We start from the raw sequence: 288,358 nt of genomic DNA, 5'->3' as shown, positions 1-288,358 counted from the left end.
TTCATGTCATCGCAGCCAGTCGGTGTGAACCTGTTCGTGTTAGTCTGGTCGTGCTGAGCACGAATACTGCTCAAAGCAGTGTAAAACACTCACATACCCAAGGACAAATCATTCCGATTTACGCACGAATACTGCTCAAAGCAGCGTAATACACACTCACTTACACCAGAACAAATCATACCGATTTACGCACGAATACTGCTCAAAGTAGCGTAATACACTCACTTACACAAGAACAAATCATACCGATTTACTCACGAATACTGCTCAAAGTAGCGTAATACACTCACTTACAAAAGAACAAATCAGTCCGATTTACGCACGAATATGCTCAAAGTAGCGTAATACACTCACTCACACAAGAACAAATCAGTCCGACTTACAAACGAATATGCTCAAAGTAGCGTAATACACTCACTTACACAAGAACAAATCAGTCCGATTTACGCACGAATATGTTCAAAGCGGCGCAATACACTCACTTACCCAAGAACAAATAATCCCTAGAGTGAGTGAGTGTCGGATAGTGAGTGAGTGAGTTTACGCTACGTTTAGCAATACTTGTCACGGTAGTAGACACCAACATTACATACTGTGCCTGACCAGCGAAGATAATATTATTTGAGATATCAGTTGATTTGAAAAGGGTCAAGGGCGAACAAAGATATCCTTGAACCCTCAACGTTACACTTGGTTTGTCTGTCTGTTGTTTAACGCCTATACTAACACATAGTCAATAAAATCTACTACACAAAACTTCTCTTTCCTCTAAACAAATGTGTTTTATTGCTGCCAAGTTCGAGCGGAACAAAGCTGGCCAGACTTACATTTTTATAAACTTTGGTTTTGGTTTCATAAAGCATATTTCACATCATGGCAGTCAAGGTGTAGGCCTATTTTACGCCGCACTATTCCAGCTAAACCTTGACGTCCTATACACAAGCGAAGCCCCGTGGGGGTACGATGACACTCAATTAACCAAGTCACAGATCCATTTAGTCGTATCTTACGAAAAACAGCTGCGGATTCTAACCCGAAATCCCCACGAGGAAACATCACACAGCGCGTATTATAGTTTTGAAAACAAAAAATTCACATACCCAAACAATCAAACCACTGTGATAAGTAAGTGGCTTTTAAAAGTTACCATCGATTGTGTTACATCCGGTTACTTTTTCCACCCTGTGTAAATTGATGTTTATATACCCTATACAGTCGTGATCCGCGCGACATATTGACGACGTTACACGACTTGATATAAATCACTTGTTTCGGCACGACACGCGCGGGATGTATATTTATTTTGCGCGATCTGAATCAGTCATTCTTCATCGAATTCCATTGGTACACACCCCAACGTACAGGTCGGGGATTAGTTTGTGTGTTGTATTGAGATTAGCTATTTCAGCTGATGCTACAAACACGCATACACGCGCACACGCACATCAAATGGTCGGTCTCTTATACTGAATATGTATCATACTATAAGCCACCTATGCCACAGTGGTAGTAGTTTGGTCACTTGTCCTGTAAGACCGCCGGAGTTCAGTTCCCAATGTGATTAATCCCTACGACACATATTTACTGTTCCTATCTGCAGGGGGCGGTCGCGTAGCCTAGTGGTTAAAGCGTTCGCTCGTCACGCCGAAGACCTGGGTTCGATTCCCGACATGGGTACAATGTGTGAAGCCCATTTCTGGTGTCCCCCGCCGTGATATTGCTGGAATATTGCTAAAAGCGGCGTAAAACCATACTCACCCACTCACTCCTGTCTGCAGCTATGTTTGTGTTCCTTTATTTGTTGTTTCACGCCGCATTTACCGCCTTTCCAGCAACATGACACGCAATGGACTAAGTCGCCGAGCCTGACCACCCGATCCACTAAATCCGCTTCTCACGACTAGCATCGGTTGCTGGGGGCCGGTTCTAAGTGGTTACTGTGTCCTTCTATCCTATACCAGTCATATATTTAATTCCATAAATGTAAATATGTGTTCATACAGACACACAACACTCGAAGGAGTTAGGCCAGTGGTAACGGTGTCCGCCAGATCTGCTGAGACACTGACCCAGTATGTATAGACCGCGTGACAAATGTACAATATTGCTACGTCCAAACATAACCTATATTAATTCACATTAAGCTCCCGGGCTGCATTGATTGCTAAACATCTTGTACATGTCGTTCATGTATTCAACAGACACGTCTCATCAATCATGTCAATATTGAGTGAGCGAGCTAATCGCTTACTTTCTATCTGGCAAAGGGTACTGAGACAGATATTATCAAGTAAATTGGTTATCGGGCCATATTAATGCAGTCTTTTGATGCTAGTTAAGAGTTCGAGGACAAAAGGTTAGGCCATGATAAATTAATTATTTGATTTTCACTATCCACGTCACTACCAAATAGACCCGTGAATATCCGGGTTAGAATTGGTCTTCTGCAACCATGATTGTCGAAAGAGGCGACTAACGGGATCGGGTGATCAGTCTCGCTGACGTGGTTGATGCATGCCATCGTAACCCAATTGCGTGGATCGATGTTTGTGATATCAATCACTGGCTTGTCTGGCCCAGACTCGATTAAATACAGTCCTCCGTCATATAGCTGAGTTCGGCGTTAAACAACAAATCAACAATCAACAACATTACAGTCAACAACCAATTGCAATTTGTCTATTTTCATCAACAGAAAATATCCAGTGTAACGGGTGTGCATTAAACAACAAACAAAACCGGACGTGGTATAGTTGGATTATTTCTGAAAGCGACCTACAACTCAGCCGTTCAGTCCGTTCATTACCACGCAAAGCTATTGTGTCGTTCCGCGTTCACAGACAGTTTAAAGTTTTAGGGCATAGATTTTTAAACTATCGTGAACCCTACCCGAGAGTCATATTCTCATGACCTCTGACCTCCCACCTCCTCGTCGCCTACTAATGACGCCGATCACATTCTACCCCTTTATTTCCAAATCTCCGGCATTACCCCTTAAACACAAGGCACGGGGAATGAGCCCCCTGGCTCCTAACAGTATTTAACCCGATCCCTCCCACCCCTGACACGGATGAGGATGGTCTATCAGACCCGACCCATAGAGGCAAGGCACCTGCATCGTCGACACTGACCTGTACCTGGCCTCTCTGACCAGTCAGAAGCACGCCATCGTCTAATTTATCACCAATCAGATCTGCATGGGAAATTAGCATCCTTAATGCGCCTTAATCGCTTCGTATGCTTGAAATGCGAGATGATGCACCGGTCAAGCCGGACATAAAACGTCTGCGCCGCGTGCCGAGGGGCGGGACTGGTCAGCACGTGCCACACAGCCTCATTAAAACTGACCGCGTGTCCGTGGCCGAGGTGTGACTTGACGGATGATGGGATGGGTAATTATATAAATACCGCCCGTGGCCATTTTCGCAGCAAGATTGCGTGCTGTTTTAACGAGGCGTTAGTAATCAGGGTCGGGGGCAATTGTACATGATGGGGATGAGGGTTAACGGGATTGTATTACCAGAGGTACTCAAGTTGGTAGTATTGATGATAGTGTGATAGCTAAAGGGCGATGTGGGTCAACAAGAGCCACTCAAAATACAAAAATCCATCATAAAACCAAAACAATTGACAGAGTAATAATTAAACTACAAACAGGCCACACTAAGTTAAACTCCCACCTACACTATATTAAAGAACACCGAACCGGTAAATGCCCCCACTGCAACTTAAAAGTAACCCCCGAACAAGTAACACTATATTGCACACATTACCAGCAACACAGAACAACACTCCAATCCACGCTAACTTGCAACAATCAAATGACACTAGCAACGGTACTAAACCCCCTAAATGACTTACCAGCCTTTAAAGCACTAGGCATATATCTAATCCAAACAGGCCTACTTGGCCGCATTTAAAGAAAGTACAACAAACAAGCTGCCAATAACCCCTAAAATTCTAAACCTCTAAAAACACACAAACTCCATTTAGTCCCCCTCCACCTTTTGCATGGCATATTTCAAAATCCCAAATTAGTTCTCCAAATTCAGTAAGCATCCCTAAAAGCCCCACCCGAAATACGCACATGTCGGAAAGCGCACGATAAATTCCCAATTTAAGTACCTAAGGGTGAACAAATGTAATATTTGCTCCAAACATATTGACGTGAGTTCAGCATCACAGCAAAGAATTATATTGCCAAACAACATGGAAGTATTCAGATAGCAGAAAAATGCACCAGCATAATTACTATCCATTAGATGCATGGCTACAGTGCACACGAAAATAATGATGTGAACAAACTTGGTGTATTTTCCTAAAGCTCCATAGCGTAATGGCACGGTCACTCGATCTTCACAACTGTTCTTCCGGGTGGAGAAGAAAAGGAAGCGCGTTTTACATCGCCGTCAGTACTACTCCATCTGTGACAGGACCAAGCATGCATGGTAGACACCTACAGCAACAGTCCACGCTGTAGAGGAACATTGCACACAATCAACCAGATGCTACATAGTTCTATACACCAGGTTCGTGTGAGGTTGTTGCACTTACATAGCGACGTGCATGCACGTGTATATGCGTATATCTGCTGGTAATAATCTTCTTTGCGTATTTAAGAGGTCGCCTCCTGCCTTTGCAATTTCGGTTGACCTGCTCCTCTGTGCTACTGAGATTTTAAGATTGTTAAGATTTCTATTTTCGCACTGATATGATTTATTTTTTTAATAATATTTCTTTGGTTGCTCTGTTTACATACGTTCAAGTAGCTGACTATCTTTCAGAAATAGAGTTAGTTTGGCCGTCGCTATTGCATCTCTGGTTCTAGGAGAGCTTTGACTGATAGTGGAACTAACTGCAATTCTCACCTTATGTACTAGACCTGACTTATGTCGGTTTTAAAGTGCTAGCCCACTGAGATACCCATCTTCCCGAGGCAAGGGAGTTAACTGACTATGAAAGTCCAGTTTCCACCCTTGTCGAAGTAGGCTGGAATTCCTGGGCTCGGCCGTAGCGCCACCAGTGGTTATTACGAGTTATGTTCCTTCTAAGCCTCTCCTATGGACCAATCAGATTCCACCTCTCGTATCACTTGCATTTGTTTCAAACAAAATGGTGGCGCCCAGTCAAAACGATCTGATTGATAATCAAGATCTATATTGTGATAAAACGGGTCTTACATAGCGAAGGGCATCAAATTACTTGAGCACCTTGATTAAAAACATGAAAAGACTTGGAAAATACCTGTTGACAACGAGTTAGCGGTGCACATGCTTTTCCAATTCTGCAATCGAGAGAAATCTGCACATTTTACAAACCGGATTTCGATTTCGGTGCGCGATTTTGATTAGACTATACATAGACTCGTTAGCCCAACCAAAATGTAACTCCATAATACCAGCCTATTTCGGCAAGGGTGGAAACTGGACTTTTGTAGTCAGTTAACTCACATGCCTCGAGAAGATGTGAGATACCATGCCGTGGTTTAACATGAATACCCCACTCAGACACAGTATACTGACTCAGAGGCACCAAGTTTTTTTATTATCCCAATAATGCCGAGTTCTAGACAGGGTAACAACAAGCACCATCTTTTAAGTTCTTTTGATATGACTCGGCCGGAATCGAACCACTAACCTTCCGCTCTCAGAACAGACGCTCTATCCACTAGACCACGGAGGCACTGACGACAAGCATGGGTACTTACTAATTCTGACCAGGAATCCTCACGGGAACCAACATAGAGAAAGTGAGCTTAACACTACATACCGATATAAGCTACGAGGAACGCCTACATTTGCAACTTCCGTTTTTGCTCCGCGAAAAGCTGTAAATTGTATATTTATTTCACGGTTTTTCACTGGCATCATGGCTGCTTGTACATGCATTTCGAGAGGTACAGCACGTAGACTTGGGGTCAAACGGTACTGTAGGCGAAGCGGTTTTTAAAACGAACCAAAACTGAATAGAGACGCTGGTATATGTTTACCAACAACAAATGAAATGCCAAATTAAATTAATTTTCAAAATTCTTACATTGACAAAATCTCATTTTGCTTGTCAACTTCGATTATCCAGGGTAGTATATCTCCATTATATTTTTATAAATAGTATTTTTGGTAAGTTTGGTGTTTTTCGTGAAGAATGACGGTCGTAGTAATAAAATCATCTTCATGAGTCAGGCTGGAAGGAAGTCCATAACGAATTCACCTATGAATTCATGGCTATTCTTGGTGAAAGTTTTGTTCGTGTGTTGTTTAACGCCGCGCTCAGCAATATTCCAGCTATATGACGGCGGTCTGTAAATAATCGAATCTGGACCAGATAATCCAGTGATTGACATCATGAGAATCGAACCACGCAATTGGGATACGATGACATGCATCAAACAAGTCAGCGAGCCTGACCACCCGTTGTCCTGCACCATGACCGTGGAATATATTTTTTTTATGAAAAAAAAATAATCTAGATATGTATACAAAAGCAAGTCTAGCCAGCTCAAGCTAGCTCTATTCTGAAATCAGCATGCATAGGGAATTATTTATTTTTTTAGAGTCAAGAAGGATATTGTATAATATAAGATTTCAGAGACTAAATGTTAGTCTAGACCACCCGATCCCGTTAGTCGAATCTTACGACAAGCATAGTCGCCTTGTACGGCAAGCATGGGTTGCTGAAGACCTATTCTAATTGATGAAAGTACACTGGCCTGGCCTATGTGTGTATTAACCTCTAAGATTTCGCCGACAGCTGTCCTAAATGTCCCGTGTGGCGGTTTTCATGCAGGTAACGTGCGTAGTGTTTATATCTTGTGGGGAGGACATAAATGAGTAGAATGTGACAGGCGGGATGAAGACGTCATTATGAGGCAGACGACACATTCAACACGTCACCCATCACGTCAGCTGCCACAGGCGGACCTACATTCCTACATACATATTTCTTCAGCTTTATTGCGTTGTTTTTGTCAATGAATGATTCTCTGGGTTCACATATACTACTAAAAAAAAGTTAAAGAACACCCGCCCGGACTGGTTAACTATAGTCAAATGAATAAAATCGGGTGTTCTTTAATTTCTTTTGAGTAGCATAATGTTACTCACACCCAAGGAATCACCTGCCCAGGGAGCAGAACTTAAATGTGTATTTAGGCGAACAATTTATGATTATACAAAGCAATTAAAAGCAGAGGTTGTTGTTTACAGTGGAACTTAGCAGTTAGTCATTACAGTTAGGACAACAATTTGTCCCGAGAGCACGAACTGCCTGATCCATTTTTTAACAGGTGAAAAATCCACTTTGTCTCTGTATATACTAAGGGTATGTACTCGTAAAGATTATTTTAAATTGTTGCCTCTTGAAGTGGACGACATCCTTGTCTAGTGATATACTATAATGTGTATTGTTTGTCTTTTGTCTCGTCTTGTAATGTGTTAACTGCCCCTGTGGTGATTCCAATGTTTGTCTCCCAAACCCTAGCTAAAAGAATACAAACGAATCAACTCAAGTCTAGATTGCCTCAGCTCCTGAAATTAAGCTTTTTCTGGGTTCATTTAGATTTTACGATTTAGTGTGAATATCTATATTTTTTAATAAGATAACTTTAGTTCTGGGACTAAATAGTCCGGGGATTCCGACTACAAGGCGACTGGACGTGGATAGGTTGGGCAGGTCGGTGGATTGATTGATTGCCTGTAATCGCACGGCGACGAAGTGGGACATTATTAATAATATCCGAGAGTCTGTACAAGATATATTGGGTGTCTTTAAGATGTATTGATTCCCTGATAATACCTATCACCGTTTTGTCTGATCCGACTCAGTAATTTACAGATCGCCGTCATACAGATGGAATATTGCTAAGTTCGGCTAAAGATCTCTATACGTCTTTGGGCCGGCGTTACACAAGAACAACCAAACATCTTTCAACCCAAAGAACAAAATGAATTGTTTCGATGAAACCTTGTTTCACCCACCTACCTCGTCTGATTTCAAGGCAGAATGTGCAAGGGTATTTTTTGTTGTTGTTAAATATAGTTTATTCACAATAGTTAAAGGGATTGAGTGAGTGAGTGAGTATGGTTTAGCCGCTTTTAGCAATATTCCAGCAATATCACGGCGGGGGACACCAGAAATGGGCTTCACACAATGTTCCCATGTCGGGAATCGAACCCGGGTCTTCGGCGTGACGAGCGAAAGCTTTAACCTCTAGGCAACCCGACCGCCCCTTAAAGGGATTGGGTACAAGCAGTCGAACTTAGAACATTTTCTCATTAATATTAATTACAAAATTTCGATTCAATATTACACTACACATAAAGAATGGATAGAGAAGCAGAATAGAATATTTATGATAAGATGTCTGTAAGTTATTAGTATTAGTAGTAGTAAGTACTGAATCACTTTGTATGGTAGATAAACAATTAAACAACATTATTTATACATTTATTTTCAGTCATTGTCGTACAAAACTAATTTCATATCTAACAGATATGTTCACAACTTTATTACTCAAAATTGTTAACAACTCGAACATACACTTTACATTTAAAAAAGTAAGGTACATATATATAGCCAGGATGACAAACAACTCCTAAGCTCCATCAAGAATGCTCCACGCAAACTGGTTTACGAAAAGACAGGCCCCGCCTGACAGACTAACACGTGTTAATTGCTTAAGTTCAATCTGATTTCTGTTCGTCCTTCAACTGCACGGGCCCACCCGACCAAGTAGGTGATCCAAGTTATGGAAGAGAGGGCCTTATTGTCCCTTTAACAGAATGTACTGGTCGTTATTTAGAGTGGGATGGTAAATTTTATTGCAGTACATATTGGCTGTTTATGTGCTAACTGTCCCCCGACTGTCTCCCTATAAAACCCGTGATGTGACAAGCATTCCGACCTGTAGATGTGCCTAGCCCACTCACACCCTGTCTGTATGTTAAACACTCTGATCAAGTACCCATCTAACAAAGAGGAACATGTAAAGGTTACACCACAAGTCAATCAACTCCACTTAACCTGTTATCATTGTGCGGTTGATAATCCTCTAAGTAGGCAATCCTTACAAACACGACTGTCAGCAATCTAGAAAATGTCGAGTTATAACACTTGGCTTACACCTGTCCGTTTACCTGTGTTTAGTGTTTCAGAACATGTAATTTAGGTCTCATTTTGAAATCCAGATAACGATCAAGGGATGGGTTCCACAAAGCCTTTAGCCCATTTGATCTGGAACGCTGCATTAACTAATCAGGTTACTGGGTAATACTACAAGCGATTCTTCCCTTAAGCCGTTGAGGTAATGACATTGAACTATGACATCACCTATTTTGCCCACTTATCTTGTTTACTGACCTGAAGATGAGAGTGTACTGCCTTATCTTTTTTTTCATCAGCTGACGTTCTTGTCAACATCGTCTCTCATTTCCTATCAGATGCCAGTTTTACAAGAATATGAACCACCAACCAGTGTCATTCTCAAAAGCAGGTGGTTTCCCTTACCAGTTACAGTAACACCAACAGCCTCAAGTGGAATCTCGGGCTGGATACAATATATCTTGAAATTAACGCGAGCGTAAATTAAATGCGAAACTGCGTAGGTGCCCAGTGCCCATTGATTTCCTATGAATGTGGAAAGGGTTTTGTCGCTTTTATTCATCATTGTGATGAAAGATGACTGAAGCAATATTCCAGCAACATCACGGCGGGGGGACATCAGAAATGATCCTCACACTTTGTTTTTGTTTGTTGTTTGTTGTTTAACTCCACTCGCAGCAATATTCCAGCTAATTGACGGCGGTCTGTAATGAATCGAATCTGGACCAGACAATCCAGTGATTGACATTATGAGCATCGATCCACGCAATTGAGATCGATGACATGCATCAACCAAGTCAGCGAGCCTGATCGCCCGATCCCGTTAGTCGCCTCTTACGACAAGCGTAGTTGCCTTTTACGGCAAACATGGGTTGCTGAAGACCTATTCTACAACGGATCTTCACGGGTCGCGTTGTACCCCGACGGCCTGGGTCGCTCCTCATCATATCAACTGTATTAATCACTGGATTGTCTGGTCCAGACTCGATTATTTACAGGCCTCTTGTGATACAGCTGGAATATTGCTGACTGTGGCGTTAAACGACACATAATAATATTATAGCAATTGTCGCCTGACGACATCATAAGCCACATCATTCATGGATACGTTTCACATTTCATATCCATTCTACCCTGGACTTTCACGGGTCTTCACACATTGTACCAATGTGGGGAATCGAACCCGGGTCTTCGGCGTGACGTGCGAACGTTTAAACCACTAGGCTTCCCCGCCGCCCTCAAAGATGACTGAAATGTGGATCAGTTGGTCACAATGTGTTTCCCGGCTGATGGTGGTTTGTTGCTATCAACCATTGGTTTGCCTGACCAAGAATCGTTTATTTAAAGGACATGTGATGAGAAAGTGTGTGTTGGTTTAGCGCAACTTTAAACATTGTTTCAGCTAAGTCATGGGGTGTCAGCTCGATGTGAAAGGAAGGCTCGAAGTGATTTGGATCCGAGATGTTAGCCAGTGTTGTGACACCCACGTAAACCCTGATGACGAACAGAGAAACATATTCAGGGTGAATCAATTTTCGAAGCCACGCCATCATAGGGTTCATGCCTGAGGGACGCAGCTCTGCACAGCAAATTGCAGCGTGCCTTTATGAAGGTGGTGTACTACTGTGCAAAACACTTAACCACATATTTTATTGTATACTACTCAAAAGAAGAAAAAAGAACACCCGATTATTTAAATATTACCACAGTCAATCTGTCGTGCCATGACAGATTGACTATAGAAAAGTAAAAGAATTGGTGTTCTTTAACTTCTTTTGAGTAGTATATATTGTGCATTCCTGAATATTTGAGTCAGTGAGTGAATGTTGTTCAACTGCTAGTCCGCAGTATTCCAGATAAATAACTTCTGTCTGTAAATAATCCAGTTGGACCAAGCAAGCCTGTGATTGGAAACATAAATCATGTCATTCGATCCTGACGGCACACAATCAGCCACGTGTCTGGCCACGCCATCCAATATAGTACCTTGTACTAGTTCTGCCCTGAAATCCTAACGGAATATAGGAGTATTGTTTATAGCGCTATATGATCATAGATTCATGACGTAGTTATAAGCAAGGGACCAATAAACATGTGGTTCATCAGAAGTCAGAGGAGATGATGGGAAGGGAATTGGGGTTTAACATCGCGTTCCGAGATTAATGCACTTATATAGCCACGTGAATACACGTGTATGGGTGTGTCTGCTTGAAATAGTTATGATGGTTTTATAGTGCTAGCCCACTGAGTTACGAGTGAGTGAGCGAGTATAGTTTGACGCCACCTTTAGCGATATTCCAACAACATCACGGCGAGGGACACTAGAAATGGGCTTCACACATTGTAACCAAGTGGGGAATGGGGGAACGCTTTAACCACTAGGCTACCCCACCGCCCCCACTTAGATAGGAGAGATGGCTGAAAAGTCCTGAGCCTATAAAAGGACACGGTCCCTGTGCGAAATACGCATCAGTCGGAAAGCGCACGTTAAATCTCCACAGTAAGTAAGTGGACTTGGTTGTTAATTAGTTTTTAGCATGATCCACTCCGAGGTCCACACATTGATCTCAACGATGCTGGAGTGCCCGGGTCCAACTGGTGTGTACTGCTTCCGCCTTGTGATGTAAAAAGACCTCAACAGCAGAAATGACTTTATTATCGCGTGCATAATGATTGCCAACCAGTTCTTTTTCCCAAATCTTGGAAAGTGTTCATACGATGTTGCCAAATTTGGTGAATACAGATGTTCAATGGCTTCAAAGCCAGTCATCCATAATGATGGCCATGGCGACGGCAGATTGAGCACATGTGTTATCCATGACGTTTAGCTTTGATATCACTGTTTCCTCGGCGGATTAGCATAATATTGGCCATTAATGATCTTACATTTCTTTAGGTAGTCGACCAGCAGGATTCCTTTGGAATCCCAGAAAACCGAAGCCATCATCTTGCAAGCTGATGGAGCAGATGTTGTATTCTTCGTCAGAGACGTTAGATGTTTCCACTAACTGTTGATGACTGTTGTCTCTGGCTGATGGTGGTGAACCCAAGACTCATCCATGGTCACAAATCGCCCAACAAAATCAGCTGGGTCTGTACGTAATTCTCACTGGAGACGATGAATCTTGAGTCTTTCTGAGAAGTCTGAAGCCTTGAAACCTAGTACGTTGACATTTTTGTCATGCTCAGTTCATTGCCCAGAACGTCAATTCTCTCATGAGAAATGCCTACTCTATTGCTATTAGCATCTCTTGGCTAGTCGTCCATCATCCCTAATCATATCAGTTTCCTAAATGCTGGCCGTTGAAGTCTTCCTGATCTTGGATCATATTCGAGGCTCTCTCCTCCCCTTTTGAACCAAGGAGCCCACAAGGGTACACCACCCTCTAAAATTTACACCCTGTCCACATTAGAGTCAACAGACCTGTGAAGATCCGGGGTAGAATACGTCTTCAGCAACCCATGCTTGCCGTAAAAGGCGACTATGCTTGTCATAGAGGCGACTAACAGGTTCGGGATCAGGTGGTCAGACTCGCTGACTTGGTTGATGCTTCTCATCGCATCCCAATTGCGTGGATCGATGCTCATGATGTCAATCACTGGATTCTCTGGTCCAGACTCGATTATTTACAGACCTCCGTCGTATAGCTGTAAAATTGCTAAGTGCGGCGCTAAACAACAAACCAACAATCAACAACAATAAAGTCAACAACGAATTTGTCTATTTTCATCAACAGAAAATACCCAGTCGTTTTGATGCCTGAAGAGATATGCTGTCTGGGCGTGCACTTGGTTCAATTCAGAAAGTAGTGTACTTAATACATGCAAACTGCAAACTATGGACCATACATCATTCACAGTTTGCCTCAAAACTTTTCAGCCACACCTCATACTATACCAAAGTTCAACATGGATACCCAACTCAGATGCATTATGCTAACTATGAGTGGGCCAGTCCTTGTTTTTCCCCTTAATGTCAAATGTCAGGAAGAGTAACTGTGTCTTTTTGGTATGACACAGCTATTTTACTTTCTTGTAGAGAGTTTGCAACTCTGCACAGGGCATTGTGGCACCTGAGAAAACACTGCCACCCATACCCTCTGGTTATTTTACAATCAAGGCGTCCAACTGGCAACTGGAATATGTGAAACATCAGTCTCCTTTTCACCTTAACAGAAAAAAGGACAGAAATTGGTATAATATTTCAGGAAAAGCGAAGTGAAAACTTACTGTTGTTTGGAAGTTATTGCACACATTCTGTGGGGATTTTTATGAAGTGCAATGGTCCTATTGGCCACCTGAAACAATGATCCCAATCTAGCCAAGCTCTCACATTTGAGTGAGTGAGTGAGTGAGTGAGTTGGGTTTAATGCCGCTTTTAACAGTACTCCAGTTTTATCACAGCATGTCAGCTTAATGTGGGGGAAAGCCTGAAGTGATGCAGGACTCGAAACATAATTGGGGCGAACCAGGATTCGAACCCACAATCATAGGTTTCTGGCGTGCCCAAAGGATGCAACTCTGCACAGCAAATCGCAGAACCTTAGATGACGGGGCCACCTGTCCCCCCTCTCTCATAATTGAGGTGTTCCTACATGTAAACAGATTTGACCTACTTTCACTGTTCATGCATAACAAAACAAAAACACAAAACGAACGTAAATTTAAGGCTGATCTTTTATTCATGAATAATAAAATGCAATGTCATAAATACAACAATGTTTGTAGCACAGGGAAGAGGCTGTGGCCTTCACAGAATAAACTGTAAACAACACTCAAGGCAAGGGCGGCTGACGACCTGCTACTCGATCAGTTTGTACTTTATATGGCATTGCACAGGATCCATCAGCAGCTGAAGAAAACATGGGAATAGATTTATCTTCATCAATCTAACAGACACATACATGACTCTAACAAGACAATGTTTGACAGAGATTGATTGGCCCATGTAAACATGACATGTTTATTGATTTTTTACTTTCATTTTAGAGTCATAAGGATAACTCTATGAATGGATTCTGCTGCGGAGATGAAGTACACACACAAAGTGTCAATTTCAAGACATTGCCACAGCAATAAATTAAACCTTTTTATCTTTGTGTTAATGTGTATACTGAAATAAAACAAACCCCAAACACCCACTATTTGTCATTGTGACAATGGTGTCAACGTTCATACATTCTGCATCCATCAGAGACATAGTGGCACTTGGGTTGAGGAAGGATTACATATTTAATTTGGGATGTCATTTATCAAATTGTGAAATATGGAGACATATTTGTGGATTATAGCATGAGAATCGGTGAGGTTGGCTTAGTGCTGTTTTGAACAGATTTCAATCATATCACCGAATAATTGGAATGAATCTTGGATTTGAACCAAGCAGAAGTCACTGAACTGCTGCACCTTCGACCACTGGGCCACCTGTACCCTGATTATATTTGTTTCATGGGATTCTCAATCACACTTCTTGTCGTTTCCTGAGGCAGTTAAGATTCCAGTAATGATGTACCTTCACCGCTTTGGTGTGGAAATATTCTGGGTTAGAATAGTTCCTCAGCAGTTATGCTTGTCAACTAAATGGATCAAGTGGTCAGGCTCAGTGACTTGGACGTTTGTGTGTCATCCTATCCCGACTATGTGAGGTGTTGATCATACTATCAATCACTTGCTGGTCCAGATTATTTACAGACTGCCAAGTTATAGCTAGAATACTGCTGAATGCAGACAAGGATGTATGGAAGCCCATATGATGATATAAAGGAACTGAAACCAACACCCTCAACAAAGTACCTGTCAAGATCGGGGTAGAATAGGTCTTCAGCAGCCATGCAATCGTATCGATGCTCAAGATGTCAATCACCATATTGTCTGGTCCAGACTGGATTATTTACAGACTGCCATCATATAGCTAAAATATTGCTGAGTGTGGCGTTAAACAACAATCAACATCAATATCTTAACTTAAGTCACTCACTAATAATACCAGGTTAGGCATGTGAGACCATAAACAATATCAATCTAATATCTGTCCTTAGTCTACAGGGCCCTGTAGAACTTTAAAGTAAAACGTTAAACTCTAAAGTAAAACGTTAATGCCTCACTGATACCCTGTGTGTCCAATAACGATGCCCAGCTGCCATTAAAGTAAGAAGTACCATGTAAGTCATAATTACGGAAGTGGACATGACACTGAAGGATAGATAGTACGTGTTCACTCATTGTGTCATGATCATGAATATGTGTTATAAGTGTGGGTAAAATTCTTTACTATGTTTTCATCATTGCGTTCTGATCCAAGAGAAAGCCTTGTCAAGCTGCAGTGTCTACAGACCACCATCACACAGCATTACAAACATGAGTCAAGGTTTGGTAATGCTGGTCTCTCAGCCGTAGAGGTTCAGGCAGTCTTCCAGGCTTGTCTTGAGGAAGGAGTTTGAACAACTCTCAGTGACTAATACAATTGTAATGTCAGGAATTACCTACTGGAGCTACCTTCTGAGGCAATTCTAATTGTTCCTTCCTCAAAGTCTCATACTGGTGTCGTTCAAACCAGTAGCCTGGACCAGTACACTTTACACTACTAACACCATCTAATTTGTCTGAAGCCCCTTCTTTCAGTCTACTATGTTTCACTACTGGTGTATTCAACCACATGTTGCCTGGCTCAGTACACTTAACCATAGTCGGACACACCACTGTGTACCCAGTACTTTTCTGGCCGCCAACACCATTTGGTTCACCTGAAGACCCTTCTCTCTGGCCACAATGTTCCAGTACTGGTGTAGTCGACCACACCAATTGGACCCAGCCCTCCTTAAACAGCTGACACCATCTGTTTTGCCTGAAGACCCTTCTCTCTGGCCACAATGTTCCAGTACTGGTGAAGTCGGCCACACCATTGCGCCCAGTACTTCTCACACAGCTGATGGTCTATCACATGGACATGGGCCGGTTCTCCCCACGGGTATGCAATCACAATAACAGCATGGGTGACACGACCATGCTGAAAAACAAAGAATTTGTTAGTAATGATCTGCTAGTGGCATTGACCAACCTGGAGCTGGATCTACACTTCTGGCAATCAAGTCCAACATATGGTGTACTGAAACCAACAAGGTGAATAATATGAAAGAAGACTTGTCCTTTACTAAAGCATTAGTTGTCCCTTTACCTTCCAAATATTCCAGTCTACCGACTCCATTCTTGTATCAGTGACAGCGTCAATATTCAGGTCACGTCGGGGGACACTAGAAATGGGCTTCATACATTGTAACCATGTAAGGAATCAAACCCTGGCTTTTGGCATGATGAGCAGATGCTTTAACCACATGGTAGCCCCAACCATCAATACAAGATGAAATGAAGTTTCACAGTTTGGGCAAATCTTAGTAATCTTGGGCATGCTAACACTCAACATGGCATAAACAATGACTTAAGAGTTAATATCATTTTTTAAAATATTAAAGTTTACAAATTTAAATTTTGGTATGAATTTATGTTTTTCTCATAGAAAACTAAAATGCAATTCTTCTTGTCCAGCAATCATAAGTAGCAGGTCCATGATCCACAGTGCGATCTTAGCGCTACAGTTTGGGACTTCTGATTGTCACAAATGAAAAAGGCTTTGAGCACATCACTGTCATACCTATGATAGATTATTCCAATCTATCTGGCTCACTAAGAAGAGACAGCCTTCAATCTATTATACTACTACAGCATGTACAGCTCAATAGGACAACACCCAATATTGCACCATAAAATCTATCATTCAAAGGGATTGAACCTATAACACAAGGCATCATTCACATAATTACCATTTAAATTGCACTATACAATAACCTTTAGCCCTGACATTTTGAATCAATAATAAATTTTCTCGAGTACTCTGTACGACTATTGTGGGATATCATAATACCCATGTTGAAGACCCAATGGTAAAGAGGCCAACAGAGGGACGCCCCTCTCATCCACCTGTATTGATCAGTTGTCAGGCTGCTAGTATGACAAAGTGAAGTAACCTGTGTTGATTGTTTGCCCTCCAGGTGTTTCATTATACTGTCCTACTGAAGCACATGTTCCTCAACCCACTGACCCAATATTAAAGCCAGACATGAGATTGGGGCATTTCCAATGACATTTAAACAGTAAATCAATTTTCATATTAAACATGTTAAACAAGCCTGACTTTTCTTCTTCTTCTAAACCCAAAGGTCGAGTGTGATGAGAGAATATTTGCAATACAGTTGTTTCCCCTTTTACCATCAGGCACTGTTAAATATACTGGATGAAAGATTATGGATGACTTTTTATTAGAAACTAAACATCAAGCAGTTTGAAGTGTTTAAGGAAACCAAAATAACATAAGACCTCAACACCAGAATATAACTAGTCTTGATTATCTGACGAAATAGATTCCATTGGTCGTAAAAGGCAAAATATTGTACGAATGGATCACTGAAAATCAGTGACACCAGGTGTTCGTGAAAAGGGTGATCATGTCCTGCCACTTTCAGTACTAAATTACAATATTTTCACTCCTTCCACCAACTTGATCTTTTTTTCAGGATACAATTTATCTGTGAACATGCCTCCCGTTTGTTTTTAAGTCTACTTGTACTGACATAATCACCTCATGGCCCGACATGTAAGTCCGAAATGTAACCCGACTTTAATCTCCTGCTACCCACGGGACTGTTGAACAAAGGCCCCAGTCTGGCAGCTATTACGGGAGTTTAATTGTTGTTTGTCACTAAACAAGTGAAAGTCCATCACATACTTTTGAAGTCACGTAACCTCAGTAGGAGAAGTGCCATCACACAAGTTGCAATCCATTCAGGACACTTTGATAGTCTCTTATCAAATACAGACGATCACCCACACACGTTGTACAAAACTATCCCATTGAAACAAATTTTATTTTCATGTTCACTTAAGGAAAACAATGAATGCTACCATATATCTAAGCCGCACTCTGACCGAAAACCTGAAGTATCAATATACTACTCAAAAGTAGTTAAAGAACACCCGATTCATTCATACTACAAAAGTTAATCTGGTGCCTTAGATGACTCGGCCACCCATAACCTGGACATTTTTGTTGAAACCTATGAGCAATAGTATGGCGCTGACAAACCTAGAATCATAATCAGGGTGAATCTGGGGCTTTAACCTATTTCCAGATACAATGATACTATGTGTTTGTCTAAACCATTGGTCATTTCCGAAAAAAAGTAATAAAACTGTTTCACAAAAACATCAGAGCTCCTAGACTTGTTGTGTTCAAACATCCTCCCACCAATTCCCATATATACAGAACCCTTTCATATCCTGCATATTGCTTTCATTTCCCAGAGATAACAAGTTTTGAGATCCACCACGTCAGCCTCCAGCATGTGACATGTTTGCTATTGTAAGTAGTGTACACATATGCATTGTTTGGTAACGTTATCTTCCCTTGTTCCTAGTGTGTGGGGACGAGGCCCCGATGGTCAGCACAACGGCAGGGTCTATCCACATATTGACTGTTGTCACTTCACAGACTGTGGTGAGAGGTGGCACATACAGCTGGTTTATGTTGTGCTTTGTATGTGCTGTGACACAACACACAAATACACATAGGGTTATGTTGACAAAGCAACAAAGCCCTCTTATCATGTGTGTGTGGAGAGATTGCAGGTCAGAGGGGCCAGTCGATCATAAGCATCACACGGCACTGCCCATTACACGTACAAATGTCCCCCTGTGTATAACCTGATCTTATCAACAGCTACTCTGTTACATTTGTTTATGAGCGAGTGAGTTGGGTTTTATGCCGCTTTTAGCCAAATGTCATCGGGGACATCACAAATGGGTTTCGAACGTGGGGAATTGAACCTGGACTTTCGGCATGATGAGCGAATATCTTTACCACTAGGCTACTCCACCGACCCAATTTTGTTGTTGATGAGTCTACGTACCAGATTAGTAGGCTGAAGAGGCTTGGTTAGATCATTGTTATTATAAATGTCTGGGCCTAGTAGTAGTCCATGACCACCAGATCCTGCACATCATAGACGTGAAAACTTTGATGAACCCTACAGCAGTAGAGCTGATAAACCAAAGGTCAGAACTGGGATCAATGTAGGGTTCCAACCCTCAACCACCTGATCCTGCACATCAAAGATGTTGAGAACTTTGATGAACCCACAGAAGGTAGGGCTGATAAACCAAGGGTCAGAACTGGGATCAATGTAGGATTCCAACCCTCAACCACCAGATCCTGCACATCAAAGATGTTGAAAACTTTGATGAACCCACAGAAGGTAGGGCTGATAAACCAAGGGTCAGAACTGGGATCAATGTAGGATTCCAACCCACATCCACCAGGTCCTGCACATCATAGATGTTGAAAACTTTCATAAATCCTGGCCTTTGAGAGACGAGTAAACACTTTAACCATTCTGCTACCCTATCATACATAGGCATGGTCGAAAATTCTTTAGTTCATATTGAAAGTAAACCTTCTTGAATAACACTGCCATTTTTCGGACTTCCAATTATTTAAGTCTGTGCCCTTTACCACAAGCCTGATTCTGTTTCAGTGTTTTATGTCTTAATGTCTATCACGCCATTAAACACAGCTGCGAAAACCAATTATGTTGGAGTAAATTCAAATTAAAATGTGCTACAAGACAAGTTAGGTCAGCTGGGCATTGTACATGTACTGTTGCAGACAATAACCTTTACTTTCTGTCTTGATGCATTTGCCAATCCATCTAAAATTGGAATACATTTATCAGCCTTGCTACAATGACCATTATCAGCATAAACATGGTCTGTTGGCCTGATTAATGAAATACAGGAAGCAATGACAATACCCCATACCTTTCAGAGGTGACAGCTGATTGCTTATCAGGTGTAATCATATCATTATGTCAATCACCAGCTCAGCCAGCCTACCCCTGGGTGGTATATCAGTAGTCAGACTGTCCTCACTACCTTGTATCCGTGTGTATACACACAGATCAACCTGCCCCCCACAGACACAGAGCCCTTGACCCTGCCCCCTAGGGTCTGACCCCCAATACTGCCAACCCGCTGATACCTCCTTTCAACTCATTCATAATGTTACAAAATCAACTCGCCTATTTTGATCACTCTCGCTAACATGTCAGTTTCTCGTCACAGATAAACAGCTTCGTCAACACTGTCTCCATCTCTGTGACAATAGCGTTATCATCACATCTCCCAAATCTCACTTAGCATACACCTGAACACATAGTGGAGTACTGGGTGACCTCAATCCATGACCTCAGGTCACGTGACAGGGTGACCCCCCCACAAGTGTTGACAAGACCCTGAGTGGGACAGTGACCTCTGGGTGCAGCCGGGTGGACAGGTAGAGGACAGTCAAGCACTGCTCACACAGTATCGCTATCAGCTACTGCTGGCTCCAGGGGTCACTCATACAAGCAAAGCAACAGTCTTTTAAACTGTAGTCAGCCTTAACAAATAGAGATGTGGTTCTACATGCCAGACTGACCCTAATTAAAAATACATTCATATTTCTATGGGTACAGAGAGTTTAAAAAACACACTAAAATTTAGGTTACAAATCTACAAAAGCCAAGTCAAGTGTTTGATAGAAGTTGGAAGAACATGAATGAAGGGTCAAGAAGTAGCCCTGAAACGCTGCAAAGAATACAAAGAAAGTCGTTATCCTTAAACCATTTCATGTCTTCAAAAGACAAGTGGATTCTGAAGACCTCTCTCGGCACGCCCCATGCAACTTAAAGTATAAAGTAGACCGCCTCCATGGTCTTGTGGTAGAGCGTCCGTCCGGAGAGCGCAAGGTCCGGGGTTCGAACCTCGGCCACGTCATACAAAAAGACGTTAAAAGATTGTACTTGTTGCTACCCTGTCTGGCGCTCGGCATTAAGGGGCTAAAACAAGGACTGGTCGGCTACGGACTCAGTATACTGTGTCTGAGTGGGGAATTCATGTTAAACGGCATCATGGTATCTCAGTGAGCTAGCACTATAAATCTGCATCAGTCCGGACCACACAAACACACACACATACATGCACGTCGCTATATAAGTGCAATAATCTTGGATGCGACGTTAAACCCAATTTCACCCCACCTCACCTAAAGTATACAGTGATTGAGGGTGACAACGGCAACCACGGTGAGGTTCTGCTGTGGATCCGTATGAGAATATCTTTTAATCAGTGGGCAAAACATACTAAATACAGAATAACTTACTGTATGATTGGCATAATTTGGCATTATCCATAAAGTTGTGTATCTTTCATTCTTACAGAATAACTTCACAGTTGTTGTTCAGCATATTTTTCACATAAACATAATCAGAACCACAACAATAATTCTACCTAGTTATCCTCCCAAGTATGTGGGGAGCTGGGGCAGCCTTGTGGTTAAAGCATCGCTCATCATGCCGAAGACCCGGGTTCGATTCCCCACATGGGTACAATGTGTGAAGCCCTTGTCTGGTGTTCCCCACTGTGATATTGATGGAATACTGCTAATAGCAGAGTAAAACCATACTCACTCACTCCTAAGTATGTATTAGACACCCCCCACTCAAACTATCTATTCTGATAGTTCCATTTCCTTTGAAAAAAGCAATTCAGATAGCAACATGCTCTGCATGGCCTCAAGCCTTCTATCCTGAGTACAATATCTAAGAAATTCTCTCTGAGTAATGAGGAAGTGACATTCCACTGACTCTATGTAAAGATGGTGAAGAAACATTGAAGAGTTTTATGATAATTATTTTTAGTTTCAACTCAACATGTGAGAAAGAGCATAGAACAATATGTTTCTATAGACTATTAACTGAGCTCAAATTATACTCTACACCATATCTTCACGAGTCAGATATCTTGTAAAATGGGAATTGGTGAAATCTGTCATAACAACAAACTGTATCATTGATGATCCGATTTACAACTCTCACCCGAACTGCTTCATGGGGGCATTAGCCTGGCTTAAAAAATGTCACTTAAATACTTCTAATACATAGCAATTCACTTGTACAGGGAACCCCAAAACACCTGTCATGCCATGACAGATTAACTGTAGTAATATGAAAGAGTCAGGCTGGATTACTCTTTAAGCCTTATAACCATGTTTAATGATTGATTTGCACATCAGAATTGCTTCAAACATTCCACCAGAGTTTACTCTGGCTTCATTCTGCTCAGGCATAGTTCACCATCTTTCAGGTCCCACGGCATGACAGATTAACTGTAGTAATATGAAAGAATCGGGTGTTCCCTAACTTCTTTTCAGTTGTATACATTTGTTCAATAAGGGAGAACAAATGGAACCAGCTCATTAAATGCATCGACAATGTTCTAAAATGTTGCAAATCAATTTGTTTTACAGTAAGGAAAAGGCAATGGTTGAGTCCCAACAGACCCCGGAGACATCAAGCACTGGCTGCCTTATCTATCTGCTGATATAGCCAGCTAGGTATTCACCAGTGTACCTGCATGGAGTGCCCCCTGGGCAAACTAAACTCATGCAAGATGACTGTGTTCTCAACTTGTACAAACAAAGCAACAAGCTGAAGCCACCCTTGTTGTATTTAAGCAATATGCACTTAATGTGAAGACGGTACGCACTTAGTGAAAGGCAGGCAGTGAGAGGCTACCTGTGTAGCAGATACTTGACTTTACCATCTGATTGGCTTAGTCTGTGAGCAGGCGCTACATCTGATTGGCTCAGTTTTTTATTATTTTGTTTTACCAGGGTACAAGGTAAGGCTGGGATGATACACCAACTGTATGATCCGATACCACGATACCTCGCTCACAATCCGATACGTATCACGATACTTGCATGTGCTCTTATCTGTGGTGCATAAACCATTTTTGTCATAGACTGGATGGCCATATACCTAGCACACTTACAGATTACAGTCAATCTCATTAAATTCAGATCTAAGTTCTCGCTGCTGCTAAACAAAGATCTGAGGACATGCCGTTACGGGTCACGTCAGAACGACCTTTCGCGAACTTTGACCGATCGCTGAAATGACTAACAAGAAGTCAACATCAGCCAATAAGAAAGCAGATTTCTTGAGCTTGACGGCACTCATTTCATCCTGGCAACTTCCATTTCAGACTACACTTGAAAAATATGTTTATGCAGTCTCGATTAAAATTTTGAAAACTGAACAAACGAACATTCCGGAATGACTAATATATTGTTGAGATTGTATAGAAGTGCTTCCCACATACTACAGTTGGCAGTGTCAAGTATGACACAATAGACGAAAACATTAACGTTTTCACTACTCATTTTCACTAGTAATTAGTAAGGTAAGAATCAATACTTTGTGTTATCTGTGCGAAGTTCAGACCCATTGCACCTCACCTCATCTGATCTGGTTTTTCAAAATAAGGCCAAATGAATTATTTTCATGTTTGTAGTCAAATATTGAATTGCTTGAATGTCTGGGGTCAGGTCTGATTAGACGTCAATCACAAAGAAAAAAAGTCAATGCATTTTATTGGTCTGGTCACTGTCCTTAAATGTTTTACTATAATCATCCTCCTTACTCTTAGGTTCACTGCATATTCCCTAACATTGTTATTGTTTTATAAGCAAATACCTGAAAAATGTCACTATTTCTGGTGAATTTGAAAAAGACCTACTATATTCGCTACATAAAGCCCCCCCACGACAAACTTCGAAAAACCAATCTGTATATAATCTTTATAAGCACGTCCATATAAGGCTTCCAACTGACATGACACAGTTTATATTTGCTTAAGCATAAAGCAGTATATTTAACAGAAAACACTAGTGTAAAAGGGGTACCGTATTTAATTGCCTGGTGACATTTTTCGATCGAAAATGTTTAAGTTTCACCAACGTTTGAAAAATGTTTGTTAACTACCACTCAATCTTTGAAAACAAATTCAATTTTTTTATGTATGGTTTTAAGTGGCCCCCTTTGTGCACATCAGGCTTATTACAGCGAATACGGTACATCAATCTAACTCCTATCTTCTAATCATGTTAATGGAACAACAGGATGATTTGTTCTGCATTAAATCAAGACTTCAATAAAATACACATCAGAAAAGCCATTACGGTGTTAAATCCCAATTATCAAAAACATGAACAAATAATAACATCACTAAAACTGCTACATCAATCTCAGCATCATAAAACTGCCTGCCATAAAACAGCTGACTCGTCATCTTTCAGCCCAACCAAATTGCTGATATTGCAAATTAAAGTGAGATATCAACAGTGCAGCTCTCTCCACACCTCCCTTCAGACAGATGTCACCATCAGCGGATGAAAGTATGCAGCAGCTGGAGCAAGCTCCCGTGAGTAATATCCTGTTAAACATGGTCAAAAACACAATATAACTGTGTTAGCTTTTAATCAAATTCTAATTACACAGGAAGTTTCAATTATTCAGCCAATAACTACAAATCCCATCTGTAGGCAGCATTGGACGAGGTGATTATGTAACAGTTGCGAGTGTTGCTCAATTACATTCAGAGAATCGAATGATGTAAAGTCATTTCCTTGTCCTCAAGTGACTCCACTAACGTAACATGTAATTGCACAAGCTGCAGCACGCTGATAATGGAATTGAATGCAGCTACAGACAGACTTATTTACACATGGACGCAGGAGGGGATGCTGAATCCATTTCCCAAATTAGCTAAGAATGGAATTCATTGTGCAGTCTAAAGGTTGGTGAACAAAAGTACTATCTCAAGCTGACATAACACTGTATAGACCATTGATTGCTGAATGAAAGGCTGTTTAGTCCGAGTAATATAGACATATCTACAGCTGCTTCGCTGGAGTGAGTGAGTATGGTTTATGGCGCTCTTAGCAATATTCCTGCAATATCATGACGGGGGACTGACAAAATGGTCTTCACGTATTGTACCCATGTCGGGAATCGAACCTGGGTTTTCACGTTAAACCCAGAGGCTGCCCCACTGAGCTTCGAACAGACAAACCTGTTTGTTGACGGTTTGGCTATCTTTGATATATATCAATTAATCTAATAAATGTGTGTCTTAGAGCAAAAAATGGTCATATTCATACAAAAGAAACGATGACGTCTAAATTTGTCAACTTTCAAAACAATGTTTCGAATTGTGTCAATAATTGTACGAATAGAACGCAAAATTGGTGGTGTGATCCATGAGTGAGTGAGTGAGAGAAATGTTATTCAACGTTCAAAAATTATCTCAGTGGCACACCAGAGACTTTACACATTGAACCTTTGTGTAGAATTGATGCCACATTTTCAGAGTACCACTTGCTGGCCCTATTGCACAAATATGAGTGAGTGAGTGAGTTTGGTTTAACAACGCTTCTAACAGTATTCCAGTCATATCAAGGCGTGTCAACTTAATGTGGGAGGAAAGCCCGAAGTGATGCAGGTCTCAGACGTTTACCACTTCCGTGAAACCCACTAGCACGGTTATGGTGCTGACAAACCTAGAAACATAATCGGGGCGAACCGGGATTTGAACCCACAATCATAGGTTTCTGGCGTGATCAAGGGACGCAACTCTGCACAGCGAATCGCGGCGCCTTAGATGACTGGGCCACCCGTGCCCCCTCACAAATATGAGACAAGATTGGTTTCCATGTGGAAAATCTGCTGAGTCATGTGTGAGTGAGTGAGTGAGTGAGTGAGTGAGTGAGTGAGTGAGGTTTTACGCTGCTTTTAGCAATATTCCAGCAATATCGCGGCAGGGGACACCAGAAATGGGCTTCACACATTGTACCCATGTCGGGAATCGAACCCGGGTCTTCGGCGTGACGAGCGAACGCTTTAACCACTAGGCTACCCAACCTCCCCATTGAGTCATGAAGTCAAGACTCAACAGTGGGTTGAGATTGACGTAACTTTTAACAACACCGATTTGAAGACAGTAATCAGCATCAACGTCCGACACTTTCCTCACAGACCCAATCAATGCTGTCAGGGAGTGAACCACGGAAACTTCTCTTCCCTGTGTTGATAATTCAAGAATCAAATCCTGGTGCTTCTTGGAACCCTTCTCATGATCAATGGATTCTGGAAAGGCAACACCTTAGCTGATTGGCTTTCCTACTCTACAAGCAAGTGACCTTGACCTTATATAAAAAAGTTTGAGGAGCTGCCCTAAGGATGACATACAAAGTTTTATTGACTTTCATCAGGGGTATGACACAGAGAACGCCTTGACTGATGGCATAGATTTCTTTTGTTAAAGAATATATAGAGGTGTTCCCTGTGTTGATCAAGAATCAAAATCTAAAGGCAACACCTTAGCTGATTGGCTTTCCTACTCTACAAGCAAGTGACCTTGACCTTATATAAAAAAGTTTGAGGAGCTGCCCTTAGGATGACATACAAAGTTTTATTGACTTTTACCAGTGGTATGACACAGAGAGCGCCTTGACTGATGGCAGATATATTTGGGAAAAATGTTTGTAAACAATACCCCCAGGGCTGAAAATACATTTGAGTGTCAACACCTCATCGTTTTAAAAAACAAACACTTCACCAGCAACATGCAAATTACAGTAAAACCTTATGTGTAAGTCTTGGCTCTTTTTTTCACAAAGCATGGCGTTCTTATGTTAAAGTATATATAGAGGTGTTCAGCATTCTTCACAGCTCTTCCTGTAATGGAGGCCTTATTGTTTTTCAGCAACAATGCCAAAATGATTATGTAGTTTCATGATGATGATTGCCTGTAAATAATCCAGTCTGGACCACACCAATCCAGTGATTGATATTATGAGCAACAATCAATGACATCAGACTCCAGCTACATGAGTAACCCAGACAATAGCGGCAAGATTTGCAGAAAATGTAACTAAATGCAGAATAGCAGAAAAATCACGAAATTTGTCTTTTTTATCAACCAATATTTTCATTATTGTAAAACTTTTCTATCAAATTTTGTACTCAAATGATACCCAAACATGACATACCATTCAAAAATACAAAATATGTATCTAACAATTAAACGAAATTTGAAATATATCATTCTCACTTCTAAAAGTTCTTGCGGTATTACGACTACATAAACCATATGTTTACATCCAACCATATGCATATGTTTCCACTTTATTTTATGTCTTGAAATGTCTGAATGCAAGTGATTAAAAATTTAAAGAAAAAATTGAGTTCGTATTAATGTTTGAGGGGAAATGGTTATGCTTTTACCGCAGAATTTTGTAATTTTAGCCTCAATATTTTGGTAATTTAATGGCAGAATTTAGATAATTCTACCACAGAATTTGTTTGAGACTGAAATGTGTCCCCTGCATATGCCCCTGACAATGAATGGAAGCTGTGTTGACCAGTGAGGATTACAGCTAATACTGGAGCTTCATACCAGATCATAGGCCCAGATACATCAGGCTCAACGCAAACATTTGTGAACCGCAGGCAGCGAGGGCAGTCTAGCTCCCATACTGGGTTAATCTAGACGAATGTTCCACAGGAGACATGACAGTGTTGGTCACGAGGAGCAACAGGAAGTGGAACTGTGGCAGTCAGGGGAGATAACTCACACTGACAGGACCACAGAAACCTGGTGCCAGTCAGGATTGTACCTTGTCTGTTACCACATTCTTCCTTTTCCTATCATATAAATGTAGATTTAAAAGTGGTACACAAGGCTCTTGTGAGTAGCCTAAATATGTGGGTTTGCAGTGATTGAACCCCTGAGAAGATCTGGATTAGAATAAGTCTTCCGCAACCAATGCCTGCTATAAGAGGTGATATGTTTGTTGTAAGAGGCATCTAATGGAATCAGGTGGTCAGACTTAGTTGGTACATGTCACCGTATCCCAATTGCATAGATCGGTCCTCATGTCGATCACTGGATTGTCAGGCCCAGATTCAATTATTTACAGACCTCCATCACTTTAATATGTAAACACACACACACACACACACACACACACACACACACAAAAACAACTTTAATTGAAAGGAAACTGCAAATACAGAAAGGATGGTTCTCATGATCTTCATCCCAGTGTTCTCTCAGTAAGAGTGAGTGAGTATGGTTTTACGCCGCTTTTAGCAATATTCCAGCAATATCACGGCGGGGGACACCAGAAATGGGCTTCACACATTGTACCCATGTCGGGAATCGAACCCGGGTCTTCGGCGTGGCGAGAGAGCGAACGCTTTACCACTAGGCTACCCAACCGCTCACTCAGTAAGAGTCTCAACGTTATTGATAGTGTTTCTGAAACCTTTCACAACATGGACAATAGATGTCATGACAGTGGTTTCAGTGAATAAAGGTTGTTTAATGTTGCAATAAGGGACAATACAGCCTCGTCAGAGTGGCCTATATAAGAGTCTGGGCCTGGCAAACCAGTGGTTAATTGCATGAACAACAAACCAAACATCAAGGTTCAAGGACACATAATCAGCCTGTCACACATTGTAACCATCAAGACCCATGCATTGTGCTCGTTTCATTCAGCTGGAGACCCTATTCAGGTGTAAGTGGTTACTAAGCTCATGTTTTCTTACCCACCAATGTGAGCGGCAAGTGGTACTGTGTATATCACACAGGTCAGTAATTAGGCGAAATTGAGCCATGTTGGTAGCGGAGAGAAGTTGGATGGGCGACAGTGTTTGGCAGCTGAACTCCTGAGTTTTTCAGGCTTCAGTCCTGCCCCACACTGAAGCACATGTAGCACATGAAGCACATGTAGAACATGAAGCACATGTAAAACATGAAGCACATGTAGAACATGAAGCACATGTAGTGCATGAAGCACATGTAACACATGAAGCACATGTAGAACATGTAGCACATGAAACACATGTAGCGCATGAAGCACATGTAACACATGTAGCACATGTAGAACATGAAGCACATGTAGTGCATGAAGCATATGTAACACATGAAGCACATGTAGTGCATGAAGCATATGTAACACATAAAACACATGTAGCGCATGAAGCACATGTAACACATGAAGCACATGTAGAACATGAAGCACATGCAGTGCATGAAGCATATGTAACACATGAAGCACATGTAGTGCATGAAGCACATGAAACAAAAGAAGCTCGTGTAGCACATGTAGCACATCTGGTGTCTCCTTAGGCAAGTGACTTTGTTCGAAGTATGCCTCTATTCAACCAGCAGTCAATGGGTACCCGGTAGGATGAGATGGTAATGTGACAGTTAACCTTCAAGGGTCTCACAGGCAGCTTGGGTTGTATACTCCCCAGGATGCCGACAACGAAATTTGAGTGCACAACAATCCACTGACCAGGGTAATAATGCAGCACTTTAAGTAAGATTTAGGGTGTGGGTTTGGCATGTCATAAATGTGCACATTATCATCATCATCATCATCATCATTATTATTAATGGTTTCTGTCTACTCTATCAATTTTCACACATGCTGTATTGTCAGAGGATATATCTAGTCAGGAAAAAACCATCATGAAAGCAAAGACAAGATGTCCTATCTATGGTTAGTCTAGACACACAAACAGTCAAACTGGCCAGGCAATAATAACTTCCTCAGCGACAACATTAATCCAGGCAGACATGTGACGGTGACCACGCCGCCCCCTGGTGACAGCTGGCTGCAGCAAGTCATAAATCATCATATCCTACTGCCCTTATTAATATATGAACATCTCTATTAGGATTAGGACCCCCGATGTCCCCATAACTAGGTCTTCATCTTGGTACAAAGGGATTTACTGCCCCCATTAATCTCCGACACTGGCTTCTGAAGGTACAGAGATGAGCCTGCAATAAATATACTACTGGCTGATGGATTACCTAGAAATGCGGCAGCTTTTATTTTATTAGCTAGAAATCCTTGCAGATATGTGTTAAATATTCTTTCAAGTCTTTATATCCTTTATTTGATGAGAGCATGAAGATAGAAGTTTGTAGGTGACAACATCATAAACAAAAGGATATCTGGTGAAATAAGACCTTATTCTTAAATGTTTAAATTTGTATGTCTAAAGAAAAATACCATATCCTATATGCCTATTACTACTTTAATCTAAAGCTAGAAAATGTCAATGTGCCTGGCAGATATTAGCACAACAAAGGTTGCAAACTTTGCGATAATACTGCAAAAAGAATGTGATAATATTATTGCTAAAAACTTTTATGTGGTATTTTACTCTGCTTAATATTTCTGTTTTAAATCAATACAAGGTTTAGTCTGAGTACATTTGACATGATACTGTTTGCTACTCAACATATTACCAGTATATGAAGACAACTGAGTGAGTGAGTGAGTATGGTTTTACGCCGCTTTTAGCAATATTCCAGCAACATCACGGCAGGGGACACCAGAAATGGGCTTCACACATTGTACCCATGTCGGGAATCGAACCCGGGTCTTGGCCTTGATGAGCGAACGCTTTAACCACTAGGCTACCCGACCGCCCCGTATATAAAAACATGGAACACTCTGTAGCATGGATTGTTTCATAACATTTATCCTTGCTTATCTGTGCATCAATCTGAGGCATATTAATTCAATTTGAAACTTCTGACTGACCAATCAGAATCAAGTTTATTCAAAAGGTGTAGAGTGTAGCGTTCATACTTGATTTAAACATTCTATTCCAATTATAGCCGTGTTGACAAGGCTGATCCAAGTGATGAACAAGCCAGCAGGATCATCAATGTCTCTCTGAACACCCCTACACATGTATGAAAACATCCCAACACGCTAGCTCCTGCCAAATGTCTTCCCTCACAGCTGACACATCACACAACAACAACACACCTGCACACAGGACAATGACCAACAAGTGGACATCCCAGCCAAGAACAGGACATCATGAGCTGCAGGTGGCCCATGTCATGCTAACAGGTGCACCTCACCTGTACTGTAGCAACCAGGTGACTGCCCATAGCAACCAGGTGACTGACCATCACATGATGGTCAACAGACATAGTCCTGCTTCTGAAGCAACGCTGCTGATGCCTGCCTTTTTGTTTTGATTTGTTTGGTGTTTAACACCGCACTCAGCAATATTCCAGCTATGTGACGGCGGTCTGTAAAAATTCGAGTCTGGACCAGACAATCCAGTGATTGACAGCATGAGCATCGATCCACGCAATTGGGATACGAGGTCATGCATCAACCACGTCGGAGAGTCTCACCATCCAATCCCATTAGTTGCCTCTTACGACAAGCAAAGTCACCTTTTACGGCAAGCAAGGGTTGCTGAAGACCTATGCGTGCCGATGCCACTGATTGATGCACTGCCATAGTGACCTCCAGTCTTACTCACTCACTCGTCACTATGCCATCATCAGCCTCTGATGGACCTTCCAGTCTGACGTGACAAGCATGGCAATCATTTTTTATTGTCTTACACAGATTATGACAAACAAGATATGATGTAGGCGAGATGAAAAAATAAAATCATATTTTTGTCACTGACAAGGAGATTATTTCCTTAAACAAGTTTTGAATTAAAAGTACTAACTTATAAATTATGATGTTTAAAATAATATCTATTTTATTTCTGATAAAATTATAGAACTTTAGGGCCCTCTCATTTTCTAAGCAGGAACAAAACTTTAGTCAATTCTGTTTTTCTCTCGGAAGTTTTAGCAAATAGGTGTTAAGGGCAGTTGTGTTACTTGCAAAGGCTTCTTATGAGCAGGTCGCTTTTTCCGACACATGAGTCTCTAGCAGTGAAGATTCTATCATATACCTGGGCGTCCATGGGTGAAGCAGAACATGGAAGCGCTGCCGAAAATTCATTTGCACTTGGAAAAGATTTGAAAAATAATGCCCTTGAGTAAACGTGAATCTGAACTGGAAATAAGAACTCTACATTCCTGATAACATCTTGTACCTAAACATTCATCACCTCAAAAAAGCATTTCTTTCATGAATAACTTCAGGAAATAGCAGCATCAATCAATGTTGCAAAAAGGTCTTCCTAAAACACCAGACCGACAGCTGCACCTGAATACCCTCAAACAGAGCTTCTTCCACCCTCCCACACTGGCTCCGCCAAATCTCCCACCCACTACCCACACCCACACCCACAGGCTCTCCCGAGTCTCCCACCGACACCCACAGGCTCTCCCGAGTCTCCCACCGACACCCACAGGCTCTCCCGAGTCTCCCACCCACCACCCACAGGCTCTCCCGAGTCTCCCACCGACACCCACAGGCTCTCCCGAGTCTCCCACCGACACCCACAGGCTCTCCCGAGTCTCCCACCGACACACACAGGCTCTCCCGAGTCTCCCACCGACACCCACAGGCTCTCCCGAGTCTCCCACCGACACCCACAGGCTCTCCCGAGTCTCCCACCGACACACACAGGCTCTCCCGAGTTTCCCACCGACACACACAGGCTCTCCCGAGTTTCCCACCCACACCCACAGGCTCTCCCGAGTCTCCCACCCACCACCCACAGGCTCTCCCGAGTCTCCAACCGACACCCACAGGCTCTCCCGAGTCTCCCACCGACACCCACAGGCTCTCCCGAGTCTCCCACCGACACCCAAAGGCTCTCCCGAGTCTCCCACCGACACCCACAGGCTCTCCCGAGTCTCCCACCGACACACACAGGCTCTCCCGAGTCTCCCACCCACCACCCACAGGCTCTCCCAAGTCTCCCACTGACACCCACATGCTCTCAAGAGTCTCCCACCCACCACCCACAGGCTCTCCCGAGTCTCCCACCGACACCCACAGGCTCTCCCGAGTCTCCCACCGACACCCACAGGCTCTCCCGAGTCTCCCACCGACACACACAGGCTCTCCCGAGTCTCCCACCGACACCCACAGGCTCTCCCGAGTCTCCCACCGACACCCACAGGCTCTCCCGAGTCTCCCACCGACACCCAAAGGCTCTCCCGAGTCTCCCACCGACACCCACAGGCTCTCCCGAGTCTCCCACCGACACACACAGGCTCTCAAGAGTCTCCCACCCACCACCCACAGGCTCTCCCAAGTCTCCCACTGACACCCACATGCTCTCAAGAGTCTCCCACCCACCACCCACAGGCTCTCCCGAGTCTCCCACCGACACCCACAGGCTCTCCCGAGTCTCCCACCCACCCACCACCTACAGGCTCTCCCGAGTCTCCCACTGACACCCACATGCTCTCAAGAGTCTCCCACCCACCACCCACAGGCTCTCCCGAGTCTCCCACTGACACCCACATGCTCTCAAGAGTCTCCCACCCACCACCCACAGGCTCTCCCGAGTCTCCCACCGACACCCAAAGGCTCTCCCGAGTCTCCCACCCTCCACCCACAGGCTCTCCCGAGTCTCCCACCGACACCCACAGGCTCTCCCGAGTCTCCCACCCTCCACCCAAAGGCTCTCCCGAGTCTCCCACCCACCACCCACAGGCTCTCCCGAGTCTCCCACCGACACCCACAGGCTCTCCCGAGTCTGCCACCCACCCACCACCTACAGTCACTCTCACTCCCACCCTCAATCACAGGATCTCATACTCTCACTCCCACCCTCCCACACAGAATCTCATACTCTCTCTCACACCCTCCCACACAGGATCTCATAGTCTCACTCACACCCTCCCACACAGGATCTCATACTCTCACTCCCACCCTCCCACACAGGATCTCATACTCTCACTCCCACCCAGAATCTCATACTCTCACTCCCATCTCATACTCTCACTCCCACCCTCCCACACAGGATCTCATACTCTCACTCCCACCCAGAATCTCATACTCTCACTCCCATCTCATACTCTCACTCCCACCCTCCCACACAGGATCTCATACTCTCACTCCCACCCTCCCACACAGGATCTCATACTCTCACTCCCACCCAGAATCTCATACTCTCACTCCCATCTCATACTCTCACTCACACCCTCCCACACAGGATCTCATACTCTCACTCCCACCCTCCCACACAGGATCTCATACTCTCACTCCCACCCAGAATCTCATACTCTCACTCCCATCTCATACTCTCACTCACACCCTCCCACACAGGATCTCATACTCTCACTCCCACCCTCCCACACAGGATCTCATACTCTCACTCCCACCCTCCCACACAGCATCTCATACTCTCACTCCCACCCTCCCACACAGCATCTCATACTCTCACTCCCACCCAGAATCTCATACTCTCACTCCCATCTCATACTCTCACTCACACCCTCCCACGCAGAATCTCATACTCTCACTCACACCCTCCCACGCAGAATCTCATACTCTCACTCCCACCCTCCCACACAGGATCTCATACTCTCACTCACACCCTCCCACCCAGAATCTCATACTCACACTCACACCCTCCCACACAGGATCTCATTTTCTCACTCACCCCCTCCCACACAGGATCTCATATTCTCACTCCCATCCTCCCACACAGAATCTCATATTCTCACTCCCACCCTCCCACACAGAATCTCATACCCTCACTCACACCCTCCCACACAGGATCTCTTGAGTCTCCAACCCGCCACCCACACCCACAGGCTCTCATACTCTCACTCTCACTCACTCTCCCTTTGGGAGTCTCACTCCCAATATCCTATATAGATTCTCCAAAGTCTCCCACCCACACTCACAGGCTCTCCCGAGTCTCACACCCACCCACAGGCTCTCCCGAGTCTCCCACCCACCCACAGGCTCTTTCAAGTCTCTGACCCACCCACAGGCTCTTTCAAGTCTCCGACTCACCCACATCCACTGACTTTCTCAACTCTTTCACCCTCACCCACAGACATTCTCAAGTCTCTCACCCCAACCCCCCCACCCCACCACCCTCACACACATCCACAGGCTCTCCTGTGTCTCCCACCAACCACCCAAACCCAGTCCTCCTGGAGTCTCCCAGCCATTCACACCCCCATCCCCTCACACCCACAGTCTCTACCTATCTTCCATACGGTGTCACATGCAGCTGACGACATGCATCTTCACGGCAGTGGTCGTGTCTGTTATCTTGTCAGTCTGGTATTTATGAAGCAAATAACTAGATATTCTTCTGTCCTGGCTGCAATGGTCGTCAAATGCTTGAGTAATCTTTATTGCATCCTAAAACAGTAACCCTGCAGCATTCCTGCCATAGCTGCCACAAGACAACACTAAATCCCTTGCGCCTCTTTTATTCAAATGAATTAAAACTATGTAAGCCTTTGACAACGCTGTGATAGGTCACAATTCCCAGAACATAAAAGGTGCATTAATACTGGAATTTGATATGCTTGTGCAATTATTGCCTTGTGATGCTGCGTACTTAAGTCTGCATGACTTAATGTTATATTGTTCACATAGGCATCTATCTTGAAAACAGCTTTTTACCCATTATATTTTGATAAGAAATTGTCCATTAATAATAATCATAATACATTTGACATTCTTCCTCATGAGAAAGCTTATAAGCATGTAACTGTAGAACACTCAAACTAACCTTCTTTCAGATTGAAAGCAAAATTGTATTAAATCAAACTCAAAACACTACAATGAAAGACGTGAATTTGAATAGCTTCTGACTTTCTTCACAGTTAATTGTAAGATGAAAGAAGAAGGTATACATTAATCCATGGCACAAAAAGTACACAGAGTGTAAGTAGGATAGGGTAGGATAGGGTAGGATAGGACAGGATGGGACAGGATGGGACAGGATAGGACAGGATGGGACAGGATGGGACAGGATAGGGCAGGATAAGGCAGTATAGACAGGATGGGACAGGATAGGGCAATATAGACAGTATAGACGGGATAGGACAGGATAGACAGGAGAGACAGGATAGGACAGGATAGGACAGGATGGACAGGATAGGACAGGATAGGACAGGATAGGACAGGATAAGGCAGGATAGACAGGATAGAACAGGATAGGACAGGATAGGCAGGATAGGACAGGATAGACATGATAGGACAGGATAGGGCAGAATAGACAGGATAGGACAGGATAGACAGGATGGGATGGGATAGACAGGATAGGACAGGATAGGACAGGATAGGCAGGATAGGACAGGATAGGACAGGATAGACAGGATGGGATGGGATAGACAGGATAGGGCAGAATAGACAGGATAGGACAGGATAGACAGGATAGACAGGAGAGACAGGATAGGACAGGATAGGCAGGATAGGACAGGATAGACAGGATAGACAGGATAGGACAGGATAGGACAGGATAGGACAGGATAGACAGGATAGGACAGGATGGGACAGGATAGACAGGATAGACAGGATAGACAGGATAGGACAGGATAGGCAGGATAGACAGGATAGGACAGGATAGACAGGATAGGACAGGATAGACAGGATAGACAGGATAGGACAGGATAGACAGGATAGACAGGATAGGACAGGATAGGACAGGATAGACATGATAGGACAGGATAGACAGGATAGACAGGATAGACAGGATAGGACAGGATAGACAGGATAGACAGGATAGGACAGGATAGACAGGATAGACAGGATAGGACAGGATAGGACAGGATAGACAGGATAGGACAGGATGGACAGGATGGACAGGATAGGACAGGATAGACATGATAGGACAGGATAGGACAGGATAGACATGATAGGACAGGATAGGACAGGATAGACAGGATAGGACAGGATAGACAGGATAGGACAGGATAGGACAGGATAGGCAGGATAGGACAGGATAGGCAGGATAGGACAGGATAGACATGATAGGACAGGATAGGACAGGATAGACAGGATAGGACAGGATAGACAGGATAGGACAGGATAGGACAGGATAGGCAGGATAGGACAGGATAGGACAGGATGGGACAGGATGGACAGGATAGGACAGGATGGGACAGGATGGACAGGATAGGACAGGATGGGACAGGATGGACAGGATAGGACAGGATAGGCAGGATAGATACTGGTCGGTCGATAATGGGGACAATTTACACATTCACTCAGCTGTGGTCACACCTACAATAGAGACACCTTGATGACTGACTGCACTTAGCAATATTACAGCTATATGACAGCGGTCTGTAAATAATCGAGTCCGGACCAGACAATCCAGTGATTGACATGATGAGCATCGATCTACGCAATTGGAATACAATGATATGCATTTACCAACTCAGGGAGCCTGACCACCCGATCCCGTTAGTCGCCTCCTATAACAAGCATAGTCACCTTTAAAAAAAGCATGGGTTGCCAAAGACCTATTCTCACCCGGGTCTTTACGGGTACATCAAAACTGATACCAACTGTAGCTTTGGTATGGAAACCAGCCTCTGGAGCCTCTGGAGCCTCTGCATGAGCAAATCCAGGGGGTGACAGTGACAGCTTCCCACCGACACCACTGTGAACAGGGTCGTCCACCAACATAATGCTCACACCAATAACACTAATTCCTTTCAAGCCAACAGCACTGCTGTGTTATAATGTTTGCCCAGCTTAATCTACCTTCACTATATGTACTTCAATAACAGTGTACGACTATAGAAAGTCACATTAAACTTACATAATACATAAATTCTTATGATATGTGCTTAATGTACCATAGTCGCCAAATTGCTCATTACTTCTTTGAGTGGCATTTAGAAGTTGGTGTTAGGATCTACACCAAAACGTCGCACTAATTGTAATAAAGAAGTTGTTCATCCATAGAACTCGTCCTACTTCAAATTGCTCATTAAACAGGCAGAAGGGCACTAAATAAGTACTTAAGTGTAAAATTTTGATGCTTCTTGTTCATAAATAGGAAATTTATATGAAGAAAATATTTGAAGAATCGTAGTTATGGTTCAAAACAGACATTACTTTTTCAATAAAGTCGGATATGGGTCAACAACTCAACCTCTCATTGATAATGAAGATAGAAAATTGCAATCGACAAACAGGGATGGTGAACCTTCTTGAATGGTGTCTGTCGCTGTTTTTATCAATGTTTGCCAAAGGTCAATCATCTGATACTAAAAAAATAGGGTGACTATTGGGGCTATTTGCAATATTGCGATTGTATTGCGATAGTGGTAAATAAACTTTAAGGCATGATAATTGTATTAATCAATGTACAGTAAACTTGGTTTATAACGAACATGCTTATAACAAACTGACGGATATAATGAACAGGGTTTTTTTATTCTCGCCATTTGCTGTATGCTTAAAACAAATTATGGTTATAACGAAATAAAATTAGTGGTCCCTTTGAGTTTGATATAACCGTAGTTCACTGTAATAGAAAATGAATAAAGTATTGCTGACAATGTCAAAAGCCATTTTCCTCCCAGTCAAAACAAAGGAAATTAACTCTAATAACTTCCTATACTACTTGCTAACCAACCACACAGACAGGTTTGAAATCCGCAAAATATATGTCTTATTTATAACTACTGTTTTCGACCCAATAAGCGCACACACACACACACACCCCCACCCCACCCCACAAATGAAAATCGTCCGGGAGCCGAGGTTTCCGGATATTTGAAGTCCCTATAAGCGGGGCATGGCTGTATTCTGTTTATTTTAGATATTTGTGACTTCAAACATTATGCACAGAAAAAAATTACAACATACCCCTTCAGCGAAGTCCGGCAAACGAACGGGTGATGAGAAACTTCGTCAGTACAAATTCGAAATTTGAGATAAAAAAATCACCAGACATGTTGATTTACCGTTTAAATTGTATTTTTTGTTCAGCTAAGCATTGTTTTATATCCAGGGATTAAGTTTACCTTGTGTATTTTCTCATAAACTAAGCCGGACACAGCTATCAGCTGTACACACGTTTTCTTGGAATCTACTGGTGATTCGGTCAAGACACACCCAATGATATAACTTTACAGGATTTTAAATGCAAGGATCGGCAAAAGTTGTATCTGAAACTATTTTCTTATCAGGAAAATATATTCCAATATCTTGTTAATTTAGATGCAGCTTTTACTAAACATATTTAAAATAATAATAACCCTAAGTGAAGCAGCTGATCGCTATTGCCGGGGATTATTTTTTACATGGAACCAATCTGACCAGTCACCGTCAAGGCTCCCGTGCACGTGATCGCGAGAATTACGTTTTGACATAGAATCGTCCAACAAAAACAAATATCACTTTTAACGAATCAAAGTATGGCATTTATGATATATGTATCCATTCTCTGTCAACTAAAGTTCGTTTCAAGTCGTCAATAGCGATAATCTGACCGTGGTTGCTGTTAATAACGGTGAGTGGTGCGATCTTCCGATCGCTTCACTCACGATTTCGTCGAAATTATTTAAAACAATATTAAAAGGAATTTTGGATAAAATTAATGAAATAAGTCACAAACATAAGTCCAGATATACAAAGAACACTTTTTATAGCCAGACAGTGTAATTACATGAATAATTTGCGAACTTCAGTATGGATTTGTTGACATGGTATTTCCGGTGTTACGTGCTCACAGTAATCTTTCCATGGGGGGAAAAACATCAAAACTCATTAATTCGTGTATAATGCACACCCCCTTCTACACAGCTGTGGAAAAAAAAAGTGTGCACTATTCTCCAGAAAATACAGTAAGGCTTACTGATGAATTTACGCCAATTTGACTCTGAATTTGTCCCAATAAGTGCCCACCTCTTCTGTCTTTATTTTATCCGCCCTGGGCGCTAATTGGGTCGAATACGGTAACTGCAATTATTGAAACTATCGATTTTTATGCATATTACAGATAATACTATTGGCATTCTGAAATTTCTATTGATATAGTTGGGCAAACAACTGCGATAGGTCGATATATCATTACACTTTTCATCTTTTCTAAATTCTGCTCTTTAAGATATTGGCCTAGAAAATGGCATCATGTAATAGAAATTGATCCTAACTACACTTGTTACAAAAATAATCTATTCATAAAGCTAAGGATCTACTAGACCAGACGTAAATGATGTAACTACATTTGGCATTTGCTGATAGGCATGTATGCGGATATTGTTCTAGCACTTAGGTTCTTGGCATTAACATGAATAAAGCTAGCTGATGGTGTATGTCTTGCATGTACAGTCTGTCTCATTCGTTTATATGTCGACACACGCAAAGTTTTTAAATAATTTTCAAGATTTGAGGTTGAGAGCAAACAGAGAAACAAAAATGCTACCTTCATAATTCAGATATGTGCGGTGGTCCATCTTAAACATGAGGCTATACACAAATGAGGGTCTTTCCCCTGTCTACACTTTGTGATGAAATATTCAACAAGCAAGGAGTATGCTATCAGAACGAAAAACAGTATTTAATTCTAATAAAATTTCAGCAATTCATGATGAAAAATACAATATAATGTGCAGAGTTTATATTTACACAAATTTACAATAAGTCTGAGAACAATCCATTCACTGTAAATCAAGTCCCTGGTGTGAATTTTCTAAAACCATAATAGCAAAGGAATCTTTTCATGAATTTTCCATGTCAGAGAAAACAAATATTGACAAGGAATATTGTTTGTAAGTAGGAAGCGTTTGCCTGAAGGAGAGCACAATGAAAGTAGTGTGTACAGCATGTAAGGCCCACATCATAGATGACCCCACTTGAAAGGGTAGCAGCTTGTCAACTGACTTCTAGTAGGGCATATAGAGGACCTATTCTTCCCAAAACAGGTCCTTCTCAAGGAGGACCTGCACTTCACCAGGGTCTGAGCGATTATGAAGAGGGCAAAGGATGCCATCCATTGGGAGGGGTCTCCATCCAGGGAACACCTTCATGCTACAAGTTCACCCTACTACATGCTACAAGTTCACCCTACTACATGCTATAAGTTCATCCTACTACATGCTACAAGTTCACCCTACTACATGCTACAAGTTCACCCTGCTACATGCTACAAGTTCACCCAACTACATGCTAGAAGTTCACCCTACTACATGCTACAAGTTCACCCTGCTACATGCTACAAGTTCACCCTGCTACATGCTACAAGTTCACCCAACTACATGCTAGAAGTTCACCCAACTACATGCTACAAATTCACCCTACTACATGCTACAAGTTCATCCTACTACATGCTACAAGTTCATCCTACTACATGCTACAAGTTCACCCTACTACATGCTACAAGTTCACCCTACTACATGCTACAAATTCACCCAACTACATGCTACAAGTTCATCCTACTACATGCTACAAGTTCACCCTACTACATGCTACAAGTTCACCCAACTACATGCTACAAGTTCACCCTACTACATGCTACAAGTTCACCCAACTACATGCTACAAGTTCACCCTGCTACATGCTACAAGTTCACCCTACTACATGCTACAAGTTCACCCTACTACATGCTACAAGTTCACCCTGCTACATGCTACAAGTTCATCCTACTACATGCTACAAGTTCACCCTACTACATGCTAGAAGTTCATCCTACTACATGCTACAAGTTCACCCTACTACATGCTACAAGTTCACCCAACTACATGCTACAAGTTCACCCTGCTACATGCTACAAGTTCACCCTGCTACAAGTTCACCCTACTACATGCTACAAGTTCACCCTACTACATGCTACAAGTTCACCCTGCTACATGCTACAAGTTCACCCAACTACATGCTAGAAGTTCACCCAACTACATGCTACAAATTCACCCTACTACATGCTACAAGTTCACCCTACTACATGCTACAAGTTCACCCTACTACATGCTACAAGTTCACCCTACTACATCCTACAAGTTCACATTACTACATGCTATAAGTTCACCCTACATGCTACAAGTTCACCCTACTACATCCTACAAGTTCACATTACTACATCCTACAAGTTCACCTGGGGAGTGTAGGCAAGTGGCACATTTTGTTATCAAAATGGATGCTTTCTGAATTACAGCTATGCATCAGAAATCACTCAGCTAGGAAGATCAGGTATTGCTGCTGTATTGGTCCATACATATATGTCTGTGTGACAACTACCCACAACCCTAGTGGAGTTGTGCACACACTAGACGCCTGTATACCACTACAAGCTTAGAGTTGTGCTTATACTTTCACAGCAAGCACATGGTCCCAGTGAATGGCTGTCATTAAAACTTCTCATCCTCGCTCATAATGTCACCACATGTTGATTTTTTAATAATAACCACCATCCACATCCAGTCAACGTAATGGCCTCACTGTGTGGCCCATCTAATTCCTATACCCATGGTATTCAAGCTTTAAACACTCATTCTCTGTGCTGGTGTGATAACAGTCAAGCAGTTGTCTCTGAAACCATCAACGTAAAATTACCAGTGTTAATGAAGCAAATCCTACAAATGAAATGATAAATTCAAACCATGGTTCATTAATGTGAACCATTTAAAAAAACTCCTCGTCTCCTCATCAGACAAATAAACGGGGGACAAAAGTCTCTTTGAAATTATTAGAATATTACTTTGGTGAAAGAAAACAGTTGAAAGATAAATTTCGTGGTTTATGTTTATGTTTATGTTTATGTACGACAGATATATTTTTCCAGAATTTAATTGCCCATAGTTAAGGGTGCTTATAACACACGAGTGCATATTATACGCGAATAAATAAGTCTTGTGTACATTGATCAATCGGAAGGGGTGCTACTTGGGATTGTTCACTAGCCAATATATTAGCAAATATCGCCGTGGGCTTTATTAGAGCAGGGCGCTTATTACGTTGGATACGGTATTTATTGGTGTCATCTTGTAATGTCTTTTAATGTGATGTGGCTGGGGATTGAACCACCAACCTTCCTCTCACTGGGCAGATGCGGGATTATTGGATTAGCATTGGATTATAAGTTCTTTTTGGGTTATTATCGTGGGCATTTTGGAACTGAATCATCGGTCTATCACGGGAGAATACAGTGTACAGATGATTGCTACTTCTGGCTTATTTTACAAAACAATTAAAAGTGATAATCTTCATCTCTGCATTTAGACACATGTAACAGGAAAAATTGAAATTGTAAATCACCATCTAATAAACTTTTATTGCAAAATTCACAGTTTTTAATCTCGTCTTCATTCACCTGAAACGAGATGATATAGTTTTTGACAGCGCATTATATACCCCGGTACGAGACAACAATTTTCTCAGAAACTTGTAGGAAAAACAGGAGTTGTGAGCATTATACACTAGTGCACATTAAATAGTATTCACTAATGCAGTCGTTTCCTCATGTTATTTGAAACAACTTACTGACGAACTAAATACATCAAAATGTTTATTCCAGTCAAGATATTGCAAAAACAAAGATCCAGCTGTCAGGATATTTTGAACAGGAAGAGTACACTTGAAGCACGAGTGTTCAGCAGAAATGCACACGTACAACATGATTGGCCAGCTAGCTCCCTGATCACCTCAGTGCAACACGCTCCATAACAGACCCTACTCTCACACAAGGCTAACATAACACCACACTTGAGAGCTTGTAGGTGTTTCTCTATTAGGCCCAATAAAAATAATGTTGGAGTTCCGATTACACTTAATTTCAAAATAAGGTAAGTAGGGAGCCTTTTTTTTAAAAACAAGAACTACCATTGTGTTGAAAGAACTACTTGAAAATTTAGAAGTGTTTGGTATATATTTTCATGTGTACTTTTTGTTTTATCAAGAACAGTGAGTACCACTGAAAAAAGTTATTGGCGCCATCTTAAAATAGCATTGGTGAGGTTAAGGAACTTTTTATTTAGCCTCATGATAATTCTAACGAAAAGGCCTATAATCTAAAAAATCACAGTTTTTAGATAGGGTGGACATTCAGACCTAACCAATGCCCACTCTGCTGATGCAAGATAAAGATTTCTCACTCACTGAAAAAGTCAACGATAGGGCAACAGCTTTGAAAACACTCACCTCAAGATGGCACTGTTGAAAACTATTCATTTTTTTTTCACCATGTTCACATGAGACAAAGTAGAAGTTTGATAAACAATTAAACGCATAAGTAGTTTTTACCTTGATGTAAGATAATAATATGCTTGATAGTTATGGTATATATAAATATTTAATTTTTCACATCCCCCCCTCCCCCCACCCTCCTGCTTAGAAAATCCTTCAAAAGAGAAATAATTGGTTATACTTAATTCAAATACTCATAAAACTACCACATACATATCACACAAGTGTCACAAGAGAATGTTCGTTTGTTACCAATAATCCAGCTTTATGATAGCAGCCTGTAAAAAGTTAGAACCAGACAATCCAGTGATTAATATTGTGAGCAACAATCCATGTTGTCATGGGTACAATGACCAAAATCAACCAAGTCACCCAGTCACCTTTTACAACCAGCATGGGTTGCTAGGGACACTTCTAACCTGGAATCCCCACATGGCACAATTAATGATTTACACATCAGTTCACGTCAACAGAACCCATGAAGATCCGGGGTAGAATGGGTCTACTTCAACCCATGCTTGCCGTAAAAGGTGACTGTGCTTGTTGTAGGAGGCGACAAATGTAATCGGGTGGTCAGGCTGGCTGACTTGGTTGACGCATGTCATCGTATCCCAATTGTGTGGATTGATGCTCATGATATCAATCACTAGATTGAATAGATTATTTACAGACCACCGTCAAATAGCTGGAATATTGCTTAGTGTGGCCTTAAACAAAAAAAAAAACAAATCAAGTCAACGGTGCTCTAACCCTGGTGATATGCTGATGCGGTGAAAAGCACTATTCACTCACTCTCCCAATCAACAATACCCAAGACAGCTTGAACACAGCTACAGGAAGCCGACAGACATTCCTGCTTTTCAGGGAGTTTCACTGCTAAAATTATCTAGGCATGTTGATGGTAACCGTTTTATCCTGACCCTGATCGCATGTAACACGGCTGAGGAATGAAGGTAGCGATGGCCACAGCCTGTGTGTTCATGAATGAAGAAGTGTGCTTGGAAGGAGGACAGCCTCCCTGGCACATATCCCTGTACCGAGATAAACAAACAGGGGGGCCTTTGATGAGGTGCTGGAGAACCATTATGATCCTGTACTGAAGGTGTAGGTCGGAGGGGATACACGATGGGTGTTGCTCGCAGACATGGCTTCAAAGAACGGCTGTCGGAGGAACAAGGGACATGGAGAGGTGGACTGGGTCTGACTGAAGACAGTGGCACATTCCTGTGATAGGCCCTCAATGGATACATTGTATCGCTGATGCAACAGTGCCATGCTGATGAAGAACGTGAGCGTATCTCCAGAAGAGGGTGGGAGGCATGCAAGATATACCATGGGGGGTGTCGTGCTGCCTCTCTGTTTACAGTAATCCACAGGAGCTGGCCGTGGTGCACCTCTACAAGGTGCTTATTTGAGAACATCGGGAACACGCTCCAGATAACACTGTGAGTGTACTCATTAGGAATGTTTAAACACCAAGAGAGCTTCGAATTCATGAATGATGCAACAGCAGTTATTTCCTTGTGTTTGTTTGTTTTGTTTCTTGTTTTACACCACACTCAGCAATATTCCAGCTATATGACAGCGGTCTGTAAATAATCGAGTCTGGACCAGACAATCCAGTGATTGACATGAGCATTGATCTACGCAATTGGGATCGATGACAAGCATCAACCAAGTCAGCGAGCCTGACCACCTGATCCTGACCATCCGATCCCTTTAGTCGCCAAGCATAGTCGCCATTTACGGGAAGCACGGGTTGCTTAAGACCAATTCTACCCCGGATCTTCACGGGTCTATTTCATTGTGAGTGAGTTAATTGGGTTTTACATCGCTTTTAGCAATATTCCAGCAATATCGTGAGCTTCACCAATTGTACCCATTGGGGGGAATCGACCCTGGGCCTTTGGCCTGATAAGCGAACATTTTAACCACTAGGCCTCTCAATAATGGAGGTCTGAACCACAGAAACCAAGTGTTGAGGGCACAAGCAACAACCTACCCTGTCGAGGCACAACTCACACTAAACCAGGTCACACATCATAACCACCCAATCCTCATTAACATCTTACTTCAATGAGTGTGTATGGTTTTACTCAACGTTTAGCAATACCGTATTCGACGTAATTAGCGCCCCGCTCTAATAAACGCCCACGGCGATATTTGCTAATATATTGGCTAGCAATTAGCACGCTTTCGATTGATAAATGTACACAAGACTTATTTATTTGTGTATAATACGCACTTGTGTGTTATATGCACCCTTAATTATGGGCAATTAAATTCTGGCAAATATATCTGTTGTGTATAATACGACTTTTCTTTTGTATCATTTCAGGCTGTCAGTATAAACCATGAAATTTAAGATCTTTTAACTCTGTTTCTTTTCTCAGCAAAATTATATTCTAATAAGAGCCCCCTATTTCTAATTTTGAGAGCGCCCTGGGCCTTTATTACGTTGAATACGGTATTCCAGCTATATAATGGCGGGGGATACCAGAAAAGGGCTTCACAGATTGTACCCATGTGGGGAATCAAACCCGGGCCTTCAGCGTGATGAGTATGCGCTTTAACCACTAGACTAATCCACCATCCCTCTTACTACAATAATTAGGTGCTGAAATAAAACATGGGACTTTACAATATACAATTTAATAAGTTTGAAATGTCTATTTCGCAAAGATCAAATAGCCAGAATGACAGATAATAGGCTGCAATCCCAATCCATGTTACAAGGTCTGCCAAATGTGACTCCATGTGTGTCCATATTTACCCCTTGTACCTACCGCATATGATCGTAGATAAGCCGATCCCATAGTTAAGCCGAGGTTTTAACTTGGTCCTTGAAATCTGTATCAAAATGTTATGTGAGGTACATAAGCTTGACCACCAACCTAAAACTATGTCTTCTTGTCATGATCCGTCATCATAAATATAATATCAACAAATCCGTATTAAATTACGCAAGATAATCCTGTCGTGACACTATCTGTTAACAAAAAGTGTTCACTGTGCATCTGCACTTATGTTTGTAATCTATTTTATTACTTTTATTCAAATCTTAGCTGGGTCATATATGACATGGTTTAGGTTACAGTCATAATATTATCATGGCAAGGCACTTCCCTGGGATATATATGACATGGGAAGCGAAGAGACCTAATATGCCTCAATCAGTTACTTGACCACTGAGGCACAGGTGGCCTGTCATTTGAGGCACCACAACTTGCGTAGATCGATGCTCATGATGTCAGTCACTGGATTGTCTGGTCTAGACTCGATTATTTACAGACCATCATCATATAGGTGGAATATTGCTGAGTGTTTGATCAGCATTCTAGAAGTTGGCAAATATGTATAACAACTTCGGGTTTATTGCATATAGTGATGTTTTGATGTATATTTTTACACTGTTAGAATATTGCTGAGTGCGGCGTTAAACAACAAACAAACTTAGCCCTATGACACAAGGCTATCCAGCAGGACACACTGACCCCCAGTGAGGGGCACACAGAATAATAGTATCAGGGAGTGACACTTGTTTGTTTGTATTATTTGTTTGTTTGTTTGTTGATTAACGCTGCACTCAGCAATATTCAAGTTATATGACATCGGTCTGTAAATAATCGAGTCTGGACCAGACAATCCAGTGATTGACATTATGAGCATTGATCCACGGAATTGGTATACGATGACATGCATCAACCAAGTCAGCGAGTCTGACCACCCGATCCCAGTAGTCGCCTCTCACGACAAGCATAGTAGCCTTTTACGTCAAGCATGGGTTGCTGAAGACCTATTCTACCCTATTCTACCCCGGATCTTCACGGGTCACAAAGGGTGAATGAGTAAGTTTGGCTTAAAACTACTTTTCGCAATATTCCAGAAATACATGGGACACCAGAATTAAGCTTTATACTACATGACATGAGCTGGGGGCACTGAGTAATAATACTATCATGTCTCACAGCACATTCACACTGAAGGGCAGGCGTGTGTGTACACAGATTGGACTGCCAGGGAGGTAATCTCACAAAAGAAGGTGTGTAGAGGTTAAGCCTTGTCTATCAGTGTGCTGGTATTATAGGGTATTTGTTGCAGTCATCAGCGTCTCTCATTAATGTCGTAGGACAGTCGTGAGGGAATTACAACCACAGAGTAATCTGACACTGATCATCAGGGCCTACTTGCACAAAGCGATCTTATCGCTAAGATGATCGTAACTCCCATGTTTTAACATAGGCTTACGATAGTCGTAGCGCTAAGATCGCTTTGTGCAAGTGGGCCCAGGACTCTTGGGACAATCCCTTATTGATGTGTACATACAGAAGTATGCTGATTATCACCTGTAGGTCTGGCCATTAGGTGAATGATTGAGTTGAATGTGTGAGATGGGTCAGACACGAGTCAGAACACCTGGCCTATCTCACAGCCTACTTGTCACAGGTGTGCGGACTTCTACGCACTTATCAACAACAACATTAAACATGTCCAGACCTTTATACTAGTATGGTACCGACATTATTCTTCACAAGAACCTTTCTTCTTCTGTTTTTTTCAAGGAAACTAGACTAACTTGGTTTAGTTTGATCTAGGCTTACCTAGGCTTTAAGTAAATAAACTATGTACATATAAATTCCAGTCATGGCCCAGGCCTTACATTGTTTTCAGCTGGTTTACAAGATGTTTTACAAGGTAATCTTAATCCCTGGATAATAAAACAGTGCCTAGCTAAACAAAAAATACAATTTAAACGGTAAATCAACATGTCTGGTGATTTCTTTGTCTCAAATTTTGAATTTGTACTGACAAAGTTTCTCATCACCCGTTCGTTTGCCGGACTTCACTGAAGGGGTACGATGTAATTTTTTTCTGTGCAAAATGTTCAAAGTCACAAATATCTAAAATAAACAGAATACAGCCATGCCCCGCTTATAGGGACTTCAAATATCCGGAAACCACGGTTCCCGGACGATTTTCATCTAAAACGAAATAATTACTATATAAATTTTTCGGAACCTAGAAGGGGCGCTTAATGGGTCGAATACGGTATGTTGTATTGTAAGTATTTTCCTGTAAATATTTTAGTTATGTTAGTCTAATAAACACCCCCTTTGTCAATTCTAAGAGCTGGCATCAGGTGAATAGAGTGAGTGAGTGAGTGAGTTGGGTTTAACATCGCTTTTAACAGTATTCCAGTTATATCACGGCGTGTCAGCTTGATGTGGGAGGAAAGCCCGAAGTGATGCAGGTGTCAGACATTTACCACTTCGGTGAAACCCACGAGCACAGGTATGGTGCTGACAAACCTAAAAACATAATCGGGGCGAACCGGGATTCGAACCCACAATCATAAGTTTCTTGCGTGCCCAAGGGACACAACTCTGCACAGCCAATCGCGGCGCCCTAGACAACCGGGCCACCCGTGCCCCCAGGTGAATACAGAATTCTGTTGCCTGCAGCGCCTCAAATACCTTGTGCTAGTGCCATTCTGCAGGCCTGGCCAATCTCAAGGTGGGGGCATGTGTTATCCCCCTGTTGAGTATTCCGCCTATGTAATATGGTGCTGTGTAATCACACATCTGTTCCCCCATATGAAGTATCAGCTTGACTGTGGTCCCAATAAACTGAATGCTCTCTCTTTTTTCACACCTATTATCTCCACAGTTTAAAAACATAACCAGCAGGGGAGGAAATATCTGCAGCTTAAATTACCATTTGATTCAATTCCTGGCACAAAATTGCAACATCCAATCACTTTACCAGGAATCTTTGCCTCCTTAGAGCTGAAGATAGACAGAACAGGAGTTTTTTCACACAAGATATGTTGCTATCCAGTTCTCCATGACAGGAGAATGTATTATGAAAAAGATCACAAGCATTTCTGGAGTAAATTACAGTTTGATGACTGCTATTGTTTTGGGACGATTTTACTTCCTTATTGCTGTAAAAATTCACAATTCATACTGCAAAATAATTTTCTCAATGTTTTCATAAGGATGTTTTGTTTGTTGTTTTTAACACAGCACTCGGCAATAGTCCAGCTATGTGGCGGTTGGCTAAAAACAATTGATTATGGACCACACAATCCAGTGATTGATATTGTGAATATGTCACACCATCAGGGTACAAAGATGGGTTATCAGTCAAGCCTCATCACCCGATCCATTTGGTTGACCAGCATTGGCTTCTGGGGATCTTTCTAACTTGGAATCTTCATAACAGAAATGCTTGTAAATTACTCAAATTCAACATGTTGAACATGTGTTTTGCGTGGGGTGAAAGATTTCATAGCATGTAAAGCTTATTATTTAACTGAACAAGTATTTGTCACAGAGTGACGAAATATCCCCCGCCTGTACACCATAGTACCAAATATGAAGACAATCCAGCGATTAGTTCTTGAGATATTGTGGCAACACCGTTTTCCAACTCCAAAAACAGATTTGCCTGCTGTGACCTTGAAAATGGGGTCAAGGTCACCAAATCTGACAGGTGTATGCGGTGTCTGTATATACACTATAGTTCCAAATATGAAGACAATCCAGCGATTAGTTCTTGAGATATCGCGGCAACACTGTTTTCTAACTCCAAAAGCAGATTTGCCTGCTGTGACCTTGAAAATGGGATCAAGGTGACCAAAACCGACTGGTGTCTGCGGAGTCTGTATATACACCATAGTTCCAAATATGAAGACAATCCAGTGTTTAGTTCTTGAGATATCGCGGCAACACCGTTTTCCAACTCTAAAAGCAGATTTGTCTGCTGTGACCTTGAAAATGGGATCAAGGTCACCAAAACCGACTGGTGTCTGCGGAGTCTGTATATACACCATAGTTCCAAATATGAAGACAATCCAGTGTTTAGTTCTTGAGATATCGCGGCAACACCGTTTTCCAACTCCAAAAGCAGATATGCCTGCTGTGACCTTGAAAATGGGGTCAAGGTCACCAAAACCGACTGGTGTCTGCGGAGTCTGTATATACACCATAGTTCCAAATATGAAGACATTCCAGAGATTAGTTCTTGAGATATTGCGGCAACACCGTTTTCCAACTCCAAAAGCAGATATGCCTGCTGTGACCTTGAAAATGGGGTCAAGGTCACCAAAACCGACTGGTGTCTGCGGAGTCTGTATATACACCATAGTTCCAAATATGAAGACAATCCAGTGTTTAGTTCTTGAGATATCGCGGCAACAAACAGGTGGGACGTACGGACGGACGTACGGACGGTCGTGAATACTATATCCCCCGCTTCGCGCTTTCGCGCGGCGGGGGATAAAAAACTATTTAATCAATATTGATGGAGAGAGTGAGAGTGTTTGTTCATAAAAACATTCACATATTCATGCACATATTTTAAGAAAAAGGAAATTATGTGATTCTTGACCCAACAAAAAAGGTTTTAATCAATATTGATGGAGAGAGTAAGAGTGTTTGTTCATAAAAAAATCACATATTCATGCACATATTTTAAGAATAAGGAAATTATGTGATTCCTTGACCCAACAAGATGACCACAGACCTGACAAGAGGCATGCCTCTGTGTTAGCCTTAGCTCTGACCCTAACACCTGAGGCAGGCCAGCCTCTGATGACGATAAATGACCCTCTCATGTTTGCCAAATAAATACACACCTGTCATGGCTTATCCCTGAAATGATGATAGATATTTGTAGTTTCCATCATGTGACAATAATTGTTTGGTCCACGTGCCACACAACAGGATGGGTGTCAACATCAGTCAGTCGGGAAGCCCTTGTTGTCATGTCACACCAGCAGAACCAGAGACACCGTTGTAGCTTGGTCAGTCTCAAGTCTGAACTCGTGTTGACTTTGGTCACCAGGGAACCCTTGTGGTTAGATTATAGCACACCAGAATTGGTCACCAGGGACCCCCTTGTGGTTAGATCATAGAACACCAGAACTGGTCACCAGGGAACACTTGTGGTTAGATTATAGCACACCAGAATTGGTCACCAGGGACATCCTTGTGGTTGGATTATAGCACACCAGAATTGGTCACCAGGGACCCCCTTGTGGTTAGATCATAGAACACCAGAACTGGTCACCAGGGAACACTTGTGGTTAGATTATAGCACACCAGAATTGGTCACCAGGGACATCCTTGTGGTTAGATCATAGCACACCAGAATTGGTCACCAGGGACTCCCTTGTGCTTAGATTATAGCACACCAGAATTGGTCACCAGGGACATCCTTGTGGTTGGATTATAGCACACCAGAATTGGTCACCAGGGACATCCTTGTGGTTAGATCATAGAACACCAGAATTGGTCACCAGGGACTCCCTTGTGGTTAGATCATAGAACACCAGAATTGGTCACCAGGGACTCCCTTGTGGTTAGATCATAGAACACCAGAATTGGTCACCAGGGAACCTTTGTGGTTAGATTATAGCACACCAGGATTGGTCACCAGGGACTCCCTTGTGGTTAGATCATAGAACACCAGAATTGGTCACCAGGGACACCCTTGTAGCTGGGCCAGTCTCAGGTCTGAACTTGTGTTTACTTTGGTCACCAGGGACACCCTTGTGGTTAGATTATAGCACACCAGAATTGGTCACCAGGGACTCCCATGTAGCTGGGCCAGTCTCAGGTCTGAACTTGTGTTGACTTTGGTCACCAGGGAACCCTTGTGGTTAGATTATAGCACACCAGGATTGGTCACCAGGGACTCCCTTGTGGTTAGATCATAGAACACCAGAATTGGTCACCAGGGACACCCTTGTAGCTGGGTCAGTCTCAAGTCTGAACTTGTAGCTGGATCAGTCTCAAACCTGAATTTGTGTTGACTTTGGTCACCAGGGAGCCCTTGAGGTTAGATTATAGCACACCAGAATTGGTCACCAGGGACACCCTTGTAGCTGGGCCAGTTTCAAGTCTGAACTTGTGTCAACTTTGGTCACCAGGGACTCCCTTGTGGTTAGATCATGGCACACCAGAACTGGTCACCAGGGACACCCTTGTAAATGATCATACTCATGAACTGACTAGTGTCACCATCAGTCACCAGGGACACCCTTGTGGTTGAGTCATACTCAAGCTTTAGAACAGTGTCGCCATTGTTCAATAGGTACACCCTTGTACTTTGTCATACACAAACTTGAACTAGTGTCAACATTGGTCACCAGGGACATCCTTGAAGCTGGTCCTACACAAACCAGAACTAGTGTCAACATTGGTCACCAGGGAGACCAGCCTCTGTCCTGTCTACCCTTGCTTCTACTAGCTACACATGTAGCAATGTCATAAAGTTACTGCATAAACCTGGGGAACTACAGCCTGGAACATTGTGAGAGCAATAACAAGGAGGCAAAGTTGATGATTTCCTGTCCGGCTGACTTCGAAATGCCAATAAAAGATTCAAACAATGCTCTCTTACTTCCAAAGAGAGAGAGAGGTGTACTTATTGCACTTATATAGGTGCAGGGCTGCAGTAGACCACTGGTTCCTGTCACATCCCCTTCATTCAACACTTCAGCGGGGTTGGTACTCTAACATACTGTCCATGGTATAAAGTTATCTGTACAGTTAAACAAACATAAATAATTTTTAACAAGGGAACCCTCAAGTCTCTAAATTTCAGAAGCTGGGAATGGGGTTAGTACAGGCTGAGTTGAGAAGGGTTGGGGGATGAAATGCGGAAATGATTCATTAAGCATATACTCTCGGGTATGCAAGAGAGACTATGAGGTGATCAACGACGTTGAATTCAAATCAAAACCACAGTCTAGTCACACCCAAGAACTTTCTCTCACAAGCAAACTTTCCAAAAAATAAAAAAATATGTCAATTGACATGAATTTCATATTTTTCCCCCATCTTTGTGTTGAGTCACAGCCAGACATGGATGAAATGAAAGCTCCTCCGAGCTAACAAAGCAGCTGCTTGCCTCTTCTCCCACAGCTTCCATCTATATCTCAAGGGCATTAATCAGCCTAATTAATCAAGCCATGACCAATTGTCAGACAAATCACAAGGAGCTAAACCGCAGAAGCTGCATGAAAGGTAGCGGTCAAATGCGGGCGTATCTACAAGACCCGGAGCTCAGACCAATCTTCAGACTGTCTCACAAGCCGTTTCCGAATCCATACAATGGAAGCAATTAGTCAACTCAAACATAATTATCTCCAAGACAAGGAAATTAATTCATGGATCCATCTGCATCTTCTTTTACTCATGACTAAATATGAGGATGAAGATGAATCATGATGTGTCTGAAACAAATGCAAATATTGGGAGGCTTGGGAAGAAAAATTGGGGGCCCTCGGGTCATTGGAAAATATTGCTTTCAAACACAGTCCTCGTCTCAAAATTTATTAATTTCATATTCCACATGATCTGTTCACAGAGAAATATGATGATTCACAATTTCAAAAAAAAAACTCATCATGATTAACATGATAAAAATACATAAATTTGAAAAGAAATCTAAGATTTAAACAATATTGGGATATTGAGAGATTATGAAAAGGGGAAGGCCAGGGTACACTGTAGGGCATAAAACACAAGAGACTTGATCCTATATCAGTGAGTGCTTGGAGTCATGTCACAATGTGCATACTAGACTGGGTTGGTTGGTTGGTTTGTTGTTTAACGCCGCACTCAGCAATATTACAGCTATTTGACGGCGTCTGTAAATAATCGAGTCTGGACCAGACAATCCAGTGATTAATATCATGAGCATCGATCCACGCAATTGGGATCGATGACATGCATGAACCAAGTCAGCGAGTCTGACCACCCGATCCCGTTAGTCGCCTTTTACGACAAGCATAGTCGCCTTTTACAGCAAGCACATCACAGTGTGGCGTTAAACAACAAACAAACATCCAGCAACAGGGCACTTGGAACCTACTCTAACCTGGTCTCAGCTAAGAATTTCCTATCTCCGTTGTGAGAGTAACACCAATATTACACATGGTTCATTATCTCTGTTTATGCCCTCTTCTCCAGGACGTATAACAGTATAACATCATAGACAATAATCACGTAGCAACAACTGTTAACTCTCTTGTAGGTTCCTTCAAAGCATTTACAGACAGGTGGAAAGAATTCAAGTCAGGCCAATGAGTAATTCTGTTTTTACCTTTGAAACAACTCATAACCTTGGTGAATATCAAATTATGCTTAGGTTCAAGTATCTTAGTCACAATGCCCACAATGTGCTTGAGTCTGGTGTGATATTTTCTGCTTTTTCCAGCCCAGGTTATGATACAAACAACTTGGGATTTCAAACTACCGATTAACTTCCTTCTCCGAGACCAAAGTGACTTGTGCACGACACATAACAGAAGCCATTTCTAATATTTAGGCGCCACTTAAATGCACAACTAAGTGACACACTTGAAATTTTGGGGAAAACCCTGTCGACATATATATCATAATTGAACCAATCACATAATGATTCCTTGTAAAGGTTAAGCTCTGCAAAAGCATGGAGGCCTGTGTAACAATGTGTCCTATCATCAACCTGTAGCACATGTAGAGGGTTGTTGAAAGTGGTGGTGTGATGTGACAACTCACCTTGTGACTGACGTCAGCCCCTGCATTAAGGGTGCCGAGATAGGTGGCTAGCTGTAGAGGGTTGCTGAAAGTGGTGGTGTGATGTGACAACTCACCTTGTGACTGACGTCCGCCCCTGCATTAAGGGCACCCAGATAGGCGGCTAACTGCAGAGGGTTGTCGAAGGTGTTGGTGAGGAGGGGCTTTGGCTTCTGGGACGTCTTCCAGTCTATCACACACAGTGAGTCTCTGTAAATTATGAAACAAATTTGTGGTCATACTCTGCTTTTGAAATCACATATGGACCATACACATAAAACAAAAACAATACCTTTGTATTATTGAAATACAGACAAATTCATCAGTAATCCACTCCACCTTCAACTGAATTTATTACATTGACACATGTCTAGCTTTTAACATATTACATATAAGTACTAAGTCTGAATCACTGAATGATAGGAGGTGAGGTGAAATGGAGTTTAATGTCGTGTCCAAGATTATTGCACTTATAGAGCGACGTGCATGCACGTATGTGTGTGTGTGGCTGCTTGTACTAGTCCAGACTGATGCCGATTTATAGTGCTAGCACACTGAGATACCATGCCGCAGTTTAACATGAATACCCCACTCAGACACAGTATACTGACTCCGAGCCGACCAGTCCTTGTTTTCGCCCCTTAATGCCTAGCTCCATACAGGGTAACAACAAGTACCATCTTTTAACGTCTTTTGGTATGACGCGGCTGGGGATCGAACCCCAGACCTTCCGCTCTCCGGGGAGACGCTCTACCATTAGACAACAGAGGCGGATTGAATAATAGGAAAAAACATAACATATGCAGGTCTGTCATTACTGGTCACCGACCAGCTATCGCCTTTATTTTGATGTTATTTCTGACATATCCCATGTATAGAGTTGACTGTACCAATAACTTTGATTTTTGTGAAACTCGGAGCAAATGCTCTTATTTCTGTCCATGGAATAAGTTTCAGTAGATTTCTGTGATAAAGCTACGATAGGGAATCAAAACAGTGGAAATAGAACTTTCCCGTTGATTAACTGTACCAGCTATAGCCATCGTATTATCAGGAAGTGCCACATGACCATGCACACCGCTTCAGTTATAGTATTTGTTGTCGGCAAACTGACATACACAAATCTACCCAAAATTCAATCTACAAATGCTTATCCTTAACACTATGTAATATGGATTCTGCGATACATATACTGGTTATGCGGTTTTTGAAAGACAGTTCAAATAGGGTTTTATAACTGTATTTTGGAGAAGAAATTACAGACAGATAGTAAGCAACGACAGAACTGAATGTGCATCATCGTGTTGTTGGATTTTTATTTTCATGTAAAGTAGTCATGTGACAACATCTTTGTGTCTTTTACAAAGTTGTATTTGAGCATGGTGATAATATGGTGCATTTTTTTCGGATAAATATTTCTCTCTTCTAATGAAACTGAGCAAAAGTAACATGAGATGCAATCATGTTGGAGCTATAACGGGGCGTTGGCGATAATTGGTCCTCAGCAACAACTGGTTGCTTGCCAGTACAAAGGATTATTGTGGCTTCAAAAGGAATAATTTGTTTTGTTTGCTTGCCTATTGATTAACACCGCACTCAGCAATATTCAAGCTATATGACAACGGTCTGTAAATAATTGAGTCTGGACTAGACAAACCAGTGATTGACATCATGAGCAATGATCCACACCACTGGGATACGATGACATGTATCAACAAAGTCAGCGAGGCTGACCACCCGATCCCGCTAGTCGCCTCTTATTACAAGCACAGTCGCCTGTTATGGCAAGCATGGGTTGCTGAAGACCTATTCTACCCCGGATCTTCACTGGTTGAAGACGGAATATAGCAGATGTTGATCTGATTATATTTCCACCGAAATGAATAAATGTAAAGTCAGTGAAATGCCAGTGAAGTGTCAATGTAAGCATCATATACCAATAGTTTATGAAAACACCTTACACACCTGTGTATTTGTACTGTATTTAACATTTGTGTGAGATCGAATTCCAGGTCTGTTATTGGCTACTCCATGGTGATGACCTGAGGTTAGACTAGATAATGAGGGACTACTTTCCTGATTGTAATTCATCATTAAGTTACTCTAGTTAATCTAAATGCATTATCCTCATCAACTTACTACTCCACAGACATGGCGACAACATTTTGAGGGTCACACTAACTAAGAGTAGTAAGCAGTACATTGGGTGATGTCACTCATGACCGTTGTGTTATGTATTAAAGCACAACATGCAATCAAAAGAATAGTGAGTGAGTGAGTTGGGTTTAACGCCGCTTTTAACAGTATTCAAGTTATATCATGTCAGCTTAATGTGGGAGAAAAGCAGGTCTCAGTGAGTGAGTGAGTATGGTTTTACGCCGCTTTTAGCAATATTCCAGCAATATCACGGTGGGGGACACCAGAAATGGGCTTCACACATTGTACCCATGTCGGGAATCGAACCCGGGTCTTCGGCGTGACGAGCGAATGCTTTAACCACTAGGCTACCCGACCGCCCCGATGCAGGTCTCAGATGTTTACCACTTCGGTGAAACCCATGAGCACGGGTATGGTGCTGACAAACCTAGAAACATAATCGGGGTGAACCGGGATTCGAACCCACAATCATAGGTTTCTGCCATGCCCAAGGGATGCAACTCTGCACAGCGAATCGAGGCCCCTTAGGCCCCGTGCCCCCCTCATAAGAATAGACATCAATTCGACAGACACTCATGCAGTAATCTCTATATATTCTGAGAGAACATTTCAGTGGACAATCAAGTCTTGACAAGGTAGACCTGAGATGACAACGTGAGTAACAATCCACATGATCAAGATGCGAGGCGACCAAATGGATTGCATGGTTAGGATCTGTGAGTTGGTTGATTGCATGTCATTGTATCCCCTTTGCGTCAATCAGTGGATTGTCTGGTCCAGACTCGACTATTTACGGCTGTTGGCTGAGTGCGACATTAAACAAACAAAAACAATATCCCACAATCAGCCAGGACACAACCTGTCTCTTACTACATGCAATATTCATTAAAAATATATGTTTTGAGCAGCCAGTGCGACCTGCCATGACCTCTTACAATGTCATGGCCAAATGGTGACACGGTACACTGATCGACCAATCAAAGAGCATTCCGAAAGCAAATAATGTACTGCAATGTATTACAGACTGGCAAGCACTCCCTGCCGAGGAAACCTCAGCTGGCGATTTATCAGAACAATCTACCTTATCGGAGTGCTGAACTGAGCCATACCTGTCTTGCAGGTCTCGTTATCTCATGCAGTGACAAATGTTAACTAAAGTGTTTTGTGACATCTGTTCCCAGATAGTGATGCAATGTGTAATCAGAACAGCTGTCTTCTTGGGAAAATACAGCTGAGATTCCATGAGTGGGTCACTCGGTGTTCTGAGTGAGTGAGTGAGTGAGTGAGCTTGCACTGAGTGAGTGAGTGGGTGAGTGAATGGGTCACTCGGTGTTCTGGGTGAGTGAGTGAGTGGGTCACTCGGTGTTATAATTGAGTGAGTGAGTGGGTCACTTGGTGTTCTGGGTGAGTGAGTGCACTGAGTGAGTGTGTGAGTGAGTGAGAGTGTACTGGGTGAATGAGTGCAATGAGTGAGTGAGTGAGTGGGTAAGTGAGTGAGTGAGTGAGAGTGCACTGAGTGAGTGCACTGAGTGAGTGCACTGAGTGAGTGAGAGTGCACTGAGTGAGTGAGAGTGCACTGAGTGAGTGCACTGAGTGAGTGCACTGAGTGAGTGAGAGTGCACTGAGTGAGTGCACTGAGTGAGTGCACTGAGTGAGTGAGAGTGCACTAACTGAGTGAGAGTGCACTGAGTGAGTGCACTGAGTGAGTGAGAGTGCACTGAGTGAGTGAGAGTGCACTGAGTGAGTGAGAGTGCACTGAGTGAGTGAATGAGCGAGCGAGCAAGCGAGTAAGCAACGCTTTTAGCAAAATTCCAGCAATATCACAGTGGGGTGCCATACATGGGCTTTTACACATTGCACTCATGTAACAGTATTCCAGTTATATCACGGCGTGTCAGCTTACTGTGGGAGGAAAACCCAAATTGATGCAGGTCTCTGACCTTTACCACTTCGGTGAAACCCACAAGCACGGGAAATGGTACTGACAAACCTTGAAACATAATCGGGCAAACTAGGATTCAAACCCACAATCATAGGTTTCTGGCATGCCCAAGGGACGCAACTCTGCACAAGGAGTCACGGCGCCTTAGACGACTAGGCCAATCGTGCCCCCGGGGATACAATGACATGCATCAACCAAGTCAGGGAGCCTGAACCACCTGATTGCCTTTTATGGACAGGTTTGAGTCAGTGAGAATACAAGACAACATTTTAAATTGTTCAGTTTGAAATAAGGACATTCAATTGTCATGAGAAACACTTAACAAAAACTGATGCCCTAGATCAGATGAGGATGGGAACTAATCAGACCCTCCTCAGGAACTCGAAGTGACAAATTATCTTACATTTTCCTTACATTCCTTTACTTGCAAAATAGAGTTTCAAGGGGGCTTAGAGCTGAAATCACCCAAGTTCAATTAGGACCAAGACGACTGTCACCTATAATTTGTAGAGCTCTCAAACTGACAACAGTATTTACAGTAGACATATTAGGCCACAGATAAGTCTTATCAGTTACCATTGTCAATATGATCAAAATACAATTCCCTTTCATTGCGGTGCAGGAAGGGTGACCTGCTTGAGTGAGAGGCATCCTGCAGTCCTGGCAAGTAGGTAACAGTGCGGAACTCTTTGATGAGGGAGGTACAGAGAGGTGACATAATGATACTACACCAGGCGAGGGGGATGTCAGGACAGTGTAAAGTGTTTGGAAGATGACAGCCACCCCAATCAGCCACGCTCCTGGGAGAAAGGCTTGTCAATGGGCCAGCTCCTTCAGATTTCTCACAAATCTCTTTGAGCGCATTTTGAATTTAAGTCATTGAGTGTCAGAGGGAAGTGTTGAGCTGGACCACCTGGTCGTAGGAGGAGGAGGGTGGTGAATAGGGACTGGCCTGACCCCCTGACATGTGAAGAGAAGAAGAGTCTTCAAACAGGGGTGAGGTGAGGTGAAATAGGGTTTAACAGAGAGTCCCAAGATTATTGCACTTATACAGCAACTTTCATGTTTGTGTGTGAGGCTGCTTGAACTAGTTTGGACTATTGCTGGTTTTATACTGCTTGACCACTGAGATGCCATGACGCATGGATACCCAACCAGCTGTTTCATCTGAGCGCCAGGCAGGGTAACAAGGACCATCTTTTAAGGTCTAGTTGTATGACATGGACAGAAATCAAACTACCAGCTTCGTTCTCTGGGCAGACAGACTGAAGAAGTAAGCTGTCCATCAGCTCCACCTGTGGGGTGCTGACAGAGCCTGTCAGAGAGGTGAAGACAGACAAAGTGCTGTCCACATGGGCAAACACACACAAGTTCCTCCCTCTGGACCCTGTAGGTGGTCCAGGTTAAGGATTGTGACCTGTGCTTGTTGAGGAGACTAGATGGATCAGATGGTCGGACTCCATCGATTTGGTTGATTCTGACTCATTGTACCTTGATGGTGTGGACGTCTATAATATTACCGTATTCGACGTAATAAGCGCCCTGCTCTAATAAGCAAACAAGGCGATATTTGATAATATATTAGCTAGTGAACAATCCCGATTAGCTCCCCTTCCAATTGACTTATTTATTTGCGTATAATACGTGTGTTATATGCACCCTTAATCATGGGCAATTAAATTCGGGACAAATATATCTGCCGTATGTAAACATTTCAGACTGTGAGCATAAACCACGAAATTTATCTTTCAACTCTGTTTTTTTCACTAAAATGATATTCTAATAAGAGCCCCCCCCCCCCCCACACACACACACACACTTTAATTTTGAAAGCACCCTAATTATTTATTACGTTGAATATGTTAATAAATGGTTTGTCTGATCTCCACTCCAATATTTACAGGTCTCCATCATAGCTGAAGGTATTGCTGAGTGTGGTGTTAAATATGAAACAAATATCCTCTCTCTGGTCCCAGATGACGTGTGTGACTAGAGCACTAACCACATGCCCACTTCACATTCCTTTAACAAGCGAAAATAAACGTATGCTTATCATAAAAAAAATTTCAACCAAAAAGGTAACCATGAAAAGAGACCCTCGTTCAAAAGCATAATAAATGAAAAAAACAAAACAGAAAGGGCATCCAGAAATTCTTTTTCTGGACTTTCACTCCACCAGTCTGAGTGAATATTATTGGGCAGAAACATGTGCTGAAAGTACTTGACTGGGGATTGAACCCTAAATATCAGGTAGAAGTCAATAGCATGTCTTGATTTAACTGAGTATCACAGCACGTCCTTGAGACTAGGAGAGTGGCTTGTTTCAAGACCAAACCACAGGCTGTAGGACTCTCCTACAACCACTTGGCTAATCTAAACATGGCACTAAAAATATTTGAAGTTAACAACCCATGTGGTAGACATGGACAGTGTGCACTATACTGAATGACATACAGCACCACACCCTCACTGAACTAGTGGCAAGGTGATGGTGGCCATGTTGCCAATAGCCACAAGTAGTGCTGCTGTGCAGGGATTGCTGCTTCAGGAGACTTGTTTCAGTCGTGTTGGGTCTGTTATTGAGGGTTGGGATGATACACATGATACGATATGCATCACCATTACGTCACGATATATTACGTATCGGCATTATACGATTTTATCACCATAGTGAGTGAGTTGGGTTTAACGCCGCTTTCAACAGTATTCCAGTCATATCACGGCGTGTCAGCTTAATGTGGGAGGAAAGCCCAAAGTGATGCAGGTCTCAGACGTTTACCACTTCGGTGAAACCCACGAGCACGGGTATGGTGCTGACAAACCTAGAAACATAATCGGGGCGAACCAGGATTCGAACCCACAATCATAGGTTTCTGGCGTGCCCAAGGGACGCAACTCTGCACAGCTAATCGCGGCGCCTTAGACGACTGGGCCACCCGTGCCCCCTTTTATCACCATACTGAAGTCCTGATAGAATGGGATATGTATGTATCACCGTACTGAGGTTACGTCACAATACGATATTACTGATTGATGCTCATGATATCAATCACTGGATTGATGGTTGGAACTCGATTATTTACAGACTGACATCATAAAGCTGGAATATTGTTGAGTGCAACATTAAACAAACAATCAAATAAACTAACAGGACATAAAAATCTCATGAAGATAGTTAATTCCATATATCCATCCAATCCCCAGTGTGTCTGTTTTGCAATTCAGAATAATGACTTTGACCAATTATACTTCAACTCAATTATTTTCAAACACACCTTCCGCATTTAAGGTAATAAGCGCCCCTCTCTAATAAGCTCCCATGGCGATATTTGCCAATATAATGGCTTGTGGCTTCCGATTGATCAATGTACACGACATATTTATTCGCGTATAATACTCACTTATGTGTTAGATGCACCCTTAATTATGGGCAATTAAATTCTGGAAAAACATATCTGTTTCATTTAAACACTTCAGGCTGTCAGCATAAACCACAAAATTTATCTTACAACTCTTTTCAACTTTTTTCACCAAAATAATATTCTAATAAAAGCCCCCTATTTCTAATTCTGAGAGCGCCCAGGGCGCTTATTATGTCAAATACAGTAATGAAAATGATGGGACATAGCATATTAACTCACTCACTCCTCGCCACCCAGTATTCAAGAGTACATTTTCCAGTCATGTGTTATTTTGTGTTCCCTATATAGGATTACAAATGATTTGGAAACATTATAACATGGCTTGTTTGTCCCTTTCCAACAACACCTGTTGGGGCCACAAAGATGTCTTTGTGTGGGTCCTTGAGTGGCCAGAGGACGTCTGGCTACCTGTTCACCTGATAATACCATTGTGCTTATTCTACACCGATAAACCCTTGTGAGACACGAGCCACGATTGTGCACGTCAGCTGACATACTTTTTGCCAACGTTGCCACGATGTTGATATTCCACAACAAGGTATTGTTCAGATTACAGGATAAATGACAATAATTACACACTCTAAGTTCGAAGTCACACGAAGCAGCTCGGTATGAGAGGAATCTCAACCAACACACAATGGCTGCCAAGAAGCAATAAATACCGTCCTCCATACACAAGTATCTCATCTGACAGCATATCGAGTACGTAGACACAGGAAATGATAAATTAGCCTTGATTTTCGAAAACATATTGTGTATGTTTTTATACATTTTTTTAGACCAAGCATTTCCATATAGAAAGTCTTGATTTCAAACCTCCCACAAATACCAGCTCCCGTGATAAACAATGATAAATAAATGCATATTTAAATTGCGTCGTAACATGACCTACAAAATGTCCATGTTACTACCTGCTCAGTGGATCAGTGTGAACTCAAATTACATTCTCAGCTCCCTGGGCAGTATACAACCAAAGATGCCTTATAGGCGGCAGAAGGTATTGCATTCACATTAACATCTCAACACAATGTTCTGCTAGGTGTACTGAAGATCTGAGTGAGAGTGAGTGAGTGAGTGAGTAAATGAGTGAGTGAGTGAGTGTGTAAGGGAATGAGTGAGTGAGTGATTGAATGGATCAGAAACAAAATAATTCATCAAAGCCACAACTTAGTGAATACAGAATAGAATAAAAAAATCAAATGCAACATGCTCAAGAAGGATAAAGGTATTGAAGACCATGAAGAATTCAAAATGTTTTTTTGATAAATCAAATTAAAAAAAATAAATTGAAGTCAGCGTTGAAATCTTCAGACAGTAGTAAAGTTGATCCCCGAAATTAGAAAACAGGTAGAAAGCTGAAAACATGTAATTAGCCAATCAATTGCAATACATCATTTCAGTGGTCACCAGTAGCATAATAACCGTCAGATGTTCATTCTCACACAGCCTCTGCCTATCACAATATATCAACATCAGAAATAACTTTAAACATGAACCGAGGATTAGCATAGCTTCATCTATTAGCCGTACAAATTGAACTGCTGTTTGCTGTTTAACCTCTCTGCCCTTCCAGTATCGGAGCCCATGAGATAGACACCGCGGCAATGTCTCTATGTTGCTCCTAACACAGTTTAGCATTGTGCAATTCCAGAAAATATTCACCAAATAGTCTGTCAAGATTCTGTTGCATAACCTTGTGAACTTCCTTTGTGCGTAAGTCAAATTTATAGCTGGTAAATTGGTCTGCTGTAACACAAAACTGTTGATTGTGAGGCGGACCCAAAAAAGACCTGAACAGGCCAAGGAGCACTTCACTCCGTTGCCTTGCTGATAAGATAATGGGGAAAGGATTACAAACAAGCATTTCATTCTCATAAAACGGCAATCAATCCAGATATTTTGCAGAACCACTTCATTAGCGACCAAGTGTGGGTCTGTCCCAGGGTGTGAGTTGTGGTATTACCGGCTTCACGCTGTACACATAGTCTTGCACCATGACTGTGGAATATATGTATTTTAGGAAACAAGAACCAATCTAGATCATAAAAAAAGCAAGCCTAGCCAGGTCTATTCCACATGAAATCAACATCAGAATAAAAGAATTTTAAAGGAAAGAATTTTATTGTGTAACAAAAGGTTACATAGTGATCTGAGGTGATACAGGGTGGTTGGTTGTGTTGCTAGGGGGATCTAGCGGGGCTGTACATAGTGATCTGAGGTGATACAGGGTGGTTGGTTGGTTGTGTTACTAGGGGATCTAGCAGGGCTGTACATAGTGATCTGAGGTGATACAGGGTGGTTGGTTGTGTCACTAGGGGGATCTAGCGGGGCTGTACATAGTGATCTGAGGTGATACAGGGTGGTTGGTTGGTTGTGTTACTAGGGGATCTAGCAAGGCTGTACATAGTGATCTGAGGTGATACAAGGTGGTTGGTTTTGTCACTAGGGGGATCTAGCAGGGCTGTACATAGTGATCTGAGGCGATACAGGGTGGTTGGTTGGTTGTGTTACTAGGGGATCTAGCAGGGCTGTACATGGTGATCTGAGGTGATACAGGGTGGTTGGTTGTGTCACTAGGGGGATCTAGCAGGGCTGTACATTGTGATCTGAGGTGATACAGGGTGGTTGGTTTTGTCACTAGGGGGATCTAGCAGGGCTGTACATAGTGATCTGAGGTGATACAGGGTGGTTGGTTTTGTCACTAGGGGGATCTAGCGGGGCTGTACATAGTGATCTGAGGTGATACAGGGTGGTTGGTTTTGTCACTAGGGGGATCTAGCGGGGCTGTACATAGTGATCTGAGGTGATACAGGGTGGTTGGTTAGTTGTGTTACTAGGGGATCTAGCAGGGCTGTACATAGTGATCTGAGGTGATACAGGGTGGTTGGTTTTGTCACTAGGGGGATCTAGCGGGGCTGTACATGGTGATCTGAGGTGATACAGGGTGGTTGGTTTTGTCACTAGGGGGATCTAGCAGGGCTGTAGATAGTGATCTGAGGTGATACAGGGTGGTTGGTTTTGTCACTAGGGGGATCTAGCGGGGCTGTACATAGTGATCTGAGGTGATACAGGGTGGTTGGTTTTGTCACTAGGGGGATCTAGCAGGGCTGTACATAGTGATCTGAGGTGATACAGGGTGGTTGGTTTTGTCACTAGGGGGATCTAGCAGGGCTGTAGATAGTGATCTGAGGTGATACAGGGTGGTTGGTTTTGTCACTAGGGGGATCTAGCAGGGCTGTACATAGTGATCTGAGGTGATACAGGGTGGTTGGTTTTGTCACTAGGGGGATCTAGCGGGGCTGTACATAGTGATCTGAGGTGATACAGGGTGGTTGGTTGGTTGTGTTACTAGGGGATCTAGCAGGGCTGTACATGGTGATCTGAGGTGATACAGGGTGGTTGGTTGTGTTACTAGGGGGATCTAGCAGGGCTGTACATAGTGATCTGAGGTGATACAGGGTGGTTGGTTGTGTTACTAGGGGGGATCTAGCAGGGCTGTAGATGGTGATCTCCAGGCAGGGTGACAACAAGTACCATCTTTTAACATATTTTGGTATGACAAGGCAGGGGATGGAACCACCGCTCTGCTCTCCAGGCAGATACTCCATTCACTAGAAGATGGAAGCAATTCTGTAAATTGGGAACTGTGAATGTGAACTTAAACTCCTTGACTTCACAAGGACATATTGCAGATATTCATTTCATCTTTCCCAGACTATACTTAAATATCTGACACAGGAATCACGCTCCAACATCATGAACATACTCAAGCATGTCATCTTGCCAAATGTACTTCATGCTGATTTATTTTTTTAAAGGCACAAAACACTTTTCAGAAAAATGCATCATCCAAATAAAGCAGACATTTGTGAAAGACTCAGGGTTATCTTTCATGTGTGAAGTGTCTATTGTAGCACCGACTATCGATACAGATCTTAGAGATTGATAATCATTAACTAAATATCGATCAATTATCAATAAATATCAGAAAAGTAACTTTCAGCACATATACAAAAAGCTTAGAGACAAAACATCATGTTTCAAGTCACTGATGAGTGGTGACACACTTATGCATGGACTACTTTGTGGATATTTAAGGTATAACAAAATCAGTTGTTTTTCCATCTTGGGCAGTGCAGAAAAACAACACAGCTTCAGTAACTTAAAACTTTATTACATCACAATAGTTTATGTAAGATATTATCAAAGACATAATTTTCATATTGATTATCGTTAATATTTCTTCCCATCGAAAATAATTGTAATTATTAATTTCTTTAGCCAGCCTTAGTCTATTGCGAGGGCACGGGTGACCCAGTCGTCTAAGGCACCGCGATTCGTCCCTTGGGCACGCCAGAAACCTGTGATTGTGGGTTCAAATCCCGGTTCGTCCCAATTATGTTTCTAGGTTTGTCAGCACCATACCCGTGCTCGTGGGTTTCACCGAAGTGGTAAACGTCTGAGACCAGCATCACTTCAGGCTTTCCTCCCACATTAAGCTGACACACCGTGATATAACTGGAATACTGTTAAAAGCAGCGTTAAACCCAACTCACTCACTCACTCAGTCTATTGTGATGTGGTCACACAGAAGGTTTGGCATTTGCATCCAAGAATTGGTCCACCATGCCATTCTCATCTGTTGACTAGCCATATTACACACTAATAACATCAGACACTAGACACCGATCAAAACATCAAGTATGATCTTGCAGTAAAGTGGCACGCCTCGGCTGTTTACACAAGTATTTAACATCCCACACATCAGAAGGACTGTAACATTCTCTGAAAATTACCTTTTTTCCCTATGAACACGATACAGTTCATCTCGGGGTGTCAAACACTGCCCCAAGGTGATAATGTTTCTGCTCAACATAAATACCTAATAGTGGTAGCAGGTTGTGTTTAATCATGTTTTGAGGTCATTTTTTATATCATAAGAACTAAATTGTCCAACTAAACAGATATCAGGCCACCATGAAATGTTGTTGCAGAGTGTGGATTAAACATTTCAGACATTGTGTCAATATTTCATACATAATACACTTTTCCACCTGTAGGCATTCCGGGTTACCTTAGTTACCTAGCAACTTCTGGTCTTTGTTTGTTTTCCGTTTAATGACACGACCAGCCAATCCAGTGACTGACATCATGAGCATCAATCTATGGAAAACAATGACCTGCATGAACCAAGGCAATGAGCCTGACAACCTGATAACGTTAGTCACCTCTTTCAACTGCGTTGCTGAAGACCAATTCTAATCCGGAGGTGGCAATATGGAAATGGTGTCTGTCTGGGATCAACTTGGTTCAATAAGATGGTAAAATATTCCACAAACAGGCTAATAAATATAACTTGCTGCAAATTTATACCATGTAAACAAGATTTAAACATTGATATAAAATTACTTTCATTTTGCCTCTTTCAAATGCGTTGCTGAAGACCAATTCTAATCCAGAGGCAATAATATGGATATGGTGGCTGTATCAGTTTGGTTAAATAAAACGGTAAAATATTTCTACTAACAGGCTAATAACTTTGATTTCCTTAAACTTTATATCATGTATACAAGGTCTAAACATAATAAAATATAATTACTTTCATTTTCATGTTGACATCCTGTTTATCCTGTTTATGTACACTACAGATCACCAATCTTCGCTAATACATGTCGATGTTTCCAGTAAAGTATGTTTGTTTTGTTTGTTTGTTGTTCAACTTTGCCCCACTCCGCAATATTCCAGCTATTCGACGGTGGTCTGTAAATAATCAAGTCTGGACAAGACAATCCAATGATTGATATTAAGAGCATCGATCCACGCTATTGGGATCGATGACATGTATCAACCAAGTCAGCGAGCCTGACCACCCAATCCCGTTAGACGCCTCTTACGACAAGCATAGTCGCCTTTTACGGCAAGCATGGGTTGCTGAAGACCTGTTCTACCCCGGATCTTCACAGGGTACAGTAAAGTATGTCGTGAAGCCAATTTATCAGTCGTGCAGCCAGTTTATCAGTTGTTCAGCCAGTTTATCAGTCGTCCAGCCAGTTTATCAGTCGTGCAGCCAGTTTATCAGTCATGCAGCCAGTTTATCAGTCGTGCAGCCAATTTATCAGTCGTGCAGCCAGTTTATCAGTCATGCAGCCAGTTTATCAGTCATGCCCCCAGTTTATCAGTCGTGCAGCCAGTTTATCAGTTGTGCAGCCAGTTTAACAGTCGTGCAGCCAGTTTATCAGTCGTGCACCCAGTTTATCAGTCGTGCAGCCAGTTTATCAGTCATGCAGCCAGTTTATCAGTCATGCAGCCAGTTTATCAGTCGTGCAGCCAGTTTATCAGTCATGCAGCCAGTTTATCAGTCATGCAGCCAGTTTATCAGTCGTGCAGCCAGTTCATCAGTCGTGCCCCCAGTTTAACAGTCGTGCAGCCAGTTTATCAGTCGTGCAGCCAGTTTATCAGTCATGCAGCCAGTTTATCAGTCGTGCAGCCAGTTTATCAGTCGTGCAGCCAGTTTATCAGTCGTGCAGCCAGTTCATCAGTCCTGCAGCCAGTTCATCAGTTGTGCAGCCAGTTCATCAGTTGTAAAGCCAGTTTATCAGTTGTGCAGCCAGTATATCCATCGTGCAGATAGTTATCAGCAACCTGCACTAGGTGCAGTGGAGAAATGAAGCAGCATATCACACCTGTTCTAAAGGCTCTACACTCGCTACCTGTGATGGCTCAAGAACTGAACACAAGATCCTTTCCAAAACACATCAGTGAAAGCATGGAACAGTTCAAGAATATCTGGTCGAGCTCTTCAATGAATACACTCCAGTCAGAAGCCTCTGATCGGAAAATCAAGAGCTGCCAACAATCCTAAAAAGACAAGTAAAATCCTTTGTCTACGGATCACTTTCACACTCAGCACCCACACTGAGGAATTCTCTACCTTTGGTCATCAAGCAGCCTCCATCTCTAACAACATCAGCAGCTGTTCTGAAAACTCATCTGTAAAGCTTTATTATCCCCCACCAAAAAGTGGAAGGGGGATATAGGAATGGGTGCAGTTTGTCTCTGTCCGTCCGTCATGTTTCATTTCCGCAGCAGAACTAAAAAACCATGAGAGATATCTTAACCAAACATGGCACAGACATAGGTCTAGTGGTGAACTGGTCCCTTTTGATAGTTCAGGATTTTTAAAAAAAATATTTTTCGAGGATCCACAGCAATGACTTTGACTTGGTTCACAGAGGTTAATGCCTTAATTGCACACAACCGGACATGTCATATTGGCAGGCAATATGAGTATTTCATACTTGTTAATCTTAATTCTCTTTCTACGTGTGTTTTCAAGTAGCGCTATGAGCATGCATTCATGGGTGACTATAGCATGATACAATGTCCTTTCTATGATCAGAACAGTTCACAATGAAGAAACGGTATGTCGCCATTTTTTTACACATCATAAATACAAAAGTGTTTCAGTGCATGGACTATGTGTTATTCTGGTGTATCGGGATCCGTATCACATTGTGACTAGTTTATCGACATATGTATCTAACGTCACCTTCATTTAGAACTTCAAAGGCTTAGTTTAAAGGCAGACTTCACCACGATCAAATCAGTGAGAACCCAGCCAAAGGGAGGTAACTCTTCCAACTCTCACTATTATTAGCACTGCTATATTTACGTCCCTTGTCAACAGCCACCAGACATTCCAATCAGGTTTCATGGTGTTTAGTCTACAGCTAGGTTCCCAGGGTAATGAACTTATACACATGGCATACCTAGTACAAACTCATCTTCTCACAAACAACTGTGTCAGAATTTTCGGATTAAAAATTCAAGCTTGAGTCACAGACTCTGTGTTATTCTGTTAAACTAATTGGGATCTGGGGAGAGAGAAGGGATTTCTGCTGTAGTCAGCACTATTTCAGTGGTAGCATCAGGCCTAGTGATCAGGGTATCCTGACATACAAGTGCTGACTGGCTACCTACAGCCGGGGCTTCAGTGTGAGACACTTTCAGGGGCATAGCTAGGGGAAATTAAGCAAATATGTTTCATCTTTATGTTACACTTACCGTATTCGACGTAATAAGCGCCCCGTTCTAATAAGTGCCCACTTCGATATTTGCTAATATGTTGGCTAGTTAACAATCCCAATTAGCACCCATTCCGATTGATCAATGTACACAAGACTTATTTATTCACATATAATACGCACCTGTGTATTATATGCACCCTTAATTACTGGCAATTAAATCCTGGAAAAATATATCTGTCATACATAAACATTTCAGGCTGTCAGCATAAACCACGAAATTTATCTTTCAACTCTGTTTTCTTTTACCAAAATGATATTCTAATAAGAGCCCCCTATTTCTAATTTTATTACGTTGAATACGGTATAACAGTTATCAAACAGAAAAAACACAAGCTGACAACATACAATATATCCAAAATAGAGCTATCACAGGATACCCCTATCACATTCTGGACATAACTGGCGAATGTAGAAGAGTTTGATCATTGTGATGAAACCCAGATATCTTCAAAAACTAAGGAAACACAACAATATCGAACGATCTCATGAATGATAATTTTCATAATTGATAATAGTAGCCTTGTCAATTTCTAAATTAACCAAATGTCATGTAACTATCACAAACAACTAAAAGAAGATATGGTACACTTATGGTACACTTTAAAAATATATATTTTGATTGATTTTTTAAATGATTTCAAAGTATGCACTTGCTTTTTGTGCTACATACTCATGATAGTAACTACACCAATGACTTTAACTTAATAAGTGGTGACATTATAAAATCACATCGTGAAATTATCTTGCAGAAATGATTATCTTGCAAGAAAGCATCTTCCCCGAGGCAAGAGAGTTAAATGACTTTAAAAGTCCAGTTTCCACCCTTGCCGAACTAGATTGGAATTACCGTATTTTCTTGTGTATAGTGCGCACTTTTTTTTCAGAAATTGAAACCGCGCAGAGGGGGGTGCGCATTATACACGCCAACATAAGATTTCAGGTATTTTTCCCCCCATGGGTAAACAAAACATCCAGCATGTATACCGGAAATCAAGTGTCAACAAACGGAATAAACTACCGATACATTCGTATGTACCGTTTGTGGTTATATGAACATTATTAGAAATGAACATTGAATACCTTTATAGGAATTATTACATATGTATATTTACTTATATTTACTTAGATCTATATCACTTTAATTAGGTCATTCAATCATGTCAGGCGAAATCTTGCGTGAGGCAATCCCACCGGCTCACCGTTATTTACAGCTACACCAACTTGACTGACGCCATCTGCGACTTGTTGTTGACGAAGAATGAATAAATATATATTATTGCCACTTTGACGACCCATATTAAGTCGAATTTGTTGTTATTTGTTCCGTTATAGTCAGTGTTTTGATTTTTTCCATTATGGTATAACGTGGCTTCGGCACGTGACTCAACCCAGGTCACTGATTGGTCTGACCGGTGTTTAGTGAAAACCGTTCAATACCCTGGGAATGACCCGTCACATTATATTGCAGTAAAGACAAAACGATTCTATGACTGTTAAAAATTAAGTTATATTTGAAGCGATCACTCTTTTCATTAATCATCACATATATTACAGTCATGGCATATATTTTAAACACTCTCAAACATACATATTTTACAATCATATAATATTCACATATAACATACATTTCTATACATAAACAATCACAATATTGTCTCTGTCACTGATTCATAATGTTGAAGAATCACTCATATACAGCTTCATCTCCGTCGAAGCCCAGGAAGTCGCTGGCAGTGTCATCATTGAAAATGTTTTCCATCACATTGTCAGGGATGTTGTCCGCATAAAACACATCCTGGGCATCTTCTACATGATCGTCATCGGCCAACTCTCTGACTGTGTCTTCATAAAGAATGTTGTCTTCGCTTCCGTCTAGGGCATTTGTAATACAACATTTCTTAAACGACCGGGTCACCATTTCATCTGGGATTTCCTCCCAAGCTTGGAGGATCCATGTGCACATGCGCCATAGTTCGGGGCGACGGATGCGGCCAGTTGCTGTCATTGTCTGCTGTCCTTCTGCCATCCATTGGTTCCACCTTGAACGAAGCAGGGACTTGAACGGCTTGTTGAGACAGACGTCCAGTGGCTGTAGTAAACTGGTAAGCCCCCCGGGTATGATTGCTAAGTCTGTCTTCATTGTTTTCAGCTGTCTTTTCACAGACGGTAGGCGGTGGCATCTGAATGCGTCTAGCACTAGTAAACTTTTCTCTTTACGCAGGCCACCAGGTCTCCTCTCCCAAACAGTTCTAATCCAGTACTCAGTGAGGTCTCCATCAAACCACCCCTTTTCGTGAACTCTGACCTCGACGCCTTTGGGGAAAGGTTCGTTCTTCGGGAAAGTCTTTCTCTTAAAAATGACGTAGGGCGGCAACTTGTTGCCGTCTCCTGTAACACCACCATAACCGTGAAGCGGTTCTTTTCGTTCCCCGTTGTCCGGATGGTGACTGTCTTTTCTCCCTTGAAGCTGACCGTCTGCTGGTAGGGAATGTCAAAGGTGACCGGAGTCTGATCAGCATTTCCGATCTGTGCGAGGCTGTAGTTTTCTCTATCTCGTGATTTGATGATGAAGCGCTGAAATTCCTGAAGCTTGTCTTCGAAGTCAGTCGGCAGTTTCTGAGCTATGTGAGTTTTTCGTCTGATTGACAGGTCATGACGTTTCATAAAGTTATGACTCCATCCAATGCTTGCCTTGAAGTCACTTGGGGCGATGCCTAACTTCTTGGCGATGTTGAGGCCCTTAATGCGGACATCAGTCGTACTGATCCCCACCCCTGCCATCCGACGCTCCTTCACCCACTCTATCAGATCTCCCTCAACGGCGGGGAAGGCGGCTGACTTTCCCCTGTCAGCTTTTTTACCTTTTGGCAAAACAACCAACTTAGACTTGTTTTTCCTCCACAATCTTATGTTGGATTCTGCACACCCATATGTTCGATCCGCCGCTCGGTTTCCATTTTCCTCTGCGTATCCAACAATCTTTAATTTCTCTCCGCATGTGTAGGATGTTCTCTTCGACGCCATGATTAAGAATGATGAGAAATATATTTTCTGTCTTATATACCTGTATGTGTTTTCACAGATCTACTCAAACTTTACCGGTAATCCGATTAAAAGTAAGTCGCCGAGAGGAAGCCAACATTGGAGTAAGAACTTGTCATGGTACAATTGAATAGATTATTTAGGGCCTATTGTTTAAAAATAACTTCAAACGGGCTTTTCTTAATTACCCGGTACTCTGTAATTGATATCCAAACAAATGACCGTCACTTCAATTAATATGTTTATAAAGAGGGGGCATTTTTTAACTGATCACTATTTTTTAGCGGCGATTGCTCCTCCCAAGTTAAGGTCCATTGTTTTCGTTGGAGAGGGGTAAGCATAAGGTAAACAATGTCAAAGTACATGGTGTCAATTCGGATGTAACTTACATCCGACCATATTAGATTTATTCATCGGGCAGTTGCCTCATACAGTGGCGCAATGTACACATGACAACGATGTTTTGTCAAAGTTCTCAGCTCACAAGTTCTCAGCTGATTTTATCTGAAACGTGTCGAAAAAATATTTGACTGCGCATAATACTCGAAAAAACTTTTTTTCCAAAATACTGCAGCCTCCAGAGGGGGGTGCGCATTATACACGGGTGCGCACTATACTCGAGAAAATACGGTACTGGACTCGCCTCCAAGCCTCTCCTATAGACCAATCAGATTCCACCTCTTGTATCACTTGCGTTAGCTTCACACAAAATGGTGGCACCCAGTCAGGACGATCTGATCGAAAATCAAGGTCTATATTGTGATAAACGGGTCTTACATCGCGAAATGCATCAAATCACGTGAGTACCTAGATTAAAAAGATGAAAAGATTTGGAAAATATCTGCTGACAACGAGTCGACCGAAATCTGCATGACAGTTTACGAACCGGATTTCGATTTCGGTGCGCGATTTTGATTGGACTATGCATAGACTGGTTAGTCCAGCCAAAATGTAACTCCATAATACCAGCCTAGTTCGGCAAGGGTGGAAACTGGACTTTTATAGTCAGTTAACTCTCTTGCCTCGGGAAGATGGCAAGGAAGGGAAACCTAATGTTTTTGAGAGCAGGTTGTAAACACCCTTCACTTTATTGCATTTATGATACACAATAATCATACCAGTAACATATGGTCTTGTGGCCTAACAAACCAACACTTCTGCTTACTTTCACCAATGATAGTCATGATGTCATTTCACAAACACTCACTCACTTTCATCATCATATATACGCTTCAGCAGTGTCTTAAATACTTAAGTTTTCTTAGTAGATCCAGCAATGCCACCAAAAGGAAAAGTGTTGTTAGCTCACAAGTTGGTCATGCAGCAACCTTCAGCCAAGAAACTCACAATAGGGTACGAAAGTCTAAAAACAAAGTGCTGAACACTGCTAGAAAGAATTTAGACCTGAATACAAACATAAGGAACCTATATCTATGCAACATCCTGTGTGTGTGTTAGACTAGATTAGTGGTAGACTCATTAAGCAACAGACTGTAAACACTTTAATTTATTTTCAAGATTGCATAACTTTAGTGCCCTCTGATTGGTTGAGGCAATGAGAGTTATCACATGACACATGTGATACAAGCTAAATATAGTAACTATGTCACATAGTAGACTAGAGATATAATAAGTGTGAGTGAACTATCATCATGATCAATGCAATTGTCATTGGGAAGAGGAAAACACAAGTCAAAATACTCATATCTTCAAGTGGCATTTATCCAGGATATTTAGTGGCAGAAACATCAATGAAGACAGGGTTGACTCCAAGATTTCAATTTTTTCAATTTGTTGTTTGGGTACAGATTCAAGTACCCCTATCACATTGTGTCTTGACCTCAGATTTGATTTGTTTGGTCATTGTTTTATGCCACACTCTGCCATATTCTAACTATATGACATCAGTCTGTAAATAACAAAATCCGGACTATTTAAACCAGAGACAGATTCAATGTTCAACATCCTACGCCATTCGAGTACAATGACATGCAATCAACCAAGTCACCAAGCCGGACCACCTAATCCACAGAGTCGTGTGAGACCAGTACAGTTTGATGGGGAATGGTTCTAACCCCGGAATCCCCACTAAGTTCAGAGAGAGGAATCTTCAATATTTTTCAGTCAGCGCTCCAAAACATACAATTTCTATCTCTGAATGGAGGAATGAAACAATAATAATTATTTACCCACAACATCCAGCATTTCCAGAAAATGTGGTGAACGATATATTTTTTCAGGCAAAACCTATGTATTTTTTGGGAGGGGGGGGGGGGAGCGTTTTCTGGAACAGATTGTTATTTCTTAAATCCTAGCTCCCCTCCCCCTACTATTGTAATAGTGTACTTGTGTAATTTTTTATATATATTTTTTATACTTTATTACCTGTAGGTTGTACAGTGTAACATAATATATTGGTAATTCTACAGAATTTCTACAGAATTCTGTGTGTTTACATGTATAATTCATTCACTCAGAGAGTCATGCCCTTCCCTTAAACGTGTTAAAAAATAAATTAAAAAAACAAATAACAAAAAAAACAACACAAGAACAACAATAATGTTAATAACATAAAAAAAAAGCTGGTCTTAGTTTCCAGGAAATATATTTTTGTATACTGCCCATTTACCATGAAATTACCCGAATTTAGTCATAAATTGAGTTTGATGCTGTCATGAGTTATGAATGCTGCCACTTGACATACCTGAAGGAGGCCACACAGTCGTAGGTGCCTTGATACATCAGCTGGGGATGGACAACCTTGCCCTCCACGGCCTTGACCTCTCCCACCTTGTCCAGCGTTTCACGTACACTCTCCCAGTAACCTTCACAGCGTGGTTGTATCTGGATGTCACTGATGCTGCGCCCAGACAGAAATTGCTGGATACAAGCATGGAGGTTGATGCCGTCATGCTTGATCCCTTGGATACAAAAAATTGTCTCTTTTATATGATATGGTATGAGTTACGATACTTACAATATTACCATGATGTTATGATCTGTAATCCCGATATGTATGTGTTGTATGGTCCCTGACATGATGTTATGACCTGTAATCCCTACATGTACATGTTGTCTGGTACCTGACATGATGTTATGACCTGTAATCCCTACATGTATATGTTGTCTGGTCCCTGACATGATGTTTTGACGACCTGTAATCCCTACATGTATGTGTTGTCTGGTCCCTGACATGATGTTGTGACCTGTAATCCCTACATGTATATGTTGTCTGGTCCCTGACATGATGTTTTGACCTGTAATCCCTACATGTATGTGTTGTCTGGTCCCTGACTTGATGTTATGACCTGTAATCCCTACATGTATGTGTTGTCTGGTCCCTGACATGATGTTTTGACCTGTAATCCCTACATGTATATGTTGTCTGGTCCCTGACATGATGTTTTGACCTGTAATCCCTACATGTATGTGTTGTCTGGTCCCTGACATGATGTTGTGACCTGTAATCCCTACATGTATATGTTGTCTGGTCCCTGACATGATGTTTTGACCTGTAATCCCTACATGTATGTGTTGTCTGGTCCCTGACTTGATGTTATGACCTGTAATCCCTACATGTATGTGTTGTCTGGTCCCTGACATGATGTTTTGACCTGTAATCCCTACATGTATGTGTTGTCTGGTCCCTGACATGATGTTGTGACCTGTAATCCCTACATGTATATGTTGTCTGGTACCTGACATGATGTTATGATCTGTAATCCATACATGTATATGTTGTCTGGTACCTGACATGATGTTATGACCTGTAATCCCTACATGTATATGTTGTCTGGTCCCTGACATGTGGTGTTATGACCTGTAATCCCTACATGTATATGTTGTCTGGTACCTGACATGATGTTATGATCTGTAATCCCTACATGTATATGTTGTCTGGTCCCTGACACGATGTTATGACCTGTAATCCCTACATGTATATGTTGTCTGGTACCTGACATGATGTTATGATCTATAATCCCTACATGTACATGTTGTCTGGTCCCTGTCATGATGTTATGAACCTTAAACCCAAAATGGACAATGCTATTGTTTTTATGGAACAGTCTGGGTCTGTGTTCCTACCTTCCTGCTTCTTGTAGAATTCCTCTTTGCCAAGCTCTGCTATTGATGTCTCTCTCCATCGCTGGAGAAAGAAACGAGCCATGTCCGACTGTGTTTTGTTTATGATACTACTGACCGAAGGGAGAGTTCTCAAACTCATCTGCTCAACCTGCTTTCCAAAGTCAGAAGACTCATCACCGGTCATGTCTGTCTTGATATCAAGTGGAAAGTTCAGCACAAACTCAAACAATGATGGAGCCTGTTCACCTGATTCACTGCCATTTTGTGTCTGAGCCCTAGAACTAGTGGGAGTCTTATTATTACTTGAAACTATCTGCTCTGTAGACAAGCTTTTCTTTCTGGTTGTTTTGGCTGCATCAGTTGATTTTGCCTTTGTTTTCTTGGCTCCACTTGTTGAAGATATGCTGGACTCATCAAGTATGTCAGCCTCATCCACCTGATCAACTATCTGTGTTCTAGCTTGCTCCATTATGATACTTATCCCATCTTTTACAGATTTCTTCTTTTTTGTTTTGTTTTTCTTTGGTTCTAAGTCCTTTCCTTTGAGCAAAGGCCCAAACAGTAATTCATTTTCCCGCCTTAAGTTAATGATTTTTCTGACATCACCCTTCATGCTCTTTGAGGACTTTGACCGATGTACAAGAGTAAAGAAACATCTTCCATGTTTCCAACAAAGTGTAGGTCCAACCACTTTTAACATTCTGCAGCTTCTGCAACAAAGGAAAATCTTAATTAAAAACAAAACAAACTCATATCGCTCACATAATTGGCATCATGAGGCCAGTTTACTGCCTTCTCACTAATTGACTTGCCCCATACAGAAGGTAAAGTGCGTTTGAAGGTAATCAGCTAGTAATAGAGAAACATCTTGAAAGTTTAAATCTTTATTATGGTAGGACTGGGATCCCTTTACCAAGACAAGACAAGAGTCATCAGAAGATGACAAATACCCCTTAGCCACCACAATAGAAAAAGGCACCACTTCTGCCCCTGGTTCATGTATAAGTTTGGAATAAAACTTGTGAACGTTTTTCAAGCTATGCTCCGAGAACAAAATAAAGATGGACAGACAGACCAGATTATGTCTATATCCCCCTGCATTAGAAGCCTATATGCCAGGGGAAGAAAATTACCATCCATGTATCCTACGCGACAGAATTCCTGAGCTTTTATCATCTTAGAAATCTAGATGCTAACTGAAATGCACAAAGTGCACCTTGTAAAGCGCACTAGACCCCGTTATAATGAACGTACATGTAGCCATTTTAAAACTGGTGGTTTGCATGGCATATGAACATCTTGTTCGAAAATGTGCCGATATGAAACAATTCGTCGCGGATCTTTTATCATTAGGCCTAATCAGCTGTTCATTCTCTCGTCTAAGAGACCAAGATTTGTGTTCTGACAATAATGACACCTGTGACAGTTCGAAAAATTCAATGAAGGCATAAGGGCCAAGACATTTTTGCGAAGCAAAAGCTTTACGTACTGTGTCAAAGTATAAAACAGAGTTGAAATAACATTTTCAGTATCAGATCCGTCTCGCACCTTATTCTTTCGCGCTGTGTGCCCTTATGCAAGCTAAGCTATGTCTTTATTTTCGTATTCCATGTATTTCTGAATGTTTGTGTTATAAAATACCTTTTACAAATACAAACGTACACTGTAAGTACACGTATCTGCGTTTAATACTAAAAATGTATTATGTGATTAATAAACAGTTATTATCTTGGGATTTATCCGAAATGAATCTTTGTCGCATCTGCGGCTGTATCGAAACGTTCAAAATGGCGTCGAGTAAGAAGAAGAAAATTGTGTCGAAAGATGAACTTCGCCGTTTGATGAAACAAAAGCAGACAACATTAAAGTCATCCAATAGAGTTGAACACGCCCATGCAAAGTAGTGTAGTTTTGCGTTTTCAAGCAGTAAGACCTTGTCAAAGTGAACAAGTTAGAGGTATACGATGTGTAAATGAGGAAGAGATCCCTCGTAAAGCTAGAAATCAGAAACTATAAACGTGGACGAATCCATGGAATGCATTATATATTTTTAATGATACAGGAATATTTTAATACTTTTAGATAATGTTGTTTTCTTTCAGATACAACAGTCTGAACCAGCTCGTGTGCACTGTATGTAACATAACCATTAAGTCGGACCTATTGTGGGCGGCACACATACAGAGCAGATCTCATAAAGAGGTACCAGTACACATGGCAATAATAAATATATGTACATGATGAAATGAGGAATTGACTTAAGTTCGCCATGAGATAAATGTCATCATCATGTTTTGAGTTGGTATACAAGACCCTAGACTATATTAAGGTATTTTGGAATGATTTTATAGCTACTCCAATTCAATCCGTAAGTTGAAATATTATGATCTGAAAACTATCTTGATCATGTTGATATTAACCTGATCATGATGATTAAGTTACTTCTGTTTGTGTGGTGATATCATTTTTGAAAACATGACCCTTGCCATGTCAAGGTGGCATAATCCATCATCAAAGGCAATAGCAGAGGAGTCTTGACCAGAGCAATGTTGTAGATAGAGTCAGTTATTGCTTGAGAACTTGTGTATGAGAAAATACCACATTACACATCATTTTCCTATCATTAAGCTTTTTTCATACATGTATTGTTTTATCTTGATGTAACATTGTGAAACAAATTGTCACGATCAACCAATATGTGGTGACTCTTTACAGCCTTACACCCAAACATGTCAATTGCAAAAGGTACAAATGATATGTTAAACTCTTCATACATGCACATGGTAGTGAGACAAAAAAACTTCACTTTTCTAGCTTGCTAGGGGTTAACATATACAGATATATAACAAAACCCTGTATCACGTTTTATGTACTGAGTGATAAATATTACTGTTGCCTCCCAACATTGCCCAATGCTTGTGAACAGTTATATAGGTTGGATAAAAGGAACAAGTTACTTTATGACTGAACTTATACTTGAATCTTTTCATCAAGTTAACAGGTTAATGCACCAGTAAACAAAAATGGTGACAATGAGTCATTTTGTATAGAATAAATGACATAAGCTATGATAAGCTAGATAGGCGCTCCATTGTGAAATAAGTGTTTTTGGTTACTCCCGTTGATTGTTAATGTTCATGATATGAGCAGACACGCATAAGAGTGAGTGAGGTATTTCAGTTACATCACGGATTGTCGGCTTAATGTGGGAGGGAAGCCTTAAGTGACACAGGTCTTAGAGGTTTACCATTTTCGTGAATGCCACAAGCACAGGTATGGTGGTGACAACCTAGAAGCAAAATTGGGGGGAATGGGGATTCGAACCCACAATAAGTATCTGGCATTTCCAAGGGATGCAACTCTGCACCGCAAATTGCAGTCCTTAGATGACTGGGCCCCCCGTACCCCCAGACTGCACAGAACACAGTGGAGTCCAGTTAAGCTATTCAGATTCATGGAACAGCCCCTGATGTGCATACATGAACAGTATTAATCGTGTTAATCACTGTATTTGACAGTATGTGGCAGCCAAGGCAGTTGTGGGGCCACCATTGCCTGCCACTATCAAGAGAACTAGTTCACATACTGATTCTGGAGGTTCTCAAAGCAAGAAGTTGAAAAGTAAGATTTTGAAATTTGAGGCATTTCTTTTCTGTATGATAAGTTTTTCATTTTGTCAGTACAGTGAATATTCTGATGAAAGTAATATATTCCAACAAGATACTAGTTTCTTTAATAACATAACCTTGGTAATGACCTTTCATTAGTTGAACATGTGTTTTAATGTAAGCATGTTAGCATGGCTAGAATTTTTATTTTTTATTTTAACATGTTCAGGAAAGAGAAGAGATATATGTCAATATATCATGTAGATATTTCTGGAAGGTATCAATGATGTCCACATTCTTGATGTAAGGCCATGGATTTGTGTGTGATCCATATACAGTAAAGAGCAGTACTTAGCTCTAAACATGGCCTTTGGTGTAAAGGTTTTGTGTGATATAAATTAGGGTGTAAAACATACTGCATCGTTGATGTTTATTTCAAATACTAACATAAATAAACTTTGTTTTCTAAGGTCAGAATGGATCATCTGCAAAACAGACAGGGTAAGCATTGTGACTTCCCTTTTCTTTCTCAGGAAACTGCTGATTGGATAGATATTATGACAAGTTGTTGCTGATTGGATAGATATTATGACAACTTGCTACTGATTGGATAGATATTATCACAAGTTGTTGCTGATTGGATAGATATTATGGCAACTTGCTACTGATTGGATAGATATTATCTCAAGTTGTTGCTGATTGGATAGATATTATGGCAACTTGCTACTGATTGGATAGATATTATCACAAGTTGCTGCTGATTGGATAGATATTATCACAAGTGCAGTATTGTTACATGATTGATGTTTAGAATGTTCTTGGGGCGGTGGTGTAGCTGAGCGGTTAAAGTGTTCACACGTCACGCCGAAGACCCGAGTGCAATTACCCATATGGGTACAATGTGTGAAGCCCATTTCTGATATCTCCCGTTATGATGTAGCTGGAATATTACTAAAAGCTGCATAAAACCATACTCACTCATTAAAATGTTCCATGGTGTTGCAACAACACAGAATTACCTACTGTCATGATATATGAAACTAGGGTCTTGTACCATATGTATTGCCTTAACCTGTTGGTTTATTCATTTTCACCTCTATGTCAGATGCATTTTTAATGATAAGAAATCAGGCCTGTTGAAATAAAGAAACAATAGTGTATTGTCAGTTTCAACTTGATCATGTTTTGGACATGTTTGGTGCATGAAAGCAAAGAGTGTCCATCTTTCTACAGTCTTCCAGCTGATTTCTTTGACAAGTCCTCCACTAAAAGTCAGCAACAAACCAACTCGTTGCTGGCAGATTATGGATCATCGTCCGAAGAAGACAGTGATGATAGGACATCCAGCACTGCCAAGCCAGGGGTAGCTGGTCTACCAACAGGTCAGTGAGTCAGGGTAACATGGCTGTCATGGTACACATGTCACAATAGTAAGATCATGATATGATATGCAATGTGATACATGAGGAGTCAGTACATGATAGCATCCGTATTCTGTCATAGAATAGAAGCCCAACAAAATGTGCTCCGTAGATGTTTAGTTGATGTGAGTCATTATATATGTGTCGATAGATTCCATAGCAATCTGTTCTGACTAATCTATTCTTTGCTGTTTCTGAATTCATGTTAGTATAGTTATTATTGATTATAACTGATCACTTGGTCAAAGGGATTTCACTGATAAAATGAGAAACAGGCTTTAATGCTAAATTAAAATTTTTTCGACATGGATACCTCTCTACTAGGGATCAACATTGACATGGATTGACTGATCGACATCAACACTCATTTCCTAGGGATGCTACAGAAGATTGATCAATTGACAGGGATCATCAGACTGTCATCCATCCCTCTCTCCTAGGGGCTTCTCACGCCGTAGACCCGGGTTCGATTCCCCACATGGGTTCAATGTACGAAACTCATATTTGGTGTTTAGCGCTGTACTGTTGGTGGAATATTGCGAAAAGTGGTGTAAAACCATACTATCTCAGCTACGCATCGCCAGGATTTCATTAACCATGACAGTCCAGATCACAATCAAGATATACTTCGTAGATATTGTGCTCTGATGACAGGCCTGCTGTTAGTCTGGTGACATTTCAACAGTTAGAATCAGGATCATCGTCATCACCCGTCGCCATCTTTTTCAGGGACGTTATGACAGTCTAGATCGCACCAAACACTATGATCAGCGCTTTCTCAGTTTGATATTCAACCTTTAGTACCGATCATGTCTACCACTCCCTGTGTACGTTGCAAACCCTCATCATGAGGTTCAGGGAACATGTGACAATAATACATGTGGTTTGATACAATGTCTAAACAGGGAAGATCTTCACAATATAAGGTTGCTCGATTAGAGGATTGACAGGGTCGTCATGTGCTACCCACGCCCTGGAATCATCATTCACAACCATCATTATCATCACCTACGTATCCAAAGCCTGGCTGACATTGCAGTTTATATTATCGTTCCATGTATCGGTACCAAGAGGATCAGTCAATGATTGATGATCAAGATCAGGAATGTTACCCCTCTCAGAATAAGATCTTTGAGAGAAAGAGGATCGACAGGATTCTTTGTTGAACTTTCACCTACACGATCAGCAGGGATTCGACGAATTTTGATATTTTCAAGACTTATTTACATGCATCAATATGATCAAATATCACGGAAGATCATCTTGCAAATGCACCATTCATGTCACATATCCTACAGGGACTTGGCTGCATGTGCACCATTATTTCTGTGGAACTCAGGACACCACTTTTGTCTGTCTGTCATACAGTTCACCCTGAATTGACTAAAATCAGCATCCTATGTGTTTGTAGAAGCTGCTATCAGTTCCTTTGGATTATTCATTATTTCCTAGTCTGGCAAATGTCAGGTTTTCCTGTCTTGTATCGTGTATCATATTGAAACATTACTTTTGAAATATGGCAAAGTGTTGTTATAGCTCTAGTTATTTTAGTGATCTTTTTAAAAGGCAGGGCTATAAATGTCATATTTTGGGGGTTGTATGGTAATAACCGTAAAAAACTTGGACATTTGACATTTGATCTTGCATCTTAATCGGAGGTCAGGTCCTTTCAAAGCAAGAGGATTGTGAAATATATTTGAACCTTTTGTTGTTGTATTAGGTAGAGGAATTAAATTATCTAATTTTCACCAGGAATTGCCTTCTGATCTGTTTTGGGATGGTCTACTCATATCTAATGATGTCAAGATCACTGAGTTGAAAGTAAGAACAAAGTCAATAAGATCCAATCAGCTGGACATATTTGCATAATAGTATACTGGGGTGGGTAACAAGTTGTATCTTATGTTACAAACATTCTTTCAGATTTCTTCGACAAAGGCTCCAAGCCATCAGGAGATGCTGTTGAAGAAAAGCCCAAAACAATGGCCGACATTTTACCTGAAGGATTTTTTGATGACCCAAAGATGGATGCCAAGGTAAATGGACAGAGATTTCAGGATGGACTTGTCTTTCTTTTGACTTCATGGCTCGATTCCCAGGTTCGATTCCCGACATGGGTACATTGAGTGAAGCCCATTTCTAGTGTCCCCAGCCGTGATATTGCTGGAATATTGCTAAAAGCATCGCAAAACCATGAGTGAAGTGACCTGCCGGACTGCACAGTTCATCCAACTCTATTCAGTTTGTAAAGGCAGCGTAAAGCCATTCTCACATTGTCCAGGTGCTGATAGATATACCTGACTCCATGCGTGTGTGTTTCCAGGTGAGGAAGGTGGAGTACAAGGACAAGATGGAGGAGGAGTGGGAGCAGTTCCGGAGAGCCATGAAAGAAGAATCTCACGTATGTATATAACGTCATATGGCCATGTTTGCATTCCTTCGGGACGAACATGCTTCCAGTACTCCAGTCTGTAAAGTCATACCCTGATCTCCGTATTCAGTGCCCTGTTCCCATAAGGGGCAGACAGGTAGCCTAGTGGTTAAAGTGTTCGCTCATCATGCCAAAGACCCGGGTTCGATTCCCCACATGGGTACAATGTGTGCAGCCCATTTCTGGTATCCCTTGCTGTGATATTGCTGGAATATTACTAAAAGTGGTGTAAAAACATACTCAATCACTGTCACCCAATAAGCACCCCCTGATCAACGCTTTGACCAATCTGTAAGCATTACTTACACTTGCCCCATACCAAGACTATTTACATCACAGTCCATATGTACTTGTGTATATTACAGACTTTATTACAGAAGACAGCAGTGCAGAAGGGGTTTATTATTGTCCAGTAACTATTATTGATTTTTTATATAATTTCATTGACGTTTAAATGAAGTTTGTTCACCACAGCTCAATCTCTGAAAACAAATTTAACTTCTTGTGAATGGTTTTAATAGGCACCCGGGGTGTTTTTTTGTCAAATACAGTGTTAGTAAATGTATTTAGGGACAATTTGGGCAAAAAGGTGGTCTGTTTGCATCCATTCTGTTGTAAATGATCTCTGCTGAGTTGTGTCCCTTGGCTGCATAGTTGTAGTTTGTTGGTCTGTCAAAACCCATTTATCACTGCCCTCTCTTTGTTTGATCCAAGCCCATAGATAGCTCTGACGACAGTGTCATATCCGAAGACCTTTTTATTCACTTACAGATTGTTTTATTACATGAGGCTCTTTTCACTGCTGGTCATTTGTAGTCCAGTGAACATCGGTCTGTGTTGGCTTCCTTCAACAACAGGATGGGGGAGGTGGGGTAGCCTAGTGGTTAAAGCGTTCGCTCGTCATGCCGAAGACCCGGGTTTGATTCCCGACATGTGTACAATGTGTGAAGCCCATTTCTGGTGTCCCCTGCCGTTATATTGCTGGAATATTGCTAAAAGCGGCGTAAAACCATACTCACGCACTCAACAACAGGATGATAATGAAACGAAATACTGAGATCAAATATTCAATTCCAAGACAATTCAGCAAACCCAACCTGTGAAGATCCGGGTTAGAATAGGTCTTTAGCAACCCATGCTTGCTGTAAAAGGTGACTGTGCCGATTGTAAAAGGCGACGGTTGGGATCAGGTGGTCAAGCTTGTCTACTTAATTGATGCGTGTCTTCGTTTCTCAATTACGTGGATTGATGCTCACGATGTCAATCACTGGATTGTCTGATCCAGACTCGATTATTATATTGCTGAGTGTGGTATTAAACAAAAAAAACATCCTTTAACAACAGATGATAATGAAAACGAATACTGAGATCAAATATTCAATTCACAGCCAATTCATGTACAGTAAACTATGGTTATGACCAACTCAAAGGGACCCCTAATATTAGTTCAATGTAACCGAAGTTCGTTATAAGCATATATGCAGCGTATATACAACGAACCCGACAAGTCAAATTTGTATGAATGAACATTAATTTTTAACTGATTTCATGTTTGAAATCTCTTGACCACGACCTGTCGTACTCAATTTCCACCTATTAAAAGAGTAAGTGAATATAGGAATGACCAAAATTGAGCTGGGCTAAGCTGCTATATTTGGTTCCAGAAGGTCTTTCACGTCATATTAGTAGTGTTCATATCAGTGCAGATACTGTTCAGTGAAACGAGGCAAACTCCATTTGATACTGAACTGTGAGAGTTGTGATGTTGCAGCTGTACGATGTTGTGTTTGTCGTTACAGGTGTCGGAGAACATTATAGAGGAAGATGACCAGCAGGCCAACATTGAGAGGAACATAGATGAAATAGATGACCAAATGTACGTTCAGCAGTTGTATCAGATATTTCACAGAGGATGAGGTGTGATAAAAGCCCTTTATAATAAAGAGTTTTATAATTGTGCTTGTGTTCCTACTGTTCTAACAAGAGTCAGTATTCGTTTATTTCCTTTGTTTGGAGACAAGATTGGTAAAATCAGAAGGGTACACACAGGAATATAAGAATTGCCCTGCATAAAGATTAGACACAAAGTTGGTTTTGAACTACTTGTGGATCGATGCTCATGATGTCCATCACTGGATTGTCTGGCCAGACTTGATTAATTCCAGACCGCCGTCATATAGCTGGAATATTGCTGAGTGCGGCGTAAAACAACAAACAAACAAGCAAACAAACTAACTTGAATTAAACTTGCTAGTATTGCCAGTTTTCTTGAATCCCTTGTCATACAGGTGTGACTATGAACATGATACATGCCATGTTTGCTCCAGGAAGTGTTGGGGTGAGTTAAGATTTAACGTTGCATCGGCGTTGTTTCAGGAATCGCTGGAAGGAGATTGAGGACCTCCATGACAAGAAGGCTGAGGTTATAGGGAAGGTGGGGGACCGGGAGACGCAGAGTGACAGCGAGGGGGAGGTGGATGAGGCAGAGCTCGAGGAACTGTTCGACTGGAGAGCCAAGAAAACATGGAAGTGATCATGTGTCGTGACTGGGATACTTTCTTCAAATGCTGACTGTGGCATGTCGGGGTGCTGGGACTGACTCACATACTCTTTCCCTCAAAGGAGGAGAATAATGAAATACTGTGATCCAGTTATCTCTGGGAGGGGATGTAGGACTCCAGGCGGATGACTTACGGGTGTGTTCAGGAAACATTCCGTCTTGGTAATACTTAATGGAAGTATATGATGAACACTGTCATCAGGAAAGAGTTATTCCCCTTGATGTGCTGGTGAATATCAATAGTGATGAGATGGTACAAAATTATTGATTTTCAAGTTTCGCCGTGGAAATAGATGTAAGCTGATAGGCAGAGGTTTTACACTTAGCTTCAGTCAAGCTTGTTTCTTATTTGAACTTTGAAACCAGTGCTTGTTATAAACTTGTATAATGATGTGAAAGTAGAATTTGACTTGTTGCAGTACAATGGCAAAATGACTCGACGACCCCATAAATGTTCCTCAAATACTTCAATGCTCAGTGTTTGGGCCTATGCAAGTGAAGACATGAGAGACTATATGACAGATTTCTGTGAAAGAACGTGTACAGATGTTTGTATGTAAGGATATTTGTAAAGAATATTGATATATACTACTGCTTGTTTGTCTTGTTTCTTTCTGTAACACCAGCTCAGTGGTAGATATGGGCATTGCTGCTGTTATTCCTTATGACCTTGCAGTCCAAAAGCTGCAAGACCATCCATCTGCAATGCCATATTGGGCCCATGACTCCTTCTTGCTTGCCGTAAGAGGCGACTAATGGGATCAGGTGGTCAGGCTCGCTGACTTGGTTGATGAATGTCGTCGTATCCCAAATGCATGGATTGATGCTCATTATGTCAATCACTGGACTGTCTGGTCCAGATTTTATTATTGACAGACTGCCATCATATAGCTGTACTATGTCTGAGTGCTGCATTAATCAACAAATAAGCAAACAACAAACAGCTGCAGCATTATACACATGGTACAAGGACATGGGGAAACATATTTACCGTTATTGTCTGATGTCAATCAGTTTATTGTTTCACTATGCACCCAGCAATGTTCCTTTTTTTCTGGCAGTCTGTAAATAATCGAGTCTGCACCAATGAAACAATGTGATATCATATTACGAGCAACATCCTACATACGGGTTCAGTGAGATGGAATTAATCAAGTCGCCATGCTCGAACATCCATTTCACTGCCTTGTGTGACAAGAAAAGGACCTATTGTCATCCCAAATCTCAATTGGGCAGTAATTACACAGATGAATACCAGATAATCCTGGGTTGGCAGCTCCATGCCAAGTGACAAAAGTCGACAACTTGTATCTTGTTGAAATTTCTTCCCACCACAAACTGACAGGCCGTGATTTAACTGAAATACTCTCAAAAGTGACTCAGTCTTCTGTCGGTGGCATGGCCTGACAGTGTGGATCAGTCACAACACTGCTGCAATAGGCTGTGGTCATGATACTGTATACACCCAGTAGCACCTGGTATAGTAGTGGTTAAAGCATTCGCTCATCACGCCCTAGGCCGGGTTGGATTCCCCACATTGGTGCAATGTTCGAAGCCCATTTGTGGCGTCCCCCCATCATGATATTGCAGGAATATTGCTGTAAATGGCGTAAAGCCATACACTCCAATAATTTATATGAGGGTAATTGTTTGACTACCGGTATGACTGGCATTACATTTCTATGAAGGAGTGTTTTACAAATAAGGTAGTTTTTAAGTTATTTTGTCTCTATTATTCAAGCAAGTAGGAATTACCCAAGGATGGAAATTGGCACTAGTCCATTAGCTCAAGTCAGTTCAAGTAGTGTTAAATGCTCCTAATGACTAGAAATTCAGATTTCTGATAGATACTGTGTCATCTGTCCAAACACACATGTATGCGAGTCGCTATAAACGTGCAATAATCCTGGACTCAAAGTTAAACCTCACCTAATCTTTCCAAACAAACTTTTTTCAGTTGAATTAGTTCATTGTTAAATCTTGATTTGGCTGTAGTTCACTGCATAAGCTTCCTCCTTTCCTCCTGGGGAGGGCACAAAGACATCTGTGAATACTTCACAACAAATAACACAACAATAATAATATGGAACATTTTACTAAAATTGTCATCACACCTTTTGCAAATTTCTCTTTGCAAATGAACAGCTGATAGATATGCAAGATGTCAAATAAGAGACAGACTGAAATGTTTCATGCTGCATATCACAATATACACAAGTAGAATCCTAGCTGGGCTGATCAACACAGAATGTATTACCTAGAATCACACAGAACACCTGCAGAGAATCCACTGAACACATGTTCTACCTGCAGAGTCTCCAACTGAACACATAATCACCTGCCGACACACACTGAACACATGTTCTACCTGCAGAGACTCACACTGAACACATGTTCACCTGCCGACACACACTGAACACGTTCTACCTGCAGAGTCTCCAACTGAACACATAATCACCTGCCGACACACACTGAACACATGTTCTACCTGCAGAGACTCACACTGAACACATGTTCACCTGCCGACACACACTGAACACATGTTCTACCTGCAGAGACACACTGAACACATGTTCACCTGCAGAGACTCACACACTGAACACATGTTCACCTGCAGACACACACTGAACACATGTTCACCTGCAGAGACTCACACTGAACACATGTTCTACTTGCAGAGACTCACACTGAACACATGTTCACCTGCCGACACACACTGAACACATGTTCACCTGCCGACACACACTGAACACATGTTCACCTGCCGACACACACTGAACACATGTTCTACCTGCAGAGACTCACACTGAACACATGTTCACCTGCCGACACACACTGAACACATGATCACCTGCCGACACACACTGAACACATGTTCACCTGCCGACACACACTGAACACATGTTCACCTGCCGACACACACTGAACACATGTTCTACCTGCAGAGACTCACACTGAACACATGTTCACCTGCCGACACACACTGAACACATGTTCACCTGCAGAGACTCACACTGAACACATGTTCACCTGCCGACACACACTGAACACATGTTCTACCTGCAGAGACTCACACTGAACACATGTTCTACCTGCAGCAACTCCCACATTGAACACATGTTATACTTGCAGAGACTCACACACTGAACACATCTACCTGCAGAGACTCACACTGAACACATGTTCTACCTGCAGAGACTCACACACTGAACACATGTTTTACCTGCAGACTCACACTGAACACATGTTCACCTGCCGACACACACTGAACACATGTTCTACCTGCAGAGACTCACACTGAACACATGTTCACCTGCCGACACACACTGAACACATGTTCACCTGCCGACACACACTGAACACATGTTCACCTGCCGACACACACTGAACACATGTTCTACCTGCAGAGACTCACACTGAACACATGTTCACCTGCCGACACACACTGAACACATGTTATACTTGCAGAGACTCACACACTGAACACATCTACCTGCAGAGACTCACACTGAACACATGTTCTACCTGCAGAGACTCACACTGAACACATGTTCACCTGCCGACACACACTGAACACATGTTCTACCTGCAGAGACTCACACACTGAACACATGTTCTACCTGCAGCAACTTCCACATTGAACACATGATATACTTGCAGAGACTCACACTGAACACATGTTCTACCTGCAGAGACTCACACTGAACACATGTTCACCTGCCGACACACACTGAACACATGTTCTACCTGCAGAGACTCACACACTGAACACATGTTCACCTGCAGAGACTCACACACTGAACACATGTTCACCTGCAGAGACTCACACACTGAACACATGTTCTACCTGCAGAGACTCACACACTGAACACATGTTCACCTGCAGAGACACACACTGAACACATGTTCACCTGCAGAGACTCACACTGAACACATGTTCACCTGCGGAGACTCACACTGAACACATGTTCACCTGCAGAGACTCACACTGAACACATGTTCTACCTGCAGAGACTCACACACTGAACACATGTTCTACCTGCAGAGACTCACACACTGAACACATGTTCTACCTGCAGAGACTCACACACTGAACACATGTTCTACCTGCAGAGACTCACACACTGAACACATGTTCTACCTGCAGAGACTCACACACTGAACACATGTTCACCTGCAGAGACTCACACACTGAACACATGTTCACCTGCGGAGACAACCTGAACATGTTCTACCTGCAGAGACTCACACACAGATAGTTGACAGTACAGAGGAAATTGCTGCACACTGGGTAAAATTTACATTATGAATCCAACTTGATGCGGGATCAAGTACGATGAGATGACATGCAGATATAAAACTTCAGGATTTATTAAAATGTAAAGGAATAAAGAGGATGGGCTATGTCTGGACATTCCTGATTACTGATTGGAGGTGGGATCCAATCATGTTGCCATGGTTACACCTATGTTGGATCCAGTCATGTCACTATGTTTACCCATGAGATAGGATCCAGTCATATTACAATGGTTACACATGAGAGGATTAGTGTGTGAATATTATATGCAGTAAACAATTAACAGTTATATCATAGTGATCTGTAAATAATCAAATCTGGGTTTGGCAAACAAGTGGTTGACAACATGAACAACGATCCATGCAGTCAGGATATCAGGACAACCTACAGCTCACTTTAGTCACCTCTTATAAAGAGTACTGGCTGATTCTGCCTGGGAATCCCAACAGAGGACACAAGATAGGATCCAATACTGTTACCATGGTTACATGAGACAGAAAGTAAAGAATCAGAAGAGTACTGTTGTTTCAGAGAGATTAATATAACAGTAACACTCTCATTGTTAGCTGAACTTAAGACACTGCTTTTTGTTCTTCAATACACAGACTTTCTAGGATTTTTGTTGTCAAAGGGTTCATCAAACGCTCTCTTCTCCCTCTTGGGAAAAAACAATGAAAAGTCAATTTTCTTGTAGCCACTCAAATGTGGACACTTGATGTGAAATTGCATGCATGCCTTCAGTGAATATATAACACTTGTCAATTCAGCTGGTACACAGTACAAATACATATTAAGTCAATATTTGAAGTCAATACCATTCATCTTGAATTTGGTTATGTTCTACGACTACGGCTGAGATTGGTAACTTTCTTTATGGAAATATATGTATAATCCTTTTATATAAGAAGCACACCACGTTCATCTCATTACTAGGTGAGTTTGGATCATGTGGCAATTCCTCACCCTCACCACATTTACATGAGGAACACGTATCTGTGGTTGTGCAGAGTTGTCTCCCTTAATGGCTGGGATGTGTTGGTTATGAGTTTGAATCCAAGATTCAGCCTGATTATCATCCTTGGTTTGTTAGCACCATACCAAGGCTCATGTCTACAACCTGTGTCACATTGGCCTTGCCTCACACGGTAACACCGTCAGGTTGACAAGCCGTAACGAAAATACTGTCAAAAATGGCTTTCACAAATCACTCTCTCTCTCACACCCTTGCTCCTCCAAACATGTATTTCACATTCCTGGTAGCAGAACAGTGTCTAAACAAGGTAATGCAAGTAGCACATGCTGGCATAATCAACGCAGAAGCATAATCATCATTAATGTACATGGCATAATGATCGCAGAAGCATAATTATGTAAAAGGTACATTTCATAATGAACGCACGAGCATAATTATGAGAAAGGTACATTGCATAAAAAACGCACAAGCATAATTATGAGAAAAGTACATTTCATAATGAACGCACAAGCATAATTATGACAAAGGTACATTTCATAATGAACGCACAAGCATAATTATGACAAAGGTACATGATATCACAAGCAAATGGACATGTTATGCATATACATATGAATAATTAATAATGAAATATCTGATAACTATATTTCAAAATTATAGAAATATTTGAATAATTATGAAGTACAACAACAAGGTAAAAGTCTTTCAAATTTAAACAAGGTTTAATAATTAACATGAGCACCTTTCTCTCTATATATATGTACAAAAAACAAAATTGTAAACATCAAAGTTTATCAGTATGGGGCATTTCCCACACCCATCATGATGCTTCGATTACCGTAAGTCTCTTAAAGGGATAATGTTGTGTGATCACTGCGTGAAATTGGCCCTTGGTTATTTATTCCAACAAATACAACCATTGCTAAATGAGGGTTTGATCCTACCAAATTCTAATCACCATTTTAATAAAACAAATATTTGGATATTTTAGTTTGCAATACAATCTCGTCCCTTTAAAAGTACAGTTTATTAAGACCCTCTACAAAACTTGTCATGCTTTTGTTGACCCTCATTATTCTCTCTGGCCAGTCAACCTCACAATACATGACCTGTCCCTGTTGACATGTATCGTGCACGATGCAGTTTGGAAAATACTTCAGCTTGCTAATCACTACAGTACCGTATATGCCCGTAGATAAGCCAAGCTCATAGATGAGCCTGAGGTATGAACTTGACCCTGTAAATATCTATGTACATCATATGTCCCAAACATAAGTCAGACCAGGGTATGATACGCAGCAACACATCACGAAGTTGGACGGCAAGACTACTGGCAGGTATTCATGAATGTACGATGAAAAATGTTGTAATTATATGATCATGGAGTTTATGAACAATGATAAACCTTGAACTTATTATGGAAAATAGTTACATGCATAAAATTATTTAATAATGACAACATTGGTGTATGGTAATAATTTTATTGATCATCTATAACATTAATTGTTGTAGTCAAACTTTCAAACTTTCAAGAAGTTGTTATCTACTAGTACCATTCTGTCCTTCAGATGATATTCTGACAGATCAGGATCTGAAAAATAGTTTCATGAAAGTGTATCCCGTACATAAGCCGTACCCATTGTATAGAATCTATATTCTGGTCCTCAAAAATTCATCTTATCTAAGGTCATATACGGTAATATTTAGCCACGGAATCTGCAGTTCATGATTCGACCCACTGAGATCTACAGTCTTATTGACAAAAAGTGTGCAGGATAGCCCGAGTTGTGGACACCCATGTGTAAGGTTGTTAGGTCAAACTTGGGTTATCTCCCTTCTCACTTGCGTGAACGCCACCTACCAGCGTTCACTACTGCCAGACAGACAGATGGAACCCACACAGACCTGTGTCAGCACACATGATGCATCATATACAGATCACACATCTCTAGTGATCATGTCCATACTTTAGGTGTGAGTTTCTTTTGGGATCGAGTATATCAAGGGGTGCCATCTTTCTTATTGAGGGCCCAGCGCTTGTTTGATTTTAACCTGATACTGAACACCCCATGTAGGTCTTGTTGATATTCTATCAGTAATTCACAGCATAGGCGGATCCAGAGAGGGGTGGGGTGGCGGGGGCAGGGGCAGGGGGTCTGGACACCCCTTTTAGAAAACCAAATGTAGTATGTCGTAAGCAGTAAAACTGATTTTGAGAGACAACTTTGAACTTTGGACCCCTCCCTTTTAAAAATGCTGATCCACCCTTGCACAGCCTCATTCTATAAGCTGACTAAAATTAGACATGCGTCACCACACGGCATTTATGTAGTCATGACTGATGGAGGAACGTAATTTATACAAACTAGCGAAACACTTAGATGACCAACTCAGTACAAAGACACTCCCCCTGATTATCTTAAACAGCATACCAGTTAATGAATTTCACACTGTTATGTAATTTTACACTGCAGTCCGCACTAATCCAGCTACATCACAGATCTAATAAATGATAAAATTACATGAATAGTAATATTCCTCATGATAGAGAGTGTCCACAATCATGGTAATTAAGGCTGTCCAGTGAGAATGAGTGGCAAGAACTGTGCACACTGAGCAGTTTTAACAATGATGAAAGACTTGTATCAACAATGATTCAACATCACGAACAGTGCTTACACAACTCAGTACTTGGAATGTATTTGCTTGTGTTGTTGTCAAACAATCGTAGCATCTACAGACGAGGATGGCATAAGATAGCTGACATTGGTACAGTCAGAGGTGCAAGACACCCACTCGTACCTGCAATGATATGATCAAGAATTATGATGCCCCAAAAAGACCAAATGAGGAAATTCATGGGAAATGGATGAACCAAAAACTGAAAATATTATTCAAAATTACAACCATGTCATTTTGAGTAAGATTTATGGCTCCCAAATTTCATATCCTCATTTAGGGCAGTTTTCTCCCACCAATTAACTCATACAGTAGTCAGATCACACATAGTTAGAGTTACCTCCCTTACATCACTCACACATGCAGTCACAGGGATTTATCTAGGATGTTCAATGGCAGGCAAATTTGGAAAAATGTTATCTAAAATTGGAGTATATCAAAGTCCTTATGTTCTTAAATTTGGATGTATTTTAACACTGCATCCAATGCAAAAATGAAAAATTAATGATCAAAGTATTTTCCTCTGCTTTTCATCCTGTTATGAGTGAAATATAGATCGTCTTTGCAAATATATACATAACCCATATCATTAATCCTAATAGCCTCAATTAGGAAATCTTTAATTCATGAGAACACTTTGAGAAATCCCTATTTACGACCATGCAATGTTTTGTGGTATTTCAATAACAGCCGACCTTGTGATTAACTCTGTTTGTCTAACATTCAGTGACACACTGAACTAGGGTCTACCCTACTGTGAGACACTTAACTGGGTCTGTTCTACAGTGAGACACTTAACTGGGTCTGTTCTACAGTGAGACACTTAACTGGGTCTGTTCTACAGTGAGACACCTTACTTGGGTCTGTCCTACAAGTGTCATAACATTGAATTGCCATTTGGTTGTCACCGGTGCAGGATACTCTGCACTGAGGTATGAATGGAATCGGTCATTACACTGGTAACTAATTCTCTAAAAACAGGACCAAGTTTGTCTTAACCCCCAATATTGACCAGTGAGCACGGTACACATGTGCATCGGATTGCATAAAGTCAGTCACATATATGTGCTACACATGTGACATTAGCACCCAGTGCTTACAAGTTCTTCTTTGGAAATATAGCATAGAATGTGGAAACATCCCAGACTGGCCCTTCTTTCTCATATTTTGCAAAGCACAAACAGTTTTCCCAATAATGACTAAATAAATGCTATTTCAGTTTTATTCACATCAGCTGATCATGACATCAGGCAGGAATCACAACAGAGAAGGTTAAAGGTTGCCTTGGGTGTTTTTTTTCAAATTTTGTATAAAACAACACCTTGTGTTCACTCTTTGTAAAGTTTATTTGTTTGTTTATTACACTCTTCTTAAAATTTTGTGACAACAAAATGTTTAATTGAATATTCAACACACAAAGCTTCCTACATTGTCATATGATGCTGATCACGACATGGTTTTCTCCTGCACAATCTTAATGTACAGAAACAGGGTCCAGTGATCTGTTTTTATAAATCTATTCTTAGCCTATAGCCCTGCTGGGATTGCCCTCATAATAACGTCATCACACAACACAGACATATAAATGACTTATTTCAAGATTTGTTTTTCAATATCACGTTGCAGTAAAACATACATCATAAATTTGACAAAACATACACAGGGTCACCTTAGATGTTGTGCTGATGATGAATAGCATAAAAAACCTCTGTAGTGTCTCTTTTAGCCCAGGCCAATTTTTTGCTTTTGTTTATACATATATTTTCTTGACTGATATTCCACTAGACAGGGGCCAACAATATTTTTATGATTATGAATCGAAATATTTAAAAAAAATACTTTTGTAAAATCAGGGCTAAACATGTCCAAATTAATTTGGCCTGGCCTTACAACTGTACAACAAGGAAACAAACCATGGATGGCTTCAGCTACAATGGGGCGTTCAATAAGTTTTGCAACTTCAATATATGACCAAGTCACAGAATATCTTTTACACTTTTATTTTTCAATATGATCTCCATTCACCTCAATACACTTATTCCATTTGTCCTTCAAGCTTTTAATACCACTTTTATAGAAATCCACAGATTGGCTCTCTAACCACGCCTCTGTGGCAGCCTTTATGTCCTCATCATGGTGGAAGCATCTTCCACATAGATCAGATTTCATTTGCCGGAACAGGAAATAGTCACTGGGGGCTAAGTCTGGGCTGTACAGTTAAATCACCCACCCTACAGCATGGTTAGAGGGCCAATCTGCGGATTTCTATAAAAGTGGTATTAAAAGCTTGAAGGACAAATGGAATAAGTGTATTGAGGTGAATGGAGATTACATTGAAAAATAAAAGTGCAAAAGATATTAAATTGAATTTGCAAAACTTATTGAGCGCCCCTCGTATATGTTCCATGCACTTGTACAGCCATGCTACCATCACTGCGGAGAAGTGACTCTGATTTCACATTAACTGCAAGATGACTTGAAAACATAACAAGCATATGAGACCAAAGCAGCAGTAGGTTTGCAAGCAGTGACGCTAAAAAAGATAAAGATGGCTTGTAAGAGGTTTTCAAAGCAAAGAAAACTAACTGTTTTAAGCAGAATATACTGCCACCTTACAGGCATATGCTATGGAGCCTGAGAGACAAGTATATTTACTTTGTAGCCCTTTAACAGTAACAATGACATAACAAGTAACAGTTTATCAAAAGATTTAAAGTCATACAGATTTAACAATATCATGTCATTTCAATACATATTGTAAATATATAAAAATTACACATCGCTCTTATAAAACATATTTGGTGGAGTGATGGAGGTTTTGGCTAGCACCCTATCATATGCACAAGGGGGAGATTTATCGACATGATGACACAGAGAGGGGAGAGAATACATCTCATTCAGAGGGATTGATTGGATAACGTAACAATGCCAGTTTCAGTTTCCAAATAATATGATTTGATATTGAAAACAATTCCTAAATTCAGTTCATCACTGGAGAACAAATTTGATCTTTTCTGAATACATACATTTATACAGCCGGTGATCTACATCGTGACTTGACTGTGATGTTATGACATTTATATAACTTGTGACCTGACTGCATGTGAAATGTTATGACATTTATATAACATGTGATCATACGGCATGTTATGTAATGACATTTATATAACATGTGATCTGACTGCATGTGATGTTATGCCATTTATATAACATGTGATCTGACTACATGACATGTTATAACAGTTATATAGCATGTGATCTGACTGCATTTGATGTTGTCATTTATATAACATGTGATCTGACTGCATGTGATGTTATAACATTTTAAAACATGTGATCTGACTGCATGACATGTTATAACACTAATAAACATGTGATCCAACTACATGACATGTTATAACATTTATATAACATGTAATCTGACTACATGAGATGTCATGACATATATATAACATGTGATCTTACTGCATGTTATGTTATGCCATTTATATAACATGTGATCTGACTGCATGTGAGGTTATGCCATTTATAAAACATGTGATCTGACTGCATGTGAAATGTTATGACATTTAAATAACATGTGATCTGACTGCATTTGATGCTATGACATTTATATAACGTGATCATACTGCATGTCATTTATATAATATGTGATCTTACTGCATGTTATGTTATGCCATTTATATAACATGTGATCTGACTGCATGTGAGGTTATGCCATTTATATAACATGTGATCTGACTGCATGTGACATGTTATGACATTTATATAACATGTGATCTGAATGCATTTGATGCTATGACATTTATATAATGTGATTATACTGCATGTTATGTTATGCCATTTATATAACATGTGATCTGACTGCATGTGAGGTTATGCCATTTATATAACATGTGATCTGACTGCATGTGACATGTTATGACATTTATATAACATGTGATCTGAATGCATTTGATGCTATGACATTTATATAATGTGATTATACTGCATGTTATGTTATGCCATTTATATAACATGTGATCTGACTGCATGTGATGTTATGCCATTTACATAACATGTGATCTGACTGCATTTGATGTTATAACATTTTGAAACATGTGATCTGACTGCATGACATGTTATGAAATTTATATAACATGTGATCTGACTGCATGTGATGTTATAACATTATAAACATGTGATCTGACTGCATGTGACATGTTATAACATTTACACAACCTCTTATCCTGAACACATGCGACATGCCTGCATTACTAAAATGGTTATCAAATATGACAAGTTCATGTGTCAGTGGGGTAGAGACAAGTAGGTTGTTTCGGAACACCCCACTGGAACATGGACAAAGGAATAAAGCAATGGTTTATACACCTATCTATATGTGGTACATTTATGCTATCAATTTGTAGAACAGTATACACAATATTACATGACTGTCTTTATCACACAATGTAAATGATAGAAGAGTTTAAAATGCCAATGTTCTGACTGAGATCTGGAGTGGACAAGCCCGATGACATCACATGAAGTAAATGACATCATCAAGCAAATGATGACGTGGTGCCAATATGTTATTCTTTTGTTTGTTTGTTTGTTTGTTGTTACACGCCACACTCAGCAATATTCCAGCTATATGACGGCGGTCTATAAATAATCGAATCTGGGCCAGACAATTCAGTGACTGACATCATGAGCATCGATCCACGCAATTTGGATACGATGACATGCATCCACCAAGTCAGCAAGTCTGACCACCCGATCCCGCGTTGTGCTGCATCACTGCGCTGAATGATCTCACTGATGTTATTGTCTGTAGTTTCTTGTGTTAAGGATTAAATAACCAGACTACGAAGTTATTATTGTTGACATATTTATTTATAAAGAATTGACTTCAATATAATCAATATGCGACATGGCTTAACAAAGTATGCATACTGGTTATTATATTTATACCCCCATAAACAAAAAAACCTATTGACGTCAATCCCTAAATAACTGGGCACCAACTATAAATAGGCAACAGGTACAGATCAATATTTAAGAAACCTGATGGGCATTTATGTAAGCCACTACAGATAAATTGTTCCAACATTTACACTAGGATAACAATTCAAAATATTTCAAATGTTCCCAGCTTTGATAATTCAAGACACTGTCGATTCGTAAGGAAGCCAATTAATGGATGTCAACTTATTTATTAGGAGGAAAACATCTTCAGGTGATGAAGGAGTAAGCATATACCCCGAAACGTTGTGTTCCTCATAATAAAGAAGCTGACATCCATATATTCTCTTCCTTATGTGTATCACTTCTAAATGCCTTTCAAAGACTTGATTGAGGGTTCGTATCAAATTATTTCTGGTGTCAATTTGAGTCTCATACACAGTTTAAGGTTGGATGTGTTTTGGATAACGCATCAAATATATATTTATCATCAGGACAAAATTATTTTTACAATAAACGTAAGTGAACGAGGATAAGTGAGTGAGCATGGTTTTATGCTGCTCTTTTTGCAATAGTCCAGCAATATCACAGCAAGGGACACAGACTGACACCACACATTGTACCCATGGGGAGAATCAAACCCAGGCCTTCGGCATGATAAGCGAACACTTAACTACTAGGCTACCCCCACCACCTCCACAATAAATGTAAGTGTATGTTATGACATGACAAGCCTTTTCTTAAGGCATTCTACATATTAAAGCATTACAAACCAGTAACAATCGCACCTTCTGGACAATCTGCACGTGGAACATCTATATGAATCTGACTGGGCACTCCACAGTCTCCATGATAACCCAGCATCAATAATCCAGAAACGTATCACACAGCAATTCAACAGGAATAGAATCATCTGTATTAACAGGATTTCACTGCATAAACCCTACAGCCATGAAAGAGATATCATGGTGAATAAGCCCTCCTGTCTGTCAGTGAAAGGAATATTATAGCACACATCATCTGATGAACAATGCCAACATCATCATCATCAAACTGTATATCAAGGATTAGGAGGTCTCACATCACTCCGGGATCAAACTATCAAATCTGTCTTCGTATCACACATTGCTTTTTCCAAACAATATTTTATCCAGCTGATTTGTCAGGCAGCTAACACATCTGTGTCGTCTTCATCTTCTATTCCTTGAATTGACAGCCTTGGAATCACACTACAATTTGTCTTCACTTCACTTCTTCACTTCATTCAGTACTTGTAGGCCACAGGCCATTTTGTAAAGATGAAATACGATTTACAACTTTTCTTATCACACTCTATTATATCCTTGAATTAGGTAGCTAGTGGACACAACATGGCCGTCATCAGCCCTTCACCTCTGGCAATGAATGAGTAGATGACCGACGTTGTTTCTCTTGCTTGAGCATCTGTGAGTCAATCTCTCTGTAGTGTTCATGTGAGAGTTCACCAGTCAGCAGCTTCTGAAGGAAGGGCGTGTTTGCTGGTGGGGAAGTGGAGAGTTGGGGCGGGATCACACACTCTGCTGCTTTGTCAGCGTGCGGTCTTTTGATGTACCCACGTAAGTATTTCTCTAGTTCTGACATGCCCTCAGATGGCTTAGCAGTTACCTGTTCACAATGTCTACTTGAAGCTGTCTGTGTTGGCTGATGACTTGGACCAACAATGGTTGAGGATTTGGATGAACATGAACTTGGTGAAGCAGCACCTTTGTCACACAGAACTGACACTAATGACTTGCCACACCTGGGACTAACACAGGCAGCAGATACTGTGGTTGTGTGTCCTCGTCCCACTGAGCCCCCCACAGAACTGCAAGGGAACCTCGGAGGTGGAGTTGGAACAGTCCTAAATGTCAGCTTCTGACATCTCTCAGACTCTGAACTGACAGCGCACCTACTGATAAATGGACCTTTCACTAATGCTGAACTGGAAACAGTGTGACTAACAACTGGCCGAGGAGTGGCCCTCAGTGGTTGGATGAATACACTCTTGTTGCTCTTGGAATCTTTTAACTGAGAGGTATTTCTGTTGCTAAGAACATCAAACAATGTCTGTGTTGAGAAATCCTTTGAAACATCTGGAGAGGACTGTGTATTTTGACACTGATTCTGCACACCAGAAATTGGGTTCTGGGCTTTCCTGTTGCAGTTATCCAGATCTATGTAGCTTACTTCAGGTGTGGCTTGAGGACCTTCTGGAGGAGGACCCTTAGCTGGATTTGTGTTGACTGCAGAGGACATTACTGGCTCGGTGGTGGATTGCTGGACATCAGCAAAGGTTGTGATAAGGTCGTCCACGCCACTGCACCACAGATCTTGACCATAGCTGGTGATGATGGCTTGGGATTGCTCATCAGGAATACTGTCACAGTACTGCATGGCAAAGTCTAGCAAGTCTTCTGGGATGAAGGGGTCTGGCTGGGGGACAGTGACGCTTGATGTATCTATTGTCCCTCCTACTTGCTCACTTAGTACTGAACTGGGGCTAGTGATTTGAGGAATAAGAGTCTGAGTCTGGGAATCATTGGAAGTAAATGGTATGGTGGATATAGACATTGTGTTAATTGTTTTATTTGGCTGAACACTTGTCAAACTTGATGTTGAAAATAACACAGCATCTTTCAAAACAGGTCCTGAGGAGGAAAACGTATAGTCTATGGTAGATTTACTTGTACTTGTAGATTTATCACCCCTGTCAAGGAGTGACCGCAAAAGAGACTTGTGTCTACCTGTTTCGGGAACATTTATCGGAGGATCATTCGGGACAGTTGGCAAAGCTGGAGGTGGTGGTGGTGGTGGAGACACAGACTCTTCTTCCTCCATACTCTTCAGCAAGTCATCCAACAGATCCATTCCATCCTCAGCTGGTGCACCTTCAAGCCCTAGCTCCTCTCTGAATGAACTCAAGAATGGGTCAAGAGCATTGGACATAGCTGTCACAGCTTGGCTCACAGGGTCCGAAGTGTCCCTCTGAAGATTCTCTATCTGGCTGACATCAGTCATTGGGTAGTCGAGCACCGAGTCATCCCCATGCTCTGGTGGATTGTGGGTGTCAGGAGAAGACAGGTTCAAGCCGCCTGTGGTATGGGGACTGTTGGAGTCGGTGGTGTGGCTGTAGCCGCTGCTGTAGCCGGTGTCATCATGGCCCTCATCACCACTGCTACTGCAAATGCTCACTGGAGACTCTGTGCTGGTGTTGACAAGGTCAATGCAGCCACGGACATTCGGGTCTCGGAATCCCCGCTGTTCCTCCTCCATTGTCAGGTACCTCTGTCCCTCCTCCTCCCTGTTAACACAAAATTAACATCAGTTGTCACATCTTAGACTGGCATTTAATGTATAAAGTTGACTTTTAATATCATAGAAGGGAGACCAGAGAATCTGGAGAAATGTAGACATGCTTAGGATTGTTTTGGATATTTCTTTTTCAGGGTCTGTAAGAGAGGCTAGTCATATCTCTTAAACTGAATATAATCATTTTGGCCACTCAGAAGTAATGATTTATTCAGGATTGCTAGAATTTGTTATGTATTTTCACAAATGACAACACAGATTTGGTATTAACAAAATAAGAATTTAAATAGTTTTCTTGATAGATGTTGTCTTAATAAATAGTGAATTATCAACTATAGGTCTTACGTTCCTGTTAGAAGCTTTTATTCTTCAGCTGACGCTAATTGATATGAAAGTGTCCCTATTGTTTAACCATGTCTGGCAAGCCGAATACAGTAATATGACAATACAGTTTCTAACCCTAAAACTATTTGGGGGAAAGAAGTCACTGTTTTCAATAATTGAAACAATTAATTTGTTATGTCCTCACACGTAAACAAATCAACTGTACCCTAGGAGTAGCTTTCTCCCACCTTGCAATAAACCTAAAGCAATTTACAACATGTAATATGGTATAGAGAAATATACATTGTGAAATAGGAGAAATTAAAAAACACAAAGTTACCACTCACTTCATAGACAAATCCAACCAACTTATATAATGAGACACTGTCTGAAGAACATCTTTACACAATCCTCTGGCAGCAATTCTAAGATTAACTGTTAATCCCCTGTAACATCTCCATCGTGTGAGCATCACCAATTGTTCAGTTAACACATGTTAATCCCTGGAGCCATCTGTGAACCTCATGGCAATGTCTTGGTAGCTAAGAAGGAGGTGTTTATGTGGCTTAGGAAATACATGTTATTTTTTTAGGGCATGCACATTTTGTAATCTGGTGGACGTTCATATCAACAGCAATGGCAAACAAGAGATTATCTATCAGTGTAGTATTCAGACTTTCATTAATACCGTATTTGACGTAATAAGCGCCTAGCTCTAATAAGCGCCAACGGCGATATTTGCTAATATATTGGCTAGTGAACAATCCAAATTAGCACCCCTTCCGATTGATCAATGTACAGAAGACTTATTTTTTCATGTATAATACGCACTCGTGTGTTATATGCACCCTAAATTATGGGCAATTAAATTCTGGAAAAATATATCTGTCGTATATAAACATTTCAGGCTGTCAGCATAAACCACGAAATTTATCTTTCAACTGTTTTTTATCACCAAAATAATATTCTAATAAGAGCTCCATATTTCTAATTTTGAGAGCACCCTGGGCGCTTATTACGTTGAATACGGTAGATGTGCACTGGCTGGTGTAATGTACCTGGGATAGTTTGTTTAGGAAGTGGTTGCCCTCGATAGTGAAATGGGAAAGTTATGAAATAAAAAAATAAATGGAAAAAAATACTTTTTACTTATACACGAACATAAATGATTATGGTTTTTATTTTTTTTACTTGTTCTTTGGATCGAAATGGGGAATCTATGAGTCTTTGTCCTTCCCCTCGAATAACAGGACGTCAGCACAAGAGAGTCAGTTCTTTATGTCACCCCACTGACCAATATTTCCATAGGATGACGTAGATAGGTGGGTAGATTGATGGGTAGATTGGTGGGTAGATTGATGGGTAGATTGGTGGGTAGATTGGTGGGTAGATTGGTGGGTAGATTGATGGGTAGATTGATGGGTAGATTGGTGGGTAGATTGATGGGAAGATTGATGGGTAGATTGATGAGTAGACTGGTGGGTAGATTGATGGGTAGATTGATGGGTAGATTGATGGGTAGATTGATGGGTAGATTGGTGGGTAGATTGATGGGTAGACTGGTGGGTAGATTGATGGGTAGATTGGTGGGTAGATTGGTGGGTAGATTGATGGGTAGATTGGTGGGTAGATTGATGGGTAGATTGGTGGGTAGATTGATGGGTAGATTGGTGGGTAGATTGGTGGGTAGATTGATGGGTAGATTGATGGGTAGACTGGTGGGTAGATTGGTGGGTAGATTGATGGGTAGATTGATGGGTAGATTGGTGGGTAGATTGATGGGTAGATTGATGGGTAGATTGATGGGTAGATTGATGGGTAGATTGGTGGGTAGACTGGTGGGTAGATTGATGGGTAGATTGGTGGGTAGATTGGTGGGTAGATTGATGGGTAGATTGATGGGTAGATTGATGGGTAGATTGGTGGGTAGATTGATGGGTAGATTGGTGGGTAGATTGATGGGTAGACTGGTGGGTAGATTGATGGGTAGATTGGTGGGTAGATTGGTGGGTAGATTGATGGGTAGATTGGTGGGTAGATTGATGGGTAGATTGATGGGTAGATTGGTGGGTAGATTGATGGGTAGATTGGTGGGTAGATTGATGGGTAGATTGATGGGTAGATTGATGGGTAGACTGGTGGGTAGAATGGTGGGTAGATTGATGGGTAGATTGATGGGTAGACTGGTGGGTGATTGGTGGGTAGATTGATGGTTAGATTGGTGGGTAGATTGATAGTTAGATTGGTGGGTAGACTGGTGGGTACACTGATGGGTAGATTGGTGGGTAGATTGGTGGGTAGATTGATGGGTAGATTGGTGGGTAGATTGATGGGTAGATTGGTGGTTAGATTGATGGGTAGATTGGTGGGTAGATTGATGGGTAGATTGGTGGGTAGATTGGTGGGAAGATTGATGGGTAGATTGATGGGTAGACTGGGAGGCAGGTGGGGAGTTTGATTGGTAGACTGGTGGGTAGATTGGTGGGTAGATTTATGGGTAGATTGAGGGGTAGATTGGTGCGTAGGTTGGTACAGACTGTTAGCATGGAAACCCTGACAATTCCTGTCTACATGAGAGCATATAGACATGGAGCAGCACACTGGGGATTTCAAGGCCCATGTAGCCTGCACTTTGTTGTAAGAGGCAGTTAAAATGTATCAGATGGTCAGATTCAGTGACAAGTTGCCGCATGTCGTACCCCAGGGAACATTGCTGGTAGCAACTTCTGGTTTGACTGGTTTATTTGTAGGCCACCCAGACACAACTGACTGTGGCATAAAAAAATCAACAACAAAATGGACATGACTCTGTACCCAGGATTAGATAATCGCGACACACATGAAACAGCACGAATGGTACCATGTGATAATGGAGTTTCTCTGTACAGGGTGGTGCTTGTTGCCTAGAGACGTCACAGAAATCCAGGGTTTGATCCCAACATGGGTGCAACATGTCAACTATGGTATGACCTTAGACCTTACATAAAGCTTCACTATTGCTACATACAGTGTGAAACACTCCTCCCATTCTTCATATGTTGACATGGGGTTGGTTGAACGTCTAATGTTGTCAAAAGGTGTGGTTAAAGGAACTTGCTTTCAAGATTATTGCACTAACATTGCGACATGAATGCACATGACTTTATGGCTGCTTGTACTAGCCCAGACAAATGTTGGGTTTATAGGGTAACCTCCCATTTGTCAGACATCCCATTTCTCAGACAGCTTATACCAGGATTAGTCAAGGTTGGTTAGTCAAGCAATAGTTGCCTGTTTACAAATATGACGTCTGACAATTGGGGGTGAACCTTTTATAGTGCTAGCTCACTAAGATACCATGCCGCAGTTTAACATCAATACCTCATCCAGACACATTATACTGACTCTGAGCTGACCAGTCCTTGTTTTAGCCCCTTAAAGATGAGCGCCAGGCAGGGTAACAACAGGTACCATCTCTTAATGCCTTTTGGTATGACGCGGCCGGGGCCGAACCGCCAACCTTCCGCTCTCCAGGCAGACAATATTGTCAAAAATAAGAAATCCCAGTTTAGATATGATTTTAATCATTTCAGATTCTATCTTTCATCAAACAAAGAAAACATGGAGTTTGGTGAAATGGAAAATGTTCCTCTATTCCAATACAGAGCTACAAAAATATTTTGAAATGTTGTATTTCTTTATCAGTCCCTGATATGAGACTCCTGTGTGATGATAAAGCAGATTGTTCACAAGAGTACAGGTCGTGTAACTATCAGGTTATTTTGTCCCGTACATAATGGCACACAGGATTGTCAAATGTCAGAATTAATCAAACCATCATCAGAGGGGAACAATGATTTCAGCACACTCTCCCTGTTGTAATTGCACATGCAAATATGCAGCATTCAGCATGGGGGGGAAGAAGTCCAGCAAAAAGAGAGTGTGTACGTGCAGCTCTGTGGCGCTGGAGAATGGCATACATTAGTGAAGTGATGCATCATGTACATTAAAGATGGCAGCAGGAATGGCGGTCCTGGCAGCTTCAACCATACCTCACAGTTAAGTGATCATGTCTTACCAGGAACAGCAGGATTAGAGGGGATTCAGTTGTATTTAGTTATAGGGGACTTACAGTGAAATAATTCAATTCATCCAAGCGATCATCTCCTTATCAAATGATCCATATAACCATCTACGCATACATATCTCCCCAACTATACCCCTTCTACCTGTCCATCTGTCACAATCCATCCATCCAACCATTTATCAAGTAATCCATCCATCTATCCATCCATCCACTTATCCATATATCACAAAACCATCCATCTATTTGTCACTGATTCATCAGTACACCCACCCACACTCATCCACCCATGATTCATCTACCCCATCTTCCCACTCCATAACACAACATCTACCTTATCTTCCCACTCCATAACACAACATCTACCTTATCTTCCCATTCCATAACACAACATCTACCTTATCTTCTCATTCCATGACACATCTACCTTATCTTCCCACTCCATAACACAACATCTACCTTATCTTCCCATTCCATAACACAACATCTACCTTATCTTCCCATTCCATAACACAACATCTACCTTATCTTCCCACTCCATAACACAACATCTACCTTATCTTCCCATTCCATAACACAACATCTACCTTATCTTCCCATTCCATGACACAACATCTACCTTATCTTCCCATTCCATGACACAACATCTACCCTATCTTCTCACTCAACTTGTTTAACAAAGCAACACTACAAGTTCCTGTCAGTGTCCTCCCCATGCAGCTGAAGCCAACATCACGCTGGAATCACTGACCAATGCAGGAATGATAAGAACCATGAAGCAAATGTTACAGTCCTCTAAAACATTTACCACATACAATTATATAGAATATTGTGCAAAGTCATATAAACTGCAGAGTCAGCAAGAAAGCCTAAACTAAAGCTCTACCAGTCTTGATCAAATATACTAATCACATTTGCATGTTAACTGACATCAATCAATTGATTAATCTGTCTTTGAGATATTCAGATCTTGAACAATTCAAGGGATGATTTTTTTTAGATCTTCAGACCTTGAAGAATTCAAGTGATGTTCTTGTGGAGATCTATCGACACCAGTATTAAATCACTTAGAGACCTACCAACAATGGTGAAATCAATTCACAGAGCTTAAAGTCTACTTACAACAATCAAACTGATTACCAGTAACAGAGCTTAAAGTTGACTTACAATTATCAAATTGATTAATAGAGCTTAAAGTCTACATACAACAATCAAATTGATTAATAGAGCTTAAAGTCTACTTACAACAATCAAATTGATTAATAGAGCTTAAAGTCTACTTACAACAATCAAACTGATTAACAGAGCTTAAAGTTGACTTACAATTATCAATTGATTGATAGAGCTTAAATTCTACTTACAATGATCAAATTGATTAATAGAGCTAAAGAGGTCTTCCTATAATGATGATCAAATTACAGCTTAGAAATCTACCTATATTGATCAAATAAGAGCTTAATGTCAACATACAATAATCAAATTGATTAACAGAGCTTAAAGTCTATTTACAATGATCAAATTGATTGATAAAGCTTAAAGTGTATTTACAATGATCAAATTGATTAATAGAGCTTAAAGTCTATTTACAGTGATCAAATTGATTAATAGAGCTTAAAGTCTACTTACACCGATCAAACTGATTAATACAGCTTAATGTCTACATACAATGATCAAATTGATTAATAAAGCTTAAAGTCTACTTACAATGATCAAATTGATTTATTGAGGTTAAAGTCTAGTTTGAATGATCAAATTGATTAATAGAGTTTAGAGTTCAACCTACAATCACCAAATGAGTTCTACCAATACCAATCAAATCATCTAATAGAGTTTAGAGGTGTATCTTCAATGATCAAAATGACCCATAGAGCTAAGAAGTCTACCAACAACAATGCAGTTGTCTATCACAGCTTAAGGGTCTCCAAACAACGATCAAATCGATCCCTGATATCAGCGAAAGTACTCACCCAATGACATAGTTCATGCAGATGACATACTGTGGTTTGTTGGCAGTGTTATAGATGATGGTAGCACGGGTCTGAAGCCAAACCCAGTCTCCCGTCTTCCCAAAGAAGCGATAGTACTTGCTCACTGATGTTCCTTTAACAATCACTGAAAGACAAAGCAGTGCAACTTGAACAGATGAATCCGTCACATAAATTCTCTGCTCACATGTAAAGACAATCATCTCATCTCACTGTTGAAAAAAGGTCTCCTACTCTTGTTAATGTTTCTTTGTCTGTACACGCGTATCAGCTCCACCTGTCACAGTCATGGATTCAATCTAATGACCTGTGTTTTAATAACAGGGTTTTCGTTGTTGCCAAGGAAACGGAATATTTATGAACATCACCCAAACCCCCCAAAATATATTTTTTTAACCCTGTAAGAAATATAATGAAGTATGATGGAATTATATAGAATGTTGTCAACATGAGACATCAAATGAATGAATTTTCTAGGCATTTCTTTATTAGCAAAAATATAAACTAAAATTAACAAAATATGTGACATAACAATATTATAATTATCTTTTAAATGTTAGTAACTCGTAATATTGAATAACTTACCCAAAATAATCACATGCGCACTTTACAAGTTCCTACCTGTGCAAACCGAAGATTGGGAGTTGCACTGAATGTGCATGCCCGCTAATTACCTGTACATTGTTACTTGATACAGGTGAGCAGTCTGGCTCTGAGAGAGTGCATTCCCTCACCCCATACAACAACAAGCATCTCCCCCGTCCACTATCTTATATAGACGACACAACCCTGATAAGCCTGGCTGAAACATGTACATGTTTGTTACGTGCACCTACGCATATAGATCCCCCATCACCCTAAGTTCCACTCCCCCCCATTCATCTCCCGATGAGTACACTACATTCACCCCCAAAACAGCGGATATCTGAAGCAAACCAGACTGGTCTTTCATCAGAAACATCCCTGCCAACATGGCTGCTTCATAGTGTGAGTATTGTGTGTGTGGAATTTCATTCTATTTTGAAGGAGTTGACATTTAGGTTGGAAGTGTTCTGTGTTGCATCACTATACTGCATCAGTACCCAGAGTTTCATCATCTCAGTCATGTGATCAAGCAGTAATAAGCTGCCTACGCCTTGTGTTCTCTATGGTTCTTATTATAAGCATTTTGAAGGAGAGTGAATTCCTATGCTCGATAAGAGACTTTCAGTACCTTGGAGGGCCAATATTGGTTTTGTTTGTTTGTTGTTTAATGCCGCACTCAGCAATATTCCGGCCATATGATGGCGGTCTGTATATAATCGTGTCTGGACCAGACTATCCAGTGAGTGACATCATGAGCATCGATCCACGCAATTGGGATCGATGAGATGCATCAACCAAGTCAGCGAGCCTGAACACCCGATCCTGTCAGTCACCTTTTATGGCAAGCATGGGTGCCAATATTAGTATTGCAGTGTGTGTGTGTGCCAATATTGGTATTACAGTGTGTGTGTGTGTGTGTGTGTGTGTGTGTGTGTGTGTGTGTGTGTGTGTGTGTGTGTGTGTGTGTGTGTGTGTGTGTGTGTGTGTGTGTGTGGACTGATGCTGATTTATAGTGCTAGCTCACAGAGATACCATGCCACAGTTTAAGATGAATACCCCACTCAGACACAGTATACTGACACTGAGCCAACCAGTCCTTGTTTTAGCCTCTTAACACCAAGCGCCAGACACGATAACAACAAGTACCATCTTTTAACGTCTTTTGGTATGACGCGGCCGGGGATCAAACCCCGGACCTTCCACTCTCTTGGCGGATGCTCTACCACTAGACCACGGAGGCAGACTGGTATTACAGAGTGACCATGGTTGTACACTGCTGTTAGCAATAGCCCAGCATTACTGGTGGTCATGCCTATATGGACTTTACACATTGTGCCGATGTGAGATCTGATGTTTGCTTGTTTATTTAACGCTGCACTCAGCAATATTCCAGCTATATGACAACAGCCTGTAAATAATCAAACCCAACCAGACGATCCAGTGATTGATACTATGAACAATGATCCATGTCGTTAGGGTATGATGACACACATTCAACAGTCACAGAGCCTGACTACCCAATCCATTTAGTCACCTGTGTAGGTCCACAGCAATGCATGCTTGTCACACGATAACACACTTTACTTAATCCTTTTGGGATTAAAATTCACATTTTATTTATATTTTTGTTTTTTTGATAAATAAATGCATACAACATTGTGAAATTTCTAAGCAAACAATTTATGGCAATTCTGTAATTAAGTTGAATAGACTAATATTTTCGAACATACAAGATTTTTTGGGATGTCTGCAAGAGCAACAACTGCACAAATTTGTGAAAATAGGTTGATTTTGTAGATATAATTCAAATTTGTAAAATTCAGATAGGTTTCAGAATGAATAAAACTATACAGGTGTATACAGACGTATCTCACAACTTAGAAATTAAAAACAATATTCCATAAAACTTTAATTAAAGAGGAGAAAACTCAAAATAAAGAACTGTTGTACTTCACTTCATGAAATTCTTCAAATTAATTTAACAGGCTAAGAGGTCAGTCACCCCTTACAACTAGCACAGCTTGCTAGAGACCTATTAAACCTAGGGTGCTCACAGTGTTATGCCAATTTAGAGTGAGTGCCACTTGTTCCTTTATCATAATATTTAGGCTTCAGAAATGTACATAGCAGTTATGTACCCTTGAAAAACAATTCCGGCAAAATGTCAAAACAAGTATTGCACTGATATGTCAACATCATGTATTAGAAGTACAATTAAGAATGTATCTTGTACTGAAATATGATATTAGCACATCAATAACTGCTGTCATAACACTGCAACCAAGCATGACTTTGGGGTTTGGAGGTATGTATGCCTCTAACTACTCATGGACAATCTCCATATGTAACCTGAAACACTGCCTCGAACTTCCTATGGACCATCTCCATATGTGAACTGAAACACTGCCTCTAACTACTCATGGACCATCTCCATATGTGCACTGAAACACTGCCTCTAACTACCCATGGACCATCTCCTTATGTGAACTGCAAACACTGCCTCTAACTACCAATGGACCATCTCCGTATGTGAACTGAAACACTGCCTCTAACTACCCATGGATCATTTCCGTATGTGAACTGAAACACTGCCTCTAACTACCAATGGACCATCTCCGTATGTGAACTGCAAACACTGCCTCTAACTACTCATGGATCATTTCCGTATGTGAACTGCAAACACTGCCTCTAACTACCCATGGATCATTTCCGTATGTGAACTGCAAACACTGCCTCTAACTACCCATGGATCATTTCCGTATGTGAACTGCAAACACTGCCTCTAACTACCCATGGATCATTTCCGTATGTGAACTGCAAACACTGCCTCTAACTACCCATGGATCATTTCCGTATGTGAACTGCAAACACTGCCTCTTACTACCCATGGATCATTTCCGTATGTGAACTGCAAACACTGCCTCTAACTACCCATGGATCATTTCCGTATGTGAACTGCAAACACTGCCTCTAACTACCCATGGATCATTTCCGTATGTGAACTGCAAACACTGCCTCTAACTACCAATGGACCATCTCCTTATGTGAACTGAAACACTGCCTCTAACTACCAATGGACCATCTCCTTATGTGAACTGAAACACTGCCTCTAACTACCCATGGATCATTTCCGTATGTGAACTGCAAACACTGCCTCTAACTACCCATGGATCATTTCCGTATGTGAACTGCAAACACTGCCTCTAACTACCCATGGATCATTTCCGTATGTGAACTGCAAACACTGCCTCTAACTACCCATGGATCATTTCCGTATGTGAACTGCAAACACTGCCTCTAACTACCCATGGATCATTTCCGTATGTGAACTGCAAACACTGCCTCTAACTACCCATGGATCATTTCCGTATGTGAACTGCAAACACTGCCTCTAACTACCCATGGATCATTTCCGTATGTGAACTGCAAACACTGCCTCTAACTACCCATGGATCATTTCCGTATGTGAACTGCAAACACTGCCTCTTACTACCCATGGATCATTTCCGTATGTGAACTGCAAACACTGCCTCTAACTACCCATGGATCATTTCCGTATGTGAACTGCAAACACTGCCTCTAACTACCCATGGATCATTTCCGTATGTGAACTGCAAACACTGCCTCTAACTACCAATGGACCATCTCCTTATGTGAACTGAAACACTGCCTCTAACTACCAATGGACCATCTCCGTATGAGAACTGCAAACACTGCCTCTAACTACTCATGGATCATTTCCGTATGTGAACTGCAAACACTGCCTCTAACTACCCATGGATCATTTCCGTATGTGAACTGCAAACACTGCCTCTAACTACCCATGGATCATTTCCGTATGTGAACTGCAAACACTGCCTCTAACTACCCATGGATCATTTCCGTATGTGAACTGCAAACACTGCCTGCAACTCCTCATGGACAATGGACCCATGGCCAGGTGGATAGAGCACCTGCCCAGAGAGACGAAGGTCTGGGTTTGATCCACAGGTGTGTCATACCAAATGACAATAAAATGTGGTATCGGTGTCAGTATACTGTGTTTGAGTGGAGTTTACATTTTAAATGCTCAACTGGCAAAATAGCATAAAGAACAGAGCATTTAGGTAAGACCAATCACATTTCTTCATTTACAGATTATTTTACACCTTATTTCCCCATGCAGAAGGAAAGAAATGTGTTAGAAGATTAATACAAATGTAATTGTCCATGTAAGTGAATGTAATGATATAGATGTTTGGGTGAATGTTGTTTTCTGCCACAGGTACCAACTATAACATGGTGATTTATAAATAACCGAGACTGGCCCTGGAAACTGGTGGTCGACATCATGAGCAACAATTCACATCTTTGGGGCATGATGACACATCCTGTCCTCATCTTGGTCAGCTATTACTAGCATGTGGTGATGGGAATGTTTGTTTGTTTAACATGCACTCAGCAATATTCAAGCTATATGATAACGATATGTAAACAATCACACCTCCATGGTTTAGTTAGTAGAGTGTCAGCACACAGAGCGGAAGGTCCGGGTTTGATCCCCGGCCGCGTCATACCAAAAGATGTTAAAAGATGGTACTTGTTGTTACCCTGTCTGGCGCTCGGCATTAAGGGGCTAAAACAAGGACTGGTCGGCTCATAGTCAGAACACTGTGTCTGAGTGGAGTGTTCATGTTAAACTGTGACATGGTATCTCAGTGGGCTTGCACTATAAATCGGCATCAGTCCGGACTAGTACAAGAAGCCCCCTGCCCCCCTTCCCTACAACACACACACACACACACACACACACACACACACACACACACACACACACACACACACACACACACACACACACACACACACACACACACACTGACACACACACACACACACTGACACACACACACACACTAACACACTAACACACTAACTAACACACTAACACACACACACACACACAAGCAATAATCTTGGACGCGCCGTTAAACCCCATTTCACCTCACCTCATTACTCCTACAGACTACGTCCATGAAGGTGTCTCAGCCTACACTTTACTTTACCTGTCCTAGGTAGTCAACCAGGACTTCGATGTCCTGTTCACAACTATCAGATTCCACAGTGTACAATGCAGCACATACTGGACCCTCCCTCTCACAACTGACTTCATCCTCTCAGATTTCTATTAAGTACTTAAAGTTCTATTTTCATCACCAAAGGTTAGAGAGATAAGGGGTCTACAATGAGATATTGGGGAGGGGGCAGTATTTTTGTACTAAAAACATAATCTGTTCCTGACAATGCTGAAAGAAAATGTCCTCCAGTTCTACAACAAATACATTATTTGTTCACTCGACATATTTAATCACTCTGGATGTTCTGGAAAATAATGGGCCATGGATCAAAAGAAAATCTTTGGCTTGTATGTTTTACATTGCAGACTGAGAATTTATTCTGTCTCAAACTAAAACCGTACCTCAACCTGAATATTAACTGGTCAGTCCTTAGGGTAATACTTAGGGGTGGTCGGGTAGCCTAGTGGTTAAAGCGTTCGCTCGTCACGCCGAAAACCCGGGTTCGATTCCCGACATGGGTACAATGTGTGAAGCCCATTTCTGGTTTCCACCACTGTGATATTGCTGGAATATTACTAAAAGCGGCGCAAAACCATACTCACTCAATCTAAGGTAATACTTACAGTTGGAGTGACAGTCGCTGACTTTCGAGGCATCGAGTGGATTGTGAAAGTAGTAAGCTGTCTTGCCAATCACCTCATTTGGTTCGTAGCCAATCAGTGTGATGATTCTGTGACAGAAATGTTTCTAATTTGAATACGTCCAGCAGAATCAAACCTGTTAATGCAATCAAACAACAAACATTCCCGTGATTATTCTATCCCCAAATTATCTGTGGGAGTTCAGTTCCACAACCAACTGTTCCTAAATTTCCTGAAACTGTCTGATACATAAATTTCATCTCTTCACTGCAATTTTCCTTCAGACCAAAAACTGATTCCTTAACAGCAAAATCAATTTTTGGACTGTTTTACATGTTTCCTAGATTGTTCCTTGATATACAGAAAAGTTTAACAGAAGCAGAATAAGGAACTTTTCCCACTTCAGTTCAGAACTCAATTCCACATCCAAAACACTGGGGATCTAGAGAAGGTCTTTTGATGTGTAGACCACCTATTTTAGACACCCTACTATCCACCAGTATTAACCCCTGATCTTGTCAACTTCATGACTTCAGTCACGCACACCCCTTTTTTCAAAATACTAGACCCCTCTCCAAAAATGTCCTTCCCACCAAGAAACAAAAATGGTCACAAAGTTTCCATGAAATCATCCTTGGACACCTTTAGATATTCCACAAAGTGTGCAGCACTGTTCATAGCAACCACCATCATGTGTATATATAATTCATTTAGGTTCCAACATCGGTGGTTCTGTTAGGAGCCAAAGCATGACAATGTCTTGACAGCCTGAGAAACATGCTGATATGCAGGAAGCAAGGTTTTTGTTTTATGCCCTTGTGGTTTAACTTCTATAACAACCTGTCAGGTTTTGTGCTGTCTGTATTTATTTATACCCACACTGTTACCTCATCAAAGTACAAACAGAAATGTGCCTCAGTCATTAGAATATGCCGTGGACTTGTATTGCTGATGCTAGAAACCACACATGAATATACTCATGTGTTCTGGCAATAAGCCTCAGGGTCTGGTTACATCCTTTTTTAAACTAATTTACTGCCGTAGCCACGGAATGTTACATCTATTGTGATCGTCGGAAAAGTAAATGTAGGGATCTATTGTGAGGATGTCTGCTTGTTTAGCCTCATCCCTGATGAATGTTATTACTTGATGTCATCTGTTATCTCACTGAACACTCCACACACGACCCTGCACTGTGACAGAGTTTACATAAACATCCACCGGTCTGGTCTACCTGAGCACTCCAAATTTCCATGCATTTCTGTCATACAGGCACATTTTACTGTAGGCTATTTTATAAGAATAGAAACAGGGTTGTTACACACCATACATTTCATAGCTGGTTTCTGTGGGTCATCCGCACGCACGCGATCGGGTGGGCAGGCTTGCTGACTTGGTTGATGCATGTCATCGTATCCCAATTGCGTGGATCGATGCTCATGATGTCATTAACTGGATTGTCTGCTCCGACGCACGCACTCACGCACCGCACCACCACACCACCGCCCCCACGCACACAATTATGCAACCAGCCACACACGCCAATCAAGACATAGCACTAACTACAAAATATAAGAACAGACATTTCTCACATAAGGGCATATCTGACTATCTGACTATCATGATGCTTGTTGCTGAGTAAGCACTTTCCAGCAAAACTGACAAGATTATGTTTTTACACTGATATATCTCTAACAACATGACGACAAAGACGTGGTTCATGTACCATCATTGTTTGGTTGTTGTTTAACGCCCTGTAAATAATAGAGTCTGGAGCAGACAATCCAGTTATTGACATCATGAGCATCAATCCACGCAATTGGGATACAATGACATGCATCAACCAAGTCAGCAAGTCTGACCACCCGATCCCGTTGACTCTCACGACAAGCATGGGTTGCTGAAGACCAATTCTAACCCGGATCTCTTGGGCCCAATATACCATCAAGCATCATCATGTTCACCTGTTGTGGACAGGTGCTCCCACAGGGATTCTGATCACCTGAGGACCGCCTCCGTGGTCTTGTGACAGAGCGGAAGGTCCGGGGTTTGATCCCCGGCAGCGTCAAACCAAAAGACGCTAAAAGATGGTACTTGTTGTTAGCCTGTCTGGCGATCAGCATTAAGGGGCTAAAATAAGGACTGGTCTGCTCGGAGTCAGTATACTGTGTCTGAGTGGGGTATTCATGTTAAACTGTGGCATGGTATCTCAGTGGGCTAGCACTATAAATCAGCTTCAGTCCGGACTAGTACAAGCAGCCACACACACACACACACGTGCATGCACGTCGCTATATAAGTGTAATAATCTTGGACGCGACGTTAAACCCAATTTCACCTCACCTCACCTCCTCACCTGGGACTACTCCTGCACCATGTGTGTCTTGAAGGTGTTATTTGTTGAGAGATTAAGACTGAGAGATTACAGTAAGGACACTAAAGAGAGACACCGGAACCAGGCGTGACCCTCTGGTACCCGATCTCATGTATACTATTTTAGGCCACCAGACAGATAAACAAGGGGTTGATAGTGTGAGCACCAACTGTGGTATCATGCAACTATTCATATTCTGCAAACAACCAATCATGCTTAGTTAACCTGTCAGATGATATAGGCTTTCGTATCCCATAAGCCATGTGAGGTATATCTTTGTGCTAAGTCATGTTTATCAACAAAATTGATTTTCATTTAACAGGGAAAATTTGAACATACTTTAACTCCAGGACCACAGGGAATTTTACACTTCCAGTTTGACACATTTGGTTGATAAATAAAGTAAGGGTTTGCCAGGACTGGGAGCTGTTGTATGAAACAGCTTAGCGCTACGACACAACCAGGGATTCGACACACTGAGTTCGAGACAGACAGGGTTTGACTGTTCCATAATAGTATAAGGGTAACGCTATTTTTCAGGGCATTATCATTTGCAGAAGCCTGAGGTCTTCCATTAACTGCCCGACAAAGGAGGGCAGTTGAAAACACCGAGGGCTTCTGCAAATGATAAAGCCCTTAAAAATAGCGTTGCCTTTATTATAACTAAAATGGATGGGATTTGTTATCAAATAAAAAGGAACAACAATATCGGTTTTGAAACATTTACTGCAATCAACACAAATGTCACTGACCCACTTTTACAAATATAGAAACGTCATAGAACAAACCAGATGATGTCACTATTGAACGTGACGCCACCTATCCCTATCCTATGACATCACCTAACAATGGGCGTGATAATAGCTCGTCGTCAAGTAATATGAGGGCATTATCAAGTTACAGTGGCCCGCTCATTTCTGATAACATGCGGGCAGTTTAATGATAATTCTATCCATTTAAGCTACAGTACCAAGTATATCATGCATGCTGGACATAACAACCAACCAATGAAGATCAGGTAGTTATAGTGTCTGATCTGTCTGATTGTGTTTCATTTTCCACCAGACATGCATTGTTTTTCAGGTAAAACTTCTGCCTGAAACCCCTGCCTCAAACTTTTGAAAAATCATAACCCCTGGCTAGAAAAATCAATTATGTTGGTTAGGGTTAGGGTTAGGGTTAGGGTTAGGGTTAGGGTTAGGGTTAGGGGTAGGGTTAGGGTTAGGGTAAGGTTGCCCTAACCCAGGCAAAATTTGAAAAAAGGGTTACGGGTGGAAATCTGTCTGTTTTTCATGAATTAACCAGGGCTAGGACGGGTAACTTGGGTACTCGGGTCGAATGGGTCCTGAGTAGGACCCGGGTACCCACAGGACTACCCAGACCCGTGGTTAGAGAAGTGGATATTTATATCAAGGCGATCATGTGATATATTGTTCAATGATAATAACAAAAAACTCCATGGTTACACTGCAAGTTGTTTATGTTTGCAATTCTTTCTGACCATGCACACATTCCTTCTGGCTTTAATATGATTGAGTGAACGAAAGATCAAGCCTCAGTAACCATCAGTGTATACATGAGCAGAACGTGTTGTACATGTATCTTCATAGTTTGTGCCAGGGCCATAGCAGGTACCAAGGTAGGGTCGGGTACCCGGGTAGTAAATTTGGACTCGTCCAACCCCTACTGTCAACCACTATAGTAGTTTGCATGACCCCTCCTGGAGTATTTATCAATGAACAGACATAAAACAAACACAGCAAGGCTGTCCCAGGTCACACAGAACACCATGCAGGAAGAGAGAAGCAAGTGCAGGCGTACCTGGGATCACAATATGTAAACTTCATCCCAAGGTCATGTCTGCTCATGAACATGTTCCCTCCCATCCTAATCTCCAGGAGGGCGCTTGTCTGCAGGGGCTGACACATGCACACAAGGCCTTCAATGGCATAGCCGCATGCCTTTCTGGAGGCTCGTAATCTCAGGCGGCCTGTCCAGTGTACAAGCTGCGGAACAAAATATACAGTTTGTAGGTAATTCACATAATACACTGTACATCAAATACAGATGTCAAACACAAACAGAAATATGTAAACAGTATATAGATATTTCAAATTATGACCAAAAATAATTAATAAAGAGCTAACATAGAAAGGCAATAAATAGTTTATAGATGTGTCAAATTATGCCCAGTGCATTAAAGATAATTAACAAAGAGCAAAAGAACAAACTTATAGTTTACAGATATTTCAAATTATGCCCTCTGTATCAAAGATAATTAATAAAGAGCAAACAGACAAGAAATAAATAATTCATACACATATATATCATATTTCTATGACAAATAGAACAAAGAGACTTTGGTCCAGATTGAGCATACCTGCATTGAGACCTGTATTGACATCCTACATAAAGGGCTTATCTTGACAAGTTTCATACTTATTGATACACAAAACCAAAGCCAACTCAGGGAGCCAACAGCATACATTTCGACCGCAGGAAGTCAATAAATCAATTTACTGGAGAACCTTCCCACATAGTTACATTTAACATTCTCACATTCGGTATGTTTCTGTTTCAATACATAAGAGTTTTTACTGCCACCTGTGTGTCTTTGAAGCAAAGAAGGAATAACCCTGATACCTACGGGAGTGTGCGAGTGAGTGCCGGTATGAGCAGGAGAGAATACTAGTCTGGTTACACTGAGCGCCCCTGGCAGGGCAGAGGTTAACTACATGAGGAAGAGGGCATCAGCTACACCACACACTCCATCAAGCCAGTTACGCAACCTGGAATGTGGTTGTGTGTGTGTGTGTGTGTGTTTAATTACCAAACAAACCTTCTCATCTTTCATGGGCATAAACATGTATAACTAGATTGTGCTCCTTCCATATGTACAAAGAAGTGCCTTGAAGCAGTCTCATGGTAAAGGCCGGAACTAGCAGTGTGTCTTGTGTGTGTTGATGAGTAGTGGATATACATGAATATGTCAAGGGAATTTGTGATGAGTAGTGGATATACGTGAATATGTCAAGGGAATTTGTGATGAGTAGTGGATATACGTGAATATGTCAAGGGAATTTGTGATGAGTAGTGGATATACGTGAATATGTCAAGGGAATTTGTGATGAGTAGTGGATATACGTGAATATGTCAAGGGAATTTGTGATGAGTAGTGGATATACGTGAATATGTCAAGGGAATTTGTGATGAGTAGTGGATATACGTGAATATGTCAAGGGAATTTGTGATGAGTAGTGGATATACGTGAATATGTCAAGGGAATTTGTGATGAGTAGTGGATATACGTGAATATGTCAAGGGAATTTGTGATGAGTAGTGGATATACGTGAATATGTCAAGGGAATTTGTGATGAGTAGTGGATATACATGAATATGTCAAGGGAATTTGTGATGAGTAGTGGATATACGTGAATATGTCAAGGGAATTTGTGATGAGTAGTGGATGTACATGAATATGTCAAGGGAATTTGTGATGAGTAGTGGATGTACATGTATATATCAAGGGAATATGTGTGATAGCGTGTCTTGTGTGTGTTGATGCCTCTCCCCTAGGCAAGGAAGTTAACTGACTTTAAAAGTCCAGTTTCCACCCTTGCCAAACTAGGCTGGAATTACTGGGCTCGATCGTTGCGCCACCATTGGCTATTACCAATTATATCCGTTCTAAGCTTCTCCTGTTGACCAATCAGATTCCACCTCTCGCATCACTTGCGTTTGCTTCACACAAAATGGTGGTGCCCAGTCAGGACCATCTGATCGATAATCAAGATCTATATTGTGATTAAACGGGTCTTACATCGCGAAATCCATCAAATCACGTGAGCACCTTGATTAAAAACATGAAAGGATTTAGAAATTATCTGCTGATAACGAATTTGCGATGCACATGTTTTGCAAATCCTGCAATCGATCGAAATCTGCACGACAGTTTACGAACCAGATTTTGATTTCTGTGCGCGATTTTGATTGGACTATGCATAGACTCGTTAGTCCAGCCAAAATGTAACTCCATAATACCAGCCTAGTTCGGCAAGGGTTGAAACTGGACTTTTATAGTCAGTTAACCCTTTCGCCCCGACTGCCCGATTTATCGGGCAGCAAAAACCGTGTCCCAGTACCCGGCTGCCCGAAAAATCGGGCGAGAACAGTCCAAGCCCCACACCCGGCTGCCCGATAAATCGGGCGGCGCGAGCGTGTTTACAAAATCGCTCTTTCTACTTCCTTTCTCGTGTGTAATCTCGTTCTAAATATGGAAACGAGATCTACACGTGATTGACACGTCATTCTATGGAATTTCCCCGTCTTTTTGGCGCGAAAATCGCGGATGTCACCTGTTTTCGCGACAGGTATTTTTCTCGCTTGAATCGTAAATCAAGCGTAATGGCGGCCAACTACGATTCGGATAGCGATCAGATGATTAACAACGACTCTATCGGGAATAATAATGTGTTTGAATTGAATAATTTAAGCGAAGGGGAGAGGGAATTTCGCGAATATTTTGGTGAAGATTTTGACGGTTTCGACGAGGTGTCCCCCCCGCCAACTTTCAAGAATGGGAGTGGCAGAGGGACCACAACAGTGGAGACATGAGGGATTTTGAAGAGGCGACCGGACTCAAGAATATATATATATTGACACGTACGGTGAGTGAAGAGTCATGCTATTGATTTTTTCCAACTGTTTTACAATGATTCTGTGTTTGAACAGATTATCAGTGCGACGAATGAGAATGCAGCCTCCACGTGAACGAGCGATCACAACAACAACAAAGGTGAGTGGCATGACGTATTTGTTTCTTTTTTTTAAATTTATTTTTCTGATCGCAATCCGAATTGTAGTTTGCCGGTTTGTCGTATGTCCTTATATTTCGCTCAATTTGAATAAAATTTATTTCTATAATCATGTTTGTTCTCTTGTTTTTTACATCTTAATTTAAATTTTAGTAACTGTATAAATTATTTATTTATTAATTGATTTAATAAAGTACTGATAATTTATTATGCAGTTGTAAATAGCAGTGTATTGTAAATATGTTATCACAACTTTTATATTTGCAGAACTTGAATTTACGATCTTTCTGTCCTTTTACAATCTTTCCCTCTTCAGATCAATCTGTGATATCTTCCCTGTGATGTCATTCTTATAGTAGCTGTGGTTCAATGTTCATGTAATGTGATAAATTACTTTTTAAAAACTTAAATACTGAATTTTTGTTTCAAATCCTGAAAAAGAACAAAATAAATCAAATATTTGTTTTTACCTGTGTTAACGAGTTTACCTGCGTTAACAAGTTTACCTGTGTTAACGAGTTTACCTAAGAGGCTGTAGGTGTATCATAAGTAATATGTGACATCAGTATAGAAAACAAAGTCAGTACCAAGAGTTGTAAACTTGTTTATTTGTTTACAGATGTGCATGAAGAGAATTTACCTGTAACACCTGCGATTACCTGTGCCGTCCAAGATGACAAGACCACTGTGTTATGTTTACCTTGTATCTGTGATTTAGTTTTGTGATTTTTAATACAATTTGAGCCAAAATTCATTGTCTGTTTTCATTTTTTCAGTGTTTTCAAGTTTTATTTCACTTGTAAACACCTGTAATTAGATAATGACAAAGGTTAGAGACAATAACAACAAAGAATATTAAAGTATACTTAATCCTCTTTACAATGGTATATGATCAATGTATATTAAAAGCAAGTTTCTGGTCGAAAAAGTGCATTAAAAATGATGGTGTGATTTTCCAATAATACTGCCAGGGAGGCCAGTGTACAGGCCTTGTCAGTGTCAGGGACTGCAGGGTTTCAAGGGACATAACTCTGGGGCAGCCAGTGATGAAAGAGTTAACTCCTTTGCCTCAGGAAGATGGTGTTGATGAGTAGTGGATACACATGTATATATCAAGGCAATATGTGTGATAGTGTGTCTTGTGTGTGTTGATGAGTAGAGGATATACATGTATATATCAAGGGAATATGTGAGATAGTGTGTCTTATGTGTGTTGATGAGTAGTGGATATACATGTATATATCAAGGGAATATGTGAGATAGCGTGTCTTGTGTGTGTTGATGAGTAGTGGATATAGATGTATATATCAAGGCAATATGTGAGATAGTGTGTCTTATGTGTGTTGATGAGTAGTGGATACACATGGATATATCAAGGGAATATGTGTGATAGTGTGTCTTGTGTGTGTTGATGAGTAGTGGATATACATGTATATATCAAGGCAATATGTGTGATAGTGTGTCTTTTGTGTTGATGAGTAGTGGATATATATGTATATAGCAAGGGAATATGTGTGATAGTGTGTCTTTTGTGTTGATGAGAAGTGGATATATATGTATATAGCAAGGGAATATGTGTGATGGAGTGTCTTGTATGTGCTGATGAGTAGTGGATATACATGTATATATCAAGGGAATATGTGAGATAGTGTGTCTTGTGTGTTGATGTGTATTGGATGTCAGGCAGAATGTATGACTATTTATTTTGTCACAGTGCTTCCAATGCTATACACACAGAGCAGCATACTTACCACGAAGCCTGTCTGACGACTCCTCACATCATTTTTACCAAACTGAAACTTCATCCGTATGAGGAAAGAGCATTTCTGCTCTGACTGGAGAATGTCCTTGACATTTGCCGACGCTGAATTGTCAGGAAAATGAACGAGTTAAAATACATCCCATTGTTATTGTGATTCTGCACATTTACTGATATTTGAAGACTTCTAACTGCGTATGATCATTTCCAAATTAAAATAAGAGGTATCTATAATCTACAATTTGACTACCTCAAATTTCAAAGCTCAATAGGATTTTCTTCTATTATAAAACTGACTTTGAATTTTGAATTCTCATTATTTTGTGAGGCAAATGTCCACATGATGAAATATATGTACACTACAGATCAAACTTCATGCCTTTTCTTACCATCAGCTGTAGGGGTGGGTACAGAGACGGTAAACTGCTTCGACAGCTCTCCCACATCTTCTGGGTGGATGATGTGGATCAGAGACGTTCCCAGGAGGTTTTCCTGGAGCAAATAAATGTGTATACCAACATTATACACATAGTTGTAAAACAAATAGCATTAATCACATTACAATTATCACTATAACAAAACATAGTGACATGTGTCCTGGGTACAGAACACAGATCACTAATCAGGTGAAGTTGAGCAATGTTGGTGGCAGAGAGTAGGTGGATGGGTGTCTGTGTTCGTTAGTTTGACTTCTGATAGTTCCTAGAGCTTCTGTCGTGGCTTGCACTGAAGCACAGTACACATGTGGTGCCTTCTTAAGCAAGTGCTAGACATTGATTAAACTATGCCTGTGTTCACTCAGCAGTGAATGGGTACCTGGTAGGATGAGATGGTATAATTTGGTCTGTATACTCCCATGCTTCGGATTTCTCTCTAAGTGCATAAATTTCCACCAAATTTCAGTCAGAAAACCCAACCGGCAACATTGACAAAGCTTCCAGACCAGATAAAATGTTGCCAGTCCAGAATGTTCAAGGCTTGCTAAAAAAAGTTACAAATGGGTAAACGTTAGTACTATTTTATGTTCGTTCTCAGAAAGTAACAATAAACTGGTGGATTGTCAACTAACTTACTTTAACTTCCAACCATCAGGAGTGCAACTTTGCAAAACTGACCATCAGTCAGCAAAATAGACCAACTCGGACTGTTGGGCAGGCAGGTATATTAAACATTGGCTCTCTGTCAACCTCCAGTTCATAAACACTGCACAAAACTGTTGTGTATGTGTTACACCATATGTCCTTACACCGAAACGTAGATTCATAAATCCTCATTTGACAGTACACACTCACCTGTTTGAGACCCAGGTGATGTTCTATAGTGTCAGACAAATACAGAATCCTGTACACTCTCACCTGTTTGAGACCCAGGTGTTGCTCTATAGTGTCAGACACATACAGAATCCTGTACACTCACCTGTTTGAGACCCAGGTGTTGCGCTATCGTGTCAGACACATACAGAATCCTGTACACTCACCTGTTTGAGACCCAGGTGTTGCTCTATAGTGTCAGACACATACAGAATCCTGTACACTCACCTGTTTGAGACCCAGGTGTTGTTCTATAGTGTCGGACACACTCACCTGTTTGAGACCAAGGTGTTGTTCTATAGTGTCGGACACATACAGAATCCTGTACACTCACCTGTTTGAGACCCAGGTGTTGCTCTATAGTGTCAGACACATACAGAATCATGTACACTCACCTGTTTGAGACCCAGATGTTGCTCTATAGTGTCAGACACATACAGAATCCTGTACACTCACCTGTTTGAGACCCAGATGTTGCTCTATAGTGTCGGACACATACAGAATCCTGTACACACTCACCTGTTTCAGACCCAGGTGTTGTTCTATAGTGTCAGACACATACAGAATCCTGTACACTCACCTGTTTCAGACCCAGGTCTTGCTCTATAGTGTCAGACACATACAGAATCCTGTACACACTCACCTGTTTGAGACCCAGGTGTTGCTCTATAGTGTCAGACACACTCACCTGTTTGAGACCCAGGTGTTGTTCTATAGTGTCAGACACATACAGAATCCTGTACACTCACCTGTTTCAGACCCAGGTCTTGCTCTATAGTGTCAGACACATACAGAATCCTGTACACACTCACCTGTTTGAGACCCAGGTGTTGCTCTATAGTGTCAGACACACTCACCTGTTTGAGACCCAGGTGTTGCGCTATCGTGTCAGACACATACAGAATCCTGTACACACTCACCTGCTCGAGACCCAGGTGTTGCTCTATAGTGTCAGACACACTCACCTGTTTGAGACCCAGGTGTTGCGCTATAGTGTCAGACACATACAGAATCCTGTACACTCACCTGTTTGAGACCCAGATGCTGCTCTATAGTGTCGGACACATACAGAATCCTGTACACTCACCTGTTTGAGACCCAGGTGTTGTTCTATAGTGTCAGACACATACAGAATCCTGTACACTCACCTGTTTGAGACCCAGGTGTTGTTCTATAGTGTCAGACACACTCACCTGTTTGAGACCCAGGTGTTGCTCTCGTGTCGGACACATACAGAATCCTGTACACTCACCTGTTTGAGACCCAGGTGTTGTTCTATAGTGTCAGACACATACAGAACCCTGTACACTCACCTGTTTGAGACCCAGGTGCTGCTCTATAGTGTCAGACACATACAGAATCCTGTACACTCACCTGCTTGAGACCCAGGTGTTGTTCTATAGTGTCAGACACATACAGAATCCTGTACACTCACCTGTTTGAGACCCAGGTGTTGTTCTATAGTGTCAGACACATACAGAATCCTGTACACTCACCTGTTTGAGACCCAGGTGTTGTTCTATAGTGTCAGACACATACAGAATCCTGTACACTCACCTGTTTGAGACCCAGGTGTTGTTCTATAGTGTCAGACACATACAGAATCCTGTACACTCACCTGTTTGAGACCCAGGTGTTGTTCTATAGTGTCAGACACATACAGAATCCTGTACACTCACCTGTTTGAGACCCAGGTGTTGCTCTCGTGTCGGACACATACAGAATCCTGTACACTCACCTGTTTGAGACCCAGGTGTTGTTCTATAGTGTCAGACACATACAGAACCCTGTACACTCACCTGTTTGAGACCCAGGTGCTGCTCTATAGTGTCAGACACATACAGAATCCTGTACACTCACCTGCTTGAGACCCAGGTGTTGTTCTATAGTGTCAGACACATACAGAATCCTGTACACTCACCTGTTTGAGACCCAGATGCTGCTCTATAGTGTCGGACACATACAGAATCCTGTACACTCACCTGTTTGAGACCCAGGTGTTGTTCTATAGTGTCAGACACATACAGAATCCTGTACACTCACCTGTTTGAGACCCAGGTGTTGTTCTATAGTGTCAGACACACTCACCTGTTTGAGACCCAGGTGTTGCTCTCGTGTCGGACACATACAGAATCCTGTACACTCACCTGTTTGAGACCCAGGTGTTGTTCTATAGTGTCAGACACATACAGAACCCTGTACACTCACCTGTTTGAGACCCAGGTGCTGCTCTATAGTGTCAGACACATACAGAATCCTGTACACTCACCTGCTTGAGACCCAGGTGTTGTTCTATAGTGTCAGACACATACAGAATCCTGTACACTCACCTGTTTGAGACCCAGGTGTTGCTCTATAGTGTCAGACACATACAGAACCCTGTACACTCACCTGTTTGAGACCCAGGTGCTGCTCTATAGTGTCAGACACATACAGAATCCTGTACACTCACCTGCTTGAGACCCAGGTGTTGTTCTATAGTGTCAGACACATACAGAATCCTGTACACTCACCTGTTTGAGACCCAGATGCTGCTCTATAGTGTCGGACACATACAGAATCCTGTACACTCACCTGTTTGAGACCCAGGTGTTGTTCTATAGTGTCAGACACATACAGAATCCTGTACACTCACCTGTTTGAGACCCAGGTGTTGTTCTATAGTGTCAGACACATACAGAATCCTGTACACTCACCTGTTTGAGACCCAGGTGTTGTTCTATAGTGTCAGACACATACAGAACCCTGTACACTCACCTGTTTGAGACCCAGGTGCTGCTCTATAGTGTCAGACACATACAGAATCCTGTACACTCACCTGCTTGAGACCCAGGTGTTGTTCTATAGTGTCAGACACATACAGAATCCTGTACACTCACCTGTTTGAGACCCAGGTGTTGCTCTATAGTGTCAGACACATACAGAACCCTGTACACTCACCTGTTTGAGACCCAGGTGCTGCTCTATAGTGTCAGACACATACAGAATCCTGTACACTCACCTGTTTCAGACCCAGGTGTTGCTCTATAGTGTCAGACACATACAGAATCCTGTACACTCACCTGCTTGAGACCCAGGTGTTGTTCTATAGTGTCAGACACATACAGAATCCTGTACACTCACCTGTTTGAGACCCAGATGCTGCTCTATAGTGTCGGACACATACAGAATCCTGTACACTCACCTGTTTGAGACCCAGGTGTTGCTCTATAGTGTCAGACACATACAGAATCCTGTACACACTCACCTGTTTGAGACCCAGGTGTTGTTCTATAGTGTCAGACACATACAGAATCCTGTACACTCACCTGTTTGAGACCCAGGTGTTGCTCTATAGTGTCAGACACATACAGAATCCTGTACACTCACCTGTTTGAGACCCAGGTGTTGTTCTATAGTGTCAGACACATACAGAATCCTGTACACTCACCTGTTTGAGACCCAGGTGCTGCTCTATAGTGTCAGACACATACAGAATCCTGTACACTCACCTGTTTGAGACCCAGGTGTTGCTCTATAGTGTCGGACACATACAGTATCGTACAGTTCTTCTTGACGAACATGACAAAGCCTTGCAGTGTCTCCAGCATCAGCTTGCCTTCCTCCAACTGTGGCTGGGAAGATGGGGCACCTGGAACAAGGGACAATACTCTTTCAAAGAATGTTACTTAATTATTGTCACTTATTTTTCACCTGTTTGGAGGAGAGCTCTGGTATCTGGAACTTAAAACAAAACTGTGATGACAAAACAATTATCACAAACATTTATGACTGACAATCTGTGACTTCAGCCACTAGTCATTAAACTTTCCTGTATATTTAACCATGCTAAAATGAAATTGGAATTTAACTCCCTGTTTTAATCAGAGGTGGTTAAGGTGATTTGAAACCTCTGATTGACCAATCAGAACAGTAATTTCCAAATTCATGGTATATGTATAATTGTGTATATTCTACAACATACAGCTAGGAAATTCCATACATACTACACAAAAAATTATAGGGATCATGAATAGGTATTGGGGGTATTTCTATTAGTAAAGACTAGTGAGCACACAATTTCATAAAAATATGCCCCAAAAATTCATGATTCCTAATATTGATTGTTCAGTATAAATGTAGATATACTGATATACAGAAAATGATGCCAAGAGACAATCTATGCCAATGGACTCGGACATTTGGGGCACAGACTGGTAGTAAAGTGATGCTGGCATCCTCCCACAATCACAAAACAAGACAGTTGACGCTCATTCATCACAGTGCAAGGGAGCAAGACAAATTATTCATTGATGAAAGATATACAGCAGCTCGGAGACAGTGTAAGGGAGACTCGACACTGTGTGCCTTGATAAGGTCATTACCCGGAGACAGTAGGCTCCAAGTTTCATGTCAAATCACCAACTAAAGCAACTCAGACAACACACAAAATGGAGTTTGTCTGGAATCTCTAATTTGTGGTATCAGGAATCAAATGATAAAAAAAAGAATGAGTCAGCTTGGACAAGTATTTGTTATTAGTACAGTTTTTCTAAAAAGCGGAATTTGTTTCACAAGGATCATTACCTCCCCTAACAACAGTGTCCTACTTTACCCAGGGCCAATGTGAGTTAGTGAGTGAGTTTGGATTACTCTGCTTTGAACAGTATTTTGGTTATTTCACAGCATGTCAGCTACATGTTGGAGGAAAGACTGAAGCCATGTCTTGGATATTTACCACTTCGGTCATTTGTATGACAAACCTTGAAACATAATCAGGGTGAATCTGGGATTCGAACCCATGACCACAGGTTTCAGACATGCCTAAGGGAGGCAACTCTGCCAAGCAAACACCTGTGCCTCCTGGGCCACTATGAGCTGACTTTATGTGATGTACCAGGACTGTATTAAAAAGAAGGATCAGGGGAGACCTTTCTATCCCCTACACCTTCAATAATACTAACCCACAAGTCCTGTTTTTCATTTTTGTATTTAAAACTATGGAATAAAGATAAATCAGTTCTTTTGAGAGAATACTTATTTTGAGTCCCTTCTTGCTATCAGATTTATTTTAACCTTCTTATCAATATATTTTAGGAAAATTAAAGAATTTTTTCGGTCAAGGGGCCATTTTAAAATAAATTGATTGTTTTCTCTACCTGCACAATAGGACACACTTACCTTTTTTTGTGAACACCTGGTGTCTTCACTGATTTATTTTGAATCTTTCATATAACTGTTATCACTATTTTGCCTTTTACACCCAATGGAATCTGTTTTGGTAGATAATTTAGACTGATTGTTCCCTGGCGTTGATGATTTATATTCCTAATTGAACAATATGTACCCTGACAGTTTCTTCCATACTGAATCTTACATTATTGGCTTCAAATCCCATAAAACCTGAAACAAAATAGTATGGCATTAGCTGCAACAGTTCATGAAGTGAGGACCTGTTATGAAGTCAGTACTTGACACTGCCCACAGGGTGCCGTGTATGTCTGTGTACATGTCAATGCAAAGGACGCTGGGATTAAAAATGACACCAAGGTTGGGTAACATTTACACAAAGTGTTTGAAAGTACAACAAATTTGCATATTTGAGTTTGCACACTATCTCAGCACCAGGACCCTGTTCCTTAAAGCGATCTTAGCGCTACGATGATCGTAAGTCTAAGTTAAAGTGTGGGACTTACAGTCATCTTTTCAGGAATGGGGCCGAGGAGTACAATTCATCCTCAGTCACCACTATGTAGATCAGGTGGTCTGAGTGAGTGAGTGAGTGAGTGAGTGAGTGAGTGAGTAAATTAAAATTCAACGTCATATCAGCATTATTCCAGCCATAAAGTGAGGAGACCAAGTTTCTATAGACAGGTTTGTTCTTCATGGTTGCCCAGTCGTCGAAGGCGCACAATTTGCTGTAAAGAGTAGTGTCCCTTGAACACGCCAGAAACCAATGATTGTGGGTTCAAATCCCAGTTGTGACAGGTTGGGGCTACTACTATGTGAATGAAGGGGTCTTAGTCTTCTATATTTTTCATAGCTAGGGAATGTGGATCAGATGGTCACAATTGCTACCCAATACGACTATGGTCAGATTCATTTAATGCATCAAAAATTAAAGTTAGTGACCACCCCAAACCTAAAAGACCCAAGATTCCGGGGTAGAATAGGTCTTCAGCAACCAATGCTTGCCGTAAAAGGTGACTATGCTTGTCGTAAAAGGCGACTAACGGGATCAGGTGGTCAGGCTCCCTGCCTTGGTTGATGCATGTCATCGATCCCAATTGCGTGGATCGATGCTCGTGATATCAATCACTGGATTGTCTGGTCCAGACTCGATTATTTACAGACCACCAACCAACCAACCAACCAAACCTAAAATTCACCGTGACATAATTTGTGTAACCCTGCCTTAAATATTTAACAGACAAAGAATGTGGACCAACAATACCACAGCACAGCTGGGAGTTGAATAATAGCATTTAATTTTCTCATAACCTTAACTTCTCCAACTTGAAATGTGATCTGACTTGAAATCAATAGCAGGAAATGCCAAATAACGCCCATTTAAAATGAGATCAAGGTCACCCGGCAAAGGTTGTAAAGATCTCAAGTGTTGTTACACAAGACAACATGGTATTTTAAACGTAAATAAGCAGTGTTATGGATTCACTAAGCTAAAACACCTGCTGTTACATCATTTGACATTTCACTTTGGATGAGCAGTGTTTTGCATGCAAATATAAGATTATATGGAAAGAGAGCAAGAAGAATGTGGTGGCACGTGGTCCTGTGCACCGCGCACAGGTCACAAATGTGGTGAAGTTATGCAGCCTCGGCCGCGGAGAGTCCTGGGATGGGTGACTGCATTTCGGCAGTTTGGTTCCTGAGAGTTTCTAGCGTTTTGGTCCTGCCCCACACTGAAGCACGCGACTTTGGTCGCCCGGCAGTAAATAACTTTGTTCGCCACGTGCATCTGTTCACCCAGCAGTGAGTGGGTACCTGGTAGGATGAGATGGCAATTTGGCTGTTAACCTTCCAGTACCTCACAGGCAGCTTGGGTTGTCTACTCCCCAGGGAGCTGAGAATGATTGAGTGCACACAGATCTAGTGGCCGGGGTAATACTAGCGCTTTGAGCACGCCCCTGTGTGGTGTGGAAATATGCGCAATATAAATGGCCTGTTATTATTATTTAAGAATATGCGGTTAAAAACCCAATGAGATTTAACACGGAACCCAGTATGAAACACAATGAAGTCTCTAGTGCTAGACTACATTGTTTATTGGTGTTTTTTAGGTGATATATATCTTAAAAATCAATGAATCTGATAAAAACAAACTCAATCATGCCCAGATAAACATGTGTCGCTTTATTAATGAAAGATTTGATACAATAATTGACAGTAGTACTTGGAGGAGAGACTAAGCACAAGATTGAGTATTCATGTATATTCAGTAATAAGTTCAGCAAATATTATTAAAGTGTGACATTTAAAATTTGTATTGATTCTTTATATCAATGTACCAAATGTTTGTTCATTGAGGTCAGAAGGGAAAGGCGATAAATCGGTTTCTTGCTCTTACTAAAATACAGTATTTCAGATTCTTTGGCAATATTGTAGAAAAAAAGGCATTGCTTACAAGTGCTGTCTGCCACCAACATTAACCTTGTCATGTTTTTACCTGTTTTTTACCACCCTGGTTAATCACAAGGGACATCTGTTTAACAACTGCCTCAATTAGGTGTGCAACAATTGATTTGACTTTCATGAACGTTCCCAAGACAACCCTTAATCTCCAGCCTCAAGACTTGTAACATTAACTACAGAGTACAGCCAGACAGGGTGAGATGGCCATTGGCAGTTAAAGCTGAACCTTCCACAATATTATATAATATTGTTGATGTAAACGTTATCAGTTCTAATCCATCCAGTTCGGAAAATAAAAATAAATTTAAACTATTTTTGTTGCATTTCCTGACTGGAGTGAGTGAGTGAGTGAGTGAGTGAGTGAGTGAGTGAGTGAGTGAGTGAGTGAGTGAGTGTAGCGAGTAAGTATAGTTTTATGCCGCTTTTAACAATATTACAGCAATATCACAGCAGGGGGCACCAGAATTGGGCTTCATACATTGTATCCATGAGGGGAATCGAACCCGGGTCTTTGGCATGACGTGCAAACGCTTTAACCACTAGCCTACCCCACCACCTGCACTATAGTGTGATTTAACAGGCTACATACTCTTCCTGTTTATAATTACACAACTGTGCCACACAGAATTTGGTTACAACTAGCTGTCTCCTCATGCACTAAATTCCATGGAAAGTTGGTAGATTGTCAAACGTATTTAACCAAGACCCACAAAACCATCAGTATGAGAAGTCGTGTACAATCATGGGTAACTTTTGTAATTCAATTCAGAAGGAAAGTAAACACTGAGTCACCTTACATGTTATAAATAATTCTAATTTCACACCCTCTTGGGTGAGGCAGCTAAATTCATATTTGTCGTTCAACTTTTTCATTTTCTCACAAACAACAATGTGCAACAAGAAAACTCAAACAGCATCAACAGGATATCAAATTGGCAAAAACTCCTTGGCCTCCGTTGATGAAATCCTGAGCCTAATACAATTAGAAGTTTTGCCATTTTATATTTCGTTCAATGTGATACAACATGAAGCCATCCTCGTCTTTTCCGCTTTCCCAGCAAGTCATGTTAATCTCAACTGGAGCTTGGAGGGTGGGGAAGACAGACATCATTTTGATTGAATTTGTTTAATGTTTTATTCACATGTATTTGCGAAGTGAGAAGTCTAGTCTTTGATCTGCCCTGTGTACCTATGACATGTGACACTTGGTCTTCCCTCAGTAATCAATCTTTATTCTATACGAATATGAAGTAACACATTCTGCTATGCCTCATATAGTGACTTGTATAGATGGATATGTTAATGTGATCACAGTTGAAAAGTCATCATGGATTAGTGGCCATAAATTCATTTACAAATATATGATATGATATGATAACACACCTTCAGGGTATAACACACCATCAGGATATGAGAACACATCATCAGGGTATGATAACACACCATCAGGGCACGATAACACATCATCAGGTATGATAACACTCCATCAGATTCTGGTGCTTGGGACTTATGATTTAAACTTTTGATGTTATTACCGAATACCGTAGGTGCTTGGAACAAATTATGGCTACCTCCGTTAATTAAAATCCTTCTTTGGACAGAAATGATTAAAAATTACCTTCTTTGATACATTTGTCCATTGTATATCATATATGGGATTACTTTTAAAAATGTGAAGTTTTTAATTTGACTCAGTATAGTTGTGTCTTCTTGGGGCTTTATTTAAGCTAATATTATCTCATAACCCTCCTAATCTTTCAGTGTCAAAATTGGGGTTGTGACAAGGACTACTTGACTTTTTATTCTTAATTCTGAACACTTTTTGGGTTCAAATCCATATTTTAATTATTTCACTTCCATCATCCACGGTTTAGTTGTGCCAAATCCACCCAAATAGGTTGTCTAGTTTCTCATACAGACCCAGAAGCAAAATTTACAATTCTCTGGCAAGTACAGATTGGAAAATGAAGAGATGCAACAGGGGCATGTTTCTATTATATATAACGAGAAACCTAAAAATATTTTCATTTCAGAGAGTCCAAAGTGTTCCTCAACATGGATGTAATTTCAACTTTTTGACACAACCACTGGCTTTATGGGTAAGCGTGTGTAATCCACTTGTAATGCATCTATCATGTTGGACATAATCACCCCAGAATGAATGGCCATAGAGGAGGTGCTTCATCACTGCATCAACAAATCCATGGAGCCTTGACTCACTTGTGTACACTTTCAAGCCATGATATCCAACACAGCAGCCATCCAGTACACAGGGTAACGAGAAATAAAATCCAAATTAACACCGAAAACCTTAACACTTCTGCTTGAATCAATCAGTTAATAACCCAGCACGATTGTATTTTCTATACAAAGTCTTTGAACTATTCTTGGCATGCAGTTTAAATTTATCAATATCGAGGAACTGTTCCTGTAGAACCCTGGGAGGATTGTCAAGCTCCTGTTGACTGGGGCACAAGATGATCAGAGTTGTAAGAAGCATCATCCTGAATTTACATCCCCAGCTCAGGTCATGCAGTTGTTACAATTCAAATTACCTCTCTCCTGCAATAAATTACAGCACATTGAATTATCACTGCCTTGTGTTGAGGGTTACCCAAATGTAGGACCTGAGTGAAATATTCAATTTCACCAGACGAGGAGTAGGTGAAAATAGGATATCACGGGTTGTGGGCAGGAATTTGGTTGCAGTATTGCGGTGAACGATGTCACTGATTTCGTGTTGGTGTCTACAGTTTTTTTGTGTTACTGATTAAATAAGCAGTCTGTGAAGTTATTGTGGATTATTATTAGATATTTATAAGACTTAACTTCAATATTTTTTGTGTGTTTATGGAATAAGAAATGTGGAAACTAGTGTGTGCTCTTTGTGTAAATCTGCAGTCTGGATTCACACTGGTTTTTACTTTATTTTGATGAATTCTGAATATAGTAGGGGCGTTGGCGTCGCCTAGTAGTTAATGCGTTTGCTTGTCCCGCTAAAGTCCTGGGTTCGATTCCCAACCAATGCGTGAAGCCTCTTTCTTGTGACCCCTCTATGACACTACTGGAAAATTACTAAAAGCGGCGTAAAAACATACTCACTCACTCACTCTAAATAGAGTAGACAAATCCTGAAATGCTCTAAATCATCAACCACACCTATCTTAATTAGATAGCTGCAGTGGAAGCAGAACATAAAAACAAGACTAAAAGATACAAACTGAATTATGTCAGTCACTGATACATACTAACCATTCCTAAATTGATAAGGCTTGTTTAACACAACATACCATGAAGCCATGATAAGCAAAAGACGGTAACATCACGGATCAACCACAGATGTAATGAGGGCCATACGCCGCTCTTGTAACATTGTACCAACATGCACTAAAACTGTCTAAAGGAGACCTATGGGCAGGTATCAGGTAACTCCTACACCTGCATGTCTGTGTAAAATCTGTATGTCCTATGTATACATGTATCTGTATGTCTGTGTAAAATCTGTATGTCCTATGTATACATGTATCTGTATGTCTGTGTAAAATCTGTATGTCCTATGTATACATGTATCTGTATGTCTGTGTAAAATCTGTATGTCCTATGAATACATGTATCTGTATGTCTGTGTAAAATCTGTATGTCCTATGAATACATGTATCTGTATGTCTGTGTAAAAATCTGTATGTCCTATGTATACACGTATCTGTATGTCTGTGTAAAATCTGTATGTCCTATGAATACATGTATCTGTATGTCTGTGTAAAATCTGTATGTCCTATGTATACATGTATCTGTATGTCTGTGTAAAAATCTGTATGTCCTATGTATACATGTATCTGTATGTCTGTGTAAAATCTGTATGTCCTATGTATACATGTATCTGTATGTCTGTGTAAAAATCTGTATGTCCTATGTATACATGTATCTGTATGTCTGTGTAAAATCTGTATGTCCTATGTAAACATGTATCTGTATGTCTGTGTAAAATCTGTATGTCCTATGTATACATGTATCTGTATGTCTGTGTAAAATCTGTATGTCCTATGTATACATGTATCTGTATGTCTGTGTAAAATCTGTATGTCCTATGAATACATGTATCTGTATGTCTGTGTAAAAATCTGTATGTCCTATGTATACATGTATCTGTATGTCTGTGTAAAATCTGTATGTCCTATGTATACATGTATCTGTATGTCTGTGTAAAATCTGTATGTCCTATGTATACACGTATCTGTATGTCTGTGTAAAAATCTGTATGTCCTATGTATACATGTATCTGTATGTCTGTGTAAAATCTGTATGTCCTATGTATACATGTATCTGTATGCCTGTGTAAAATCTGTATGTCCTATGAATACATGTATCAGTATGTCTGTGTAAAATCTGTATGTCCTATGTATACATGTATCTGTATGTCTGTGTAAAATCTGTATGTCCTATGTAAACATGTATCTGTATGTCTGTGTAAAATCTGTATGTCCTATATAAACATGTATCTGTATGTCTGTGTAAAATCTGTATGTCCTATGTAAACATGTATCTGTATGTCTGTGTAAAATCTGTATGTCCTATGTAGACATGTATCTGTGTGTCTGTGTAAAATCTGTATGTCCTATATAAACAAGTATCTGTATGTCTGTGTTAAATATGTATGTCCTATATAAACATGTATCTGTATGTCTGTGTAAAATCTGTATGTCCTATGTAAACATGTATCTGTGTGTCTGCATAGCTGTATGTCTGTGTAAAATCTGTATGTCCTATATAAACAAGTATCTATATGTCTGCATAGCTGTTTGTCTGTGTAAAATCTGTATGTCTGTGTAAAATCGGTATGTCCTATGTAAACATGTATCTGTATGTCTGCATAGCTGTATGTCTGTGTAAAATCTGTATGTCTGTGTAAAATCGGTATGTCCTATGTAAACATGTATCTGTACATCTGCATAGCTGTTTGTCTGTGTAAAATCTGTATGTCCTATACATGTATCTGTATGTCTGCATAGCTGTATGTCTGTGTAAAATCTGTATGTCCTATACATGTATCTGTATGTCTGCATAGCTGTATGTCTGTGTAAAATCTGTATGTCCTATACATGTATCTGTATGTCTGCATAGCTGTATGTCTGTGTAAAATCTGTATGTCCTTTACATGTATCTGTATGTCTGCATAGCTGTATATCTGTGAAAAATCTGTATGTCCTATGTAAACACGTATCTGTATGTCTGCATAGCTGTATGTCTGTGTAAAATCTGTGTGTCCTATACATGTATCTGTATGTCTGCATAGTTGTATGTCTGTGTAAAATCTGTATGTCCTATGTAAACAAGTATCTGTATGTCTGTGTAAAATCTGCATGTTCCATACATGTATTTGTATGTCTGTGTAAAATCTGTATGTCTGTGTAAAGTCTGTATGTCTATAATGTACCTGCATGTCTGTGTAATATCATATGCACAGTTTCTTTTGGTGCCTAGTATAGTTGTGGAGATTCCAGGGCAGAACACCTCCACAGCACCCTACACTTATCTTAAAGAGTCAACTCAAATGAGGATTGGGCCGTGACAATGTGAGACCAGGTGTTTATGTGTCATCATACCCTGAGGACAGATCGTTGTTCATGCTATCATCCACTACTTTACGTGACTCGTACCTGAAAGCAATTTGCTCAGGAGTCAGCAAGACTGGTTTCTCACAACTTTAGCTTCATGTGAGAAGTGCACAGTGGGAGACAACAGGAATGGGACTTCGATATCGTACCCATGTTTGGAGTTGAACCCAGGATGTCGGCTTTATGAGCGAAACCTGAACCACTATACCAGCCCACCATCCCATCAGCCATTGATATACGGGGACATGTTCCACAATCAGATTAAGCAGTAGGACTATCATAAGTCCCTCCTAGTACGTTGATGCTTTGTACAAGCTCCATGATAAATAATCACCGACAGGAATACAAAGAACTGATAAGCCAGACTTTTATTTGCCTGATTTACAGATTTTGAAAATACAACATTTGGTCAGTAAAAGTAAAAAAGTAAAAAAACATAAATGTATTGTACAGGATTGTTTTAATCATCTTAAAGTCATATAAAAATTCTTTGGATATAAGCAATCTTTACCATTCACTTGTATAATAAAAACTTTTTATTCTAATTAATTTTTTTCTGAATTTTCAAATTCTATGATCAGCTGACCCATAAACTGACTATAAATAAATAAATAAATAAATAAATAAATGAAAGGTCTTATGATTAGATCATGCCATGAACAACAATCCTTGCAGTAAACATCCCATAATAACAATAAACATTTGTGGTCCGGTTATACCAGTAAACAATTTCCAGTAATCTACGTAGCAATCTTTAAACACTGACGGAGAACATGTCCGCAGTCACGTAGCAGGATGCACAGCTTTGGGTAAACAGCTCCCAGTAAACAACCCAACTGCGATTGATACACGCAGCAGGCAGTCAGGTTAAGTAGTGTCACAGACATTCACAGACTGGAGGACACAATGACCAGACCCAGTCACCTACAGCTCTGTGACCAGCCGTCCAGCCATTCAGTCTACTGAAGTATGTTATGTCTGGTGTTTGCTGAATAGGCTGGGGGTACAAATAAACAGGCCACCATTATAGGCAAGGGCCCACGAATTCATTCCAGCTTGTCTGCCGTCCTGTAGTCTGAATTCCAGCTTGTCTGCCGTCCTGCAGTCAGAATTCCAGCTTGTCTGCCGTCCTGTAGTCATTGGTATATTAAATCCGAAATTATATATGGGACTGTGCATCCCATTCCAGTATATTCCAATGACATATGATTACTTATTATCTGTATCTATGTCATAACTTGGAGTTAGTAGCTGAACAAAGCAAATATTTCAACTTTTTTATATGATGTGTATATGAAGTCACTGGTTACAGCCAGTTTGGCTCCAAATGAAAACGATGAATTGCAAAATAACTCAAAATCGGGAATAGTCAAATAAATGTCAACATGGTACACAGCAATGATGTCAACTTGTACACAAAACAACATGATAGTTTCTAAAACATCTTTTTCCAGTGATGGGAATAAAAATACCAAACAGCAGATATTGTTGGTACAGGATATTCAATGCTGTGTACTACATTGACATTTAATAGACTATTCTCGATTTCGAGTTATTTTGTAATTCATTGTTCTCAATTGGAGCCGGGGGCATGGGTGGCCCAGTCGTCTAAGGCGCCGCGATTAGCTGTGCAGAGTTGCGTCACTTGGGCACGCCAGAAACCTATGATTGTGGGTTCGAATCCAGGTTCGCCCCGATTATGTTTCTAGGTTTGTCAGCTCCATATCCGTCCTCGTGGGTTTCACCAAAGTGGTAAACCTCTAAGACCTACATCACTTTGGGCTTTCCTCCCACATTAAGCTGACACGCCGCAATATAACTGGAAAACTGTTAAAAGCGGCGTTTAACCCAACTCACTCACTCACTCATTTGGAGCCAAGCAGGCTGTAGTACCGAATGATGTTTTTCAGCACAGTCAGCACTATTTCAACTCTGTTATTCTGCATTAAACAGTATTTCAGATACCGTATTCGACTTTATAAGCGCCAAGGGTGCTCTCAAAATTAGAATAGGGGGCTCTTATTAGAATATTATTTTGGCGGAAAAAACAGAGTTGAAAGATAAATTTTGCGGTTTATGCTGACAGTCTGAACTGTTTATATACCACAGATATATTTTTCCAGAATTTAATTGCCCATAATTAAGGGTGCATATTATACACGAATTGGGTACATTGATCAATCAGAAGGGGTGCTAATTGGGATTGTTCACTAGCCAATATATTAGGAAATATCGCCGTGGGCGCTTATAAGAGCGGGGAGCTTATTACGTCGAATATGGTATGTCCAGCAGTACTGTGTCCCAATCATGTGGGAGGAACACCCTGAGGGGTTCAGGTCTTTAAAGGGCAAGTTCACACGGAAATGAACCATTTTTTCTTGTACTTTTTCCACATTAAAAGTGTTAACATAGAAGTGTCACAGACAAAAATATAAAAACATCATATTTAATTAACATATTTTTTGCACTAAAACGACTTATATTTTTCACATTTACCAAGTGTTCTATTTCCACAACAAAAACACCATGGCTTATGCCCCTTGCAATATGACGTCATTGGTGCCAATTGATAAACATTATGACATCATCATGCTTTGTTAGAGCCGCTCCACGTGGTGTAGGTACAGTTTTGTGATTCTAGCATCTCAGATGCCAGCCAGAATTGTGTTATGCTGAGTCACCCTGGGCCGGAGTGTGTCATAGACCATGTTGTTTTACCGCAAACTGGTCCTTGATATCTTTTGCGTTGAGAATAGACAGGGACCCAGTTGAATTGGCACCAATTACGTCATAATCTAAGGGGGATAACTCAGGCCTATTTCACTCGTAATACGAAGGCCTCATAACGGCATATCACTTTCACACTATTGTGAGCTTCCTACTTTCACTATGAAAAAAATGAGTGTATATTTTCAAACACAGATACTAACTAATTCTAAAATTGCGTTTTGTTTAGAAAAAGAAAGAAAGTGATTTTTGCGTGTACACTTCCCCTTTAATGTTTAGCACTCTGGACAAACTCAGGAGAACAGGGTACAGTGCTGACAAACTTATAGAAACGATTATAGGTTTCAAGCACACCGATGCAACTCTGCATGGGGATTTGTGGCACCACAATTTGCAGTGCCTCCCTTAGATGAAGCAAGGATCAGACGATCACTGGTTCAAAATGCCCCAGTTTTTATCTTCAGTCTGTCAACATTTTACTTGGACTTGTGGGTTTCATGGCTAAATGTCTACTTTGGGCTTTCCTCCCACAAGCTGAAATTCCACACTATAACTGAAATATTGTATTAAACAGTGTTAAACCCAACTCACATACTTATTCACTCTTTGGTTTGGAAATTAGACACATGACTGGCATATGATCCTTTTGTGAAACAGGTCCAATATCAGTATGCTAGGGAATATAAGCTACATCTCTTGTGCTGTTCTATTGCTCATGGTACCAAGCAATGCTGCCATCAACTTCCTTGAGTATTCCCACAGCCAATCTAATTGATTTCTTCTGTGGGCGATACAACCAGAAATTTGGCCTGGAATTACCTAGGGATAGCCTATCAAGTCATAAAATTGGTCTCGAGGCCCAAAATCTGTGCCGTTTGTTCAAATGGAACAATTTAATTATCTTTCTTTTTCTTTGGGGCAAAATGAAGACTTGTTAAAAAGATTTCGGTGTGGGGTGCTTTTTTTGTGGCCTCTAAAGTAAGGTCATATTAAGCTCAGGAAGTAGAAGACTTATTGACATCTGACCTTGAATTTGGAAAATATCAGAGGTTTCAAATCACAATAACAACCTCTGATTAAAACAGCTGATTCGACGACTACATCAGCACTTAAAAATATTATATTAATGGAATGTAGGAAAGTACTTATTTCTGAGGCGTGTGGGCACTTCAAATCAGCGACTTGAACAAAACAGTGACTTACAAAATGCAGATTTACAGTTCTCACACAACTCCAAGTATATTTGGCAACATATTTTGGACAGAAATCACTACAGAAATGGACTAAGGAAGTGTATTTCAAATTTAGAGACAAGTGAGAACTTAAAACTTGCTGCTCCTCCATCTGACTGTGCCATCACATCTGAGGTGTGACACAATTGAACACTATGAGGTCATAATTAAGTTTAGAATTAAAATTCACAAGGTTCCCATTAATTTCCTTAGGAGTGTTCTTTCTGTAAGCTGGCACAGTAGCCATGCCACACTTTTAAAATCGCTCATACATCTGATTCAATAAAAAAAACCAATCTCATTAAAATCAGGCTACGCAGAGGTCTGAGGACATCCGACTACAGGCCAAATCAGAATGGCCTTTCATCCAACCAATCAGAGCATCGCTAACAAGGTCACGAAGTTGAAAATCCAAACATGTCTTCTAATCATGCAATCTTGAAAAAGTTAACACAGGGCATTCTGAACAACAGATATGGGCTATATGACTGATATCATATATATCATCATCTTTCTTTTGCTTCAAAGGGACAAATTTAAACATTTAAAACGGAAAAGACTTTCCATAACCCTTGAAGGACTGACATACAATCTCGGCCATCTTTGAGACATTCCAGAATTTACTTTTGTTCAGCTTTCAAGATTTGAATCGAAAAATATTTTTCAAAATGTCTGAAATAGAAATTTCCAGTTTGAAACTAATGCTGTAAGCTCAAGAAAGCTGACTTCTGACTAGCTCTTGCCAACTTTATTGGGATGTCCTTGGATCTTTGTGAAGCAGTAGCGAGCACAAGGACCTGACATTAATGAGCCAGTTCTGTAAACCATGTAATAAAAACATGTAATCCCTTTGTCATGGCTCAGTTGTTAATCTGCTCGCTCACCATGGAGAAGATCTGAATTAATTTCTTTCTCCACATGATTTTTCAATGTGTGAAGTCTTTTCCCCTTTTTACCTGCTTGGGTGTTGGTGAATCATTGATGTGAATTAATTTCTCCACATGATTTTTCAATGAGTGAAGTCTTTTCCCCTTTTTACCTGCTGGGGCGCGGGTGAATCATTGCCAAGAGCAGCATCACCATCCCCCATCCCGTGAAGATCCGGGTTGAAGGGGTCCTTAGCATCCCATGCTTGTCCTAAGAGGCAACTTATAGGATTGGGTGGTCAGGCTAGTTGACTTGGTTGATGAATGTCATCGTATCCCAATTGTGCAGATTGATTCTCATGATGTCAATAACTGGACTGTCTGGTCCAGACTTGATTATTTACAGCCTGCTGTTATATAGCTGGAATATTGCTGAGTGGGCACTAAACGACAACAATAAAAACACTCACTCATGCACTTGCTCACTCAGTCAGGATTATTATCATTGTTTCCATAACCTGGGTATTTGCTGGAAAGATTGCTGCAGGCTTCTTGAAAGTGATTATCTATCAGGAAACATAAAACCATAAATCTATTACCCAGCGCATGCATAATCGTTATATCTTCCCCGAAACACAACAGTTCTGCAGAGAAGGTAAGGCCATGTACTTGATTGATGATGTAAAGAGGACAGCAATAATAGCCTTATAAAATCTTGTGACTGACACATTGATTTGGGGCCTCCATTACCTGCACAGAGTCTGTCTCCTTCACAGTATCCTCTTAATAACTTACAAGCAGGCTCTATTGATGCTCGGAGTGGACGACATTTACATCAGATTTATTGCAGAGAGGAGGCAAGTCATGTCTAACTTTGTTACGGCACCAAGGGAAAGCTTTTCTTCTGGAAATGACAGTGATATTCATGCTCCATATTTCTCAGAGTCGCAGGAATTCTGCTAATGGTGCTATTCAGTCCCCCAGTGCCTAAGCAGTTGGAGAAGTTTACATATGTCTGCATCAGAAGTGCTATCCTTTTGTGTCAAACTTGGCGATCTCACAAAACGTGCACATTTTCTGAAATGTTCTGGCAGTTGCCTCAAATGTCTTGACGGCAACTGAAATAAAGATGAATCTTAAAATATCTCTTTCAATCCGAATAAAAAACAACAACAGAACATTACATCGTCATATATGCAGCAAGCTCTTGTAGACACTGTAGCCAGGGAAAATAGAAATCTTCACACACAAGAAACAAGACTATTAATTGCTATCTTGTATGTGTTTGTTTCTATTCCTCCTGTTCAATACACTATTATTGTCCATATCATTTAGGAACCAACATTTTGATATTCTAGGATGGTCGGCGGTCAAAAAGGAGCCGAGACCTTTTCAAAATAAATTATTTGTTTCAGAAAACATAATTTTGCTCTTCAGAGAGAAAAAGATCTGCATGATTTGAAGAAATGACCGAATGTCCCATTTCTAACAAAACTTGAAGCCAGCTACTATTGCTACTGATGCTCAAAGATGCTACTATACTGCTACTGATGCTCAAAGATGCTACTATATTGCTACTGATGCCCAAAGTTGATATTGCTACTATGGCTACTGGTACCCAAAGTGGATGTTAACTTGGTCAGTTCCTTAGAATTTCAAGAGCAGGCGCTTGGTGTGACTACTTCGCTAAAACTTCCCAAAAAGAATAATCTCAGACAAGAAATTTAAGACATGACATTTGCCATCATTCTTGTTGCACAACACATCATGGCTTTCTGACAGCTAGGATCAGTTATTATTTCCTTGAATTCTATCAAAGCCATTTAACTCTTTCATCACTGGCTGCCCCAGAGTTATGTCCCTTGAAACCCTGCAGTCCCTGACACTGACAAGGCCTGTACACTGGCCTCCCTGGCAGTATTATTAGAAAATCACACCATCATTTTTGATGCACTTTTTCTACCAGAAACTTGCTTTTAATATACATTGATCATATACCATTGTAAAGAGGATTAAGTATACTTTAATATTCTTTGTTGTTATTGTCTCTAACCTTTGTCATTATCTAATTACAGGTGTTTACAAGTGAAATAAAACTTGAAAACACTGAAAAAATGAAAACAGACAATGAATTTTGGCTCAAATTGTATTAAAAATCACAAAACTAAATCACAGATACAAGGTAAACATAACACAGTGGTCTTGTCATCTTGGACGGCACAGGTAATCGCAGGTGTTACAGGTAAATTCTCTTCATGCACATCTGTAAACAAATAAACAAGTTTACAACTCTTGGTACTGACTTTGTTTTCTATACTGATGTCACATATTACTTATGATACACCTACAGTCTCTTAGGTAAACTCGTTAACACAGGTAAACTTGTTAACGCAGGTAAACTCGTTAACACAGGTAAAAACAAATATTTGATTTATTTTGTTCTTTTTCAGGATTTGAAACAAAAATTAAGTATTTAAGTTTTTAAAAAGTAATTTATCACATTACATGAACATTGAACCACAGCTACTATAAGAATGACATCACAGGGAAGATATCACAGATTGATCTGAAGAGGGAATCGAAAGATTGTAAAAGGACAGAAAGATCGTAAATTCAAGTTCTGCAAATATAAAAGTTGTGATAACATATTTACAATACACTGCTATTTACAACTGCATAATAAATTAAATCAGTACTTTATTAAATCAATTAATAAATAAATAATTTATACAGTTACTAAAATTTAAATTAAGATGTAAAAAAACAAGAGAACAAACATGATTATAGAAATAAATTTTATTAAAATTGAGCGAAATATAAGGACATACGACAAACCGGCAAACTACAATTCGGATTGCGATCAGAAAAATAATTTAAAAAAAAAAGAAACAAATACGTCATGCCACTCACCTTTGTTGTTGTTGTGATCGCTCGTTCACGTGTAGGCTGCATTCTCATTCGTCGCACTGATAATCCGTTCAAACACAGAATCATTGTAAAACAGTTGGAAAAAATCAATAGTATGACTCTTCACTCACCGTACGTGTCAATATATATATATTCTTGAGTCCGGTCGCCTCTTCAAAATCCCTCATGTCTCCACTGTTGTGGTCCCTCTGCCACTCCCATTCTTGAAAGTTGGCGGGGGGGACACCTCGTCGAAACCGTCAAAATCTTCACCAAAATATTCGCGAAATTCCCTCTCCCCTTCGCTTAAATTATTCAATTCAAACACATTATTATTCCCGATAGAGTCGTTGTTAATCATCTGATCGCTATCCGAATCGTAGTTGGCCGCCATTACGCTTGATTTCCGATTCAAGCGAGAAAAATACCTGTCGCGAAAACAGGTGACATCCGCGATTTTCGCGCCAAAAAGACGGGGAAATTCCATAGAATGACGTGTCAATCACGTGTATATCTCGTTTCCATATTTAGAACGAGATTACACACGAGAAAGGAAGTAGAAAGAGCGATTTTGTAAACACGCTCGCGCCGCCCGATTTATCGGGCAGCCGGGTGTGGGGCTTGGACAGTTCTCGCCCGATTTTTCGGGCAGCCGGGTTCTGGGACACGGTTTATGCTGCCCGATAAATCGGGCAGTCGGGGCGAAAGGGTTAAAAAATCTTTACAAGCAGCCTTAGAGAGCAGACATTTGACACATATGATGTATTCTGGTTTAATACCATGCAAACTGAGGCTCTGGTTGTCAACTGTGTTGTCTAAAATTCTTTGCAACCATGACAACTGTAGCATAAGAACAGTTACAAAACACCATGTCTGCTTTCCCTGGGATGATGTATGGAGCTGACATGACTCTTCTCATCTCCCATTTCCCTGTCATTTGCAATGCAAGAGCTGCGTGGAGCTGCATAATCTCTGATTATGCAGTCAATGACCTATGCACTGCTTGCTCATACATCATCAACGATGCTCTTCTGAAAATGCTGTCCAAAGAAATAATATGACAAAAACTGGTAAATTTATCTGCTTGATACACAAAAGTTATTTTTAAGCAGTCTAGAATAGATTGTGATAGCACCCAACAGAGACAGATATTGCAATTAGGACAAAATACAAATAGTTGTGTTTCCGATAATCCAACCATCCAATCATTTCACTTGTAACTTTTCAATCCATGTCAGGTCCAGGGCTGTTAAGCTGAACTCAAGTATTTGGGGTAGAGGCTTACAACAAAGTGTGAGTGATTAGGGTTGAATGCCACCTTGAACTGTATTTCAGTTATGCTGGCTTGCTTTGTGAGCAAAGCACAGATTTTGAGGAGGCACAGGTTGCAGACGTTCACAACTTTGGTACAACCAACTGTAACCAAGATTTGGCTGCATGTGCATATAAGTTCCGTCAGAAGAACTTTTACTTCCAACATTTGATTCTTTGAAGGTGCATATCAGGATTTTTACATACATATGTTCTACCTTGTGAAACTGTTAAGTAAGTGTCTAAAAGAGGGGTTTTAATGGGGTTTGGTTATATTGATTGGGGAGGGGGGGGGGGGGGGGGGGGTTTGGGGTGTATTCACTGGTGACTTTACTCTACATAAACACAGTCATTTCATGGAATTCTTGTGCAGCAGTACTTCTGATTTCAGTTGCATTTTGGGCTCTGTGTTCTATCTGTTTCTGTCATAATTACATGTTTTCACATTTGCCTTCATCATTAATTAACTATCAGGATTTTTTTTATGCTTTCCTTTTTCATCAAAATCCTTCATTTTTCTTTTAGATTATGTTTACTTGTACTGCAATTGTACAATAAACAAGAACATCTCTCATAAACACACCAAAAAGTTTGTTCCTGCCAAATGGAACTTTTCACTACAAGGTCGCAACATTTTCACTGCAATTTTAGGTATTCAATACTGACATTTTTTTCCGGTGAGAACCAAATTTGGGTGGAACAAAAACATGCTTACACAACGAGCAGGGATTGGTCCTGAAAGACATAATCAGGGCAAATCTGAGATCAGAGCCTATCGGCTTGGGAACGCTGTACTGTGGTAATGGAGTTGCCATCAGGAGAAACTCTTCTATACAAATGTATATGTAAATATTTTGTCAAGTACTCTGTTTGCAAACGACACTTGTTTTTCAACAGTCATACTGATTGTGACTTGTCACATTATAAAGAGAGATGTGACTTCATCAGAGCTGCTGACTTCAACACAAATTTAAGTTTTGATTTATTCATCTCTCGACATATCAGCAATATCGTCTTACCTGTTAATAAATGTGAGAATATATATTTATATCTATTCAGTCTGTGTTGTATAATTCTGCCTTTTGGAACAACATACTCTACCTAAATAACATGCCAGTTATTTTCACTGAACCCCCATGGATCTTCCTTGGTTTATTGTCTGACCACTCAGGTTTATCTTCCAACAGTAAATTTTATTTATCACTCTAAACATCTATCTGTTAGCAGCTCATGCCGTCATGCACTGCAAACACATGTACATTGGACTATAAAATTATCAACTACATCATGTAGTGTACTTCTTTCATTTTGGAGCCCTATCCATTGGAAGGTTGAAGGCCATATCAATTAGAAGGTTGAAGACCATATCCATTAGACGGTTGAAGACCATATCCATTAGACGGTTGAAGGCCCTAACCATTGGAAGGTTGAAGGCCATATCTATTGGAAGGTTGAAGGCCATATCAATTGGTAGATTGAAGGCCATATCAATTATAAGGTTGAAGGCCATATCCATTAGACGGTTGAAGGCCCCATCCATTGGAAGGTTGAAGGCCCTATCCATTAGAAGGTTGGAGGCCCTATCCATTGGAAGGTTGAAGGCCATATCCATTGGAAGGTTGAAGGCCATATCATTGGAAGGTTGAAGGCAATATCCATTGGAAGGTTGAAGGCCACATAAATGATAGGTTGGAGACCATATCAATTAAAGGCTGAAGGCCATATCCATTGGAAGGTTGAAGGCCATATTAATTGGAAGGTTGAAGGCCATATCCATTGGTAGGTTTAAGGCCCTATCCATTGGAAGTTTGAAGGCCATATCCATTTAAAGTTGAAGGACATATCATTTGGAAGGTTGAAGGCCATATCATTGGAAGGTTGAAGGCCATATCCATTGGAAGGTTGAAGGCCATATCCATTGGAAGGTTGAAGGCCATATCCATTGGAAGGTTGAAGGCCATATTAATTGGAAGGTTGAAGGCCATATCCATTGGAAGGTTGAAGGCCATATCCATTGGAAGGTTGAAGGCCATATCCATTGGAAGGTTGAAGGCCATATTAATTGGAAGATTGAAGGCCATATCATTGGAAGGTTGAAGGCCATATCCATTGGAAGGTTGAAGGCCATATCCATTGGAAGGTTGAAGGCCATATCCATTGGAAGGTTGAAGGCCATATCCATTGGAAGGCTAAATGATATATTCAATGGGGGAAAAAGCTGAATGATATATATCCATTGGAAAAAAGATGAAGATCATATCGTTTTGAATGCTAAATGATATATATATCTATTGGACATCTACTGGAAGGACAGGGATAATATAGTTGTTAACCCTGTGACCTGTTCATGAAACTTGTATACCCAGACTATCCCCTACATGCCAATCTGTACGGGCTAGAGTAGGTCTTCAGCAACTCATTCTTCCCGTAAAAGGTGACAAAGCTTCTCGTAAGATGCAACTAACGGGATCGGGTGTTCAGGATTGATGACTTGGTTGATGCATGTCATCGTATCCCAATTGGGTGGATCGATGCTCATGACATCGATCACTTGACTGTCTGGTCCAGACTCGATTATTTACAGACAGCCATCATATAGCAGGAATATAGTTGAGTGCGGCGTTACACAACAAACAAACAAACAATATGTGTGGGTGGTGTAGCCAAGCGGTTGAAGCAGTTGCTTATCATTCTGAAAGCCCTGGTTCGATTCCCTACACGTGTTCAATGCTTGAAGCCTGTTGCTGATGCCCTCCCTATTGCTGGGATATTGTTAGTCGATCCCTGTGTTTAAATCCAATGAATTTTCTCTCTGTTAGTGTTAATGACCTGGCCACTCCACATAGCTGTCAATGTAGAAATAAGGTCTTTTCCCCTATGGAGGGGCTTGGGCATGGCTTGGACATCTGGCACAGAGATAGCTGGTACCTACACAGAGAGTCTCTAATCTTATTCAATACAAGCCTGGCAGTAAGGAGGTGTGTGGGATTGGATCAGGTCACTACAGGACTACCGTCTTATTGTCTGAATAGGCAATCAGACACTATACAATGTTTACACAGCCTTGACCAGCTTCTGTCCCAAGAGACAGGGCACCAGTCTAGGGGATAATTGCTGGATCTATCAGAGTCGCGAGGAGTCATAACGACACAATTTTCTTAATAAACATGACCAAGGCAGAGTCAGTGGGGTAATTTCTGGATCCATGACAGTCACGAGGAGTCATAACGACACAATTTTCTTTATAAACATGACCAAGGCAGAGTCAGTGGGATAATTTCTGGATCCATGACAGTCATGAGGAGTCATAACGACACAATTTTCTTTATAAACATGACCAGGGCAGAGTCACTGGGATAATTGCTGGATCCATGACAGTCACGAGGAGTCATAACGACACAATATTCATAATAAACATTATATAATGAACATTGTAACATACTGGGTAGTATTGTTTGGATGAGATCATGTCATTACTGATATATAGAGCTACAACAGGGGCATACGAGAAGTGTTGGTCACTCCAAACAAGTTATGGCTACCTAAGTTCGCCAGATAAAATGTGTGTTAAATATACTAAAATACAAACAACAAAGATTTAAGTCCTCTACAATATCTTAAAAACATTTATGCTAAGTTCAGACTACTGCAGTGATCATGTATTTAGTGAGTGAGTTGGGTTTAACGCCGCTTTTAACAGTATTCCGCGGCGTTAACAGTTATATCGCGGCGTGTCAGCTAAATGCGGGAGAAAGCCCGAAGTGATGCAGGTTTCAGATGTTTACCACTTCGATGAAACCCATGAGCACGGGTATGGTGCTGACAAATCTAGAAACATAATCGGGGCAAAACAGGATTCGAACCCACAATCATAGATTTCTGGCGTGCCCAAGGGACGCAACTCTGCACAGCGAATTGCGGCGACTTAGACGACTGGTAACTTAAGTAACTTTATGCATACTGATAGAGATGTTTTGGAAATTCTAGCACCAGGGCCCCAAGAAAAAATGGAACCCTGGTTAAACAAAAAACATTATGAGATGACAATAATTTAATATTTGCATTAATTTGTTGCAAATCTAAGAATAGATACCACTTGTTGTATCAATATGACGAGCCTATATCATCCTAACACATCCACTGATGGTATAAAATGCTGATCTCATATCCTACACTGGCCACAGGAGTTGATTCCTCCTGGGAAGATTATCATACGGAAATGTACTATAACTTATAGATCTGCTGCAATCCATTTAAGCTGAATGTGACCCAGGTTGTCATATACATATGTGGTAGATTACTAAATCATCAAAGAAACAAAGAGAGAATTACAGAGGAGAATTGGATCTCAATAGGCTCCCTAAGCAGTCTGCTGAGCATCTTACCGAGGCAAGTGAGTTAACTGACAATGAAAGTCCAGTTTCCACCCTTGCTGAACTAGGCAGGTATTATGGAGTTACATTTTGGCTGGACTAACGAGTCTATGCATAGTCCAATCAAAATCGCGCACCGAAATCGAAATCCAGTTCGTAGAGTGTCATGCAGATTTCGGTCGACTGCAGGATTTGCAAAGCATGTGCACCGCTAACTCGTTGTCAACAGATATTTTCTAAATCTCTCCATGTTTTTAATCAAGGTGCTCACGTCACGTGATTTGATGCACTTCGCGTTGTAAGACTCGTTTTATCACAATATAGATCTTGATTATTGATCAGATCATCTTGACTGGGTGCCACTGTTTTGTTGAAACAAATGAAAGTGATACGAGAGGTGGAATCTGATTGGTCAATAGGAGAGGCATGGAAAGGACATAACTCGTAATAGCCACTGGTGGCGCTATGATCGAGCCCAGGAATTCCAGCCTAGTTCGGCAAGGGTGGAAACTGGACTTTCAAAGTCAGTTAATTCTCTTGCCTCGGGAAGATGTCTGCTGAGAGGGAGACAATGTTCTGTAAACTCACGGGTTTCAGGGCTGTTCCGGCAGACAAGTTCTCCCCCTGTTTTGGGCATGAGGCTGTTCCTATCATCTCCCTCATCTTCTTGTAAGGAGGATATTACATTCTTTTTCTGTGCCATTTCTGTAAATGAAATGAACAAGACTGTAAATGACAAAAACATGTGTAACCAATTGAGCAAGAAATCAATTCAGATTTTAACTCCACTCTAGGAATGTGTTGGGATGAATGGCTCCCTTGACATTGACATGTGACCTGTCAACTAATTCCAATTCCAGTTGAGCTAATAACCATCAGTCCTCATGAAATAGTGATAATGCCATTATCTTCTAAAATTTATTTCAAAGCTTCAAGGATTCTTCAAAATGTTCACATTTTAATCAAAGTCATAAAATGCATAGCTGGAATATTTGAATGAACAAGATGAGACGTAACATGGAAGATTAATTACAGTCACTGATTGAACTTTCTACCCCCCTCTCTCGTAACATCCTCTCAATATAACATCAGACAGAGAAATGTCGATAAAGGCAAAGCCTTGGATCAGTGTAGACATGCAGGAAACTAACACTACCTTGCCCACTGTGAAGATCCAAATTAGGATTGATCTTCAGTAACCATGCTTGTCATAAGAGGCGATTAATAAGACGATTAGGTGATTAGGCTCATTGACTTGGTTGATGACAGTGATCATTTCCCAATTGTGTGAGTGAGTGAGTGAGTGAGGTTTTACGCCGCTTTTAGCAATATTCCAGCAATATCACGGCGGGGGACACCAGATATGGGCTTCACACATTGTGCCCATGTCGGGAATCGAACCCGGGTCTTCGGCGTGAGCAAACGCTTTAACTACTAGGCTACCCGATCGCCTCCCCAATTGTGTGGATCAATGTTAAATTTCAATCACTGGATTGTCTGGATTAGCACTTAAATTACAAACTGCCATCACATAGCTGGAATATTGCTGAGTGCGGCGTTAAACAATGAACAAACAATAATCCTTTACAAAAGGTTTAAACTGAGACCTGGATTTAAAAAATGATTTGACATAAAAAACAACAACATTATGCAAAATTTTACTTTTTGGAACGAGTGATTTTTATATAAAAGTTTTTTAAATACCAAGTCAGCAATTTTCACCTGTCTGGTTCAGACACATGGCAGACAGCATCAGCATCCATTCATGTCCCTGGTATGATGACACACTATCAGCCAGGTGATACATTGTCACCACAGATCCCTCATTAGTTATCTAGGTCACAAGTACTGAGGAACTTACTAGAGACCGGTCAAGAAACCCGAACTCCTTTTGTACCAGTGTTATATTTGTATGTAGTTGGACACTGCACTCAGCAATATTTCCAGGTATATGTATGTAACGGTGGCCTGTAAACACCTGAGTCTAGACTAGTGATTGATAACATGAACATCGATCAACACCCTCAGGGTATGATGACAAGATATCAACCACCCAACCCAACCCAGGAAGTCAACTCTTAAATGCTACAAGCATAGGTACTGGGGATCAAAGCTAACCCAGAATCCCTAGAAGAGTTAGAAATAGCAGTGGAGAACTAAAAGGATTTTGGACTGTAGACCATAGATGGACAGTTGATCGACAATTTCTTTCATACTCCAGGTGAGCTACATCTCAAGGGATGTTTTTATAGGGTGCACATGATCCTATTTGCATTCCAGCTTAATAATTCACACATCCTTATGGTAATACACTCAAACCTCTTCAAAATGGCATCAGGACTCAGAGTTTTATTATCTCGCTGCATGACAGAAAGAAATTATCGGAACCCACTGATGGCATGAAATGCGATCCAAGAACTCATAATGGCATATAAAAAGCATGCACCAAACGGTGTCATCCGTTTCAAACATTCACCAATGTCGACCACTGAGATGCATCATTTACTTCCTAAATACTTTGTCTGTGATGCAGCAGATGCTCTGGGATGATATTCTGTGAGAACCGTTTATCACATCTCAAACAGAAGATGGGCAAAAAGGGAAGTTTTTTTTATTCTCTAATAGTGTACCACTCCATTTCTGATAGGGATATTTTAATCTTTCGAAGATACACAAAACTGATTCTCATATGTCAAGCGTATACTTAAATAGAACGACATATCTGAGTACTAGTATCCCAATCAAACATTGAGTAGTATGTCATAATTGTTTCAACTTATTACTCATGAACTGATTATGTAGCATTAAATGTCCATATGGTTGCCACAGATGATATTACCAGGTGATGCTGGTATTATGGAATTTATCACACAAAGATGTTGAACTATAGCCTAGTTTACATGCACAACTTCGCCCCAGGGGGTATTTCACACCCAGGGGTAAATACACCCCATAAGGATATGAACTTTGCTCCACTTTTCGAGTTGGAGCATTTAACCCCCTGGGGTAAATTCTAAAAACATGTTTGTATATCAAAATTTACCTCTTAGGGTAAAAGTGTAAACCAGGCTTATGTCATCCCAACTGTGGGATCAAAGGATAAAGGTCTGTTACCCTTAATGAGGAAAGACCGCCCTCGTGGTCTAGTGGTAGAGCGTCCACCCGGAGAGCGCAAGGTCCAGGGTTCGATCCCCGCCCGCGTCCTACCAAAAGACGTTAAAAGGTGGTACTTGTTGTTACCCTGTCTGGCGCTCGGCATTAAGGGGCTAAAACAAGGACTGGTCGGCTCGGAGTCAGTATACTGTGTCTGAGTGGGGTATTCATGTTAAACTGTGGCATGGTATCTCAGCGAGCTAGCACTATAAATCGGCATCAGTCCGGACTAGTACAAGCAGCCACACACACACACGTACATGCATGTCGCTATATAAGTGCAATAATCTTTGACGCGACGTTAAACCCCATTTCACCTCACCTTAATGAGGAAATGCTTTGCTGAACAGATGCACACAGAATTATGCTGGAAAGATGTGTTGATGTCTTTTTAGGATGAGGTGAAATGGAGTTTATTGACACATTCAATATCATTAGACTTCTATAGCAACATGCATACATGTGTGTGGCTGCATGTTCTAGTCTAGATGTATGCTGGTTTTATAGTGCTAGCCTACTGAGATACCCTTCTCAGACACGGTATACTGACTCCGAGCCGACCAGTGCTTCTTTTTTCCATGACAGGCAGGGCAGCAACAATTACCAGGCAGATGATCTTTCCACTAGACGACGGAGACGGTCTGTACTTCTAAGACTTCCACTTTTAGTGAGTTCCCTGAAGTATGATCTGTACATGTCACAGAGTGATCTTCAAACTGTATGAATGTCAATGCTTGCAATAATATTTCGTTTTCATGTGTTTATTCAATATTTTTTTCTAAAACCGTTTTTTCAACTTTCTGAAAATGTTACAGACATTTCAGCAATATATTTACTGTATTCACCATATTAAGCACCCTGCTCCTACAAGCCCCCCGGCCAACTGCTAGACCAGTCTGTAAGTAGTCCTTATAGGAGCGGGGCGGTCGGGTAGGTGAGTGAGTGAGTGAGTATGATGGTTTTACACCACTTTTAGCATATTCCAGCAATATCACGGCAGACACCAGAAAATGGCTTCACATATTGTATCCAGATCGGGAATTGAACCCGGGTCTTCGACGTGACGAATGAACGCTTTAACCACTAGGCTACCCGACCGCCCCGCTCCCATTTAACTTGTGTATGGTTTTAATAAGTGCATCCCTTTGTCAATTTGTCTTTATTACAGCGAATACGGTAAACATATATTTCCAACACTGAAACTTCGAGTCCCATTTTTGGGATAATGGAGAAGACATTACACACAAACTGAAAAAAGAAGTACTTTTCACACAAGTTAACATGCTATCATTACTGTACAGATTTATAACTCAGTGGTTTAAAGATGCCATGCACATTTGCAACCACATCCCCAGAATTTATTACTCTATCGGATAAACTATATGATCAACCATGTTTGAGACTGTATTCCTGAAGGCAATATTAATCACAGCGTGACAATGATATATCACGTTAATGTTGCAGCAACTAGATGTTTTATCAATGGAAATGTGTTTGGAAAGTAGTATCGACTGGAGGATGAAGCCACCATTGAGGCCCCAGACTCTTCATGAAAACGTGATGAATGATAGTTTGTCCAGACTATCTCCCTCATGACTGATTATATGGTTTTGTGTTTGGGGGATTATAAATCACAGCCAGTTGGGGTATCATCTGAGGAAGAAGTCATTTGTTGTTGAAGAATGGTTTTAATACCAGATATTTTTTTACATTAAAAACAGACTCATTGCCGTCATTCCAAGATGTCTGATAGTTATCAGCCTTTTTTAATGGTAAAACATGATTTCTTTTAATAGGGTATGTTCCTAGTTCAGAGATTGTTTTTATGTTGAGTCAGCAATATGTTATGTCCAGCAGTAAGTATAGGTTTGAGCATGCAAACCAGGAGATGCAGTGTAAACCATGGTTATGTGTGGGTCAGCGTCAGACATTAGACATTAGACATTAGACTAACACTTAGTCTCTATATTCTTTTTATAAATATTTTATGAAAAATACAGATGTTAAATTATCTGAATACAATTAAAAGGAGTCCAGAGACTCCATTTTGAGAACCTGAAACTGCAGTAAATCTAACTGTTTGACTGGCACTACAGCTCTATCAGACTAAAGCTATAAGGTCACATATAGTTGATACTAAGTTTGGTGCCATGACACACAATCAGCCAGGTGATGAATGGTTACCAACCAATCCTCAGTTTACATGGCTCTCACAGCAAACATGGATTACTGGGGACCTGCTCCACCATGTGTCCTAAGTGTGCTTCTGGCCATGCTAAGAGGCTGATCATTGTTAGAAACAAAATTTTGCCAAAATTCACCAAAAGGAAGAGCAAAGATCTTTTACAGTGGATTTGTAGCAAAAATAGATTTCATGCAATGATACATTGGCGCCATGTCTGATTATGTATTGACACTCAAAAAACATTTTGAAAAGAAATGAATGGCCTTAACACATCTTCAGAATTTCAGCTATAAATACATAAACATGGATGGATGTAAGGGGAAGTTCTGAAGACGGGGGGATGATTATATACTGCTTCACCTTAGTTCCTCAAGTTTGCCCATTTTCCAGAGGCAACAGGGCGGTTGGGTAGCCTAGTGGTTAAAGCGTTCGCTCGTCATGACGGGAGACCCGGGTTCGATTCCCGACATGGGTACAATGTGTGAAGCCCATTTTCAGGCGTAAAACCATACTCGCTCACTCACTCCAGAGGTCACAGACCCCTGCATATTTTACTGACTCAACTGACGCAAGTTTTTCATGCAATGTCCACAACAAAACATTTCACTATAATGCAATTCCTTTTATATAAGGCTCAGAAGTTATCAATCATCCCTCGTAAGTACAGAAGCACTCTAATCAGGCAACAGAAGACATGTGTTGCAAAGTAGCCTAGCAAGAAATTCCTTCCCTTGAAGATATGCGTTATCTTAGAGTATTCTAACAATAGAAGATGTGTTATGCTTAGCATGTTGTGGTACACAGGGAGCTTACCAAGCAAATTAAACAATGTGTATAGTCTTACTGGAAAAGGGTAAGTGTGAGTGTGTGGATGTTAAAACTGCTTTCAACAATAGTTTCTTGGCTTCACACAGTTTCTTGGCTTCACACATAGTTCCCTGGCTTCACACACAGTTTCTTGGTTTTACATTTAGTTTCTTGGCTTCACATACTTTCATGATTTCACACAGTTTCTTGGCTTCACACACAGTTTCCTGACTTCACACATGGTATCTTGGCTTCCTGCATAGTTTCTTGGCCTCACACACAGTTTCTTGGCTTCACATAGTTTCTTGATTTCACATAGTTTCTTGGCTTCACATACAGTTTCTTGGCTTCACATAGTTTCTTGATTTCACATAGTTTCTTGGCTTCACACACAGTTTCTTGGCTTGACATAGTTTCTTGGCTTCAAACACAGTTTCTTGGCTTGACATAGTTTCTTGATTTCACATAGTTTCTTGGCTTCACACACAGTTTTTTGGCTTCACATAGTTTCTTGATTTCACATAGTTTCTTGATTTCATATAGCTTCATGGCTTCACACGCTACTCAAGTGTTGTATCAAACTTGGTCAATATAATGACACATATTGATGCCGAGGATCAGTCAACAGAAGGTTAGCAGTTTGGCTGCAGAAGATATTTGGACTTTAAACCAGGCCTTCACATACTTCATTGATCAGACGTACCTCATACATGTGGACAGTTTTATTTCTACCTTGACACCCATAGTGGCTGATTGCTCCAACCATCAATATCGACTTGGCCAAACCATATTTCTAGCAGTGAGGAACCTACTCCTAATACTCAGAGCTAAACCTGATAACAAAAATCAATGTTCTAAAGAGGCACTCCAGCATGGCCCTGCATCCGTGGGTTCCTCCAGACATGGAAACGGAGTTTCCTGTAGAGGCGATCTGGGAGTAAGTAAGCCTAATTCAACACTTTAATGTCTCTTACGCCTTCATGCAAAGGTCCATAATGCAGAAACAAAACTAATTAGATTTTTTTCTTTTTCTTTTACCTGTACCTTTGAGTAAGGCAATTTCAAAAATGAAATAAAAAAATGGGGTTCTCATGTTTTAAACTTGGGAGTAAGTTGTTCCAAATTCAATCATTTGAATTCCACTTTTCCTCCAGTAAACGTACATTGATTGAAATTTACTGATCAGTATAAAACAAACATACATTTTGAATTGATGTTATTTTTTTTTAAAAATTAAGTGTACTTTTTTCACGTTTTATATAAAATAAAAGATAAAATAATAATTCCACGTAGATACTTGAGACCATTCATACCACAAAAAAGTTGTAAAATATACAGGTTACAAGCCAAAAATAAGGACTTAGGAGCTATCTAAGATAGACTCTGCAATTTTGTCCAACAGCCAAACATCATGTAACTGTGCCCTGGAACACTCTTGGCATGTTTAGTTTTGTCACTCCTGAGCCAGATTTAAAAATAAACCTATTCAAAAGCTCTACTCAATTAAAAATTAATGCTGCCTGTACTGCTGTCCATGTACATGAATTAACCCTAAGTAGATAAGATAGTCGTTATCATGTTCTACTTACTGTAATAGATTCACAGAAATGTCTTGTTGATGATACGTCTAACTCATTGTAGCTGCTCGTACATTGTACCTGTTCAGATCTGTTTTTTGTCTTTTGTCTTTTCCGTAGTTCAAGCCAGCTGATCCCTGATTACAAAGTCTCCATGAATCAATGACACACTGAATGGTATTTGTGACACAACAAAACAATGTATGTAAACAGTATAAATGTAATGATTCCAAAAAGACGAAATTAACTCTTTGCGTTGGAATATATATTGTATGAAAACCCGAAATTTGAGATAGTTGTTTTCGCAGTAATCAAATTACGTTGAACAGATGCGTAAAACGTTGCGTGGGATCTGTCCGTAATCCACAACAAGACATCCGGAACCTCTTACATCTCATGCAAATCTTCCCTCCCCAGTTATCACCAGCTGCCCTGGCTTAACGCACAATCCCTTCCTCCACCGACATAGGTGCCTCTTGTAAGCAATGGACAACAATATGAACATTTAATTACACCGGCAAGTCTTGGAAATCCTGGGATCTGTTGTTCTGTCCTTGTACAAGAACAACTACCCTGACTCAAGAAGCACCCATAAACCACTTCATACAGAGTTATCTACCTTGTTTGATGATTACACAGACTTTAGAACAATGTTTCATTTTGACACTAAAATATATGTGAAATGAAAGCTCCTAGGGTACCTCCATCACAAAAAACTGGGGTGGGAGGGATTAAGGGGGATGGAGGGATGGGGAAGGGCAATTCAAGCATGAAATCACTGCAAAAGTTTGTGAACAACTATAAGTTGGGTGAGTGAGTGAGTTTGTTTTAAAACAGTGAGTGAGTGAGTTGGGTTTAACACCGCTTTTAACAGTATTCCAGTTATATCGCGGCGTGTCTGCTTAATGTGGGAGGAAAGCCCGAAGTGATGCAGGTCTCAAGACGTTTACCACTTCAGTGAAACCCACGAGCACGGGTATGGTGCTGACAAACCTAGAAAATAAATCGGGGCGAACCGGGATTCGAACCCACAATTATAGGTTTCTGGCATGCCCAAGGGACGCAACTCTGCACAGCGAATCGCGGCGCCTTAAACGACTGGGCCACCCGTGCCCCCGTTTTAAAACAGACCCAATAGATAGTTAAAGGCCATCCGACCCAATGTACGAAGCTTATCCTGTTGAGAAGACAAGTAGGAACAAGGCATAGTTTAACAAACTGTTCAAGTTTTTTACCGGTAAATTAGGCTTGGACTGATAATTCATGTGACTGCCAGTCCCTGTTGACAGGCAAATAAAGGACCTTATAAATCACTGTTGAACAAAACATCGGCAATATTCATATAAGTATATCTTTAGAATGAAGTCAGCCCGTCTGTTGTCATCAGGATTTCCTGTTGTCTATTTTCAGTGCAAGTAAATAATATGTCGAAGTAAAATAACTATTTGTAGTGGCTTAGTTTTGAATCAAAGTGAAATATTCAGAAAACAAAGAGAAAATTGACATTGAACTTTGTGTGAATGGCGTGTAGATCTAAATAAGTTATTTCAGAAATGACTTCCCTGAATTTGTCAGCCACGAAAGTACACTGCATTGAAGTTGATGTTGAAAGAATTAAAACCAGGCAATTTTCATATGATTTTTATCTGTTCAAAGTTGGGAATTTTTATAGTTGCCAGTCCACTGGTACTGTCAGTTTCAAAAGCCAGCATGAACGCTGTTAACACGATGCCGACATTTGATGACTGATAGAGCCTCTGTATAATAGTGAGTGAGTATGGTTTTATGCCGCTTTTAGCAATATTCCAGCAATATCACAGCGGGGTACACTAGAAATGGGCTTCACACATTGTACCCATGTTGGGAATCAAACCCGGGTGACGAGCGAACGCTTTAACCACTAGGCTACCCGACCGCCCCTCTGTATAATAATAACCACATATTGGCTTAGGAACTAAAGCAGTCAATGCCTTGTAGAACAGGACCCTGAACACAAGGTAACACTGCTCCAACTGTACCTGGGTAAAGTTGACAGTCATCTCCACTACCACCTCTGGCCTAGTGGACAGAGTGTCTGCCTGCCTGGGGGGAGGATGGTTGGTCCTTCAACCCCCTAGCCGCATCATACCAACGTTAGAAGATTGTACTTGTTGCTATCCTGTCTGGCTATTGGTATTAATGCTCTCAATGTTAGTGTGGAATGAAGCACCAACTGTTTGAAATTGTCCACCCTCTTAACATCGCCTTATGCTAAAACAATTCAGCAGGCTAAAGGTTAAGGGGCTTAAACAAGGACTGGTCAGCTCAGTCAGTGTACTGTGTTTGAGTGGGGGATCCATGCGGAGCTGCATCATGGTATCAAAGTCCTGCACCATGACCGTGGAATATATTCATTTCATGAAAAAAAATAATCTAGAAATGCATACAAAAGCAAGTCTAGCCAGCTCAAGCTAGCTCTGAAATCAGCATAGGAACTTTTATTTTATTTTTAGAGTCAAGAAGGATATTGTGTAATATAAGATTTCAGAGACTCAATGTTAGTCTACATGGTATCCCAGTGGTATCACTACAAAACCAGCATTAGCCTGGGTAAGTTGCTCTGTCTTGCATGTGTGAATGAAGTGTCAGCTGCCTAACCATCAAAGCTGTCTTTTGGATGCTTCACCGACTGAGCTAATCCTCTTTCTTTGTACTCGGTTACATCTCTAGTAACCTCATTGTCTGACAATGTATTACTGTCATTTCCAGACATGCTCCGTAATTTTGATGTGATCATCTCATCATAAGTGACCTCTGCTTTCCCTATCCTTACCACCATGTTCAGATGGGACTACATACAACAAATACCATATTGGACATAATAAGCGCCCCGCTCTAATAAGCGCCCACAGCTAATTTGCTAATATATTGGCTAGTGAACAATCCCAATTAGCACCCCTTCCGATTGATCAATATACACAAGACTTATTTATTCGTGTATAATACGCACTCGTGTAATATGCACCCTCAATTATGGGCAATTAAATTCTGGAAAAATATATCTGTCGTATATAAACATTTCAGGCTGTCAGTATAAACCACGAAATTTATCTTTCAACTCTGTTTTTTATCCACCAAAATAATATTCGAATAAGAGCCCCCTATTTCTAATTTTGAGAGCCCCTTGGGCACTTAATAAGTCGAATATGGTACAATCAATGTAAACACAGTTATAGTTATCTGTGGTTTTGTTATCTGATTAAAGGAGAGTCCTTCAGGCCAACTAGAACTGCATAACCCTAGAAATTACTTGTACAGTAAACTATGTTCATAACGAACACGCTCATGAGATGAGGTGAAATTGGGTTTAACGTCGCGTCCAAGATTATTGCACTTATATAGCAACGTGCATGCACGTGTGTTTGTATGTGTGGCTGCTTGTACTAGACCAAACTGATTCCGATTTATAGTGCTAGCCCACTGAAATACCATGCTGCAGTTTAACATGAATACCCCACTCAGACACAGTATACTGACTCTGAGCTGACCAGTCCATGCTTTAACCACTTAACGCCGAGCGCCAGACAGGGTAACAACTAGTACCATCTTTTACCGTCTTTTGGTATGATGCGGACGGGGATCGAACCCCGGACCTTCCGCTCTCAGGGCGGACGCTCTACCACTAGACCACAGAGGCGGCCACGCTCATAATGAACTAACTGATACAAGAAACTGTGTGTTAGGTCCTGGACATTTGCTGTATATTTTAGTTGAAATACTTGAAACAAACTACGTTTATAACAACCTAAAATTAGTGGTCCCTTTGAGTTGGTTATAACTGTAGTTTACTGTATTCTGAAAGTACCACATTTGATCATAAGAATAATGTGTCTAAAAACAGTGTTGTACAGATATAGAGTTACATTTTCCAGATATAGATTCTCATTACATTATTGAACACTGAAACAGGAAGATCTATCAAAATTGGAAGGGCTGTAGACTGAGCGAAGTCTGTAATGTATAGCTTATAGAAGTCGAGTACCACTCTGTTTTCGTATGCCCATTTTATCAAAGATGGTTTACCTAGCTCTGTCTATGCACCAATCTCCAAACATACTTAAGTTTAAATGAAGTAATGTTGTCTGGAAATTCCAATGTATTATTGTCCTTTACAGTTTATATTTCATGCAATGACGTTTAGAAATGATAAGATATGAGAAAAAACTAAACAATATTTTTGTACATCTACTATCAACACATATTTGTACTGCAGGCCTGTCCAGGCCCTTAAGATTTCAGCAACAAAGACTTGACCATAAGAATAAGAATTAGACATTTTCATTTTAAGAATCATATGTTCTGGACTAATATGGCACTGAGCTTACGTTAACATCTCTCACAGTGCGTAGTTTGTCACACATCATTTTCTTACAAGCATGTCAGGAGATGTGGGTGGTGAGTGAGTATCGTTTTACAATGCTTTTAGCAATATTCCAGCGATATCACAGCAGGAGGACACCGGAAAATGGGTTTCACACATTGTACCCAAGTGAGGAATCAAACCCAGGCCTTCGCCACGATGAACAAACATGGATGTGGGTGAAGATACATATGGGGAAAATTCATCTCGGATCATCTTGTATCACAGACTCCTTATAGTAAAAGACTTTCTCTAAAGTGCTGAAAATCGTCCTTCAACATTAATTTCAGATAAACCTCTGTATCCCATCATGTCATAAATGCTGAGAATGCCAATTGTCAGCCATAGCTTTAAGTTTTCCATAATTTTAAAAGTTACAGATCAGCTGGCCCCAAAACACCTTTATCCTATTATGTCCTTCGTTTGCAGAAAGGTTTTCCAGGATTTTCCACAGAAATGGGTGTTGATGATGGTTATTGATTTCTGCTTTGCCAGGTCGCCTTGTCCTGAGGTAGGAAATAGTCTGATGCCTAAAGCCAATAAACTGACTTCAGATGATGGTGACAAAACTCAAAGGAGGAAGTCCGTGGCATGTTCCGTCTCTTCGTGAATCGGCAGTTGTTGAACTAATAGACATGTCCTCTTCGGCAAACAATCTCTGCCTTTCTGTATGCCATATAATGGCAACCGTTTTAAATTATATATTATTTCAGCTTGTTTGTATAGAATGTATACTTAATAACACTATATTTGATTTAAGTCTTTGAAAGGCATTTAGAAGTGATATACATAAGGAAGAGAATTTATGGACGTCAGCTTCTTTATTATGAGGAACACAACGTTTCAGAGTAGATGCTTACTCCTTCATCAGGTGAATGAATGCCATGAGACAGATGGCATATATGTACATGAAAGGAGTGAGTGAGTGAGTGAGTATGGTTTTACGCCGCTTTTAGCAATATTCCAGCAATATCACGGCGGGGGACACCAGAAATGGGCTTCACACATTGTACCCATGTCAGGAATCGAACCCGGGTCTTCGGCGTGACGAGCGAACGCTTTAACCACTTGGCTACCCGACCGCCCCTTACATGAAAGGACAATATGTAGACAGGACTTTGGTGGCTCCCCACATGATGTATGGTCTGTTAACAAACTCGACCTGAAGTCCACTATTTCCGAACACATCTCAAAGAACCCAAACCATAACATCATGTGGGAAGCCACCAAAGTCTTGTCTACCAACAACAACTGGCGACAAAGAAAACTACAAGAAGCCATTGACATATCAGGAGACACCAGCCAGCCATGAACCGTGACCAGGGAACCTGTCTGCCTAGAGCTTGGGACTTCATGCTTTGATCTTTGTCAATGGTGCTAATTAAGTAGCTGGCTTCCATTTGCCCATTGCTATTGCCATTCTTTCACCAGTCAGTGCCCCCGGCCCCCTGTTTGCCCATTGCTATTGCCATTCTTTCACCAGTCAGTGCCCCCGGCCCCCTGTTTGCCCATTGCTATTGCCATTCTTTCACCAGTCAGTGCCCCCGGCCCCCTGTTTGCCCATTGCTATTGCCATTCTTTCACCTATCAGTGCCCCCAGCCCCCTGTTTGCCCATTGCTATTGCCATTCTTTCACCAGTCAGTGCCCCCGGCCCCCTGTTTGCCCATTGCTATTGCCATTCTTCCACCTATCAGTGCCCCCGGCCCCCTGTTTGCCCATTGCTATTGCCATTCTTTCACCAGTCAGTGCCCCCGGAACCCTGTTTGCCCATTGCTATTGCCTATTACCTATCAATTGATAACATAAGTGCTTGCTTCCATACTATCAGCGCTAGTTAATGTAAAGTATTGGCTTCCATTGTCTATGGATAATCACCTGTCAGCGCCAATTATCTGTTGGTTGAAAATTTCCTTGTTAGTTTCCATATTTTGTTATCTTATTTAATTTTGTTGTCCTTACATGTACATATATATATGCTCTCTGCCTCACCGAACAACACTACAGACCACCCTAAATCTTAAAACCAGACTTACACTAGAATCAATCTTAAATCCACAAAATAAATTAGAAAAATTCAAAGCCTTAGGCATATACCTTATAAAAACAGGACTAATTAGTCGCATTTAAACCCCAAATAAAATATTAAAACCAAAACTACCTTATTTAATAACCACCCAACACACACAGCTCCCTTAGTTTGTCCCCCACCCACTCTTGGCATTCTTTCTAAATCTCAAAATTTCAAAATTACTATATAAGCAACCCCTAAAGCCCCCCTCCTGGGTTTCACAAACTCACTTTTCCCCTTTTTGGAAACACATTAAATGGCCTGGTCGGGCCCGTGTGCGACATACGCTTGCAGTCAGGAAGCACACGTTAAATCTCCAATATAAGTAAGTAAGAAAGTAAGTATGGCATTCATTCACCTGATGAAGGAGTAACCATATAGTCAGAAACGTTGTGTTCCTCATAATAAAGATGTTGACATCCATAAATTCTCTTTCTTATATATATATATATATATTAAAACTAACAGTAACAGTTTTAGTCCTTATAATGACAACATGTAGCACAACCCTTAAAATTCAAAATTTCTACTAGTCCTTATGATACCTTAACTATTGAGGAGCTTAGCAAAGACTACAGGACTAGTGCCAATTTCTGTATAAACGCTGTATATAAGATTTGTTTGTTGTTTAATTCCACACTCAGCAATATTCTAACTTTATGACGGCAGTCTGTAAATAATCGAGTCTGGATCAGACAATCCAGTGGTTGATATCATGAGCACCGATTAATGCAACTGAGATAGGATGACATGTATTAAGTCAGCGAGCCTGACCATCTGATCCCGTTATTCACCTCTTATGACAAGCATAGTCGCCTTTTACGTCAAGCATGGGTTGCTGAAGACCTAGTCAACCCCCGATCTTCATGGGGCTCACTGTATATGAAATATACTTTTTCAACATTTTTGTATACAATATAATGTCAACATTTTTGTATACAATATAATGTCAACATTTTTGTATACAATATAATGTCAACATTTTTGTATACAATATAATGTCAACATTTTTGTTTACTATTAAATGTCAACCATTCTGTATTCAACACTCAGTTAGGATCTTTGTAGTGAGTGAGTTTGGTCAGTATTTCAGTTACATCACAGCATGTCAGCTTCTTTGTACTGGGGTCCACAGCTGGCCCAGTGGTTTAGGCCGCAATCCGCTGTGCAGAGTTGTGTCCCCTGGGCACACCAGTAACGTATGACAATGGGATCGAATCCCGGTTCACACCTATTACCTTTCAAAGTTTGTCAGCACCATACCCGTGCCTCATTGTTTTCACCAAAGTGATAAATGTCTAATACCTGCATCACTTCGGGCTTTCCTACCACATTAGCTGACACACTGTGATATAACTGGAATACTGTTGAAAGCAGTATTTAACACAACTTATGCATTCACTCATCTGATCCTAACATCTTGTATTAGCATCTTGTGTCCTAACATCTTGCGTTAATATATTGTATTAACCTCTTGTTGTACCATCTTGCATTCAGCCTCTTATTATGACATCTTGCTTTCAATATCTTGTGTCATTTTATTGTATTAACATCTTGTCTTAACATCTAGTTATAACATCTTGTCTTAACATCAAGTTATATCATCTTGTCTTAACATCTAGTTATACCATCTTGTCTTAACATCTAGTTATACCATCTTGTCTTAACATCAAGTTATAACATCTTGTATTAACACCTAGTTATAACATCTTGTCTTAACATCTAGATATAACATCTTGTCTTAACATCAAGTTATAACATCTTGTATTAACATCTAGTTATAACATCTTGTCTTAACATCTAGTTATAACATCTTGTCTTAACATCTAGTTATAACATCTTGTCTTAACACCTAGTTATAACATCTTGTCTTTACATCTAGATATAACATCTTGTATTGACATATCAAAGCAAACAGAAACATATGTGAGGAAAATCAGTACGTGTGCCACATGCTCTCAGTCAATACATCAATCACTGGCTCACCATGATGGCAAGGTGCCATGAATATTTACACTCTGACTGCCAAATCCACATATGCTGACACTAAATTAACAACCATGAACACTCGTAAAGTAAAATGTTATTCAGATCAAAGCTGAATTGGGCAGTGGCATAATGAGATCATCGATCATGTAGTGCAACATGCACCGATCTTGTCAATAAAATAAACATTAAAATCAACAGGGTGAGAAAATTGATAATGAGCGACACATAACACATTAATTGTTCACTAATCATCTACCAAAAACATAATCATCGGCATTAACTCTACTCTCAGGCCAGACAATTTATTTCTTTGTCTTAACATCAAGTTATATCATCTTGTCTTAACATCTAGTTATACCATCTTGTCTTAACATCTAGTTATACCATCTTGTCTTAACATCAAGTTATAACATCTTGTATTAACACCTAGTTATAACATCTTGTCTTAACATCTAGTTATAACATTTTGTCTTAACATCAAGTTATAACATCTTGTCTTTACATCTAGTTATAACATCTTGTCTTAACATCTAGATATAACATCTTGTCTTAACATCTAGTTATAACATCTTGTCTTAACATCTAGTTATAACATCTTGTCTTTACATCTAGATATAACATCTTGTATTGACATATCAAAGCAAACAGAAACATATGTGAGGAAAATCAGTACGTGTGCCACATGCTCTCAGTCAATACATCAATCACTGGCTCACCATGATGGCAAGGTGGCCATGAATATTTACACTCTGACTGCCAAATCCACATATGCTGACACTAAATCTTGTCAATAAAATAAACATTAATATCAACAGGGTGAGAAAATTGATAATGAGCGACACATAACACATTAATTGTTCACTAATCATCTACCAAAAACATAATCATCGGCATTAACTCTACTCTCAGGCCAGACAATTTATTTCTTGTTTTACAGGTATCCAGCTTTGTGTTGTGTGATGGGTGGGATTTGAACCAAGGACTTTCTGGTCAGATGTCGGACACCTTGTCCACATGACCAAAGAAGTAAACCCTAGTTGTCAGCAAGCTGACAAGGTAAGGATGTTGTCTGTGGGATGACCCCACGCCCTGCTACATCAACTTGACATGGGAAGAAGGCCCAGAGTGACACAGATCTTAGATGTTTACCACACAAAGGCATGGGTAGAGATGTTGTCTGTGGGATGACCCCACGCCCTGCTACATCAACCTGACATGGGAAGAAGGCCCAGAGTGACACAGACCTTAAATGTTTACCACACAAAGGCATGGGTAGAGATGTTGTCTGTGGGTTGACCCCACGCCCTGCTACATCAACTTGACATGGGAAGAAGGCCCAGAGTGACACAAACCTTAGATGTTTACCACACAAAGGCATGGGTAGAGATGTTGTCTGTGGGATGACCCCACGCCCTGCTACATCAACTTGACATGGGAAGAAGGCCCAGAGTGACACAGACCTTAGATGTTTACCACACAAAGGCATGGGTATGGTTGGTTGGTTGATTTGTTCTTTTACGCCGCACTCAGCAATATTCCAGCTATATGACGGCGGCCTGTAAATAATCAAATCTGGACCAGACAATATCGTTGGGATCAATGACATGCATCAACCAAGTCAGCGAGTCTGACCACCCAATCCTGTTGGTCGCCTTTTATGACAAGCATAGTCGCCTGGCAAGCATGGGTTGCTTAAGACCTATTCTACCCCGGAATCTTCACGGGTCGCATGGGTATGGCACTGATAAACCTAGAAATATTATCATGGCAAATCTGGGACAGGAACCCACTAACCCTAGGTTATTGGTACACCTGAGGAGAACACAGGGAATTGCAGCACCTTCCACAACTGGGCCACCCGTGTCCCTGAGATGCAGGCCATTGAGGCCATTGAGGCATGGGGCTGAACAGTGGTCAGTCAGGAAACACTGAAGAAGTGGGGAATGAGTGAAGTGAGTGAATGTTGGTTTTGACAAGTCATCAATATTCCTCCGAAGTCCCAGCTGAAGCCAGGCAAACAGGTGGTTGATGTATGAGCAACAATCCACACAATCACAGGGCTCGACGATACACTATAAGCCAGGTCACACACTATAGCCACCCAGTCCTCTAGAAACAAGCATAGGGTACTGGGAATGCTTTCTCAACTGAAATCTCCATGGGAGTTCATGATTTCATCATTATTGTGAAATCACTTGTTGTTTTATGGGAGTTCATGATTTTATCATTATTGTGAAATCACCTGTTGCTTCATGGGATTTCATGATTTCATCATTATTGTGAAATCACTTGTTGCTTCATGGGATTTCATGATTTTATCATTATTGTGAAATCACCTGTTGCTTCATGGGACTTCATGATTTCATCAATATTGTGAAATCACCTGTTGCTTCATGGGAGTTCATGATTTCATCATTATTGTGAAATCACCTGTTGCTCCATGGGAGTTCATGATTTCATCATTATTGTGAAATCACCTGTTGCTTCATGGTATTTAAGATTTCATCATTATTGTGAAATCACTTGCTTCATGGTATTTAAGATTTCATCATTATTATGAAATCACCCGTTGCTTCATGGGAGTTCATGATTTCATCATTATTGTGAAATCACTTGTTGCTTCATGGGAGTTCATGATTTCATCATTATTGTGAAATCACTTGTTGCTTCATGGGAGTTCATGATTTCATCATTATTGTGAAATCACCCGTTGCTTCATGGGAGTTCATGATTTCATCATTATTGTGAAATCACCCGTTGCTTCATGGGAGTTCATGATTTCATCATTATTGTGAAATCACCTGTTGCTTCATGGGAGTTCATGATTTCATCATTATTGTGAAATCACCTGTTGCTTCATGGGAGTTCATGATTTCATCATTATTGTGAAATCACCTGTTGCTTCATGGGAGTTCATGATTTCATCAATATTGTGAAATCACCTGTTGCTTCATGGGAGTTCATGATTTCATCATTATTGTGAAATCACCTGTTGCTCCATGGGAGTTCATGATTTCACCATTATTGTGAAATCACCTGTTGCTTCATGGTATTTAAGATTTCATCATTATTGTGAAATCACTTGCTTCATGGTATTTAAGATTTCATCATTATTATGAAATCACCCGTTGCTTCACGGGAGTTCATGATTTCATCATTATTGTGAAATCACTTGTTGCTTCATGGGAGTTCATGATTTCATCATTATTGTGAAATCACTTGTTGCTTCATGGGAGTTCATGATTTCATCATTATTGTGAAATCACTTGTTGCTTCATGGGAGTTCATGATTTCATCATTATTGTGAAATCACCTGTTGCTTCATGGGAGTTCATGATTTCATCATTATTGTGAAATCACCTGTTGCTTCATGGGAGTTCATGATTTCATCATTATTGTGAAATCACCTGTTGCTTCATGGGAGTTCATGATTTCATCATTATTGTGAAATCACCTGTTGCTTCATGGGAGTTCATGATCTTATCATTATTGTCTCATTAGTCTCTTTCTGCAGTGAATTACAATCTCTGCTTACCAGATGTTTCAAGTGAACTCATAAAATAACTAAGTTATGGAGCTCAGGTGTATGCGTGCAACTATAATAAGTTATCACCATCAGATGAATAACACTGTCTTGTATATGATATGGCATATATTTTTTATATAACAATCATTTCACATTTTATTACATACTTCAGTCTTTTGTGAAAGACTGTGTTTTCTGAAGTTGAGAAAAGTGATATTTTCATTGCACTGTACATAATACTTGATATTTCACTGTCAGTGAACATAACACTTGATATTTCACTGTGGAGCAGTTAATCTCTTAAAAATTTCTCATTTAATTCATCACTCGAGACTCTTCGTTTCACAAAGTGCTATTTTTGTTACTTCGCTTCCAACAGCCGTCTGGTAGCTTTCAAGATGTTTTGGGGGGATGGAGAGATGATTTTACATGTAAACATATTAAAATGTATAATAAACAACTTTACTGACATCAAATTTTTGTTATACTTTTGTTTATACAATGTATTTTTTAAGATTTGGAAAACTATGAACTAGTGACCTCTTAAGCCACAATTTCAAAGGGTGGTGAAATGTCCCTGCGTGTTAGGTCGGGAGAATTTATGTTTCAAGGTTTTTTTCAAGGATAACTACACAAAAAAAAATCATGTTTAAGTAATCTCGATGATATTTCACTCAACACATGAAATATCCTCTACATTACACTTATAATTACAACAACACATAGTTGTTCCACATTCTACATAGCATCACACTAATTTAGTGTGGCGAGGCACCCATATACATATTTTCACACCAATTTAGTGTTGCGAGGCACCAATATACATACCATTACACCTGATAAACGGCGTGAGGTCATGAGGCAGCTAATCACATCACATGCTGCAAGACTTAATGATGAAGAAAAAGTCTGATATTAAAGATATCAAAAGAAGTCATTACTGGCACGTCATGACAAGTTGGCATGGCAATCAGCAAATGACTGCACCTAAAAAGGGCAACCAGTACCGTCACTGTACATCATCAAGTCCAACATAAGAACGGTAACATCCTAGCAAACCTCATTTTAACTCTCCAATGCAGCTTTGCCATGATCATAAGGAATACATTAAATTCTAAACAGCAAAAGGTCTCCATGGATTGAATTTTCCACTCTTTCTAAGAACTGTTTGACAGTAACCTGTATGGCGTCCATTTGGTAAAACAATACATAAGTTGAAATACAAATCACCAGTATGCATTAATAGTATTAAATAACATAAAATGTTTCTAATAAAGGTCATTATTTGCTTATGAATAATGAAACTTTTGTTTGTTTGTTTGTTGTTTAATGTCGCACTCAGCAATATTACAGCTATATGACAGCGGTCTGTAAATAATCGACTCTGGACCAAACAATCCAGTGATTGACATCATGAGCATTGATCCACGCAATTGGGATACAATGACATGCATCAACCAAGTCAGCGAGCCAGACCACCTGATCCCATTTGAGTCACCTCTTACAACAAGCATTGTTTGCTGAAGACCTATCTACAAAGGATCTTCACGGGTCGAATAATGAAACTAAAAATACAAAACAAATGTCAGTGAACAACCCTGATGTAGAACACTGTGCACTGAAGAAAATCAGTGCACACAAAAGAACGCCAAATGTTTCATTCACAGAAATAAATATTTTCAAGATCACATTTCCGAACCAATGACTGTCGCTAATTTGTTTTATACACTGAACATATATGAGATAGTGCCGAAATAAGAACCTCATATCTCCATTACATTGTGATAATATCTACATCATAATGGAATAGATATAACACACACCTGATAATCGATGAGGCAGAATAACTATTACTCTGTGTGTTCCGATTTGTCCGTACAGGGCGACTAAATTATGTACAGTAAAGTACGGTTATAACGAACTCAAAGGGACTACTAATTTTAGTTCGTTTTAACCGTAGTTCGTTATAAGCATATATACAGCATAACTACAGCAAATAGTCGGGACCAAAAAAGTAGTTCGTTATATCCGTCAGTTCGTTACAAGCGTGTTCGTTATAACCGTAGTTCACTGTACATGATACAGCCATCAGTTTGGTTGCAGTGTAGCAGCATAAAAAGTTTAACCAAGCCTTACATATTTTGCCATTGTCACTAATCATGAATATGTAGCGATGTTTAATAACTATGTTTACATGGTCACAGATGGCAATAAAGGCAATAAAGCTTGAAAAAGTTGAATCTCGGAATTTGATTAACATTCAAATTGAAAATATTGCATATTCAGCAATTATTGTTGTATCAATATTAAACCATCATGAGTCCACCAAAAACATGAGACCACAGTATTTCTCATATATTACAGATTCATCCACATGGACGTCAGCATCTACATACATCACTGGTTTCTATGAGTGAATGGTTAAAAAGTTTACGCATCTAAATCATGGAAATTAGTCAACCATACTGAAAAGTAAATGTCAGTGAATTTCATGTGTTATTCTGCGTTATTTCAGTGCAGTGAAATAGTTTTCATGATTGTATCATTGTACCAAAATTAAATAGAATTGACATGGAGATTCTGATTCTACTGGTAGCACTGATCACTTGTTTGTTTGCTGCCTAGCATCACACAGCAGTACAGCCCTGTAAACAATCAAGTCTTGACCAGACAATCAGGTGATAGTGGACCAGACAATCCAGTGACAAGATAGTGCTCCTACTGATTTTGTTGAAATTAAAAACAATATGTTAATTGTTAAATATAATGGCTGCGTACAAGTGCAAGAGATTCTGCTGCTTGCAAATAAATAGAAACACTAGAACTGAGACTGGAAGAGACTGGACTGGAACAGACAATCCAGTGATTGATGTCATGGGCATTAATCTACACATCTGGGATAATATGACATGCATCAACCAAGTCAGCGAGTCTGACAACCCTGATCCTTGTTATGCCTCTTAGGGAAAGCAAGGACGGATGGAAGATCAATTCTAATCAACCAAGGTGGTCACATTATATGCCACACGTGCAGCAATAGACTGACATTTAGTCTCTGAAATCTTATATTACACAGTATCCTTCACAACTCTAAAAATAAAAAAAATCCCTATGCTGATTTCAGAATAGAGCTAGCTTGAGCTTAGACTAACATCTAGTCTCTGAAATGAACATATCGTACATAAAAAAACAGTTCTTCAGTTATCTTAATAAAAATATAATAAAAAGGAGCCCAGTGACTCTCTTCATTTTCAGATACAGATACTGCAGTGATCTAGACTTGCCAAACATTATAGACTTGCATGGGCTGTTTTTGATATATATTTGTATCAGGGTCTGTAAGACAGACTAGCTTGAGCTGGCTAGACTTGCTTTTGTATGCATTTCTGGATTATTTTTCTAAATAAAATAAATATATTCCACGGTCATGGTGCAGGACTAACTCTGACACCTAGAGCTGTAGATACTACTGGTATGGACAACCTTCTTCCTTCCCTTTGGGACAATGGTGCTTTATTGCAATAAATGGTCATGGTCAGCAATACCAGAGCAGATTCCTCGTCATTGCTACTCATCACATTCCCCAGTACTAGCCGTCCCCGGACCCCGCCACATGGCCAGGTGTTGATATCAGGGGTGACAGGCTGTCACAACAATCTGGTATCATGCATATGTATCCGTTCATCTGGACCCAATCACCCAGAGAATGCCCTGGGTATGTGTCCACAGTGATCCCAGCTAAGTAGGGTTGTCTACTTCATTTCATCAAATGGAAGCCTACAGCTGCACATGATTGGGTATTGGAGAGTAGTCTGCAGACATCAATAAATGATGGTATAGTTAGGATGTAGTGTCACTGGCAACAATTGATCCTTATCAGATTCCCTGGCATTTCCCCTGCTGATGACAACTCAAGTTCGATGGAACCAGATTTGGTGCAATTTGATATGATTGAAGTCTTTGAAAGGCATTTAGAAGTTGGAAGAACATGAATACATGACACTCTTTTTTATTGATAACAACTTCTTAATTCCTTATAACGATGTTTCAGGGCTACCTCTTGCCCCTTCATAGGGGTAATGCTGAGTAGATGTATTAAGTTCTTACAGACAGACAGACAGACAGACAGACAGACAGGCGTATGTAACAAATGTCATATCTGGAATAACACTTCCTTCGAAAAGTACAGATTCTAGTACTTTTTGGGGTTGAGTTCCATCCAGGATTCGAACCCACACTACTAGAGTGAGGCACTTAATCACCAGCACACAAAGTGAGCCATCTAACCCAATCAGCCGCTGAGGCTTCCACAAAAATGAAGGTCCGATAACTGGTAGTCTAGATCACATACTTTGTGTACCCCTCTGAGAAGTGTAAATTGGCACGGCTCCAATGTTCGAAAGCTATGAATACACAATGCCATTTAGAAAGCAGTGAAATGTAACAAATGTTATATTTGGGATAACACTTTCTTTCATTTTGTGGAAGCCTTGGAGGCTGAGTGGGTTAGATAGCTGACTTTGTGTGTTGGCGATTAGGTGCCTCCGTGTGAGTTCAAACCCTGAATGGGACTCAACCCAAAAAAGTTTATGACAGTAAGGCTCTATACCATCAACAGTTGTGTCACAGGATGGGATATCTCCATATATTTCACACCACTGGTGTCCTCCCAGTTTATGACAGTGAGGCTCCATACCATCAACTGTCGTGTCACAGGATGGGATATCTCCATATATTTCACATTACTGGTGTCCTGCCAGTTTATGACAGTGAGGCTCTATACCATCAACAGTTGTGTCACAGGATGGGATATCTCCATATATTTCACACCACTGGTGTCCTGCCAGTTTATGACACTGAGGCTCTATACCATCAACAGTTGTGTCACAGGATGGGATATCTCCATAGATTTCACATTACTGGTGTCCTGCCAGTTTATGACAGTGAGGCTCTATACCATCAACAGTTGTGTAACAGGAAGGGATATCGCCAAACATTTCACATCACTGGTGTCCTGCCAGGGTGTCAGACAGGAAACACTCAGGAAACACTGTCTGGAATCTGCAGAGAGCTGTGGTTAGCTGGAGAACTATGTAGAAGCGCTGACAGTGGCATGGGTTATCATCTCTATCTGTGTGTGAGCTGCAAGCAGCAGGAAGGTGGCCTCTGAAAGTGCCATGTACCATTCCAGGCAACCACAAAACACAGCTATAGCATGCAGCTTTAACACATATCTGCGAAGTCTGTTAATGTACCTGCTGCCACAAGCATGTGTGTCCTAGACTTGCACAAGTCTCTAAGGCTATGATTCTTAGTTTAAATCAGAATTTCTAAAGTATAAAGATAACAAAAACAAGTTGTACCTGTAAGAGACTGTCATCTTTACACTGCCCGCTTCCCTAGACATACCAAAAGAATAGAATAACTACACATCCATGGACTTATCATTCAGTAAAGACTTGGAGCAAGGCTATGTGTGTCCCAGATGCTAGAGAGTAAGTACAAAAAATATGAAATGTGGTTCCTAAGAAGAAGACTTTTAACTTTTTGTAATATTCAATATGTTACAATATCTAAATAAGACACTAAAACATACAATAAAATCATATTGATCTGAACAAGATACGATGTCTTCATAATAAGGAACCTGCATGCCTAAATTAACCTTCGTCAGTCAAGCAGTGTTAAGATCATGGTAAAAGTGCACAGCTCTTCCAACTGCAAAGGCAATCACTCACTACATCCATGCCAAATTTCAAAACATCTTGAAAAAGGATGGCTGATTAATAGCCATTAATGGGTTTCTAAAGATGGCCGCCATGGTGCCATGTTTAAAATCGAATCAGTATTCTGTAATCAAATTCTAGAGACACCATAGTTTAGATCCTTCATGCCAAGCTCAGCTTCATAGGCCCTGTAGTTCCAAAGGAGATGAAGAAAATGGAAAAGTTAACGACAGACGTCCAATCTGATGGATGATGGACAATGCATTACGACATATGTAAGCTCAATAGATTTTCAGTCAAGTGAGCTAAAAAGTAATTTGATGATGACAAAGGTAATGTGTCAGCATCACTCAATGCTATCAACTACCAGGGCACAGTGGCATAGAAGTGAAGCCGTATCATAGCCTTGGTCCCTCGTCCCCCCCCTACAAACACCCCTGACACACATTACGCTGTAACTGCCCGATTCTCATTTTCATCAGGTCGATTGACAAGCTTGTGAATGGGAACCTCGCCCCCCAGACGCCCACCCCCACACACCAATGCTGTCAATGTAGGATGACACACATCACGCTGTAACTGTCTGATCCTCATTTTCATCAGGTCGATTGACAAGCTTGTGACTGGGAACCTCGCCCCCCAGGCGCCCACCCCCACACAGCCATGCTGTCAGTGTAGGATGACACACATCACGCTGTAACTGCCCGATCCTCATTTTCATCAGGTGCCCACCCCCACACACCCATGCTGTCAGTGTAGGATGACACACATCACGCTGTAACCGTCTGATCCTCATTTTCATCAGGTCGATTGACAAGCTTGTGACTGGGAACCTCGCCCCCCAGACGCCCACCCCAACACACCCATGCTGTCAATGTAGGATGACACACATCACGCTGTAACTGTCTGATACTCATTTTCATCAGGTCGATTGACAAGCTTGTGACTGGGAACCTCGCCCCCCAGGCGCCCACCCCCACACAGCCATGCTGTCAGTGTAGGATGACACACATCACGCTGTAACTGCCCGATCCTCATTTTCATCAGGTGCCCACCCCCACACACCCATGCTGTCAGTGATCCATATTTTCATCAGTTCCATTGATAAGCTTGTGAATTGGTCCCTGGTCCCCCAGGCGCCCACCCCCTGCCCATGCTGTCAGTGTAGGACGACACACATCACACTGTTACTGCCTGATCCTCATTTTTTTCATCAGTTCCATTGATGAGCTTGTGACTGGGAACCTGGCCCCCCACCCCCTACCCATGCCGTCAGTGTAGGACGTCACACATCAGTCATGTTGTAACCCACCCCCACCCACCCCCGATCTTAATTTTTAGCAGGTCGCTTGACAAGCTTGTGATTGGGAAATTGGGAACCTGGCCTGCCCCAGAATCCCAAATGGGGAACCAACCTTCCATGAGACTTGAGGAGGTTGTTTCAGACAGAATGACATGCTATATTCTCACAGAACACTCATAAAGTAAGACATTTGCTTAGTGCCACAGCAATTTCTGGCAGGTAACTGGGCAGAACTGGTACCTATCTCCAGATCGCTCTCTCTCAGAATGTGAAGACACTGAGCATATAGTACATCAGTCAGTATACAATGACAGCTCATGAAGAACATCAGCCAGTTTTGATACTATGCAGGTTATTCGGATTATTTTCAGAAGTCTTAACTCGGCGATGCCAGAAGTAGAGTTATTACCCATATGGGCTCAAATATGCAGTGTAACAACTTTTTGATATTTGCACAGTGTGCAATTAGTGATTCTTGAAGCTGATTGGTCAGTGGAGCAAAGATCAATTTTCATTGGACAACAGAACTATTTTTTTTCTCATCCCATTCATTCACAAATCCACGCCTTTCCCTTCAGATGTTTTACGTGCTAAAATCTCACTGATTCGAGATTTTTAAGACAAGACACAACATGATAACACATTATCATTTTTTTCATTTATTTCACATGATTTTCATTTCACAGTAAAAACCAAAACTACGTAGAGGAATCTACCCGTTTATAAACAAACATGGCTGGCCATTTGAGACCTGTCAAAGTAAATGACCTCGTTAAAGCGGACGGAGATCTGACTGACATGAAAAGTTATTCGTATAATTCAACCTCTGAACACATTTAATGTCTTTGTTGTCAAAACTGCATATGGTCAGATTGAAGTTCCAAGATTCAGATTGTGATGGTGCCAGAAACTGTGTCTAGGGCACCAAGATCATCACCACCAAGTCCTGGTTTACGTCTGTGTTAGTGGGCTTGCTGTTTGATGAATTTTTCGACCACCCGAATCCAAAAACCTGACTTTGTATAGACAGGTTTGCCTTTGTGAACCACTCGTGAAATTAATGTTTTAAGTTCCCCGCTAAAGCTCGGAACTTAAAACATTAATTTCACTCGTGACATATTTTCCGTAATCACTCGTACCTCGTGGGTTATTCTATAATTATCTTATTTAAAAAGAGATATATCAACAAAGAAAAGCATAAAATCCAAAAGGAGCCTAAAACAATTCTTAGAGCTGAAGTAATCTAGACTTGACAAAACATCTAGACTTGTGCTGGATTCATTTATGAATGTATTCTCTATGGTCTGGGAGACAGACTAAGTTCCCATCTGCCAATGTATGTAATGTCATACAGAAGAGTGAATATTGCTTCACACCATAGTCTGTAATATTCCAGCAATGACACTGCTGTTTGTAATGAAAAATCAGAACCAATCAGTTAATAGCAAGAGCAACCGCTGGGGTACAGTGATGAAAGAGTTAGGATGCACAATCATCAAAGGTGACACATTGTGACTGCCTCATCCTCGTTGCACACAACTTGATTATCCACATCCCATTATGCCATAAAAGATCAAAAGTGCGTTACTGGTGGCTAAAGTTGTGAGCTTCACGACAAAAGCAATATTACAATCCGATTTATCACTTAATGACAACTTTACACAGAGCAAGTGCCGAGCAAATATGATTAAAATTTTAGGCATTTTCATTCTCCCAGCTGTGAAAATATTAGTGTTCAGTATTCCTATGGATCCTATGCATTAGCAGGATAAAGGAAACATTAGGCCACCTCTGTAGCATTCCCATTAATGCCTCCATCACCATTCCCTCTCATCACAACACCTACCACCATCCCCTCCCCATCACATCCCCTCCCCATCAACATCCCCTCCCCCTCCCCCAACACCATCCCCTCCCCATCACCATCCCCTCCCCATCACCATCCCCTCTCCATCACCATGCCTTCCCCATCACCATCCCCTCCCCCATCACCATCCTCTCCCCCATCATCATCACCTCCCCATCACCCTCCCATCCCCATCACAATCCCCTCTCTGTCACTGCCCCCATCACCCTCCCCTCCCCATCACTGCTCCCATCACCCTCCCCAACACCATCACTGCTCCCATCACCCTCCCCTCCCCCATCACCCTCCCCTCCCCAATCACCATCCCCTCCCCCCATCACCCCCCCTCCCCCATCACCATCCCTTCCCCCATCACCATCCCCTCCCCATCACCTCTCCATCACCATCCCCTCCCCATCACCATCACCTTCCCCATCCCCATCCCCTCCCCATCACCATCACCTCCCCCATCACCATCACCTCCCCATCACCCTCCCATCCCCATCACAATCCCCTCTCTGTCACTGCCCCCATCACCCCATCACAGCTTCTAAACACCATCCCCTCCCCCAACACCACCCTCTCCATCACTTCCCCCAACACCACCCTCCCCATCACTGCCCCTCCCACCATCCCCTCCCCATACATACATCCCTGAGGTGCATATTATTTACATCAGTGGTATTTCTGATTAATGACACTGATATTTGAACATTACCATTTTATACAAGGAATAGGTTTACCCTAAAATGAATCTTCGCTGAACACCATTGAGGAGCATTGAAACACTCTCCCGGGGGCATGAAACAGATAGATTTTAATGTAGTTTTAATGTTCAGGCCCTTCTCCCTATAGTCTTCCAATACACTGTTCTGTTAATGTGAGGAGGTCATCCAACCATAGCAACCTATCATGTTATCAGTTGATTCCCAGCAACATATCCTAGTCTTTTGAGGTGGCTAATGGAACAGGGTGGTCAGGCTTGGTGACTTGATAATGTATGCCATCTATCCCAATTGTGTGGATCGATGCACATGATGTCAATCACTGGGTTGTCTAACCTAGACACAGGCCACAGTCATATAGCTGGAATACTGCTGAATCAGGCGGAAACAACAAACAAAACAAATGATATCAGTACATTGGGTATCAAGGTCAATGTGAAGACACTAACAACACGGCCGTGATGAAGACATCTAACAGAGCCCCCCCCCCCCCCCCATGTGTGGCTACAGTCCATATCATGCTTAAATGGTATTTGACTGTCTACTGGAGAAGCATCATCAGGACATGCAAGGATGTGGAACGCCAGATGGTGTATTGATGGAAGCCTTACCAGTAATTATTTGCTAAAAGGATGACTCTATTATTAAATGAAACTTGTGTTTATCTGTACCATCTGAACAAATATTATGATTTCTATGATTGATACAAATTGAAACAACCATGAAGTATTCATAACGTCTCCAATAAGGTGAAATCTAAACAAAATCATGTATATACATCACCACATCCTACCCAAGCCAATGGTAGGACCAGATCAGGAAGTCACGCTACAGAGGTGGCCTACGTTGGATACAAACTTATCCCTGCCAACACAACCATCCTGAAGACTTATATAACGTCTCCAACAAAGTGAAATCTAAACACCATCACGTATAGTACATCTCTACACCCCACCCAACCCAAGCCAATGTTGGACCAGATCAGGAAGTCTCGCTACAGAGGTGGCCTACGTTGGATACAAACTTATCCCTGCCAACACAACCATCCTGAAGACGTATATAACGTCTCCAACAAAGTGAAATCTAAACACCATCACGTATAGTACATCTCTACACCCCACCCAACCCAAGCCAATGTTGGACCAGATCATGAAGTCACGCTACAGAGGTGGCCTTTGCTTGATACAAACTTATCTCTGCCACAACCACCATCCTGAAGACATATATAACGTCTCCAACAAGGTGAACTCTAAATGTAACAGGATATTGTTTCTGCCAGGTAAAATATTCCAATGGAAATTTATTCCTGGAGATTCTTTTCCACATACATTTTTTCCCTAGGTATATTTTCCAGTCCTATATTTTCCCTAGACTAACATCTAGTCTCTGCAATAAACATATTTTACATGTTCAGATTCAGATAAAAAGGAGTCCAGAGACTTTCTTCACGTTCAGATTCAGATAATAAGGAGTCCAAAGACTTTCTTCATGTTCAGATTCAGATAAAAAGGAGTCCAGAAACTTTCTCCATGTTCAGATTCAGATAAAAAGGAGTCCAGAGACTTTCTTCATGTTCAGATTCAGATAAAAAGGAGTCCAGAGACTTTCTCCATGTTCAGATTCAGATAATAAGGAGTCCAGAGACTTTTTTCACGTTCAGATTCAGATAATAAGGAGACCAGAGACTTTCTTCATGTTCAGATTCAGATAATAAGGAGTCCAGACTCTTTCTTCATGTTCAGATTCAGATAATAAGGAGTCCAGAGACTTTCTTCATGTTCAGATTCAGATAATAAGGAGTCCAGAGACTTTTTTTCAGAACCACTGAAACTGCAGTAATCTAGACTTCCCAAACATTATAGACTTGCATGGGCTGTATTCGATATTTTTTTTACAGGGTCTGTAGGGCAAGGCTCTCACTCACTCCTACATGTCTTTCCCCCAATTCTACAATATTTCTTGAAGCTACTTGGTCTACTGTCTCTGTCAAATGTGTGACTGTGTGGTTCTGCAAGGAGAGTCCCATCTTAGACCTGAAATACTCAGTCTTCTCGTCATCCTCATGCATCATTCAATTCTCGTGCACAGGAAATCGATTTAGCTCAGGTGACTGATTGCCGACACATGCTTTTCTTAAGTTACCTTGTTCTTTCAAATTCATTTAAACTTACTTTTACTATTTCTTCCAAAATCTAGCATTAAATGTTAATGTTTACACCACGTTAACTTCATTTATTCAGCCTTTATTCAATTGTCGTAAATTATGGGTTTCATCCCTTTTCTATTTTAATTCATCAATGCTCAACACAGACGAAATTATACTCTATGTTTATATTTCACTGATAATACTTTCTGTGATGATAATATCGGAATATCATATCGGATGATGGAATGGTTCATCCGTTGTCCATATATTTCTATTCATATGAAAACCTTTCCCAGTGGAAGGTTTTAAGAGTTACACAACCAGAGACCATAATCTGAGGGACAGGCCTCTGCAGTAGATTATCATAAACGATCACTGCCGCCCACATGGGTTTAATTGATACATTGGGTCGCACTGCTGCTTTTCTCATGGCAGTGGTCAAGATGCACGACACATGCGCAGATGCTCTTATCTGAGGACGTCAAAGCTACATCTTACTGCTTCAGGGGAACTTCAGAAGATTGATATCAAACTTGGTCAATGGAAATGTGAAAATTGAGATAAAACATCACCAGACATGATTTACCATTTCAATAATATTTCCTGTTCTGCTAGGCATTGTTGTCTATGCAGAGATTAAGATTACTGTGTGTATTAGTCTCGTAAACTAAGCTGGAAATAGCAATCAGCTATACACACATTTTCTCCCGCATCTACCAGCGACTCGGTTGGAAAATACCGATATTAAAACTTGAAGGTATTTTGATATAATGATAGGAAGAAATTGTATCTGAAACTATTATTTTTCCAGCAATGGTATATTATTATTAATAATAACCATAAGTGTAGCACTTTCATATACAGCTGGTATTTTTGACGTATGGAACAGTTTAGGGGGTCACTGTTAGAGCCTTCCCACATTTTTGCTCTTTCTATTGCGAAAAGAATAATATCTTTGCATTGAGGGAAAATAATATCATCAAAAGACCAAACATGTATGCTGTGATGCATATCTGATACGTTTCATAAATTATTCCCCACCGTATCGTGAATATTTTCATCCATACATATGCCGATACGGCCTTTATCTTGAGCCCTGTGGCAGACAAACAAACAGATTGTTGTTTGATGTTACAGCAAGCAATATTCTCCTCTGTGGAGATTCCAGGTTATAATAGGTCCCCAGCAACCGATGATGGTCGTAAAAGGCGATTAAATGGATTGGGTGGTCAGGCTCCGTTACTCGGCTGATTGTATGTCAACATAACCTGATGGCATGGATCGTCACTCACAATATCAATCACTGGATTGTCTAATCCTGATTTGATTATTAACAGGCTGCCATAATGATATCATGTGCGTTTGTGAGTTGGCCTCTGTGCCTTCAGTAACATCATAGCATGCCAGCATTATGTGGAAGGAGAGTATGACGTGATGACAGTCGCAGAGATTTACCAATTTGATGAAACCAACATCCCAATCTCATTAAACATTAAAACATATTTTGACGTATTCTCGATTCAAAATTTTAAAACTGATAAAAAGAACATTCTGGAATGGCTTACAGATGGCCTAGATTGTATGGGTAAAATCATAAAACCCGTAAATGTCGTTCGGAATACCCTCTGTTAAATATTTCGAGGTTACATGATCAGAAAACACATTCCGTCTGTCACTTTCATGATCTGGTAAGTGACGCTCTGATTGGTTGGATGAAAGGTTGTTCTGACGTGACCCGTAATGGGATGTCCTCAGATCTTTGCGAGAACTAAAATCTGCTTTTAATGAGATTGCCAACATCCACAAGTATGCATGGTGCTGACAGACCATGGATTATCATCAGACTAAATCGGGGATTTAAACCTCCACCAGCAGACTTCAGCAACCCATTTAGACGTAAAAGGTGACTATGCTCGTCGTAAGAGGCGACCAACAGTATCGGGTGGTCAGCCTGCTGACTTGGCACAAGGATTGTCACGTATTCCAATTGCGTGGATCGATGCTCATGATCTCAACCACTGGATTATCTGGATGAGACTCGATTATTTACAGACCGCCATCATATAGCTGGAATGTTGCTGAGTGGAGCATTAAACAACAAACTAACAAACACGAAAGAAACCCGAGCATCAAACACAGCACAGCATGTGCAACAACTGACACCTTAAACCACTTGGCCACCATGTCCCACTTCCATCAATGGAATAGCACATCATTGTTAGGCTTTGATAGAGTGGAATGCACATTAACTCTGAATAACAGAACTCACAGCTGACTAGCAGATGATTAATGTCAGCCAGATGTGCACCAGTCCATAATCCACCAAGTCTGGATTGAAATAGCCAGCGTATTATTGATATTTAACATCATGGTAGGCAGCCACTGATCTAACATTGAGCCATTCAGTCCGACATTACCGTGTGTACCTTCAGAGCATTGAAGCCGACTGGCGGCATTCAGTATGTAATAACGCTCTTTCACACACTAAATTACACGTTAAGGGAAAACGTAAATCCAGAATTGTTTTTTTGTCCCAGTTTAATTGATAGCTCATGTCCAGATTAACAATTATCCAATAAATATTCTGTGTGTATTCTGACAAACAGACATAAATGTCATGGGTTTGCTTGAAACATCATTAAAAAATCAGTGTCTCATGGCTTTTGAAGGACCACAGATACACATTTATTGTAAAAGGCCAACACTTTTCTTTGATGAGATTGTAAAAGGTTCAGAATTTTAATAAAAAAGTGTAGAAATAACATTTATCATTCAAAACTGCCTTTGGACTTGGTTGGTCAAATTCCTGCTAACAACACACGTTTTTCGTGAAATTGGTCTATCAAGGTAAAATAAAGAGAAAAAAGAAGTTCCGTTATTTACTTAGAAGTGTTTAATTAACATTTCAGCTCGTCAAAGACAAGGGAGTCATGGTTTAATTAGATACAGACATTCCCAACAGGTGTGTGTCTAGCAAGACAGGGTTTCTGGACCGACCGACAGAGCAGACTCATCACCCCTGAAGTCTTTTTTCTATTTACCACAAAGATAGGCAAAACAAAAGGGATATATTGTTTATATCTCACCATAAATATCTAAACAAAGGCACAGTGTTGTCACTCAAAGCCCACTATACCTGCTTACCCATTCAAGACTGACAGCAAGGGTGATCCTTATTGCTCCTATCTGAACACGCTGTTGCCCTCCCAGGATTTCCCTTCACAAGTCTCTAGTGTTTTGCATTTGTTTCAGATGACTTCTTTGCTATTCATGAAAACACAATGATTCACAACAGGGATAGTGAGTGAGTGAGTTGGGTTTAACACCGCTTTTAACAGTATTCCAGTTATATTGCGGCATGTCAGCTTAATGTGGGAGGAAAGCCCGAAGTGATGCAGGTCTCAGATGTTTACCACTTCGGTGAAACCCACAAGCACGGGTATGGTGCTGACAAACCTAGAAACATAATCGGGGCGAACCGGGATTCGAAACCCACAATCATAGGTTTCTGGCGTGCCCAAGGGACGCAACTCTGCACAGCTAATCGCGGCGCCTTAGACGACTGAGCCACCCGTGCCCCCAACAGGGATAAACCAAGTTTGTTTTCATCGAGTTGCTCATACCCAAGCAGGAGGGTGATCATTTGAGGACTTCCGCGAACTTTCTGTCACTGATACTAGTAGCAAGACTACAAAGGCCCTTTGTAAAGTCCACTGTCAGAGAGCCTCATAATACTGACACAATGGCCAAACAGCCAGCTGAACATTGAGATGTGACAGCTGATTGTGACATTTAATACATGGTTTTAATTTACTTTTTGTAGACAATGAGTTGTTAAATAATACATGGAGATTATCACTCGAGTGAGTTTTGGGATGGTAAATATCCTGTACATGTGTTAGGAATTCAGTGAGCTTCAGAAAGCTAAATATAGTGTTTATTTCTAAAACAGGATATTTAGCATCCTGAAACACATAAGTGATTTATAAAATGGTTTATCTGGTGAATTCTACCATCAAAATCTAATGTAATGCTAACTGTTCACATTCAAGATGATCAAACATTGATTTTTGGTGGAAGCCTCTGTGGCTGAGTGGGTTAGATCGCTGACTTTGTGTGCTGGCGATTAGGTGCCTCACTCTGTCAGTGTGGGTTTGAAAAAGGTACGAGAATCCATACTTTATATATATTAGGAAAGTGTTATCCCACATACAGCATTTGTTAAACCATGGGTACTTCAGGACAGAATAAATCTCCAGCACCCCACCAGTCCTAAAGGTGGACAACTATGAGTATAGGTATATAGGCCATTGGTGATCGACTGTGTGTCATGTCAATCACTGGTCTGCCATGATATACAGGGACATATCATAGATTGAAGGGCCTTGGCAGGGAAATTGGAAAACAATGGGTATTTTATCAAAATTGGATTTTATTATGGTTTTTATTTTCTTAATTCCAGAGATATTTTAACATTACACTTAAGGCAATAATGTAGCTTAAGCTATTTCCTCTTGACTGTTCATCAACCATTGCTTAGCTATCATATTAGTTACAACCATATAAACATGAATAGGGAAACACCTGAATTTAGTAAATCGGAACTATTCCTTTTTTAGAATAGAATTCTTCTGCTATTCTAAATGATATATCCATAAATTAAGAAATATAAAGTCTCAAATGATTGCTAATCCACAAATGAAGTAAAGTAAAATAAAATAATATCACATCTACCATGAATATGATTATGGCTACATATTTACATTGTTTTGTCCAAATTATGTTTCTAGGTCTGTCGTACCATACCATGCTTGTAAATTTCACTCAAATGGAAACGTCTAAGACCTGCATTACTTTGGCTTTCCTCCCACAACAAGTCGTTTCGCCGTAATATATTGGAATACTGTTAAAAACACAGTAAACACTTCTTCTTGTGAGTTTGAACCAAGTTCTTGCTCTGTTAATAGATTATTATGAAGTCAACATAACCAATAGCAATTACTACCATATAACTGTCACCGAGGTATTTAAAGACAAATGAAAGACAGCTATATAAACCTCTCTGTAATGAGTACTGTACTGTTTGACTGACAATTACATTGCACCTCCTAGGTATGCCTAGCACCAAGTTTATGGCTGACAAATCGATGTGTTCTCCTAGTCAGGCCCATCTATCTCCTGCATCCCCTTCACAGAGTATGGTGCTGCTTTACTGTTATAAGCAGCTCCTTGTCTTCCAGGAGAGGTGAGTTAGCCTTGTGGGTAAAGCGTTCGCCTGTTATGATGAAGGCCTGTGTTCGATTCCCAAGAATGTGTGAAGCTAAGTTCTCTTGCAGTGATATTGCTTGGCATTGCTAAAAGCAGAGTAAAACACTCATTCAGTCACTCAACTGCAAGTGAATGAGTGAGTTTGGTTCAATGCCGCTATTCAAATTATGTCACAGCATGTGTAATGAAGGAGAATAGACTGAAGTGATGCAGGTCTCAGATGTTTACCACTTTGGTGAAACCCACGAGCATGGATATGGTGCTGACAAATCTAGAAACATAATCGGGGCAAACCAGGATTTCTGGAGTGTCTACGAAATGCAACTCTGCACAGCGAAAAGGGGCACCGCAGACAATGGAGCCATCAATGCCACCTCATCTGCAAGTGAATGTGGTTATAACTTATTAGACTGTGCCATATCATCCTATAAATAAAATAAATCAAATTAACAATTTGTACAGTGCATTTCCAATTACAACTGCTCAAATAAGCTTCGACCATGATTGATCTAGTGTAAGGCTTTAAGTGTTTTAAGTGTCTTTTTCAAGTTTTAAGATTTTCTGTTTCTTGGATTTCTTGTGGCAGATGGTCCATAGCAACCTATCGCCATATGTTTCGGTACGTGACTTTTGTACCACTCTTTTGGAGTCTGGACCAGGCAAACCAGTGGCTAACAGCATGAGCAACAATCCTGCCTTCAAGGTATGATGACACAGCCAAGTCACATGGTGTAACCATCTGATCCTTGAAAGGAAATGCTTGTGACAAGCACGCATTACTAGGGACCTACACCAATACAATTCACCTCCCGGTCACACAGTAGAACCATCTGATCACCACGGGGCAGCTCTTGTGACAAGCATGCATTTCTGGGGACCTGTCCTTCCCATGAATCCCACAGAGCTTAAACCACATCACCACATCACCACATTCACCACATACTTCCTTGCATGTCACTCAATACATGGCTCCTGTTTCCATAGCAAGGTGTCAAGGGCTCTTGACATGAACACTTCTACACAGATCTATACTAATATAAACTTACCTACCTACTGCCACCACACCACACCACACCAGACACACCACATCACACCACACCACACCACACCACACATCACACCACATCACACCACACCACACCACACCAGACACACCACACCACACCACACAACACCACCACACCAGACACACCACACCACACCACACCAGACACACATCACCACACCACACCACACCACACCACACCACACATCACCACACCACACCAGACACACAACACCACACCACACCAGACACACCACACCACACATCACCACACCAAACCAGACACACCACACCACACCACACCACACAACACCACCACACCAGACACACCACACCACACCACACCAGACACACATCACCACACCACACCACACCACACCACACCACACATCACCACACCAGACACACAACACCACACCACACCAGACACACCACACCACACATCACCACACCAAACCAGACACACCACACCACACCACACCACACCAGACACACACCACACCACACCACACCACACATCACCACACCACACCAGACACACATCACCACACCACACCAGACACACCACACCACACCACACCACACCACACACACAACACCACACCACACCACACCACACCACACATCACCACACCACACCAGACACACCACACCACACCACACCAGACACACTACACCACACCACACCACACCAGACACACCACACCAGACACACCACACCACACCACACATCACCACACCACACCACACCACACATGACCACACCACACCAGACACACCACACTACACCACACCACACCAGACACACCACACCACACCACACCACACCACACATCACCACACCACAACACACCACACCACACCACAACACACCACACCACACATCACCACACCACACCACACCACACATCACCACACCACACCACACCACACCACACCACACCACAACACACCACACCACACCACAACACACCACACCACACATCACCACACCACACCACACATCACCACACCACACCACACCACACCACACCACACCACACCACACCACACCACACCACACCACACCACCACACCACACCACACCACACCACACCACACCACACCACATTGGCTTCTTTTTGTCAGTACACATCAACAATGTTTTTAATGAAAATAATTTCAAAAGTTTCTTGGAAGAAGACACCCATTGTTGTTTTTCATGTACATCTACTCTGACCCTTTCGAAATCTCAAACAAACATATCAGTGAACTTTCTACCCAAATTTCAAATGAAATACGAACGTCAGTTGCATGTACCTGAGGATGAACGAACTTCTCAGTTCTTATTTGTCCATTGTACATTCATACAATGAATTTCTAGCAACAAAATCACATTGCAGGTAAGTTTTGTCTTATTCCCATATCTTTAGCACAGCTGCAATGTTTTCTCAAGAGGAGGGGCGGTTGGGTAGCCTTGTGGTTAAAGCTTTCGCTCGTCACGCCGAAGACCCGGGTTCGATTCCCGACATGGGTACAATGTGTGAAGCCCATTTATGGTGTCCCCCGCCGTGATATTGCTGGAATATTGTTAAAAGCGGCGTAAAACCATACTCACTCACTCACTCTCGAGAGGACCACCAGATTGTATGTAAAGGTATATGAAAATTTATTTTCAAAATGCTAGTGTCTTTCTCTCTCGAGAGCAACCAATCTGGAAGCAAACGTAACAAACAGTCACCATGTTTTTCCTGATTCATATTTTTCATAATGATTTCCCTATTGTGCTACTATAGACATCCCACATCATGCGTTTTGGTCAACACACATGAAGGCTGCAATTTATAAGACAACACTTTCCCTAGTCAATGACACAATTCTGCCTTATTTACATATATAACTTTTGAAGATATTAATCTATAAACATGACTAAAGGCGCTCCTAGGAAAAAAAGCATCCAGAATTTTGAGAGCTCATATTTCATTACATTTAATCCTGGATTGGTTGTTCTCCAAAAAAAAAATACCAGCCTTTCGAAACTTTTGAAAGGCATAATCAATATCTTTTGGGCACAGAAAGGATCATGTGTCAGTCTGGTCAGTGGTTGTAGATATGACAAAGCAAACTGGTTGCCATAACAGATACATGAGTTGCTTACTTAATTACTGTCTAATCCACAGTCAGCAATATTACAGCTGTATCACTACATCCTGTGAATGTTCGAGTCTGGACCAGGCAAACCAGAGATTAATATCATGAGCAACATCCTGCGCTATTTGAGTAAATGCAATCAACAAGTCACCAAGCCTGATTACTCAATCCATTTAGTCGGCTCTGACGCCAGGCATACATTAATATTAATAATGATGATAATAATAATGAGTCCATCTGTATGGCGCCAAACTCCATACCAGCTCGTGTGCTCAGGGCGCTAGAAGGTTAACAGCCACATTACCATCTCATCCTACAAGTCACTTGCCAAAGGAGACACCACATGTGTTCCATGTGCTTCAGTGTGGGGCAGGACCGAAGCCCTAGAAACGCTCAGGAGTCAAGCTGCTGAACGTGGTCACCCATCCATCTACTCATCCATTACACAGGACTTTGAGTCCAGTCACACGGCCAATACATAGTGGAGCACCAGGTTCTGACACTAAAGAGGACTATAAAGTGTTGACTGTACTTAGGCATTTATTGAGATTGCCAAGGCGTGCATGTGTAAAATCCATCATTCCATGAAATACCAGATTTATTATATACTGAAGTGTGAAAGGCTGAGTTTTCCGAAGTTGAGAAAAGTAACATTTTCATTGCAGTGAACATAACAATTGATAGTTCACTGAAGTGAATAACAATTGATAGTTCACTGAAGTGAACATAACACTTTGACGTAACTATTGTCATACAAGAGTGACCTCCCCTCAAATTAACTCCCTTTATTGTAAGTGTCTGGCCCGTACACAGTGTTGACTTCCTTTTTACAATAATTCTACATTGACAAGGCAAAATAATAACAGATGGTTGGTTGGTAGGTTGGTTGTTTAACGCGGCACTCAGCAATATTCCAGCTATATGACGGCGGTCTGTAAATAATCGAGTCTGGACCAGACAATCCAGTGATTGACATCATGAGCATTGATCCACGCAATTGGGATCGATGACATGCATCAACCAAGTTATGACAAGCATAGTCGCCTTTTACGGCAAGCATGGGTTACTGAAGACCTATTCTACCCCGGATCTTCACAGGTCAATGTCAGATGGTCAATATTGCTTCATGCTTTTTGTTATTCTCTTGAAAATGTTTCGTTATAAACTGTTAATATCTCATTTAACTAGTCAATTGAGATTTCGTTTCCCAAAGCTCCATTTTGGTAACTTGACCAGCGTGTATTCTTTCACTTCAAACAGCAAACTCGCAGATTTCAAGAACATTTTTAGTTAAAGTTGATTTTATATATAATCATATCTGTATATATGAAACAGAATTTTCATCACCCTAAATATTTTTGTTACTTTTGTTTATATATTTTCAGATTTTGCAAACACAAAACTACTTTTTTTTTAAATACAAGGGGTGGTGAACCGTCCCTATGTTAGGTAGGGAGAATGTATGTTTGAAGGTTTTACATTTGCAATGAACTAATTTAATTTTCTGGTAGACAACTACACAAAAAGTATATAAAGAATATCTCCTTTCCCCCCAGTCACTCGATGAGAGAAACATGATATTTAACTTGACACATGAAATATCCTCTATTTATTGAAGCCGAAGCCTACCCCGCCTTCCCCCACCACAAGAGCATACAGGCAGTAATCAATTACTTTTTTTCTACCAATAATTGGCATGAGTACTTGAAAACCAGCATGACAGACTCTTTCTTTGATTGCCTGCAGTGTTAAATAAACACTGGAACTTTAGTTGAGTGTTGATAACCGGTCTATGTGTAATAGTCTGTGAGGCCATACAACTTGATGAGAGTATCAGAATACTACCTGCCACATTCTTTGATTGTACACAATTCAGTAATGATTGTGCAAATCCCACTCAGAGACATACGGTCTCTAAAGCCTATTTGTAAATGAATTACCTCAATGATCAAAGAAATTATTGGAAAAAAAAAAGAATGAAATAATAATAATTATTTATGGGCAGATGCCACTGTGTTTTTTTGTAAGGTAAACCTCAATGAAATTAATCACAGAATAGATTTCAGGCAATTTTACTTCACTCGGCTGAATCATTGTCTCAAAAACATCCCAGAAGTTAATGATCCTCAAAAACGTCACATAGGCTACATAATTTCTGTGTTCAGAACCTCATACGGGAATTACTTCAAATAGAATGTCAATCATGCAGCAACTATCTGCGGCAACTGAGTCTATTGGAAATGTCCTGAATGCCACTCTTAGTAAACAATGATGTGTATCATATGTCGTAATAAACATCCCCACTGCACAGAGTGTCTGCCTGGCACCAACTGAATGACATGTTGGTATGACACATGTAAAAACAGCTTCACAAGGTAAGGTGCTTTATCTTCAACACACAAAAATATGCTCCTTTTTATGTTTTGGAATGCAAATTTGCAACCTCAAAACACAAACAAAAATTATTTTTTTTATGCCTTCGAAAGCAAAATTATAATCTTCACCACACAAATGTGCTCCGATTTTATACTTTCAAAAGCAAATGTTTTTCTTCAACACACAAAAATATGCCGAGTGGTTAAAGCGTTTGCACAACATGCTGAAGGCCTGGGTTCAATTCCTCACATGGGTACAATGTGTGAAGACCATTTCTGGAGCATTACATAGTCTGAGATCTAAGAGCACTATATAGTCCGATCATGGAGCACTACATAGTCTGAGGTCTTGGAGCACTACATAGTCTGAGGTCTTGGAGCACTACATAGTCTGAGGTCTTGGAGCACTATATAGTCTGGGATCTTAGAGCACTATATAGTCTGGGATCTTAGAGCACTATATAGTCTGGGATCTTAGAGCCCTATATAGTCTGGGATCTTAGAGCACTATATAGTTTGGGATCTTAGAGCACTATATAGTCTTAGAGCACTATATAGTCTGGGATCTGAGAGCACTGTATTGTCTGAGATCCTGGAGATCTGTATAGTCTGAGATCATAGACTAACACTTGTGATCCCAGACTAGCACACAGAGATCCTAGGCTGTGATTAGTGAACAACGTAACACACAAGAGATGGGGGCAGCTTGTGTTAATTTGAGGCAGCCTTACTCTCACGTTTACCTGTACATTACATTATACTCAAGGATGTTTGCCCTTCATAAGCAGACAAACACATGCTTGATGACATACTGCAGAGGCTTAATACATCTTCTTATCTGCAGACACAGGCGCTCAGTAAGACAAGCCACTGTTGCTTTTTCTCCTCAACTCCTGCTTATTCTTGAAGTCAATTCTATGAGGATTCCAGGACAGAAGTGGCCATTGCGATAAGAAAGAGCCAACTTGTGGTGAGGCCCGAAGACTTGGCTGTCATTGTACCCAGATGGTGTGGGACAGAAGTCACTGGCTCAGGTGACAAGGAAGAGCCAACTTGTGGTGAGGCCCTAAGACTTGGCTGTCATTGTACCCAGATGGTGTGGGACAGAAGTCACTGGCTCAGGTGACAAGGAAGAGCCAACTTGTGGTGAGGCCCTAAGACTTGGCTGTCATTGTACCCAGATGGTGTTGGACAGAAGTCACTGGCTCAGGTGACAAGGAAGAGCCAACTTGTGGTGAGGCCCTAAGACTTGGCTGTCATTGTACCCAGATGGTGTTGGACAGAAGTCACTGGCTCAGGTGACAAGGAAGAGCCAACTTGTGGTGAGGCCCTAAGGCTTGGCTGTCATTGTACCCAGATGGTGTGGGACAGAAGTCACTGGCTCAGGTGACAAGGAAGAGCCAGTTTGTGGTGAGGCCCTAAGACTTGGCTGTCATTGTACAAAGATGCTCATGCTTTCAATCACTGGTTTGCCTGGTCCACACTTGACTCGTTCCAGACAGATGATACAGCTGGACATAGTGGCATTAAACAATATTCATTCTCTTATAACTGAGGTAAAACTGCCACCTGGCTTATTTTAAACATCAGTACATTTTTCCTCTTGAATGCTTCATGATAAGTTCAAATTGAGATCTGAATGTCAAGATGAGACATATTGAATTATGTCGGAGACTTTTAATGAAATCAGTTATCCAGCAGGCGATTAACCAGATACAGAATTATCGTGTAAAATGATACTGTTGTTATTGAATAAGTTTTTTAATATTCCACTGCTGAACAATGTCTATCACAAGCAAATGGCGACTATGCTTGTCGTAAGAGACGACTTTGTACATAAAAGGCGACTATGCTTATCGTAAGGGGTCACTAATGGGATCGAGTGGTCAGGCTCGCTGATTTGGTTGATGCTTGTCATCACATCCAAATTGCATGGATCGATGCTCCTGGTGTCAATCACTGGATTGTCTGGTCCAGGCTAGATTATTCACAGACCGTCGTCATACAGCTGGAATATTGCTGAGTGTGGCATTAAACAACAAACAAAGCAAACAATAGAGGAGTCCATCCCACAAGCGTAACAGACACTCTCACACCTACTACAGCTGCTGGTTGAGTGTAGCAATACTACAATAGGGTCAGGGGTTGTGACAGGGAGGGGGCGAGGAGACGGAGGGGGAGGGGGAGTACTCATGAGGGTATGTGTGGGGGATGAGAAAGGTACTGAATGTGAGAGGGAGTATCTGTTGGCCGAGGTTTGAATGGTGAATACATTAGTGTGTATGTAATACACATCCCTTGTCTGTCAGGTAGAAACAAAATGGCTTACTCAGCAGAACGGGTACTGGTATGTTTGTACCATGTGAAATAAAAGAGTGTCGGCACCTTGTGGGGGGCATGCACATTGTTTCCCATAGAGGGCACATGCTGCTTCAAGGTGTTGCGGGGTGAGCATACTGCTTCTGTTACATTCCGAGGTTATACAATGTTAAAGGGGCACATTCCTAGGTTTCTAGTGTTAAAGGGGCACCGTCCTAGGTTATTTAATGTTATAGGGGCACACTTCTAGGTTATGTAATGTTATAAGGGCACATTCCTAGGTTATTTAATGTTAAAGGAGCACATTCCTAGGTTATTCAATTTTATAGGCGCACATTCCTACGTTATTCAGTGTTATAGGGGCACATTCCTACGTTATTCAGTGTTATAGGGGCACATTCCTATGTTATTCAGTGTTATAGGGACACATTCCTATGTTATTCAGTGTTATAAGGGCACATTCCTACGTTACTCAGTGTTATAGAGGCACATTCCTACGTTATTCAGTGTTATAGGGGCACTTTGCTCAGTTACATGGGGCACATTACTTGATTATTAAGTGTTACAGGGGCACATTTCTGAGGAACTCAGTTTTATATGGCTATATTGCTAGTCAGTGTTATAGCAGCACATGCCTAGATTATCCAGTGTTACAGGAGCACATTTCTAAGCTACTCCAGGTAAAAGGTCCATTCCTAGATTCCTAAATGTCATAGGGGCACACTCCCAGGTTACTCGGTGAAATAAGGGCACTTCCTGAGTTAACAGTATTACAGGAGCACATTCTTCAGTTACTCAGTTTTAACATGGCACCCTCCAGTCTACTCAGTGTTATAAGGGCACATTCCTACATTACTCAGTATTACCGTAGCACATTTCTAACCTACTCCAGGTAAAAGGCCCATTCCTAGGTTCCTTAATGTCATAGGGGCACACTCCCAGGTTACTCAGTGAAATAAGGGCACATTCCTGAGTTAACAGTATTACAGGAGCACATTCTTCAGTTACTCAGTTTTAACATGGCACCCTCCAGGTTACTCAGTGTTACAGGAGCACATTCTTAGGCTACTCAGTGTTACAGGGGCACATTCTTAGGCTACTCAGTGTTACAGGGGCACATTCTTAGGCTACTCAGTGTTACAGGGGCACATTCTAAGGTTTTTCAATGTTTCAGGGGCACATTCCAAAGACTATCGATCTTAAAGCATACATTCCTAGGTTATTCGGTGTTATGCGGTCATGTACCTCCGTTATTCACTTTTATAGGGGCACATTCTTTGATTATTCAATGTTTCAGGGACATGCCCATGGGCTACCCAGTGTATGGCACTTTCCTCGGTTAGTCAGCGTTATAGGGGCACATTCCAAAAATTAATCAACACACAAACAGGTAATCAGCGAGGATAGCAAACATGCATCTTCCATCAAGCAGGTGGTCATGATGTGCTTGTGCACCTACTGCACTCAAGGTCATCTGAATTCTGCCAGTCACCATGTCATCATGACTCTCGGTGGTACTTGTTTCAACACTACAAATGGAGTTTGCATGACATGAAAAAAGCAGATGCAGCCTTTTCCCCACCATTTCCTGGAAGGGGGGTAGCCTAGTGGTTAAAGCGTTCGCTTGTCATGCTGAAGGCTCAGGTGCAATTCCCACTTGGGTACACTGTGTGAAGCCTATTTCTGGTGTCCCCCTCGTAATGTTGCTGGAATATTGCTAAAAGCAGTGTAAAACCATACTCACTCACCATTTCCTGAATGTCCCAAAACCGTCCCATCAGAAACAGGTATCATGAACCATTCTGACTTTACCACATCTGGTGAAAGGTCTATGCCTCTAGCTACTTTAGAACAAAGTTATGAGCGATTCCGGTCAAATAATATCAAATAACACAATTTTAATGTGGGAAAACACATGTCCAATAAAACTTCAAAACAGAAAGTCCCACGCCTCTAGCTACTTTAATATCAATATTATAGGTACTTCTGGCTTACTAACATCCCTTCTGGTTTGGAAAAACTACCTTATAAATACCAAACTTATGAACACTTCCATGTAATAATATCACTTCTGGTTTGGTAAATCACAAATCACATGGCCAATACAGTACAACTCTTAAACCATGCTTCATATTTTGACACTTAGTGACCTTCACCTTACACAGTCACTCAGGGGGCACGGGTGGCCCAGTCGTCTAAGGCGCCACAATTCGCTGTGCAGAGTGGCGACCCTTGGGCACGCCAGAAACCTATGATTGTGGGTTCGAATCCCAGTTCACCCTGATTATGTTTCTAGGTTTGTCAGCACCATACCCATGCTCATGGGTTTCATCAAAGTGGTAAACGTCACTTCGGGCTTTCCTCCCACAATAAGCTGACACGCCGTGATATAACTGGAATACTGTTAAAAGCGGCGTTAAACCCAACACACTCACTCACTACACACTCACTCAAATGTTCATACGATCGACACACTGAGATTAATATAATGTAACCTAAGTTCATCAAGTTCCATTGATATAAATTTTCAAGTTATCGTGTGCCTTTTTCATAATGAGTGACCTTGACTTTCATGGTCATCCAATAAAATGTCGGAAATTGCCCAGGGGTATATTCTGTATGAAATCTCTGGTATCTATGATGCACGCTTCGTTGAGAAAACTAATTGTGGTGGTTGCAACGGAGCTCCGCAAACATATTACGCTTATTATCAGATTTCACATCCCAACTTTGGTTGAATTTGTCTTAATCATTTCTGTTACTTGGTTCAATTGCAACTTGACTGCGTTCATATCTGCATCAGGCCACATTCTGCCCTTTTCCTGTTGAAACTACCCAATGCTGCACTAGCTCTGCATTAGGAGTCTCTCAGCTGATGCTGCACGTCCCCATCTATATAAATGTAAGGCACCCATTTTTTATTTTTTGTTTCATGTACATGCTGCCCCAACTGAAAAGCAGCTGGACAAGAAATAAACGAAACATAAAAATAATCATTGTTATTGTCTCCCGCTAGTGATATAGACCCTCTTATACAATAGAAATGCTATACATAAATCTATATCTATATCCACATCTATATCACTGATTCAAGAAGCCAGCTGCAGTTTAACTTTACAGCAGAATGGAGTTCATATGAATAAATAAATGACTGACATAGCTATTTATTGTTATGATTATTTAAACCGACCTTTTGTGGAAAAACTGGAATAAATCCATGAAACATAAAATTAAAAAAGTGTTGCCTAAGAGACGCAAGATTACCAATGCAGTATACAGCACTAGTCACTTACTCACTCCTAATATTTATATAACATGGGCTAACAAACTGATATATATAGGATAAAAAAAACTGGCAATAGAATATTCAACAAAAAAGTCAATGAGGCAGTGAAATAAAAGCTGCAAGTTAGCATGACAGTGTGTTTTAGGATACACATCCTGGAAAGGATGGGCTGGCCTGTGAGTAGACGTCAACAGGATCTCAGTGATTATATACTGTGCTGTTATCTGCTAACATTCAGGACAAACACCGAAACATTAGAATAGAGAATAAGAGAATAACAAATTATCTATGAGTGAGTTAATGGTTTTACGCCACTTTTAGCAGTGTTCAAGCAATATCATGGCAGGGGATACCAGAAATGGGCTTCACACATTGTACCCATGTGGGGAATCTAACCCAGGTCTTTGGCGTGATGAGCCAGAGCTTTAACCACCAGGGTACCCCACTGCTCCTGTGAGTGAGTGAGTGAGTTGGGTTTAATGACACTTTGAACAATTATCTCATGTTGAGTCAACTGTAGGAGGAAAGCCCAATGTGATGACAGTGTTCCACATTGATAATCATCAAGGAAGTCTGAATTATCTGTCCATGAACAAATGGAGTGTCTTGTTTGAAACATGGAAATATATTAAGTGTGCAACTAAGTGAGAGGAAGTGAGGAAGTGCTGTGTAAAAATTATCAATATCCTGCTACATCTCAAGGGCTTGTCAATAACAAGCCACATCATCAGGACAAGATGCAACCGTCAGTCAGCTCACATAGTCTAGCCCAGGGGTCCGGAAAATTTTAAATCCCAATCGGACATTTGCATTTAGGCCACGCCCCCTTCAAATAGCGTATTTTAGGACGACTTTTCACACTCATTACAAGTTGTTACATATTCATAATATGATGAATTATGAATTGTTTCAATTTAAATTGTTAATTCACCAGACAATTAATAACAAATAATATCATTTTAGATATACATGGAAAACGTACGTTTGTTTCTGTTATAATAACGATCTGTTAACGTAGTGAATGGTCTAATTAATATTCATGGGTTATATTCATGAGTCTGCTCAAGTGTATGCGTTGTAACATTTGGATCAAGACTATTATCCCATATTTAGTTATCATGTGACCTCACAGGAAAAGGGTTTTTTTAAACTAAAGATTATTTAAAAACAAGACAGATAATATAATCACAATTACTAAAATATCGTTGATAGCAATAGTTATTTGAATACTTTTTTCATCTGTACTTAATTATTGACCATCGTCCCGCTTTCGCTACTTGTCTGAGGTTACGTATCGTAGCATTGTGAGGATAATGAGGTTTATCGGTGATGCAAGGTATTTATGTACAGTTGTAAACACCTTTCACGCAAATTAACAAGATGTTCTCAGTAATTAATCCTCGATTAATCAGTGTCAACTCAGTTTATTGCCAATTACAGTGATTGACCGATTGGACTATCACGTAGGTACGATTTATTTACAGCAATCAAACAAACAAAGCTTGTCAGTGTGGATAATCTTCATTGTGTTACAACTGCAGACAGAAACTGCTCAGTCCTAACTGTTGATCATGTCCGGTCAAAATTTAAGAATGTCCGGACAATACTTTTTAAAATGTCCGGACAGAAAAATTTAAATGTCCGGTAAGCAATATTTTAAACCGGACATTTGAGATTCCCAATCGGACATGTCCAGCGCATATGACGGATTCCGGACACCTGGTCTAGCCACTTCATCCTTATTTATTCCCCTCATGCTAAAGGCTCATGGAGGACCGATTTTGATTTGTAATACGTAAAAATGTCCACATCTATTTAAATTAAGGTTTCACCTAAAATTTAGTCCCAGAAAAAAAATGATCTTATTAAAAAATACATACATGTATCTACAAAATATAAAGTAAAAATCGAAGAGAAGCCCAGAGCCATGTCTTATTTTATGCAGCTGAAGCAGTCTAGACTTGCCACATCATTCTTGAGACAGATTCATTTCTTAATCTATTCTCTAGGCTCTGGAAGAGAGACTTCGGTGTGAGCTTTAACAATGTTTGTTTGTTGTTAAACACCGCACTCAGTAATATTCCAGCTATATGACGGCGGTCTGAAAATAATCAAGTCTGGACCAGACAATCAAGTGATTGACATCATGAGCATTGATCCATGTAATTGATCGCGATCAATGACATGCGTCAACCAAGTCAACGAGTCTGACAACCCGATCCCATTAGTCGCCTCTTTGATTATAGAGTAATTATGTTAAATGTGTGATTAAAAGTAAATGCAGAATATTAAATGAAATACTGAACCTATATTCACAAATCCATTAAAAACTGATCATTATAATGATGTATCAACACCTGTGACATCATCAACAATGGATGACATCAATTGTATTGTCTGATTCACATGTCATTCCTAAAGAGGACAATCAGAACTTGTCAGCTGACTCAAACTTAGAGAATCATGAAAATGCACAGGTGCAAACATCACATAGTTTCATTTCATCTTATAATCCTTCATCAATGATAAAACATGTTGTATCATTAATAATATTCTACATACCACCGACTTACTACCACTGTATACAATCAAAATGACATATGGGGTAAAGAAAACACTATAATGTCGTCATTTCACCTTATAACACTTCAACAATAATAATGATAATAATAATGATAATAATAAAACATTCCCTATCATGAATATTATTCTACATACTACCACCTTACTACCACAGTATACCATCAAAATGACATATGGTATAAAAAACACTATCAAGTCATCATTTCACCTCATAACACTTCAACAACAACAACAATAATAATAATATTAATATTAATAATAATAATAATACATTCCCTATCATGTATTATTCTACATACTACCACCGTATACAATCACATGGACATATATGAGGTGGTTAAGCAACACTATAAAGTTGTCATTTCACCCAAAAATGTATATTTTGTTTCACTTTATAACACTGCAACAATCATAAAAATAATAACAACAAAAACAATAACAATACATTTCCTATCATTAATATTATTGTAAATACTGCCGCCTTACTGCCACTGTATACAATCACAATGACAGATAAGGAGAAGCAGACAGTTCCTCTCAGAGGACAAATTATGTCATACAAGTATTTGTTATCAAAAGGTTACCTAATTTTCGTCTTTTCTCAGGTTTCCAATGTAATTGGAAGCAGATCCTCCTCTTCAATTGTAAATGAGGCATGTTGAGATGTCTGATTCTACTGCTCAGTATCCCAGTTAACACCAGTGGAACAGGCTACACCATGTGATCAGCACGTAGGTACTCCGGGCTCACTGCATGTTGGCTGTACACACAGCACTCCACACACAAACACTGCTGCACCGACTACCACTCCAAGCCGTAGGTACAAACCTGTCCTTCTGCTGACACTGGGAATCTCTCCATACCCACAATCCTCAACTCCTGGAGTTAACCAACCGACTGACTGACGACCCCCAGACTCCACACAATGCACTTGTCAGTGTGAATACTGACATAACAGTACATGTGTCTCAATGTTAGCCCTACACTGAAGGAGCTGTACGTGTGTGCCGTCTGCTCATCGGAGCAGACTACCACTTCTCGGCTCTACACTGTTATGGCTAAAGCTGGATTAGTTAATGTGACACAGTGGCAGGAGTGAGGAGTGATCAGTGTCCATCCATTATACATGCATGCCATCAATTCTCATCTCCATCTCTCCGATTTGGAAGACACGAATCATTTTGCCTTTCTAACTTACAAATCTTTTTCAAAATTATCACTACCTATCCAGTATAGATAAGCACAGACACTGATCTGCTTCACTTGAAGGTAGATAATGGATTCATATCTTCAGAGCCATGCAACTGTGTATTTTCTTAAGGGGAAAACACAGACCTGTGTTCTCCTCATGGAAGCCTAGTACTGATAATACCTACTGTAGGTAGACCATACTGAGGCTAAGTGTCATAGCTAGTGATCCTAGAGCCTGTCAACACCCACAAGGACTCATCACAAGATGCCTGCCTGCCTGTCTCACTGGTGCTCTGCTGATTCCCCTTCATGGGCCTAATTGTCAATAGCTTCCCCTCCTTGCATTGATGGAATATTCAGATGCCTTTTCTAAAAATATTCCCTCCATGCAGTAATCTTTGCCAGTTAGACAGCAAGGTAAAAACTATATATACCACTGATAAACAGGGAAAGAAGATACATTCATGAGCAAATATATATAAGTTTACGTTTTGACTTATGCAAAGGAGGGCACTGATACAAAATGCAGGAAGGCAGAAATGCAGGTAGGTAGGTGGGCAGGTTGGTAGGCAGGTAGGAAGGTTGGAATGTAGGTAGGTAGGTAGGTAGGTAGGTAGGTAGGTAGGTAGGTAGGTAGGTAGGTAGGTAGGTAGGTGGGCAGGTAGGTAGGCAGGTAGGTAGGCAGGTAGGTAGGTAGGTGGGCAGGTTGGTAGGTGGGTAGGAAGGTAGATAGGTAGGTAGGTATGTAGGTAGGTGGGCAGGTAGGTAGGTAGGTAGGTAGGTAGGTAGATAGGTAGGTAGGTGAGCAGGTAGGTAGGCAGGTAGGTAGGTAGGTGGGCAGGTAGGTAGGTAGGTAGGTGGGCAGGTAGGTAGGTAGGTAGGTATGTAGGTAGGTGGGCAGGTAGGTAGGTAGGTAGGTAGGTAGGTGGGCAGGTAGGTAGGTAGGTAGGTAGGTAGGTAGGTAGGTAGGTGGGAAGGTAGGTGGGCAGGTAGGTATGCAGGTAGGTATGTAGGTAGGAAGGTAGGTAGGTATGCAGGTAGGTAGGCAGGTAGGTAGGTAGGTGGGCAGGCAGGTAGGTAGGTAGGTAGGTAGGTAGGTAGGTAGGTAGGTGGGCAGGTAGGTAGGTAGGCAGGTAGGTAGGTAGGTGGGCAGGTAGGTAGGTAGGTAGGTAGGTGGGCAGGTAGGTAGGTAGGTGGGCAGGTAGGTAGGCAGGTAGGTAGGTAGGTAGGTAGGTAGGTAGGTAGGTAGGTAGGTAGGTAGGTAGGTAGGTAGATAGGTAGGTAGGTAGGTAGGTAGGTAGGAAGGTAGGTAGGTAGGTAGGTATGTAGGTAGGTGGGCAGGTAGGTAGGTAGGTAGGTAGGTAGGTGGGCAGGTAGGTGGGCAGGTAGGTAGGCAGGTAGGTAGGTAGGTAGGTGGGCAGGTAGATGGGCAGGTAGGCAGGTGGGCATGTAGGTAGGTAGGTGGTTAGGTGGGTGGGTGGGTATGTGGGTTGGTGGGTAGGTAGGTAGGTAGGTAGGTAGGTAGGTAGGCAGGCAGGCAGGCAGGCAGGCAGGTAGGTGGGCAGGTAGGTAGGCAGGTAGGTAGGCAGGTAGGTAGGTAGGTGGGCAGGTTGGTAGGCGGGTAGGAAGGTAGGTAGGTAGGTAGGTAGGTATGTAGGTAGGTGGGTAGGTAGGTAGGCAGGTAGGTAGGTAGGTAGGTAGGTAGGTAGGTGAGCAGGTAGGTAGGCAGGTAGGTAGGTAGGTGGGCAGGTAGGTAGGTAGGTAGGTAGGTAGGTAGGTAGGTAGGTAGGCAGGCAGGCAGGCAGGCAGGCAGGTAGGTGGGCAGGTAGGTAGGCAGGTAGGTAGGTAGGTGGGCAGGTTGGTAGGCGGGTAGGAAGGTAGGTAGGTAGGTAGGTATGTAGGTAGGTGGGTAGGTAGGTAGGCAGGTAGGTAGGTAGGTGAGCAGGTAGGTAGGCAGGTAGGTAGGTAGGTGGGCAGGTAGGTAGGTAGGTAGGTAGGTAGGTAGGTAGGTAGGTAGGTAGGTAGGTAGGTGGGCAGGTAGGTAGGTAGGTAGGTAGGTAGGTAGGTAGGTAGGTAGCTGGGCGGGTAGGTGGGTGGGTAGGTGGGCAAGCAGGTAGGTGGGTAGGTGGGGAGGCGGTTGGTGGGCAGGTAGGCAGGCAGGTAGTTTGGCAGGTAGGTGGGTAGGTAGGTAGGTAGCTTGGCGGGTAGGTGGGTGGGTAGGTTGGCAAGCAGGTAGGTGGGCAGGTAGGTAGGCAGGCAGGTAGCTGGGCAAGCAGGTAGGTGGGCAGGTAGGTAGGTGAGTAGGTAAGTAGGTAGGTGGGCAGGTAGGTGAGTGGGTAGGTGAGTGGGTAGGTAGGTTGGTGGGCAGGTAGGTGAGTGGGTAGGTGGGCAGGCAGGTAGGTGGGTGGGCAGGTATGTGAGTGGGTAGGTGGGCAGGTAGGTGGGTAGGTAGGTAGGTGGGCAGGCAGGCAGGTAGGTTGTTAGGTAGGTAGGTGGGCGGGCGGGTAGCTGGGCAAGCAGGTAGGAGGGCAGGTAGGTAGGAAGGTAGGCGGGCGGGCAGGCAGGCAGGCAGGCAGGCAGGTAGGTAGGCAGGCAGGTGGGTAGGTAGGTAGGAAGGTAGGCGGGCGGGCGGGCAGGTAGGTAGGTGGGCAGATAGGTAGATAGGTGGGCAGATAGGTAGATAGGTGGGCAGAAAGTTGGATAGGTAGGCAGGTGGGTGGGTGGGTGGGTGGGTAGGTAGGTAGGTAGGTAGGAGGGTGGGAGGGTGGCAGTGTTTTCTATAACTTACAGGCCCCTTAAATTGCCTTCACTTTTGTAATTCAAGGTAAAACACTTGGAACCTGGAATGAATCAATGATCATTGGACAGTGGTCATGATTGATGAATGAAATGAAAGATGCCCTTAACTGCACTTGATGTGCTGTAGGTACAATGAATATTATTGTGCATCCCCAGGGACCCAGTATATTCTTTTTCTGCATCCGTTCTCAACATTTGTGCACACCGGCTGCACATTTGTACATTGCATATAACCTTGGGGTGGGTAGGTGGGTAGGTAGGCAGGGTGGCAGGTAGGTATATTTTTCATCCTGGCAATTCCACAGTAAAAGAAAATTATGTTTTTTCTTAAGTACACTATATAAATTTTCCATTTTTGACCTTCTCACTCCTTTCACAGTAAAACTACAGCACTAAGTGTTTTTGTTTGTTTTTTAACGCAGCACTCAGCAATATTCCAGCTATATGACGGCGGTCTGTAAATAATCCAGTCTGGGCCAGACAATCCAGTGATTGACATCATTAGCATCGATCAACACAGTTGGGATACAATGACATGCATCAACCAAGTCAGTGAGCATGACCACCCCATTAGTCACCTCTTACAACAAGCATAGTTGCCTCTTACAGCTAGCATGGGTTGCTGAAGGCCTATTCTTACTTACATGAAGTTACCTGAACTACCCCCTTGTTAAGCTTCAGGCAACAGTCAGGTCACAAAACTTACATCAAAGACATCACACAGTAAATAGGCCATAAATCAGCCCATATATTTTACTTCTTTAAAAGTGATATCTACTGTAGATCCCATCACAATTTTTTCTATTAAAAAATATGAACCGTCTTCTTCTCCAGCATTGAATTCTCTTCCAATAATTGGATCTGTCAAAAGTGCATACACAATATCACCAAAGGAGGTTGCGCCAAGCAATGATGTGAGGTGCTTTTTGTAGCAACGTATCTATACCCTGCTGCCAACTTGTACTTATGGTGCATATAGACCCTACGCTGGAGATCAGTCATCAATGTACACTGCCTTTAGTTTAAAGGGACAGTACCTGTGTGTATTTAAATCATGCATGAATGAATTTCCCAGTGTGACGTCACATGCCCAATTCAACAGAGCTCAGCACAATAAAGCCAACAAGGCAAGCGCTGCACAGAGTAAACTGGCTTCGGTCTTATTTGTTTTAATGGAGGCAAATTGGAGAGAAAGTTTGTGTGTTTACCTTACGGATAAAGTACTAAATACTAATTGCCAGCTTGGTTTGATTAGAAGCCAGTGTTTTTCAAAGCCTAGATTACAAAACTATGCCTTGGTCATATATCACTCTCCTACCCAGGGTTCCTTGCAACCAGCCTAGAACCTCTGTCACATCGTCAAATCTTGCACTGTCCATTCACATGTTTTTCATCGGTTTCATTTTAAATGAGACTACACATTTAGATAAACATACGTCATGAAATGTTTAACTTTCATTGATAAAATATCCAAAAACGTAAAAAACTATTTACATTTATATAAACTCTATCAGCTAACAGCTATTGTTTACAAACAAAGCTTGTCCATTTAAAGGAAACAAATAATAACAATCTATTGTCAAAAATGAAGAACGTAAGTGGGAGATCTATTGTCAACAATGTGGAACGTAGATGGGAGATCTATATTGTCAATGTAGAACATAGATGGGAGATCTATTGTCAACAATGTGGAACATAGATGGGAGATCTATATTGTCAATGTAGAACATAGATGGGAGATCTATTGTCAACCATGTAGAACATAGATGAAAGATCTATTGTCAACAATGTGGAATGTAGATGGGAGATCTATTGTCAACCATGTAGAACATAGATGGGAGATCTATTGTCAACCATGTAGAACATAGATGGGAGATCTATTGTCAACCATGTAGAACATAGATGGGAGATCTATCATAAACAATGTAGAACATAGATGGGAGATCTATTGTCAACCATGTAGAACATAGATGGGAGATCTTTATTGTCAATGTAGAACAAAGATGGGAGATCTATTGTCAACAATGTAGAACATAGATGGGAGATCTATCGTCAACAATGTAGAACATAGATGGAAGATCTATTGTCAACCACGTAGAACATAGATGGAAGATCTATTGTCAACAATGTAGAACAAAGATGGCAGATCTATTCTCAACAATGTTGAACATAGATTGGCTTTCCATTGTCTATTGTAGATATTACTTGAAAGGTCAGTATCTTCTTTGCAGGGTTATATAAGTAATGATCAGTAAATATTTATATTTTGCATGTTGTGTAAATGATAACTTAACAATATGGGGGCTTCACACATTGTACCAGTGGGATTTTCGTTGTGACAGAAGAACACTTTAACCACTAGACTACCCTGGCATATAATAAGCAAAAATAACTAATATAGTATCACTAGTTAAACAAGGAAAATATCATTTTAGTTTCCTGATAAAGTCAACTAAATATGTATAATAGTAGTGTATCAAGTTGCTGATTATTTCTTTACAGTGTTAACATGAACAATACATGTATGCCATGTTATTTGATGCTGTTACAGTAAACCTCATCATGCAATTAAAGTAGGTATGTCATGGTTGATGTACTTACACCACTCCAGGTCTTAAATCTCCTGGCATTTGGCCCCCAGGATTATATTATCCCATACAACTCTTGTCAGGCCCACATTAAACAACGTCCATTTTGAATGAAGAATCACATAATGTCAGCGAGAAGCAGTAGAGCATTTCGATCGTCCATATGTAGTTTATCCTCAAGGGACGCTGTAAAAGCTTTCATCAGTGTAGGGTTACTTACGCAGGGCATATACCATCATATTTTCATAAATAACTGATAGAGTGTAACTAGAAGACAAACTAATACCGGGAGCTGTTTAGAAATGTCATTATGCCCATCGGTTTTCATACTCAAATAACATAACAACAAGAACTTTGCTTTCATATGCAGCCAAACCAGAAAGATTTATTTCACTGTCACAATCTTTAAGTGCTCAGGAGACATACCTTAATAATCTTATTCTATATTAAATAAAATCAGTATCGGTACAAATATTTAATCAACCGGCATAGCATCCAAATAAACGGCTTTTCAAATTTCCCTGTAATTATTCACAAGCCTTGGGATAGCATAGTAATCACACACACATAAACAATATCAGTTGAATGATCTCACTGTGTAACATTTAGACAAGTTGTTGTTTGAGTTGAACATTGTTAAACAGTGCACTCCTATCCTTGCTTTATAAAACGTTTTGGTCACATGTGGTTTATGCAACACTTCCTGAGAGGTGTGGCAACTTATTCACACATACATTTTTTGTCACATTTTTAGTTCCTTCGCCCTCTTTCTTTCAAATTATATATATCTTCAATGCTTGCTAGATCTATCAATTAAAGACAACAGCTTTGCAATATTATCCTTCATTGATAAATTGTACATAACAATAACATGATGAAAATTGCCCTCAGGCAAAAAAAAATCAACACTGGCATTAATCTTCGTTTACGGTTCATTAATTATCCTTATAAATTACAAGTATACAATTAAATATATAAATGAATTCATTAATTTCAATCTGGAGAATTCCCTGAATAATTGATGATGTCATTGGGACACCTCCAGCTTAATGTACCTCTATCAAAAAACAGCTCACAGTCTTAGTGAAGATTTCTGTCAAACGATAACATTGTGAATGTGTTTAAGACAACATCAAGAAAAACTCTAATGGCAGTTATAATTTATCTCTGTTACAAAAGATGTCACTGTCTCAGCTAAGACGTGTCGTAAGTGAGATAACTATGCCATAGGTTAAGACAGCTTAAAGAGTAACTCTTATGGCACTCATACTTTTATCGCAAGTAGCTAAACGCCTACGAGAATTGGCCGCCTGCATACAAACTATATTTTGTTTCTCGTGGGTTGATAAACTTAACGCACCAGCTCATCGCTGACGTACCTCCAGTCTATTTCATTATCCTCCGGAAACAAAGTAACACGAGGCAAGAGGTGGACATGAAAAACACTCCCTGAACACCGGATAACTATCGCGGTAAACAATTTTGTATTTTACCTTATGATCAAAGTAATACACCTTTTGCACCTGGCCTTGTAATACTGAAAAAAATACGACCAACAAGTTTCTGGCTATAAAAGCCACAGCTAGACATTATATAAAAGATAGGTTTTGAAATTTACATATACTGTAAACTAAATAGGTCAGATGACAGATATACTCCAACTGTGTCAGCCACTATCCTATTACAATAGTTGGCATAACCTTCAATAAAGGAGTCCTCGGTCTCAGAGGTCTCGTATCGGAGTGAAGATCTGATTTTAATGAGATTGGCTTCCCACAAGCCTTGGTGCAAGTCACTGGAGTGTGCCAACACACTGGATCATCCAAGCCAGTACTAAAGCGGTCACGGTCAAATGGTTTGTCCACTCAGTACAGACACCAAATCCCCATCACTCAAAAGACAAGAGATTGCAACAATATTCCCTGAAGTTGTACAGATAAAGATACGTCAAATTCTTAGTAATTATAATGAGCAAACATTATTTCTAGTTTGTAAATTCTTATATTATGCTCACAAAATAAATAATGATAAATTCTGTGCCCTGTAAATGTCATGCTCACATGTCTGTATTTTGGGCCATTGGCCTTTTACTGAATAAACATGTCTGTCTGTCTGTCTGTCTGTCTGTCTGTTCATCCATAGAACTCGTCTTACTTCATCACTCCAACTTCTAAATGCCACTGAAAGAAGTTGTCTGTCTGTCTGTCTGTCTGTCTGAAATTGTACAGATTAAGATACCACGTGGAACTACAGCTGGACCCGGTTATCTCAAGATCCGTCATCTTGAATGTGCCGATATTTCAAACCTATTCTCAGGTCTTGATTGCCTCACTTTAGAAATACATATATTTCTGACGGCTTACTTTGAAATTAAAATAAAAATACATAGCTCTATCTCGATCCTTGAACTTGGTCACAACTTTGACTTTACAATAGAATTTTGTACCTTAATCTCAAAGTTAACATTTGCACATCAACAGTTTTGAGAAGCACTAATAAGCATCTCACATAATAGAGTTTGTTTGTTTGTTTGTTTGTTTGTTTATTTGTTGTTTAACGCCACACTCAGCAATATTCAAGCCACATAATAGTGAGCAATTCTAGATATATCTACTACCTTTCCTCACACAATTGTCTGGCATTGCTGTAAAAGTGCTGTGCAAGACGAACAAATTGTTCAACCAATTCCATACCTACCTTTTAATCCACTTATAAAGGTAATCTTTATTGACAAACAAAACATAAGATGACATGAGTATCTCGATTGTCCCGATATCTCGAAGTTACGACACGGTCACCAGCGTAAGAAATTTCCACTAGTCCTATAGTCCTTCCCAAACTGCCCAATAGTTAGGGTATCATAAGGACTAGTAGAAATTTGCCCTTTGTAAGGGTTTTGCTCACAGGCCCTTATGTCATGGCTTAATTATTTCTAGCTCAAATGATCTCACGAGTGTCAGAATTGCACTATCCTATTATACCTATACAGGGGCAGTCGGGTGTCTCCTGATGTCAATGGCTTCTTGTAGTTTTCTTTATCGCCAGTTGTTGTTGGTAGACAAGACTTTGGTGGCTTCCTACATGATGTTATGGTTTGGGTTCTTTGAGATGTGTTCGGAAATAGTGGATTTCAGGTCGAGTTTGTTAACAGACCATACATCATGTGGGAAGCCACCAAAGTCCTGTCTTCATGTTGTCCTTTCATGTAAGGGGCGGTCGGGTAGCCTAGTGGTTAAAGCGTTCGCTCGCCACGCCGAGGACCCAGGTTCGATTCCTGACATGGGTACAATGTGTGAAGCCCATTTCTGGTGTCCCCCGCCGTGATATTGCTGGAATATTGCTAACAGCGGCGTAAAACCATATTCACTCACTCACTCACTTATACCTATACACTAGGACAGTGCAGTTGTGACACCCGTGATTGCTCTAGAAATACTTAAGCAGCGACAGAAGGGTCTGTGGTTGTGCTATGTGTTATCATTATATTTTTAGGACTAGTGGGCTAAAACTGTTAGTTTCTATTGGTGGGTTCCGCTCGGTCCCAACTGTGTTATATTTCCTATGAGACAACATGCATATGCTACCTGCTACATGTGTGCCCATCCTGATGCACAGCAGCAACAGTTGAATGTACTATCATGGACAGTTATGGGTGAACAAAACCGTCCAAATGGCGTGCTGGATTTCTTGGGGAAATTAGTCAGCAAAGAGCCGGAGTCACAGGAGACTAATCACAATTTTATTTACGAGAACAATTAACAATGAACAATTTACAATTACTTAGAAAATAGCTGAGGGTGCCACAGAAATAAAATAGTTCAAGGTAATCTATAAGACTATGTAGACATATCTTTTGTCTGGGAGATGGGATCTTGATACCTTAGGCTAGCATTTATCTAAAAGCTTCAAATCAATTAAACTATGTAGACGTAACGCTTGTTTTATTGAATAGTATGTCTAGGAGATGCGCTCCCATTACCTTAGTCTAGCATCTGTCTAAAAAGCTATAACTGAAACTACTGATATTTTATATATGCATTTCAACTGATGATAAGTATTACTTGCTAAACTATAATATGAAATGATGATAACTCATAAAAGCACTTGATGTGGATCTAATTATTATAGGATAACTTAGTATAAATGTTACACCATGATAGTACACCAACAACTGCCAGAGTCTTGTGATGCTGCACAATGTGAGAAGACCATTACTTGCTTTATGTTCATCCATGTGACCAGAGAATGAGGACTACGCGAAGGATCAATGGTAACGATGTGATAACACTGACTGGAACTGGATTAATATGACATATATCATACCAATGTGATGGTCATGTAAGCCAGCTGTGCCTTATACCGAGCTGCCATCGACGTGCAGGACATGTTATAGTGCTGTTTCTTCTGTTCAGCTGAACACATTCCAATATCTTCTGTTTGTAAGCTTGTTTCGCCTTACATCAAGTTACGATTGAGGTGTCGGCATGTTATGGAATTGTATGCTTTGTTAACTTGTACACATCAATATGTTTGGTTCATGTGCACATGGTGCCTCATACAGAGTGACCATTGATGCCAGCATGTTATAGAGCTATGTCTCCTTTTCATATGTATATGTTGCTGTATACAGTGAGTGAGTGAGTGAGTGAGTGAGTGAGTGAGTGAGTGAGTGAGTGAGTGAGTGAGTGAGTGAGTGAGTGAGTGAGTGAGTGAGTGAGTGAGTGTGGTTCTGAGTGAGTGAGTGAGTGAGTGAGTGTGGTGCTGACAAACCTAGAAACATAATCGGGGCGAACCGGGATTCGAACCCACAATCATAGGTTTCAGGCATGACCAAGGGATGCAACTCTGCACAGCAAATTGCGGTGCCTTAGACGACTGGGCCACCCGTTCCCCCTGCTGTATACAGAGTGACAGTTGATGTGTTGAGGAATATCACTTGTCCATATGCACATGCAGCCTTATACAGTGGGTGAGTGAGTGGGGCTTTTTGGTGAGTGAGTGAGTGAGTGAGTGAGTGAGTGAGTGAGTGAGGTTTTTTAGCCGCTTTTACCAATATCCCATCAATATCACATCGGGGGACACCAGAAATGGGCTTCACACATTGTACCCATGTCGGGAATCAAACTTCGGTCTTCGGCTGACGAGCAAACACTTTAACCACTAGGCTACCCGACCACCCTCAGCCTCATACAGAGTGTTGTAGAGTCACACCTTCTGTTCATGATGGTTTGACTGAATCCTAATTAGCAAATAGCTCACATTCAGTCTGTTTGGAATGTGATCCCTTATCCGTATATATAAACTATGCTATCACAATATATAATTTAAGCATGTATCAGGGCCTAAGGAGATGTCCCTAGGTCTTTTTTCAGATACATTATGTATTGAAGTAAAATATCTAATTTTAGTAAGATTGATTATCTTAAACTGCATTTTGTGGAAATGTTTCAGCAACTATGTAAACAAAACCACTTTCTTGGATTTAATAAGATTTTCAATGAATCTGACAACTGGAAAATGTTTAAAATATTAAACATAACCTTATGTATGCTAACAAAACTAAACTAAACACAACATTTCATTGTGTGCCCATATCTAATTATATTCACAATTCACAACCAGACTCAATTAAATCCCCTGGCACAAAGGAAACCATGTAATGAATAACAACATTATATTTCTGTATAGGTGTAGACACAATGTGGCTGTTATTTCCTTGGCTCTTAATTAGGCTGTCAGCATAATGAACCAGTGTGTTGTCTGAATAATACCAATAACTGGTACTCGGCAAACTGGAAGTAAAAATAATTAGTGCCTCAATACTGTAGCTCACCTGGATATGAAGTCAACAGTTTAAATGTTAACAAAGACATCCACTTAACAGGAATTGCTATCAACTTCATATTAAACTATTTTCTCCAGGATACTGAGGACTAAAGCCTAATAAAAAAATAATTTCGACAGATGCTCCGATATTATCAAAAGAATATGCACATGTAGCGGCCATAAAATGTCCGAGTCCCGTAATGGGATTAGAACCATGGACCTCCTGATCAGAGGTCTGATACCTTGTCCACATGGCCAAAGAGGTTAACCCCGTTAGCAAGCTGACAAGGTAAGGATGTCATCTGTGGGACGACTCCATGCCCTGCTACATACTCCCCCGTCAACAGAAGGCACGTCCCGGGCTGCATAATAGGGTACTGAGACTTATCTTGCCAAATTTAATATGAACGTACTCAGCCCCACGTTGGGCGCCAATGTAGCAGCAATAAAATGTCCAAGTCTCGTAATGGGATTCGAACCATGGACCTTCTGATCAGAGCTCTGATGCCTTGTCCACATGACCAAAGAGGTTAACCCCATCAGCAAGCTGACAAGGTAAGGATGTCATCTGTGGGCAACTCCACGCCCTGCTACACACACATGCAAGTGTTTTCTTAAAAAAATGGATTTAAACCTTGACCCTTCGTATTTGAGGTCCTCCCTCACTGCCGGATCCAACAGGCTGGATCAGTTACTGGATGCAGTTGAATGTTGGAGGGCTTCATGCTCGTCAACTTTCCGATATCTGGCCAACCAATTTAATTACTCAGATCACAGACTCACTCAGGTAGAACCATGGGGTAAAGGATGAAAACATGGACCTAACATCAGATAGGGAAGAGAATATATGGATGTCAACTTTTTAATCATAAAGAACCACGTTTTGGAGTATATGCTTACTCCTTCATCAGGTGAATGAAGGAGTAAGTAAGCATGTACTCCGAAACTTTGTGTTCCTCGTAATAAAGAAGTTGACATCCATAAATTCTCTTCCATATGCGTATCACTTCTAAATGCCTTTCAAAGACCAAACATCAGATGTTCATAAATTAAATTTAAGGCTTTATTAACTGGCAGAGATTACAAACAAATAGTATTACATTGCAATAATTAAATCTTCATTGTGTTCATCGAAATTCCTGCATTCTGATCAGCTGAATTGGTCACGTGTTATTGCATTCATTTCCCAATGAATGTAAAAAATGAAGCCGCGCCCAATAAGGCGCACTACTTTTATTACTTCGGAATGTTGGGGAATCCCAATATTCACGGAAGTAATCAGGTAATCAGGGAAGTAATGTTTGAATTTGGTGGTAACTGACCATGTTATTTGAAACAGCCGCCTTCTCCCGAACATATTTCTTACGGTTCGTTACAGTCTGACTGATGCAGGTCTTTTCGCCTCTTCCCTTAATTGACAGGTCCAGTGAACATTGTTTTTATCCTGCTCTCCGTTGATTGGCTACTGACTGTGTAGGCGTGTCAAGTTATGTGCATAAATTAAATGATCACCTGGTTCATGTCTTGCCACAGTATGCATTCCTACACCTGGAATGTTTATCAATCTCGTCATTATTTTGTCTGTTTTGATATATACAACTGTTTTTGGTTAAACCATTGTAGATAAAACATGTTTTATGTTGTCGAATTCGCAGATTCTTACAGTTTGCACATAAGTTTTTTTATTCATACGTCAATGAACTGTAAAAAATACACAGTCAATCCTTAAATAACTACCATTAGGTTTGATCGAAAAGTGTGGGCAGAAACAGAGGAAGGGGAACAGCTCATATTTCATCAGTGTTAGTTTTGAGCAACTTCACTGGCTGACTGTAGCTTTTTTTTAAGTTGGTTTACAGACTTTCCCCAATCATATTCAGGTCGGTAGGGGAATTGTTTTTAAATAAATACTACTCTAACAGAACAAGGCAAGTTACCCTGATGTGACTGGAGTCAACACTGCATTGTCATGAAAATCATTACAGAACATAGAGATACCTTCAGCAGTGTAGTAAGTTCTGACAGCAAAGATGCATTGGAACATTTCTAGAAATATTTTCATTCTAATACACTCTCACTAATTCTCACTGGTGGCAGTGATGAAAATATTTTCTTAAAATGATAATTTTTATATTATTTATTTTTTATTTTCTCAGTGTTTTGAGTCAGAGGATCCGTAAACCACATATAAAAATAAAAAATAAAAAAGGCCTGTCGAAAAAAAGATTTCCCTAAAGATGCTGTTTTCTGACCAGTTCAGTTCTAAATGATGACAGCGCACCAGTTTATATGAAGCCGGCCATTGCTTTTATCATTACTAGAGAACAGCAGCTTCCAGCGCCAAGTAGAAAAAGAGTTGGCAGAACACTCAGTTGCATGTCCAAGGCTTTGAAACTCAATCCATAAGACCTCAAATGCACCCAAACAACATAATCGTCATTTTAAATGTCTTTCACAAATTCGAGCATCCAAGTAATACAAAAAGTTTGGCCGTATATTCTTAATAAAACAGCAGTAATGTCTTATATTTATCCAGTTTACAAACTTGTTAAACTCTTTCCAGTATTGTAACACAATAAATATCATGTCTGTGGGTCATATGGAGGATTAATACTTCAGATAGTCCCTCACTCTAGGTCCTATTATGTAAGTTAGGAGAGTCTTTCGGTACTATAACAGACCCCATCATCACCATAATACCATCAGACATCCCCTCCAACTGCTGACCAGGAACAATGGACAATCCACAATCCATGAGAGGCAACAAACCGATCAAATCACTCCTCTTACCTAAAAATATCACTTCAGTTTCTGCACCCATTATGAAATTGATTTTCCTAATTTGTGCAGAATGGAATCATGAACCTAGATTTGCCAGACGAGAGGAACAGCAGCCTCATTTTAAAAGCAACCACCCTACGCCTCCCATCGGAAGCTGATCAATCAGACTGGCATCCTGTCAATGCTATAAAATGTCAGTTGTGAAAGAGCTCACTCACATCCCATCATGCATCCCATTCAGCAATATATCCCAGCATTGAATTGACGAATTGGGCAGCAATTATTTGACTTTGTTCAAATGATTTACCGAATCCTTTGTTGATGATTCAAATCAGCTAACAATACTTTTTCAATATTGAACCTCTTAGGAACCTCAATGATATTTTTTTGTTCAATTTGCCTTCAAAGAGAAGAATTTGACAGATACTGAAGTGTATTTTATTGGCAATCCTGTTCGGGGGTAATACAGTGATCCCTCGCTACAATGCCACCTTTGGGGACCAAATAGTTGATGAGTGTCATAGACGATCAGTGGCTAACAAGGATGGAGTCATAGCGGTAGCTAGATGACAGCATAACAGTACAACTAAACATGATCTATGCTGCATGTTGCATATCAGAGTTTGAAAAAAGATTACAATATAGTCGTTGTTTATGATTCAAAGTGCAAAAAAAATTATCGTGTTTTATAAGCAGTAAAAAACTACATCATATCCCTTCAGCGAATTCAGGTGAACAAACAGGTATAACAAACTTGGTCATTAAAAATTTGAGAATTGAGATTAAACATCACTAGACATCATGTTTTACCATTTGAATTGTATTTCCTCCTCTCCTAGTCATTTTTTTTGTAGCAACATGTAGCAAGGGAAGTAACTCTGGACGAAAATATTTTACGGAACCACTTTTTGGAACACAAGACTTGACAACTATCTCACAGATATACATGCCAAGTTTCATTCATGTAACATCATTAGTTTCAGAGAAAAGTTGACCCCATTGCTGACACCATGCTCTAAGATGAAAAGCACAGAGCAAGGGCCAGAATTCTTTAAAAAATGAATTTAAGCAAAGACGTATGTATATATCTCTATATGTCTTTGATTTAAGACACCAATTTTCGAACACATTTAAGATCATGACCAGTAACAGAAGTGTGTAAAATTTCATTTCTCTAACTGAAATAGTTTTTGGGTAAATTTGACAAGCAGATGAATGGGCAGAAAGACAGACAGGACAGACGGACAGACAAACTCCGTTTCTGTATCCCCTGCCCCAGTTTGTGGAGGGGGACAAAAATAGATTTCCTTAACTTTGACGCCATAACAGATCCCAGTCCCCTGACGCCTCTAGTCATCCTCCTCAAGTTTCAATTTCATCCCTGAGGAGTAGTGGATCGACGATCATGATGTCAATCACTGCATTGTCTGATCCAGACTCGATTACTTACAGACCGACGTCATATAGCTGGAATATTGCTGCGTGTGGCGTTAAACAACAAACAAACAAACAAATCGGAGGAGTAGTAGAACACTTCTGGACAGACAAATGACAGATGGACAAGACACAACAACAAACAAGTTAAGACATCTTGTAAAGGTTTAGCATAATGGACCCTTGTTCTCAGTAAGCAAACAATCAAATGCCTCCACATTTTGAAGAAAATGTTGGAAAGAGATTGAATGATTGATTGATTTTTAAGGGTCTCTGAGATCTACTTTTACAAAACATGTTGCATGACATCCATCTGTTAAAAACTTTCTCCATCACTAAGGGAACATTCAGATGGATCTAATTCCACACACAACCTACATAACACCCGACATCCATCTGTTTCATGTATTTTACATCACTGGGGAGAGGATTCGGTTGTTTCTATGCATTTAGATGTGTTTATTTCATGCAAGTCGGCACATCATGTGACTGAGAAACGATTTCCTCTGTGCTCTGCACATAAACCAGCTCCAGATCCTCATTACAGTACACTCAGCACTGGGAGTACATGGACTTTATGTCACAACTGATAGCTACATCCAATTTTAATATTGTTAAATAAGTTACTCTGAGTTAGCTTCAAGTTGGTTCTCAAATAAAGGGCCAAAAATGATTTACCGTATTCGACGTAATAAGCTCTCTGCTCTAATAAGCGGTACACGTATATGCTAATATATTGGCAAGTGAACAATCCCATTAGCACCCCTTCCGATTGATCAATGTACACAATACTTATGTATTCGTGTATAATATGCACTCATGTGTTTTATGCACCCTTAATTACGGGCAATTAAATTCTAGAAAAATACATCTGTTGTTTATAATATGCACAGACCTTTCTTTTGTATCATTTAAGGTTGTCAGCATAAACCATGAAATTTACCATCTTTCAACTCTTTTCACCAAAACTATATTTTAATAAGAGCCCCCTATTTCTAATTTAGAGAGTGCCCTGGGCGCTTATTATGTCGAATATGGTAATGATATTTAAGATGACATTCTAATTATGTTGTCTAAGTACTCTGTGTGTGTGTGTGCGTGTGTGTTTTCTGTCTTATTGACACAATCAGCTATATACATCTCTAAGACGGTGGCGTGTAAATCATTCTGGACTTCAGAATCCTGTGATTGATTTTGTAAGCATCAATCCATGACATCGGGTACAATATCACGCAATCGACCAAGTGACTGAGCCTGCTGATCACCTGATCTTCAGCCGCCTTTTACAACAAGCACCGGTTGCTGGAGACATAGCCCAGAATCCTCACAGGAGCTAATGACTATTGTCATTATATAAGCATGCAGTAGCAATTTTCTGAATCAGGCTGGACAGGATAATTAATGATTATGTCTAACTGAGGATCCACGTAAAAACAAACAGTCAGTTCTTCTGTATATCATGCTAAACTGACAACAAAAATGTTTCCAAAGTCAAGCTCAGTTGGTGCAGGAATTACAAATAGGCACACAGACAAATAAACATACATCACACATCGGTACTGTAGCTGAGCTGTAGCACTGAGTGCAGGATGTTCGGTAGACTGTCTTACAGTCCCTGAACCACATTATTTTCTCTTCCGCCCAGCCCTTACTATAATGCTGTAGTCCTAAACAAAGCAAGTCTAGATTTTCCACACGTTTAGGATCTCTGAAGCTCCTATCTCACTGGGGCACCTGTTCAGTTTAGATAGAGTTAATTGTCTCTTATCAAAATTCTATATTTTGAGAGACTCAGCGTTACTCTACTGTTCAAATTAAATAGAGCTAAAGGGGCAGTAATCTCTGGCTTCTTCCCAGCTGTCTGACACTGCCCGCTAGGGCTCACCAGCTGCCACATTTCTGAAGACTGGTTACCCGTGATCTACGAAGATTTCGATATTACAAAGGTCACATGTAAATTAATTTCTCCAACCCTAACAAACACATAAAAAGAATGGTGGAAGCTCATCGGATGTCATTGTATGCAAATACCCTTGATCGTTAAGGTTTTATATAAAAAAACGTATCCCTGCAGTGAAACCATTTTTGTATTTCGGATTGCGTGGATAATACCCGGGCGACTATACAAAGATAGACTTTACAGACTCCCTGATACGACAATTGTTACTCCCTTGTCATCCATGCTTCACTGTGTATTTGTTGTCATTCACTTGATGCTCAGTTTATGAATTTATTACAGATGTATAATTAGTGAGTGAGTGTGTTTAATTTTACGCCGCTTTTAGCAACATTCCAGCAATATCACAGTGAGGGACACCAGAAATGGGGCTTCACACATTGTACCCATGTCAGGAATCGAACCTGGGTCTTTGGCGTGACGAGCGAACGCTTTAACCACTAGGCTACCTGACCACCCGTATAATTAGTGGTAGCACCACTCAGAATACCTGACAAAAATCATATTTGGCATTTCTTGGATCTGGGGTAATGACAGAATCTAAATCCAGGTTAAAAGTGGGGTGAATGTACGTTATGTTTATATACACATGACACTGCAGCAAGCGAGGAATCATCAGCTGAGTTCCAAAACAAGCATCTATCAAGGGATTAACCCAAAATATTTTTATTGATTAATCACTTTTATCTTGCACAGTGGATTTGTCAAAAGTAAATGTTTAAATATGTAGGTTTACTGAAGCAGACAGAGTGCCTATGTGAAAAAATAATACTTTGTTTAAAAGATTAGCCAATAATATATGCTCATTGTTATCTTACTCAATAGATTTTTTTTAAAAAATGGACATCAACTTTTGAAAGTTGCAATTACGATATTTCCAGTTTGTTTTCATTCATTCATTCATTCAGTTGTAGCATTGAACAGAATCATTCCTGTTCCTCCATGTTTTCATTGGGAAGTTCTTGATGTGAGACAGACAATACAATGTCATTGTTTTCAAAAGACTTTTTGTTTGTAGGAGTGTATATGTAACAGTCAGTGAGTGAAATGTTATTCACTCAGGCAATGGATAAATGTTTCAGTCATTTTACAAATTGACTGAAAAATCTGTCCATTTATTTAACAAATTGACTAAGATTATTAAGATGTTCAAAAGGGCTTAAAACATCACAATAGACTAATTTTACTAGCATTAGAAGCCAAAAAATACATAAAGGTACTTTGACTTTCTTTTTGTCTTTTACAGTCACTGGGTGATGAAATTAAACATCAAAATGTTTGGAATTTGTCATCATAATAAAAAAAATGGACAGATTTTTTAGTCAATTTGTAAAGTAACTGAATATTTAGACACTTAATGAATTGCCAAAGTGACAAATTTAGTCATTTTACATATACACACGATAGAATAAGCAATGCTCAGGTGACATGTTTAGTTTGTGTTACAAGTCAAAATAGTGTCAACAAAAATTGTGCAATACCAAACAAGAGACTTATCAAAACTTTGCCACCATAACCAATGAAATGCCCAAAGATACCTACATTTCCTCATTATTTCCAAGACAAATGCACTTACTGTTGGTGCAGCACAGATCGCAAACTAGTTGAGATTTCAGGGACATCATCCAGGTACTCACGGGTAGTGAGCGAGTTTGGTTTTACGCCTCTTTTAGCAATATTCCAGCAATATCACAGCGTGGGACACCAGAAATGGGCTTCACATATTGGACCCATACTCACGAGGAAAAAACAATAACAAAGGCAACAACCAGTCTCTGAGAATTGCTGTAGATCAGTGCCCCTTTAATTGTTTCAAACAAAGTTATATATTTCAGAGACTAAGTGTTAGTCCAGATGTATGGCTGCATGTACCATGTTCGATGCTGGTATGTTGGTATGTTGGTATGTCTTTGTATGTCATGTATGTGAAGGTCAAGGTCATGCAAACATGCTGACTTGGCTCAAACCCATAACAACAATGGTCCTCTCCAGCATGGCAGTGCTGATCAAACAACCAATGATTAACTTTACTTCAATAGGCAATGGCTGCATGCAAGAGCAGTTTTACCGTTGTGCGGCATGCTGGAATGCTGAGTTTGGCAACACTGGTATTGAAGCACCCCAATAAAGAGTCGACTGGACAATGGACACGAATATGATATCCTCTTCCATCTGCCCAGGACATAAGTAGAGGGCATGTTGTTTTACGCCTCAGTAAGCACTAGTTCATCTATTAAGAACTGACTTCAATATTTTATGTATTGATGGACAAACATAAAACTGGCGTGGACATCATGACAGCATGTCAACGCGATTATTGAAGTGATTCTTATAAATAAATTAATATGTGAACAATAATCACTTCACAAAGTACTCAACACCAACAAACATAGTCAACAGTACAAAATCACAAAATCAGCACCAACACAAGCTTGTTGTGTTTTAGTAGTCCCTTGGCCGGGGCATTTTTTGGGGTGTGTGTGGGTGTGGATTTACGGAAACATAACACAAAAACGATTTGGATAACCAATCAAATGCCACAAAATCACTAGCAATTAATAATATCACCATGGACAGAGGATAATTGAGGCAACATATGGCAGGTAAACAAGTTGTTGATGAATAACAATCAATAATGCCCACTTTACCAAATTACTCATGATCACACAGTGATGTTTGTTTGTTTGTTGTTTGATGCCACACTCGTGAATAATCCAGCTATATACGGCAGAATATAAATAATCAAGTATTAAGAGCTACAATCAAGGCAATCAGAGATACAATGATACACAAACATCTAAGCCAATCGATGTATTAGTTGCCTCTAACAATAGCCATAGGCTGCTAGGTTCCAGGTCTCACCAGCGTCACAGTGAAGTGGGCGGTGTGGTAGCCTGGTGGTTGAAGTGTTTGTTCATCATGCTGAAGACCTGGGTTTGATTCCCCCACATGGGTACAATGTGTGTAGCCTATTTCTGGTTTTCCCTGTTCTTTTGTTCATAGAATAACAGCAGCCTAAAAACAATACTCACTCACTCACTCATGACATTCACTCAGAATGAAATCCACATTGTTGCTCATAATCAAATGTTGGATACAGGCAATCCAAAAAATAACATATTCACTCAAAACAAATCTATATTTCACATTTTATATCATATACATTGTATTGATCACACATACATACCGGTATATAACCGGTATGAGTTTCAGTCTGGTTTTCACTGTCACTGAGGTCAAGTGTCAATGATCTGCCAGCTAACAAATACATGCAGGGATTTATCAAGGATTACAAGCTAAGCACCCATGACAGGCACACTTGGATTTTTTGTTGAAAATAGGTATTTTTGTTATTTTAAGAGATGTAGGGTGAGGTATTTTAACCTTGCCCACAACACCTCATTGTAGAACTAAGCACTTTAAGCCTGTTATTTGTCCTGTTATCAGTGAAACACAAGCCATTTCTACAAAGCCACAACATTATTAATGGTTCAACTAGAACTACATGATTTGAGAATTTGGGAATTTGTACTGACATTTGCTGAAGACTTGGGGCAGAAGCATGTCTTCATGTGGGACCCATATTTCTTTGAAATCAAGCTTTACTGCGTTGGGGTCAATGATATAGTCAACCAGATGCACAGATATCGTTCTGAATGTGGTAAAAATGTATGTCAATTACAATAGATGGAATCCATTAGCAATTTGCCCATTATGAAGTGACACAATGGGTCAGTAATACCTACAGGGAGATACCACCTGAATCTGTTATTCCAGAAGTAGATTCAACAAGCGCCAAAGGTGTGAGTTGATTTTACTTCTAGAATCAACAGATTCAAGTGATTTCTCTGAGGTAAACCATGTTAGGTTTGATATGTAATTTCTCAATAGTTTTGTATAGTTACCTATAATTGCAACAGTGTTACTAGCTTAAATGCATGGCCAGTGAATTCCTGGCTCAGAATCATTTTTTTGTTGTTTATTTTTGGTTTAACGCCGCACTCAGCAATATTCCAGCTATATGATAGCGATCTGTAAATAATCGAGCCTGGACCAGACAATCTAGTGATTAATATCATGAGCATCGATTCACACAATTAGGATCAATGACATGCATCAACCAAGTCAGCGAGTCTGACCACCCGATTAGTCGCCTCTTACGACAAGCATTATAAGTCGCCTTTTACGGCAAGCATGGGTTGCTGAAGACCTATTCTACCCCCGATCTTTATAGATCGCTCAGAATCAACAGCAACAGCAATAGAGTGACAGCATCATAATGATTGAACTGCAATCCCTACCTAACAGAGAGCAGCATGATGTTGGAATGGCAACCCTAACACTGCCATCCTGCCAGACCGGAGAAAGGTACTATAGCAGTAATTACAGAGTCTAGACACTGACTACAGGCAGCCAGCAGACCAAGAACACAGGGCCACCAATACAACATGAACTGGAGCATGTTACAGCAGACTGCGGCTAATCAGCACCTCTGTGATGGTGTTCCCCACAAGACGGAGGTATTGGCTGTGTCAGAGGGCAGGTGGTAGGGTATAAACAGGACAGACACATCGTGACAGATGTGTGCTTGATTACACCACTGCTGTTCTCTGGAGTCCGAACATTGCCTTATCAATTACACTGCTTGGAACCTGCTGCAGATAGGATTAGAATGGATTCAGCAACACCAGGAAATTGACATCAGTGCTCCTGCTTGTAATCATATCTCACCGGAAACAAGCGCTTGCACCATTGTCCTGCTGGAATTGGTGTTTGTTGTGTTTGTGCTGGTGGATGCACAGGCCTAGCAGACAATGGAAGTCATCCCTGCTGCAGCCAGTATTGATGAGCCTCACAGGATATACATACAGATTGACTAGCTTTCTGATGCATGATATTGACCCTTGTCAAAGGGATATTTTCACAAAGTCAATCTAATCTTTGCTGGACAAACATGCACATTTGTTGTTCAATGCCTCAACTGGTTAGAGCAACGTTTTTTCCCACTTACTGAAGCTGAAGGGATTGTTGTCAGCACAGGTCCTACAGTGTGTGAGTGAGTGAGTATGGTTTTACAATGTTCCAGCAATATCATGGTGGGGGACACCAGAAATGGGCTTCACACATTGTACCCATGTTGGGAATCGAACCTGGGTCTTCGGCGCGACGAGCGAACGCTTTAACCACTAGGCTACCTGACCGCCAGATACAGATATGTATCCAAGGTACGATTCTGTACATGGAAATATACCCTAGCCATGTTGTGATGGTCACTGCAAACAGACATGTGCTCCAGTGTGTTACCTGTAACACATGTTGTGATGGTCGCTGCAAACAGCCATGTGTTCCAGTGTGTTACCTGTAACACATGTTGTGATGGTCACTGCAAACAGCCATGTGTTCCAGTGTGTTACCTGTAACACATGTTGTGATGGTCACTGCAAACAGCCATGTGTTCCACTGTGTTACCTATCAGGTGGACAAAATGGATGTCAACTGTTGACAGCTCTCAGATTGACGAGGCACAGGCGGCCCAGTCGTCTAAGGCACCGCGATTCGCTGTGAAGAATTGCGTCCCTTGGACACACCAGAAACCTATGATTGTGGGTTCGAATCCTGGTTCGCCCTGATTATGGAGTGTGGATCTATGGTCAAATGGTGTGGATCTATGGTCAGATTGTGTGAATCTATGGTCAAATGGTGTGGATCTATGGTCAGATTGTGTGAATCTATGGTTAAATTGTGTGGATCAATGGTCAGATTGTGTGAATCTATGGTCAAATGGTGTGGATCTATGGTCAGATTGTGTGAATCTATGGTCAAATGGTGTGGATCTGTGGTCAAATGGTGTGGATCTACGGTCAGATTGTGTGAATCTATGGTCAAATGGTGTGAATCTATGGTCAGATTGTGTGACTCTATGGTCAGATTGTGTTAATCTACGGTCAAATGGTGTGGATCTATGGTCAAAAGGTGTGGATCTATGCCCAAATGGTGTGAATCTATGCTCAAATGGTGTGGATACATGCTTTAATGAAATCAATCTTTGCCCAATTATGCTGAAGTAGCATAATTATATTCCCAACAAGTGCAATACTACACTCATATGGATTTGATCCATGCTCAAAACATGTGAATCTATGGTAACCTTAAGGCTTGCTTGCCTGCCTGTTTGGGCTCACTTCATGCTTTTTACCCAATTACATGAAGTGGTGCCTACTCTAGCCACCAATCAGATGACCTGTTCCAAGCCAGATCATACTCAGTAGGTTGGGTTGTCGCGATACCAGTACCACTGCACTCTACTGAGAGTAACATTTACGTATAGTGAAACTAGTTCTACATACATTTCAGTCAAAGACATCATCTGCCCAATTCAAAAATCAAAGTCACAGATATGTTGATACCTGTGAAAAATTTGATCAAGAAATATTAAAGGGTACTTGAGACTGAGAAACCAATCCATTCCAAGTTCTTGTCAGGGAAACCAGAAAAAATAAAACTTACATTCTCTAATAGCAAAAGGCACCAGTTCATGGCTGGTCTTTATCTGTGCAAAGTTCTTTTTTGTTATCAAGAAATATTCAACAGTCTTAGAGTTGTGCTTTGGAAAGCCACCCATTGGACAGATGATTATCATCATTGATCAGACTGAAAGCAAAGGAAAAAAAACAAAAACATGACTAAAACAGCGGTACAAAAAGTACCAGATTAGGGGATTTCTCAACCACTATCTTGAAGGAATTGATATCAAGAGGAACTGAGAACATTTGCAATGGTCCCTAATTCCCTGCACAGACAGTGGCTACAAATCACTTCTGTGTCTTGAATGACCTGAATATTGAGCACAATCAGCTATTGCAAGAGTCCAATGTCTCTCACAGACTCACAGCTGGTCTTCGTCTAGGGCTGTGGAAAGTAATACAAGCTATAGATTACAATACATTAAATCTAAGAATGGATATTTATAAACAAGACAAGTCAATTTAATTATTCTGAAATGCCAGACTAATTATATCAATTTAGAGGATTTAGAGTGGATTCTGCTGAGGTGAATATGTTTTAGTGGAAAAACTATCCAATGACGTAGTCTGTGCCATGTTGGTGAATGCCAAATGATGAATACAACCAGTAAATGCATCAGAAATAGATATTAAAACAGCCATATATTGTTATCAGTAGTTGATTCACATATGTTTTCGTAAAATATTCAGGTCAGAAGATTGGGTAAAATTACAATATAAATGACAATTCAGGGTTTGAAATTATGATTTTCAATATGTTGCCATGTGTTCAGTGTTCAGTGAGCCAGTCTCATCAGTTGTGCAAAATAACATATAATCAGCACAATGTTTTGGTCATACATTTAGGGGCACTGTCTCCGCCATGGTGTAGAGATCATCAGGGGGCACCTATCTCTGCCATGGTGTAGAGATCATCAGGGGGCACCTGTCTCTGCCACAGTGTAGAGATCACCAGGGGGCACATGTCTCCGCCATGGTGTTGAGATCATCAGGGGGCACATGTCTCTGCCATGGTGCAGAGATCACCAGGGGGAACCTGTCTCCGCCATGGTGTAGAGATCATCAGGGGGCACCTATCTCTGCCATGGTGTAGAGATCACCAGGGGGAACCTGTCTCTGCCATTGTGTAGAGATCATCAGGGGACACATGTCTCTGCCACGGTGTAGAGATCATCAGGGGGCACCTATCTCTGCCATGGTGTAGAGATCACCAGGGGGCACCTGTCTCTGCCACGGTGTAGAGATCATCAGGGGGCACCTGTCTCTGCCACAATGTAGAGATCATCAGGGGGAACCTGTCTCTGCCACAGTGTAGAGATCATCAGGGGGAACCTGTCTCTGCCTTGGTGTTGAGATCATCAGGGGGCACCTGTCTCTGCCATGGTGTTGAGATCATCAGGGGGCACCTGTCTCTGCCATGGTGTTGAGATCATCAGGGGGAACCTGTCTCTGCCACAGTGTAGAGATCATCAGGGGGCACCTGTCTCTGCCATGGTGTTGAGATCATCAGGGGGCACCTGTTTCCTCTTTGGATTAGACATCATCAGGGGGCACATGTCTCCTCTCTGGATTAGACATCATCAGGGGGCATCTGTCTCCTCTTTGGATTAGACATCATCAGGGGGCACATGTCTCCTCTCTGGATTAGACATCATCAGGGGGCACATGTCTCTCTCTGGATTAGACATCATTGAGGGCACCTGTCTTCTCTTTGGATTAGACATCATCAGGGGGCACATGTCTCCTCTCTGGATTCGACATAATTGAGGGCACCTGTCTCCTCTTTGGATTAGACATCATCAAGGGGGCACATGTCTCCTCTCTGGATTAGACATCATCAGGGGGCACATGTCTCTCTCTGGATTAGACATCATTGAGGGCACCTGTCTTCTCTTTGGATTAGACATCATCAGGGGGCACATGTCTCCTCTCTGGATTCGACATAATTGAGGGCAGTATAATGATTCCAAGTGAGCCTGTCCTTGTTTTATCCCCCTATCCGCGTGTCAGGCAGGGTAACAACAAGAACCATCTTTTAACATCTTTTGGTATGATTGCAAACCGACAACTTTCCACTCTCCAGGCAGGTGCTCTATCCACTACACCACTGAGGCGTTCTGTTACGCACATGAGATAGGCCAATGTGATAGTAATGTGCAATGGTTGCGTTGGAATGGATACCCCTCAGTAAATCACATTTCTTGTGGTGTGGCTTTATACATAGGCTGGCATCCAAAGTGTTATGCAGATTTCAGGAAAGCAAAAAAACCCACTAGCGCTGCACATTTGAACAAAACATGGGAATGTACTCTAGAAAATGCATTACCATTGCAAAGGTAATAATAATTAAAAAGATCACAAGTGTCTGCAGCAGTCTGCAGTAGCTCAAAGTAGGTCTCCAAAACACAGGAGATGGCATTTACCTCCATTACAGACGAGAAAAAGGTTCCCCTACAACACACACTCCCTGGATACTGTGGAGAAGACAAGAACTAAAGCATGTGATAGAATCAATCCCCCCAGTCATTAGTCGGCCAGAAGCAGTCAGTACTCCTGGGTACTAGGAATAGATTAGGGTTCACTTCAAGAGGCCATTTCACTTACAAACTGCCAACAACTTACATTTATCTCTCCGGATTGAAGAGTGTTTAACTGATTTCTTGGTAATGATTTTAAACCCTTCATATTGTGTCACAGTTGGATATATCAATTGTATATTACACAAATGTTCCCCTCGGTACAGCCTATCTCACTCCCGATCTGGGTCAGAATTGGTCTTCAGCTACCCATGCGTATCTTGATACGCTACGATACACATAGACAAGAGAAGACAAGAGATAAATGAATTAAACTTTGTTTAATAAAATGAAAAATTAAATGAAAGTGAATGAATGTTCATGAGTCATAAAATATATACTGTAATGAGTACTTCAACTTAATGAATTACACATTTCCATGTCATGGCTAGCAAACACAAAAGTAACAGTCCTACATGGACTAGATAAGTACCAGTAACTTGTCATTTTCACAATAAGTCCCTGGTGGTTTCTCTGGCAAAGGACGAGCGTCTGCTTTTTCTGACATGTTTGAGTTAGAGACCACTCAGCCAATCAGAAAGCTTAAACTGCTAATGATATACAAAGCTAGCATAGCCACTATATTTTCGAGGACATACGTGTGTGTAGTGAAAATTATATTGTCCCTATGATTTATGACTCGGTTCGAATTCAAAATTCATTTAAAACACATTTAAAATATATCTGTGATAAAAGTTTATTCAAAAATATGTATCATGAAAAATCGAGATACAGCCCCTCACAAATCGCGCATTGAGAGAATCGTATTGAGTGAATCGCAATGCATCAGTGTCCCTGGATATCGTTTCAGCCCTAGTTGATGCGTGTCATTGTATCCCAATTGCGTAGATCAATGCACATGATGTCAATCACTTGATTGGCATTGAGAGAATCATATTGAGTGAATCGCAATGCATCAGTGTCCCAGGATATCGTTTCAGCCCTAGTTGATGCGTGTCATTGTATCCCAATTGCGTAGATCAATGCACATGATGTCAATCACATGACTGGCATTGAGAGAATCGTATTGAGTGAATCGCAATGCATCAGTGTCCCAGGATATCGTTTCAGCCCTAGTTGATGCGTGTCATTGTATCCCAATTGCGTAGATCGATGCACATGATGTCAATCACTTGACTGTCTGGTCCAGACTCGATTTCATACATACTGCCAACATATAGATGGAATATTGGTGATTGACGCGTAAAAAAAACAACAAACAAATCTCAGTTCAGTCTTGGTCACATGGCTCTTCATTCATTACAGTCCATCACCTCGACAGTTCATAATTACATTCAGTGTAGTCTGAAATGCCAATACTAACTGGCACACAACTAGTTATCATCTGTCAACCAATCAGGAAAGTGTCACTAACTACTTTATCAATACAGTCAATGTGACAGAAGTCAAATAAATCAGTCAATCCCTTATTATTAAATGTTTGAAGCTTCACCAAAGATTGATAGCAAGACAAATAAGATGCAGAATCAAAATCACATTAAGGTCAATATAATGTTCATTTTCTTACCACTAAAGATATGTTGATGTGAGGTGAGGTGAAATGGGGTTTAATGTCGCGTTCAAGATTATAGCGATGTTCCCTACAATGCAGTAACAAATCAAGTCATTTTTTTGTTGTTGAAAAAAAAGGAATTTCTTGGTATTGGCGAGATACCAAACTGGAAAACAGGTGATTAAATCGGTCTGGCATGAAGATGATCACGACTTAACCCATTATAACATTCAAGAGTCAATAATGACACAATCAACTGTTCTTAAGCGTCAAGGCAAGAGTTCACTCTTACAGAAGACAGAGTGATTTAATCCGAGGGATGACGCTGATAGAAACATAATTCATGAGCATATCGCGTGTTGACTGTCCCTCCATCTTGTTGTCTGCATGTGGTCATGTGACCTCAGTGAAGTCCGCCACTCCACGACTACAGCTTCACTTCTCAATATCCAGGTAATCAGCTCTGCTGTTTCGGATAAACGTCAATTTGGTTTAGTCATGCAACATGTTAATGCCCTCGGCTACCAATTATTGTAAAATGGTTTTAGAAAGTAATTGAAGTACTTAGCTATAGCTTTTAGTTTCCCCAGTTCACACAGTGGGAGACGGAAGGGGCGATAAGCTGTCATTAGATACAATTAACAACATTCAATCAGGCAGATTAACCATGGAAATGGATAGGTCTATGAAATAATGGCGGCACATCATGACAGAGTCATTACTCGTGAAACTGGGACTTCCTAAAATCGAACATGATGTTAAGAAGGCTTAATTCCTAAAAACGTCTCCATCACAATATCCAAAAGTAAAGTTCATAGCCAAATTAACTTGTTTTGTATTGAAATAATGTGGTTCATACATATTTAACAATTTGATTTTTTATCAAATCAATATCAGTTACTAAAATTGTCAGAAAGCAACAACTTGAAGCATAACCTTTTTAGTTTGATATTACCTTTATATTTGCTGGGCAAATTCATAATGGCTCACAAATGAAAGGCATTTATCACCACTCCCCAGGATCACGTTTCTCAGCTCTAACGACCATACAAACAATTTAAGAGAACGTATTATTATGTTGTCTTGATAGCTTAAGATTGAAACCCTTTTTTGTTATTGATCAACGTAGTGAATGGCTTGCATCAGGCTGCAAAGGCAATTATATACCGTCAAGTCCCAAAAGAATCGATAGCCACGTTTTTCAATCCATGGCAGGATTTCTCTCACAATTCCAGACATTCAGGGCTACATCTGAAAAAGAGATTTCCTCCAAAATCAATTTTTCAAAATGAATCTTTTGTGGAGGGGATGATAATGACAGAATGGTAAAGATTTAACAACTGAAATCCAGTTGAATATTTTGCTCCTGATATATACTGGTCTTAGCAGAGACAAAACCAAATAATCATGTATAAAGCCTATTGTTACATCAGGGATAATTGAGCATTGAAAGGTCGTAATGTACGTTTATGCAAGGCCATTATTTCTTTTTAGTATTTCACATAACACCAACATTTCAAAAGGAAAATACAGGATGCGGAATAGGATTACTTAAACTTGACAATTTTCTTCATGTCTATAGCAGCTGTGTTGAACTCAGTGCAGACATCAATTGTTTAAGGACTCATCTACTCAAATGTCTTGGGATCAAAGAATAAAGAAGAAAGATTTTTGCTGGCGGGAGACACAGTGTATCAACGTATCGGCTAGACATTTTTCCTCACATTTCAAGATTTACTACAATTAAAGACTGAAAAAAACTATCTATATTCTGCGATTACTAATCTGATCTTCATCCCTGCCAAGCCTTTGTTGAACATGTTAATGTATTTTCTTTAATACATGTAGGAATGTGATGGATAACCATCATGATACTTGAGACAGGATTTACAAATACTTATAGCAAAACTTATTTTGTTGAAAAATCATATTTTAAATCTTGATTACATGTTTTTTAATAAATCAGAAATAACCTATTGTCCTACAAATAATCAAGTCTAGATCCGACAAACCAGTGGTGAACAATAGCAGTGTCCGACTCAGTTGGGGTAGGATGACAAGCAGTGATCACCATGGATGCTGTGAGGTGATAGTCTTGTAACACCTTCAGAATGGTTGTGTATCACCATGGATGCTATGGGGTGATAGTCTTGTAACACCTTCAGAATGGTTGTATATCACCATGGATGCTATGGGGTGATAGTCTTGTAACACCTACAGAATGGTTGTATATCACCATGGATGCTATGGGGTGATTGTCTGTAACACCTACAGAATGGTTGTATATCACCATGGATGCTATGGGGTGATAGTCTTGTAACACCTTCAGAATGGTTGTATATCACCATGGATGCTATGGGGTGATTGTCTGTAACACCTACAGAATGGTTGTATATCACCATGGATGCTATGGGGTGATAGTCTTGTAACACCTTCAGAATGGTTGTATATCACCATGGATGATATGGGGTGATAGTCTTGTAACACCTACAGAATGGTTGTATATCACCATGGATGATATGGGGTGATAGTCTTGTAACACCTTCAGAATGGTTGTATATCACCATGGATGCTATGGGGTGATAGTCTTGTAACACCTACAGAATGGTCGTATATCACCATGGATGCTATGGGGTGATAGTCTTGTAACACCTTCAGAATGGTTGTATATCACCATGGATGGTATGAGGTAAAAGTCTGTAACACCTACAGAGTGGTTGTATATCACCATGGATGCTATGGGGTGATAGTCTGTAACACCCACAGAATGGTTGTATATCACCATGGATGCTATGGGGTGATAGTCTTGTAACACCTTCAGAATGGTTGTATATCACCATGGATGCTATGAGGTAAAAGTCTGTAACACCTACAGAATGGTTGTATATCACCATGGACGATATGGGGTGATAGTCTTGTAACACCAACAGAATGGTTGTATATCACCATGGATGCTATGGGGTGATAGTCTTGTAACACCTTCAGAATGGTTGTATATCACCATGGATGATATGGGGTCATAGTCTTGTAACACCTACAGAATGGTTGTATATCACCATGGATGCTATGGGGTCATAGTCTTGTAACACCTACAGAATGGTTGTATATCACCATGGACGATATGGGGTGATAGTCTTGTAACACCAACAGAATGGTTGTATATCACCATGGATGCTATGGGGTGATAGTCTTGTAACACCAACAGAATGGTTGTATATCACCATGGATGCTATGGGGTGATAGTCTTGTAACACCTACAGAATGGTTGTATATCACCATGGATGCTATGGGGTGATAGTCTTGTAACACCTACAGAATGGTTGTATATCACCATGGATGCTATGGGGTGATAGTCTTGTAACACCTACAGAATGGTTGTATATCACCATGGATGCTATGGGGTGATAGTCTTGTAACACCCACAGAATGGTTGTATATCACCATGGATGCTATGGGGTGATAGTCTTGTAACACCTACAGAATGGTTGTTTATCAACACAACCCTGAAATCATTTGGACTTTTGACTGGATATGAACAGTTTTCTTCTAGTGTATTATGTCACAAGAATTCAAAACATAGCATTTGAAATCAATATTATGTCAATAATATATTGTATTTTATTAACATTTTTCAGAAAAACTTCAATTTAGTTGATTTTTAACAGCAGTCCTACGAACATATTAATATAAAATTATTGATATGCTAACTTTGTGGGTTAAATTCAGTTGTCATGAAAACAAAACATCATCCATAGTAAAATGTCATCATAGCATTCCAGAGTGATGTTTGTCTCAAAACTGTGAAAATAAAATATAGAATGGAGAAAAGAGAAAAAATCCCTAATAACTAAGCTGTTCGTTCCAAATTAAATACTATCAAGTGTTGTGCCTTTGCATAAATCCAGGAAAAACATGCAGCAAATCTGTCTCTGTGACCTTGAACAGTGTTGCCAGGGCGATGAAGTTGCTAGGAACAAGTGGATGGTCCAAGCATGACGGCTAATTGCCAATTGGTGGAATCACTACTACAAAAATGCAGGGACATGTCGCATAAGCTGACAGTTATGCTTTAATAATGGCAATCACATCTGTCATTTAGGAAATGGCCTAATGCGTAGCAGAGTAGATTGGACGATTAAGTTGATATCTGTCACCCAAACAATTCATCTGCATTAGAAGTCCGTGATCTCACACTATACATCAGATATCAGATGGTATTGTCATCAATGTACAGCATCACCAGGCCTGTGGGGACTCAGGGTTAGAATTGGTCTCAGCAACTTACGCTTGTGGTATGAAGTGACTAACTGCATCTTTGATCAGGCTTTGTGACCTGGGGCCCGTTCCACAAAGCGATCTTAGTGCTGATTGTCGTAAGCCTATGTTAAAGTATGGGAGTTATGATCATCTTAGTGCTAAAATCACTTTGTGGAACGGGGCCCTGGTTGATTGTGTTTCATTGTGCCCGCAAGGTGTTGGAGAGATCGTTTCAGTCTTCTACATCACACCACATCACAATATCAAATTAAATATAAAACATCAACCCTAGAGAATAATTAATTATTTTCCATTCCATAATGCGAAAATGCTAAAATGGAGGTGAAAATTATATAAATGGATCCTCACTTCAAATCAGAGATCTAAGGCACATAAATTCCCAAATGCAAAGTTACATCCCTTAGCCGTGTCAGGATCCACTGGGTTGAATCCAAGAATCCCTATTGTTATGATGTTTGTTTGTCTGCAGCTTCCTTGTCTCACCGGGCAGTCGGGTAGCCTAGTGGTTAAAGCGTTCGCTCGTCACGCCGAAGACCCGGGTTCGATTCCCGACATGGGTACAATGTGTGAAGCCCATTTCTGGTGTACCCCGCTGTGATATTGCTGGAATATTGCTAAAAGCGGGATAGAAACCAAACTCACTCACTCACTCCTTGTCTCACTAATGTGGTGAATATCTACAACCTGGATCACTTTTGGCTGTCCTGAAATAACGAGCTGACACGTTATAATAAATCATTAATACTGTTCAAACTAGTGCTAAACCCGACGCAATCACTCAACTTCTCAACATCTTATATCACAACCACAGCAGCAATGAAAAGATGAAGAGTAGAGAGTGCATCACCTCAAAGCTGAACGACTCACGGAATAGCATAAGAAGGAATGATATCAAGGCCAACTGTCTATCTTGGGAAAAGTAGAAAACATCCCCCAGTGACTGGAAGTACTCCCGTTTGCTAGTACACATGTACCTAAGAGTCATGTTAGCTATTTCAAGTCTAATTATAGAACTGCCGTTCTTGTGGAATGAATATGTTCTGACACTCCACACAGTATCACACTAGGGAAATCAATGGAAGAGAACACTCAAATAGTGATTCAATTAAACGACAGATTTATACAATATTAACTGTTTGTTATGCAAGTCAACCAGATATTCACAGGCAGCAATCACATTATAAGCCACTACTACGGGCATGCAAGTTAAAGGGATGCTGTCAAGTGTGCAAGTGAGTGAGTACAAACTGTTGGATAGGCATTACTTAGAAGTTGTCGGATGACAAAGTATACAATTTATGGATTACAACTTCTTTAATACTGTAAAGGCGACGTATAGATACTTATACTGTTGTCAAGCAAGACTGAATGAGGAACATTGTTAAGAATATATACAGTAGGTGCAGGATTAACAGTAGAGGATTAACAGTAACAACAATTGCATACGTGAGTGGGATAACATGAGTAGGTAATGCCACTGGTAACCTAACTCTTGTCTATTGCGCAAATACTCTCATATGCTGTTAAAATACCTCTGAGTTTCAGAAATAACCAAAAAAAACAAATTTGAACAAAATGCTTTTTTCCAATTTGCCTGCCTACTTGGAATCCTAGATAATCCCAGCCCATTCACCCCAGAGGAACTGATAAATGAATTGCCTCCCCTACTTACTCAACAATAATCAATATGATTCCTCTAGGCATGATCCAGCCAGCAAGTCCCTGGTTAGTGAGTGGGTGTTGTCAGCAATATTCTAGCTGTGGTTGGTGTATAATCAGAGCTCAGCCGACCCGTGAAGATCCGGGGTAGAATAGGTCTTCAGCAACCCATGCTTGCCGTAAGAGGCGACTAACGGGATCGTGTGGTCAGACTCACTGACTTGTTTGATGCATGTCATGGTATGCCAATTGCGTGGATCGGTACTCATGATGTCAATCACTGGATTGTCTGGTTCAGACTCGATTATTTACAGACAATCGTCATATGGCTGGAATGTTGCTGAGAGTGGCGTTAAACAACAAACAAACAAACAAACAAAACAATAAACAGAGCTCTGCCAGGGAAACCAGCCTAGAAATGAAACATGCCATTAGTGGACACTCACATACAGCAAGGTCAGACATTTCAACCACCCAATCCTCATTTTGCCACCACTTAAAATAAACATTATATTTCATAAATACTAGTATATGTCATTGTATATGTGAGATTTGTAACACTTAGTTATAACATTTGAAACATTTGATGATAACATATGTGACATTTGTACTTGACTATAATGTGTGAGTGAGTATGGTTTTATGCTGCTTTTAGCAATATTCCAGCAATGTCATGGAAGGGACACCAGAAATGGGCTTCACACATTGTACCCATGTTGGGATGCCAACCCAGGCCTAGGCGGGACGAGCGAATACTTTAACCACTAGCAGACCCCAAAGCCCCTTTGTAGTTTGTACTTGATTATAACATATGTAACACTTGTACTTGATTATAACATGTAACACTTGTACTTGATTATAACATGTAACACTTGTACTTGATTATAACATGTAACACTTGTACTTGATTATAACATGTAACACTTGTACTTGATTATAACATGTAACACTTGTACTTGATTATTACATGTAAAGCTTGTACTTGATTATAACATGTAACACTTGCACTTGATTTTAACATGTAACACTTGCACTTGATTATAACATGTAACACTTGTACTTGATTATAACATGTAACACTTGTACTTGATTATTACATGTAACACTTGTACTTGATTATAACATGTAACACTTGTACTTGATTATAACATGTAACACTTGTACTTGATTATTACATGTAAAGCTTGTACTTGATTATAACATGTAACACTTGTACTTGATTATAACATGTAACACTTGTACTTGATTATTACATGTAACACTTGTACTTGATTATAACATGTAACACTTGTACTTGATTATTACATGTAAAGCTTGTACTTGATTATAACATGTAACACTTGTACTTGATTATAACATGTAACACTTGTACTTGATTATTACATGTAAAGCTTGTACTTGATTATAACATGTAACACTTGTACTTGATTATAACATGTAACACTTGTACTTGATTATAACATGTAACACTTGTACTTGATTATAACATGTAACACTTGCACTTGATTATAACATGTAACACTTGCACTTGATTATAACATGTAAAGCTTGTACTTGATTATAACATGTAACACTTGTACTTGATTATTACATGTAAAGTTTGTACTTGATTATAACATGTAACACTTGTACTTGATTATAACATGTAACACTTGCACTTGTTTATTACATGTAAAGCTTGTACTTGATTATAACATGTAACACTTGTACTTGATTATAACATGTAACACTTGCACTTGATTATTACACGTAAAGCTTGTACTTGATTATAACATATGTAACCTTTGTGATTTAACATACTTGTACTTGATTATAGCCTATGTTTATATTGATCGCCCATAATGGGTGTAAAATCCAGAGTGAAGATTTTAAGCAATTTTATGATAAACAAATATTAAAGAAATGTCTGTTAATGTCCCCTGAGTCTTGTAACATGAGACTCAATCTGCACATCAACCCAGGCATAGATCATAGTATGGCAGGATGTAATAGAGGAATATTCCTGAAAGTGTCTCTGCAAAATCCTTCCTGCATATATAGTACCCACTGACTTTAGACTGCATCATACAATCTGCAGCAACACTCACAGCTTCAAGGTATCCTGGATCAGAACAATTACTTCAGGCCTTGACAACAATAAATCTTCATTCTACCGTAATCTGGTCCGTAAATCATCCGATGAGACTGAACTGCATCCTGTGGGGGAACCAATGCAACATCCCCACCAAAAGTGAATATTCATTGAAGGTTTGCCATCCATCTTCGCTATGCACGTCCCAAATTGTTCACTAGGCCGGCCAGTGGAAATATTTGACTCAGCAGTACATTAGCTAGTAGACAGCACATATGGGAATAGTACAGATACAGGCGCTATCTTTGAAGCCAGGTTCTTGTGGTTGGTGCCAATTAAACGGTAATGGTAATGGCACACACCAGGCAAGGTCACCGTTATGCATACACAGCTGATTGTTTCCAAGTTTTCTCTGAGAATCTCACGTATTCCCTATTTTTCAAATACAAAATATTTCCTACTTTTCCAGGGGCCATCACATATACAAACATTCCCTACATTTCATGGCATTGTCCCATATACAAAATATTCCCTACTTTTCAAGGGGCTCTCACATGTACAAAATATTAACTATTTTTCAAGGCGCTCTCACGTTTAAAAATTATTCCCTACTTTTCAAGGGGCTCTCACATGTACAAAACATTCTCTCCTTTTCAAGGGGCCCTCACATATAAAAAATATTCCCTACTTTTCAAGGGGCTCTCATGTATAAATAATATTCCCTACCTTACAAGGGGCTCTCACATGTACAAAACATTCACTACTTTCAAGTGGCTCTGACACATACAAAATATATACTATTTTCCAGGCACTCACACATATATAAAATATTTCCTACTTTTTAAGGGATTTTCAAATATACAAAATATTCCCTACTTTTAATAGGCCACTTACTTAAACACCTACATTCCTGACCAAAGTTTCATTGGGACACACCCCACTATGATTTAAATTAAATAATAATACTTTATTACTATACAAAAAATGTTCTTCGATTTATTCCAGTGGACAGTGAGTATTTCCTACTTTTCACATAACAACGCTGATTCTCACTGACTACTGTCAACCTCCAGTGTCACCAACCAGATGGCCAGCACAGCCATTCAGACAGAGTCCAAATTGTCCCTGACAGCACATCGAGCTTTGTGATTCAACACGTCAATTTGTACAGAAGCGAAATCATATTTCCTTTCAGGGAACGTCTGGGTAGCCTAGTGGTTACATCGTTTGGTTGTCATGCCGAAGACCCGGGTTTGATTTCCTACACGGGTACAATGTGTGAAGCCCATTTCTGGTGGCCCTTGCCGTGATATTGTTGGAATATTGCTAAAAGCGGTGTAAAACCATACTCACTCACTCACTCATAATAAAGAACCTGACACCCATAAAGTTTCTTCCTTAATAAGAACATAGGTGACAGCTTTTTGCAAAGTTTCTACAGCAGCCATAGAAACATTGCTACAAATTCAATAAAGCAGCGGATCATCCAGACTATCTTGTCGCCAACCATCACGTATTCAGTTCCAATCCACTAACACCATCCATTCAAAACCAAGGGTTAAATGAACACAATGCATTCTTAACACAATGTCTCCCTTAGAGAGGCAAGTTATACATTCCCTAACTCTTGATACTTTTCAAATTAAGCGTAGGTTGCCACAAAAATCAGTAAGTAATATTGCAGAGTAGATGGAAACCACAATGATTGCTCTGACAATTTCCAGCATTGCATGCTGGGACCACACAACCCCTCGAGAGGGAGGCTATTTTCTAAGTGATAATAGTGTTTAGGTCTCGGTATTGACACCACGGACGTTTTGATGGACAGTGTTGTCATGAACAGTGTTAATTCAGTGTGCACCTTGTGGTCATCCAAGTCTGGAGGGCCCACACGGTCATGGAAGTGTCAGACAGGGCCCTCCAGGTCTGTGACGCCACATCGGCGTAGTGACCAAACACATCAACTTTCTACTTATCTGTACAATAACAGAGACAATGGCGATCAGTAACAACAGTAATCACAGCTACTTTGGTGTGCATCGACTCACATACAGTTGACTTAATAAACATTAAATGATAAGTATAAATGACTCAGCTACACAATGCAACTACTACAATTAGGGCTGGTACGAGTCCAAATTTACTACCCGGGTACCCATCCACCTATTACCCATCTCTACCCGGGTACCATTTTGTAGGTCTCAAGAGAGGTACAAAATGTCCGATTGAGAATCGTTTGACTAGCCCTGGACAAAATGTATTTAGATACACATATAAAATGATCTGGTCATGTATACACTGAAGTTGACTGAAGTTTTATCTATATTCAAACATATAAACATCTGTAGAGAGTAGAAGTCATATATTTTAGAGGTGCTTCAAACACATTTACTTTTTCTGAGATTTACAAGTCATATTAATGCTGCTTCACTGTCAAGGAGTGAACGGATCTCAGCATTGTTCCATAGCAACGGGTCTGGTCAGGGCATCATCAGAAACACACATAATATTCTTTTCAACTTTCATTACGCACTACAAATCCATGATTCTGTTGATTGTCATCACATTATGATCAGCTCATCAGCAATGTGATGTGTATTCTGATATAAAAATCAGTGAAATTTAACTTTCGATTATTGATATAAATACTTTAGTATCACTAATGCAACTTTGATGATGATTTTGCATCTGTTTGATGCTCTGTGTTCATTATGATGAACTTAATTCCCATATTACACGCATTAAATAGAAAAGATCCAGTTGTCCGCTTTGTCCAGCAATAAAACCTCTCACGGCTATATGGTCCTGAGGACTTTGAGTTAAAAACGTATGACTATAGCATCAACAGTTCAAAAGATGGTGATGATAATGTATATTGATATTGCTCCTGATCCACCCCTAGGGCTTGATCATGGAGATACATTATTAATTCCAAATTGTTTTCTCAACTCCCTTGGGAGTATACAACCCAAGGTGGTTATTAGCGGCTGAAAGGTTCTGCATTCACACAAGCATCTCACATGGCAGGATACCCATTTGCTGCTGGGTAAACTGAGGCACGATAATACTAGTCAGCTCTTAACACTCGATGTCATCATTCATCATGTTCTACATCTATAAAACTGGTTCTTCCAATGTGGGACACATGTCTTTTTTCTGCATTTGCATGTTGAAGTGAGGTGAGGTGAGGTGAGGTGAGGTGAGGTGAAATGGGGTTTAAACTTTAATGTCGCATCCAAGATTATTACACTTACATTGCGACCTGCATGTGTGAGCATGATGTGTGACCTGTGTGCTGTACACATGACGACATGTCACAACTTCTTGTGCCTCTAATACATCTCACATTGGTTTACTTGAGACAGGTTAGGCATGTGATCATGTTGAAAAAAGCAGCACTGTTGAAAGAGAAAGAAGCTCAGAATACTATTGCTACAGAAGTAGTGTGTAGACTTTTCCCCCCAATTCAGATTGCCATATCTCGTCCACTTTTGGAGGCAATCATTTGGCCATTGCCAAGCTACATCTAAGGGGAACAACCCACTACCCTCTAAAAAGTAACGTTGTCTAAATTACGACGACATTGAGTTGGGAGTGTATATTCGAACCTCCAGAAATGACATCCCGATGGTAGAATGTTTTATGCGCTCACGACTTGATGATGTAAATTGGATGACGTTATTTTTTAGAGGGAAATGTGAGATTTTCTCCATAGATGTAGCTGGCAACCCCATGACGATCACATTCAAAAGTGGGAGAGATATGTATTGGGTGAAAAGGTACATAGAATGGACCTGAAAATCTGTTACTGTTGCCATAGTATCACAACAGTGCTTTTAACTATCACATACTATTCATACAGTGTTGCAACAATTGCAACAGCCTCACAATAGTAGTTCTAACTACTGCTATTATAACAGCAACTTGTAAAATTGTCACCCTGAGTTGAGTTGAGTCCAGCTTGCACCTGTATGAGTGAGTTTCGTTGTTTGTTTGTTGTTTAATGCCACACTCAGCAATATTCCAGCTATATGACGGCGGTCTGTAAATAATCGAGTCTGGACCAGACAATCCAGTGATTGACATCATCAGCATCGATCAACACAATTGGGATTGATGACATGCAGCAACCAAGTCGGCGAGCTTCTCCACCCGATCCCGTTAGTCGCCTCTTACGACAAGCATATTCGCCTTTTATGGCAAGCGTCGGTTGCTGAAGACCTATTCTACTCGGATCTTCACGGGTCCTTTGACATAAGTACCAGGCTTCATGAGTATATCTCATGATCAGACTAGACCTATTCTACCCCGGATCTTCACGGCTCTGTATGAGTGAGCGGGCCTACCTGCCTGGATGCAGGTCTTCATGTGGATGTAGGTGATGGCCAGTCTGATGATGGAGCTCTTGTCCATCTTGTTGAGAGTGGACATGTTGAACGGCAGCACCTCACACACATTGGCCAACTCTACACTCTCCTGGTCCCGACGAGCTTTGGCCGCAAGCTTGGACTTCACTGCTCTGTAAGATATAAAAAATATTAAACAGATAATTTTGTGTTTTCTTGGTCAATATGCCAAGACAAATGTGAGTGAGTTTGTGAGTGAGTGAGCCCCTGACAAGAAAGCCATGACCCCAAAACACCTCAGGCTTCCTGTATTGTTCCTCAGGGCAAATGTTACCCTTTGTTTGCATCTTGTAAAGTGTATTTCTCCACAATGTTAATAATAGACTACACATCAAGAATGAGTCACCATGTCATACAGATACTTAACGACTTAATGTTAAAGAAACATCATGTTAATCAGGGGGCATAGGTGACCCAATCACTCTAAGGCGCTGCAATTCACTGTGCAGAGTTGCGTCCCTTGGGCACGCCAGAAACCTATGATTGTGGGTTCAAATCCTGGTTCGCCCTGATTATGTTTCTAGGTTTGTCAGCACCATGCCCATGCTTGTGGGTTTCACCGAAGTGGTAAACGTCTGTGACTCACTATGTTTATCACAGGAAAGCTTTCAGAAGAAAAACGACTTTTTCTCATTATATTCAGATAGAAACTTATGGGATACTAGACATGCATTAATCATTAGTTTGTTATGATCTTTCCTGAAGGTCATATTTAAGAAATGAATGATGAAAGGAGTTTATTATCATACAATAAAACTCTGCAGACAGAATAAAGCATGAGGGTTGCAATGAGTGGTTTATTCTCCCTGCAGTGTTTAATGCAGCATTCAGAACAACAGGCTCGGCATCTGGTGTACAATTTGTGTTGATCGATGCTGGATGCTGTGAAACATTTATCTGGTACACGAATATTTCAAAGTTGTAGTGTATGTTTTGGTGTTTTTTTCTTGCAATGAGTGACAAATGAATAAAATATTCAGCCCTAAGGCTATGAGCACACATGATCACGTGAAAATACCAGTCTAATTCACGTGCACCAGTTGTGTTTGTTTGTTTGTTGTTTAACGCCGCACTCAGTAATATTCCAGCTATATGACGGAGATCTGTAAATAATCCATAATGGGCCAGACAATCCAGTGATTGACATCATTAGCATCGATCTACGCAATTGGGATTGATGACATGCATCATCCAAGTCAGCGAGCCTGACCACCTGATCCCATCAGTCGCCTCTTACGACAAGCATAGTTGCCTTTGATGGCAAGCATGGGTTGCTGAAGACCTATTCTACCCCGGATCTTCAAGAGTCATCAGCTGTGGACACTGACATGACCCAAGACTTGTTCAATTGATAAATTAACATGTGGTATACCGGATGCTTACCGTGGGATGGTGGGAAGCTGCATATAGCACATAAACAACAAGATACATTTACAAACATGTTGTCTGATGTAATTGGGAGATAAGAAAAGTCAGCCAGCTGCTACTGACGTCCAAATTACCTGCTGTTTGTGTCGTCTGTTTCGCCTATCTGTCACATGAAGTGGCAGGGCTAATGGAGGTCTTTGACAACAACTGTGCAAATGACTTTAACACTCCGGACAGCATGCGTCTTAGTGACGTAATTACTGTCTTATATTACAATACATCACTGCCCATGTTTCAGTAAGACATTTTGCCTTCTGTGTATGTTGGTCGAAGAGTTTAGATAACGATTCATGATTAGGTCATAATAAATAAATTATTCCATGGTATTTATTGGCTAACCAAGCAATTTGTTTTATGTTTATGTTCCCATCATAGAAAAAGAATTAGACCACGCCCACTAGTTGTCTGCTATTTCCTGATTGGCTGATAACAGGGCGGCAGAGACTTGAGAAGTCTATCTTACAGACCATGATACAAATATATCAGATACAGCCCATGCAAGTCTATAATGTTTGGCAAGTCTAGATTACTGAACTATCTGAAAATGAAGAGCGTCTCTGGGCTCCTTTTTATTATATTTTTATTAAGATAATTAAACAACTGTATTTTTCTGTACGATATGTTCACATCAGAGACTAGATGTTAGTCTAGGACTTGAGTTGCATTATTTTTCTGAAGCATGTACTGTTGTCTACAGTGTTTTGTGTTGATGACTAAATAAGAAGTGTGTGAAGTCTATTTATTCATAAGAATTGACTTTTCATACAAATATTTCTTTTTTGCTTCCTGTGCCTGTGTGCACACTTTGTGTAAGTCCATTAATTCCACTTCAGGAATCAAGAGATCCTCATGATTTCTCCATTACTGCTTTCATTTTGTTCTGTTTTTTAGGAAATCTTGTTCTTCCGAACATCATGTTGTGGAAACAAAAGTCAAGTGAGAAACACAAGAACAAATACATTTTCAGTCACTGGCTGTTTTCAACTTTTTTTTACCCCTGTCAAGGAATAAGTGTGTATTGAAACTTCATTCTCAGCTCCTTGGGGAGTATCAAACTCAACCTGCCTCATGAAGTGCTAGAAGGTCAACAACCACATTACCATCTCATCCTACCGGGTACCCATTCACTGTAGGGTGAACAGAGGCATATTTCAAACAAAGTCACTTGCTGTCAGTGACACCCCATGTAACATGTTTTAGAGTAGGGTGGGACCAAAGCCCTAGAAGCTCAAGCTTGCCAAACAGACACCCATCCACCTACTCTCTGCGACAAACACTGCTTAACTTCACCTGAAGTGTGCATGGTCTGTACTCTGTACACAGGATCACGTACCACCATGTGCATGAAGGGGTAGATAGTTCCTCCAGGCGTATGCCTTCATACCTGCTAGATCAATTGTCCACTTTCACCATGTCCAATAAAGATTAAACTGAACTCGTGATATTAGGGGCGGTCAGGTAGCCCAGTGGTTATAGCGTTCGCTCGTCACGCAGAAGACCCAGGTTCGACTCCCAAAATGGGTACAATGTGTGAAGCCCATTTCTGGTGTCCCCCGCCGTGATATTGCTAAAATATTGCTAAAAGCGGCATAAAACCATGCTCACTCACTCACTCGCTCATGATATATCATGTCTGTTAGAAAAATGTCAATACACTCTATGTATTCTTGACTTTTTACAACTTTTCTCGGAAGATTTCCTTAAGTCCTGACAGGCCCTTCATTGTCAGTGTGACAACTGTCAGATCCTCATTCTCTTTCAGTAATGTTAATGGGACAAAATGTTTGTTTGCCTTAGGCGATCTGTATTTTTATTTGTGTTTCTTGTTTCTCACCCATCCTCAATTACTGTCCTTCTCAAAAATGTAAAAGCATTTCAAATCAACCTATTCTCCTGCCTCAATATTTGTTCAGGGAGGTACTCTGGAATCTCTTTTTAAGCATTTCCCATTTCACAGAAAATATCCTGCTACATATTATAATGAGAAATTCAAAGTAGGGAGCTGATCTGCCGGCCTGTATAGCTTTGTTTTTACTTCCTTATAACCTCTTGGTAGAACACAGAAACCAGGGTGCCGTTGTACAAAACAACCTTGGCGCTACGACTGTCGTAAGTCTATGCTAAGGTATGGGAGTTACGATCACCATAGCGCTAAGATCGCTTTGTACAATGACACAACGGCACTATGCATACATACATATGTGGATTTATAGGTGTCTGCACAGGAAGTCAACCTTTTGATGTGAAACTGTTCCCAGAAAGTCAAACAGCGGATTTCTTTGATGTTCCTTGTTGTTACAAAGTGTTTTGATAAAGGATTTCGGAGTAGTTCACTGATATATCTATTCACTTATATCTGTTCAGCTGATTTGATAGATGCAATATTGGTGAACTGTTATCAATATCTTTTGAAAACAAAAGAAGTATATATAGGTGCAGAAATGGCAATTTTTACTTTAAAAATGGCAAACGCTCAGCTGAACAGTCTCTTTCTACCAACATCTAGAGGAGGGAGATATCTGGTAGTCGGTGGATACATGTAGAGAATCAACAAGACGAACTTGACTGCACGAACTTGAAGTGTATTAAGAAGGATTCCATAGCATCGGCATCAACACTGAATGACATCTTGACATCTGTCAAGGACACTCACAATCATCCTCCAGTTCACAACGAAATTAAGGTAAATGTCTTCAATATCCTCTAAGATAAATGGAGTAACGATTCAGAAGCTTAAATCATCCATTTAAATGTGTTAGTAAGACCCAGTTAAGAACCAAATATCATCTTTAAAAGACTAAAAGACTTGTTCCCTTTGTTCGATTTGTGACTTGATGGTTGATAATATTTCTTTTTCACAATTTTTGTAATGTTTCAGATGAAGGGATTCTTGGATGACTTGAAAACCAAGGCTTCCACGTCCTTGACACCCATGCCAACCTTGTATGATGAAGAGATGAAGGCCTTCTGTGCAGCACCCGAGGTAGCATCACTCCCTACTTTTGAATCATGCAGATCCAGCCTACATAACCAGCTATTGGATAGAGGAAAATATTCAGCTCCAAGAATGAAACCACCACGACAACTCCGGACCACGTACAAATAACCATTTGGAGGGTTACCATAACGGAAATTAGTGTCAAAGTCCATCCTAAAATTTTCTAAGCCTTACACTACATCGCCAGCACCCAGAATTCCATACAGACAAAACTCATTCAGTTTGAAGCAGGCCAGAAAAAAAAAAAAAGAGGAGAAGAAAATACAGTGAGGTGACACCCGCCTGGCATCGTTAAAGCGTGACCTTGCTGCTGGAAACACAGACATTGCATTTTTCGCAAGATCAGCTTCAGATACCATGTATCTAGTCAAACGCATATATATATCCGGACTCAGGCTTACAACAACATGCGACATGGTCTATTGTACAGCTAAGCCTTTATTTGCCAAAATCTCACGACCAGGGGGATTAACCTACCCATGTCCAGTCATTGGAAACTCGACTTCGTGTGCATAAACCGATTTATATACCACCAGTATCCAGTTACCATACAAGTGCCAAGAGCACTGAACACATCTGAAAGAAACTCATGTTGATAGCTTCACTGAATAAATGCGTCTTTAATCGGGATTTGAAAGTACATAGTTCTGCTGCTGATCTTACACAAAGGGAAGGTCCTGCATCTTGAAATGGCCGATCATCAAATGTCCGAGTATGTGATGGTACAGTTCTCGCCAGTACCTGATGACCTGAGGGAACGTGATGGCAGGTACTTCTGTTCAAGATCAGACAGATATACTGGAGCTTCAGTGTTGAACATCAAAACTAGTATTTTATGATTGATTCTTTGACGGACTGACAGCCAGTATAATTTCTTGAGACCAGGAGTCATGTGTTTGTACTTTCTAGTAATGTGATTACTCTTGCTGCCAAAATTTGGACCTTCTGGGTCTTGTTTGAATGATATACAGGAAGACTGTAGAGCAGAGCATGCTTGGATTAGCGTTGCTGTAGTTGATTTGTTAATATACTTCCTGATAAGGCTGATATGGCCGATGTTTCTTATATGATAATGAGCATTTTTACAGATGTTGTTGATGTGTTTCTCCAGGCTCATTGTTGTCAATATGACTCGCAAATTGCGGGCATCATCACTTGGGCCAATAATACAGACATCTATTTCCTGATGTAAGGGTAGGACTTCGTGCCTTGTCATTTGTGAACACAAAGTGAAAATTTCGTCTTATCATGGTTTAACTTCAGGAAATGTGCAGTCCTTCATATTTTGATTTCCCGGATGCAGTTTGAGACTGCTTTGCAGGCAGAAATCAAAGATGAAGGTCCGAAGGTTTAAAACTAAAGTTGATTTGGGTGTCATCGTCATACAGATGGAAATCAAGGTTGTGAGATCTGATCCAAAAGGCGTTGTGAACATCACAAACAGAATGGGACCCAAACCGAGGAATCCTGTACTGAAGTTCTATGTTCTCTGAGGCTGTGCCATCTATATACACAGACTGGTGTCAACCTAACATATACAATTTGATCCACTGTAGTGCAATATCAACAACTCCAATCCAGCTCTCGAGGGAAGTAAGAAGGTCTTTATGATCTAGTGTCTTATAGCACAATAACAATGAGTTTCCTAACAGATAGGGTTTTTGGAAAATTCACAAAATCTATATACTCTTGCAGGCAAATTGTGGGCCTACTTAGCACATATATAAAATAAAACAGCAGTGTCCTTTTCATATTCACTGTTTTTGTTTACTGGCATGAGGAATCCAACTGAAGCTAAAGGAGGACATGTGAAACAAAATAGTATTGATGGCCTTACCATGGAATTTCTAACTCTTCTTAATCAGCACTTTTTGTAATGTTTGTCGACAGTGAGAACACACATGTGGACATATAGAATAGTACAGGTGTATCTGTCACATGACATACTTACTAAAATACCATGTATTGTGTACCATCATACAACATGGATCCTTGAGTGTACACTGATATAATTTTCCCATAATCCCATTGTAGCAAACAAGTTTTTTGTACTTCCTGTCACCTGCCAGGTGGCTTGAGAACAGTTAGCCATTCTAGAAAGTTACTAGAAAGTTTGGTCACTCATAATTGCCATATGCATCAGTTCTTATCAGGGCTGGGACAGGTAACTTGGGTACTCGGGTCGGGTGGGTCATGAGTAGGACCCGGGTAGTCACAGTTTTACCCGGACCCGTGGTTAGTCACAAGACATATTGTTTGATGACAAAAACTCACTACAAGTCGCTATTGTTCCCAGTTCTTTATGATGATGCACACATTCCTTTTGACTTGTATATGTTTGAGTAAAGATAAGCTTCAGTCAACTTCAGTGTATGCATGATTCAATTGTTTCATAAGAGACCATGTATCTATTATATGGTCTCGGGTTTCATACATGTATCTAAACAGTTTTTGCCAGGGCTGCAGTTAAACTATTCCCAATTAGACATTGTGCTCCCAACTCTTGAGACCTACAGTGGGTACCAGGGTTTGGTCAGGTAAGAGGGGGTTGGGTACCCGGGTAGTAAATTTGGACTCGTCCCAGCTCTTGTTCTTACGTACATTTTTAGTATTGGAGATTTCAATGCAAAACACACGTTTCATGAGGCATGTTTATTTTATTGACAAACTGCCATTCAAAGGACAGTACATTCTGAAGAATTGTTTGTAAACAATAGCCGATAACCCCAAGCTTATCCACCTTATACTGCGAGAGAAGTTTCTGCTCACATGACTTTTCTCTTGTTTGTAAACAAACATACTTATTCTGAAATATGAACAAAACGCAAGCCTTTCCGTGTGCTTTACATATTGTTTAGCATAATTATATACATATACTTCTACAGCTGTGACAGTGAGGTGCATGACAATATAGCTTTACACCTCAAAGTGACCGTATTGCTCACTCAAATCAAGCTGCCAAATAGTATTTTAATACTCATCCGTAAGAAAACACCAATCTCATTAAAATCAGATCTTAGTTCTCGCTACTGCTAAACAAACATCTGAGGACATCCCATTACAGGTCACGTCAGAATGACCTTTCATCCAACCAATCAGAGCGTCGCTTACCAGATCATGAAAGTGACAGTCTGAATGTGTTTTCTAATGGTCGGTCAAAGTTTGCGAAGGTCGTTCTGACGTGACCCATAATGGGATGTCCTCAGATCTTTGTTTGGCACAAGCGGAAACTAAGATCTGATTTTAATGAGATTGGAAAAACACACAAGCTGCAATTTGCCTATAGTAGAAACGTGACTGAAGCCAGTTATTCTGCGTAGCACTGGCGTTCTGGTTTGAGAATTGAATCGTGCATGAACTAAAGGTGTGGTGTCACACTCAGAAATTATTTCATGCATGATGGATAAACACCCACAACCATTGATGTACTGGCCCTTTAAGTTTATTTATGGATGGTGTCATTGATAGTTTGATACAACCGAAGTTGATGGCACATTCATTAATGTGTTAATGTATCGTTAATGTTTAGTCACTGTCAATCACTGATAGTCAGACCCTATACACTAGTCTGATTATGAGAAATATACATGAAGCCTTGTACTTATGTCAACGGGCCCGTGAAGATCCGGGGTAGAATAGGTCTTCAGCAACCCATGGTTGCTATAATAGTCGACTATGCTTGTTGTAAGAGGCGACTAACGGCATCGGGTGGTCAGGCTCGCTGACTTGGTTGATGCATGTCATCGATCCCAATTGCGTGGATCGATGCTCATGATGTCAATCCCTGGACTGTCTGGTCCTGACTTGATTATTTACAGACCGCCATCATATAGCTGGAATATTGCTGAGTGTGGCATTAAACGACAAACAAACAAACAAACTTATGTCAAAGTGTAATTGTGTTTACTCTTATTTCAGTTTCAGTTATTAAAGGTGTTTCAGTTTAACAACTGGGCTCCAGTCTACCTAAATGAGACAGGTGGTGACCAATTTCCAGAAGGTAGCGATTGGAGAACACTAAACATAGCATTCATTGGTCCTATCCAAGAAAAATAAATAGCAGACTTCATGAAACATGAGTAAATTACTCTCAACAAAATCAGCAGAGCAGTTTGTTATCACTTTAATTGCAAAACATTTAACTTTTGTGGTGTAGACGTTACAGCTTCTGTGCTCGTATAAGTGGATATGATACAGATTTGTACCACATTTCGTGATTGCCAATTGTAAACTAGGATCAAATAGGTGTCACACGCTTCAAGGAAGTTGCCATTTATTCATACAAAAATGGAATTTACAAAAACCTAGGAATCAACAAGAATCAGGCAGTCAAAAAACGAAATCAGAATCAAGGCACTTCAAACTCTTTCTCACACCAATTGTTGGCTAAAAGCATTAAGCTTTCCCTGCAAATCAACAATGGAATTGGTTTAATTGCTGAAGTGTTTTACCTGGTGATTCTCCGAGGTCTGGTTTCTTCATTATCTGTCGCTTCACCACACTGCAGCATGGCTGGCTCCGACCTAGAACCAACAACCACATTCACAGAATCAGGGTTAAATCAATGCTATCTATCTGTTTTCACTGACAGAGTACAGTGGATCGGGGATTGATGTATGATTGCTTTTACAATGAAGGTAAAGCCTCTCAATGAATTAATAGTGATTACAATTTCAAATGTAGACTGGTCTTGCACGACATGTTTTGTTTCGTGTTTTTCACTCCAGACACAGCAATATTCCAGCTGAATGAAGGCTGCCTGAAGTAACTGAGTGTGGACCAGACAAACCAATGATTGATATAATGAGGAAGATCAAACAATGCCAGGGTACATTGACACAAAATCAACCATGTCACTTTGTCTGACCACCTGATCCAATTTAGTCCACTCTTACGGGATTGGTTACTCGAGGCTCAATCCCAACTGGGTTTGTAGCGGCCATAAAATTTCCGAGTCCTGTGATGGGATTCGAACCACGGACCTTCTGATCCAAGGGCAGACGCTTTGTCCACATGACCAAAGAGGTTAACCCCGTCAGCAAGCTGACAAGGTAAGGATGTCATCTGTGGGACGACTCCACGCCCTGCTACACAGTGTTGAATCATCTTTTCTTTTGTATGGTACACAGAATTATTACCCATAAGGTAAAAAATAACCGGGTACAAAAGAATTGAAAGTGCACTAGTGAAAATATCACTTCACGTGCACCAGTGTATTGCTTACATCATGTGGACGGCATTGATGACGTCTTTCAAATCTTATTGTGACGTAAAGTAGGAATGATGTCACACTAGAAACGATGTCATAGGTGAAGATTGTTCACATCATTCGACAGTTGTGGTTTTCTTTTTGTGGTGCAATTTTCTAAATGGGGTCTCAAAAGAATTAATAAATGATGGGTAATAAAGAAATTATTACACTCACATGTGTGTCATACTGATTTTACAAAACTAGTGTAAGAATTCATGTATAATCCTCTCGCTTGGGAAATACAAGTATTCTGAAACTCGTTTTGTAAATTCAGGATGACACACATGCTTGAATAATAATATCTATTATAACATCTAAAATACATTGTTAAAAGTCCTTTTTATCTAAGTGGCCTTAGCCAGCATTCTGTTAAACAGACCCTCCTTTTGTCAGGGAACCAACATAGCATGACATTCGGTGTTTGATAACATTGCTGTACTCCGGAATGAGGTCATGTCAGTCTCACAGCTGTTTTGAATATAGAGCGCCCTGGAAAATTACCTATATTTTTGTACTGCACAGTATTTTAAGTATTATATAATTCACTACCTAACAATTCTTAGCAATACCTGTGGATCTGAAAATACAAACTGTTTACCTTTTAACATGTTCAAGTTGAAGGAAAATACTATTTCAAGATTCTACCAGGCTATGAACCACAACTTGTTGACACTTATACAATAAGGAGCTGAATGTTTAAATAAAAAGAAATCATCTTGTCAGAGGTCAGTTGAAGTGTGATAATATATAATTCCCTGGTTATGAAACAACTATTTTCGATATGTTGTCTAAAGGTCATTTCACAAACTGATAAAATCTAAAACAGTCTTCAAACTTAAGAAGACTGGAAGTCAACAAGGTCAGGAGGGCCGTGTCACGCGGCCCAATATAACGCTTTCAACCACTGCGTATTTACACAATGTTATCATACACTTTGGGTTTTGATAGTCAGTATATTTGTACTCCCTTGGGTATTTTTCAACCAGTTCGTGAACCTTTTGAGAGCTGTTTCAGATGAGTTCTAATTGGCATCTGTGCATATGATGTGTCATAACTTCACAACAGCGAGGGGCAGTCGGGTAGGCTAGTGGTTAAAGTGTTAGCTCGCCACGCCGAAGGCCCGGGTTCGATTCCCGACATGGATACAATGTGTGAAGCCCATTTCTGGTGTCCCCCACCGTGATATTGCCGGAATATTGCTAAAAGCAGCGTAAAACCATACTCACTCACTCACAACAGCGATACATATATACAGTGTCTGAAACTCAGCAGAGTAAACTGAGAGCCTTAAGGGCCAGCACATTTAAAAAACTGTTGGCCCAGTGGAAAAACTGAAGGCACAAACATTTTAGTTGAAGCAGCGAGATATGCTTGCAATATTAATTACAAAGCAAAACCAGTCAACCAGAAGCGTTTACTGCTATCACACCGAGTTCCCAGGGACAGTGGCGATAAATGAAGCCAATATTCATCAGGATTTTATCAACATGTTAAACATCTTTGCAACTACATGTTATACACCATTTGAAAGGTCTAATCCTACTGATAATAAATATGAAAGTTATGTTTATCACATTACTTAATTAATGCTTAATAAATAATTACCATATTCGATGTAATAAGCGCCCAAGGCGCTATCAAAATTAGAAATAGGGGGCTCTTATTTGAATATTATGTTGGTGAAAAAAACACAGTTGAAAGATAAATTTCGTGGTTTATAGTGACAGCCTTAAATGTTTAAGTACACATTTAATTTGTCCATAATTAAGGGTGCATATAACACACGAGTGTGTATTATACGCGAATAAATAAGTCTTGTGTACATTAGTCAATCATAAGGGGTGCTAATTGGGATTGTTCGCTAGCCAATATATCAGCAAATATCGCCTTGGGCGCTTATTAGAGCGGAGTGCTTATTACGTCGAATACGGTACTTAAATAAACTGAAGGCGGTATATAAGGACCGGCTGAAATCAAAAACTATCAGCCTGAGAACAAATCTGTTGGCCTCGAGCCAACGGCTGACGTTAGTTTCGAACACTGCATATATATTAGTAACAAGAAGCAAGAAGTACTTTTTACATTATTCACTGCAGCACAGCTCATGTATACGCAATGCCTGCATTCCATCAGTAAATAAAAATCTGTAAAGACATACATTTTTGCAAACTGTAAAGTAATTACCGAGAGTGGTGTGCTACTATTGTTGTTGTTTTTCATGCGTATTTGTACGCAAGTTACTCAAAATCAATTGGACTATGGTGATTTACTGTCCGTATTTTACACAAACACATGGCTATCTGGAGATCTGGTGCCATAACTCAAATGTAAAAATATTATGATAAAGGGGATCCCTAGATAACTACTGCAGCACGCTTCAAGGACTCCTGGCGCCGCCAATAGTTTCCACATTACACAGTGGAGCTAGACTAACATTCAGTCACACAAATAAAGGTCTTATTAAAAAATAAACATCTACAAAATCTCAAGTAAAATTCAAATGGAGCCCTGAACAATGCCTAATTTGTGGCCAGATTTGAGGCAGATTGTTGTGGAGCTTGTGTAAGCTGGTATTAACTCAGCATCAGACTCTACAAGAACATTCCTGAAGGAGGGATTCATTACTCTGTGCAAGAAATCAGTAGTGAGTGAGTGAGTTGGGTTTAACGCCGCTTTTAACAGTATTCCAATTATATCACAGCGTGTCAGCTTAATGTGGGAGGAAAGCCCCAAGTGATGCAGGTCTCAGACATTTACCACTTCAGTGAAACCCACCAGCACAGGTATGGTGCTGACAAACCTAGAAACATAATCAGGGTGAACCGGGATTCGAACCCCCAATCATAGGTTTCTGGCGTGCCCAAGGGACCAAACTCTGCACAGCGAATCACGTTGTCTTAGACGACTAGGCCACCGCGCTCCCAAGAAATCAGGAGATGCCAAGTATTAAAAAGCCGAATGGAACATATATACCATTTCAGAGTTTCTGTTGTGTTTTGGACATGTTTTCATGCTGTGTGTAAAGGTAACAAACAGTTTGTTTTTTCAATGTACGCCTAGGTTAACCAGTAAAATAACCATGCTAAATTGAATTTGGAACCAAAAGTGCAGTGTATAAAATTATTTTAAGATATCTGTTGTCAAGGGGTGTCACGATAAATTGAAATCAGTTTCCAATCAATAGTATCAATTTCAGTTAGGAATATTGATAGTTTAGATTGTATTTACCATATCAATAAAATACATGCAATGCTTGTTCAGATTTGTTTTTCTTTTGATCGTGAATGGTAGTAATTTACACATGGTAATGTAGAAGTTTCTTTTTCTTAAATTATTCGGGTAAAGAAAAAACAGTCACATCTCAAACTTTACTTTTTATTTGTTGTTATGGTTATCACATTCAAATGAAACTTCAGTTCCAAGGTTTAATTCAACCCTAAAATCCATCTAAAATGATACACTGAAAACTATCGATATTTATCGCAATAGTTGCCTGCAATATCAAGAGTTATCGCAATAGTTTCTTTCAATATCAATAGTTAGTGCCATAGTGATTTCCAGACCAATGGTCACCCCTACTGTTGTGTTTCTGCCTAGAATGTTTTGCCACACTTGTATACTTTGAATATTGTCATAACCCAACAGTGCATGTGTAACCTATGATAGTACATTTCATTATCTCAAAATGGCCATCAAAAAAATTACTGAGGAAGAAGTTATTCTCATTCCATACAAGCTTCCACACTGATGTGGCAGTCAAAGCAGCTGTTTCAGTCAGAGGTGGTTATTGTGATTTGAAACCTCTGATTGACCATTCAGAATCCAGTATTTTTCAATTTCATGGCAAAATGGAAATAAATCATAAGTACAAAATCCAGGAACAAGTTATAGTTACAACACACCAAGACGAGTTGTTTGGGCAGTAAGAGCACGGTTTGGCTTGGCATTTGATTGACAGACAAAAGGACCGAGGGGCGGAGCCCCGAGGTGATTCTTTTGTCTGTCAATCAAATGCCAAGCAAAAACCGTGCTCTTACTGCCCAAACAACGAGTAGGTGGGGTGTTGTAAGTGACTTGTAGCACGGGTTGCGACGGTCATTCCAAAATTGCGCGAGTTTGTGTAAAATTTAGTGACGTATAATATGACATAAACTTTTAACGTTAATGTTTAACTTTTAATCTAATTGTTAAATCAAGTGTAAACTTTGGAATTTTCAAAGGCACATTAGAAATGCCAACTATTAATTTTCCGAATTTAGCAAATGCGTTCTGTGTCCAGTTGTTTTTATGTTTGACAGTTACATTGTAATCTTTTAATTAAGTTAGAAACATTTCTATTGTTTTTTGTTGTTTATTTACGTTATTACTCTTGAACACTGTGTACAACACTAATGAAACATTGTAAGTTTAAAATTTCTGAAGCTAGTAGGTGGGGCTTGCTGATCTTGGCACCAGCCAATGGTAATGATCTTTAACAAACCGTGCTCTTACTACCATGATACAGCACGGGTAAGATCAAAGGTACCGCTCGCAACACGTGCTACAAATAGATTTAAAGACCGGACCCTAACTATATGGCAACATTGTAATCTATAATCTTATGAAATATTATAATAATTCTTCTTTAATTCATACACTACAACATTGTAAAACACGCAATATGAACATTTGTAATACACTGCAACTTAGTGAAACATTGCAATACACAGCATTAGTAAAACATGGTTCAAAATTTGTTGTATTAAAGTGAATGGCACAAGGGCTTGGAGAGGTCCAAATTTACTACCTGGGTACCCATCCCTGTATTACCCGACCCTACCCAGGTACCCACTGTAGGTTTCAAGAGATGGGTACAAAATGTCCGATTAGGAATTTTTTTACCAAAGCCCTGGGAAAATGTATTCAGATACATGTATTAAAAAATATGGTCATGCATACACTGAAGTCAGAATAAGTTATATTCAACCATATATAAAGTCAGAAGGAATGGGTGCAGAGTCAAAAAGAAATGCAAACATTAGTGCCTTGTAGTGTAACCATAGAGTTCTGATAATCATTGTAATTAAACAGTATATCACGTGACTAACCATGGGTCCTGGTAGTCCTGTGGGTACCCGGGTCCTACACTGTACCCACCCAACCTGGGTACCCGAGTTACCCGTCCCAGCCCTAAATGGCACATATCAAACTTGTAATGGCATGGATGAAAATGTTTAATAAGCCTGAAGGTCCAATGTAGAAATCTTGAGATGTCAACTCAATTAAGCCTGTGATATTGACTTGACAAACACCTGCAGTAATATTAACAACTTACAGTGAATGGGAGTGAGTCGGGTTTAACGCCGATTTTAACAGTATTCCAGTTATATCACAGCGTGTCAGCTTAATGTGGGAGGAGAGCCTGAAGTGATGCAGGTCTCAGACGTTACCACCTTAGTCAAATCCATGGGTATGGTGCTCAAAAACCTAGAAACATGATCAAGGCTAACCAGGATTCAAACCCACAATCATATGTTTCAGGTGTGTCCAAAGATGCAACTCTGCACAGCGAATTGTGGTGCTTTAGACGACTTAGCCACCTGTGCAGCGGGGAACAACTTACAACTGCTTAACATGTAGTTTATGGTGACATTCACAAAGATCAAATGTTGATCAAAATTATTTTCTTGTTGACACATTTAAATTCCAAGGGGCACATCTAAACATCTTATCCTGTAAACAATGGTAAAATAATAAAAATATATTCTACTATTAGAAATGCTCAAATTCCCTCACGTTGTCAGCTGGTCTACTATATAGTATGAGGCCAAATAGGCATAACCAGCATCTTTAAAAGGAAGGGGTCCAAAATATCAAAATCCTCTCTCCAATAATATGACTGCCTACAACATAGCACATTTGGTTTCAAAGTGATCTGCCTATGTATTATGTATAACACATATATTCTAATTCACTACAATTCAACCGTTGTGCATTACAGTCTTACTCTATTACATAATCACAACCACTCCTGTGAATGGTGGCACTTGACCCTGAGAGGGAACATGCCTAGCCTTGTGATGTGGTGTTCCGGTTGCCTCAGTGCAATACGATAGATGCCAAAATATTTATCTTGTACACGAATGCTAATATTTCAATGTTGAAACATATTTATCTATTTTTTATTCTTGGTAAAGTGTGACAAATCATTAAAATATTTAGTTCTTAAGTAATGTGCATGTATTGTCCTACATTCTATGTGAGGATCCCAGTCTAATATACTTGTACAGCTGTATACACTGACATGATGGCATTCTTTAATGGATGCCAAGACAAATTAAGTGATATGCGTAGCGCATATGGAGGTCAGGGGTAGACTGACAAGATAGTGGGTCAACCTGACTTAAAATGGTCAACATCCAAAATACTTGAGGAACGATGTATCGATTGTTAAAATGCATTGAATGATAATTTCCAAGTTCATATTACAAATAAATGAACACGTGTAGGTTTCTGTATAGAAAAATATAACTTGCCTTTAAAGACTGATAAATATATTCTCTATTGCCAAACAGTGATGGTGTTATGTAGTCTGATACCCACTCGCCATGGTAAACATATGCATAGAAGCATTCACCTGAATGAATAACTTGACTAAACAGCTACCTACAGACAAAAGGACCGAGGGGCGGAGCCCCAAGGTGATTCTTTTGTCTGTCAATCAAATGCCAAGCAAAAACCGTGCTCTTACTGCCCAAACAACGAGTAGGTGGGGTGTTGTAAGTGACTTGTAGCACGGGTTGCGACGGTCATTCCAAAATTGCGCGAGTTTGTGTAAAATTTAGTGACGTATAATATGACATAAACTTTTAACGTTAATGTTTAACTTTTAATCTAATTGTTAAATCAAGTGTAAACTTTGGAATTTTCAAAGGCACATTAGAAATGCCAACTATTAATTTTCCGAATTTAGCAAATGCGTTCTGTGTCCAGTTGTTTTTATGTTTGACAGTTACATTGTAATCTTTTAATTAAGTTAGAAACATTTCTATTGTTTTTTGTTGTTTATTTACGTTATTACTCTTGAACACTGTGTACAACACTAATGAAACATTGTAAGTTTAAAATTTCTGAAGCTAGTAGGTGGGGCTTGCTGATCTTGGCACCAGCCAATGGTAATGATCTTTAACAAACCGTGCTCTTACTACCATGATACAGCACGGGTAAGATCAAAGGTACCGCTCGCAACACGTGCTACAAATAGATTTAAAGACCGGACCCTAACTATATGGCAACATTGTAATCTATAATCTTATGAAATATTATAATAATTCTTCTTTAATTCATACACTACAACATTGTAAAACACGCAATATGAACATTTGTAATACACTGCAACTTAGTGAAACATTGCAATACACAGCATATAGTAAAACATGGTTCAAAATTTGTTGTATTAAAGGGAATGGCACAAGGGCTTGGACAGGTCCAAATTTACTACCCGGGTACCCATCCCCGTACTACCCGACCCTACCTGGGTACCCACTGTAGGTTTCAAGAGATGGGTACAAAATGTCCGATTAGGAATTTTTTTACCATAGCCATGGGAAAACATATTCAGATACATGTATTAAACAATATGGTCATGCATACACTGAAGTCAGAATAAGTTATATTCAACCATATGTAAAGTCAGAAGGAATGGGTGCAGAGTCAAAAAGAAATGCAAACATTAGTGCCTTGTAGTGTAACCATAGAGTTCTGATAATCTTTGTAATTAAACAGTATATCACGTGACTAACCATGGGTCCTGGTAGTCCTGTGGGTACCCGGGTCCTACACTGTACCCACCCAACCTGGGTACCCGAGTTACCCGTCCCAGCCCTAAATGGCACATATCAAACTTGTAATGGCATGGATGAAAATGTTTAATAAGCCTGAAGGTCCAATGTAGAAATCTTGAGATGTCAACTCAATTAAGCCTGTGATATTGACTTGACAAACACCTGCAGTAATATTAACAACTTACAGTGAATGGGAGTGAGCCGGGTTTAACGCCGATTTTAACAGTATTCCAGTTATATCACAGTGTGTCAGCTTAATGTGGGAGGAGAGCCTGAAGTGATGCAGGTCTCAGACGTTACCACCTTAGTCAAATCCATGGGTATGGTGCTCAAAAACCTAGAAACATGATCAAGGCTAACCAGGATTCGAACCCACAATCATAGGTTTCAGGTGTGTCCAAAGATGCAACTCTGCACAGCGAATTGTGGTGCTTTAGACGACTTAGCCACCTGTGCAGCGGGGAACAACTTACAACTGCTTAACATCTAGTTTATGGTGACATTCACCACTGTTCACAAAGATCAAATATTGATCAAAATTATTTTCTTGTTGACACATTTAAATTCCAAGGGGCACATCTAAACATCTTATCCTAACTTACAACTGCTTAACATCTAGTTTATGGTGACATTCACCACTGTTCACAAAGATCAAATATTGATCAAAATTATTTTCTTGTTGACACATTTAAATTCCAAGGGGCACATCTAAACATCTTATCCTAACTTACAACTGCTTAACATCTAGTTTATGGTGACATTCACCACTGTTCACAAAGATCAAATATTGATCAAAATTATTTTCTTGTTGACACATTTAAATTCCAAGGGGCACATCTAAACATCTTATCCTGTAAACAATGGTAAAATAATAAAAATATATTCTACTATTAGAAATGCTCAAATTCCCTCACGTTGTCAGCTGGTCTACTATATAGTATGAGGCCAAATAGGCATAACCAGCATCTTTAAAAGGAAGGGGTCCAAAATATCAAAATCCTCTCTCCAATAATATGACTGCCTACAACATAGCACATTTGGTTTCAAAGTGATCTGCCTATGTATTATGTATAACACATATATTCTAATTCACTACAATTCAACCGTTGTGCATTACAGTCTTACTCTATTACATAATCACAACCACTCCTGTGAATGGTGGCACTTGACCCTGTGAGGGAACATGCCTAGCCTTGTGATGTGGTGTTCCGGTTGCCTCAGTGCAATACGATGGTTGCCAAAATATTTATCTTGTACACAGATGCTAATATTTCAATGTTGAAACATATTTATCTATTTTTTATTCTTGGTAAAGTGTGACAAATCATTAAAATATTTAGTTCTTAAGTAATGTGCATGTATTGTCCTACATTCTATGTGAGGATCCCAGTCTAATATACTTGTACAGCTGTGTACACTGACATGATGGCATTCTTTAATGGATGCCAAGACAAATTAAGTGATATGCGTAGCGCATATGGAGGTCAGGGGTAGACTGACAAGATAGTGGGTCAACCTGACTTCAAATGGTCAACATCCAAAATACTTGAGGAACGATGTATCAATTGTTAAAATGCATTGAATGATAATTTCCAAGTTCATATTACAAATAAATGAACACGTGTAGGTTTCTGTATAGAAAAATATAACTTGCCTTTAAAGACTGATAAATATATTCTCTATTGCCAAACAGTGATGGTGTTATGTAGTCTGATACCCACTCGCCATGGTAAACATATGCATAGGAGCGTTCACCTGAATGAATAACTTGACTAAACAGCTACCTATACAGGTAAGTTCTCTTACCGTGCATCGAGTGACATATTCACGATGTACGAAGATGGTGACGATAACAACGACGGTGACAACGCCGTCACTTCTAAGAATCAGCTGTCGAAGAGCGAGCCCTGGACAGCCGATGTGAAACTAGGTGATACCAACTGTATCGGACTAAATATCTCCGATGACCTCCTATTACCGCTAGCACACAAGAAATGACGCAACTCGAAGTATGCTAACAGTACATATCTAGACAGGAGTTATGTCCCTTCGACTGATGCTTCGTATATATGTACCATAGGTCAGCATGACGAAGCAGAGTTCCACACTGAACAGCAAACACATTTGTATACACATCTATTGAACAGGCGGAGGGGTCAAAATGTACGTTGACTAACTGTTTATGACGACACGTTCACAACTTGGCATTGGCAGAAGAGTGAGTGTGTGTTCAGTCACGTGCAGATGAGAATTAATTACACAAAAGGCTGTCCCGCCTTATAACAGTGAATCTACGGCGCGTCACGTTTTTATATAGCTGCCTGGTTGTACAAACAAATTAGACAAATTCCATGGGAATTAAACAGTTAAGCTGCAAATTCAATATAATGCATACTCACTTTAAGGTGCATACTCGTTATAATTGTAAAATCACTTATTATAAAAGATACACTGGCTCTGTTTGATTGAGATAAAAGGATGTTTAATGTTAAACATTTTGCAATGAGGAAGGCTGTTTGTCTCTGAGGACTGACAGTGATGTATGATTTGATTTGTTTGGGTTTTTTTGTTTGTTGTTTAACGCCGCACTCAGCAATATTCCAGCCATGTGACAGTGGTCTGTAAATAATCGAGTCTGGATCAGACAATCCAGTAACTGACATCATGAGCATCGAGCCACGCGATTGGGATACGCTGACATATGCATCAACCAAGTCAGCGAGCCTGACCACCCGATCCCGTTAGTCGCCTCTTATACGACAAGCATAGTCGCCTTTTACGGCAAGCATGGGTTGCTGCAGACAAAATTCTAACCCGGATCTTCACGGGTCCAGTAATGTATGATGTGGTGATATACGCATATACGTTGATGGACACTGAACACAGAAAAACAAGCGTGTAAAATATTTATTTTACCTGAAATGTGTTTCGTAACGAGGAAGAGGGTAGTACTTGTATTGTTAAAAGTGGGCTCGATTTTCTCTGAGAAATATGTCGTCACGTTTAAATGTATCACTTGTGGTTGAAAGTGCACAGTTAATTGCTCTATTATGTTTAGAGTGAGTGAGTTAGTTGGGTTTAACACCGCTTTTAACAGTATTCCAGATATATCGCGGCGTGTCAGCTTAATGTGGGAGGAAAGCCCGAAGTGATGCAGGTCTCAGACGTTTACCACTTCGGTGAAACCCACGAGCACGGCAACGGTGCTGACAAACCTAGACACAATCGAACCCACAATCATAGGTTTCTGGCGTGTCCAAGGGACGCAACTCTGCACAGCGAATCACGGCGCCTTAGACGACTAGGCCACCCGTGCCCCCTTTATGTTTAGATATATCTTATCTTATTTCCTATAGTGCATATAGCCTCCAGTGCTTTCAAAACTAAATGAATAACTTTAATAGATTATGTCTTCCATACCTTCACCTAAGGAGATAGACGTGTGTGGTTTCAATATATAATATATTAGAAACACAGACAGTTTAGCAGGTGGATGTCTATTTTTCTAATCCGCACTTCAAAAGACCAGGGGCGGTCGGGTAGCCTAGTGGTTAAAGCGTTTGCTCGTCACGCCGAAGACCCTGGTTCGATTCCCGACATGGGTACAATGTGTGAAGCCCATTTCTGGTGTCCCCCGCCGTGATATTGCTGGAATATTGCTAAAAGCGGCGTAAAACCATACTCACTCACTCACTCACTCACTCACTCAAAAGACCATCTACATACGATTAACTGCGCCCATTACAGTTTACGAATCCATCGAATCCATCGACTCACAAAATTAAAATGTGCAACATCAACAAAATGAAAAGCAATGTTTTGTTTACTAAACTGACCAGAAATAAATAAACTGTTATAAAACAGCTCATTTACCATCGATGTCAATATGAATAAATAATTTAAAATACCATAATAATTAAAACCTGTTGAAAGTTAATCTTTAAAACCTAAAAACGCGACTTATGACGAATCCGTGTCTGTCACGGATGGACGCAACTCTGAACTCTCTTCTTTGCCTACTCCCCTTAAAAAAGCAGATTACAGTATGAAGATTGTGTTCTGTGTGAGCATTGGTAAGGCAATGGGTCAAAGATTGATTTCCCCAGTGGTGTATGAAACTATTATTGTGTTTATCTACGTATTTAAGAAACATCAAGAAACATTATTTGCCATGCCTGTTGCACGATACGCGAACTATGACTCTTCTGATATACCTTCAATATCCGATACCCGGTCTGCGTTTGTATTTTGCAAATCTACCTCGTGTGTTGTGTGTGTGTGTGTGTGTGCGTGCGTGCGTGCGTGCGTGCGTGTGTGTGTGTGTGTTGGTTGGTTGGTTGGTTGTTTTCAAAACGTGGTGACCACAGTTAGGTCTATATTAAGAGGTTCAGAACAATTTGTCCAAAATCTAAACAAATGCCATCTGAAGTTTACTGAGAAAACTTGTGAAATGCTGGACTTCCTAATTAATAACATCTATATTAAAGGGGGGGGGGGGGGGGGGGGGGGGGGGTTAAGACATTCGGGCAAGAAGAAGGCATCCCCATGGGCACCAATTGTTCTCCCCTTCTTGCAGATCTGTTTCTCGTTATGCACATGAATCGGAATATCTTCTCGGATTGGCAAAGTCAAACCAGGGCAATTTGGCCAAGGCGTTTAACTTAAGCTTCAGATAAATCGATAATCTGATATCGTTCAATAGCCAATTCCCTTCCACTGATTTACCCACCTGAAGTAGAAATAAAGGAGACCAGTTAGATCACTTCATCTCTTTCATATCTAGATCTATGCATAGAGATTCAGAATGACAAAACACTCTACACAAGACTGTATGACATGGGGAATGACTTCACTTTCCGATAGTCAACTGTCCCTTCGTGTCGAGCAATATTCCTACAGCTCCAGCCTATGGTGTTTACATTTCACAACTTTTGAGATACAATCGAGCATGTTCTTTCCACCAAGATTTCAAAGAGCGTCATACGACTCTTGCTCATAAGTTGTTTGATCAAGGTTACAACATTCAAGGCCTCGGCATGGTCAGTAAAGCTTTCAAAAAGGTCTATGGTAGACACGTCGAGGACATTTTGAAATTTGACGCGTCAGTGAAAAAAATGATGTCCGATGCAATTGCCCATTTTGACGTGTACCGTATGTTCCCGTGTTTTGTTTCAGGTGAATAATTGATTTGCCTTTACATGTGTTTGTGACGGGCGCCACCGGTGGGGCAGGATACGCTCACCTTTTCGCGAACACCTGGTATCATTACTTTTTGATAGTGATTTATAAACATATGCTCATGATAAAGTCGGAATCGTACAATCGACTCTGTTTTCAGCAGAGATTAATAATGAATGTGGAAAAGGGTCGTGTAGCTTTTATTTAGTGGGTATGACATGAGCGTTATTCTGGAGTTACCTCCCTTCCATTACAATGGCCGCGCCCATGAAAACGCGACCAAGGAAGTGCTTGTGCAATTAGAATTTGCTAAACCTTTCATCATGCATCTTGTCAAAAGCTAAGAACATCTCCGATGGTTAGGTCGAGAAAGCATCTGATGATATTCATATATACAGTCCGTAAGTACCTCGTCCTTCAATTTACCTGATGAGCCCAAACATACATCAACCCTGATGACCTAGCAATGATAATGCTATATGACTATTGCTATGTACATGACAGGTATATTAAATTGCACAGTTCGTATGAGGGTTTTTTAGAAGGTTCAGTTGTGGTTGTATTATGGCTTCGTTGTTCTCACTCTCAGGTCGTTTCGTTAACTGGATTTCTTGGAGCCTACAGTATCCTCGTGTTATGGGTTTGCGAGCCTCTTAGCATGCTTAGAAATATGTCTGATTACGTGTTTTATAACAATCCCAATACACTAATATTTGGTCTTATCTTGGAGAACATTTATTTCTGTTAGCACTTGGATGGTCAAATAACCATGTCTTGTTAACCTTATAGTGATAATGCCTCCCCGAGGGAGATGAGTCGATCAACGCCATCTTGTTACCATCATAGGATTTCGGGCCTGTCCATTACAGACAAGGTGACAATTGATTCACAATATGATAAGTCACATGACATTACACCAAGGAAGTTTACAAACAGCATCCAATACGTTCTTTGTGCAGCCGATTGTACTGAAGCATAATTCTCTTGGGTCAAGTTCTATGTTAAAGGGGCACTGATCTAACGCAATTCCCCGGGACTGGTTGTTGCCTTTGTTATTGTTTTTTCCCAGTGAGTACCCGGATGTATAGCAGAAATCTAGACTAGTTCGCGACCTCTGCTGTGCCATTCGTAAGCGCATTAGTCACTTTTATTGGTAGTAATAGGGGCGCATGGTCACATTGATCAACAAAATGAAATACAGTTTTCGAGATAATAAGGAAATGTAGGTATCTTTGTGGGTAGCATCGGTAATGGTGACCGAGTTTTGATAAGTCACTTGCTTGGTAATTTTGCGATATTCGTTTACACTATTTCGACTTGCAACTCAAAGTAGATATTTCACCTGAGCATTGCTTTTTATATAGTGTGTATATTTTTTTCTTTCAAAATGTGTAACAAATTTTTAAACGTCTAAATATTCAGTTAGTTTACAAAGTGACTGAAAAACATTTCCCTCTGTATTATTATGATAACGAATTCCAAACATTTTGATGTTTAATGTCATCACCAAGAGACTGAAAATGTTACGTTGAAAAGTACATTTCTATGTTGTTTGACTTCTAATCCTACATAATAATCTTTTGTGATCGTCTTAATCAATCTTGACAGATTATTTAGTCAAAATGACTGACATATTTACACATTTTATAAATTGCCTGAGTGAATCACATTTCACAAATTGACGGTGATATATACACGCTTACAAAGGAAAAGACCGGTGAAAACAACGTGTCTCTGTAACAATCAAATATTTAAAAAGGTATGTATCGTTTCGGGATATTATAACCCGTGTTCGTTTCTCAACTGATCACTTGGATTGTTTCAGGTGTTTCACATAGGTGTCAAGTTTCAAGGGTCGGCTGAGAAAGCCCACGTGCCAACTATTTTGATAACGTCCACGGTTCCTAAAAAATCCATTGAGTGATTGATAACAATGATCAACCAATCAACGTATTATCAGTTAACCCTTTGAACAAAGTATGTTGTTTTTACATCGGCACTTCACGCCATGATATGAGTGCATTCCCTTTGTTTCAGTAAGCCTATACATGTAAACTCTCACTTTTGACGTATCCACTGTGCAAGATAACAGTGATTAATCAATCAACATATTTTCTGTTAATCCTTTGATGACTAAGAACGATCCGTTGATTTACAAAAAAAAGTAAATCAACTGATCATTCATCTCTTGCTGGGCTGCCACGTGCATATTACATAACACACATTTCACCTCACTTCAAACCTGGATTTAGATTGAATAATTACCCCCAGACACAATAAATGTCAAATGGGAACCTTTGTCAGGTAATCTATGTGGTGCTACCACTAATTGTACCTGTAATAAATTCATTAACTGAGAATCAAGTGAATGACGACAAATACACAAGTGTAGGGTTATACGAGAACACGTGGATGCCAACAAGGGAGTATTAATCGTATGATAGACGCAATCCGAAATCCGAAATTGCTTTCACTGCATGGATACTTTTTTTGTATTAAACTATAACCATCTGGGGTATTTCCAAATGACGCTTCCGATGAGCTCCACCGTTCTTTCTGTCTGTTTGTTTAGGCTGAAGAAATTAATTAACATGCGCCCTTTGTCGAAATCTTTATAGATCACAGTTAACCAATCAGTGTTTATGCAAAAATGCGTAAAACAAATATTGCCTGCAGCCTCCAAGTTTATTTAGCTGTCCTTGCAGACGGTAGCCCAGTCTCTGGTCACGCTCAGTTGCGTTGCGTATCATCCGGGTACTCACGGGAGAAAAAACAATAACAAAGGCAACAACCAGTCCGGGGAATTGCGTTAGATCAGTGCCCCTTTAACACTTCCAAATTTACTTGTCTATAGGTATAGTGTCCTAATTCATGCTTCTGGTTAATGTAACTTTCATGTGAACCGCTTGGTATATTCCACTAAAACTGTAACTAGCCCGGTCAACATTTATTGTCAGCTAGGTGCTAATGGAAATTTATGCCCTTGACTAAAAGCCTTATACTGAATAAATGGAGGCAAATCCATTCAAAACATTGTCTTATGAAGGAATAAAGGGATTCCGAATGACCCAGGAATACGACACAACCTGGTAACCAAACAACCTAAGTGATACAAAACTAAGAGGTTATGAAATGACCCAATGGATATGATACTATTGGGTAACGAAACTACTGGGATACGAAATGTCGTGTTACTGTTTGCCTATGGTTATGTGGTCATGGTTATATTCTGAATTATCTCTTATTCCCCTTTGAAATATTATGTCTATTCTACCTTTCTTCTGGAGTAATGCCATGATTTATTTTTCCAGGATAGGGAGAGTTATGGCTGCGTAAACAGTGTTCAATGTATCAGCAACTGGTTAGGCGCCTGATATCCCAAGTAACACTCACATGTAAACAAAACTTGCATGTAAAATCAAGAACATTCCACCGTCCTAAGCGAGCAGGAAATCTAAAGACCATGAAGCTTGACACTCCACAGTTTCACGGCCTCTTCAATCCGGAGCTGAGGCAGCTCATTAAGTACTTTGAGACGTATAAGTATGAGCTGCGTATAGCTGGGGGTGCCGTGAGGGACCTGCTCCTGGGCAATGACCCACATGATATAGACTTTGCCACCACCGCCACACCAGACGAAATGAAGGCACTTTTTGAGAGGGAGAATGTTCGCATGATCAACAACAAGGGAGAGAAGCATGGGACGATCACGGCCAGGATTAACGACAAAGTATGCACTAGGAATTGTAACCAGATAGGCTGCTCTTGTTGAAAGATTTTATTGTTGAAAGATTTCAAGTCAACTTTGAATTAAAACCCCAAAACTCCCTTGTTTAAAAATCCAAGAGTCACAAAAAGTCAGCCAGTCTGCTTTGTTTATTATAGAGCCAACACTTTTTTGTAATATATGGAAAAGGCAGACACATTCTTGTGTTTTTTAAATTGAATGAGCAACCAACGTGATGACCAGATGACAGGATTTCTTATATTAATCATATTTATACTGAAGGTTTCCATGATACATTGTGTGATTCTGTAAACCTTGGTTTAGATTGATTTAAGCCTGTGGTGATAATGTTTCTGTCTTTAAAACACTGCAATGATGTTTTGGTTTTCCAGGAAAACTTTGAGGTGACAACTCTTCGTATTGATGTGGTGACCGATGGCCGCCATGCAGAAGTGGAATTCACAACCGACTGGCAGTTGGATGCAAACAGGCGGGATCTCACCATTAATGCCATGTTTCTAGGTACAACATGCCATCAAATTAAGTTGATTCTTGATCTTGTTGCCCTCATCAAGAATGAGTCCTCAATATCCTATACCTATTGTACGAGTATACGAACATAAATATGAATGTTACTATATATGAGCTTACTTTAGTGAGTGAGTTGGGTTTAATGCCACTATGAACCTGTATTCCAGTGATATCACAGCTTGTCAGCTTGATGTTTTGGGGAAAGCTGGAAGTGATGCAGGTTTTAGATGTTCACCACTTTGGAAACATCTATGAGCACGGGTATGGTGCTGCCAAACCTAGAAACACGATCAGGGCGAACCAGGATTTAGACCCATGATCATAGGTTTCTGGCGAGCCTAAAGGACACAACTCTGTACAGCAAATTGCAGCACCTTACATGACCAGCCATCCATACCCCCTGAGCTTACTAGAAGCCTAGCAGACATGAGAATAGATACTTTGACTTAATCACAGGAAACTAATACAGTCAAGTCTCGCTAATCGGAAAATTGGCTTTATCCGAGACTTATGATGAGAACCGATTAAATCAGTGTTATTTAGACCCTTTAATCTGACAGTTTCGCACTCCGACTCCGACACACCTAATTTGCAATGAATTACCGAAATCACTCATTAATCAGTCTTGTCAATCCGCCACAGTGATCATATTTCAACGGCTGCAGAGATAAACTTGCTTAACAATCAACAATTACTGCTTTACATAAACAAAACAGGATTAATCACATGCCTAGATTACCTCAATCTCCTAAACTCGGATACAAGGTCTCGCTACCTCACTCGTTTCATTTTGGTGACTTCCATTCTAGACTATGCTTTAAAAAGTATTTTGAATCAGTCATACATTGTGTTAAACTTTAGAGGTTGCATCATTAGAAAAAATATTCTGCTAACAATGTAACATAATATGAAAATTGCCTTTTTCCTCTTTTTTTATTACGTGTTTGAATCGTTATCTGTTGTGTAGTTGTCGGATTTTCGATCACCAACGTTGCTACTACCTAATTTAGTTTATCCGACTTACTCGTTAATCTGACATAATCATATGCAACCAACAATGTCTTGTTAAAGGGACTTGACTGTATATAGTGCGAGGCTTGAGACTAGCAAAACAGATTGTGTCTCATTTTGTTAATCAGCATTTAGAAGATGAAAGAAGGATACATGAATGATTCCATCACCATCAGCTGATGTCTGAAATTTGAGTTAATGGTGTTCTGCTTGTCCAGGATTTGATGGGATGCTGTATGACTACTTCAGTGGGATCAAGGATCTGGATGAGCGACGTGTGCGCTTTGTGGGCATTGCTGCTGAGAGGATGCAAGAAGATTACCTTCGAATTCTCCGCTACTTCAGGTATGGACAGTTGTGTACTTAGACATGACAGAGATTAGCACTATTGTGTTGATATACACCAGATAGGCAGAGGGTAAATATTTATCCCCTGCCATGAAGTGGGGTGGGGATATAGGAACAGTCCGTCCGTCATTCTGTCTTTCCTTACGTCCACTTCTTAATGGGGACAAATTTTCTCATAAACTATTTCAGTTGGAGAAATGAAATTATACACACTGATGTTACTGGTCACGATTTCAAATGAGTTTCGAAAATTGGTGTCTATAATCAGCTGATAATTCTTTTTTTACAGAGTTATAGCCCTTGCTCTTTGCTTTTAGACTCCAGTGCGTACTGGAGAGAAATATTCTCAGAAATTACTGAAGTTACATGAATAAAAGTTTGCATGCTTATCTAAGAAGTACTTGTTAAAACTGATTTTGAAAATTGGTTTCGTAAATTATGTTTTGACAGAGTTATGGCCCTTGCTGCGTGCTTTTCAACTTCGTGCATACTGTGTGAATTGGGGACAAATTTTCTTAGAGACTACTGAAGTTACATGAATTAAAGTTTGCATGCTTGTCTAAAATATACTTATCAAGACTGAGTTCGAAAATCAGGTTTTCTTATGACAAAGCAACCCCAGTGCCTATCTCTACTTTGGATATTTTGGACTCTACTTTTGATAGTTAACATTAACTTTCATGTTATTCACTACGATATGAACAGACAAAATTTTTATTCATCCCATGGCGGGAGACAGTGGTTATGCTGTTTTCTTGTTTCACATACATAGCAAAGCCCTGGCATGGGGACTATGGTGGTGGCCATGGGGGTATGTTGTGTAATCAGGACTTGTAGTTGATGCATGTATTGATACAACTTGTGGCAACAGTATGTCCCCAGTGCCTTTGAGACTATTTTCCCGAACTCTAAGGCGCCAGGATTCCCTGTGCGTTGCGTCACTTGGGCACGCCCGAAACCTATGATTGTGGGTTTGAATCCTGGTTTGCCCCGATTATGTTTCTAGGTTTGCCAACACCATATCCATGCTCATGGGTTTCACCGAAGTGGTAAACGTATTAGACCTGCATCACGTCGGGCTTTCCTCCCACATTTAGCCGTCACGCAGTGATTTAACTGGAATGCTGTTAAAAGCAGCCTTAAACCCAACTCACTCACTCACTCACTCACTCACTCACTCACTCACTCACTCAAGATTACTTTGTGGACATTTGCTTTCTGTCATTGACAATTGACATGACTGACAATAACAAGTTTGTTTGATTAAATCTAAACTTTATTTCATCACAAATCAAATTATTATCAATGTATTAGCCAGCCCTATCAATTCACAGGTATAATTTGTTGTTGCCAAAGCTTTTTATGCAGGCTGCTTTATAAGCAAGTGAAAGGTCAACTTTCTGTTCTGTCTGTCTGCATCAATAATCATTCTGTCAGTTATCCATGATTGTACATTTTATTTTGTACTTTTGTCACAATAATGTTGTATAATGTCACAGTATGATATGAATTCTGTCTACCATTAAATCAGGACAACTTAGTTCAGCCATGCTGGACGACTGGCTGACTGACCAATACATGTTTGCTATGCAGGTTCTATGGACGTATTGCTACGGGGCCCAATCTCCATGAGCCTCAGACATTGGACTCCATCAGGCAGAATGCAGGTGGCCTTGCTGGTGGGTAGCTTTGTCTTCGTGTTCCTGGGAGTATCCAGGATGATTTCTAGACATGCGCAGAGGTCGATGTTCAGCTCCAAGTCTGAGCAAATGTCTTGATTAATGTTACTATTTATAAAAAATATGATGGCTTGGTCAAAGTGACTTGTACTTCACTGATAAAAGGACCAGTAAAAAGGAATTGTTTTAATGTTACTCTATTGCATGAAATTCTATGTAAGGATACTTCATGAAAGTAAGGGGGAGGCCGAGTAGCCTAGTGGTTAAAGCGTTCGCTCGTCACGCCAAAAAACCCGACATGGGTACAATGTGTCAAACCCATTTTTGGTGTCCCCTGCCGTGATGTTGCTGGAATATTGCTAAAAGCGGCATTAAACCATACTCAAACACTCACACATGAAATTAAGAAAATAACACCTTAGTTTGAATCCTAGATAAATCCCTGGTATCTCTGCTCCATCCGAGGTATTTGCCATTTTCTGTATACTTGTTTTTTATTATTTTGGCACTCTTGTTATTTGATAGTTGAACATAATGTTACAGTTTTTAGCATAGGTTATTTGTTATGACGTTCCATTGGCCTGGAATGCTGGCAAGTGATCTCCTTGTGTTCTTTTTATAGGAATATCTGGCGAGCGTCTGTGGGTTGAGGTTAAGAAAATCCTAACTGGGAATTATGCCGGCCCTATTGTCCAGACCATGACAGAGCTTGGTGTTGGTGCTTTTATTGGTGAGTCAATTCTCTAAGTCAAAGAGTTTGCTGTTATGTCTTTGTAGGCGAGTTAACTTCAGTGTTATGAGTGAGTGAGTGAGTTTGCTTTGAACAACTTTAAGAGAGGCGAAAGCCTGGAAATGATTTTGTTTGTTTGTTGTTTAATGCTGCACTCAACAATGTTCCAGCTATATGACGTCAGTCTGTAAATAATTGAGTCCAGACCAGACAATCGAGTGATTGATATCATGAGCATCGATCCACGCCATTGGGATACGATGACAGGCATCAACCAAGTCAGTGAGCCCGACCATGAGATCCTGTTTGTCGCCTCTTACTACAAGCATAGTCGGTGTTCTCCATAGGAGCTTCAATATACTTATCAGAGTTGCATTGCTTGGCTTAGTCTTGACCCACTCAGAATAAGCTGTTGTGATTCAGATGTGGTAATTCGAGGTAAGAATAGGTCCCAAGCAACAGATGCTTGTCAGATGGCAACTAAATGGATCGGATGGTCTGACTTGGTTGATTGTGTATCATCATGGAACATTTGCCATAGTTTCAATCACTGGTTTGTCTGACCCAGCTTACAGGTTATGATATAGCTGGAATGTAGCTGATACTGTTTCTGTTTGTATGGTATGGTATACTCATTCACGCTATTGTTGTTCCAGGACTACCAGAGAAGCCTGATGTGCAGCACTTCCTCCAAGTGTGTGCACGGACAGAAGGGTTGTCTCCCTTGCCTATGACGAGATTGTCGGCACTGCTGTCTGGGGAGAGTGAGGTGAGTTGAAGCTGGGTTGAGGTCCTTAACAAGACTCTGTATCATGGTGTGAAGCCTATGGTGTAGGTTTTCATTAGTTATGACATATCGTACTGAATGTTTTTATGATGATGATGATGATGATGATGATGATGGTTGTTGTTGGATTTCATTAGTTATGACATATTGTACTGAATGTTTTGATGATGATGATGATGGTTGTTGTTGGATTTCATTAGTTATGACATATTGTACTGAATGTTTTGATGATGATGATGATGATGATGATGATGATGGTTGTTGTTATTGTTATTATTATTGGGTATTAGCCAATTAAATGAGACAAAAAGAGATAGACAGGGGGTCGGCCACTGTCCCGAACCAAGTTTCTCTGAAGCTATTTTGTAACCATGGCAACAAAATGTTGTTTTCACGAAAAGTGGACATCATGAATGATCAAGTAACGACATATTTGACTGTTTATTTCAGATGTATGAGTTACACAAGAGGATGAAGCTGTCAACCGAGGAGCTGAAGATGGGTCTGTTTATCATACAACACCGTGACGACGATGTTGGTGACTCGGTGTCGAGGTACTGCCAGGACCTGATCATAGACACTGTTGGCCGGGAGCCCAAGGTGAAGGACAGGATTATACAACTCCTGGTGTATAAAGGTGAGGGGACACAAGCAGATGAGTTTGTGAGCTGGTCCCCACCCAAGTTCCCGGTGACAGGTCATGACCTTTTCGCTCACAACGTTCCCAAGGGACCAGTGTTTGCCAAAACCCTCAATGAGCTCCGACAAATCTGGAAGAAAAGCAACTGTCTGATGTCGAAGGAGGAACTCATTGATAAAATAGATGAAGTAGTGAAACAGAAGTCTTGATGAAGTCTTGGTTGGGATGTGGGAGGTCTTCTTCTCCAATCAGAAGATCCGTAGTTCGGATCCCAGAAAGGCATGGACCATTGTAAAACAAGTGTGACTGTGGTGAAATCTGATTGGTTGTAAACATTGTGGAATGGGAAAGCTTGACTCTCACTGAAGATGAATAAATTTCATGTCTTGTATGATGTCATTCATGGCATGTCATGACGTCATCTGGTTCGAGTCTCATGTCCCTCGGCCTACATTTGCTGTGATAATAATCCTTCATTTGTCAGCACTAAACCCATGTATGTGGGTTCCACCTAAATAATGAACATTGTGATGTTACCATTTACTTTTCAAATAGTTAAACCCAAATCATTTACTTTGGGAAATAAACTCATCACACTGGATTTTCTAGTTTGTTTACCAGGGAGAACTGGTATTCAATCTCTGTATTTCAAATGGAAACATAATCTACATGAAGCTTCTTTAAAGCTTGCTTCACTTGTCTTCAAGTGAAAAATAGGAATGGGTGCCGTCCCTCCTTCCTCAAAAGCCATGAGAGATATTTTTACCAAACTTGGCACATAGATCGGTCTAGTGGTGAACTGGTGCTTTTTCATAGTTTCAGATGTTTGAAAAGATAATTTTTCAAGTTTTAATGGCAACGGCTTTGAGATAGACTGAAAATCTTGAACACTGTACAATATATCTTGTCTGGCACACAACCAAACATGTCATATTGGAGGGGGGTATGAGTGTTTCGTGCTTGTTGTATTTAATACAATTGGTTCATGTTTGTATTATTACAGCTGTGATACAGATGCATACTTTGTATACCCGAGAGAGAGACCCTCGGTATCAGAATTGGTCCCCAGGTAAAAGAATTCTCATACTAACCTACAATCATAAGGGGGTATCAATAAGCTTTGACCTTTGCATACATAGTACTAAAATATTGTCAAAATCTTTAGTAAATTTTCACCATTGTCCCCTTGCAGTTCAATACACTTGTTCCATCTCCTCTCGAGTTCAGTGGCCCTTGCTTTGTTGGTCAAATCACCTTCTGTCAACCTGCGGGGGCATGGGTGGCCCAGTCGTCTAAGGCGCCGCGATTTGCTATGCAGAGTTGTGTCCCTTGGGCACGCCAGAAACCTATGATTGTGGGTTCGAATTCCGGTTCGCCCCGATTATGTTTCAGTGCTCGTGGGTTTCACCAAATTGGTAAATGTCTGAGACCTGCATCACTTCGGGCTTTCCTCCCACATTAAGCTGACACGCCATGATATAACTGGAATAATGTTAAAAGCGGTGTTAACCCCAACTGACTCACTCACTCACTCTGTAACCAGCCCTCCACAGCAGTAACCAATTATTGGTCCTCGTTCAATCTCTGGCCTTGCAAGTATCTTTCAAATTTGTAAACAGGGTGGTAGTCACTTGGGGTCAGATCTGGTGAATAAGGTGGATGGGTTTAAAGTTCATATCCACATTCTAGGCCTTGTACTTGGTTGGTACTGACTAGGACTGTGGTTAGTCACATGATATTTTGTTTAATGACAAAAAATAACTATATAAGTCCATGGTTATACTACAAGCCACTAATGTTTACAGTTCTTTCTGACTATATATGCCTTCCTGCTGACTTTTTATATGTTTGAGTGGAGATAAAGTGTCAGTCAACTTCAGTACATGCATGACCAGATCAATTTATACATGCATCTAAATAGACTTTGCCAGGGCTCCGGTAAAACAATTCATTGCTGTGCTGCCATGGCTGGCTGTTTCTCCAGACCTCCCCCCCAACAGAATATGTCTGGGATGAGATGGTGGGACACCTACGACAGGACCAGAACCAGCCGGCAATGCTAGCTCAGTTGGGCCAATCTCTGGTTGACATTTAGAACAACATCCCCCAGGCCATTTTCAAACCCAATACTGACATTGTCAGTTGATTTGTTACACCCCTGTTTTAGGTTGTGTCACTTAGTCTCCTGTTACCAGGTATAGCTTTTGTTAATAAAAATGTTATGATAAAACCTTGATGAGACGAATGACCAAATATTATGTTGTTATTTTCAATACATAACATTAACACCACTTTATATGAAGCCATCCACATCTGTGGTCTAGTGGTAGAGTGTCTGACCGGAGAGTGGGAGGTCTGGGGTTCGATCCCCGGCTGCATCATACCTGAAGACTTGAAAGATGGTACTTGTTGTTACCCTGCCTGGTGCTCAGCATTAAGGGGCTAAAACAAGGACTGGTCGGCTCGGAGTCAGTATACTGTGTCTGATTGGGATTTTCATGTTAAACTGCAGAAAGGTATCTCAGTGGGCTAGCACTGTAAAATTGACATGAGTCCGGACTAGTACAAGCAGCCACACACACACACATTGTGGAATAATTTTGAAAGCGACGTTAATTCCCATTTTACCTCACCACACCGCTAAGTATTTCGTGTTAGAAAGTCTCCAAGGTTGTAACAAGCTGACTAGAAAGTGTATCAGGTGGGTATGTGGTCTCCAGACACACTATCCACAGGTCAGTGTGACATAACAGGAACGTTGCTGAGACTGAGATGTGAAACATTTACTCTCTATATCAGTTTCTTACATAATCTTGGTCCCCGTTATTCTATGTTGCACTCAGGGAATAGTTCCTTATTTGTAATATCAATAACAGTGGTGTAAAATGTTCAGGCAGTTGCTGCCCATGTCAGTGTGAGTGAGTGAGTTGGGTTTAACGCCGCTTTTAACATTATTCCAGTTATATCGCGGCATGCCAGCTTAATGTGGGAGGAAAGCCCGAAGTGATGCAGGTCTCGGACGTTAACCACTTCGGGGAAACCCACGAGCACGGGTATGGTGCTGACAAACCTAGAAACATAATCGGGGTGAACCGGGATTCGAACCCACAATCATAGGTTTCATAGGTTTCATAGGTTTCGCAACTCTGCACAGTGAACCGCGGCGCCTTAGACGACTGGGCCACCCGTGCCCCCGCTGCCCATGTCAGTGGTGTTGAGGATATAAGAACCTCTACCAGGGTCTGGTTATGACCATGTCACATGGTGTGCTGGAATCATCCCACAAATCACATCCTTACCTTGTCAGCTTGTTGGCGGAGTTAACCTCCATTCATGAGGGGTCCAACCTCGATTTGTGAAGTCCAGGGTTCGAATATCATTTCAGAATTCAGAAATGCAGCGAGTTGCTTTCCTGCATTGAACAGTATTCCAGATGTATTACGTCATGTCAGCTTCATGTGGGAGGAAGCTCAAAGTAATGCAGGGGGCAATGGGTGGCACGGGTGGCCCAGTCGTCTAAGGTGCCGCAATTCCTTTGAATTGTGGGTTTGAATCCTGATTCGCCCCAATTATGTTTCCAGGTTTGTCAGTACCATACCCTTGCTCATGGGTTTCATCGAAGTGGTAAACGTCTGAGACCTGCATCATTTGAGCTTTCCTCTCACATTAAGCTGACACGCCGTGATTTAACTGGAATACTGTTAAAAGCGGCCAAAACCCAACTCACTCACTCACTCAAAGTGATGCAGGTCTCTGACCATGAGCAGTAAGTATGGTGCAGACATGTGTTGTCTGCTATGTCTCTGGCTTTGTTCTGCTGCCATGTGATGAGAGCCAGGCAAGAAATGAACATCCAGAGTCCTCCATGTCTCCTCCAGGGACAACCAACGAACAATACATTTTATATATTTATTCATGATTTGATAATTATGATATGCTTTCCCTTGGCATAAAATAACTGACATATACACAAGTCGGTTATGTTGATCTTGTGGCAGAGCAGGGACAACTCTACAAAATCTAGTAAAAATATAATAAACTTTGATAAATAGACACTCCCCAAATCCATCATTTGGGGAATTCCTTGAAATGAAACATATATGTACAGTTAAAGGGAACTTACTGGGATATGTTTGCTATTATATAACAATGTATAAACAACATATTGACCCTATTAGTCTCAGCATATTGCTTCTCCAGGTATATGGTGAGTAGGTGAGGGTGTCAGCATGTCAAGGGTTAATAAGGGAGGATGTACAGATGACATAAAGATAGCTATGTACACAGGGACAAGAGGTACAGAGGGTGCTGTCCTTGCACCAGCACACACTAAAAATTTCCTGTTTTCATGCTCAACATATGTGACTCAAAAGATTCTTTCATATTATCTATAGTTAATCTTTCATGCCTGACAGATTTACTATAGTAATCTGAAAGAATTGGATGTTCTTAATTTTTTTTGAGTGGTATATATCAAAGGCATATATTATTAGAAGGGAATCTGATTGGCCAATATACAACCAAAGAGTCAAAATAGCAGCACAATATGGCTATTTATATCTCCATTGGTTGGTAGTGATGATATCGCTAGGTAGCTTGGCTTGAGTGAGTGAGTGAGATTATTCCAGCCATATCGCAGCAGGGGCACTTGGCTCTGAACAGTCGAACATTTCACGGCATGTCAGCTTAACTTGGGAAAGAGTCCTAAGTGATGCAGGTTTTAGATGTTTACCGTCTATGTGAAACCCACAAGCACAGGTTTGGTGGTGACAAGACTAGAAACATAATCGGTTGAATAAAACCAAAAATGGTAGGTTTCTGCAAGCCTGAGGGTCGAAACTCAATACAGAGAATCACAGCACCTTTAACATCTTGGCCATTTGAGAATTTGACAATCCTAATGAATTGTATACTATAGTCTACTGGTGCAGGGACAGATTAACATCAATACTGGCACTGGGGCAAGACAACATGCAAGTCAAAGACATATAGATAGAGGAAAATGAGAGGTAACTATGGCAACATGTCATCCATCCCACACCATGGGCAGGCACCTGAACACAAGCAGTCATGCTTCGTTCAGGTAATAGGGCAATCATATTTGGACGATTATTTCAATAATGTTTATTTGAAGAGAAGCCACTGATGTGCAAGGGAGGATGAACATGGCGACGGAGGATGCTTGCTTGTTGACCAATGAGGTACAAGTTTGTTTATTTGTTTCTTTGTTTCTTTGTAGTTTAACACAGCACTCAGCAATATTCCACCTATATGAGTGAGTGAGTATGGTGTTACGCCGCTTTTAGCAATATTCCAGCAATATCAGGCATGAGGACAAAGGGCTTCACACATTGCACCCATGTCGGGATTGAACCCTGGTTTCGGCATGATGAGTGAACGCTTTAACCACTAGGCTTTAACCACTATGACAGGAAAATGAAGGAAAAAGTTGTAGCATTATGATAAAATATAAATAACCCAGGTATCGTTCTACTAATGTAAGAAAGTAGGTATAAGGGTCACATTAGACATGTTTTTATTTCATCTAAGGCCTTATATTTTGTTTAGTTGGTTTACAAGTCCAACTGACCACAAAAAAAACCTGAAATTAAAAGATGAAAAAAGACTTGACAATCTTATTTTCGGCTGACTGTTTTACAGTTTGGTGAAATGAAAAAAATACATGACAGATTTTATCACCGCTGATCGTAAGAAAAAGTGACTATCATGTCTAAAAATAGTTATTCTAACAAAACACCCATCTATTGTCTTTCAGTATCGTTTTGCAATCTGACTACCGTGTACGAGTTCGTTTTCATTCATAAGCAGCAGTACTAATCTGAAAGTTGCAATTAAATATGAATTTTAAAATTCGACCATCTACATTGAATTTTAGCCACCAAATTTTGTAAACCAACTAATAAAAGATAAAAGCCAAAGACATGCTACACATGCCTTAAGGATGTTGCTAGCAAGTTGAAGACACATCTCTTGATTTACTGTACATTGTCATTGAGGTAGTGATTAATTACTCTTAGGGTCCTTATAAGCTGGCAATGTACACAGGCAAGGCAATCTGCAGGGAGCCGAGGCCACACTGAAGGAAACAGCTGTCAAGCAACAAATACATGGACATCCACACTCATTTCAATCCTTATAGATGTACAGGACATTTTGTATCCATGAAAACATTCATAAGGACACAAGACAGCATAAATTTGATTGTTGAAATCAAGGTACCAGAGTCAACGGTGATCCTCAATGTGTATCAACTGCAGAAAGTTCATAACTTGATAATTAAAAACAAATATCAATTAATCTCATTTTTTCAGAGTATAAGGATATTTTCTATATACACATATGTATTTTAGTCACAAGCACTGAAAAATGTAAATGGATAAAAAGTTAATTCTTTGCATTAATGTCAGTTTCATTTCTAATGTGTTACACTGTTTGATATATCTATTAACACATGCAGAATCGTACAAAATTGACAGTTACTCTGCCCAGTTTTCTACCCTCATTTTCAGATACTTCTCTGCAACAATTCAGTTGCTATCTTGACACAGCAGGCATGGACTAAGAAGACTGTTACATTGCTTGTACACTTACAACCACAGAACACACACTAGTCAACCTCGGTCTCAGCCCAACGATGCTTAAAGTCTCACCAGCACTATCAAATGTCGGTTTAGAAGAATCTTTACACCTACAGTCGAACCTTGTTTGTCAAACTTGGATGTGTCGAATTCCCAGTTGTCTCGAATTCATTTGCGAGACCCAAGTGTCCAAATTAAACATTATATTCCCCTGATGTTTCCTCACGAGTTGAACATTACAAGATTCGACTGTATTGGAAATAATTCAACTTAACACTGAAATAATATAACTCAATATTGAAAAAAACTTAATTTAACAAGAGACCATATACTGGTATATGTTTTCTGATTTTCAATATCAGACCTATAGAGAATCTCACCCGAGTGTCTTTAGATATAACAAATAGTGTGGATATATCTAATATCAAAAGACACTTGGGTGAGATTCAATATATCATCCAAAATCATTCCTCCAACATCTCCAGCTTGTAAACAAGACAGCTGACCAGCTTCAGTGGCAGAGAGATGAGTGATGCCATTTGATTGTGACATCATAACAAAGGAGTCATAATGGCCTGCAAAGACTGAGATACAATTATACTTCAACAATATCTCCTTGGAGATAATACTGGAGCTCACCCAAGCAGTATCTCCTGGAAGATAATACTGGAGGTCACCCAAGCAATATCTCCTGGAAGATAATACTTGAGGTCACCCAAGCAGTATCTCCTGGAAGATAATACTGGAGGTCACCCAAGCAATATCTCCTGAAAGATAATACTGGATCTCACCCAAGCAATATCTCCTTGAAGATAATACTGGAGGTCACCCAAGCAATATCTCCTGGAAGATAATACTGGATCTCACCCAAGCAATATCTCCTGGAAGATAATACTTGAGGTCACCCAAACAATATCTCCTGGAAGATAATACTGGATCTCACCCAAGCAATATCTCCTTGAAGATAATACTGGAGGTCACCCAAGCAATATCTCCTTGAAGATAATACTGGATCTCACCCAAGCAATATCTCCTTGAAGATAATACTGGAGGTCACCCAAGCAATATCTCCTGGAAGATAATACTGGAGGTCACCCAAACATTATCTCCTGGAAGATAATACTGGATCTCACCCAAACAATATCTCCTGTGGAGGCAAGTTTTGGATGTTACATCAGCACGAATATGAAAGAGCAGTTTAGCACACATATTCCAATGGCAGGTCTGTACTGTATACAGTGAAACAGTGAATTCCCCTTGTTATATAAAGATGTTGCTGAGAGTAAACTAAATCAGGACTTGATCAGGATCAATGGGATTTGTATTACGATAGTTTCACTGTGTGTTAAATGCCAGCATTTGCAAATGTTCACATTTAGAACTTTGCTGAATCTGTCTTAAATTGAAACATTTCCATTGAGAAGAATTATCTACTTTCACAGGAGAAGCAAAACCAAAATAGTTATCCAAGTAACTTTTGTTCGCACTCTTTTCCTGTTGACCTCCATATAAATTTTCAGTATTCGTACGGAAGGTTATTGGAGCAGGGTGCTTAATATGGTGAATACGGTATTTCTCCACAGTGCAAGACATACATAATCTCAGCTTCTGGGATATGAGAAAATATATGTTACTGTATGTTTGTGATGAATGTATACCTGTGTACACTGGGTATGATGTTATGAATGCTGTGTGCTGTACAATACACAGACAACAACATCTAGTCATGCACTGGTGGAAGACACTGGCTGTACCCTGAACCCTGCAGGGCTGTATTCAAGAGCCCGTCCATTCCCAGGTACTGAATATTTGATTAACCCATAAAATATAGGTGACTGATGACGAAAACAATACAATTCAAAAAGGGTTGCTAGGCATTATTTAAACACATGACAAATTTATCGTTAACCCAGGAATTTTTATACTACTCAACTTTTCGCAGATATTTTCCTATTATTCTATGACAATGGTACTACTTGTCATCAGTGGATAATTTAGGAAGGGATTGCATGGGTCAATTGTGGTGTCAGCTTATACACAAGGTCAGCCAATTCCACTGATAAAACATACCAATTGTGACAAGCACGGAATAAATACCCATTATCCCCCATCAAAATTGAGTAGTAATTTAAAAAGAAACTCCATGCCTAAAACAACTAGTGAGTGAGTGAGTTTGATTTTACGCCGCTTTTAGCAATATACCAGCAATATCACGGTGGGGCACACCAGAAATGGGCTTCACACATTGTACCCATGTCGGGAATCGACCCCGGGTCTTCGTCATGACAAGCGAACGCTTTAACCACTAGGCTACCCGACCGAACCAGCCTGCTACTTTGCCAATGCCCTTCCTGACAAGCAACTGGTCAGGGCCAAGGTGAACATGTGTGTCATTAGTATATGGGCAGATGGGTGTCCTAGGGGTGTCTTGTGGGTGTCCCAGGTCGTTCTGGGGTGGGGGGTGGGTGTCTCTCAGGGTGTTCCAGGGGTGTCGAGAGTGCAGCTCTGAGGGTCAGTTACAGCCCGTATTGATGCCCATTAAACACAAGGTCAGGTGCGTGAATGATGGACACCTTCATGATAATATTCCTACTGACAGCAGACATATATCATGGCCTATTTGCATGGTATGGAAGACAGTGTTATTGATGGACAATGGCATTATTGCATAATGTATATTGTATGCATGCTGTATGTTTACATGTGCTTCATGGATTGGGATGAGGGGGTGATAACACATAAATATTATCTGCACAGGTCAGCTTGCTCCCTCACACACCAAGTTCAGTGACCTTAGCACCTTGAATAATTAATGTCTGACCTAACGAAGAAAGTGAACCTATTGACTATAGCTATCTTTCCATCCTCGATTATCCAGGGTACTATATTCATTCTATCATTATAAAAACCCTGGACCCATTTGCCACCATAGCTTGTTTGAGCGGGATACAAATTTCACAACTGTAAATATAGCTGTCCAATCAAATTACTCTGATGAGCAAAAGAAATTCTGTACTAAGTTTGTGAAATGAGGAATGGAGGCGGTGACATCACTTTTGAAACAACATCTTGGCGAATGGGTCCAGGGAGTTTTTGTTTATAGACTGGAGATATGATGCTCTGGATACAGAGGATGCCATCTCTTGGGGCCATGTGTTCTGAAGTATGAATATGCACTAACACTAAAACCTACACTCAATGGCCATAGACAAGTTCACATGATGGACCTCTCCATAAGGTTCTAAGTTAACTCAGTGTAACAAACAGACTTTTCAATATTCCATTTCAAAACCACATTTCCCTAACTTTTCATATTTGTGTCTACTATTAAACCTTTTCTTTGTTTAGAATCATCCAGCACGACAGACATGTAACGTTACCCTTAATTTCTTCCACAGGACACCATGCCAAAAATGTTACCATGTCATGATTTTTGGTGTCATTGCGACATTGTATACAGAGAACCATCAAAATTATGGACATTAATTCATAAATTAAGACG

At 40.5% G+C, this 288,358-nt stretch overlaps 4 protein-coding genes across 7 annotated transcripts; 2 read left to right on the top strand and 2 right to left on the bottom strand.

The window, feature by feature from the left end:
• Nucleotides 1-15,005: 15,005 nt before the first annotated feature.
• Nucleotides 15,006-79,799, bottom strand: LOC139443117 (mitochondrial genome maintenance exonuclease 1-like). The gene is made up of 5 exons (XM_071224064.1): nt 79,738-79,799; nt 78,249-78,958; nt 76,867-77,083; nt 55,590-55,722; nt 15,006-16,105 (listed from the first exon to the last, which is right to left on the bottom strand). Exons 2-5 carry the CDS (start codon nt 78,946-78,948, stop codon nt 15,917-15,919), a joined length of 1,239 nt encoding a protein of 412 aa, XP_071080165.1. The 5' UTR covers nt 78,949-78,958; nt 79,738-79,799; the 3' UTR covers nt 15,006-15,916.
• A 236-nt stretch (nt 79,800-80,035) lies between these two features.
• LOC139443229 (zinc finger protein 830-like) lies at nt 80,036-88,859 on the top strand. Its single transcript, XM_071224201.1, has 9 exons — nt 80,036-80,148; nt 80,351-80,450; nt 81,767-81,869; nt 82,327-82,357; nt 83,090-83,238; nt 85,201-85,313; nt 85,601-85,678; nt 87,508-87,584; nt 88,085-88,859. The coding sequence occupies exons 1-9, from the start codon at nt 80,036-80,038 to the stop codon at nt 88,239-88,241; spliced, it is 921 nt and encodes a 306-aa protein (XP_071080302.1). The 3' UTR covers nt 88,242-88,859.
• Nucleotides 88,860-98,596: 9,737 nt separating this feature from the next.
• Nucleotides 98,597-265,602, bottom strand: LOC139443407 (uncharacterized). Of its 3 annotated transcripts, XM_071224395.1 has the most exons (11): nt 265,433-265,602; nt 255,004-255,075; nt 246,067-246,239; nt 154,655-154,771; nt 130,895-131,034; nt 126,483-126,585; nt 126,086-126,198; nt 121,342-121,526; nt 117,129-117,235; nt 110,846-110,990; nt 98,597-104,483 (listed from the first exon to the last, which is right to left on the bottom strand). In XM_071224395.1, the coding sequence occupies exons 1-11, from the start codon at nt 265,447-265,449 to the stop codon at nt 102,542-102,544; spliced, it is 3,114 nt and encodes a 1,037-aa protein (XP_071080496.1). In that variant the 5' UTR covers nt 265,450-265,602; the 3' UTR covers nt 98,597-102,541. The 3 variants fall into 3 exon arrangements, with proteins under 3 accessions (XP_071080496.1, XP_071080497.1, XP_071080498.1); XM_071224396.1 differs by lacking the exon at nt 154,655-154,771; XM_071224397.1 differs by lacking the exons at nt 246,067-246,239; nt 255,004-255,075; nt 265,433-265,602 and adding an exon at nt 205,108-206,137.
• Nucleotides 265,603-269,072: 3,470 nt separating this feature from the next.
• On the top strand, nt 269,073-279,133 carry LOC139442201 (CCA tRNA nucleotidyltransferase 1, mitochondrial-like). 2 transcript variants are annotated; one of them, XM_071222987.1, is made up of 8 exons: nt 269,073-269,205; nt 272,121-272,534; nt 272,924-273,053; nt 274,292-274,418; nt 276,015-276,100; nt 276,723-276,830; nt 277,487-277,599; nt 278,068-279,133. In XM_071222987.1, exons 2-8 carry the CDS (start codon nt 272,151-272,153, stop codon nt 278,464-278,466), a joined length of 1,347 nt encoding a protein of 448 aa, XP_071079088.1. In that variant the 5' UTR covers nt 269,073-269,205; nt 272,121-272,150; the 3' UTR covers nt 278,467-279,133. The 2 variants fall into 2 exon arrangements, with proteins under 2 accessions (XP_071079088.1, XP_071079087.1); XM_071222986.1 differs by having other exon boundaries at nt 272,116-272,534.
• The last annotated feature ends 9,225 nt before the right edge of the window (nt 279,134-288,358 follow it).

Source organism: Haliotis cracherodii, unplaced genomic scaffold (genome assembly GCF_022045235.1).
Source record: "Haliotis cracherodii isolate W230 unplaced genomic scaffold, xgHalCrac1.p SCAF_5, whole genome shotgun sequence".
Classification (NCBI taxonomy): domain Eukaryota; kingdom Metazoa; phylum Mollusca; class Gastropoda; order Lepetellida; family Haliotidae; genus Haliotis; species Haliotis cracherodii.
The sequence above is the reverse complement of the archived record's forward strand: the minus strand, read 5'-3'. Positions and strand labels throughout refer to the sequence as shown.

What these genes read in the sequence shown, in the direction of transcription:
- LOC139443117 (XM_071224064.1), bottom strand. Translation starts at nt 78,948, where the DNA reads ATGTTAAAAGTGGTTGGACCTACACTTTGTTGGAAACATGGAAGATGT. An exon ending in ATTCTACAAGAAGCAGGAAG is followed by an intron (nt 77,084 to 78,248) that starts GTAGGAACACAG and finishes TTTGTATCCAAG; the next exon opens with GGATCAAGCATGACGGCATC. An exon ending in GACTGTGTGGCCTCCTTCAG is followed by an intron (nt 55,723 to 76,866) that starts GTATGTCAAGTG and finishes CATAATTTACAG; the next exon opens with AGACTCACTGTGTGTGATAG.
- LOC139442201 (XM_071222987.1), top strand. Translation starts at nt 272,151, where the DNA reads ATGTATCAGCAACTGGTTAGGCGCCTGATATCCCAAGTAACACTCACA. An exon ending in CATTAATGCCATGTTTCTAG is followed by an intron (nt 273,054 to 274,291) that starts GTACAACATGCC and finishes CTGCTTGTCCAG; the next exon opens with GATTTGATGGGATGCTGTAT. An exon ending in CGAATTCTCCGCTACTTCAG is followed by an intron (nt 274,419 to 276,014) that starts GTATGGACAGTT and finishes TTTGCTATGCAG; the next exon opens with GTTCTATGGACGTATTGCTA.
- LOC139443229 (XM_071224201.1), top strand. Translation starts at nt 80,036, where the DNA reads ATGGCGTCGAGTAAGAAGAAGAAAATTGTGTCGAAAGATGAACTTCGC. An exon ending in AGAGCAGATCTCATAAAGAG is followed by an intron (nt 80,451 to 81,766) that starts GTACCAGTACAC and finishes TGTATTTGACAG; the next exon opens with TATGTGGCAGCCAAGGCAGT. An exon ending in GGTAGCTGGTCTACCAACAG is followed by an intron (nt 83,239 to 85,200) that starts GTCAGTGAGTCA and finishes ACATTCTTTCAG; the next exon opens with ATTTCTTCGACAAAGGCTCC.
- LOC139443407 (XM_071224395.1), bottom strand. An exon ending in CCGGAACAGCCCTGAAACCC is followed by an intron (nt 131,035 to 154,654) that starts GTGAGTTTACAG and finishes CCCTTGTTCCAG; the next exon opens with GTGCCCCATCTTCCCAGCCA. An exon ending in CAGCGACTGTCACTCCAACT is followed by an intron (nt 110,991 to 117,128) that starts GTAAGTATTACC and finishes TTTGTCTTTCAG; the next exon opens with TGATTGTTAAAGGAACATCA.